Source organism: Columba livia, chromosome 2 (genome assembly GCF_036013475.1).
Source record: "Columba livia isolate bColLiv1 breed racing homer chromosome 2, bColLiv1.pat.W.v2, whole genome shotgun sequence".
NCBI classification, from domain to species: Eukaryota; Metazoa; Chordata; class Aves; order Columbiformes; family Columbidae; genus Columba; species Columba livia.
In genome coordinates, this window is record NC_088603.1 from 37,732,805 (window position 1) to 38,021,162 (window position 288,358).

The 288,358-nt window shown below is 39.8% G+C and overlaps 4 protein-coding genes and 1 long non-coding RNA gene across 18 annotated transcripts; 1 reads left to right on the plus strand and 4 right to left on the minus strand.

Moving 5' to 3' along the window:
- Positions 1 to 754: 754 nt before the first annotated feature.
- Positions 755 to 44,819, minus strand: COLQ (collagen like tail subunit of asymmetric acetylcholinesterase). 2 transcript variants are annotated; one of them, XM_013367636.3, is made up of 17 exons: positions 44,565 to 44,819; positions 32,685 to 32,797; positions 30,778 to 30,882; positions 28,015 to 28,059; positions 27,270 to 27,296; positions 24,906 to 24,977; positions 22,638 to 22,700; positions 21,605 to 21,631; positions 20,937 to 20,981; positions 20,122 to 20,157; positions 19,146 to 19,226; positions 14,462 to 14,558; positions 12,616 to 12,755; positions 9,701 to 9,820; positions 8,763 to 8,883; positions 5,811 to 5,913; positions 755 to 3,704 (listed from the first exon to the last, which is right to left on the minus strand). In XM_013367636.3, the coding sequence occupies exons 1-17, from the start codon at positions 44,668 to 44,670 to the stop codon at positions 3,635 to 3,637; spliced, it is 1,371 nt and encodes a 456-aa protein (XP_013223090.1). In that variant the 5' UTR covers positions 44,671 to 44,819; the 3' UTR covers positions 755 to 3,634. The 2 variants fall into 2 exon arrangements, with proteins under 2 accessions (XP_013223090.1, XP_021145944.1); XM_021290269.2 differs by having other exon boundaries at positions 2,028 to 3,704; positions 32,685 to 32,777; positions 44,565 to 44,696.
- BTD (biotinidase) lies at positions 44,495 to 91,108 on the plus strand. Of its 8 annotated transcripts, XM_021290268.2 has the most exons (5): positions 78,976 to 79,199; positions 84,099 to 84,333; positions 85,846 to 85,995; positions 88,682 to 88,832; positions 88,935 to 90,118. In XM_021290268.2, exons 1-5 carry the CDS (start codon positions 79,102 to 79,104, stop codon positions 89,864 to 89,866), a joined length of 1,566 nt encoding a protein of 521 aa, XP_021145943.1. In that variant the 5' UTR covers positions 78,976 to 79,101; the 3' UTR covers positions 89,867 to 90,118. The 8 variants fall into 8 exon arrangements, with proteins under 8 accessions (XP_021145938.1, XP_064907525.1, XP_064907524.1 ...); XM_021290263.2 differs by lacking the exon at positions 78,976 to 79,199 and adding an exon at positions 44,495 to 44,634 and having other exon boundaries at positions 88,682 to 90,118; XM_065051453.1 differs by lacking the exon at positions 78,976 to 79,199 and adding an exon at positions 77,764 to 77,781 and having other exon boundaries at positions 88,682 to 90,118.
- On the minus strand, positions 56,092 to 79,178 carry HACL1 (2-hydroxyacyl-CoA lyase 1). The gene is made up of 17 exons (XM_005504408.3): positions 78,961 to 79,178; positions 77,863 to 77,967; positions 73,857 to 73,897; positions 72,466 to 72,546; positions 69,333 to 69,405; positions 68,740 to 68,817; positions 67,678 to 67,772; positions 67,091 to 67,203; positions 65,323 to 65,458; positions 64,086 to 64,191; positions 62,647 to 62,730; positions 62,273 to 62,374; positions 61,190 to 61,344; positions 59,607 to 59,765; positions 59,213 to 59,320; positions 58,421 to 58,607; positions 56,092 to 57,996 (listed from the first exon to the last, which is right to left on the minus strand). The coding sequence occupies exons 1-17, from the start codon at positions 79,033 to 79,035 to the stop codon at positions 57,964 to 57,966; spliced, it is 1,731 nt and encodes a 576-aa protein (XP_005504465.2). The 5' UTR covers positions 79,036 to 79,178; the 3' UTR covers positions 56,092 to 57,963.
- Positions 91,109 to 95,666: 4,558 nt separating the features above from the next.
- Positions 95,667 to 97,851, minus strand: LOC135578464 (uncharacterized). The gene is made up of 3 exons (XR_010470101.1): positions 97,674 to 97,851; positions 97,294 to 97,574; positions 95,667 to 96,344 (listed from the first exon to the last, which is right to left on the minus strand). It is a non-coding gene; the product is annotated as an uncharacterized LOC135578464 (long non-coding RNA).
- Positions 97,852 to 98,057: 206 nt separating this feature from the next.
- ANKRD28 (ankyrin repeat domain 28) lies at positions 98,058 to 228,702 on the minus strand. 6 transcript variants are annotated; one of them, XM_065051447.1, is made up of 29 exons: positions 228,550 to 228,649; positions 226,686 to 226,805; positions 178,948 to 179,031; positions 156,459 to 156,537; positions 145,912 to 145,982; positions 142,847 to 143,047; positions 142,000 to 142,087; positions 137,504 to 137,646; positions 135,962 to 136,174; positions 128,882 to 128,960; positions 128,311 to 128,425; positions 127,810 to 127,892; positions 125,446 to 125,509; positions 124,114 to 124,182; positions 122,414 to 122,554; positions 116,261 to 116,372; positions 115,615 to 115,641; positions 114,626 to 114,700; positions 113,193 to 113,394; positions 111,793 to 111,880; positions 111,214 to 111,331; positions 110,395 to 110,614; positions 108,933 to 109,020; positions 108,753 to 108,836; positions 108,163 to 108,308; positions 107,895 to 107,977; positions 107,669 to 107,751; positions 105,336 to 105,427; positions 98,058 to 99,797 (listed from the first exon to the last, which is right to left on the minus strand). In XM_065051447.1, exons 7-29 carry the CDS (start codon positions 142,085 to 142,087, stop codon positions 99,511 to 99,513), a joined length of 2,700 nt encoding a protein of 899 aa, XP_064907519.1. In that variant the 5' UTR covers positions 142,847 to 143,047; positions 145,912 to 145,982; positions 156,459 to 156,537; positions 178,948 to 179,031; positions 226,686 to 226,805; positions 228,550 to 228,649; the 3' UTR covers positions 98,058 to 99,510. The 6 variants fall into 6 exon arrangements, with proteins under 6 accessions (XP_064907519.1, XP_064907518.1, XP_005504466.1 ...); XM_065051446.1 differs by lacking the exon at positions 226,686 to 226,805 and having other exon boundaries at positions 228,550 to 228,702; XM_005504409.4 differs by lacking the exons at positions 226,686 to 226,805; positions 228,550 to 228,649 and adding an exon at positions 180,120 to 181,737.
- Positions 228,703 to 288,358: the final 59,656 nt, after the last annotated feature.

The window sequence follows — 288,358 nt, forward strand, 5'->3', positions numbered from 1 at the left end:
GAAGTGAAGAAAGCCATGATGTAGGCATTTGGGAAGACAGAGAGGTAAGTGTCACAGAAGCTGAGCTGTTAGAAAGGGAAGGCAGAAAATATACCACCCTAAAAACACATTCATTCTCTAGCTGTCAATGCACTTCCATTTCCCCTGGGGACAGACAGCACCACCCTTCTCTGGGATGCCCCATTGTGCACAAAAGCCTCGAGAGGACAGACTTGCCAGCTGCTACTGCAAGGCAGGAGCCTGTTCCCAAAGCCTCAGTGCTGGCTGTTGGGAGTGCCCAAACCCGAGGTGCCAAAATTACCATTCCCATTGCCCATCAACACCCGATGCTGTAGCTTTCTGGTTTGCAACCATCAGCTCAGCCTCTAATAGGAGTTGCAAACCAGCCAGGATGTTATGAGGCAGCAGGAGGAGATAATCCCCCAAACCTCAGCCCAAAGTCTTATTAAAAGTAACCCATGTGACATCAACTACAACCAGAAATCAGTGAGAGAGGAGCGGTTCTGCACATGGCATGTTGCACGGGTCCGTCTGGAGCTGGGGTGACAGCGGGACCCACTGTGGAGACTCACAGTCGCACTCCCGCACGCACAGAGCTGGGGCCAGCAGCAGGTGTGGGACAAGCAGCATGCATTGGAGAGGAGGGGAGGCACTGAGATTCTCCCTCCCCAGCATCTTAAACTAGGAAATAATATCTAAAAATTTTGATGTTAAACCCAAAATGAAATAAGTGAAAGCAAGGACATACCAGAACTAAGGTAGCATGATTTATTGACATGAGCTGCTAATACACGCTGTAGGTAACTGGATATATTTAATCATATATTATGTGCAAGCTGGATTTTTAATACACATTTAATACAGTGCATGGTGTGAGCTCATATTATTTTTGTATGCCTCTAGAGTTGCATACTAATCATTAGAAAACTTTCCCGCAAGCATTTGCTGCTACAAGAGGTCAAGGAACTGAAATACTTCAATTAACTTTTTGAACCAGACTTGGCACAAATGTGTTAAGAAACTCAGAGGAGGGAAGATAATTCACAGCAGACCAGGCACCATCCAGCTGAAGGATCCTCAATTAATAACAAAGCAGGTATGTAAGAAATAAGGAGGAAGGGTTGAGGTTTTTTTGCCATTTGAAAAATCATATATACTTAACACCTTCCCAGATGTCTTTCTCTTGCTTTATCATCTGAGGGGACCAAGACAGTAATGGTAATAAGAAACTTGTTTCATGTATTTTTTCTCCTTATATCTTACATTCCTTTCTGTTAAGATGCTGGATTGTTTGGGCTGTAATAATAAAGTCCATTTAAAATCCATACTTTGTGAATGTTTTCTGATCAGACTGATACGCCCCTTCCTGAACGTGTGCAGCACAGTACAATTTTACCTACACAATCACAACTCCTGTTTACATTTCCTGTCCTCCGTTCACTTGGTTTGCAACTTCAATGTCCTTCGGAGGTAGGATCTTTTAAAAATGATGTGACTTAAAACTGAAGGTGAAAGGCCACTGGGATTGCCAAATTTCTCAAAGACTCCAGCATTTTGATAGAGTAGAGGTGAATTCCTTGGAGAAAGGTGAGGAGTTAAGATAAGTCTCTCCAAGCTCAGGACTGTGCCACTCAGAAGATGCTGCCAGAGGCTCAGCCAGAGGGTTGGCCAGCAGGACGCAGTGCTGGGAACGTGGCTGTCCTCGGGAGCCTTACGCTGGGATATGTGCTCCCTCACTGTGTGACACTGCTGGAATCTGCCGCTAGAACAAGCACAGGAAATTAAAGGCAGCTGTGCTAGTGCCCAGATTTTCAGAGCTTATGTTGGGCGAGATCCTTGGCCCAGTGGTTCCTTGACCTTTTATTAAGACTTCAGGTTTTTTTAAGAGAAAAAAAAAAAAAGAAAAGAAGCAATGAGATTTAAAATTTTGAACTATTGAACTGGGCTACAAATGCTGGTAGCTTGACTTTACAGCAGCATAAGGAGCTCAGGTAAGTGACAGCCACAAAGAGTACACCTAATTTTAGTTTTGTTTTTTTTTTTTTTTTAAGTTGGTGATTTCCAGGATCACTTTGGACATGCAGAGTTAAAGACTTTTATACAAGTGATAAAAACCATATGCATTTTTTGATTGCTTAATGCCTTATCATTACAATGCAAAATCTACCTTCAACCTTTACCAAAGCACCAGTATAAGCGCAGCTGTTCCAGTGCTGTTGCTGGTACAGGTAGCTCATGCATTTCACACAGTTTTGTACAGCATTTATCCTGAAGAATAAAAGAGTGGCTTGAGTGAAAATAATACCTTGATTTGAGGTTTTTAGCCCTGAATTCTGCACATCCTTTGTTTCCTTTTCTTCTGTTACAGACTGTTTTTCACATAACATTTAATATGCTTCTCACGTGAAGTTTACTCTTCAATGCTTGCTAATAAATATTATAATTACTCTGACTCCTATCAGAGTTAATATAGTTGAACAAACTTTCTGAAAAACAAAAATACATGTACATTACACAGCATAAATGAGTATCCATAAACACTCTACTCCAAGATTTGATTTACAGCGATACAAAAGTGAGAATGTACACTGGGAGGTACCCCAGACACAGCGGTGGAAGCAGCAAGGGGGAGAGGACAGGGTGTAACCAGTAACTGAATGATAATGGTCAGGTAGACAAGCGGCTGAAAAAGACCTTCCAGTGAAGAAAACAGAGTGAAGGCAACGTGTACATGGTCTCACTGCGGCTTCAGGTGGGTAATCGATGCTGTCCCAGCCCCTTCAGGGTCTTCCAGAGCACAGCCAGCTTGACACAGGTGAAAAATACAGAAATACGTTCCTTCTCTATCTTCCTTTCTTGTCTGATTTTCTCCTGGGAGAGAGCTCCTTGGCTATTTCACAGTTTTTTTGACCAAGTTTGGCCTTTGTGGTCTGCAGTTTCAGGCATCCTGTGACCACTTGCAGTTCTGTGCATGCACGCAGACTCAAACAGCCGAACGTCTCAGCCTGAAAGTGAAGTAAACCAGCTTTTTTGGCTGATTTGCTGATCTTGAAAGCACTTACTGAAGGGCCTCTGCTCCTTCGACCCACGAAGATGTACCATTAACCTTAATGTCACTGAAGTCATCACTCATGTGGATACACTTGTAAAGTTCACAATGTAATAAAAGAAAAAGGCTCTATAAACTTCACATGGAAGATACGCTTCATGTTTATGCTGAGAAGGTTAAAGACTAAAACCCTGAAGAGTTTACATGTAGGTTTAACAGTGCTAAGTCGAGGTAATTGTTACACGATACTCCTGGCTAGTGAAATTCAGTTTCCAGCAGCTTTACATTGCATTTGTGCTGGAGAGCAAGTCGCCATCCACAGCCGTATGAAAGTCTTACTGGCAAATACTGTTTGACATTTCTCTATTAAGACAGGATGCAGTGGTCCTTTATTTTCCCAATCCAACTTAATTAAAAAAAAAAAGAAAAAAAGAAAAACACCTCAAAATGGCCAGCAGCAGCATGATGTCTCTTTGTTTTCACACAGAGGTGGGTGGTATTTTTTGTCCCAGTCCTTCTTGGATAGATGATAGCATAGCACCTAGCACCCCACTACGAGTGGGATGCTGCCCACCTCTGCTCCCCTCATGTGAAGTATCGACACTGTGTAGAGTCAATGTAGCAGTAAGAAGTGCATCGCAATTTTCCGTAAGACCTAAAATAAAAGAGAGTATCTCAGTTTCAAAGCATGCTATAGTGTACATTGTATGGTTTCTGGATATAACTCTCTGTAGGAGTGAAGAACATTGGAAGGCGCCATGTGCAGCAATATATGGGAACCAAAATAAGAGTGCAATTTCCATCAGTGCTCCACTGTGCTCCCCCTTGTCAGTAAAATAAGAGTTCAGGAGAAACTGTGAGTGAAGACTTAATTCCCAGTAATGCCAATTAAAAAAACCAAAATCCCTATTGGCAGTCAGAAGTGTTATGCAGAGGTGGGTGCAGGGAAGGCTTTGGCACTCACCCACGGGAACTATGTAAGGGAATATCTGAGGCTCTGAGTTAAGTGTTTTTCCAGTTACTTCCAATAGCTCCAGAAGGCATGACTGTACCTGTCCTTTAGCTTATTTTTCATGTACTTGAAACAATGATAGTGACACATGACCACCTTGGAAATAATAATTAAAAAAGTAAATCAAAGGTTCCTTACAAAATGAAGAAAAACAGTGATTTTTTTTCTTTCTACTGATTTAAACTGAGCTGCAGTGACTCTACCTACTGAAGATCTGACCAGAGATGTTAACAAAATAAGCATTTTGATGCAGTTTTATTGCTAGCATATGTCTAAGCGAACAACTCACCCATCAAACAATCCAAAAATTGCGGATTAAGCAGCCATTAAGCAGGTCCTTGAAAGTATGTCCTGGGATAACCCGTATTCTCAGAAAAAACACATGAAATCTGAAGTGAACATGTGTGAAATGTGAGGATTTGGGGGCTGGTAAGAGTAGAAAATGGGAAAATCAGTTGCAGCAGGAGGAAAAGGTGCTTTGGGGTAAAACTCGCATGGGAGTGCCCTGCTCACATATTTATCCCAATTTACTCATGATTCACAGCTTTTTCTTTAGTTTAGCAGATAATTTGCAGACTGCACACACAAAAGTGAAGGATAGCAGTTGCTCTTCACAACTTGATTAGACATGGGAAATGAAATTTGTAAAAATTTCTCAAGCTGTTGCAGTGCTGGTTTTGGCACCAAAATTCAGACTCTTATAAGGGAAGAGTTTTCACAGTAGAAAACAGCTCCGCACTGTCTGAAGATGAGTTCTCTGCAAAATGTTTCGGGCTGTCAGCTTTGCTGGTCTTGGTTTTAGTAATCTCTTACACTAGGAGTGCTCCAACAATTGCAGTGCAAGGATTAGCACAGCACCTGATTTACAAAGGCGTCCTGTGGTTTCTGATTCCTGCCAATTAGCACATTATTCTTCCATGAATGATGAGGGCTCTGCGCATAATTTCATTTGCAAATTAAATGTTTCCTGTTAGCCAGTAACAATACCTGACAGCTAAATAGAAGTGCTGCTGTTGGAGGCAGAATGCTGACCGGAGGAAGCTGCTTAAACAAAGGCAGACAAGGCAAGTCAACAATAAGCAGATGTTTGAAATGAAGGACATTGCTGAGCAGATGCATGGCTTTGCAGCTGCTGTTGAGTGAACTTCCTGGGCTTTGGAAAGGCTGGGAGAGGACTGGTTTATTCAGAAATAAAGATACCCCCAGAGTACCCATTAACAAGGGCAACAGGAGGTCAGTTGGAGATTGGGGTTTGGTTATTTCATTTTTCTTTTTTCTCCTTCCTTTTTTTTCCTTTCCTGTGATCACTTCTGTCTCATGGTTGTTTCTACTCTTACTGTGTTATGAGTGAACGTTAATGCAACGATAATGTCACCAAATGAGGAAATATTTGGAAGCAATGGGCAAACATATGGCTATGTGACCTTCATTCATTCTTGTACAGTCAGAGGCATGTGCTTATTACTGAGAGATGAAATCTAGCCTTCCAAGTCAATGATGTGCAGAAATAATCTGATAAACTCTGTCCCCCACACTACCTGCAAGGGTCCCAGTGGAACAAGGCTTAAGTGGGTAACACTTTTCTCTTTTAAAGCTGGCAAAGAGAAAAAAGAAAAAAGAAAACCAAACCAGACCAAACCAACTAAACACCACAAAAATGATATATTAAAAAAAAAAAAAAAAAGAAAACCACAAACCAAACAAAAACACTCACCACCCCAAAACAAAGTGAAGACAGCTCATACATACCCAGGGAGATATGTTTTACATGTCAAATATCCAAAATCCTTCCCATCGCAGTCTTCAACCCCCTCATGTCTGTAGCCATCCCCACAGTAAGCACGGCGGCATCCTAGAGGAAAGTACAGAAAGAAATACCTTCAAGGCACTTGACATGTAAAAGAGGCAGGTGAGGTAAGTGGAACTAGATTTTTAAGGTTAAAATACAAAATAAGGCATTTTGGGGAGAGCACCCTGTAAGGACTGTCTTAGGAGGAGCAATATTCTTCACTACAAATAATATGCCTTTTTTTTAGCCTAATTTCAATGACCAAGGGCAAGAATGTATAACTACTAAAAGCAATTACTACAGAAACACTCCTTGCAAGAGCATTTATTCTAAGAGCTATTGTTACCATGGATAATTATTGCCAGAAAGAAATTAAAGGAAGCATAAACTTATCTGGGGAGGCCACCATTTCAAAAAAAAACCACCCTGAGGTCATTCAGTAGTTTGAAAATCTCAACCTAGACATTTACCCAGTATTGTACAGTATCTATGTGTGTCTACTGCAAGTTCCCACGTATTAATAGAATTATGCAGATGTATAGCCTGTCTCTTAAAAAAAAAAAAAAAAGTACTGATGGCCAAAAAGATGATTTTCCTACTGATTCCTACTGACTTGAGCATGAGTGGGCCTTGTAACAATTTTTCATGGTGGATGGCATGTAGGCTGAAGTAATTTGTGTTGGGGTTTTTTTGCTATTTTAGCAACTGGACTTTGCTTTTAACATCTTCAGCTTCTTGACTATGAGTATAGTTTTAACAAACTGATTTAGCTAAAATGATTTTGAGATCTTCTCAGAGACACTATTAAGCAATGGACTAAAAGGACTCTCAAGAATGAGGAGTTTGTAAGAGTTAAAGTGGGTTATTTACAAACAGAAATCATTAATTAATTAGAAATTGCTGCTTCTAAAAACAACAAGCCTATTTTACAATTAAATCCACTTAACATTTGGTTAACATTTTTTCTTCTGGTTCAGTCACAAGATCAGAGCGATGACAATGTGGTCATTTCCAAGTAGCTCGATGATAACTCTTCAGATCACATCAGTGTCAGAAATCTTCATATCGTAAGGTTTCAACCGACCTGAAGCTTTGCCCAGTGTATAGCACAAGGTAATATGATGTGCCTCCAGACACACCATGTATAATTTTGCAGGCACTAGAAATAATGAACAGTATTTTCCTGCATGCTTGTTCCCCATGGCTGATTGCAAATTCTAATTGAATCATTTTCTCATGCTTGGAGCCTGGAAAGCTCATGCTCTCTCACTGGATTATTCTGCAGCTAGGCAAGCTTAGAGGGACATTTATATGTGTGTCTATACCAGCTGAACCGCATTTGAAATCTCTTTCCTGTTGTCATTGAGGAGTTGGCTGCGATTCCTAGGTTATGAGAGGAAGGGTGGTGATGAACAGGTGGATGGACAAATTCACATACAACATGGCTGCATACACCTAATTTTCAAAGTCAGGCTTAAAAAATTGAGAGCTCTATAAATGAAAAAGAAAAATTGCATCTTTCAGTGTTGGCTGATACCTGTTCTGAAATGTGAAGAAACATCCCTTTGCTAGAACTGCCAGAATACCAACCCTGCTGTGTGTCAGCTGTAGATGGTGCAGAGTCCTGTGCTCTGGGGAAGGAATCAAGCTGTAAAAGTAACCAAAAGGCCGGAGTGAAGGTTGTCACAGATGCTTCTACGCTTAAAAGCTCTTTGCTATTCACAGCCACAAAAATGAAAAGAAGGTTGACCAGACAGGAATCAATTGTTGTATAAACCTAACAGTGAAGGAAGTGGGCTGACACATTGCCTATGCAAGTGAATAACAAAATCCAAAGTGATTTTACTGGACCCAGGATCTATCTTACTGTTAGAAACAGCCAGCTTCAATGTCTATCCTAAGGGGTTTTGTGATGCACCGCAAATGTAAGCTACATCTTTTGACCAGAATGCTGGCACCCCCTGCAGAGGGTGTGCATATAAACCAGCTGCTGAGTTTGGCCCCTGAAATGCAGTGGTTTTGCTCTGACTGCAAATACCCCTGCTTGGGGAGGTACGCAGTCCTCAACGAGGTTATGTGAAAAGTACTTGGCATCACCTCCGTCTCGTGCTGCTGTGTGACATCCACATGCACCAAGGACCTCAGTTTTCACATATTGTGCCTCCCTCTCCCTGTTTCTGGATAGGTCAAAAGACCTGACCATGAAGCTTACTAGTAAGTTAATATTAGACTAATAATACATGAACTGCCTAGCATAGGTTAACCTTCATACAAATAATAAATGAGATGTTTAGCACTGATAAACTTTTAATTGTAAAACAAAACCTATCCTGGAATTGAGAAGTCAAACATAGACAGTTGATTGAGTATTTAGTGATTATTGCCAAATTTTGTGGGCATGCTCAACCTAAACTAAACTTTGCTCACTATAATCTCATTTTAATACAAAAACACACCTTCTTTTTGAAGGCTACCCGCCTCCAGAAGATAACCCCTACTCACTGAGCATGCATACAGTGTTATATAACTTGTATGCAAATATTGTAACCAATCAGCCCTACAGGGCTGCCCTGAGGTTGTGTATATAGTGGTAAGATTTTGTATAAATGACTGAGACTTTTGTATTGCCAGTATGCTAGTTTGATCTAGTATCCAGACTTGTATAACTCTGTAATAAAATCAATAGCTCTTCTCTGTGTGCAGAATTTGGCTCATTTGCATGCACATCAGTTAAAGAACGCCATCTTAGGGACAACTTGTTTTAGGATCCCCATGTCTGCACTTAAGTCGCAAACCACACAAGCTCCCCTGAGTGAAACATCGGTGTGATTTACACAGCAGTGCACCCCGTGAAAATAACTAATGCATAACTAATGGCAGAAGGAGGCTGCGCTTGACGCACTGTAACTTACTTATACAGCTGTCAGTCACCACGGCATTGCCATCGTCGCACTCTTCCCCATCCTGCACAATCCCATCTCCACAGGTACCGCTGTCCTCGAAGCGATAATCCACGGGGTAGAAAGGGTTGAGCTGGCCAAACAAACACCCAGCGGTTACTGACCAGCCCACAAGCAGCCTAGCCAGCAAGCAGAGGTGAAGGGCTGTGGGAGGCAGGTCCCACAACCAAGTTTTCACATCCCATTTTTTGATGGTTCACGGGGTTTATACAAAATCTGATTCAGTGGACACACAAAGGGTGCCGATGATGATTTCAGAGAATCACACAGAATCACAGAATCGGCTGGGTTGGAAAAGACCTCAGAGATCATCAAGTCCAACCCTTAGCCCAACTTCAGTCCGTTTACTAGATCATGACACTAAGTGCCATGTCCAATCTCAGTTTAAAAACCTCCAGGGATGGTGAATCCACCACCTCCCTGGGCAGCCATTCCAATGCCTGATCACTCTCGCCGTAAAGAATTTCTTTCTAAGCAGGACTCAGCTTAGCTCCTTGAAGCAATGAGGAAATACAAGGTTTTGTTTTGTGGGGTTTGTGTTTTCCACAACTTTGTACCCTGGTGAGTTTCACCTTATTCTTGTATTAAACAAAAATGTTCTTTACTAATCTAATTCCCCAAACTCAGCCCCAGTTTGTTCACCGGTTGAGCCTGGTTCACAGGGAGGTTAGCAAAACCTGCCACGCTGATGAGTTAATGCATCAGTGATTAACACTCCTGTGAACAAAAATCACAGAATTATGTACAGTTGTGGCAGTGCTCAAAAATTAGTTTTTTTTCTCCACTGAGTTCATCGATTCTGTATGACACTTTAAGTGCAGAAGTATGTTCTGTATTTGAACATGAAATATACACTCACGAATTTTCTGAGACCACAGTCATATTTTCACCTGGACTGGGAGCCATCCAAAGGTATCCTTGAAATACAAAGATCTCTGATCTCTTCTAAAAGCTAAGGCATTTTCTGTGTTTAACCGGTCCAGTTCTTCTTGATTATTCACCACAAAAATCTGGGGCACAAAAAAAGAGGTGACTGGTAACCTTTTCAAGAAGTGTTTTGGATTGTCACATAATCGAGTTTTGCAGACATATGTATCTGCAAATAGGTAAATAATGACACAGAAAAATGGTTTGGTTGTTTTCAGAAACAGAATGGTGTGAGAACTTAAACCCATGGACTGCCAGACCATAAGAGGCTCCTTTGTGACTGGTGAGAAGAGACACGAGTTTCCAAAGGAGAATGGTCTTTCCTGAGTATCTACCTGTGGCACAAACGGCCTCTGTTTCAAAATGCACATCCACAGGTAGTGATCATGAAATACCTTCCCAGTCATTGCCGAGAAAAACAATCAGATGCTCAGATGGTTAGATGCTGGAACAATTGCAAAATCCATATGGGCATAAGTGCCTTTCGTAGGTTTGTCTATAATTTTTTAGGCACGCTCGTGGCTACAGAACAAATAATGCATCACTCAATGCAATGTTCATTTATCTTTTATTACTTTATTCTTTGTTTATATTTAATTTGCATTGAAATGCACTTTTTTTCCTATGCATATATCTTAGTCTAAAGCCAAGTCTTCAAGTAAACAGGAAAAAATTAGTTCAAAATGGAAAAATGAGGACGAGCTGCTCTTTCCAATTTTTTAAATGTCTCAGCCACTGAAACTGGCTGTAAGGGGCATTAAGAAACAATCTCTTCCTTCAGCAGCTTAATTAAATTAAATTTAGCAGAAATCAAACCATTTTTAAATTAAGAAAAAGTAAATGGAGTGCTTCTGAGAAAAATGGATATAAGGCAGAGCCTGATTCCCACTAGCATAAACAAAATTGGCTCTTTTTAAAACAAATGACCCTGAAATTTTTACATAGCAGAATATTCCCATAGCACTTGACAAAAGCCAATTTCATTACAGAGGCTTTGAATAAAAATTCCTTCACCTTGAATAAAAGAAAGCGAAGAAACAGAAAGCCAGCAAAGAACCAATTCTGTAATTGTTCAGGAGCTCAAGTCCCAACCCCAGAGCTCTAATTTCTCTTGGAATCAATAGCTGATCTGTTCTCTCTGAAACTCTCTTTTACAGATACTGGCCTTTGAATTGCAAAAGATTTGTTTTAAAAATTGAATTAATCATAGCCAGTGACAGGAAAACAGTGCTTTGTTTCCAGCGCTGGCACCAGAGGAGTTGAGGGGTGAGTGGGTGATGGTTGTGGGGACATGCTGCCGAAGGATGCTGCTTTTCCATGTGCAGCTAAAGAAACCCTGACAACAGTTTTCAAGTTGTACAAGGCAGGCTTCCAAGCTGCTGCACAGGGATCTGAACAGAATAAATAATAGCGATGTTTAAGCTCCTGCTCTTGGCAGTCAAGGGAGTAAAACAAATGGCGCAGGCAAAGGGAGAGCGCTGCTCTGCAAGTGCTCCGCTTTCCAGAGCTGAGCCTTGACTCTTCGACATCCCACATTTCTGAGGACGAAATGGCACTTGATCATCATCAAATGAGGGTTCATAGCGATAGTGTAGGGTACTTATGCTTTAGGTAATTACACTCTCATTACCATCTTTTAAGATCTAATATAAACCTGTGCCAAATGGAAAAGGAGGGTTGTAAAACCTACAGAGAAGACTGCAAGTTGTACACCTTAACCTATGAGCTCTCCATGCCATGAAGTAGGTGATAGCTTTTTGCAGTCATGTCCAACATCCAACACAATGTTATATGTACCTTTACTTCATGTACTTTCTTCTCTCACCAATGTTTTAAAAATAATGGGGCTTTTTTGTAACACAGCACAGGGGGGGATGAGTGAGCAGCTGACAAGACTTGCAGCACACTCATGCAAAAGATTGAGTTTAACGACCCAGTTTAACCCACAGCGTTGTGAGCATGTCCCTTTCACACTCTGTAACAGCTTTCTGACAATGTGACAGATGGGAAAGTTAACAAAGCTAATCGCTGCTTATTGTCATTCAGAGACAACCAGACACTGTGCAAAATCCACTTGCATGAGTGGAGTGGCCTGGCTAATGCTGGTACACAGCATCAAGGTAGCATTTTCATTGCTGATTAAGTGATACCATGCACAGAGTAATAAGGCAGGGACCAGCAGAAGGAAAAGTACTGAAATGGTATTTACAAAGCCCAAAGAAATCAGAGATGAAAGATTGCTAGGTCACTTTTCACCAATGACTTGTCCTTTAAAGCGCCTTGCCCAATTTGCTCGTAAAAATGTTTTCAAGAAGGCTAGAGATTGAAATTAGCTATATAAATTTTACGTCTACAGACAGGAGCTCAGAACTTTGACACTCATGGTTTGTGGATGCTCCTTTTTGGTAGAGGATCTGTGCTTTGGGAGAAATCCTATCGTGTATGTGAAATGCTTGACCCCAATATTCCATTCTGAAATCACTGTCTTTTCAGAAGATCTAAAAAATAAGCAAGAAAGAGAAGCTCACTTCACTGAAATATATTTCAGTTTACTGAAGTAGAAATAACAGATTACACATATACAGTAGGAGATGGAAGAGAGCATCCTCAGGCTTGAAAAAAGGTATCTAAACACATGCTACATTACTGATAGTTTGAAACAGCTGCATTTCAGCATCTCAATCACACAACCCTCAGACTGGTTACAAGACCAAACTCTTGCACCAACTGGCTCTCAGAGGTTTTGCATACTAGATGTCACACATTGCCTACATCCAGACACCTTCCTTGTTGAATCTGAAATATTAGTGTGTACGCCACCTCTTACATTAAAAGTACTTAAGAACTGCTCACATTCTCTCCCAGAAAATCTACTTACTGCGGGGACTTTTGGATAACTGTGTCCAAACACAGATTCCTCATATGAAGGGTTATTCACATGTTGTGGGGGTCTGCAGAGACATCTTCCTGGAGGCCCTGGAAGTCCTCTTTCCCCTTTTGGTCCTATTGCAAATCGCCCTAGGAAACAAAATGCCAGGTTGTACAAGGGCAGCCTCAGTGGAAAAAGTACAGGTCAGGAGCATGTATGTGTTTACCTAAGTTTTCAGATATGCACATCTCCCACCAAATCCACTGGGAACTGAGGGAAGGAATTACCAGAATCACCAGTTCTAGCACTTCAGGAGAAAGGCTGAAGTTTGTACCACAGTCATATTATTTCAGATAACTTTTTAATCTTTCCTACCAAGGTTGCAGAGAGAGAGCATTTGCTTGGAATAAATGTCAGCTGGTTTGAAGCTACAGAAATTCAGGACATGAAGACACGAATCACTTTACAGCACCTAGACATTAAGGTCTGTATACATCCACAACAGATTGGACTTCTGCATTTGTACAAACACTTGAGCAGTACTGTTTCAGAGTTTCTGTACAGGAAAACCCAACCAGAAATACAGGAGTGCTATGAATAAAATTTAAAAGAAATACTACTTTCTGACTTTCAAACTTTGGCAAGGATGTGCTACTCTGCAGAATTAGACTATGAGTCAACATGTTCACACTGCAAGTGGTGACATCATTACAGAAAGGTCCTTTAGGAACAAAATTTATATTCCAGAGGGAAAAGATTAACAAATCTGACACATAAACTTCCTTTGGATAGAACAAAGCCTTTAAAAAATAATCTCAAGATCCTGGCTGCCTTCCCATTGGCATGGTGGAAATTCTGCCCTCTGAAAACTTCCAGCTAATTTACTCAAGAAGTTTCATAATGGGAGACATGAGATATGTGAATATTTTGAAGCAGCCCCCAGCTTCACAGATATACCATTTTCATACCACCACAGAAAGAGTCCTCCTGCCCACTGATGTAAGCAAGGGAAGAAAATGGGAAAGCAAAATAGAAGAGGACATTGAACAGATGGGTCATAATACAAGCAGCTCCATGCCAGTTGAAGTAATAGTAGTTCCCAATAGGTTTTGCTTTTCGGACAATTTGGTATATATCTGGGTTGAGAAAACCCTACCTGAGGATTCACTGTCACTGAACATTGTGGGTCATGTTTAAGCTTGGTCTCACAAGCTGCCCAGAGTTCATGTGTATTCATAGCTTTGAAACTGTACAATTATCAATTACAAGATTTTTCTTCTAATTTCTACAACATGCACAATTGCAGCTAGCATAGATCTCCACCACTTAGTTAGAGTTTTTCTTCACTGCCCTTTTTCCCCTCTGATTCCTATCCCTTTTCTTTTCTTCCCTTCTTTCCTTAATGCCATTCTAATTTGAGTCTTATCTGTTTTTCTTGTAAAGAGCTGCACAGGATGGGTATCACAGTCTTTTGCTGTAAGCCAAGATATCTGGAGAAGCAGCAGACCTTTGATGATGGAGATTAACTAATTCCTCCATGGCTGCCAGAAGACTTTTCATCATCCCCATCTACCAAAGTCCCACAGGAACCACACAGGCCATGTTTTTGGTTTTATCTGAAACATCAGAAGCCATAATGTAGACTTTAAGGTTAAGTGTATATAGTCCTTGTAACAAACAAGCATGGCATGATTTGCTTTCAGGAAAAATCCTCTCCTTGCTGTCAGTGGAGGAGCAAATGAAACCGTGGAGCACCTTTTGTAAAGGGGTCTGGGTAGGCTTTGTGATGGGTCAGGAGGGGCTGGGGGTCAGCGACACTATTTAGGACATCTCCTAAACCTGACCTCCTACTCACCTGATCCTGAAGGTCCAGGGGGGCCTGGCTGGCCAGAAGGACCAGGCCTTCCAGGTGGACCCATCATACCTGCAGGTCCAACATCTCCCTTCAGTCCCTAGAAGAAAGGAGACATTAATTTATTTGCTAAACTATTAATAACACACAAACTCTTCCAGCCAGCACTGGCTTCCCTTTGAAGAAAGCCAAGACATTTTTCAGTAGAAGCATGCAGCATGAGTTTCAGAGTGACTACTCCAGGGGAAGAGGTGCTGTCCTCTTCTACATGGAGACAGAAAAGCATGTGCAGACAGGACTTCTGCTCCTAAATGTGAAAGGTCCCAGAGATCTGCTCTGTGTGGAGTCAGGAATCACCCTGCTCCAACTTCAGTCATTTGAAAGCCTTTTTTTAACGACGCCTTTTTACCCTGGTAGCTTTCTAGGAGTCAGGGCAGCTGACCCTGGAAATCCTTAGTTATTGCACTAATACACACTGGGGAAAAAAGAGAAAATACATTAGGGAGTCATGAAGGGCTTCCACAGTGACATTTCTTAGGGTGCAGGCTTTCTGAAGCACACTAATGACTTTGAGGCTCACACTGTTTTCAGAAGTACTTTAGGTGCTGGGACTCCTGTGTCTCCTTGACTTTCACCGTGGGTAAAGTTACACTAACAAATCATCACAAGGTAGTATTTGGCAACACTGTACTGACAAATGGTGGCCCTCTGGTACCTTATCACTCAGTCAAAATGCTGTACATTTTCCTATGGGCAATGAGTTTACACACAGTTACCACACGGTGGCTAATATTCTCTAAAATCAGCCCTAATATGCCCCATGGGAGCTTTTTTGTGCATTGTACCCTTAGGCATTTGAAAGTTTCACCCTAGAACTGTTCAGCACCTTCCTATTTTTACTCTTGAATTTAATATGGTGACACTTATTAAAAATAACTATATTTATCTTCCTGCTCATGTACTCTCCAAGGCTTGGATTTCTCAGTTTTATATTTCAGAAGTGTATTACATAGATTAAAGTTTAAATATCTGATTTGATTTTTATGTAGCAGCATACATTATTTAGCATAACAAAAATGATGAGTGGTATGTAAGCTTTCCTTTAATAACAAAGGAGATTGGTTCCTTGAAGATGGTGTAATTCCAGGTTAATGTGCATTCACGGGTTCAAGATGGGTTGTTGCTTGTCTGATTTCAGAGTAATAAAGCATATATAGCAATATATGCTAAGATAATTGTTCATTGTATAATATGTTGTATCCCATGGATATGTTTGAATGTCACTTGTACCATTTCAACAGAGGAAGGTTGATTTTGCCATGGCCCATAAAGAACTAATTGAATATTTGTTTTGTTTAATCCTATTAGATAAGCCCTGTGCCATCAAAATATCCTAGGATTTATGTGAATGTCAGTGATGCTTATCCCTAATTACTTCTTGCCTTATTGAACACAGAAGTAGCAGACCAGGATTTTGTAATCCCAAGAAATTTGTGGGAAATCTCTTTCCCCCACACAATAACAATCCAGCAGAGGCAAGCTAGCTCCAGTTGACATGTGCTGCCTGAAAATGAGCTGTCTTCCGTAACATCTGCTTTGGAGGAATGATTACTTAATGCTCTCTTGTTTAGCACAAATAGATTAAATAATAATGGCAAAGATTTATATGAATTATCTTTGCCTTAGATTTTGTTTTGAGTTGTTTTTTTTCATGTGAACCCATGGCATTCAGAAAAGCTTTTCCCATGAGCAATATTTACATTCTTCTCCCTTCATTCGAACTAACATTATCTAAAGCCCTGAGTCATTCCTCCTTATCAAGACTGCGGCCCTAAACTTGCCCCTTAGGGTCACCACCCAAGCTACAAAGCCTTGAGTGTTTAGTATATCTCAGTTTGTGGGCAGTGAGGCTGTGGCTTGTGACTCCCACCTCGTGGCTACCTTTTGGGGAGAGCCTGTTCCAGAGGCAGGGGAGAGCTGAAGAAGCCAGTGGGATAATCAAGATGTGTCTCAGAATGGAAGTGGAAGTGACACCTTCCTAATTTAGCTGCTTTTATCTAGGGATGTCAGCAGGATCAAGAAACAGGAAACGTCCTCATGTTGATGGAAACGATCCTCTCAGCTGAACAAACAGCCCGACAACTACAGCACTTAAGGGCAGCAGCCTTAAAATGCCACTCTGAAGTTTTTTCAAAGGATTAGAAAAGAGGAAAGGAGATGGCTAGTTCACCAACTACAGAGGGAAACCCGGTTTTCCTGCAGAAGATCAATGGTGAAACTGCTTTCAGGGCACAAGGAAGGGGTTTGTGTAGTTAGCCTTGGGCCTGAAAATCCTAATTTAGGGCCAGACTATAGTTCTTTTAGTCGCACTATTGTTGCCTCAAATTATGACATGCCTTATGTCACCACTTTTTGATTAAGACACTGTGTAATGTGACAAAATGTCTAAGGTCAAGTAAAAAGTGCACTGTGTTCAAGACAATCTGCAGGCACTGCGTCCTTGCCTTATGCTAACGGGAAGATATTCTGTGCACATTACTTTGGCAAGACAGACAAGCACAGTTTACTGTTTGCGAAAACACAAAAAACCCAACGAACACACCCCCCAAAAAAAACAAAACCAACCAAACAAAAAAAACCCAAACCACAACAACGAAACAACCAACCAACCAACCAAAAAGAACATCAGCAAAGAGCACACATCAGCTTTTACAACCTGATGAAACAAGGAGAGAAAAAAATATTTCTTCTGCATCATCTAGCAGACTTACATTGCACATACCTTCCCTACTTGGTGACCTAGTATTCCCTTCCCAACACCCGATTTTCACTTTTCCCCACATTGGCTATTCTTTCACTTCAGATATTAGCTGACATCATCAGAGCAAGAGTGATGGAAGCCTGTGCCTCTGTTTGCAATGCTGGACATAACCAGACTGCAAATAAAGTGCTTCCAGTTGACCCCATTAAGTACAAGGTCTACAGTTCCTGTATCTGAGCAGACATACATTAAAACAAACAGTGTAACCAGAACAGGTTCCCTTCCCTGACCATCAACAGAAATAAACAGTTTCTGCAAGTGGCAATTCAGAGAACAGGAACTGGTCTCCTTTGTATCCCAAATATCATTGCTTAAAAAAATACACAAGGAGAGGTGCTCTCAAATAAGCCCATTTGGTGACTTGAGCAGGTAGCTACATCAATATTGCTACCTTCTTCTTGGGAAATACTGCAGTGGAGGAGTTGATATCAAATTTACACACAATTCCTTGTCTTTACAATTCACCTGAAACTCTGATTTTCTCTTTTTTTTTTTTCTGCCAGCATAATTATTTTGAGCCCTAAGTAAGGACAATCTGTCAACCATCCCATTTCTGAAAGGCTTCCATACAAGATTGTGATCCCTTAAGGTCACTATGTGTCTTCCTGACCTTTCCCAGAGCAGAAGCATCTGTCCCTGGCATGCAGTAGTGTGGTAAGAACTGTCATATAAATATCCAGTATAACAAATCAATCTTGGTTTAGTGTTAACAGAGGAAATGGGAGAAACAGAGAGGGTGTTTTAGTGCTTTGGTTCTTTGCCCTGTGTGTCAGACAGCTCCAAGTCCTTGTGGCTCTGCAAGCTGATCTGTGTTGACCAACGCTCGGGCCTGGGCAAAGCCTGACTCAACCATACTGGATGGTGTGGACAAAAAACATCCTCCAGATTGGCCTGGCAGCTGCAACAGAGCCTGAACATAGACTGGATGCACACGTAGTGCGTGTGCTAGAGAATGGGGTGTATTACACTGTAATGCGAGGTTTGGATGTATAGACCAGTGGTTTTCATTGCCACAGATCACATACCAGTTTAATCCATTACAGCACACTATTCTTAGTGTACGGGTTGTTACTGCCAGTGCACACAAGCAATGTTTTTGCTAGCAGAAGCAGTGTAGCTCTTTGCACTGGAGAGCCAGGGAGAAAATTCATGGGCAGGCAACGGGATGGCCCCTGCAAGGTGCTGTAGTTGTCAGTCTGCCTGGAGCTGAGGTGAGGGGGGCTGGTTTTTGTAGCATCCACAGCAATTCTTCCCTCAAGCAGAGCACTAGAAACCCAGTGTTTTCCTTCAAACATTCCTTCACTCGTCCCAGGAATCTCTTTTTGAGGGGCAGAGGTTGGCACCTGGGCAGGCTGAAATGTGTTGGATTTTGGATATATCCCATTTGCTGTTGCAGCGTACCAAGCTGCCTGTAAATCTAGCAGCCCATCCCCCTGAGTCAGGCTCAGGACTAGGGATTTACGAAGTGTAGGGCCCAACAGGGCTATGTCCCACACTGAGACCTGGACCTTGTGCCAGCTCTCTACACATCAGGTAGGGCTGGGATCATAGCTCTGTGTTGCTTAGGATTCAAAGGGAGGGTTTGAGATCTGCTCAACTTATGTTCAAGTTCATTACCAAGCCAGGAAAAATACAGCTTTATCCATGGTGTGTGGCCAGGGAGGCGAATGCTTCAGATAAGGCTCTGGCTCTAAAGCTGAGGCTTTAACTCCTGCACAGGCTGTGCATGCGTGTGAGATGTTTCAGGGCTTCTGTCCACTCCTGGTGTGACAAATCATATGGTATCGAGAGCACAGACCACATGGTCCCACACCACAACCACACAGATGCCAAGAGTCATGGGAAGGGGAAACACCATGGTCCTACTTGTTTGCCTCGTTTTCCAGGTCTTCCTATAGGTCCTCTGTGTCCTGGTACTCCAGATTGTCCCTTCGGGCCCATCTCTCCCTTGGTGGGTGCAGAAAGAAGGAAACAGGACATTAAATACAGAAATTTATGTTGCCTTGTTTATACCTCCCTTACTCTCTAATTCATGTGATTCCTCTAGATAATGATACCACCATTTGTTCCTCAGAACATCAACATTATGATGAAATATTTTAAAACAACCATGAAGTGAAAAACATCTCTTACAATTTACCCATATTTCCCTGAAAAGTCCTGTCCTAAAGAAGAAGCAAAGCAGAAACTGGCTCGGAGACATGGGGAGGTCAAGTCTAGCAAAACTCTCTGACCTTTTTGTCAATATCTTGCTTCGCGTTTAAGGTACATGTGTAATAGAATCACTCAGGGAAAGGAACATGTATTCACTCATCTTCTAGCCTCCTTAGAAGCAACTATTATTTCCTTATCCTAATTTCAGAGACAAAATTATCTTCATGTAGGATTTCTATCCATAAAACAACATGTGAATTGTGATTGTTTTTTAAGTACAGAACAATGATGATATCAAAAAGGTCCAGGATTACCACTGCTATTTATAGTAGTGCTATTTTGATTCAGAGTATCAAGAAGGAAATATTTATGGTCTTCAAGTGAATAATACTGAGACAATTAGGCCAGTTATTAATCTATAATCAAGAATTTTAACATGTTAAATGGGAGGAAGATTATGACTAAAACAATGTTCTGGGAAAAAAAAAGAGAAACTAGAATAAACAACTACCTCTCAGAATTTTCTCCTAAGATAAAAAACATGAAGAATTTGATCAAGTCCAAAAGCGTTGGTCATTGAGTCAAGCAAAACCTTCAATGCTTTAAACTTTCCAGGGTGTCCCGGCAGTCATTCATTGACCCTATGCCACTACTTAACACAACTCCCCAATACATCATGCCTACTTACTTTTTGTCCCAGCATTCCAGGGAAGCCTATTTCTCCCTACAAAGTAAAAGGAGAAAAAGCATCAAAAATTATGGAGTGATCTTTGGCAAAGCAGCACCTTCCCTGGAAGGAAGAAAATCAAGAGCCTTGTACTGATGTTGGTTAAAAAACCTGCACTGTGATTCAGCACTGTGGGTGATGTAGTAGGTGGAGTATTACAAGCAAAATTTTCTTGTAAAGTCCCTTGTAAGATATCACTACTCCTCTGTCTGATCCTCTTCTGGCTGCTGCTTCTCCTCCAGCAAAAACATCCCAGTTGTGCTTTGTCTACAGGCAACCCTGCTACCTGGACAACTCCCAATGCCTGCATTTGGGAATGGCATTTCTGCATTTATATCAAAAGCAGTTTAAAGCAGTTTATTCTTCCTTTCTTAATTAAAAGAACCTCCAGGTCAAGAATGTAATGATTTAACTTTTTTTTTTTTTTTTTTTTTTTTTTCTCACAGCATTATCACATCACCAATCAAAAACATTTTGGCAAGCTGTCACGGTTCTGGACTGCACAGGCTGGAAGAGACTGAGGTTACTTCTGGGGAAATCCCCTTCTGCCTCCTCACTCCACTATGCACTGGGGCTGTGGGGCACATGGACACTGAGGCTGCCCCACTGCCCTCCCGCTGGGTAGGACCACTGCCTGCCCCACCACTCTTGCCCTCCCAGGAAGATGCCTCCAGGTTCCCTCCCTCCGTACTGCTCCTGTTTTTTTGCTATCAGAATTACATTAGTCCTCCTGTACATTCAGCTAAAGGTCACAGCCATTTGGAAAAGAAAATTACCTGGTCTCCTTTGACTCCTTTGTCACCCCTCTCACCTCTGGATCCCTGTAGAGAGATAACAGGGTGACAACAGCTGAATTACTACCCTTTGACAAGGAAGCAAAAAATATTTCTCTTATAAAAGGTGTTATTTGGAGTCACACAGAATACAACATTATCCCCAGAGTAAGGCATATGGTAGATACCTTAAAACTTTTCCTTATTACTTTCAGTGATATTATAACAGAATTAAGAGCAAGGCTTGTAGGAAAAGGGTTTCATTCTCCCTAGATAATTGCTTTAAGCACATGCTTTCCTGGATATAATACTTCCAGACTTGATTTCTTTCCTCCAGTTGGCTTCATACAATTCTGGTCCCACTGTATGGTCTTATAGTAAAAACTGTCTCTGTGTCTAATTAACATGGGTTATTATACCCATTCTACAGATGGGGAAATGGTAGTGAGGTGCAATGTAGTAAATTGTTCACAAGAAGACAGAGTGTAAAATTAATTTCTTCAGCATCCCAGCCCAAGCCACAGGACTGTGCTTCTTCTCAATGCTTGCTTTCATTCCTCAATGGGACCTTTCGACTTCATCAAAATTAAATCTCATTTTTACTGTTTCTTTTTTTTTTGCATAACTGCTTCCCATTGTTAAACTATACGTTATTCTATTGTCACACTGACCTTTTCTCCTCTCGTTCCAGGAAAACCCTAAAGGGAATGACAGATATTTTAATGTCTCTCGCTTTCAAGATTATCCAAGAAGCAGGACTTTCAAAAGAACAAAGCACAAATAATTAATTGCATGAACTTGTAAATGCAAATCAATAATTATAACTTCTAATATTGCACTGAAACAGAGCTCTGAAATATGAATTAAAGGCAAGACAAGTCAGCCCAAAAGCCAATGTGAAAAAGCCAGGTAAAGCCAGCAGGTTTGATGTTGCTTTTGAAATTGAGACAAGGGAGATAAAATGTAACAGAAAGTGAATGAAACCTTAGTTGCCACCAATAATAATCTAAAACATTTTTGCCACTAATCTTTCTCTTCTGTTTGTTTGATTGATTGTTTTTTTTCCCTGAGGAACATCCTTAAATTATACTTAAGTAATCTTCTAATGTGAAAATTACTATAGGACTGAGTTTCTCTTTAAGAAACATATAGTAAACAATAGTGTTCAATTCTTCTTTCCAGTACACTAATTACACTTTTTTTTTTTTTAAAGTATCTTTAAGATGTTGTGGCCTAAATTTGTAAAGGCAAAGGCTATACTATAGATAGTGACGTACAGATACTAGAATAGCCAGACCAAATTGCATTTACTATCCAATTGTCAATACATATGCATAGTTTTAGTAGAAGACCAAAATGATCTCCACAGTCTTATGAGGTGTGTGGAAAACATTGCAGACACAAGTAAATGCTGCAGATACACTTAAGAACTCCAGTTTTCTAGTGCGATACAATTATATATGTTTTACTTTTAAAATAAATTTTGCATTACAGTAATTTACACAAAAGCATTTTTATGAAATGACAAAAACACAGCCAAGCCCAACCAGCCAACATAACCTTGCTTGAAGGAGAGCGTATCTTTTTAGCTGTATTAGAAAAGGCAGATGTTGATAAATGCTTTCCAGCAAATTCATGAGGGAAGCAGCTGTCAGCAGAGCGTTAGAAACCAATGTCTGAAAATGCAACGTTTGGTTAACAAACCTTGGAGCCCATTGGTCCTCTTGTACCTGGCAATCCCATCACACCCAACTCTCCCTTTTCACCCTAAAGAGGTCAATAAAGAGAGTTATTGTTTGTGGCTCTCTGAAGAGGTTGCGTTTGAATGTACTTGTGACAAGCCTGAGCTGAGTGTAACATTGTAGTCAGAGGTCTATCTTGCAATTATATTCTGTCTGAGTCCTCATATGTTATCCTATTATTCTATTTGCATTTTCTTGGGTGTGTGACTTGTGCTTTGGTTTTGACAGGTGCTGTTAAATGACATGCAAGCAAATTAGCAGCAGAAGTGCATCCTTTCTACTGCATGACAGTGTATTGTCTCTACCCAGCATCACTTCCACCGAGTTGCAGAAAAGAAAGGAATTTTGCTGCAAGCCTTTATGGTTTGGGGAGGCACAATGACTACTTTTGTCATAGTTCTGAGACATCATGTGCTTTAGAGTGGTTTGGAGCCAGTAAATCACGAAAAGGCTTTACAACAACTTCTCTGGCTGGGGTGAAATATGGAGTAGTCCCCGCAGGTATGCAGCAGTCCTACCAGCAGAATACAGTTGGCTCTCATTCTCCTTTGGCTTCCACTGTCCTAGTAGTGGAGAGGATTTTCGCATTGGCTGCTGCTCCAGCAGAAGTTCAGAAAAGAGTTGAAGAAACAAAGCAGGAGAAATAAGGATTGAACCAAGACTGTGTCTGAGAGGACAGGTAATGAGACCCAGCTGAAGAAATAGAAGGCACAGAGATGGGAATAAGAAAACCATCCAATATCTTACTGGATATTTACAGCAAGAAGATGATGCAGTGAATGACTATAGTGAAGACGAATATCAGGAATTTGGGAAAATCAGAGATCAGGAGAAAATGGAGGAAAGAGAGATACAACCAGTGGAATTGAGCACAAGGATGTGCTGGCCTCTATTCAACTGGAGCCTTCATTGACAGGCAGGAAACAAAAATTTATAAAGACCAGAAGAAATGAAATTAGGAACCCATCTAAAGAACAGAGGAGACAGGTATCAGAGGAGAAAATAAAAGCAGAAGAATGTGAATTAAATAGCAAGTAAAACTTGCAGCCCTGTTACCCAATGTGAAGGATACTTCTAGGAGTGTGGTGAAAAAACATAACAGACAAAGAGGAGATATAATAAAAATTAGGAAGACTTCATAAATACAGCTAGCGTTAATATAAGGAAAAGGCCAAGTGAATGAGTTTTCTGTCTGCTTTGCTCTTGCTATTCAGGCTGTGAGGGAATGAGATAGCTGGACCTTCCTTCTGCCCTCACTGCTCCTACAATGCAATGGGAGGACACCCAGGTAACATAGCTGTGAAGAACTTGAGGATCTGCTTCCCAGGTGTAGTTTGAATTCAGAAGTCACCTACTATTATTCATGCAGTAGCAAGAGCTACTGCATCATGTCCTCTGAAGTGGGGACACTAACCCTCATGGAGCAAATGAAGAGTCAAAGATTTACTGGAAAATGCAGCTTTGAACTAAACATTGTTTTAAACACAGTCCTTTTGCCTGATAGACACTGGATTGGAGAAAAGCTAGTTACCTCAGAAGTACCAGTAGAAACTTCATATGCTGTGGCTCCTGTGAAGACCTATATACCTTTTGCACAAATTAATGCTCAGTAAAGGGCTGTTTTGCAGCATTTTTATGATAAATGCAGATAGAGCAACCACTCTGCTGTAGCAAAGTGTGTCCTGCCATTTCTTCTACTGTTGGTTATTAAAAATCACAGGAATTAATTTTTTTTTTTTGTATGGGAATGAGCTTCAAAGATCAGATCAGCAAACCACATGGTTTATAATCTCTTTCTCCTGATTCCAGCCTGATATTTTCCCTGTGATTGCATGGACACACAGATAGGCTGCCAAGAAGTACAAATTCAGGCAAAGAGATTGTCATAAAGCGCAGACATAAAGATTATGGTCAGTTTTGAAACACTGATTTGTGTGATCGTGAGACACCAGGAGTTATCAATGAGTCTTCATTAGACTGAATTTCACTTTCACATATTTTAATTAACATAAGAAGTGCTGCAGGGTCTAGGCTGAAAGTGGAGTAACTTAACCCTAGACTGGGCAAGTCTTTGCAGAGTAGTGTGACATATAGTACAAGCACAAAGTTGGCCTTGCACTCTCGCAACTTCCCAGCCTCCTGCAGATTGTAGTTTAAAGACTTCTTCAGACAACTATTGTGTTCAGATCATGATGCTGAACAGGTAATCCAATGTGAATTTTAGTCTTACCTTCGGTCCCACAGGTCCAGGCCATCCAACTGGTCCTGGCATCCCAGGGACACCCGGGGGACCTGGTCTACCCTTGAACGGAAAACATTGATTACAACAATTCATTTAACATCATTCCTATACACAGGCCTCCACTGCAGACAGGAGTTATGGAGGAACATAGGCTTTTTGGGAAAAGACTTGCATATGCTTCTTTATCTTGCTTTTAATACAAAAAATACAATATGGTATTCATAATACAGTTTGTGTTGACCCTACTGGAGGAAGTGTGAGCTCACAGAAATACCAGGTTATACTGATTCAAATAAGTAGATCAGCTACAGAGTCAGTCTACATGCAGTCATAATAATCATCCTAAAACCCCAGTATCAATAGCTTAAATCCTCTTTTCATTTATTAAGACAATGTAAATCAAAAAAGACCTGCATGTAATTATATCAGTGTAAATCCAACTTGCATTAAGAGCAAAATGACATCTTTAACTAAGATATTCTTATCCTGAACATTCTCATATTACTAGCTACAATTGCTCTTTATTAGCTGTTATATGACTAGCAAAAGCTACATACATACAGTTATTTATCTGTTTTAATTACTGCCTGTAAATCAGTCTTTAAGTATTTTCTAAAATGCTGCAGATTAGTGCTATTCCATCACTTTATGCCACTTGACAATATGATCTTAGAAACGTCATCATGACATTTGAGGTTAAGAGTGACGTCCCACAAGCCAGATAGATTTTAGCAAGAATTATACTGTTTTATTTCCAGTTTGAGCAACCTCTCTTTTGGACCTACTAGTTTTTGTCAGAAGAGTAAGTTCCGAGGTACTGTGTTTAAGGCTGACACTCTCTTGTTGGTTGGTGGGTGACTCTCTCTAAGACATTGCTGTTTTGAACACTTGAATTTAGGTATTATTTTTGTTTACTGTAAGGCATTTGCAATGTAAATTAAAGAAAAAAGACTTTTGTTTACGTGTTTTGTGTTTAGTTGAATTACAGATTTGTAGCTGGTGTCAAAATCCTTTTTGTATTGTTAGAAGAGTGTTAAAGTCCTTGGTATATTATTAGAAGGGAACTTCTTTTCTTGGTTAGTGACTACCTCCTGCATATCTCTGATCCGATCTTGCATTTCTGTCTTCTTTTCAAGTTAATTACATTAAATGGAGGTACTTAGCAACTGAGATAACATATTCTGTTTCATCACATGTAGGGGCACATATTTTTGACAATGTATCATGGCTCATATGTCACTAAGCATAGGATTGTAGTCAGCATATTGCATTGGTGCCAAAACTCTGTAAGTGTAATCATTAATGGTTATTCCTCCATGAGAGGTATTTGGCTGAGCCTTGTTTAGGCTTTGGAGGAGTAAAAAGTTTTATTTTGCTGTATTTTTTATTTTTTTTTCAATACACAGAGACGTAGTTCAGGTTATTTTCCACTCTGTTTTAATAGTCAGGCCAGAGCCACATGCTCTTACAGAGGGAGTTTGTCAAACTCAAACCAGCTGGAACATCTCCCCAAGCCACAGGGCCCAGCTCTCCAGCCCTGCACCCAGAGGTCCCTGCCACCTATCCTGGGTGCCAGGAAAGCAGCACAAACAGGTTAAACTTCAACATTAGCTGGGTGAACAGGAGCCAGCAGTGTGCCCAGGTGGCCAAGAAGGCCAAAAGCATCCTGGCGTGCATCAAGATCAGTGTGGCCAGCAGGACTAGGGAAGTGATCGTTGCCCTGTACTCGGCACTGGTGAGGTTGCACCTGGAATTCTGTGTTCAGTTTTGGGCCCCTCACTATGAGAAAAACACTGAGGTGCTGGAGACAGTGCAGAGAAGGGCAACAAAGCTGGTGAGGGGTCTGGAGCACAAGTCTGATGAGGAGCAGCTGAGGGAACTGGGGCTGTTCAGCCTGGAGAAAAGGAGGCTGAGGGGAGACATTATCGCTGTCTATAACCACCTGAAAGGAGATTGTAGCATGGATGGTGTTGGTCTCTTCTCCCAAATAACAAGTGATAGGACAAGAGGAAGTGGCCTCGAGTTGTGCCGGGGAGGTTTAGATTGGATATTAGGAAAAATTTATTCAAGGAAAGGGTTATCAGGCATTGGAACAGGCTGTCCAGGGAAGTGGTGGAGTCACCATCCCTGGAGGGGTTTAAAAGAGTCATAGATGAGGTTTCTTAGGGACATGGTTTAGAGCCATAGTTGCATTAACGGTTAGACTCAATGATCCTGAGGGTCTCTTTCAACCAACATGATTCTACAATTCTATGATTAATTAATTTTTACTTAACTATTATCTGCACCCCTCTCTGACAGCAGCTATATGTCAAGTATTAGAGGTTTCTGAGACAGCACCTTTGTTCATACCTTTCTTCCTGGCCTGCCAATCTCCCCCTGCCAGAGAAAGGAATATGTTAGTCTCATAGGCACCATATGAATCAGAGCAGTTCATTAGTCAATGCATTTATATTAAAACAAATAAATGAATAAATATTGGGAATATCTTTGTGTTAAAGGATTTGCTTCCAGAGGTAAAATGAGAGCAATCACTTTAATAAAGCTCCTTGGTCTTTCCTGTGTTCTCAGCCTTAAATCTACAGTCATCTCCTTGTATAGCAAAGCATATAATTATGTGCCCAGCTTTAGAAATAAGGCTTTTAAAACATCACCATGGAGCAAATGCTTTGCAGATCTGAAGCCATAACTTAACATGTAGTCCAGTTTTAATGTCTGAGCTGATACATACAATTAACGCTGCCTGGGGGATCTCTGCCTCTCATGGCCTCCCAGAGGGACAGGGTGTACAAAGGCTTTTGGATCAGTAAGATTGCTGACGTGCACCTGAGCTGAATTGTTAATGCATACTCTAGACAGATGTGACTATCTTGAAAAAACATAAAACATATTTCAAGACTGAAAATGAACACTGAAAGATGGAGATTTATATTATAGCTTGAATCCAATAGACAGCTTTACATGCAAATTAAAGCAGATTCCCACATCCATGAGGCCCACCATTCACTAAACAGACAACAAAAAAAGTGAATATCACCCCACTCTCCTTTCTTTGTCCCTCAAGAACATACCAAACCCCATAACAACAGACACTTACTTTCTCCCCTTTTGGTCCCATTATACCAGGAATTCCTTGTGGGCCCTAGGGAGAAAAGCGGATGTTATTATTAAACTGCATTAGTAAGGAGGCACTGGTGGTTGTCTTCCCTCAACCCTTGGCGCTGACAGTGTCTCCTGGAAAGAGTGTGAACCCATAATGTTGGAGTGTTGAATATGGTGTTTGAATGTGACCTCTAAATGTGACAGCCAGGTCCGTGCCACAGGCTGCAGAGTTGAACTGACATACAAAGTGCAGAGGCATCTTCTGGATTAAGAAAACTAATGAGAAAGTTGGTCTGGGGCAAAGTAAAGATGAGAAGTTGTTTGAGTTCTGAAGAATTAGTGCCAATGAGGGCATGGAGACACTGTGTCAGCTGGCAAAGGAGGTCAGCCGAAGTGGTGGCAAGGGAAGGGGCATAAAACCTGTGAGATGGGCTCTGCAGTGTGGTATGGACATGGGGGACTGCCACCACTTCTGAATCCTGAAGATATTTCTCTCTCTACAGTGAGGCTGATTCTCCTTTCAGGAGACTTCTTAATCCGGGGAGACCTTGAACCCCATCTCAGAAAAAAAATAAGAAACACATTTTTGTTTCTAGAATGTTTCAGTTCACAGGCCACCTTTAATTTTTGAATGACTAAGGCAAAAAAAAAATCCCATAAGCCTGCATCAGAGGAGCATTAGATTCACCACACCAGTCACCCACTCCAGGTTTGGATCCTGGCTGTCTTATACTGTCCAAAACATGATGCAAATTGTACAAGAATAGGACTAAAGTGTACCTTCAAATGCAAATTACTCCAACTATTTTCATCAGTTGAGTTATTTTATGTTTTCAATAGTGTGAATTGAAATGTACTCTAATAGAGTCAGAGCCAAATTTTATCTTATTTCCTTCATTTTACCTTAGGTTACCCATGGGAGGAATTGTACTCTGAGTTAAGTCATTACAAATCTAATTTTCCTTCTTATTAAAAACTATTAAAATTCAGCTCTGAGTCAACAATATGAGCTTCTGCAACTCCTTTAAAAGCCATGCAAGCTACAGCAGAGAAGAATTCAGTAGTACTTCTTAGATTTTTTTCTTTTCTTTTTTTTTTCTTTGTAATGGTAGCATTTCTTTTCAGATGAACACTGTCATAAAAGTGCTTCCCAGAGGACTGCTGGCTCTAACATTGTCCCGTTACAAGATATAGTCCTGTAATTTATAATTAAAAATTCCAAAGCCATGTTATACGCACCCTACTGTCTGTCATTGTGATAATATCTGCCAGCCTACTCTACTATTTAAAAATGTTCTTGGAGGGATTGTAGATTATTTGGTTGCAAGATTAGTATTATTTATAGCAATGGATATTGTAGAACAATTGATTTAATATTTTACTGTTCTTCCAATTTAAGTCAGAGAGAGTTTTAAGAGGATTTAAAAAAAATAGTCTAGCAAAGACTGAAATAACAACAAATGCAGACAAACACAACATGTACGGCAACTCTGGATTGTGGCCAGCCACACTGCAGGGCCGTTTCATAGCGCAGAGAAGACCTTTCTCAGTACAGGACAGAACAAACACTTCCCATCGCTTTTCTCCACCCCTCATCGTTCACTTGCTAAAGGAATCTGCCTCATCCTGCATCTCAGCAAAGTCAAAATGGCAGAACAATAAAGTCAAGGTTCATAAGACTGGACTTTGGGGCTTTCACACTGCAGCTTCCAGACTATTTCCAAATACCTTTTGAAGTATTGGCTTCTAGATAACTAAAGCCAAGCTCTTTGCCACATAGTTGTACTTTTACTGTGATGTACTGTCCATACTTTTAAAACAATGCTTGGGTGCTTGTTAACTTCTCAGGCTGCCAAAGCCTCGGTCACAGCAAAGATCCTGTGCTATGTCTCCTCTTAGCTCTATTGTAATAAAACCAGCACCCAGAGGCCTGGAGAAAGATCACTGTCCCAAAGCACCATGCATGGCACATACAGAAGGACTGTCTATGCTGCAGGAGAAACTGGAAGTACCTCTCCATGAAAAAATTTCATTTTTCTTTCAAGAGAACAAACTGGAATGGAAAGACAGAAGGGTGATCTTCTCCACATGACAGAGGTGTTTGCAAAAACCTTGCCCCTAGAGTTGGACTGTTTCTTCAGGAGAGCTCTGACCTCCCTCAGAAGATTTCTGAATGTACAAATTGTAGAAAATGAAAGGACAGCTCAAAGGGATTAACTCACAACTACCCAGCAAGTCAGAGGCAGATGTTGCAGGTCAAGCTAGGAGATCCCACGTCTCCTGAATCCCATCCCATTGCCCTTCTGAAGCTCCTCCTTGTCTCTGATCTGTACTGTGTTTGCCTTCTCAGGGATGTAGTCCACTAACACTCAAGTTCTTTGTGCCTCTTGCGCATCCACTCTACAGGCTCTTTCCCTCACATAAAGAACAACACAATCTAAAGAAAATAAAAAACTAATAAAGAGCCTCTGAAGGAACTGGTGGTACCTATGGGATTTTTACTGGATGCTACCCACTGTAAAACTCCATGAAAATAGAAGGTGAACTTGAAACCTACTGGACTGTGCAAGGCAGGGATGAGAACACAGGGTAAAAAGCCTACATGATTTATGCATAGTCATATCAAAATGAAATTAAGCCAGAGCTTGATATGCTTATTAAGTGATAAAAAGCATTTGCAAAAGATGTTTTACAGCTTTGTAAGGACCTTGGAGCAAGTGAGAGAACGATGTGATTTAATCACAAATGCATCACTCACCTGGGGGCCAGGAGGCCCTTTGGGGCAAAATGATTCAGGCAGAGAAGAAGGCTGTATTATCTGGAGCTCCCGACACAACTCTTCCGTATCAAGGGCAAGCAGCTTCTACGTGACATAAAACATATGAGTGAACATGCAGCCATACGCAGCCTGTGGGAGAAACACATAAATAAACAGCCACCAAATGCTACCGCCTCCAGAGAGTTTATTTGCTCCCTTAGGGGGAAGCCGAGGGCTTGTCACAAGGTTATCTTCACGGATGCTTGGACATTAACACCTCAGCATAGTGTCCTGCCCCATGTTTCCTCGTCCTCTTCTCCCAGCAGTACGTCGCAGACAGGCTGTCACACACCCCAACAAGCTAGCATGGGACCCTGGCCTATTCTTAGGCCTGACCCTGCTCTCTCTCCATCCCACTTTGCTAGTAGTAGCTCCTCTCCAAAAATAGTTTCTTTGCTCTAATAATAGACACTCTGTTTGGTGGGGGTATAGGCAGTGTGAACTTCGCTCCAGAAGATACTAAGCCATAGGCATTCATCTACCACAGACCAGAGCTGATGCCTTTAAAGATCAATGAATGTCTAATCTTTTGACTTCAAAATTAGGCTTGCATGAGTGAACTGCCTTATTTATGTTCCGTGACAAGAGCGATCTCCCCTGGAAATGCAGATGAACACTGTGCCAGAAACACTGGGTTAACACAACTGATCTTCAGCTTCCATGTGAAAAGCCATTTTCCAGAAAAGCTCCAACTAGAGACTCCAAAGCACAAACTGCTTGTAGTGAATTCATATGGCTCACATCCTCCTGGTAACTACTTAGTTTTATTTCATGTTTTTATGGGGCGATCATGTGGAGGGTGATTTTTTTGCGCAGATTACTCTTTGGGCTGCTTGGGGAATCCCAAGGACCCTGGTCCCAACCTCATCCTCACTGAAGGAGTACACCACATTCCTAAGGAGGTCTTGTTTCTGGGTAGACTTTCTGTGGAAATCAAAGTACAGGGAGGGGAGTGGATGAAGAATAGGGAGGCAACTAGATTTTGGGTTGGGGTAATAGCACAATCCTGATCACTTGGAAGAAAACGGAAGATTTTACACTGTATTTTTTTCTTGGGTTAGTTCTTGTCAGACACCTTACTAATCATTATTTACATAACACTAGCAATAATTGCAGTATTTGTAGATGGTAAATGAATAGTAGAAAGAAAGAGAAATTACTGAGTAGGTAGAAAAGTTCTTAATGTTGGAATGGAAAACATATTGGAGTTAACAAACCCTGCCAATAAGTGTAATTGGACAAACTGCTATATCATATACTCATTGTATCCTGTATGTTGCATATGTTAACATATGCATCCAGATACATATCGTACAGAGCAGGTATGCGCATAGATGGGTGATTGAAAACTCCATACCAGCAACTCAAACAAGTCTTTTCATAAAATGAAATGGTGGGAATCGATTCCATAGGATGATTTCAGGACCTTCATCCCACCTACTGGGTAAGGTAAGTGTAATGCAAAATAGGCCACATACATAATGTACACCTGGAAATCATTGTGCAGGATGGAAAATTGCCTTTCTGTCCTTACTTGGTTTATTGCATTGACATTTCATTTTGTTGAGGATTGCCTTAATCTAAAAAAGTTCCCAAAACAGAGTAAGGAAAATATTTTAAGCTAATTGAATTAACTGCCTGAACAAACACAGTCTTGTTTCATTCCTTGATCTATTTGAGATTTACTTCAAGCCCCTGTCTAGGGTGTTGAACGATTGTCCTAAGAGAGACATGTCAACATGTTTGCTGAGTGACATCTTGAAGCAGCGCTTGAGAGAATGCCTCAGTGTTTTTTATACATAAAAAGTCATGTAAAAAGAAAAGAAAGGCTCCTGGGCCACACTTACAGTGCTCCAGCTGTGCCTGAAGGACGGTGGTGGAAACATGGGTGGTGGAGGAGGACCAAGGAGGCAACACGCCCTGCGGTTGAGCTGTTTCTTCTGTTCCAAACAAGGGAGATCTGTTTAATACAAACAGTCATCCATTGTCTTGAACACCACAAACATTTCTTACAGAGTAAGAGGCATTTTCGTTCCACAGTATTTTCCTGCATCCTATGTGCATTGATTCTAATACTGTAATCCAAGCAGGGATTTAAGAAACCAGGTGATCCCTAAAGTCTGTAAGATCCTTCTTCTGCTGAAGGCTACACAGAGTTTTAAGCTCCTGATATGGCTATGACACAGGCTGAGTTTGGAAAATTACAGATATAAAACATTAGAAAATAGATGGAAATATTTCTCTCCACCATCAAGCACTCTCTGCTGTTGCCCACCAGCCTTCCCTGTGGACCAAATTGCTTCAGGCATTTCTGTGATAACAGAGTGGGAACTTGCTCCACAGCATATCTGCTTATACTTCCCCTGGTTGCCTTATTTCTGGTTAGTACATCATCACTAGGAATAAGAAGTCTGCAACCCAGATTTAGCTGATAGCTTTGCCACTGACTGATGGGTAAGGCAGGACCTCAGCTGTGTCTGCAGACTTACTTACCCTTTTCTAAGTGGCAAACTACATCAACAAAATAAGCGTCTGTGACTGAAGATTCACAGATAAAGGATGTGAAGATGATGTATTTATACTGTCATTTTTCCTGAATCTATTTACTCCTTGGGTAATACCTCTCTAATCAGGGTAGGGGCCTTCTGCAAAGGTTTGACCAAGGACAGCAAATATTTATTTGTGTTTGTTAGTTGATTCCTCTGGCCAGTGACAGCTAGAATGTGTGTCTGTGAATTGAAGGGTGGCAGGGAGCCAAATACAGTAGGAAGAAAAGCCCATGGTGAAGGATCCGGTATTAATATAAAATCTCCAAATTAAGTTTCTAGGCAGACAAACCTGACAAAATTGCTAGATTTGTGTGCAAATTAATCACAGGCTGGGTATGAGTCACATCTCAAGGTAAGGCAGATTTTCAAAGGGATACAGATAATTCTAGTTTTCCAAATGTCTCAGAAAAATTTATTAAATCAGTTCCACCATCCCATGTTAATGGGGACATCATTGCCTTCAGTCCTGATACACAAAAACCAGCTTCCCAGAGGAGAGCGATTCAGCAGCATTTGGGGGTTGTTTATGTTGTCCAGATTTTTTCTCTATCAAGATGCTGTTTGCAATGATACCTTTGAGAGATGAACCAACTAAAATCTGAAAGGATCCATAATGAAGACTCCATCTCAGCTTTTCCTCACAAGTTTGAAACTCAACCAAAACCTTCAATTTAAGAGAAAGGCAGAAGACTTATAATAAAAACTAGAGATGTATTGTTCCATTTCAATACATATTGAAAATGCCAGTGCTCTTTAAAAAGTAGCAAAGGTTTGAGTTCACCTGCCTCCAGTTTGCACAAGCCATAAAATTCAAAGATTTGTAAAGTTCTATATCGGCTTATCCTGAATTTAGTCACTCTGATGTAGCTGTAACTAAGGTCTTCAATTTTAACCACACACATTTCTTTGGTTAGTCTCATTTCAGGATTGTATTTGAACATATTGCAGTGGGACTAAATTGTATCATTTAAAGCAAATGACAGCTTTTAATTTAACAGATTATAAAATGTGATTTTTATTTTTTTTTCAGCCACATTTATCACTGTTTCTTGGTGCTACCTTATTCCATGATTTAGCTAATTTTCAACAGGATTATTATCATTCAGCAGAATAAGAATATCAAAGCTGGCCCAATGCAGCTTAGTTGCTAAGAGATTGCTACCAGGCACTGCAGTTGTACTGCTACTTCCAAATGAAAAAAAAATATCTGTTAAAGTGTTCTTTAAATATTTTGCGAAGATAAGCTTAAACGTAGGTGTACATCTATAGTTTTAACAGGATACTTATCATGTCCTCATGAGTAAAGTCAAGTCCTGGGTTACAAAATATTGGGATTTTCCTTTTTTGGCAGTGAAGTCTGAAATTCTGTGGAACAGGTCTGATTGTGAAAAACACTACAGCTAACCAAGTTGATAGCAAAATAGCCATTGATTTCAGCCTTTATAGTCTTATTCTAATACTATGGTACCACAGGTTAGGTTGAAATTCAATCTAGGTTTGCTGGTATAAACAGTGACAGTATATACTGATGTCAATGCGAAAACAAGGAAAAAAGTATCTAATTATTATTACTATTATATAGAATAGATATCAATTGTATAATGATGTAGGCAGGTAATATTCCAGGAGTTTCATCATTAATCATGGCTGTGTTCTGGAAGGTGTACTTATAAAGCAAATATTTAAGAAAAAGCTGGTACGGCAGGTAGATACAATGGAAGAGGGAACAAAAAAATAAGTGACTCACAGAGTGAATACAGGTACAATTGCGATAATTTGATCTTCCAATAAAATCCATCTCATCAACATGGATTTTGGAACTTTGGATCCAAGATGCACAACTATTACAGTATTGGCTTGTTTTGTATATCACAAAAAGGTTACCTTGACAGGATTACAGGCTCTCCGCAAATGCAATGGATATTTTGGGGCTTCGGGTTACCTTTGTTTGCTAAACACAGCTTTGGAATACTCCAGTCCCCATCAGTGGAAAAAATCTCAGGCCAAGATTAGGACTGTCGTAGTTTTCTGTGAAATGTGAAGACCCTGACTACACAGAGCGTGCATTTACATATCTCGTATAGAAACTGCTCTTTCAACAGCTTCAAAACTGAAGAATGTATTCAACGAGAGAAGGAAGACAAAACCAAAAATCTGCTTATAGGACCTATCTAAGTGGCAACTATTTTCAGCGAACATAAAAATTTTAACAGTCAGCTTTAAAATAGAAAGTCTTTATCATTTTCAAACTTGAATTATTTTTATGGTCCAGTCTATATAGTAATCTAATTCAAGACAGTGACTGTATAAATCTATGGTTACACTGACAGCGATTGCTTTGGAAAACAACATATTTTAGATAAGTTGCTGCTTAACTGCTTGCTTCTGACTGTAGCTAGAAGTTGGCAACCCTGATCCAAGATGGTCCAATACAGGGGCAGAGAGAGGTCTTCACCCAGGCTGAGTCCCTCAGGGTGAAGCTCATGGGTCTCTTAGCCCTCCTAGAGCTGCTCCTAGAGGTGACCTTCAACCCTACGAACTCCTCCTCAGCAGCAATGGAAGTGCTATTCTGAGTTCAGCTTAGATTTACAGGATTTCATTTAAAAAAAAAAAAAAATCATAAGTAAACCATGAAAGTGACTTTTATCCTAAAATTACAAATCTGTAGGCCAACTGTTAGGAGGAAAAGACAAGAAGGGAAAAAGATACTTTATGTGTGTTTCCCTTCCTATTTGTGACCACATTCATCCAGCAAGCCCTGACGGGAAGCTGAGCTGCCATCCAAAGGCTTGTCACCCTGACAGCAGCACTGGTGGCCTACCCAGCTAGTGATGGACAGGACTCTGTTAGACAGACACCTCTGATGGCTGACACTCCATCACAGGTGCTTCTCCCACTTGGATGGCACTCAGAATTAATAATAAACGAGCTGGGCAGGCTAGTTAGTTAATGAATATGGGCTTGTCCAGCTGAAACTGATACTTGGATCTGCTTTGTTGTTGTTCATTCAGGCTCCTCTTGCTGTCCTTGCAAGAAGAGCAGCATGCCACAGGCAGTCGCCACCTGGTACTATTCTGTACATCTATTGCAAGGTGACTAAGGTCCTTTTTTCTTTTAAGTTAGGAAAGTTTAAGAGTTTGTCAAAGGTGCCATTTGAGAGTCATAGAGGTTAAAATCCTTTATTTACAGAGCAGATACAGGTATCACTATCTCCTCTATAGCCCCAAAGACATATGTCAGCACTGACAATAAACAATTTTTTTTTCCTGTTTTACAAAGATTTGTGACTCTAAAATGTGCTACAAGCAGAGCTGGGAATATAGCCCAGGTCAGAAGCTGGGTTGGACAGTCAGGTTGCGAATGGTCAGCATCTCTTAGTACCCCTTTGAACTTAGACCTTATAGTTGGTGGCCTAAATATATATTTTCCTATAAACCAGCTAATATAAATATGCCAAATAAATACCTCAAGCCCTACAGCTTAGGTAATGGTGCCTGTGCAGAGGAGATGGTGACCCATGAAGCTCCTGTGGGAGTTATGATAAGACACAGGACTGCAGCTCTTCCCCCTTTCTGGTTTCCTCCTGGTTGAAATGGGTCTTCGGAGTCTTTAAGGAATGGAGGAAAGCTGATCAGAAATTAACTCCCCATCCTACTGACAGAAAATGAAAAACTCCAGCTGAAAACTTGCAATTTTATTTTCAGCCAACCAGCCAAACAAACAAACCAAAAAATAATTTGAAAATACACTGTATCTAATCCTCAAAGGAGCTACAGGCTGTGGCAGCAGCAATGTGTGCTTGACCAGCTGGCACATGCTCAAAGCTATCATAATAAATAAATAAATAAATAAAGGTATTTAAAATCAGTCGACATTCAGAAAGCTTGACAATAGCACGAACTCTGGCACTCTGCCTGGGTGGCGAATCTCGGTGTTCACTGGGCCAGAGAAGCAAGGACGCCCTGTCCTCCGTCCCCATCTAATATTCAGCCCATGTTCCCCAGCATCTCCTGGTACCTCCCACTTGCTCACAGACAGTGAGGCCCCAGGTGAGCACTTGGCAGCCCAGCTGGTGAGTGGTAAGTGGCAGCATCTTTGCAGATCAGCCTTAGAAAACACTGCAGAAATGGCAAGATGCAGGAAAGCAAAGGGGCATGCAAGATGTCTGTACAAAGGAAAGGTCTTTTGCTCCCTCTGTGCAAATACTTCAGACATTTAATCTGTGTGTGGGTGCATGTATGAGGGCAACACATTTGCCAAAAAATCATATACTGTTCTCTCTGATTGATCGCAGAAGGAAAATTCTGAGATCAGTACAGAAAGAGAAAGGAACATTTACTTGGGTTGGCTTTGCACTCCGATTTCACAAGAACATGAAAAATAACATCTGAAGTGTGGAATACTTCAGTGGGTTATACTATGGGTTTATAAAATAAACCCATGGCTTATAAATCCCAGTAGCCCAAACAGGGCTATTTTGTGCAATTTTCCTTCTATTTGCAGAGGTCCAGAGCTCTAGATACTTCTAAATGATGTTTACAACTCTATGTGCCCCCCTTCATTGGATGAGAGACTGAGGCACAGAGAAGTTAAGCAAATTCCCCAAAGCCATGGGAGATTCAATTACAACACCAGAAACAGAGTTCTAGTCTGGTAAATCACAGTATCTTAGCTCAGACATTTTATGAACTGGATTACAAAACCCAACTGCTCATCACACCAGTACAACACTAGAAATACTCTAACTATTAAAGCCTAAGAACCTACTACAACTTATAGAAGAGGCTGAAACCCTGAAGATGAATGCAAGATGGCTGCTGTGTCAACTCTTCAGACTTCTGCATATGATTCACTGCCACACAGTCCTCTCACCCTTTATCTGTGAGATCAGTAGCAACAAAGCAGAGAGAAACCAGTGCCATCCTTCTACAACTGCAAGATCATAATCTGCTAGTGTCGGCATGGATCAAAAGTGTACTTGACTTTGATGTTGCTCCACCGTATGGTCACACAGTCCCAGACAATCCCTATGAGACTGTGAGTGTTGCCGTATGCTCAGAAAGACTCCGGAGAAATGCCATCAAATTCCGCTTTGAAACTTTGCTACCATGGACTAAACTAAGTCTTCATGACTCCCTTGTTGCAACAGATTCACAGCCCAGCTGACTTTATTCTTCTACCTTTCACAAAAAATAACTCTGTATTGATTTGGTATGGTAAAAAGCCGTTACCTTTGTAGTTTCACGAAGCTAAAAAAAAAAAATCCCTTGACACTTTTCCCTGGGTAGAAGAAAACTGAAATTGGAGCACTGCCTTCCTTAGACAAAGCATCTCCTTTTATTTGTGTGCATTCCCTGGGCACATGCATTTATACATACACACACACTTTCTTGTTCCTAGGAAAAATGGTTAACAGCTTCTTTTCTTCTTCGCCCACTGTCTCAGCCCTTTTCTGCATTCTTCCTATATTGATCTTCTCATCCCAAATGCACTTTCACCATTACATTCATGTGACTACAGGAAGCGCACCCCCCACCCCCAATTTCCTTCCCATTGAAGTGGTGGTTCCTTGGAGAGGAGAAAGGAAGAAAGAGAACATATAGGTTGGGCTCTGTTAATTATCGTGGGGTTTTGGTTGGTTGGATTTGGTTTGGTTTTGGTTTGTTTTTTTCTCTCTCTCTCCGATTTCTGGTCTTCCTCAAAGAATGCCCACTGTAACTGATGGGCTTTCCCAGTTATTTTCTACCTAACAATATGAAATAGGTTTTCTGGCTGAGTCCTATGCTGCATTACAGCTGAATGTGCCCCCTGATTTTGCAACCACAGTATCCTAGCACCAAGAGTTAAAGACTGCAAGAGAGACAGCCTATCCTGACAAAAATCTTCCTTCTGTATAAACACAAATTATATTTTTCAGTAGTTTTAACCAGAACTAGCCATTTCTCTTGCTTCAATAATGCTACTGGTGCTCCTGATCCAATACAGCTCATCCATGAGAAGCCTCTGTGTCCCATATGAACAAGCTTTAAAAAACAATAAGACTAAAATGCAAAATCACAGGCTGTTTCCTCCCTGTTCAGGGATTTTATAATATTGAGAAACCCACAAATAAACTGTCTGTAATAGGAGCAGAGGCCTACAGACACTGCCTACAAGTACATAGGGAATAAATTTGTTTTACAGCACTTTGGATTGTTTGTCAGTGGAATTCCCTTACTTTCACTAGAAATACCTGAATTTTAGGCAGCTTGCATTGCTGTGCTGGAATTTAAGCCTCCATCTCCCACTCTGGTCACAATAAAAATCCAGTGTTCACCAGCATGTCCAATATCTATGGACAACAGATAGTGCTATGCACAGTCGCAGCAACCATGCAGCATGGACGAGCTTTCTCAAACCAGTTGGGATCTCCATACCTGTTGCAGCATTGCTTTCAGCTGAGGTTCCCTTTGGGACTGGTTACTGCCTGTCAGAAAGATTCACAGGTTATAGAAAAACCTTCAGATTTGTTGCTACTTCCTTCTCTGGAAAGCCAAGGAACCACTGCTTCAGCTCCTGCACTGGCTTGTGTCCCTGACAGCAGGAGCACCTGTTCACCACAAAACAACTCCCTGAAAAATACTGGCTTTGCTTGGGTTGTATTTCCAAAGGAGCTTCTACAGCCTGAAGTTGGACACCTGCCTTACAAGTAACACAAATGTTGTCCTAGAAAAAAACCCTGAACTGGCCACCAGTGTAGTCCCAGCTTCCTGCACTTCAGGAGTCCAGGTATCAAGCCTGGCTTCTGTATTTCAGGATGCCTCTGCCCGATTCAGCTCACTACATGAAGCCAAATGAGTTGACCTTTATATTAAAAAAGGGGGAACATGAGGGGACCACGCGGTCCTTTGACCTCCGTTTTCTGGAGTGAATGGATGTTCATTATATTCACCTTAAGCAGCATTTAATTGAACACTTTCCATTCATTTGCATTATAGTCACTGAACCTTTTCTGATGAGCGGAGTGTCTTGTCATCCAGTAATGTCACAAGCAGGTCAGAAGCCCATTTTCCCTCCTGTATGCAAGACCCAGATCTGTACTAAAGGAGCCTTGTTACAATTCCTTCATCTCACTAGGGCTCTGTCCTCTTCTGACTTTTATTTACTGCTGCAAAGCAAATGGCACAACCTCTTGAACTGCCTCTGGTGTCCTTTCCTTGTACCTCATCTGCAGGATCAAGTGGGCTTCTACTCATTGATATACTGCTAATTTCACAGGACCTCCTGGGGGTCCTTTGCTGCTGGAGCTTGCACTGGTCTTCCCCTTGACCTTCCCAACACAAAGCTGGGTGCAAGCACAAGGTTGCGGACAGACTGTGCATCAGCATGGCTGCTCTGCTCAGCACAGGTGTTGCACCATATGCCACCAGAGAAGGGTCTATGAATCCCAAGGTAATTTCACCCCTGAGTATTATCTGCATTGACCTGAGCAGGAAACCCCATTTGGGATTCTCACAGGTCATATCTACCATGGGAGAAACTATAGATAAAGTAAAACCAGGTGCTTCTTTGATCTAACTGTTTATTTTAAAGACCCATTTACTTAAAGAAATAGTAACCACACCATATCACAATGTCATTTTTCTTCCAGTCCAGGAGTTTTGGGTCAGAAGAAGCATCAAGATACTGGTCTTCTCCAGTTGTTGCTAGTAATTTGAATACGTTCCTATCTCTCTGCAAAACCTCAGAAACCAGGCCTGGATAAGTAGAATGGGGGAGAGGGAGGACCGAGGGGGAGAGGAAGAGACTCTTTCTACTACCTGAATTTGGAAGGTGGCTTCCAAAACAAACCTTCAGGCTGATTGTAAGATGGTGCAGACTGGTTCATGTAACCTTACTAAAAATGAGTATAAAAATTCATGCCTAGTTTTCATCACATGAGTTCAACCTCCTCAAGTACACAGTGCAGGAATCTCAGTAGAGCAGAGCTCCAAAAAATAGTTGCAAAGGACACCTGAAACACAACGGCATCAGGGTGGGATATGGCAGGTTACTCTGAAAAGAAACCTGCTGCCTCCAGGAGGACCGAGCCACCCACCATGAGGTTCTTCACTGCCACGTGGAACCACAGACACATGCTTGAGCTCCTGTAATATTATTCCTGAAGCATTTCCTCCAGAAATGATGCTTCAGCACCAGGAAATTTAACACTTTGGAGCTGACACGTCATTCAAAATACTTCCAGAAACAAGGATGTGCATTGCTTGAGGTTGATGGGTCTATAAGGTGGAGTTAGCAGCAAAACAAACAAAGATTCTTCTTTCCCCAATTAGTCTACAAACACTTTCCCCCCGTACCAGGTGTTTATTTTGGCATTCAAGTTACTGTTTTGTGACCTGTAAACCTTTTTATTTGTGACATGTTGCTGTGTAAAGATGTGTGAGGACAGAAGAAAAAGTACTTTTAGCCCAGAAGTTTTCAGACATACCTGGAAAATATCCAAATGCATTTTCGCAACTGTAGGAAAGACAAGTTGTCACTTAAGAACATCCTCACTGTTAAATGTGATTAGTTTTAGAATTTGCAAGTACAGTGCTGAAATCCATTCTTTAAATGTGAAATTACATCCTGGTGCCAGATACAAATAAGTGACTCAGCTGACAGCCACAGAACATTTGAGAAACCATTAAAATAGCCTAGAATTTAAATTTAATTAATTCACCTTCTATATCCACTGTGTTATTTCTATGAGAAAATAAGATAACTTCTTGCTTTTTCTTAGGAAATGTCTCTTAATGCAACCAAAGCACTAAAGAAATTTTTTGTTGTGTCATTTTTCATCCCGATTAGCAAGTAACTATGGCACAAAGGTATGTAACAGGTCCCCAAAGTATGTCTCTTAATCCAGCCCTGCGGTTGTGGGATTACAACTGAATCATCTGCCAGATGTTATTTTTTCCACGTATCATCAAGCAAACATTTACAATATATTTGTGACAGAAGCCTTCCTAAGAGCTTGCTGGGTACAAAGATGATTTTCAGTGGCTTGGCCAGAGGAACATGGAGTAGGGCCTTACCACAGAGTGGTCCGTGGAGTGGCAATTTGCCCAGATTGCCCCATTGGGAACCAGATTTCTGGATCAGGTTCACACCTTCTCCGAGTCTAAACCCAGAAGCTGTTGGCCTGTGGGGATGGAGGATGAAGGGGCTGTGGTCAGCTGTAATCTCTGCCCAGCGAGTCCTCAGGGTCTCTTGCAAGGAAGCCCCCGGGCCTGTGCTATGGAAAAATATTCTACTGTGAATAACAGAGTCCGTCATTTTCCTTCATATTTGCCTCTTCCACCACATTTTCAGCAGAGATGCTAAGTCTTTCCTATTCTAAAGGGAAACGTTATTAATTTAACTGTTATTTTTCAGGAGGACAGTTTAAACGGGTTCTCTAGACACACAAGCATGTGCCACAGGAGAAAGGCCAGGCCATGCAGGTGATGGAAACTCGACATTCTTTTTTTGTCTGGGTGGCAACTACCAGCGTCAAATAAATGTAAAGCTCTTCAAAACAGTTTTTGAGGTCTAATAACTCACACGTTTTTGCACAGCACTTTGGAATATATCAGGATCTTGAAGATTTCTGTACCTTAGCATTAAATAATATCAACATCATGGAAAAAGTGCACCAAACTGAACAGAAATGTAAATGCTTTTTAGCATCCTACAATGTTCTGGAGAAAAAAAAAAATCATTAGGAGATTCTAAAGAATGGATTAAATTGTCTTTCAAAACATGTACTTATTTGAACATTAGACTTTTCTAGATGTTATCTCAAAAGCTATCTGAAATGACTAGAGAATGGAAAGGCTGTGTTATTAAATGCTATATGGCTTTTCCCCAAAAGGTATCTGAATTACTCTTGGAGCCCTCAGAATCTTATTATTTGACTAGGAGTATTTTTAAATGAATGGACTGTTCAAACCATTGGGAATGAAATACAGCGTACTAGCTCTGCACACTTTAAAAGATTTTTAAAAACCCCTTAGAAGAAATGATACATACTGTTATTTAGTACAGAAACTTGTCACCTCATACAAGCTACCTTCCTGATCACCCTTCTCTCTTAAATTCCTTGAATGTACAACATCTGGCTCTGTGGTCACACCAGAGACATTAGAGAGGGAAAGGCCACATGTCTTTAGAGTCATGTCTAAGGTTGATTTTATGTACAGTCCTAAAATGTGCACCCTTTTGGTCATTGTCTTCATGTGAAAGACACGGGGATGACCTGTAGGTACAGCTGACCTGAACCTACAAATTTCAGTCGAACCATCTCAAATTTGACACTGAAGGAGTGCATGCTTCTAGTTAGAAGCATCTCTATTGACAGATACAGAATAACAGAGAGAAGGTGAGAGAGAGTTAATTTGCCATAAACTGGTAAAAGTTCCTCAGATATGAGATGGAGTCAGAGCTCTTGTCAACTTTCCCCTCTGCACAGAACATGGCTATAGGAAAATCTTGCTGATGAAACTGTAAAGCCTGTTAAGTGGGATTTCCAGTGCCCTGGCTCAGCTGGCAACTAATTCGTTTTGCCTTTGCCTAGCAGGGATTTTCCATGCAGCAGCCTCTTGTTTGCTATGTAAGACATCTGAGTATTTGTTAGTGTCATAGCCAGAGCCAGATGATGTTTATTCTGCTAACATCCAGTTGGACTCCAGCAGCGTTCATTGAGGTCAGGGCTTTATTTATAGAAGCAGATATACATTGAGATTCATTTTCCTTCCCTTGCTGTAATCTACCTAAGCTCATCCAAAATAGAAAGAAACATGCAGACATGCAAGTAATATACTAATTGGGCCAGATCCATGAATTAGCACAGCACCATAGAAGCCAATGGAAAAAAAGCATTTTTGAGCAGCTGAGGATCTTGTCTATTATTTCTCCGAGAGAAGGGAGGGCTTTAAATCCAGAAATTATAAAGCAGAAAGAAAAACAACCTAGGAACAAAATGTTCCGGCAAGTGGCAGAACAGGTCTGCAATGTGAAATCCTTCCACTGAGATCTGCAGTTTGAAGTTGGTTGGTTGTTTTTGCTTTTTTTATATATATTTTTTTTTCTCCTGCGTTCCCAATCACCAGAAAGTGCAAGAATCAGAGTGCAGAGAGCTCCAAGCAAGGAAAAGTAACAAGACTTAAAGCATTTTACCTGCTGAAACTGAGAAGACATTGCCAACGTTTGCAGTCTGAGAGAAAGCAAAGCAGAAGAAGAGCTGCAGGTAAGATCCCCAGACCCACGGGCTGAGGACCAACATGCTGCCTGCGCCCAGGCAGGTTCCAGCTCGGAGGCGCAGCGCTGCTTTGGGGATATCTCTCTCTCTCCCTCCCCTCGCTCCCTCTCTGCCTCTTCCCTCTCTGTGGGATGCGTGTGTGTGTCTGTCTGTTTGTGTCTGTCTGTGTACGTCTCTCTCTCTCTCTCTCTTCCCCCCCCTGCAGCCCCCCCGTGCCTTTAGGAAGCAAGAATGCCAACCATTTCCCATTAAATCTTCTCCTTACACTAGACACGGTTATATTTAACTCCTGCACTGGATCAGTTGCCCCTATTGTGGACATTAGCTGCTAAAACCAGGGCATGGGGGATTCTGGTTTTGCTAGCAGAAGCAAAAAGGCACTTTGGATAATAATAATGATGAGTAGGAAAGGGAGAAATTATGAACCGGGCTATAAACAGGATCCTTCAGTGCAGGCAACCAGACACTGGCGTCGAGATGGATAAAAACCCTGATCGATCATCTTCTACAGGTCACTAATTGCCTTAATGAGAAAGATGAGCAGTGGCTTAACATCTATTTATCACTGGCAGTTACAAGCGTTACATTCATTCACAGCATGCATCTCAGGCTGAGGGATGCGACAAAAGCTTTGCAAACTGCAGAACAGGTTCTTATTTAGGATTTAAGTGAAAATGACAGTATCACTGGTAGTGCCAGACATCGGAGGACTGCAAAGAGTTTACTGACAAGGTGCAACAGGTGTAAGAAACAATACATGTGCCATAACGGGGCGAGTGAAATGCTTTCAGCTCCGGGGTGGTGACAGTCACACGCAGCACTGTGGGAAGAAAACAAACCCCTGACTCTGAAAAGCAGCGTGTGCCCATGTCACCTGTAAAAAAGCCTGGTGTTTCTGTGCCTTATTCTAACTGGCAGGGCTTTGCAAACAAACTTCTGTCCTCAAAAATAACTAGCACAGGGATCCTCCTTTCTGCCTGGGATCTGACAGTGGTTTCCAGGAAAAGCAGAGGTACTCCCTTAGCGTGAAAACCATCACTTCTTCCTCTCTTCCAGACAGAGATTATTTTCTTCGCCCACTGTTAATTGTTACTCCCAAGGCAAACATGGAAATATTTTGGATTAATTACAGATATATATATATTATTTTTTTTCATTTGAGTAAAGTACTCATTGGCACAGACGATGACAAGTCCCTCTGGGTGTTAACTCCTACAGAGTGATGGATTTCCACAATTCTAGTTAAACAGCCTTGACTGTTCCTTTCGAGACTTTGCAAACATATTAACAAATTCTTTCTAAGTGTAATAGTTTGATGGGAACAATCATATCTGCCTTACATATTTCTGTCCTTAAAGGACATGCTTAGTATAACCATGATGCTTTCTAAAATCCCTTTCCAGTACTGCAACACTTGGGATAACTGGATTAATTTTTTTAATTCAGTCTATCTTATTTCACTGTCTGTTACTTTTTAGCATTTGGCTATTTTCAGTGAAGATAGTAATTTGTCCTCTTTCTTCTTTGACCAAGATGACTACGGATTAAGTAAGTGCCATTAGTTCTCTTGGCAAAGTGCCCTTCAGAGGGAAAGGCATAGTTCCTGCAAAGTTTATCATGACAAGCCCTAAGTATATAAGACAAATGTTCAGTTGCCTGATTAAAAGGTAACCAGGGGACAATCTCCACACTAGAAACCTGGAAAAAATCAGATGCTGGAAAAAAAATGCTCAAAAGTTAAAATGTCAAGATTTTACCAAAAGATTCACCTCTGGAAATGTTTGATCAACTCAAGAGTTCATCAAAGCAACAATCAAGTAATTTCAAATCCTCATGAAATCCTCTTGTAGTCTTTTAGCAATAGAAAATTTGGTAGAAATTTATAGTACAAAATACGTTCTATTTGCTAAGGAAATTAATTCTTCCAATAACACTACAAAGAACAAGGATCATGCAGTAAGACTCATATCTTTTCCCTCCTCCCTTACCAGTTTCAGTTCTTCCTTCTTTGACCTAGAACAGAAATGCATGTTTGGGTAAAAATGCGAGAACATCTTGCTTGAAGAATATTGCAAGGCATTGTATCACAAACCACATGCACCCTTCTGAGCTGCTTGAAAGAAGACAGGAACAAAGAATACACCTTTCCCTCACAAGTGTGAGTCCTATATTGGAGGTGGCCAGAAGTGATAGAGAAAACCAGAGCTGCTTCTGAGTTTAAAAAAAAAAATGTAGTTAGTTTTCTAGTAAATTCTTAAATATTGTTCATTCATTTTTTTTTCAGTGAAAAGCCCTGATTAAAAATGGATGTTTTGTCAACATTCTCCTTTCTTTTGACTTAGCGTCTCCATCACTCTCAGGTCTGAGCCTGTTTGACCCAAACTGGCTCTCAGTAACTGCGAGACAAAAGCTCTGGAGGCAAACACGCTCCTGTGGAAAACACACTGTCTTCCACAGAGGACACAAAAGGAGATGTTTGGACTTACACTTGAAGAGACCTCTTCATCATGATGTAGCGCTAGTTCATCATCTTGTTTGTTTTTAGCGACATCACCATTAGGTCAACACAAGGCAGCAGGCCAGGCCATGTCAAGATGCAAACACTCTTTTCTGTTTCCTTTAATTTTAAGGCCTCGGCCAGCTAAACCTGCTGGCAAGGTTGCTTATGGTTTCAGTGGGAGAAGAATAAAGTCCATTTGAAATAAGACAATAGCTGTGGGCTTTTTGCTTTTGACTTGTACAAGAGTGACACTCCGTGCTAAGTGGTGTTCCACGTTAGATGACAAGGATGTACAGCTGGTTACATGGCATGTTTCTGACCTCCGTGGCATTGGCACATGTGATGGAGACAAACCCGAGGCAGGGAAGTGTCACGTAGCAGAATGAGTCTTACACAGTGTGAGAAACTTGACAGACGTGTGCATTCCAGGCCTCCAAGCTATCAGTCATCTCTCAGCTTGCTCAGTCAAGCAGCTCATTCCTCCAACAATTCCCATGTGCACACAAAGCCAACCGAAAACTTCTGCTCCCTTCAGAGAGCTCTGCACCGGGTGGTTAAGGCCAATACTCTGAGATTAAATGTAAATCCTTGTCCAAGCCAAACAGCAAATCAATAACAAAATATTTTTTTCATCCTTCTGTAGCCACTGCTGCTGCGGGCGTGCTGAAAACCCACATTAATATGACTTCATGGTGCAACCACTCAAGAAGATCCCATAAAAATCTGGGAACAAAAATATTTTTAAATATTTTTTTTTTTTTTCTACGTAATTATGGATTTGCTAGAAACAGAGGAAGTGTTTCTTCCTGCATAATTCATATTCATGTCTTACTAGAATTGCTTTTACGATACTAGGAGTAGCATCCATCAAATGGAAACACAATGGCTTCAGCTGTGCTTTTATTTCAGATGACACCATCTTAAGCAAGAAAGGCAGCAAAGGATTTTCACTCTGCAGTTTCCGAGTCTTATAAAATACCCCAATGCCCTTTGGTACACAGCAAGGGTTTTGAGGATTTGACTTTAAAAAAATTGTTCCACAGTGAGAACCCCAAAACCCTAAATGTCACCTGCAGTTTATTGTTCAAAGATAAAGATCCCCAAAGTTCTACCACAGGGAATCGACTGTAGTTCTAAAATCCTATTTTGAGTAGATGACACAGCAACTAAAAATGTCAAAAGCCAACCAACACACCAACAAGGAAAAAAAAGGTCTGCACAGTTTACCTGCTCAAGCAGCTGTAACTTGATCTTTTCAACCCAGAACTGAACTCTTAGAAGTGGGTGGAAGAATCTCCTGATCATCCTAGTCATCCATGTAAACAGCATTTATGAACCAATCTTTTCTATGCAAGAATTAATGACTATTTGTTAAAAAGAAGGCTTCTTCCAAGTTCTATCTGCTTTTGGTTGGCAGGTCCTCTCATCGACAAGCCAAGGAAAAGTTAATGTAGTTAAAATCTCATAAATCTTAAGGTCCTATGTGAACACAGTTCTAGTTAAAAGTACAAAGATAATTGAGACTTTCTAGTTCAAAAGTCCAGAAGATCTTCTCCTGAGTAGGGCAAAGGTAAAACAGCAACCCAGTGTTAATACAATAATTCAATAACAGATTATGTCTGCAAAGTAGTACAGAAGAATTCTGTTCATTCAATTAGTGTAGAAGATGGAAAAGATCCTTTATAATTATGTTTTCCTTGTTAGAGAGTTTTTTAGCAACAATTGCTTTCACAATAAAAACATCTGTTCAAGTTTGCACATCTGAATCAGTTACACCTAATATTTAGGTTTAACACTTGGAAAACATAGCTAATGTTGCTTTGGAAGATGGTATTATCTACAAGCAGAAAGGCAGCTACTGAAGTTAAAAAGATAGTAAATACAGAAAAAAAACCAAACAGCTTCACCATTTCCTTGCTGGCATACCTACATCTAATTCAGAAGCCCGTATAGGAATAGGGCCACTAACTGCGAGAGGAAGTAAACTCAGCCACATGAGAAAGTTCTGAGTTCATCGACAGCTCCACTTGTGGCAGTGACCCAGTGGCTATCAGGTCACAGGGCAGGTGGCCAGCTCAAGGCAAGCCAGTGCCAGCAAGTCTTCATCAGATTAGCCACTGAGTGACCAGGGTGAAGGCAGGACACTGATGTCCTGGTAAGTCCTAGCAGCTTCCAAAAACAACCATTTCTGCAAATTAACATCTTAATGGATGTTACATATTCCACAACAAGTAGTGGCCTTCCGACCTTCTCTTTTCTCTCTACTCTGTATTTGCAGAAATGCAAAACTGGCTAGGGAGTCTAATTTATTTTCACACCTTTCAGAGGTTACTTGTTTCCAGAACAGCCCAGCTCTCACCTCATTTTTAGAAAGCTGAGCTCCAAACTCTAACTTTGCACCTTTAGTCTTATATCAAAGGCCTGTTCCTTCACTTCTTTCCTCCTCTGAGTAATCCTCATGCATACATTTATTTTTCTATTGATGATAATGGAACAAACTACAGCATGAAAGAGTTATGACCATGATTAAAGATTATGGGATAATGCCAAGTGACTTCCATCAAAACTATCAGAAGGACCCCACTGTGGCCTTTTAACGTTGGAAGGCTCAACAAAATAGGACAATTTTAAAACAATAATTCAGTCGCTGACCTTTATAACATTACTCTCCTTCCCCTTTCCTGTTTATTTGCCTTTTAGACCTTGCCTTTCAAATGCAAACCATTTAGCATTTGCTGTGGGATTATATAAAATTGTGTACAATGGCAGGGTACGAATGGCAGAAATATGTCTCTATACATAATGCAGTTGACATGCAGAGGGCCTATGCTTCCCTATGATGCATGCACCTGCTGTAAAAGTTGATGTAAGCAGGAATCCTATGGGCTTGCTGAATGTGTTGATCAAATGTGCAGAAAGTCTGATGGCTCCTCAAGATGTTCAGGCACTATGTGGTTATTTGGTAGACATACAGCATGTCCAACATGTTCCGATTGTGCTGTATCTACTGCACAGGAGCAGACCGTCATGCAGGACATGTGTACAATTCTTGATGCTTCTTGGATGTAACGAACTCACCACATGCTCATAAGTCTGCACAGAGTCAAGAGATACATCGAGGATTGCCAGGTATTCGGAAATCCTGGACAAACAGGAAAAATGCTAGAATTACTCATCGAAAAATGTCCCCTTTGAAAAAAGAGGATGCCTATGGGAATCTGTGTGTACAATGGCCCTGAGAATGGGAGTCTTAGCCAGCTGAGATCTACGCTTAGCAGTATGTAAGTGGATAAACAGCCTTTAGCATCCTAGGGCGGTGAACTGCAAACAAGTTACGGCTATAACTCAGCCTGTTCTTGGTATTTACATCTAGAGGAGATGCAAATGGCCTTTAGGGTAATTCTTTCATCTTATTTTCATTTGGATTGTCTATTGCTGTTATTTACTCCTATTAGCAAGGTTCTGCAGAACTCAGTGCCTGTACTCATATCACTGCAGTGCTGCTGGAGGCACAGAGCAGAGTATCTGTCAGTAACTGGCTCTCATGACTCCTAATTTCAGTGATTTATCATCTAGCTTGCCAAAAAGCCCAATCAATTAAACACCACAAAGCACTTTTTTTTCTCCTCTGTGAAGATTCTTGCTGGAAAAAAATTAATATTGTTGTTTTAACACTCACTTTTGTCTCAGAACTCCCCATTCCTGAGAGCTTCACGTATGCTGGCAATGTAGCACCCGATTTTTGTACTGCACTACAGGCCCTTACACCATTAAGATGCAAGCAAACACAGATTTGAAGATGGGGCATATACACCTTGGAGAATGCTTCCTAGCATAGGCACTGTAGCCTTCTGTAGAGGTTCCCTATCAGACAAGTGGCCAGAGAACCACTGGTCACAAGACTTAATCAGAATGTAACCTGGAGAAGTCAGGAGAAGACTTAACCACTAGCGCAGCCTCAGGCATGCAAGTGAAATCAATGTCGCTGCTCCTGAAATGAAGCATGTGCATAGGTGTCATGCCAAATCGGGGCCTGAAAAAGCTTCAGATACCTTGTCTTTAAAATAGAGTGATGTCTCATCGTCCCACAGCTGGTTGTCCTCTCCTCTCATGGATTTCTCTGGGCAGAAAGCAAAACCAGGAGTAGAGATGCTGAAGCTACTTGGGGAGCAGTAGTAGAGGACAACACTCACCTGTTTATCCAAAGGTCTGACAAATGAACCAACAGCATAAAGCTGGAGATGGGTAAAGAATCACAGAATGGCTGGGGTTGGAAGGGACCTCTGGAGATCATCTAGTCCAACTCACCTGCTAAACCAGATTCACCTGGGGCAGATCACACAGGATTGTGTCCAGGTGGGTTTTGAATATCTCCAGAGGAGACTCCACAACCTCTCTGGGTAGCCTGTTTCAGTGCTTGGCACCCTCAAAGTAAAGAAGTTTTTCCTCATATTCAGATGGAACCTCCTATGCTTCAGTCTGCTCCCGCTGCCCTTCACCCTATCTTTGGGCACCACTGAAAAGAGCCTCGTCCCATCCCCTTGACATCCACCCTTGAGATATTTATAAGCACTGATAAGATCCCCTCTCAGCCTTCTCTTCTCCAGGCTGAACAGGCCCAGCTCTCCCAGTCTCTCCTCATAAGAAAGATGTTCCAGACCCCTGATCATCTTTGTAGCCTGCTGCTGGACTCCCTCCGGTAATTCCTTGTTCTTCTTAAACTGGGAAGCCCAGAGCTGGACACAGTACTCCAGATGTGGCCTCACCAGGGCAGAGTAGAGAGGGAGGACAACCTCCCTTGATCTGCTGGTCACATTCTTCCTAATGAACCCCAGGATGCTATCGGCCTTCTTGGCCACAAGGGCACATTGTTGACTCATGGTCAACCAGTTGTTGACCAGAACTCCCAAGTCCTTCTCAGCAGTGCTACTTTCCAGCAGGTCCACCCCTAACCTGTACTGCTGCCTGGGGTTATTCCTCCCCAGACACAGGACTCTACACTTGACCTTGTTGAATTTCATCAGGTTCTTCTCTGACTGGTCCTCCAGCCTGTCCAGGTCTCGCTCAGTGGCAGCACAGCCTTCTGGTGTGTCAAACCTTCCTCCCAGTTTGGTATCATCAGCAAACTCGCTCAGTCTCTTCATCCAGGTAATTTACGAACAGGTTGAACAGGACTGACCCTTGAGGAACCCCAGTAACTACAGCCTTCCAAACAGACTGTGCCCCAAAGAAACAGGTCACAGTAGAATGGCAGGAAGAAGTAGCAGTATGTCACCGAATTTGCTTGCCATTTTTTCTTCTTTTTTTTTTAGCAAATAGATGGCCAGGAGTGCCGACCATGACACTACAGCAAGTAGACCTCAATAAGACTTCTTTGGCACCAAGTCTGTTGGGCAGCCCACACCTCCACTTTAAACGTCCTGTGTTTTTTAATCGAGTTTCATGCTGATTTCAAGGGGTGCCAGGTCAGGCTACAGCTGGAGAGGCTTTGGCTCTTTACAGTGCTTCAAATTTTGAAGCCCAGGTCACACTCTTAATGCAGCAGGTTCCAAAAAGAGTGGGCGCTGCAAGTTGCCCAGTCATTCCACTGTGCCAGGGTTGTCATCTTCCAAACACAGGATAACAGCTGAGCCTAATCAAACTAGACAAATGCATTTCCTCAGGTCCCATTGCAGAATTAGGGAGCTATAATTAAGGCTGCATTAGCATTTCTGTTATACAGCCCTACATTTTAGAAGCGTCAATCATTTGAATTTAAGACATGCTCATCCAGTGGTAATTTGGCACATGGGGATGAAAACTTTGAGTAAAAACAGTTCTTACACTATAACAAAGTTCTCACTGATTTCAACCACATAGAACAAGGCCCAGCTTTAGCTGTTTATCTGTGGTAGCTTAAAATCCCTGGTAGGGCCGAAATATTAGTTTTTCCTAACATAATTTTTACCTGTTTTCTGAGCACTTGAATGGTATCCCTGTTTTTGCAGAGCAAGCAGAAGGTTTATGGCCTGGCTCCTGAGGCTTTCATACCTAAAGCAGCCACGTCTCCTTGCAGTAATAAGGACGCACTGCTTTGGCTGGAACTTCAGGCGTGCCTGCAAGTCCACCAGCATTTATATCGGCACCTCCCAGGACCGAGGTCTATAATATGCCATAGGTGCACATTATCTTAATGACAGTGCTAAGGAGAAAGATGACAAGTTCTTAAAATACTTCAAAAAGTGTCAACTTTATATATATATATACACTTTTAAGTGCTGATTTCATTGGAGAGAGATTTACATCCAGACACAATGGAGCTTTCTCTTGGCTGAGTGTCTGCACGGTGATGCAGAGGTGTCCAAACCTGCTGAAGCCACCATACAGAGAGCAGAAGGGTCTCTCTGCCCAACAATTTGGTCCTCAGGTAGGATGGCAGGTTATGCTAAGTTTCATGCTGCAACAGCTACAGGTAGTTACTGAACAAAATTCACAACCAGGAATAATAATTGCTTTCTGGAAGTAAGAGTCACAAAAACTTATGTTGCTGCAGAGACTAGAGGTGTAAAAAGGCTTACGAGTCTTCCACTATCTTCCTCCTGTGGTAGCATTACCAACACAAAGTATTAGGGGAAATCTCCCATCAGGTATGTGCAGATACGTTCTAAGTTGCCAACATTCATGTGTCCACGGTCACCTACATCACACTAATGGGTTGCTAATCCATTTCTTCAACTCCAAAATACAGCAACTCAAATCCTGTCTTCAAAAGCACCCTTTCTCTGCATCCAGTTTAGAATTTGACCCAAGGTATTACACAAATAATTGCCACTGGGATTGCTCAGACATCCTGTAGCTGATAAAAAGATTCCAGATTACACTATTCTATGCAACATTTTCAGTAGTGTGCTTCCTCATCTTATCGTCCCATCAAAAAGACTGATAAACCCAAAAATTTATCACAAGTATTGAACCAAGCAAGCAAATTGTCATTCTATTAATTCCTCTTACTTATTTCTGCACTATTTCAGGCAGCCTAGAGATTCCTGGAAAGAACAGACACTGAAATAATTCTCATTTATATTAGTGTATGCCATAATTAGCTGGAAGGGTCTGCTTTACCAAGGGCCTCTTTAAACCTTGTCCATCTGGTTTTAATCAAATAATAAAAAAACCAGCAAATGTCTCCTTCAGAATAGCTGTTTCTTGCTCATTACAGTAAACAGTTACAAGTAAATTAATCGGCAGAAGTCGCATTACCTGTATGCCATAAAGACAATCAGCCCTGATGCCTGGTCTGACCTCAGAACATCACCAAACTGGGGAGCACCCAGCACTCTCTTCTCTACCAAGCACAGCCATCGAGGTCTTTAAATAGCACAGAAAGAGCTGCAATGGGGATTTTGATTCCAACATATAAAGCAATGATGCAGTAAGGGCAGAACTCACATTTCTTAGTAGGACTTTTCCTATAGCTTACAGCCAGCATGTGCTGCTTTCCTGGGTACAGATTGGCAGCCCTGAAGAAGCGTTGCTGCTCATTTTAACTGTATTTGCGATTTTGCGTGGGTTCTTAAAAACAAATCTAGCCACATCTAACTCCTCATCAAAATGGATATGCACTATATGGCCATAACAACAGAAGGCAAGCATACATGACACACACTCGGATGTTCACAGGGCAAGCAGTCCATAAAATTCACTGCAGAATAAAAGTGAAAAAGAATAATTAAAAACTTAGTAACTACTAAAAACTAAATGTGTTCACAAGCTGAGCACACCAAGAGGCTGCAGGGGCATGTACTCAATACCTTAAACCATCTTGTGAGGTGCTGAGACAGTAACAAACCTTCCTTCCTGGCCACTTCATTGTGGTCATTGATGGTTTCACCTGTGGTCCCATCATTAAACCACCTGCTGGGTTTTGGACACTTCTGTAACGCTTTTCCTGTACCACTTGTTGGTCCCATTTCCAACCCCTTTCATGCACACCAGTGTCCCCTCTTTGAAGAGGACAAGTGCTGCTGGCCTCAACCCCATGAAATGAGAAAAGTTCTCACAGGAACAAGACTAATGTTTGATGGACACCACCCATATAGCAAAATTTCAAATATTCTTTATTCACCTGGAGGTCACGATAAGAAGAAGAATCAGAACTGTGCCTTATTTAAACACTAACTTCTCCTGGTATGTCTCAGTAAATTACACTCAGTACCTCTTCCACAGCATCTTCCCTCAGCTGAGGCCCAAGCATTTCCTTCCTCTTGAGTTTAGTGTCTTGAGTCCATTCAATACCTTTGTTTCTGTGCTCTGGGCTTCAAGAAAAATTTCCAGTTGGCTAAAGCCACATGGGTCAGCATGGCCCCAGGTTTATAACATCTGGAATTTTTTTCCTCTTTTTAATAAAATTGGGACATTTCAGAGATACTTTATTTCTGTCTCTTCTCTGAAACAGTTTCCTTTCATACAGTTTCATATGCATCTCTTAGAATCAATTCCATGGTGTAAAACATAGTATGAAGCAGGTAAACTATATAAACAAAGTAGTACAGATTTCATTCTCCTTGTTTTTATATGGAAACTGTGCGCTCCCTCATATCAAAAATCCTAATCACTACCAGCTCAGAATTTATATTATATCATATTATATATCATATCATATAATATTAATATTTATATCACATTATTTCTTACAGCTTGAAAATATACTAAAGCGTTAATTATTTTTTGAGCTTTTTAAAAACTCAATGAAATCCAAACCAATGTTATCAATTACGTTACTGCCTGCCCACAGCTTCAAATTCTTTGCTTTCTGTTGTCCAGGCATCTTGACTTATTAAAATGAATTGCGCGTTATTGTGGTTATTCAACAGCTTTTATAAAACTCCAGTGTACGCTGATTTCCAACAGCTGACACAAAATGCTGACATAATTCAAATACCCTCATTAAAGGAGAAAGAGTATGAAAAATCACTCTTTATTAATTTTCAGATATAATCCAAGAATTTTATGCATTAGCTTATCCAGTCCACATGATCAGTGCAAACGGTCAGTTGCAGCATGAACTCTTACTGATATTTTACACCATCATAATGGATTGTGTTCAATCACCACAACATATTAAACTCAATTTTTGAGAGTTAAAAAGAACGAAACAAAATTAGCGACAAGATCCAACGCTGTTCCACGTTCCTTGAAGAGTATCCCAGAGAACACAGCAACTCTACCGTCTCGGCAGCCTTCATGAGCTGTATCCACTCTATGGGTTTTATCTTTTTGCACTTCCTAGCCCTCCTAAGGATATTACTTTGCTTGACTGCAGGGCCACGTGGCTGTTCCCACACGCACAACAAACGGTGTTATCTCCAGTCAGGCTGCAGTACTCTTGCTCATGTCAGATACTATTTTTCCGCACGAGTGTGCACAGACATTCCTCTGCCTAACAGTAAACCATGGCCTGTGCCAGGCCCGGACTGAAGTGCAAGAATAAGCTGAGTTTTTTTGCAACAAACTTAACTGGAGGCCAGCCCAGTCCTCCTCTTCCTGGGGTCATCCCACTGCCTTCCACTCGTTAACACTTTGTGTCAATGGAATAATAGACTATAAAGCAATCAAAACCCAAATCAGTGTCAGGATCTTCCCTTGTACATACGTCACAAAGAAACTCCCAGTGCATTTCAGAACATACGTAAATATAAAGTAACCTGGTTAGTGGTACACTGAATAGTAGTTGCTGTTGGCCAGGACAGAAGCAGAGAGAAAGAACTACTTCATTTTTAAAGTCTGAGCTCTAAGTCAGATTGTCAGATGCAAGAACAGACGAAAATACAGATGACAGAACCTCAGGGAGGCCAATTACTTACTTTAAATGTTAGCTCTGCATCACAGCCAGTGTGAGCTGGGCACTGAATTTCTATACAGTAAGTAAATCTTATGAAGAACCTTTGCACAATTAGCCAGCCACAGTATGAATGCTGGTGGTTGCTTTGTGATGCCAGCCAAACTGAATATTTTGGTGAGCATTTTGATTTTGGTCTTTTTATTTTCTTTTTTTTTTTTTTTAATGCTTCTGATTAGAAAGATTTATGATCTCTTAATCCCATAATTCTCACTAATAAATCCAGTCCTGTTTTCAGGGATGACACTGATTTTGCAACGAGCAAAGCTTCAAACAAAAATGTAAGATTTTTTTCTCCCTGCAAGCATCATAAGTCCCAGTTAATAAAAACAAATGCAATAGACAGAAAACTCAGCCCTTGAGTCTCAAGTTTTAACACACTACTTCTCCCGCACTAGAAGCTGAAAAAGCAACCTGTAAAATTATGAAGTGATTATCAATCCAATGGGCTTCACTGCATAATGAGGCCAATCAGCAGTTTTTCCACAACAAGACGCTTTGTTTTGGTCCTTCCAGGACAGAGCGTCTCACAAGTTCATGCTGGTGGTCAGTTAAAAATGAAGCTATTATAATAGCAGACTGCCAAAGACTTCTATGTTTCTGTCAGTATAAAACCCTCAGCTTACTCCCTTCATCCAGAACGTCTGAGATTCTAACTCACAAATCTTGATTGGTATGACACTGAATAAAAGTATGTATATGTAATTTCAACATCAGTGTCTCTGTACAATCTGCTAGAAGGCCTGGTATACATTCATATATGTCTTACTCATTTTACAATTACTTAATTTCAGCATTTAAAGATTCCTCTAATAGCAGTTCTAAAATTGCACTTTGTTCCAATGCTTATGTGAAAGAGCGTTGTGCCAGTTCTACTTCTAGACACCAAACTAGTTTGGGTTAACACACTGCCTTGCACCACCATTATCTTCATCTTCTATTACAGGCTAGAACGAGTCAGCCAGGGAAATTCCTGGAAGCAAAAAAAGAACCAGAATAAAAAACCATATCAGAATGGACAAACAATAAGAGGAACAGGATACAAACGCGTCTTAACTACCAGACGGGATCTACAGGAAATAAAGACTGCTAAAAAACGTTTCACCTCATTTTGTCATGAATGGAAAGGAACAATCATAAATTCTGGAAACAGTCATGAAAGATGCTTTGAATTAATAACAGCCAATGGAAAAAAAAAATAAAAACAAACCCCCAAAACAAGGAAAGCAGATAGCACAGTGTAAAAGCACCTATTCTTCTATCTCCCAAATCTAAAGACAGTATTTCTCCCTTGCAACTACCTCTCCCTTCTCCACAGTTTAAGTGATACTTCTTGAGGACTGCAGAGTCTTTCCCACATGAAGCTTGCAGAAAAAGAAAGCAGAACATACACATACCTGTTTCTTTCTCTCAGAATGGGGATCAATCATTACATTTATAAGAGAAGGTGTCTGCTTGTCAGTGACACTTGCTTTCAGAGCATTCTGCAGTTCTTCTGGTGTTTTAACAAAGTATCCTTTACCTCCAAAGCTAGACATCATTTTCTCATAGTGTGAATTTGGCAGGAGAGAAACAGGAGGCACACTGTAACAAAATGGAAAAGGTCTGATTAATGGCAGGGAAGAATTGCCAGACCGACCCATTTAATTACTTCAGCACAGATTTTTAAAGTGTAAAACAATATTGTGCTGGCCTGATGAATTCTGCTGGGCTGGTAGAACTATGTTTCCTATACCACTCAAGCTTTGTTTATAGCATAGCACACTCATTTTCGTCTTCTGGGGACACTCCTTAGTAAAGCTTTAGCCTAGTTCTCTTGGTGCAGAGATCTTAGATCCAGAAGCAGAAGTCCAGTGTAAACTCAGAACACAAGTCTCAGGCAATTTTGGAGATTATGATGATTTTGGAGGTTAGCCCACTGTGTACTCTCTACTGCATGGCCTGAACTGCTGCAGGAACCTGAGACAACTAATGGAGAGTCATCTCTCCGCTGTAGTGTTGTGTAAAGAACAGTCTGGAACTTGAGTTGGTTGCTTGGTTTCAGTAACTGGTTCTTTCTTACATGAACTTAGCCTAGGACTAAGTTCACTTCATTAAAAAAATTCAATCACAAAGCGTTAAAAGTGAATAGAACGTGCATTTTGGTCACTTTTTCCTTAATTAACGGGACATACTTTGAAGATACTCACCATGTAGCAGCATCTCCTGACTTTAACACCTCCTTCCAGGCATCTGCATCCAAACCAGAGTAGATCCCATTGTTGTTTACTATGATAATCAGGATTGGCAAGTTGTACCTACAAAAAGATGCATTTAGAAGAATACTGAAATACTTATGCCTTTCTGTAAGGTGTTGAAACTGTAAAAGGACAATAAATAAACAAATCGCTTCCACCAGAAACACAATCTATTCATCACTGGCAACACATTATGTCACAACAGCATAAAAACAACTATGTATATTTTTTTTGCTTGTTTTCATGTGCTATTAAGAGTATGCCATCGAACAGCAGCATCCATGGCATTCTCGTTAAATTGAGCCTGGCAATATATGAAGAGGGTCTTCCTGAACAAAAACGTTACCTGCAAATAGTCTCCACCTCCATCCCAGAAAATCCAAAAGCACTATCCCCCTCTATGCAGACAACTCGCTTTTCAGGTGTTTGGTCTTTAGCTACCATTGCAGCTGCTATAGCAAAACCCAGTCCGACTCCCATCGTTCCAAAAGTTCCGGCATCAAGCCTAAATGGGAGAATACAGAATTACTACCCCTTTATTTCTACTCAAACTTTTATGTTAATCCATGATGACTTATCTTTACTTTTAATAATTTGGTATATACTATTCAAATACTGTTTCATAAACAATTGGTATAAAGAGATACCAGATGTACAGAATATTAGATTCAAACATTTGATAAGACTGCAAATGTTTTAAGGGACATAAACATATTGGAACTCAAAATTAAGAACTCTTATACAGTAGCTGTAGTACAATAAAGAGCTATTCTTTTATGCTTTTAGCTTTCATAGTAACAGTATTTCAAAAACATTCAATTACTTTAGAGATAGGCAGGCTACATGAAGTCTTTCTATATTTAACTCCTTGAAAATATAACTAGAAGTCTGAAAGCCATCGGTTAAACACTGCTGTTCAAATTTTAGTCTACTGTTTAACTTTCAAAATTGAATTGAAAGCTGTAATTAAGTTAGATTATTTCAGTCAGAAGCACATAATGGATACAAAAGTACATAAAGAACTAGATTATTCTAGGGTTAACTTTTAAAATTTGCTTTCTGATATGGGCGCTGCAATCAGAAAAGCCAATCATTAACATTTACTGTGCCCTCATTTTAAATAAAGGGGAAAAAATGCAAACCCTTCCCCCAACTTTATGGGAACTAGGTTTTTGTTGGTTGTCTTTTTTTTGTTGCTGTTGTTTACAAATAATTGTTTAGGTTCATTTGGGACGTTAGTGCTACTTTTACAAAAAGTCACAAGCTTCACAGTCAGATCAGAAGTTTCACCTCACCAGACAGAACACAGTTTTCCACCCCCCTTCAAGAAACAGCACCTAATTCCTACTTACATTAAAACTAGACTACACATAATCGATTAAAATGACATACCAACACTTCAAAATTCAAGTGCCTACCTTGTAGGCATGCAGGTTTACATGAAAAGTATGCCCAACATATAATGCAATTTTCAAAATGAATTGTTTCATTTTAAGTTTTCCCCATTTTTAATTGTGTTTCAAAGAAAAAACATTTGGATGAATTTTTTACAATATAAGAATCACAACAATTGTTTTCATTTTAAACCAATATTTACCACAGACTCTGAGCACAGAAATAAACATCTAGATCAGAGAACTCAACATGATGCTCCTCACTCACTTCCCACAAAAGAGTGTGAAACTACCATCGTTCTGTTGTAGAGCACACAGACAAGGTGCAGAGAATTGTTAAAATCTCTAACAGGACATCATATACAAGTGGAAAACTTCCCTTAACCCCTCAACCAACATACTAACCTTTTATTTTTTTATTTAGAACCTTTAAAAAGGACTACAAAAATTCTGGACCATCATACTTCTCAGCTAAGTGAAAACATTTATACATAGATCCAGCCTGTTGAGTCAGCACAGAAAGAAAATACCACACCTTTGACGGGGATAATAATTTGGAAGCATAGTTCGGCCAATATCCATGGTGTTTGCTCCCTCATTTACTAAGATGCAGTCCTTGGGTATCAGTTCTCTGATGTGATGAAAGGCTGTGTAATAGTTCATAGGCAGGGATTTCTGTAATGCTAATTCCTTAAAAAGATGATATATTAGTAAATCCTATGCATATAACATAGTAAGGTGCAGAACTGAGACGTAAATGATGATGATGATGGAAATAAAAATGCAGTCTGCTTGGTGAGGCTGAAGTATTTGGTCTTCAATGTGCTACATCAAGGTCACTCCTTCTGTACCTATCCTGGTGACACGACGTATTTATCAGAGGCTCACTCAGCTCAGCAACCCTTGGATGATCTATCACTAACAGGAAGCTATTAAAACTCAGTTGAATCTAAGGAGCATGTGAAATCTATCTGCACATAGGTTTGACTATTGATAACTTTAACTGAGCTGTCATCTGTGTACTGGGAGGTAGTTCAAAAGAGTGATCAACTAGAATTAATTTTAGATCCCAATCTCAGAAACATGTATCTGAGCTTGCAGAATATGAGTTGTATAAAGTTAGGCAGACACCAAGCATCTGTGGTCCTTTGGCCTTAACGGATACTTGCTTTTAGCAGAGATTATACTTCCACCAGCATTGCTAAACAGCACAATTACAGAAGAAAACAGTGTGTCTAAACGTAAGATAGCTTCTACTTAGAGTACTTGGAGTACCTGCCCACTGCTTAGAAGTCACTGTCCATAATACAGCAGCTCTGGCTCTGGTCTTCTACTATTGGCTTTAAGAATTCAATCCCAAAGTTCAGTGACCTACACACAATCTGAATTTATACAAAACCTAGAATACGTAACTTACAATTAAGTATGAAGACTTAATGTACAGTTCATAAGCCTGACAAGAGTAAGCCTGTATCAGAATGGTATAGATTTTCAAAGTCTGCAAGACACGACTGTCAGAAGTTACTGTGGAACTTGGATATAGACCAGTGACAAAACTGACTATGCACCAGTATCTGTTAAGGCAAGAAACGTCCTCTTTTCCTTAATATAACACTACCTTTGATCTTTCCTCGTTGTTCTTTATTTTCTCTCTCAGCCTCTTCCACCACTCTGAATCAGAGGGATATTTAAATGGTCTTTCATTGAACTCTTCTAAGAGCTGGAACAACAATGAAATGTTGCAGATTTATTTCAACATACTTAGAAAAACCCCATCACAAGCATAAAGTTATCAAGAAAAATCCCAGCACAATCACAATAATAATCAGAATGTTTAACTTTTTGGGAATAGATTGGGCACAGAGCATGAATATATTGCCTGAAAAATGGTTTTCCAGCTTTTTTCCTTTTTTTTTTCCCAACTGATAACTTACTTTACATAAATCAGAGGAAATTAAAGTCAAAACAGGAGGATACCTGACATTATGTTACCTGCTTAGTCACAGCGTTTATGTCACCTAATAAAGTTGCAGCTGGCCTCACATTATTCCCCAGCTCTTCTGCACAAATATCAACCTATATTTCAAAAAGAAAGATGACCATTAACTCAGGGATATTTAAGAGAATTTTTTTTTTAAGTTCAAGCGTGAAACACTATCTATCAATGTCTTCATACTTTGTTTTAGCTGTACAGGTAACTTCCTCTGCCTTTCACTGAAATGACATCAAGAAATTCTTCATTCAAAATAAAATTCCTGTGGTACATACCCACTTAAAAAAACTTTATATATATCCTTAAAATTGACTGCTTGCTTCTTTCAAGCTCCTACAGACAGTACAGAAGTATATTAGAACACTTTGGCAAGAAAGGTGGTGATTTTAGTGGTATTTATAGGAGAACTAAAAATCTAGGCTTAGATATACCCTTAAAGTTGATACAATCTAGTAATTTTCTTTCTGAGGAAAGTTTGTGTATTTTACTTGGCAGTAAGAATTTGACTACTATGAAGAAACTGAAAAGTAAATCGTGACCACTGAAGAAGTTTTCCCCACTTTCTTTATCATGGATGTATGATACCTCTACGGTTACATGGAATACTGACTTATGACCAGGTCACACAGAATGAATTGGTATTTTAATACTAACCCTTGACAGTGCAAAAAAATTACTTTAAGTGAGGTGAAAAAATATACTCCTTTACATTCTTTAGAAAAAGGAAACATAAAAGATGTATTATTTCATCCATCAAAAGGAATTCTAGCTTCAAAATGTATGTTATTCCTCTGGAAAAAATTGTAAATTTTGGAAGGCGAGATTATGTTCCAGATCACTGAAGGCAGGCCAGTCAGTACACTGAAGCAACTACTACTCTTCGATCACAGACTCTAAGGGAGGAGATTTTTAAGGACATAAACAATTCAACAATTTGTCTTTTTAAAAGCTGGCAGATGGCCAAATTAGTTAAACAGCCTTTCCTTCTCTTTTCCTTTTAAAATTTCTGAGTGCCTGAGCTCTTATAATGACTGACTCTGGATCTGCTTCAAAAAACTCCAGTCAAGAGAGCAGTCAAACAGTACGAGAGGTTTCACAATGTCAAGATAATTTGCTTTCAACCATGGAAATTCTAGTGCTGCAAAGATCACATAAGTAGAGTGAGTCTAATCCTGCATTGGTCAGCTACAAAAAAGTGTCTGCCTGCCTTATTACAGCAGCACCAAGTCCTTGACAGCTGGAACAATGCTGTAACCACTTCCAGGAAAAAAAAAAAGAAAGCAATCAGAACTATTTCTGAACAACGACCAAAACTATATGTACTGTACTGCAGTATTCGCCACATGAAGTATACTACTGAAATAATTTACAATAAGTGCTCTATGCAATGCTAGAACATAGAGGAATTCCTTTGATTGATGACAATTTTCCTGCGTACCTGAATAAACTTTACATCTTGTCGAAACCTTGGTGGAAGACCAAAATGCAAAATCCAATTCAACCTTGCACCAAGCAAGACGATTACATCAGCATGCTGCAATGCCCTAATAAAGAGAAGAGAACCAGATAAGGAAGAATTCTGATTTAATTTAGTAGTGTTTTCAAATTAGAAGTAATCCTAACCACCACAGCGAACACATATAATTCTTCCTTCCTCTAAACTGCTTGCTTAGCCCCTGTATTCTTTTACATAGCCAAACATCTAGTCATTCTTGAGTTCAGGAACTCAGGAAGAAAGTTAAATATTATTTTCCTAATACACTCTCTTTGGGAAAGGAATCACTACATTAGGAGATTAACAAGATGCTATAATGATGCTGAGGTTAAAGCAAAAAACTTACTACTGTGATACTGGCAACAGTGTGTGTCAAAATTAACATTCTGGTGGACCCCTTAGTTTAACTGCAGATGACAGACCCCTGTAATTTAACTTTCAGCTGGTAGACAGTATTTGGTATATTCTTTTATTCTCCATTTTTCTCTAACAGTATGCTTAACAGTGATAAAGTCAAGATACTCAACAGACATTTTAATCTCCAAGTATAAAAATGCTCAATCTGCAAGCTGACTCTGTGCATATTTACACCTAGTTCTTATAGCTGATTCACATTAATTTTGCCAAAAGCCAAAATGAGCTCTTATAAGTTACTTTAAATATAGTCCTTTAGTGTAGTTTGAGATTCCTTATTTTTCTTTTAAAATAAACTACAATTTATGGACAGTGTATTGCAAACGCCATGCAGAGACAACAGATAGCAAAACTGCAACTGTAACATGTGCATCTTAAGCTTCTGTTTATGGTGTTAAAATAAAAAGCTAGTAGTTTGTCTAGTGTATTAAGATAAATGTTTAACATAAATCTTCTACCAGTTTCACTTTACGTTATGAAATACATATGAGCAACATTGATACATCTAGTTGCCATAGGTTACATAGTTACAGAATACTAGCTCTCCGATAAAGCATCTCCTTGACCAGCATTCTGAACACTGTCAAGAGTGATCCACCTGTATCTGTTGCCTCCTTCCAAGAAAGACCGTTGGTGCGCTAAAATGAGGTGCAAAATGTGGTTGAAAAATTTCTGTTGTATGCATCTTGTCTTCCCTGGCACCTGCAAACCACATTTCCTAGTTGATTCTCAGATGTTAGGATTAGAAGCCTTGCTTTATATTTACATTGATCTTGCTGCAGCTACACAGTTCAGATGGTTATCAGGAACTACTCCTTTTGCCATTGGTGTAGGCAAGAAAGGCAGTCCACAAAGGTCCACCAACTTTCTGATGTTGTTTTCAGCATGGGAATAAGCAGCACCTGAATGAAATGAAAGAGACTGCTTAATACTACAGAAACCCACTGCAGTATTAATTTCAATTAGCCTGATTGCATTAGTGGCAGAAAGAACACTATAAAGAAAGCTGCCTGTTCTTTTTCATTCTGGAGAATTCAAAACATAAACCACCAAACTACAGGTATTTGGGTTCAAATTTCCCATATTTTCAACAAAAGATTGGTTTTTTTTTAAGGCTTCAGCTGAGCTATTCAGTTATTTCTGTGAAGCACAGCAGAGAAAAACAGGCAATTTTGTTTATCTAAAATGACAATTTTGGGTGGCTGTTCTGTATTATAGAACTTCTGCTACAGCAAAAAGAGATGACCTTTGTGTCATGTCATTGTTTGCTCATCCCCTGCGTGCCATTGTACTACATGCTCCATAACAATCTGCACAAACAGACCTTTAACAAAAAAATTGAAGCTCAAAGACGACCCTGTGAAGATATATATGTGTTTATGCACAAATTTACTGTGATGGTGCCTTCAGCACAAGGCTGCTGAACCAAGGTTGCCCAGGCAACCTGGAATAACGGACTGGTCCCTGTGCAATGACTTAAGTCCATGAGTCTTAAATTCTGAAGAATAAACTTCTGAATGTCTTCCAAAAAATCTGCTAACAACAATATACAGCAGATACGTTTTTAAGTAGATTTGAAGAAAACACAATATTTCTCAAATGTTGACAGCAACAAAACCCGTATATATGTATTTTTGAGTTTTCTACCTTTAACATTCAAAGAACACACATTTGTTCATGCGTATCAAGCCAGACAGGGAAAAAACAAACCTCTCCTGATCTACTTTCTGTCTACTGTTTCATTACCTAATCAATTATAAGATCCATCACATCTCAATCATCTCACTCCCTGGTCAAACACAGAACCTCTCTCCAAGATACAGATTGTTCCCAGGTCTGCAAGAGAACAGCCTGGGTATAACAAGTTGGTTATTTCAATTCTGTTCCTAACCTGCATCTTCAACAGAAATGCCACTGCAGTGACCAGCATTCCACAAGGAAGGAAAAATAAGCGACCCAGCACAGAGAATAATTACCCTCAATCTCTAGGGACACCTTTATTTCAGGAATGAAATACAATGGCAGGGTGCAATAGAAAGTCTGTAAAATAGCAATAAGAGCAAACCTGCTGTGTTGCCTTGTCCCCACACAGGTAGGCTGGCACTTTCAATAAGTTCATAAGGAAAATGACCTTTGGTTGCTCTGATTCTTGCTATATATGCCAGAGCATCAGAGAGAGAATATGACTTCTGTATTCTGACAGAATTTGTTAGGAATTTTGGAATAGATCTCTCGGTATTAACTCTATGGTTCATACAATGGCTCTCTGATTTTTCTCTACTTAAACCTATATTCTATCAATTGACTTTTCCCTTAAACTAGATGAAAAAGACAACAGTCAGACAACAGAATGAAGATATTCTAAAGACAGAGCAGATTTTAACATAATTTTTTTAAGACGTTTGTTCGGTTTTCACTGGTTTGTTTGTTTAAATAGAGCATTAAAAATAAGGCTAATACTCATGGGGAAAATAAATCACTTTGGTCATCTGTCCCAAGCTTGTACAGTTCAAAGCACCAGGAAAGCGTGCTACCTTTGCCAATGATTAGCAGAGGCTGCTTGGAACGAGCAATGATAAACGCTGCTTCTGATACAGCAGAGCGTTCAGCCATGCTAATGGGAGGTGGTGGGCAGCATTCCACGTACCTGGAAGTCAAGCAAAACAAAACAGGTTTTTTTAAAGAACCCAAAACAAGAGATGTTGGAAGATAAAACCTACTGCATAAAGCTGCAATTGCTGCACATCATTGTACTCACAGCATTTACATGAACAGGATATATTATTGTTTAAAACAGGCTTTGAAGTTTTTCTTGCATGTTTCTTTAATCTTATAGGTAATGTGTTGTTCCAGAGATTTACAAAGTGACATCACTGTATTATCATCATATTAATTAATTCCTTTTTGCACATTTCATTACAAAGTATAATTTATACGACATATTATAATACAATGTTACACTTAGAGGCTGGATTTTTAGTATCATTTCAGCCTCACAGCTAATTATTTAATATCTTGCTCTTGTTTATCTTTTTCTTGTTTTAAGAACACAAAAGGATCTTAAAACTAAAATTTATTTTAGTCAGTGACCTGAAAAACAATGAATGTAATCTTCACGTACTTGACAGAGCTCTTATTCACCTGAAGATTCACAAAATCTCCAGGTATGTCAATGTAGCAGGAACCCGGACGACCATATATGCTGGTTCTTACAGCCTAGAAGACAAACAATCACAGTTATAACTACTGTTTGAAAGGATTTAAAAGAAAATGTATTCATAGGTAAAAAACCCCAAGAAAACCCTTCAGTAGGAACGTGCTGTTTCATACTGCTGAACCACCAACGGGAAAGCTCCCATGACTGATTTATACCAATAAATTCAAGTTTTGACAGGTATGTACATTTTCCCCTATATGCCATCCAAAGGCTTTCAGGGGATGCACAGTAGTGGACAGTAAATTCTTTGTTTAATTTACAATGAGACAATGGCATTATCAGCTGTTGTGTTTAGAAATCCTAAATTCAACTTTCATGCTGAATTCTATTTAAAGTAGCACAAACAGAGAAAACCCAAGACAACCAATGCCTCAATTTTCTATTAGTTTTGATTCCAGTTCTTCTGTTACAGGTAGATGTTCTGCTGAATTTGCACTTCTGGAAACAGCATCACTTTAGGGAGAATTTAGGCTGACATGGCTGAAGTGTTGCTACAGAAGCCACAGACTTTGGTAAACCTTTCTGAAGCACTGATATGCGTTTTCTCTCCCTCTCTCAAAAAAACCCACCAAAACAACCACCAAAACCAAACACAACCATCTCTTGTAAAAGAGCTGAAGTTTGTAAGATTACATTTCTAGTTATTACATCTCTCCCTAAAAGCATTTCTTTCATTTAAAATTTTCCAGGTCTAGCTGAATCTAATACAAAACACTGCAGGGATTGGTAAGCATCAGATTGGACCAGAATCTATTTCTAACCAGTTTCATAGCATAGTTGATAGGAAAAATCTCCCTGGTTGTTAATTTACTCAATCAACCATCACCTAGCATCTGCAGGATCAAACTACTTATAGTAAGAACTCTAAAAAAAACCAAACCGAACCAACAAAAAACAAACCTCAAAACTTATGCAGGAGGAGACAGTTGTTTGATATTCTCTTGCTAATTTGGTATTTTTTCATACCTTTTCAATAACAGCAGGAATAACTTCTAGGCTGCTTGGGCGGACAGACAGTTTGTTGTACAGCCTACCAGCTTCAACCTGAATAAATGCATACAACCATTATATTGATTCATCAAAGTGGTTTGCTCATTTCCATCTCATTTCAACATGAATAAACTGGAAGAAATGCCAAATGGAAAGCAACAAGCTGAAAACTCCCACACATTAAAATGTAGTTCCTCATCTGGTGGAAAATGTCAAAGCTATACTAATTTCTCTGAGTGCTTAAGTTTGTTTTTTCTCAGAAAGCAGTGTTTCTTTCCTAGGAAAATTTACTTTGCCTTTTTCCATCTCAGAACAGACAGACAGAGGCAATTTATACCATCTGAGAACCTAAAACAGAGCATGAATTCTAACATGACTACAAAGACATTCCAGGAAATTTGCTGTATTTACACAATGTCAATTTTAAACCAGTAGATGGAGCAAATCAACAGCATTATAAGATCTGTTAGGAAATGTTAGTGTTTGGGATTGTTATTCCCACTCTAAGGAAGAAACAACGTCAATTATTTAACTGAAACCTTTCTGTAGAAAGCTGTATGTCTGTGTACCTGTGGGAATTCTTGGAAAGCTCCCATGGTTTCCTGATTTCTGTCAGAAGAGCCTCCAATAACAATCAAAGGCCTAGAAAAATGTATTAAAAAGAAACAAAACACAGTCTTAAGCATACATGTATTTTTTAATAAGTGCAGGCACATCTGTAAACTCTCCTTACAGTCAAATCCTACTAGTCTCATGATGTTGTGCACCCTTGGCATCCACAGATCTCAACAGGAATAGAAAGTGATCAGCTCAGCACAGGAATGGATTCTAAATCTCAGCATGTCAGCCAGCAGAATTCCTAACAGCTTTTTGTTCACTAGTTTTAGGACAGTCTTGCCAGTTAAGTGATCTGCATCTAGTGTAAAAAGGTTACATTTTCTTTGTATACAATTTGGAATGCAGAAGTTAGGTCACTATCCAATAGCACCTCTCCCTGCATTCAGTTTCTAGCAAAAAACCCCAAAGACCAAAGAGACAAAAATTAACATGCCTACAAGCAGTCCTGTTCTTATACTAGTTCATGGCTATTGGAGAAAGGCAGCATTAGTTTGCAATATGGGTTATACATTCCACAAGAGGCCACTTTTGTTATCATTTCCACAAAATACATTATTTTCCTACAGTGAATGAAAACTGGTCTTTTACTCAGTTTGTACATCAAACTCCTTAACATGCTAAATGCTGAGCCAATAAAATAATTCTGTCTTATTAATCTGCTCATTTATCACACTAAATTGAAATATTAGGTGATTAGCTTTGCAGGCTTTTTCTCCTAAACAATTTCTCTTCAGATACAACCTTTCTTTTGACTGCATTTATCTATACAATGTATTAAGCTGAAACATTTACACTGTGCTCAATGAATAATCCTAAATTTAATCACCCATATTTGGGATATGTGTATCTGGATCCGAGCTCATAACCTCTGCCATAAGTAAAAAAATGTCAGTTCTAATCCCCTGACATGGTGAGATGAGAACGTGAGGCTGAATCTCACCTCTATGAAAAATCCTTATGAAAAAATGCATTTGGTATACGTTCTAGATATTTTACTTTGCTGATTCTCTCTCCTCAGCAAAACGATCATGACTATCCATATATAACCAGTCTGTTTCATAGTGACAAACCTTACATCCCTCTCATTTATATTTTCCAAATTTATTTAATAAACAAAATAGCTACTTCCCAATACTGAAATATAATTAGGAGAAGGCACTACTCTTATGAAAGCCAACTCCAACAGCTATATCTTGAAAATATTTGGTTCTGCTTTTAAAGTTTACATAATTGTAAGCAGACAGAAGTTTTTCTCCCAGTGAAATTATCATACTACTGTCACAATACTGTACACATTTTGAAGAGCAGTGCTTATAAACTAAGTAAAACAAACAAAAGCAGCAAGGCAGGAAGAATATTTACTACAACGAAACTACTAAAAATAGTTAGCCTTTTGGACTTGCAGGAGAAGAACTTAAGCTAACTGAAAAAAAATTTCAACTGCAATGTCAGGTAAAGACCATAGTATCTCCCCATGCTACTATATAGTGAAATCTTACTAACTACAGCACACTCTTCTTTGAAGCTGTTCTCAAAGTGAGATACAAAAGTTTTGCTCAGAATTAGCCAGAAGGTGGCAGCATTATAGGAAATTTTAACATGAAATATCAAGAGGTTTTAGCCTCAGAAACGTAGTTTACCAAAGCCTCACTAGCTACTTACTTGGCTAGATCTACACATCCAACAGCTCACTGTGGCCAGCTTCCAGAGTGAACCAAAGGTTCTTGTACTCAGCCAACCTATTCCGAGGCAATAAAATCTAAAAGCACACTTGGTAGCAAATTGTGCTATCAAACTGCTTGCCTTTTTTTTCCAGTTGATACAGAAAAGGTTTCTTTCACATGGAAGAGACTGAAACAGAGGGGAATCAGAAGAATGGGTCTCCAGGCTCAAGGAAGAGAACTCAGACTGAGCTTTAACAACTAACACTCAGTCCGAGTTATTTAAACTCGGAACCAGCAAGGTCAGTTCAACTATGAGCTTATTTCTGTGAGAAGTGAGCCAAGTTTCATTAAGCTAAATTTAAAGTTTGTGAATGCTTACTTCTCTGCTTTTGGCACATACTGTAGTTTGGTCAGTGAACACCAATCTTCTTACTATATTGTCAAATCTGCCAAAGTAGGTATGTCACTCCCTTCACCTTCTGCCAGGAGCACAGGTTTATACAAGATCAAGTCCAGCAAATAGAGCGTAACTCAGATAAAAATCAGTTTTTGAGAAAACACCAGTGTCTCCTGCAAATGCACAAGCAAGTGCCATGAATGCTTCTTTCTTATAATCAAATCCATGACTTTTCAAAAACAAGGTTTTAATATCTTCTTTTTAAATCTAAGGTCACATAGGACAGCAAAAGATCAGTCAATAACTCATTTCTTAAAAAATAATTTGAATGCTGGAGATCTTTTTTCAAAGTGTGAGAGACTTGATTTGTTGGCATTCCCATTATCGAGCTTCCCTTGTCCACCAGCAGCTGCTACTCTAATGCTCCGGATCACGTGCGCTTGGTATTACCAGAACTTCTACCCCAAATACCTCATACTGCTTTTCAAACAGCTTTCAGTGGCAGACCGGCTAAACTTGCCATGTCTCAGTGAAAGCCTGTGGCAGTAAATGCTATCACTCTGTACCATCATTTAATTCAATACTTAATTACTGCTCTAGATGTTTGCGTGGGGAGCAAATATGGATTTTAACAATGCAGTCGTCAATTTGTTCACATATGAAACACAGGAATTCAAAGGCAATGTGCATTTAAATTTAGAAAAAACCTCTAGGCCTCTCCATGATCAATAAAGCATTACAGGCTGAATATTGACTTCATTTTCAAATTTATCCATAGACTCAGGTATGGTGATAGATTTTCCAATATATGTATAACGGCGTAGGACAAAAAGGAGAATTTTATCCATAAGAATACAAAAAATGGAACTATATTATTTTTATGGTTGATATATGAATAATCCCCTCTCATTAACCACAAGAAAGAAAAGAAGTCCTATTGTAAGTACTGCAAGAGCTCAACATCTACAACAAATAACAGCAAACAATTATTAGAATTTTAAAGGAAAAATTTAATTCAATTACCAGCAGTTCACAGTTGCATTTGCCATCCCACCAAGGGCATGCAAAAAACCTGGGCCGGACACTACAAGACATACTCCTGGTCTAGAAAATAAAAACCACACATATAAAAAAGAAGATAGAGAAAAGGAAGTGAGCACAGGAAACACTGAATAAACAACCAACACAAACCAGCAAGATTCTGAAAAACAAAATATTGTTTTAATATTTATTTAATATTGTTTTTATATTTAATATATATTTATATATATTTAATATTTAAGAATATTATTTTAATATTTATTTAATATTGTTTTAAGTTTTAATAATGTCATCAAAATGCAAGGGGTTTGTATGAAGGACTAAAAATAAACACAGGAATCATAAATCACTTAGCTGTATCAACCCAATTACAAAAGCAAGAGAACAGCTGTAACATGCCACCCACACAGAGGTCTGCAACATAAGCAGGCTCATGATAACACAGCTCCTTACTTTTATTACATTCATTCCATCATCTAGCATTTATATGGAATTTGGTAAGCCACTTAAGTTTGCAGTTTTGTCAACTCCATTTTAGCACTAGACATGAATGAAGAAAGCTCACAAAGGAAGAAATGCCTCTGATTCAACACACGTTTTATTACAGTTTAATTCAGGCACAGGCACCTGTTTTTCCAGGTGATGAGATAAAAACGAACATTCTTAACTACTGAGCATTCCTTAGTAGCTCTTCACATATCAGACAGAAAATCAGCTTACTTCCAGAGGTTATTCAAAGGAAGAAGAACTACAAAACTGTATAACACAGGTGTCAGGCTTGTAGACAGAATAAGGAATGATCACCTGCATCACTGGGTCTGCTTTTGTGAACAAGGAGACACCAGATGTTCAGTTTAGAAAAAGGATCCATGGCATACCCCAGAAGCACAAGTCATAGGCCACAGAACACTTCCCAGTAATATTGAGAGCAAAATGCAGTAAAAGTGCAAAAGCCAGTATTTCATTTCAGGAGAAACACAGGGTTGACTAGAAGGCATACAACCAGCCTCCATATTGATAAGGTATTTGTTGAACAACACATCCAGATGATGAGATCAAGGTATAGCAGGTCCACCAAGTTGCAACAAACAATGGTGGCATGATTTCTGTCCCTCATACCAATGCTGTTAATCTACTATTAAGAAATTAAAAGGGAAAAAATAAGAAAGTTATAAGATGGATAATATTATATGAGCAACAGAAATACTGATAACAGTTATTTTAAAATTCATGGTCCATTTTAACCGCCCTACAACTGCACACACTAAAAATACCCAGATGCAAACCAGATGTTTCCATCTTCTGTTGATTCTAATACAGTTATAAATGTTATAAATTATATTATTATAAGTATTAATAAATATGGAATGTACCTGCCAGTCAAATATCCAACAGCAGATGCAGCGTAACAGGCCTATTGAAAATATTGGAATTAATTATACAGTTGTTACTATATACACATTTAATGATATCTTGTACAAAACTTGCAACAACAATACTGAAAATAACAAGTAGAAGTTGCCCTTCATTCCCCATTATAAGGTGTGTTCAGGAAGGTTTATATGAAAAATCTCAAGACTCATCCTCACATTTCAGGCTCCTGTTTTTCCACAATAATAGGAATACTTATAATTTTAAAAGGAGAAACAACTACGTAAAAGAAAGATCCTGAAACTAGGGAAGCAAAATTAATAGAACATAATAAACATCTGCCTTCTACTGCCTTCTGGACTAACATGCAAGAGGGATTTGCAAGAGCAAGGCAACAAACAGAAATCATTAAAATGACTCATCGTATTTCAGAAATTAAGCAAAAGGTTGAAACGACCCACTGGAAAGATTAGTTAGAAGATTAGGGATTGTCTTTTACAAGCTGAGCTGCTGAAGTTCTTTTCACTCCATTTCTGATTTTCTTAGCTTTAGCTACTTCAGCATTGTAAAGAAAAATTGCACTTCGAATATTTTTCACAAAAGTAACTCCTACAATATGTGTTAACATAGCTTATCAACAGCATTATTACAGGTGATGTTTTCATGCTCTTCCTGTGTTAACAGTCAACATTTACATACAAAGTTCACCTGGTAAAAATACTACATGTGATCAAGTAGAAGCACAGACATTGATGGGTAACCCAAGAACTCCAAAGGAGTCACAACGACACTGCCAAATCCCTCCCTCATATTCTCATGCTTTTGTCTTGAATTCAGCAAGTTCTAACATTTACTGGAAAAAAGTAAGGTGCTGGCCTTCTAGCCTGCCTCTTTCATTTTGAAATAGAATTGGGGTTTTGTTTTTTGGTTTTATTTGCATACTATTGTGTTAAGAAGAATAAGTAACAAAAGCTCCTTCTAAAAGTTAACAAAGCTATCAAATATTTTCCTCAAACCTATGAATAACTGAAAAACTGCAACTTTGAGATGTGGGAAGGCACTGTAATTGCTTTAGAAAAAGCAGCAATGGAAAAAAACAGAACAAAAAAACCCCAGATGTGCAACAGGATAAGGTACCTGTCTTAGCCTGGGAAAGCAACAACCATCCAGCACCACAGAGTCTGTATTTCAGGCACAGAGGCCAAAGAGTAAGATCTGTTCAGAGGCTGAAATGTCTTATAAAGAGAGATCTAGAATCTGAGGGGTCGAGAAGAAAGATGTCCCCTTTGGTCCCAGCTTCCCTATTGAAGGGCTCTTGAGCCTGATTCCCTTGACAGGCAGCACCATCAGTGCTAACCCCACTGCACCAGCTCCAGCATATTGTATACTCATGACTAACTTCAGATATGATTATCAAGAAGAGATTATATTGAACATGTAGTGATAGTTATTCCTAAAGAACTAAGCATTAGTAATGTGTGCTGTTAATGAATAACAACCTAGTAAAGGGTTTTTTTAAAGTTTAAAACTGACCTGGGCTACCAGTCTTCTAAACAATCACAGCAAGCTCTAATTACCCAGGGACAGATGCACAAAACACTCCCCGCACTGTGTTGCAACACAACTATCCAGCGCTCAAGGGGCATATGGGACATGGGTTAAACTGCTTCTAGCAAACTTATGCCATGCCACAGGCCTCAGGAGATTAGCTAATGGATATTGGTAGTACTGTGTAGCTTTTAACATCATGCTTTAATATGGTCTTTCTAGTCAGTTTATTCTGCTGTTTTATGGGCTTTTGCTACATCTGGCCCAGAAATGAGGCAGAAACTCAGTCCATGGAAAAAAAAAAATTGTTTTCATATATCTTAGATCATATACAGCTGCCTTCACCAATAAAGGAAGCAGCTGCATACACGTCCTCCACAGCCAGACCACACAAATAATAAACTTGGACAATTAAAACCATGCCATGTATAAATATTAAGCGTATCTTGGATATACTGTGTATAACCTTTTACCCTCTCCTCTGCCAAGCAATTACTCTATGTCTTCACTGAGGAAAAAGAACAAAACAAAACCCACCAGCAGATATATCTTTGTTCATTATTTTCCATTCCCCAAAGAAGGAAAACCCAGATATTTTGATGTCAAAACAGATCTCCGTGTTATTATTATTCCCCTAGCAAAAGTACCTCACCATTTACACAGCAGAATGCTTCTTGACTTTTTCAATCTAACAGAAAAGAGCCCAGTAAAGAGCGATAAATAGGACAGCATCTCATTTGGCACTGCAAAGCCATCTTCCCTGTTAATTACAGACATGAATAAATTAATTTCAATCATGTTAATAACCAAAGCTAAAACTGGAATACTTGCTAAATGGCCTACAGGAATATAAAGACTGTGTTGAATTCCCAGTCCTTCAAAGGAAACAAACACACCTTTTGAAAATAAATATTTGCCTCTTATGTTACAGATTTTTCCATATGGAGACATGCTTTCTGCTGTAAATTCTCACATTCCAATATAAGGACATAAGGATTAGACTGCAAAATATACAGCTCATGATCACCTGATTTAGGAGAGCTACTATTTTAATACTTTATTCGTGTCTAGGACAACCCACAAAGGCTATGAACTACATAGTAGAAAACAGAAAAAGAACACTGCTGCAAAATACAGGCACCTAAATACTGTGTAGGTCTAGAACATTCAAAGGAATTCTTCATAAAAGTGGTAAATTCTAATTAATAGCATTCATAGACAGGATCCATAAACAAGTTAAAACACAAGAAAAATCTCCCGATAAGATAGAAGTCAAGCAATTTATTTATTTGTTGGCAATTAGCTATGGAAAATTGGCAAATGTAGTAGAGCAACTCTGAGTATGGAAAAATTATGATCCACTTGCTATCAGTCCAATATAGAGACAGCTTGCGTAGCAATCCTTGAAAATGATTTATAAACCTCAGGTCATTATATTAAACCTCAGACCACCTAAGAAACTACTGAATGTTTAAAGAGTTACTAGTGGGGAAAACCAAACAAATCAGGAACCAGTGGCACAACATCAAAATGCTAGTGAACTTGAGCCTACTTTCTGACACCTAGACAATGAAGCTGAAATATATACAATTAAGACTGACTAAGTGTATGTTTGTGCTTGATTCTGAGTGTTCAGAAGCACTGTAACTTTCTATGGTTTGCTGTTTGGTAAGGTTTTAAAACACAATTAAGAAAAAAAAAATACTACTTATTGAAAATAGTCTGGAGAAGTTTATCAGCAGGGAAACTTTTCTCTTTGGGCACTGCAAGAACAGAAAAGAGACAAGGAAAAAAAATCTACCTCTTTAGGCCTGTAGGTAATAACTCCTAAGTAAAACATCCTTCTAAGCAAAAAGGAAAGCAGCAGCTAAGAAAGCTCTAAAAAAATGGATTAAAATACTGCCAATTAGAGAGAGAATGATAATATTGTTCTAATTTGGAAGGGAGGACATCAGCAAAATAAAACATTGGTAGAAAAATTTAAGGGAGAAGTAGCTTGGAAAGTCTATACAAATCTAGAGAAAACCAAAAAACCTGGATGAGCCTCCCCCAAAACTGACAGATAAAATCTCACAATATATTACTTGAAGAAGACAAAATTGATCATTTTTCTTTCTGCAGTAGAATGCTTTGTCCATAGTATTTTTACCCCTAGTTTCATTCTATCTTTTCTCTCTTATTGAAGAAAGGCATCCAGAAATGAAAGAAAAAAAAAAAAAAAAAGTTGCAATTCCCTTACGAGAAAAGGAAGGAGCACTTAAAAATGGAAAGGGGAAAAAGAAACACCCAACCAACCCGTGCTTTCCCTTATTATAGTATGACAATAACTGCTTCTCTACAGGTTCTTCAAAGGAACATTCAGAGACCCTATTCTTCCTGGTAAGAAAAGATAAATTAAATTTTACTCCATTGTAAGATAATTAAGAGAAAGATTGGGTCCTACTATAGGTATGTACTTACGGCTTGTTCATTTCTCATTCCTACATATTTTATTCCAATTGCTTGGGCTGCAATTGCAATTTCAGTGACTGGAATGCCAACAATGCCAAACATGTATTTAATATCCTAAAAAGAAAAACGTTAGAAGAAATTAGAATTGTTTCCAGAATGAAATATGACTGAAACACAGTCATGTTAACTATACAGGCAGTCTAAAAGTGATTGTAACAACATCTACATTTGCATGAAAGTGCATAGGTCACTGTGGGAACATGCACAATGGCAGGTGGCGTTTGCAGTTTGGTCCTTTGCAGTTGTTCCACTACTTCTAGGCCTCCAAAACCCAGCGATTCCCCAGCTGCTCAGCCCAGATTCTGGGGCAACGTATGTTTCACTTTTTTAAACTGACCACTTGCAATTTCTCTGCTACAGCGTTTTTCAGCAGGTCAACTTTGCTTCTTCTGAAAATTCTATGTATTATTACATGCTCTTGCACTTTCACAGATAAGCATATGAAAAAAGGCCCCAAGAAATAACTGGAACGGTAACCATGAGAAAGAAACTTATCGATTAAAAGACTGTGCTCATGTTCGCTACAATTGAACTACGGTTTTGTGTATCACAGGCCTAACAGAAGGTCTTTCATTAAGACCAGCACTAGTTCAGCAGCATTTCAAGTTCAAGGTCGACACAGACTTTTGATAAGAGTGAAGGTGGAACTGCCACAGGCAGAGGGCGGTCGGCACCACTGGATGGTAACAGAGGTGCCGGCTGAGCTCGGGAAGGGGCAAGCTCGTCGGGAAGAAATAAGTGAAGGACCGGGCAACGCCGCGCAGGGGGCACCACCTCAGGCCTGCCCGCGGCGGCACAGCAACTCGGGGGTCCGAGCCGCTGCGGCGGGACCTCCCTCTCTCCTACAGGGCGAGCCCTGCCCGCCCGCTGTGCCCGCCGCCGGGAGATCGGCAGCGCTGCCCAGGGTGAGTCCGGCTGCGCACACCCGCTGCTCTCCAGCCCCGCGGGAACCCGCGGCCCGGGCGCCCCCCGCGCTGCGTGGCCAGCGGTAACTGTCCCCTCCCGCTCGCCGTAGGGAAGGCCCTTGCCGGTCCCCCACCCTCTTACTTGAGCCTTGAGAGACTCAGCGATGAGCTGGGCCCCGCTGACCGCCTCCCCCTCCGCATCGCTCCCGGGGGCCATCCCGGCTCCGCGCGGCCCCAGCCCTGATGCGAATGGGGAAGCGGAGGGAACAAGACCCTAGGCCGAATGTTGGGCGCAGTTGACTGGCACACCGCCCAGCCAATGAGGCAGCGGAGAGGGCAGGACCAAAGGCCGCAACCATCCACCTCTGACCCCGTTGGCAGGTGACGCGGGGTAGGGCGCGAAGGCTGAAAGGAACCTCCTATTGGCTAGGGCGGGCACCGTGAGGCGCCTACCCTCCCCTCCTTTCCCACGCAGCCACCCGCCCGTGGCGGTGCTGAGCGCGGAGCAGCCGCCGGGGGGCGGGGGCTGTCCAGGCGCCTGTTGGTCGCGCGTGGCGACTGCAGGCCGGCCGTTAAACGGCAGCGCCAGCCGCCACGGGGCCGCGCGAGGAGCCCGAATTGGAGCGGCTGGGGCGAGGGGCGGTCGCTGCCGCCCTGCAGCGAGGGGCACGGAGCCGTACAGGTGCGCCCGGCTCCTGTCGGGAGCGGAGAAGGCGGGGACAGCGCTCCGAGCCTCGCCGGGCGGTCGGCCTCAAAGCGGGGCAGGCAGGAGCGGGTGGTCGGGTGCACTGCCCAGGCCACCCTAAGGCTGCGCTGACACAGACTGGGGCAAAGTACAGAATAGTGTTAGATGAAAATGCCTGACGGCGGCATTCATGAGGACAATTCGTTGTGTCCAGTTCTGAGCCCCTCAGTTCGAGAAGGACAGGGAACTGCTGGAGAGAGTCCAGTGCAGGGCAACAAAGATGATTAAGGGAGTGGAGCATCTCCCGTATGAGGAAAGGCTGAGGGAGCTGGGGCTCTTTAGCGTGGAGAAGAGGAGACTGAGGGGTGACCTCATTAATGTTTATAAAAATGTAAAGGGTGAGTGTCAGAAGGATAGAGCCAGGCTCAGGGACAATTGATAATATAAGGGGCAATGGATATAAACTGGAACACTGGAGGTTCCATTTAAATTTGAGAAGAAACTTCTTCATGGTGAGGGTAACAATACACTGGAACAGGCTGCCCAGGGAGGTTGCGGAGTCTCCTTCTCTGCAGACATTCCAAACCCACCTGGACACATTCCTGTGTAACCTCATCTAGGTGTTCCTGCTCCGGCATGGGGAGCAGGATGATCTTTTGAGGTCCTTTCCAATCCCTAACATTCTGTGATTCTGTGAGATGCGGGAGCGTAGTGTGAGTCTTCCCCAAAATCCTCAGCAAAGGTTGGTGCACACCATTCTAGCTGGCTCTGCCTGTCTAGGCCATGCCAAACTTGCAGGTGTCCTGGAAGAGACACAGTTGACAGTATGTTCTGCCCCACCATCTGACTTGTTGGTTGTGCTACTGTCGTTAAGCTGAACCACTAATAATGGAAGCATTTGGTTCATCGTCACTCCATCAATAACTTAGAAAGCATAGCTTGTGAGCACATAGTGCAGCATATAAAAGCAGCAGACTGGAGAGATGAATAGAAAAATCTTGAATTTCACTGTATTTCTATACCTATGTAGGGGCTGTTGTGTTATACATTCTATATAAAAACTTTTAATTATTTTTTCATAGCAAATTTAATATGTTGTCAAGTAATTATTAGTGTTTATGTTACTACAGCTTAGCAGGCATTTGCTATTAATCACTTAAGAGGCCCCTGACTTGTGCTGTGCTGCCTCTGTTTTTTACAGTCTGTTGGATTCTTCTTAGTATCAAACTGTAAGGAGCAGGGTATGTGTTGCTTTTCTCTGTGTACACATCTATGTATGGTGAGAGTTGTTGAAAAGTGAGTGACGAGGTGCTTTGCTTCACAATGTACTGAGATTAGATGGTCTGAAAAACTGAATAGGAAAATAGTCTGCAATGTGACTGAGGGAAAGCTTGTCTGAATCGGCATCTGAACTTGAACACCAATCTTTTTACCTTTCGTATGGAACTGTAGCTAGAATACTGTGACTGCATGATAGTAATATTGCTATGAAATACCATTTGAGTGAGATGATCCTACTGAAGTGTATCTGCCAGGCAGAAGACCGCATAAGTCACAGGAAAGGGACAGAAAAAGAGATTAAATTATAAAGCATTTCAGTTCATGAAAATTTCCTTTGAAGTTGTGTCTCAGGTGAGATGACAGCTCTGTAGACCCCGAACAAATTAACTTCAATGAAAGGATTAGATGTGTAGCATTTGCCATTAGGGAAAAAACCCTAGAATGTGGCTGAGACTTATTTGGAGTTTCACAGCCTAAGGGCTTAGTAAACCCTGATGGTATCCTGGTTTTGGCTGGAAAGGTTACTGTCCCCAAGCCCAGCCTTGGAAATTGTCACAGCTCTCCTAGTTAGAAGCGATCCATTAGATAGCAGGGTTCTGTTGTTTAAACAGTCAAATAGGGGAAAGACAAGGAGCACTCACTTAAGTGCTCAGCCATCATTTGTAGGACCAGCAGTAATCACGACCAAGGGTAAGGATTCTGAGGAATTATTTTAGTTATTAGATTATTTTACTGGGCCCACGTTCAGCCAGATGGGATTGTGTAGTTGGATGTCTGGTGCTAAACCTCTTGTGCATCTGAACGAGGAAGGGATTCAGGTTAGTACTTTGAGTGTTTCTGACCACCAGAAAATAAACTGTGGCAGAAAAATGAGAATTCTCCAAGCACATCTGTAAAATACAACATTTTGCAGAAGCCTATTACCTGCTAATTTCTTATATTAATGTGTTTTGCTTAGAAGTGAAAAAGACTTTTTCTGATGCGTAGCGATTCCATCCTGCGATCCGAAACTCTCCAACTTTTTCCATTGCTAGTAATCGTGAATTCTAATTACATCTTAGCTGACAGCTCTGTTGAGGAATGGCTGACTAGAACCCATTCCTGTCCTAAATTGGTATTTTAGCTCTGAAGGGCTGACAGAAATAGAAAATGTAGTTTTGTCAGTGAGGTGCAACACCAGGTGTTCATTTTCAGTGCTTTCCTTAACTGTGAGAGGCTTCCCACCTCTCCTCTCCCTCCTCTGCTACTGCTTTATATCTTCATGTGCATCTTGGTATTTCATTTGCAAAGCTGAGCTGCATAGAACAGAGTAGGATCCACTGTTCTTGCTGTGCATTGCTGAATCACTTCCCCCATAAGTACCGAGTGTTTTGCTCAAGGTGGAGGACAGCAAGGGTAACTTATTGTACATCACTTCTCGAAACTATTTATATAAATGGAGTAGCTTTAATACAGCTGTTTACAGAGATGCCAAGGCTTTATTCTGTTTTTATTGTGCTTTAGGTAACTTAAATTTACCCTTGAAGGCAGGAACATATGGACACAGTGGCAAATTAAAGCTCAAGAAAATATGAATATGTAGTTGAGCTTAGCAGCGTCTAACAGCTAAGTTACTCCTTGACCGTTATAAGTGTTATTCAATATTAAAACTTTCTGGTTGAGCAAACGAGTCTTCTGCTTACCATGGGCACTAAGGTCATTATTTTCCTGTCCTATATGGGATTGGGTTGCTATCAAACCAGTGTTGCAAATAGCATATGCAACTCATGGAAGCAAACAGGTGGTTTAAACTAAGATAGTACTTAATAAATGTTTTTTGACGAGCTTTCTTCACACTTTAATTTGTTCATTGTTAAATACTAAACCAGTTGATGTTTAGACAAAAAAAAAAAAAAGGCACAGTATTGAGGATTGCTTATTAGCTGCTTTTCATTCTGGAATTTAAGAAAAGAGATTTTAAGTTAACTTGCTGTAGACCTTTTTTAGGTACAAAACTACATTTAATGTGAATAAAAATGGAATTAGTTTAAAATTTATCTTTTCTTCCTGCTGAACTCCTGATAAGAACTAGAGAAGGCTCTTCATGCATGTGTCTTTCAGTCTGTATTCGCTTCAGAAAAATTCAGGGAGTTGTGGATCACAAAGACTGAAAAAGCGCTAAGAGTGTTTTGGAACATATGGGCTTTTTTTGGGGTAAGAGTTACCAAAGAGAAAATACAATTTAGAAGGTCAGTAACTGAACTTGAAGACTTGGGGCTATCAATATATAGTAGCATCAAGCCATCTCTCCTGCGTGCTCTTTCAAATTCACTGATACTCAAGATTTAATTCCTTAATGATACTAATAACACTCTGGTGACAAATACAGAAATCTCATATTGTGAAAATAGTTCTGAATTACGTGGTATATCTGCAGTACTTCTTAAGCATTGCACAGCCACTGACTGTCTCAGCCAGTCCTTTTTCCGTAGAAGTAACTATTTTCCTGACTTGGGAAGTCAAAAGGCTACATGGGGAGCCCATATTGGAGAGAGTGCCCCAGCCTTCCGGACTCACTAGTTCTCCATTTCTTTCAAAGAAGAACTTGGTATTGCAAATTTTCTGCATTTTTGCTTTATTGTTGTTACTATGAAAGCATTTTTAACCTTACATATCTGCCCTGTGTAGGAGTGATGCAGACTTGAATTGCACTCTAACATTGTTATAAATGTTGAAAAAAGACACACTGTATGAGACAAATTAGTCTGTTACATATGTGGAATTGGAATAGAGTGAATTCATAAGGAGAGGCATTTTCGTGATAGATAAATGCAGAAGTAGTGTCTAGCATAATTCTTTTGGCAATTGTATTTTTCTGTATTGATAAGTCCTGTTTCTACTTGACTATTAAATAGAGTGTCTAAGTAATTTTAGGAAGTGCTACTTTTAAATACATGCCACATCACCAAGTGGCAGAGAAACTGCAAATTTGTGAGCTGCATTTAACTTTTCCCAAATATGTTTTGATATACAGTGCAATACTCTAGAAATGAATGCTGAAATTAATTGTAAAGGGAGACCAAGCAAGAACAGTAGAACTATGTATGAAGCAAAAATGCTTTTAAACAGGACACAGTTATTTAAAGCACTGACGTAGATAAATTTAAGGTTTAGAAACAATATGCACATGGTTGTTCAGGAATTTAAAACCCACACACTTAGTTCAAACACTGTTAAAGAGTCTCAGTTACGGTCTGTATTTTATCATCAATTTAAATTCCTGGCACTGTTTGTTGCTCAAGCTCCCTTCTCCCCTGTTTTTGTTTGTTCTCTAGATTGATGCCATACACCATGGTAGAACTGTGCTGGAAGCTGTCCATCTGCTTTTTTTGCTATCAAGTTGTCTCAGGAAGAGTTACTAGAGAGGGACACTATGTGGCTGCTGTGTATGAACACGAATCCATCCTGAGCCCTAACCCGACAGCCCTGGTTGATCGACAGTCTGCGCTGGAGCTCATGGGCAGAAACCTCGACATTTATGAACAGCAAGTAGTGGCTGCTGCAAGGCAGGTATGCAGTAGCTTAGTAGCAGCTGTCTGTGTTCTATGTATATATAGAGTAAGTGCTATTTGAGGATAATCTTTCACATTTGTGTTCCCAGGCAACTAAAGCCATATTTATATACATAACTATGGTCTGTTTTTTCAGACATTCTGACCTGCCAGCAGCTCTGAAAAAAACCTGGCCAATTAGCACCTCGCCTGTCTACAGTTATTTCAAGCTCAGAAAAACACGCCTATAGCTATTTAGTATAGGGAAATTAATTTTCTATTTTGGTCTGAATACCTAGCTCTTTTCTGTTTTCTTAAATGGAATGTTTTTATTAAGAGATTTTCTTACAGGCAGCTGTCTTTTGGTTTGATTTTATTCCAGTGCTCTCAATGGAAATTCATGAATGTTTCTAAAAACTAAGGAAGTTACATGCTTTGGAAATGAATGTTCCACCATTAACAACTTTGTGGAAGTAAAGTTTTCCATTTGTTTCTCCTACCCTCCATGGAATGGTTCTCAGCCTAAATATGTTTAGGGGGGTGAGACTACTATTTCTGGCTGCACTTATGCCCATCCTCCTTTCCTTCCCTCCCCAAGAAAACCCAAAGCTGGTTCTAGTCAGAGTAATCAGGTATTACTGTCCCTAGGCAGAGAAGAATTGACTTGCAGGTTTCACAAATCTGTTGTTCCGGAACAGAAGAATTACCATGAAAACGTGTCATGAAGTCATAAAAACATGACTTCATGACTTTTCTTTTTTTTTTTTTTTTTGTGACGTTCAGATGTCTGGGCATCACAGTCCAGAAGCAGAATAGCTATTTTTGTGCAATAATGCATCCAAGCCATGTAAATTATCTCATGGATAATGCATTTGAACGGACTTTTAAAAAATCAGAGGAATTTGAGTGACTGATGCTGCATCTGATGTGAAAGAGGTCCACCCCATTTTTAGGAACAGATCTTCCTGAACTTCAGGTAGAACCAGCCGAGCTCTGACATGGCTGCATTTCCACCAGAATCTGCATTGCTTCCATAATCAAGCTGTTTCTGAAAACAATACTCTCAGTACCCTGTATACCTGGTCAAGGTGTATAGCCAGGACTAAGTGATGCTGCAACTTTGACAGAGCTCATCTGCAAATAGCATAATTCTGAAAAAAAAAAATTAAGACAAATTTTAACATCATCGGTCTCTAACCTGAATGATGTCATTCTCATGACTCGTGAATGGAGAATACTTTTGGTAGCATTTTTGGATTAAGTCTGCTCTTATTTGCATTCCCTTAAAATCATGTCAAATAGGCTATTTTTCAAGCTAAAGGTATGTGTCAGGTTAAATAAGCTTTCTTTTTGTACACATAATTACTATGAAGTCAAAGAAAATATAATTTCAAACTACAGTCTTGTCAAAACATACTTGAGTTATCCTTAACTTTCTTTAGCTCTTTTTACCCATAAGATTCCCTTTTTCCCTTTTGTATTCAGGTTGGTTTTGCTTTGCCTACAAAACATGTCTTTGTTTTACATTTAGGGGGCACAGATCATTGTTTTCCCTGAAGATGGAATCCATGGCTTCAACTTCACCAGAAACTCCATTTATCCTTACTTAGATTTCGTTCTGCATTCAGAGTTTGTGAAGTGGAATCCATGCAGAGAGCCATATTTGTTCAACGACACAGAGGTAATGGAGTGATTTCTGCAGAGAGATGAAATGACTGAATGCTACGTTTGTGCTTCAAGTGGGAAACTAGTTCTAGTAGTTTTGCTTAGGAAAGTAAGCAAAAAGTTTAACAACTTTTAGCATCAGATTATCTTTTTCATGGACTCTCAGTTTATGCTGGTTTCATTCTTAACAGTGGAGGGTTTTAGATACATGCAATACATCACAGAATCACAGAATGTTAGGGATTGGAAAGGACCTCAAAAGATCATCTAGTCCAATCCCCCTGCCAGAACAGGAACACCTAGATAAGGCTACACAGGAAGGTGTCCAGGTGGGTTTTGAATGTCTCCAGAGTAGGAGGCTCCACAACCTCCCTGGGCAGCCTGTTCCAGTGTTTTGTTACCCTCACCGTGAAGGAGTTTCTTCTCAAATTTAAATGGAACCTCCTGTGTTCCAGTTTATACCCATTGCCCCTTGTCCTACTGTTGGTTGTCACTGAGAAGAGCCTGGCTCCGTCCTCGTGACACTCACCCTTTATATATTTATAAACATTAATAAGGTCACCTCTCAGTTTCCTCTTCTCCAAACTAAAGAGACCCAGCTCCCTCAGCCTTTCCTCATAATGGAGATGCTCCACTCCCTTAATCATCTTTGTTGCCCTGCACTGGACTCTCTCCAGCAGTTCCCTGTCCTTCTGGAACTGAGGGGCCCAGTACTGGACACAATATTCCAGGTGTGGTCTCACCAGGGCAGAGTAGAGGGGAAGGAGAACCTCTCTGGACCTACTAACCACCCCCCTTCTAATACATCCCAGGATGCCATTGGCCTTCCTGGCCACAAGGGCACAGTGCTGGCTCATGGTCGTCCTGCTGTCCACCAGGACCCCCAGGTCCCTTTCTGCTACGCTGCTCTCTAATAGGTCATTCCCCAACTTATACTGGAACCTGGGGTTGTTCCTGCCCAGATGCAGGACTCTACACTTTCCCTTGTTAAATTTCATTAGGTTATTCCCTGCCCAACTCTCCAGCCTGTCCAGGTCTCGCTGGATGGCAGCACAGCCTTCTGGCATGTCAGCCACTCCTCCCAGCTTGGTGTCATCAGCAAACTTGCTGATAGTACACTCTATTCCCTCGTCCAAATCGTTGAAGAATATATTGAATAATACAGGCCCCAGTACTGACCCCTGAGGCACTCCACTGGATACAGGCTTCCAACTAGACTCCACCCCATTGACCACAACTCTCTGCCTTCTTCCCTTCAGCCAGTTTGCAATCCACCTCACTACTTGGTTGTCCAGACCGCACTCCCTCTGTTTAGGTATATGCAAGAACATCACCTGAATTTGTTATCTCCTACTCCTCCCCAACCTATGGAATGGTAATTACTCTCTAATAAGATAAAACATAGCAGAAGAGGAGGCTGAGGGCAGACCTCATTGTGGTCTACAGCTTCCTCACAAGGGGAGGAGGAGGTGCAGGTGCTGATCTCTCTGGCATCCAATGATAGGACCTGGGAGAATAACAGGAAGATGTGCCAGGGCAGGTTTAGGTTGGACATTAGGAAAAGGTTCTTCACCCAGAGGGTGGTGGAGCACTGGAACAGGCTCCCTAGGGAGGTGTCACAGCCCCAAGCCTGACAGTGTTCAAGAAGAGACTGGAGAACACCCTCAGACACATGGTGTGAATTTTGGGATTGTCCTATGCAGGGACAGGAGTTGGACTCGATGATCCTTGTGTGTCCCTTCCAACTCAGGACATTCTGTGATTCTTTAATCTTCGCTTTTGATGCATGCTCGTTACTCAGTTTTAATGACTTAATGACAGAACATTCTGACTCAGTGATTGTGTGTAAAATGATTAGCACAAGTAACAGGACTTGACCTGCCATGATGTAATAGAAGTCACAGCTTAGCACAGACCAAGTGCGATTACAGATGTCACCTGCAGATCACAAGAATAGTATTTTCATTGACTGTTCTGAACCTGAGTGAAAATAACCAAGCTTACTAATAAGAACTATTTATTTTTATTAGCATTACTATGCTATAATATAATGAGAGCAATCATGCATGTGCTTACTAAGCAGAATTTCTGTGCAAACGTGAATTAAAGTTGTAAATGGTGACATAGAAACATCCCAGTAACACTGTACTCTGTAGCTTTTTGTATTTCTTTTCTGTAATTATACAAAGTCTATCCATTTACATCTCTGCTTCCCTCAGTTGTAGCTAGTAATCACTTTAGAATAAAAAAATAGAGTAAAAACATCTAGTTGCAGAAACAGGCCATTGCAGGTGCAAAGGATCGTTATTAGACATCTGCTGTTCGAAAGGCACACAAATCAGTTATGCTGCCTTCTCAAAATTTTCAGTTGACTTAAAGCTATTGGTGCTCCTCTAACAGTCAGAAGTTTCTGAAAATTATTGTGCTAGAAATAGAGAGATTTACTTACTTACTTGCTTTTCAGGAGATAAAACCCAGATAGTTTTTTTCACTGCTATTTTGACATAAATATCTGAAATACTTTTCAGTCATCACAAAATCATCAGTCTTTTTAAAGTTTACAGGTACAATCAAATGTGTTACATTTCCCATTGAAAATAATCATTTGAAAAGTATTAAATATAATAACTTATGGCTGCTTAAGTAAAATTTATCCCTCCATATTCTGAAGTGCTTACATTTCCCTGTACTGTGTTCTTCAGGTTCTTCAGCGTCTGAGCTGCATGGCACTGAAGAACAAAGTATTCCTTGTGGCAAACTTAGGAACTAAGCAGCCCTGTGAGCCCACTGATCCTCACTGTCCATCTGATGGGAGATACCAGTTCAATACCAACGTGGCGTTCAACGATGACGGTACGCTGGTAGCCACCTATCGCAAACACAACTTATATTTTGAATACGCTTTTGATACCCCGCCAGAGCCTGACTATAAATTCTTTGATACCCCCTTTGCAGGCAAATTTGGTATGTTCACTTGCTTTGATATACTCTTTTTTGAGCCTGCAGTGAACCTCATCAGACAATACAATTTGAAACAAGTTGTATATCCAACTGCCTGGATGAACCAGCTCCCACTCCTCTCTGCTGTAGAATTTCAGCAGGCTTTTGCAACAGCTTTCAACGTCAATATTTTAGCAGCTAATATCCACCACCCTACCTTGGGCATGACAGGAAGTGGGATATACACTCCAGTCAAATCCTACATCTACCATAACATGGAAAGTTATGGTGGCAAGCTCATAGTAGCAGAAATTCCTGTGATTACTGCAGATTATGACACGAATTTGGAGATTAATGAAAGATTCAGAGACAACTTACACGACTCATGCAAGACTTCTACAAGCGGCTCAATGGATGATCAAGTTTGTTTTAAGGAAGGAGAAGAGATCCCTGGCAGAGTATCAGAAAAAGGAAATGAACAGTTACCTCCCATATTTTATGCAGAAATGATGTATGACAACTTTACTTTTGTTCCTGTATGGGGGGAAAAAGGAGAGGTCCATGTTTGTGCCAATACCCTTTGTTGTTACTTAAATTACCGGAGAGCTGTGTTAACTGATGAATTGTATGCTTTGGGAGTTTTTGATGGGCTCCATACAGTGCATGGCACATACTATGTCCAGGCCTGTGCATTAGTAAAGTGTGGTGGTCTCAGCTTTAGCACTTGTGGCCAGGAGGTTACAGATGCCACTGCGGTGATAGATTTCCAGCTATGGGGAAATATGAGTACCCCTTATATCTTTCCTTTACTGCTGACATCTGGTATTACCTTGGACTTCGCTGATCACATGGGCTGGAAAAACAACCACTATTTCATAAGCAAAAATAGAACATCTTCTGGCCTACTGACAGCTGCTCTATATGGACGATGGTATGAAAAGGACTGAATCAGAAAACAACTGCTTGTATGTTCAGAGTATGTATCTTAACAAAAGTTGAACATCTGTACTTCCTAGAGCTTCAGATGTGTGTTTTACATGAGTGACTGATTAGATTCCACATTGAAATTATAAGCAAAGCACTTATAATTTCAATGTGGAATCTAATCAGTCACTCATGCCTAAGAGGCTGTAAGTACAGGCTGCACCTTGGTAGCTTATGTCCTACCAGAAGTAAAAGAACTGCCTTGCAAAGATAAAGGCTTGTTGTCATGTGTTGAGGTGTTTTATATTGTGAAAATAACAATTTTCATTTCAACTGAATCTGTTCCTTTTAATTTAATCCTTTGGTTTTGGGGGGTCCTGGCTAGGAGTATATAAAAAAAATGGAATGGAAAACCGTTGCAAAAGGAAGAAAAATAGGAAAGGGAATAATGACGCAAATACCATGCTTGACATGCAGGGACGTACATACACACATACATAAGTTAAGTAAGTAAGTATATAGCTTGTAGATGGTGAGGCTCTGATTTCTGGTTAGAGTGCTGTGATTGATTTTTTTCTTAGCGTCAAAACTCCTGGCTGAAGACTGACCACTCAGTTGTCTGTTATCCTGTTAGAAAACTCAGTGAGTTTTCTCGTACACTTTTAACAGTAAGTGAATGTTGCAGCTGTGAGCATCTATGGAACAGCCAGTCTGGGGAAGAGGATATCAGATGATTGTGAAAAACTAGACTGCATTAAGACACAGTTTCCAGCCTACTGTGCAAGGAATTATGTTTTAAAAAAGGCAGCAATGAATATCAATTACTATGTTATGTACTGTTTAAGTACTTTAACTTTCCCTGTTTAAAAGAGAGGTCATTTCAAGACTGTTTTGACTTTCCGACATCTTACACATCGTCCATAAATTAATTCAACAAGAGCTATGAAAAGCACATAACGAACTGTGGGACAGCAAGGTTTTTACATAAATACTTTGTGTGCCAGATGGCAGGTTCCTGCTGCTAAATGAGTAAAACTCACCGTTCATTCCAGAGCAGTCACTAGATCGGGTGTTATAACTACTGAACTGTGGTGACAAACTGTTCTGTTGCAGAGAATATTCAAAGGATATTAATTTGGAGTTAAATTCCGAAAAGATAATTTATTCTCTAGTGTTATAATTCTGTGTGATCTTACTGGCCGTTATGACTTTATCTGCGTAATAGCTGCTGAGTAACGGAATAAACACAACTGTTCCTTTGGTGAGTCCTCGTGTTCCAGTTGCTCAGTGCGTTGGTTGCATTCCAGTGGCCGGGAGGAGCAGTGAGGAGCAGAGCGCTAACAGGAAAGCTGCAAGTCTCTGTTTTGGTGGGCCGAGTCACTTCTGAAATGTGTTCAAACTCAAACCAATATGGCATCTACAAGTGTGTGTATTGAAAGGTGCTCAATAAGCTCCTGGTTTCAGAAAGCAAAATAACCAATAAATTGCTGAATTTCTACATCCAGGTTTCTTAAATATTTACACAAAATAAATACATAAATATTTATGATCTTGGGCTCTACCAAACCTTCCTTTCTCCAAGCTGTTTTACTGTGAGTCAGGACCCAGTCACACTCAGCTTTTGTATAGCAACCCAACAGTTTTGTTTGCCCTGCAGCATATATGAAATACGGAGAGGGCAATGTCTCTTATCTCATTAGACATAAACTTGCTGATGTAAAAGTAGGCCATGCCACTGCAAGGTTACTAAAAATCATTAATACTTTGGCACCCAGAGCAGTGTTCTTGCTGAATGCTGCACAAATTCCAGAACATAGAGGGTAGAACAGAAAATATCTGTGGTGCTTATTTGGAATTCTGGTTCTAGTACCATACAACCGAGTCTAAAAGAAATGAACAGGAAACGGCTGGAGAATGGCAGGTTTTAGGACAAGCCTGCCTACTCCACATGCATCCTCTTGCACGAAACACTGCTTTGGGTTTAGTTCCAAAGCAGACTCTTACTAGCACAATAAATTAGGCTAAACAAGTAAATAGCCTTAGTTGTATTTGCTATGCTTAAGGAAAAAAAACCCAAACGTATATATCTGTGAAATACTTGCAAAGTTTGTTCCACAGAGCTATTCTTGACATGGGGTACACCAAAACTATGAGACAACAAGGCCTTCAGGCCTTACCATTTGCATGGGGCATGGTGCTCTGCCTCCTCCTTGATAAGGGTAGGCCTAAGTATTAGAATGTGTTCTCATGCCTTGTTCTCTTCACCCCTAAAAAAACAGCCTTTAGCAAAGAGACACTGGAAAAACTGTAACAGGCAGTACTAGGCACCATGGAGAACTACCAGTATGTAACTTCCTCTCACCATCTTGATCTTTGAGGAACAAGAGATGCATCTGTTCTGAATCAGGGTGACTGGGCAGCAACCTATGACACTGCCTAGCACCGATGGGCAGGTTTTGGAACAGCAACCCCAGCACTGCCCTGCGGAACACAGCACAGCTCCCAAACCGCCTGTGTGCACCTGAGGGCAGCTATGTACCAGTTGCTGAGGTGGGAGAAGCCGTCAGCAAGGCGGATGTTCACATGGGCAGACTCGCAACATACTGTGATGCAGCCCATCACCTGATGTCCCACCAGTGGATACAAGCAGTTTTATTAAAGCTTCCTGAACAGTTTCTGTCTGTGAGTGCAACCAGAACCAAACACAAGGATCATACGGGAAGAACAACATGTCTAGAACAGCTTTAAATCACTCAGTCTGTTGACTTAAATGAAATCAGGATTTGGAAATTTGTGCCGAGACCAAAGGAATGTCCTGTCTGAGACAGAGAACAGGGGGCAACGTCTTCAAAGGGCCTTGGCACTGCCCCAGGGACAAGAAGACAACCATAGAAACTGTCTGTCGAGGTAGGGGTAACAGCACATAGGTCAGAGGTGTTAGGGGTTTCTTCATTAGGGGTCTGCTGTTTTGGGATTCACATGACCAGTGAGTTTTCCAGATGGATGTGAAGATACTCTACAGCGACAGAAACCACCAGAAGGCAAACCAAAGGAACATCTGGCAAACAGGGCATTGGAGTTCAGCTACTGAGAGGCATGTGACCAGGCTGAGGAACTGGTAACATGCTGGGACAGTATGTACAGAACAAAGATCTTCACAAGGGACAAGTGGGTGTAAGGTTGTTGAGGCAGCTCTCTCCAGGTGGAATGAACCAGGCTGAAACAACTGACCTTCAAGAGCCTCCTACAGTCAACACAGACGTAAGGACACCATCGTCATGAGGCACAGCACGGTCTTGCCCAGGCTGTGACCTGTCTTGCAGAATCAAGTATTTAACGAACACCCCAGCATCACAGAAAACCCAAGAGGACCACCACAAAAAACTGACTGCCCTCTTTGGCTGCTTCAGACATTCCATCTAAAGCAAATAAAAGAACCAACTGAAGAAAATAACATTTTCAGAACTTCTACAGAAAGAGGACACAAACAATGCCTGAACACCACTACTGACACACAGGCAGCTTCAGCAGCTAGAAAGAATTACCCCCTCCTCCTTCATCGATGTAGGTTTAAAAAAAAGTTGTGACAAATGCCATTTCTGAAAACCCCAAATACTCACAGATTGAAGTGGGAGTGGTCACTCAGTCAAGTATTTAATCAACAGCAATGGAGGTACTTCAGAGGTTCACTCTATTGTCCTTCCTCCTTCCATTGGCAGAGCGGGCATAGACAACACAGGTCAGAAGTCAGACACCAGCAATAATGGTACCCGCAGCAGATCAAACAAACTTATGGTAGAAGAGATTAGAAAGGCTGAATTCAGTAAGATGTTAATAGATTCTAGGAAAGATTTTTAAGATTTTAAGAAAACTATGCAGACAGCTTGAACAACAAAGTTTGGCAAGGCAAAGGAAATACAGGACAAGATAGGATGCGAATCCTTAGATTTTGCTTTAAGACTGTTTAAGGTATCTAACATATTCTTTTAACATTAAAAAAAATTGAGACCTCAGTGTCTTAAGCTTTGTGAGCTAAGTCCACTCCCAGGTATAATAAGAACCCACACATCTGTAATTTGACAAGGCTTGAAAGCTGGGTTTGTTTTGTTGTGTTGTGAATCTGAATAGCAAAATTTCTGGCTGCTTCTATTGCAATTTTAATGAAAAAGCAGAAGGTGTTTTTTTCCTCTTTAAATATTTAGTGACACTAGAAATACTTAAGATAGCTTGAAAGGCTCTTTAGGTACCATAGTGTTCAACTATGTTTACAGTTAAATGGTGAAATACTGCAAGGTTCTTCTCCCAGCCATGGGTTGAAAATTGCTAAAACATAGCATGGACTGGCGGGAACTCAGTTCATCCTTATGTAAAGTAACAGACAGCACCAGGGAAGGATGGAGGATTTACATGCTGCTTTATTTGAAGACAATAGTGCTAAAGAGACTGGGATACTGGGCTGGAAGGAGTTGGAAGAAATCTTCGAGTCTCCCAAGCAGGGACATTTTGTCTTCTTCCTGTAGGAATGTTCGGTTGCAGGATTAGTTGTAAAGACAGGAAAACGCCCACTCCTTGAAAATGTTCATCACATCTGTAACTATTTTTCCCTCAGGAAAAGGAAACCAAAACATTCTTGCAATTTTCCTGGGCTGTAGATGACTGAAAAAAAACCCCACTCTTTCTGAGGTTGCCATTTCAGTTTTCCCTCCATAGGCACCTGAGGACACATGGATCAGACCAGAGGCCTGGGTGACATTTACAATATCCAGCCAGGCATTTGCTGCTCCTGTTAGGGAATAAAACAAAGAGATTTTTGTGACAAGGCTTATAGATAATCATAAATATAATAATAGGATATTTTCTTAAGAATGACCAGTTGTTTTGCCATTTCAAATTAATGCACAGTGGTTCCTTTGCACTTAACATTCTTCAAAACATACGGATATTATAGTGAGAAAAGGACTTCAGGAAAATAAAAAGCCCTATGCTATCAGCTTAACAAACAAAGAGGCCTATATTGTGTCTCTTCACATTTAACATCTCAGGTTTCAGTCTGTAAAGGAGACCTATATTTTATAAATTACTGTCTTGTCCAATTTAGAGTCACAGCTACAGATTTATAAAAAAAGGGTTTTAATCCTAACTTGAAAGAATTCTTCTCTGTCCCACCAGTTTTTGCAGCATATTAAAGGATTATAAAGAAATCATCATAAATTGTAGAGAGATTACCACAAGAGGCAATAATTACCAGCCAATCTTGGATTTAAGGACTTATATGAATTTGTTGGACCAACTTCAAGAATTCAAATATCTGCTTTCCCTGATAATAAAATGGATTTTTCAGAGTTTAAACCCATGCCTACAGAAGTGGTGTTAAAAGTTTAAACTACTTATTAAGAGATTATAAAGGCCCGGTCTCTCTAAAGTTATTAGTCTGATCCAACCAGGACTGGATTATCAGGAATTATTGTTATCAGGAATCAAGGCTTCCTGACCAGCAACACAACTGCATTTCTTCAGGTGAGTGGCCATGTAGCATCAGCAGAGCCACAGAGCAAAGGGTGGGAGATGAGGAGGGTCCTCCTGCTGCCCTCAGGGAAGCCCAAGGAGCTCCCTCACCCACCCTGTGTACACTGAGCCAAAGAACACGTCCTCCTGAACTGCTGTTTCCAGAAAACGCTCTTTTTATTAACATTTAGGTTTCAGTTTTTTAGGCTGAAGAATCCATAATCATTATCTCATGCTCCTTTTTAGTGATCTGCCACATAGTCTGGGTAACAGCCTTGGGATCTTCAGTGCCCTTTGTGTAGAAAAACTTTGAAGTCCTTAATTTTTAAATATTTTATTTTTTTTTTTAACCAAACTTCTATTAATTCTTTAGTCTGGTAGACAAGTCATAATTTGAAACCAGAAGATATACGATGAGCAAAAAAACCCACCACAACCAATATCCAAGTTTAAAAAGTATTATTTCTAGCTCTGATAATCATATCAATATATTTGGAATAACGTTGGAGATAACTAGAGGTGGGGAAGCAATAGAGAGTAAGAAGAGGAAAAACAAAGCAGGAGACAAGAGAGGTCAAGATTTCCTAGGAAATTACAAGACAAAGCTTTTTTATTACAGTGGGGTCACTCAGGGTAGGGGGGAGGACAGATTGATTCTTCATTTTAACAGCATCGAGTGCCACACTGCGCTCGAGAAGTAACAACTCAGCCCGGGAGGTTCATACTAACATGGCATTTTCTCCCGCAGAACATCAATCCCAAGAACTGAAAAACCCATAAAACATCCCAGAAGTCAGAGTACACATGAAGCTGAGCAGAGCTGGTTTCTTCTCTTTCCTGAAGTCCATTTGATTTCAGGTTTTTTTCAGGATAAGAACAGTTCCTTTATTCTAATGTATCGCTCCAGTAGTCCAGCCAAGGCTCACTGCTCGCTCTTGGTGAAGATCCAAGAGATTGTTGGGATGAAGGTTGTAACAATAACTGTGCCCTATTCATCTGTACAAAAAGAGGAGGATTCTTTTGAGAAATATGGAGGATCCGATATCAGTTTCTGGAAATGAACAGGCTGCCACTGAAGTATGAACACTTCTGTCATCTTTTTTTTCTTAATAATAATAACCCCCCACCCACCACAGAAAGCATTATTTGCTTTACAGAAACAAGGAATCTTCTTCTCCTTGACGTCACATTAAGGAAGTTGTCTCTGACCACGGTAGCATGTTCTTTAATCATGTTCCATTTTTGGAATAAGACCAGATTCTAATAATAGCCTCAATTATCCCTTTCAAGGCACAATGACTGTCCAACCCATACTGCCACGTAGCAGTGCTTTTCAAAAACCAAAACCAGGCAAATTGCAATCTACAGGCTCACTGAATAAATTCTAATGATGACACAGATGAGATACACAAATCATACGACTGGAGTCCTAAATGGAATTAACAATTTGTAAAAATCCCCACATCTTTAGCTCTAAAAAGTTCACAGAAGTCAACTTAAAAAAATAGTGCAATTTATAGCATCAAAAAAAAAGTTTTCTCCTTCAAGAGGTGAGTAGTAATGAAATGAAATGAAAGGGAGGCATGATTTCTGATTGACAGACGGAAACAAAGGCGTTCAACAGCACTATTTTGTGCATTTGCCTGTCTTCCATATCCAAAACTTTAACTTTCAAACCAAGGCCTTCTGAGGGTTTTCTCCTCTGTCACCCGGGCACACAGTGGACATGGACAGTTCTCAGTCTCTCTTGCCCTGCTTGTTTTTCAAAGAAGACCTGAATGCCCAAGGGCTGCAGACACCAAACTCTGAGGGAATGGGTCATTGTGAAGTCAAACAGAAGTTATAATAGCACAGATGGTAAAGGCCTATTAACATAATCTTTTCACAGTTCCTTTAAAGCAACAAAAACTGAACAGTTTCATTAACAGCAATATGCAATTGTTACCTTCTCAATAACGGGCATGCTAGCTGGCATTCTCATTCTGATTTTCCACAAGCATATGAGGAAAAACGTGTCCATGCCGCTTCAACCTTTGTATTTAAACAGATACAGTGAATCTCAAGACAGGCCAATGTGGATCTTTTGAGCGCTGCCTGCACGCCCAGCTGAGGCACATCTGTCCTCCCACTCAGCCCCACGTGCTGAAAGATTCAGAGGGAGGAAAATACAGAAATCACGATATCCCCAAAGTCACCTCATTCTGCTGACAGATGAACATACTGCACCTATGAACAACCAACACAGGTACAGTTAAGAAAGTGACGCTTAAAAGGAAGGCTAAAGGAATAATGAAGTAATTTAACATTTAAAATGAAATAGCTCACCTTCACTTTAGAATGAAAATGCTGGCAGAGCCTTTGTGAAGTAGATTGTGTAAATTCCAACAGTTCGACAAAAGAGACTTTGTCATTAATGCTTAGTAGATACAAATACATTATTCATTAGGAGAACTCACATTTGGGTTTTATTATACTCCGTAGAATATACAGGAATCTTGAAGTACTGAAAGAGTGCAGGTAAATACAGTATTCAAGCAGTCACTATTTCTATGTACATGCTCATTAATTCTTAAAAAAACCCACAAAATTATCAAATAGATCAAAATATTGTCCCGTGTTTCCACACTGTTCAGAAAACCAGCTGATAATTTATAATATCATAAAGATTTCCAGTTTCACAATACAAAAAGGATAAAAAGGAAATTGGAATCAGCTTGTAGTAATTTATTTTTACTTTACCAGGACATGCAAGGAATCCTTGCATGTACATAAACAAATTCACTTGAAAAGTTATAATTAAAGCAGAGCCAAGTAAAGTAAATATTCATATTTAACAGACAAAACTTCAGCTTACTTATGTCAGTTTTTCATTCATCAGGCAATTAAAAAAACATAGTAGTCTGTTATAAATAAACAAAAAATAATTCTTCGGGCAAGTCTGAACTACTTTACAGGGACCCGTTTCTGCTGTTTATTCTCTAAATGGAGCACAACAAAGTCACACAGTTCTTCCCACAGACCAGACACTGTACTTTTTTTTCTAATAGGGAAATATACTTTTAAATTCACCTCCCGCCCTTGTAACTCCAGGGTTTGCTTGTTTTTTTTCCTTAGAAAAAGTGATAGGGATACACAATTTTACATACAAATTTATGATGTAAGGAAGTGGACAAATTATCGAAAAGAACTCTCAGTCACAACAGGGTTATCAAGACATTTCAGTTTTTTATACAGTTTCATAGTTTCCAAGTTACTTGTGTATTTTTAAATTAAAAAAAATCTCACTCCAAAACCCAAAAGTTATAAAATCTAAAACTGTGCAACAATTACTTCCCTCCCACACCTCCCACCCCTTCCCTTGTTTATTACACTGTACATTTTTCACCCTGACTTCACCTTGTTAGCTGGTTTAATTTTAGTATTATAAAAGTATGACAAGTCCATTTTCATTTCTCCTAAAAGAAAAAGAAAACGAAACTTAAAAGTACATCTGCTTTCTTTCATGGTACATTTAATAGTGTCGGAAGGCTTTCAGATGATTAAAAAAAAATAAATCAACATTTAAAACCAAATCTAAGCTTCTTTTCCAGAAGTAATTAAGGTTTGGTTAAAACAACTTCTCAAATAACCTATTCCAGTTTTCACAAAAAGATACTGAATTAAAAAAATCTTTAAGTTATTTGGTCCTTTGGCAATTTGCAGCACAAACAATGCCTACTGTACCAAACTCATTTATTGCCTTCAAAATGGTTCTAGTTTTATTGACAATATTTAAATCTAGCATCCTTTGTGTTGTACAATAGCGTTGTTCATTTACACCAAGTCGGGTGCCCAGTCTGCAGAAATTACTCCCGGCACCAGAAACAGAACGGTAGAATAAACTTAAATAAAACAGTTTTGACATTCTTTATTTTATTTTATTTATTTTTTTTTGCCATGGTTTCAAAGTACTTATTCAAGAATTTATGCTGCTTCTGCAAAATATGCTCTTAAAAATCCTCCTAGAGTCTCACAGATTTTTTTTTATATGCAACCACAATAAAAAAATCTTCTCAAAGGTCTGTCCTCTTTTTGCATTCAAACACTGATAGCTTTTTTCCAAAAGCGCAAGTCTGACCTTCCAGCGTGAGGGTTCACTCTTCGGACCTACAAAATGTAGCTGCTAATAGGTCTCAGAATCTGAGTCATTGAGTTCGTCTTCTTCTGTATAGGGGTAGCCATCTTCCCTGCCAATGTTGTTGAAAGTACAGTAAGAGCTATGGTCACTCCTCATGATTGGCAGGGAATCGAAGGTGACAGTTTTTGAGGTGTTGGTGTAATGATTAATGGCATTGAACGTCAGGGAAGGTAACGTGCTGCTCGACGAAACAGGCATCATCGTGGCCAGGATGAGAGCCAGGCAATCAGCCACGTCCTTGTTGGGCGCGCAGGCCAACGCTGGTGTGTAACCTGGGAAGTCAAGAAAAAATCAAACCTTCATTTAAAATAAAGGCAATGTAAAAATTTCTCTGAGATTGTGTCACCTTTCGGCCGCAAAAATCACTTAGTTCTGTACTGTTAAACAAAAAAACCCAGAAACATATGAACCAAAAAAAGCCAAAACAAAACAAAAAACCCCAAGAAACCCAAAACACCACACAACATAAAATTAAATGCATGATCGATTAGTATTCAACTTTGTGTTACAAAACCAACCCAGAACTAGTGGGCTTTGGAACAAAGATGTAATTGTTTTGTTAAGCACAGTCAGACACTCCAGGCCAGCAAGAAAAGCCTGGATTTGAAAATGGTGTGGAAGTCTGAGGAGAGACAAGTAATTGAAGCCAACACTGGGGGGTGAAGGTATTCACTACGGAGCCACTGCAGAAACTACAGCTCAACATGTTGAGTATTTCTTCATCCAGGAGCTTCCAGGTAGCTGCTCATCACAGACAATTATTTTAATAAGACTTTCCTATCTCAATAACAAGCTGGCTAAAGCATCAGGGACAGCTAACTGAAAAGGCAGAGTATACAAATTCATCCAACCCATACTTTATTACAATACACAGTAATATAAACTATAAAGCCAATACGTAGCTTTTATTTGAGGGTTATCAATTAAGAAATCCATGGAAGTCTGAGGAAATGCCAGCTGGATTAGTAGGCAAGCACCTGCAGAGAGAAACTATACCTCTTGGTTGCCCAGCTGGTCTGGCCAAGCTCCTGCCAGGCCACGCTGCTGTGACAGCCCCCACACGCAGGAGGTCTTGGGCTGTGGGATGTGAAATATCTTTCTGGGTAACTGTAGCTCTAATAATTCTCCAACATTTCTCCTTTTGCAGTTTCCCCCTCCCTATGTACTTGCCTCTACTCATTACATGTAAAGAAAAACACGTTGCTCCTGTCTCAGGAGTAATCACCCCACAAGGCACCCGAGGATCAGATTTGGCACAGGTCTCAGGGCATTTCTACACCATTGAGGTACTGCCATTGGTGGTGACAACAGCAGCTCTGGAAGCAGGGCGGTCACAGAAGTACAGCCACAGACAACAGCTAATTCTGCTGCCAAGACTAAAGGTCGTTCATTCCCTTTGCCCAGCTCCACACAGAAGTGGTCACGGTCACGGTCTGGTGGGTGGCCAGACAGTCTTGCAGCCCAACAACTCCATAACTCAAAGGCGTACAACATCCAGGTAGAAAGCACACAAGTAATATTAAAGAACAGCTTTAACGCAAACCACATAATGGACTCCTGTCCAGACCTTAGGAAGACATGGAATATAAGGCAATGCCCGTTCTACCAGCAAGTGTTTCAACTATCAAGGAATCACCTTTATTGTAGAAGCAGATCCAGGTCAAGTTTTAGGACAGAGCTCAGGAGTAGTTAATGCGTTGTACAATCGCACAGATGTTTTAAACAAGTAGGCGCATTAGGGAAAATGTAGCTAGAACTTCAGAAAACAGCAAGCAGAGGGACAATCTTGCAGCTGAACTATTGTTTGCTCAGGACAGACCAAGGACCAAGGAAATACACAGTGCAGGCACCAGCTGACCACTCGACACGGCTATCCAGAAGTGCAGCTCAGCAGATGTTTTCATTGTTAGTAAGGTGTCACAGCACTTAAACAGCTCGGCGTTAATTAACAGTGACAGTCTGCAGAAGGGAAGGGACACGTTTTGAGAGGATTCAGAAGGAAGGGCCAGAGCTTGCCACACTTGGGTGAAGATGGCATTTCAGGCACACACGGCAGGACAGAAGGCTCAGAACTGATACCCAAATGCACACAATTTAATATCTACAGTTGCTGGACATTATATGAAGGTAAGATGACACACAAAATAAATATATTCAAGCTGGCCATATTCAACACCATTTTTTTCACTTACATGATTTGATAAAAGCTCAAACAAAAATGAGCAGTCACCAGCTGCCTTTTTAGTGCCCTTCCCTCCCCACGCCTTCCTGTTTTAAAGACTGCATCCTGCTAAGATCCTGAATACTCATACTTGCGTTCCTTCTGGAACAAAGCATCCCAGTTCATTATAAAAAAACCCCAAAATTAAAGGCCAATTTAAAGATTAAACAGATTACCTGCTTCTGTTAAAAGTTCTCCAAACCCAGTGTTTATACTAATATTTGACTGTAGGTCTTAAGCTCCTGGCTTTAATAAGTAGGAATGAAATACCACTGTTTCATTCTTGCCTTGGACATAGCAAGATGAAGCAGCTGTTTGCATCATGACAGTTACACCTGTGTCCTTTACCGCTTTATTTTTGCTTATGTTATTTTGCAATTATAAGAACAAATTCTATTTTTATGCCCCTTAACTGCAAATGATTGTTCATGTCAGGGAAACAATAGGTATAAATACTTCAAACTTTCTTTTAAGAAGATGTTGGTAAATATACTGACTCCACTGAAATACTCTTACTCAGTTTCCACATAATGTTCCCCATAACCTGTACTTGTATCTGCATAAGCCTTCACACAACAACAACAAACCAAACAAAAACTATTTCATTTCTAGATGGGGCAACAGAAGCAGCGGGAGGTGAAGCAGCTTCCTTGCACAGCAGAAAACTGAGCCTGTGTGCTGGACATGGACCTAAGCCCAGGGCTGCCCATGCCCAAACGCAGAGCTGCTCCCTCCCCTGGGCCTGGAAGCTTCCATGAAGGCACCTACAGGAAAATCAGAGGGTTATTAATGTGGTCAGTGCAAGGAGAGTTCTCAAGATTAACTGAATGAAGCTGCACACTTGGGAAAGAGAAGAAAATAATCTGAGGCATGAGTCATCTCATAAGCATTTACATGAAAAATTCCTCCCAGAAAACTGGAGATTTCCAATATAAACTCAAATACGAGTAACGGAAGGCTTGGAAAAGAATGAGACAAAAAGAATTCCCACCCCTCGTTTAAAAACAAAATTTAAAAAAGCTTGAACTGCCGCTGCTCACTGTAATGATAATCTAGAAAAGAAGAGAAACCCCCACGCTATGTCAGTCCCTGGAGTTAGAGAATCCCTCATCTCACTACTGTGGTGGATATTAAGGCAACAAATAAAAGACAGACTGTACCAGGAAATTTAGCTATCCTGGTAAGTTAAATACTGGAAAAAAACCCAAACCAAACCAAAACCTTGAAAAGTTGGTTGAGTGACCAAAAGTAAAATTCCAGATGCTGTCAAATGAAAGAAAAAGCTGGCAATTTATTTTAAGACAGGTAAACTTACATAAATAAATGTAAGAGAACTATTGTAGATGTGGATGATGGCCAAGTTTCATCACGACAGGTGTGGAAACATGGGAATAGAACTGAAAGATTTGAGTGAGAACTGATACAGGACTGAGAATGAACCCTCAACATGACTGATTTCGGCAAGTATACCACAGTCAAACTGCTGTTTCAGTTGCATTTAATCTTTTGAGAACCAAGAGGATTACATTGTTTTCCAAAGAGTTTAGTTCTTAAACATTTGAAAAAGTGATCTCACCACATTAAGAGATGCTCTATAACAGAAGCAGTATGACTTCAAATCTAGAGTTTTAAATATCTTATACATTATTTAAACTGAAATGCAGAGAATTGGAGTGATGTAGGTTCTGTAGCCCAGATATAGCAGCAGAGAACTATTAAGGACTTGTATACAGATATGGATAGAAACAGAGACTACTTCTAAAAAATGTCAATGCAGCCTTTCTATAAAGGGACAACTTCCAAGACAATAAGGGGATCACCACTCCATACCAGCTGAGGTTCTGCTGGTTACATGTTCCATATAGAAAGACATGCTTCCATGTCAAATAGTAACTCAAACTAACTCCAATCTAATCTAATTCTCTCTGAAATGTCAAGCCTGTGTGGCTGATCACCATAGTTATATGAGCTGTGCTAAAGTAAGAGAACATCAGTGTTGTGATGCAAAATACGCCAGCGCCTATTTCTTCAGTCTGCTTTGCTAAACAGAGAGCTTTCACCCTCCAAAGTGCATGAATCATTCCCTTAAGCCTTTCTAATTAACAAAAATAATCAAAGTTTATCCTATATTTTTACTATATTAGGATTAAATAAATGTATGTAATAATTTTTTCTTCAGACACAAGACAAGTAGACCTAAAGCAGAACCTGGCTATGACTACTGCCAGCAGCTTTTCCATTTAATATAAAAGGTACACTATGAAAATCAAGAAAACTTTTGCAACAGGTTTAGCAAGACTGCTGACATACTAATATTTCTAAGAATTAAGAAAATATTACACTGACGTGTGCAATAGATTGATAAATCACATGAAAATTTCCCTTACTCTCTCACAACTCCAAGTATTCACCACTCAGCACATACTGTACTTTAAGCTGGCACATTCATCCAACAGAAGAAGAATATATTACAAATATTCTCAAGGCTGCTTCAAATTTTATAAACAAGGCAATTGCTATTAGAAATAAAAGTGAAGAAGCACAGTGAGGAACTAGATTAGGTAGCTCTCAGATTACTTTAAAATCTAAAATATCAGCAGAATTAAGTTGTTTCACATTTTGCAGTTACATCCCCAGGCTGCCAGAAACAAAAACTTAAAAAGTACATTTTCCAGTCTTTTCATTTTAGGGAGTTTCATTTAGCAGTTACCCCTGTAACCTGTTCTAGGAAAAGAACGATCATTAAATCACCCATGTCACTTTAAGCTGTGTAATTTGAGAAACACACAAAGTCACAGTAAACATTAAGAGAGGAAAAAAATTCCAAACTGGAATTATAATTAGAACTATTAATTAGACACATGCCTTCTGGAAAAAAGAAAGATCAACAAAAAGCAAAAAACCCCAACCCCTCCCTCCAACAAACTCCAGCTACTGCTTACATTTAAAAACATATTGGGATATGGCCCGAGAGCAGAATTTCTTATGCTCTTAAAAGCACGGCTTTGGAGGACCACTGATTTCTTATATGAAAATATGCAAATAGGAGATCAGCAGATCTAATTTTCTTTTGTTCTGCAAGGTATAGGATTTATTCTCTGTGATAAAGCAGTTACTTTTTCTTACTTCTGTACACCAAAAAACTAAAGAGCCAGAAGCTTGAGACCAGTAACTGAGATTTGTAATTCATACTTGCTTTTAAAAAACTAACACCAACATACCTACCATAACAAAATGGATGGCAATTCAATCCATCTTAACAGCTGGAAGTTATATTTTACTTTGAGCGTTACATTTTTAAATTGTTTCCAGTATGCCAGAGCTAGTGTATTTATAGTGTATACATTATAAAACTACAAATGCAAACCAAACATTTCTGTGCTGTGACCTGCATTGTTCTGAAAGTTTTCACTCCTCTTACACTGCTGCTGCTTTGCTAAAATGCCCCATCACCAACCCAACACATATTTTTCCATGCAGGAACCTAGTGCAAGGCTCGTAAGAAATTCCCACAAGGTCATTGCATTTCAGTGAGCTGAGTTTAACAGCACAGTTCTCTATGGGGAAACAAAGTTAAATGTGTTCTTACCATTTTCATCTACAGCAAGTACGCTTGCTCCCTTCCCTAAAAGCTCTTGAACTACCACTGTTAGTCCATTCCGAGCAGCAACGTGCAGAGGTCTGTGAAGACAAAGAAATTGGTATATAAACCTTAGAACAAGATATTAAGTAAGATAAGTAACTTGCATCTAATTAAATTATTATTGAAGTATTTATACTGGCATGTTACACATTATATACATTTTGTGGATATAATAACTAAGATGGGAAAACCAGCAAATCTCTTTTCTTACTGCAAAGAAACTGCACAATAACAATCTTGCATGTTCTTTCTTCATTTCATGGTACCACACAGTGAGGAAGCAGCTGCTAGAAGAGACCTGCCTGCTTAGGAACTTTAGCAAGTTAAAATTCGGAAACGTCTGGTACCTTACTGTTGAAAAATCCTTCACTGAACTGTTGTAACAGATATCATCACATCTGAGAGTTACTCCATGTCACTGGCAATAATCATTAGCATAGAAACTGCAGAATGGTAGTTATTTTATTGCATGTAAATGCTTATAGGAGATGCAGAAGCATTTCATCAATCTGCCTTTTAGAAACCATTATATTCCCCTGTGACTAGAAATGAAAAAAATATTTTACAGTATAATGCATGAAGCAAGAAAAACATTACTTATCAAAACCTCAAACTATTAACTATAACCCTGTTTCACAGTGACTTGATCTATCAAGGGGAGTGTGGCTTTACCTCCAGTATTCTATCTTTTGCAAATGCAACAGTTTTTTTCAAAATTGGTTCACGCTGGCTTAAATAAAACCTTTCCAAAGTGAATGAAGAGCAACACAATGCAGAAGGGAAGTAAGCTGATTATTCTCTTTCCTGCTCTTCATTCACTTTGAGATTCTTAAAATGGTTTGAATTAACTATGAGATCAGAAATACAAAAGATACAATTAGGAGAAGCTGTATCTATGGTGCTTATATTAAAGTATTAAAATTCAAGAATGCCTGCACACCACAGATATACTGGAAAATGTACTGCAACTAAAATAGAGGCCAACAATTGTAATGCTTATCTTGGCACAAAGTAGGATATTGTTTATGGTAAAAAGTCAGTTTAGTTACTAAGAAACATTTGCCAAACCAGTAATATTTTAAACAACTGATTAAATCTTGAAGTTTATGTAAACATTTCGTGGAGGTGTGAATATGCACCTATTTTTCCCCATAATATCTCTCGGTCTGACTATACGAGCCAAGGCATGTGGGTGGAATTAGATGGGCCTGTGGTAGCGTATTTTTCCACTTCTGCTCCCATCCCATTTCTGTTTCTCCTCCTCCCAAGTTACCCCCTGCTTTGAGCCAGAAATGTGGCAAAACAAACCCTTTCCTGCTTTCTGGTTATTTCATGCTGCCTGAGGTGCCCCATGGTGAGCAGCAAGAGCAGAGGAAGAACTCTTAGTATCTTAACTCCTTAGTTCAAGCAGATCTCTGAGAACAGCCGAAAGAACTGCAGAAGTTTGAGCATGACAGATTCCAGAATGGATGTAAGGCCAGAGAAATACACAAGTTGCTTACAAGTTCCACGGTTTGTTTGTTTGTTTTTTCCCTAAATGGTCAGTGATAGCATTATTCAAGCAGTCTACCAATTCATGTACATAGCTACATATCAGGTGTCAAATATTGCCTGTCACAAAAATATTTCCTTTAAAAGGACAAAAATGCACAAAAGTCATTTTAATAGTGCATCCTGAAATATATCCCCCAGTTTGACATACCACAGTTTTTCCTTATGACTGGGCTAACAAAATAGGCTTAATTCTACTTGAGAGAAGATCTTCAGGAAGCATTAAGAATACTATATTCTCCATAATATTTAATAGAAAATAGGCCTTCATCCTAGTAGCAATAGGTATATTTTCCTAACAGAAAGCATGCTGAAGCATAAAAGCATACTTTGGCTAGGTTTTATTATTAGCTAGCTTTGAAGAGCAAGTCTCAGTTTGCCTCCAATGAGTTGTTAACTGAAGTAAATTTTAATTGAAAAACTAGATCATTTATAAACCAGAAAAATATTGGTTTACAGGTAATCTCAGTGGATTGCAGTAATTCCACACAAGATTCCCTGAATCACAATACTGTAAGATTTATTTATCATCCCTTTCACTCTGCTAAGACTAGAACTTTAAGCCATTCACTACAAGTCTGTTAAGCTCTTGATACCTGTTAAGCAATTCAATGAAAATTCAACCCATTTGGAAAAAAAAAAGCTGAAAAATATTCCTCTTAATGAGCAAGATACTGGTTTTAGCAGAAACACACCAAATGTACAACACAGTCACTGCTGATACATACGTTTGCAAGGCTGCATTGGTGGCATTGATGAGGTTTCTATCCGTAATCTTCTCCAGTATTAACAAGGCACTAGTTTCATGACCCTTAATACAGAACAAACATTTGTCATATAGCAAACAGTCTTCTAAAACTACTTTGAATGCTTTTTCAAAGTAGCAAGTTAACATTTATAGACAGTGCTTGATAGCACAAAGCTCAGCACCACTAAGTCAGAGTATGCACACACCTTGCTGCAAGCCAAGTGGAGTGCTGTGTTCTTAGAACTGTCTTGCAAAGTCAGGTCAGCCTTAGCACTGCTAACCAGCACCTCTGGGGAAATAAAGGTTTGTGTTAACTGAAAGTATATTCCTTAAAGTCTCAATGGCTTACATTTGTGCAAAATGAAATAATAATTTTGACAAAACAGATCCACAAGAACATTGACTATAAGGCAACCTTACCCATAGTAAGATTAACATATTTAAGGGCAGAAATATACAAAGCGTTCTCTTTACCAACTGTATTTGTCTGTCCGTTTTCTGCAGCCATCATTAAAGGCGTTTTCCCAGAAGAATCTACAGCATTTACTTGAGCATTGTGACTGAGCAGGAGCTGTAGACACTCAACGTGATCTGTAAAAGCCGCTGCATGAAGAGGAGTTCTGCAACAGATCAAGAGACAATACGGCCACGCTCAGCCACGCTTTCTATTTTATTCAATACAAAAGACTGTGCGCTCCCTCTCACTGAGCCTTTGAAATCAGTATTGCTGGAGCTGTGACTGCTGCCTTTAGAAAGTCACTTTCAGGTCTCAAATGTTTCCCTCTGTGTCATTTGTAACAGAGATACAACTTAATTCAGAAAAAATAAAATACACATAAAGAGCTACCCATAAAGTGACACAATTTAAAACATGCTCAAACTTGCCTATATAATAAAAAGCCAATTTGAGTTTTTTATCACAGAAAAGAATCTTAGAAGAATAAAAACAGGGGAGGCAGATTTAATGTAATTAGCAAATACAAAACCCCCAAATAACTATGGAATTTAGCAAAGCCACTCTACTATATTACAAATATTCTTCCACTGTGTGTTTACACTCTTACCTTCCTTTCGAATCTGTTGAATTTACAATACCCGCACCAAGTGTGTCAATTAGCATTTCTGCAGCACCTTCATTGTCATTTATCCTACAAGGAATTAAACAGGCTGTTATTTAAAGAATTATAAATCTTTTTTAAAATACAGCAGTGAAATCTGTGAAGAATAATTTTGCACTTCCTTACACAGCACAATGCAATGGACTGAAAGAGTTTCCTTCCATTTTCTGAAAAACTTCCTGTTCCAGGAGGAGCTCTACACAACTGTCATGACCTAAAGCAAATGTAAAAGTTGGATATTAAAAAGGGGGAGAAGGTCTATTTATGGATTGCAACAAATAATATGGATCTGAATTAGATAAATCAATATTTTACTTGCAAGATTCAATAACACACTGGTTATATTCGATAGGGCTACATTAAGGAACTAAGACATTTTTAGAATCTTGAAGATCAAACTGACATTTAACACTGTAAACTTTGTGAAACCTAGAAGGGATTTCACGCTGTCTGAAGAAAATCCAGAACACTTAATTTAGTTCCTGACACCTCCATGTTTCAAACTTCATGGTACATTCACCACTTAGTCTGCATGACATCTCCACCATTTGAGGGTTAGTTTTCTTCCACCGTCTTGCTAAACCCAAAGAAAAACCAAGTTGATAGTCATAAAAGATTGAAAAGAACATGTTCCACCTATCATACTATTATTTTAAAAATTCTATATCCTGCTGCTGTACAGGTAGCTAATAATTTTAATTATCTGTTTGATCTTCGATGTCTATATGCAGTGAACCTTAGTTTGACATTCACTGTTGTCTGAAGATTTGTATTTTCATAAGTCCTGACAAATTTTCATTCTACAAATCAAGCATATTTCAGTTCTGTTTTATTCAGACACTCTGGTCACTCTGAAAATGGACCAATGGACTGTACAGTTTGGTTTTATGAATGTGATAAAGAGATATTATTCTAGTTCAAATTATCAGTACATTACCCAGTTGTTTGAGCTATGAAGACAGTCTGCTTAGTTATTCACTTTGAAATAAGCGGTAAAGTGAAGCTCTAAACCCTTCTTGATCTTTCTCTATCATGTGAATCAGAGGTGAAATAAATGAGAACCTTTACTCTACGGGAAAGGAACACACACACCAAAATCTTTATCAAAGGAGCTGAATGAATTTCCTACATTTTAAGGCCTCCCTCGCCCCCAAATCTAAGAAAAGTATCAGTGAAGAAAAAAAAACAAATTCTTATCGAATCACTTTTCTATACTTAGCTTCTTGTGCCTATCAAGGTTGATTTGAGAGAACTTTAAAAAGAGCTTTGATCTGAAATAGTTCCTCCCGAGACGCCCTGTGAAGGCTATTTTTTTGGGACGTGTGGCACGCTTCTATTCACAGGTGTTACACTGAATTTCTTGAAAGAATGCTTGAGGCATAAAACTATTTGGTACAAAAATAAACACCTCATATTATGTATTAGATGCGAACACATTCCCTCCCTCAAGACACCATGTCCATCACATTGACTAATAACATCTGAAAGAGGACAGACTTCATATGCTGCTTTTATAAATAGTAGTAACTTTTGTCTCAATATCAACAAATAAATTGAGACCTGTATTTTAGCTTTAATATATTTTTACCATTATAGCAGGCCCAATGCAGTGATGTATAGCCATGATTGTCCGCTATTGCAGGTACTGCATCCACAGATGTAGCTGACTGCAGGAGAGCTCCTAGAACACCTATATGCCCACATGCGGCTGACAAGTGTATAGGGGTTCGTCCCCTACAGTCTCGTAATAAGGACTTAGCACCATGTTGTAGCAATGCTTCCACACATTCCTCATGCCCAGTAACTGCCTGTGAGAGAGAGAGAGAGGAAACAGCAAGTTTGCAAATACTAACATATGTAGGCCAAGGTGTGTAACTAAAGCAAGCAAGCTTCAGACCATTTCTTACATTTTTAATAATAAAATAAAGCACAGTTATTATTTTTATTCATGGAACAGCCATTCTGTTGAAAAAAGCAGCAATGCATTATCATATTGATGACAGAATAATTTCTTGGAATAGCACTGAATGAACTGCTAATCTCTAGGGCTCATTCAATTTTCTTATCTGGCAGAGACTTTAAAAAAAGAAATTGGCATATGGCATGCATTATGCTTTTGTTCCTCCCATTAACACTATCCCCGCCCCACAACAAGAAGCTGTTCTCTGGGATCTCTCCAGTCAACACTTTTACAGCAAGATTAAGAGCCTCTAGAAGTCCAAAAGAATTCTGAGGGTACGGAGCAAACAGGCAAAATCTTGCCTTTTGAAAGCAACTAAAATGACAATTAGGAACTAAGAATGGCAAAACAAGAATAATGAGAACTTCATTAAAACTACATATTAAGTCCATATTTCAAATTTATATATATAAAACATGAAAGGACATAAAAGAAATATTCTCTTACCCCTCTATGTAATGCTGTCCTTCCCCACTTATCTTTGGCATCTACATTTGCCCCTTTGTTAAGGAGTGAATAAACGCAGTCAGTGTGTCCATTGAGAACTGACAACATCAGAGGTGTCCTAAGCAGAGAGTGAAATAAAGTGTCACCTACACGGAAATTTAACAGCTGTCACTCAGCTGAAATATTACAACTACTGTCCTTCTGGACAACACTGTTAGAATTTATGTCATCAATGGCCTTCTCTACCACTACCTTCACTCTGAGTATGCCACTCATATTGGTTATTTAGATATAAGAAAATAAATTAATATCCCCTAGTTTAGAAGGCCCAGTTAAGGGACCAGAATCCATTTTTTTCAGCATCTGGGCAGTAAGACACATTTTAGTTTCCTTCTGCTGGAACACTTTTCACTGTCAACATTATGTTTATTGCAAAATACAGGATCTGATTTGTCCCAGTTCAAATATCTTCTCCCTCTAAAGTAATAAATTAAAAATCACCCAAGTAAAATATTTAGGTTTTCCCTTTATAAAATGCAATAATTTGTGAAGAACAGAATGTGTATCATTTAAACTCACTGTCCATTTCCATCTTGAATGTCCACTGCATTCTGTGGTTCTGCATTTCCTATCAATAGCCGCAAACATTCTGAGTGACCATTTGTAGCTGTAAAACATCATATACAAGCTTTACATTAACTGCCTTTGAGTATCCCGTTCCAACAGAACAGTAACCTGTTCAGACTAAAGCCCCTGAGATTGAGAACCCACTGTACAGCTTTACCATTGCCGTAACTCGAAGGAAAAAACAAAAACTATGAACATTAGAAAGTGATTTCAGAAATTGGGTATTCTGCACTGTATAGTATTAAAAATAATAAATTCCACCTGTTGATTGCCAACAGATATTTGTTTTTTTTTGCATATCAATGTTGTTAACCATAATGAGAATACATGTTTATATAACATCCACAAGGAAGAATAATTAAATATAGTAACTGGCATAACTTTCGCTTGTTTTAAGACAGGGTTAAACATGTACCTAGCCAGTCATACACAGATTGTTAGCGAGTGTAGCATGCGCAGTTACAAAATGATAATTGAAATCACATTTAGAAAGAGAGGAAGGAAATGCAATGCACAGAAATAATTAACCACGCAGTTAAAAAAAGAAACAAAAAATTGAGAAATCACATTTAAATGCAGCTCATGAAAGATAAATGATTACTTGTTGGAGGGGAAATTGTGACATACAGCTGCTGTATTCAGTCCACATAAGAACAGTGACAATTCATCCTTCTCTAGCAGAAAGAAATGCTAACAGAAGTTACGAGAACCTAAACCAAATAGAAGAATACAGCTTTTGCTCATGGGCAACAAATTAAGTGGTTAGAATGATGATGTTTTGTACATAATACTCTTTTTACTGCAACATTTCTAGAACACCAGAACTATAAATGTCAATTTAAATAAGCCTATTTTCAAAGAGAGGAAAAAAATAAGAATATAGTACGAATGCTAGACTTGGAGACAGATTTCTGAGAAAGGCAGTGAGAAAACATTGCAAAGGATTGCTGTTATTTTGAAAACACTCAGGATTCATTTAAATCCTTGGAAAAAAAATTGGAAGTATAGTTTTCACATCTGTTCTCAAACTGACAAAATTCTCCAAGACTCCAGTCATTTTTAGAAGTATTTTACTGAAGGACAGGCAACACAATTCACGGATCTAAATTTGGGCCTACAGCTTGGGCTGCATGAGAGACGAGTTAGCTGAACAGATAAGGGCAACACACTCTTCCATCCAGCAACATGGAACAGCCCTCCTTGAGCCAAAATGTTGCTTTGGGTTAATAGCACTGTCTATCTGCCAACCGCTTTGTTACACCTTTCTTAGAACAACAATGACAGAGACTCCTAGACATGAAGATGATCCACTTGAAAAACCAAAATTTTAGAGGTTAGCGGTTAGCACATACCTGCTGCATGTATTGGTGTCCTCTTTACAACATAATCTTTCACCAAGATCGATGCCCCCTGATTAATGAGCACGTCTACACATTCCACGTGTCCCTTAAAGGCAGCAAGATCCAGTGGTGTCCTTCCGTTGTTATTCCTCACATCCAGGTCCAGCAGTGACTGTACCAGCACTTCCAGAGCTTGATGGTGGCCATGATAGGCCTACAAGAATAAGGAAATTCTTCAGTTTTCCAATCTAGAAATATTTTCTTTCCCCTCCTTACCCAGATTACATAAATGAAACTGTGAAGATAGTATTTTTGTTTTAACATGTGAAGAGCTACTGATGTAGCATGTAAATACTTACAATACTTGCAACTAATTTTAAAAACCTCAAAATTTCAAGCAAGAAGGTTGGTGGGGTTTTTTTCCATTTTATCCTCTCAGCCAGCAACTGAAACTACTCTCAGAAAATCATATAGCTCCAATTTGTGTAACTACCAGTATTTTGAATACTGCATGTTTCACGGCTTCATGTTATAGTTACATTGTCCTTGGATTATTTCAAGTGAGGAACATATGCAAACGTAACTAATTCCTATTAGTTTTTCAAATAAAATACTTAAAAAAGAAAAAGCCAGTAAAATTTATAAATAAAAAGAACACAGTAGAAATAGCTTCAGTTAACATAACTGGTAAATCAGAAGGAACTTAGGGGATGAAACAGTTAAGAGATCAGAATGGATATACAAGGATAAAAAAATCAGCACAGAGAATACTCTGTAGGTATGTGTCAAGACAAAGTGTCAAATTAATAATGAAAAAACCATATACAACTATCTTATAATTTCCATGATGAATTTAAAATGTATACTTACAGGTACAGAACCTCATACAGTCTCTGGTAACTGCTTTCATTTACCATTATTAAAGATCACTTTTTATTTTGGCCATATATATGTACTGCATGGGACTTTTTCAATTGCCCAAAGTCCAGTAAAAAGACGAAAGCTACATATTGAGCTGGTTACTCTACGTTTTGAACATATTTGTATAGACAATTTCATCAGGTCCTCTCCTATACTACTCTGTGCAGATGTGTCTTAAAAGTATTAAGGACAAACATCTGTCATCCTAAACAATGATGAGGGTAAAACAACTATGATGGTAAAGTCATAATTACTCATAGAACAAGTCATCTGAAAGTTTCGTGAGTATAAATTATAACATAACTCTTAACTAGAAGATTGCAAATGAAAAGTGTTCCATGAAGCAAGTTTCAAGAAAAATGCAAAACTTGCCATGAGTATCTTATTCAGGAATAAAATGCATTTAGTTTTGCATTTAATTTATTGTTATTGACCGATTTTAAAAAAATCCAGAATGAATAAAACTGTGTCAACACCCATTTGCAATTAGATGAGCTACCATCACTGAAGAATTAAATACTTACAGCCAGATGCAGTGGACTTATAGGCGCTCTGTTGTCTGAATCATTCAGCATGTCAGTACCTGATGTTTCCATTAGCTTGGCAGAGAGAGAAAGTCAAGAGTGAGCCCCAAAATCCCTCACTTTTAAAAACATCATCAACAATTGCTACCGTTTTCAGTATACACAGATTGAAAAATAAGGAAGACAAAGATGAAGAATAATATAGGATTACGGTTTCTTTAGGAATGCTAGATCTCCTTCAGCCTTTTAAAGAGTTTGAATTGCAATGACTGCAACCCCTCCCCCATATTCATCTCCCAAGCACAGTTGTTTAATTTTGCATAACAATGCAAAAATTAAATAAGAAACTAATATCAAATTATTATTTTTTTCCTGAAGCAGCCATATCAAATAATACACAAAAAATGCATAAAAAGGGAAGACAAGGTCAGGTGAAAACAAACAAGCAAGCAAACAAGTAACCATTTAGATTAGGTGAAAAGTCAGCAAGAAAACAATATGAAAAGCCAGAAGGCAAGATAGATTTCTAAGAACAGAAAAGCATTTCCTAAAAAGAAGAGATAGACCCAAAAAAGGCATGAGCCTTATAAAATACGATTAAAATACCCATGTGTATACATTTCTATTTGTTACTTTCAGATGTGTTCTAAAGTTTTCATTATGGGTCTTTTTCAAGACCATATTTCATTTAGTACACTAGTAGAATTAAAAACATTCTAAGTGTTTAAAGAACACCTAATACATTCCGATCACTAAGTTTTCATTATCGTACTTTCATAATATGGTCATACAAATGTTTCAGTAAAAAAACAAATAGATCAGAAAATATTTTTTTGGTTTTAAAATTCTGAATTGTAATTGAAACGAAATAATACATCTACGCATTAAATAAATGGTTGAATAAGTCTAAAAATAATTGGTATTTTTAAAATTACATGTCCCCTTTTGCTGTACAGTAGTACTTTAACAGCAAGAAATAATACACTTACAACATCTAGAGGCGTTTCACTTGCAATCTGCAATTAAAAAAATTCAGAATTCATGTTTCAATACATTTGAATATAAAAGTATAATTTGTATAAAAATACTAAGTTGTATAATATAACAGAGAGAAGATAAAATTAGGATATCAAATAACATACACATTTTTGCAAAGGGAATAATAAAAAAACTACCTGAGGCTTTAGTATCTAAAATTCTAATATGTGGCTGTTAGTTACTGTAAATATGTGAACTATTTTAAAAGGCACTGTTACTTTACAGGTTTTTCCCAACATTTTGTTTTGTTCCTTCAAATGACAGTTGCAAAATTTCTTGACGCTTCTCAGTGGGATAACCTGTGGTTATTTTATTTCAGCCACCAGGAAAAAACTTAGTAGCATATTCTAAGTTAAGAAACAAACAAACCTAAAATCCCACATCCTCAACCAGTTATCTTTTCATCTCAGAATGTATCGTCTTTTTAAGCAAGTACTACCCTCTTAGCTCCTCACTTTGCCCCTATTTTAAGAGTACCCAGTGCTTAAATATTTATCCTCACAGGGGCTGAAGAGCCGAGGTGGAGGAACACTCGGCCTCTGCATCATACGCCATAAGAACAGCTGTTACAGCTTCATCTATGATACGTTTTCTTACCAATTCAAGACATAAGCGATGACCATAAGCAGCTGAATAATGAACTGCATTGTATCCTTGTTTGTCTCGGATCCCCGGATTGGCATCATTTCTTAGCAAGTATTCCAGGCACCTATTTAAATTGACATATGCAACCACATATCTAAATGTTGAATTTCAACTTTGCACTAAGTGATAAATTGTTCCAATTCTATTGGAAAATAGGATACAGCACACAGGAACACTGACTTAATGTACAGTATTGGCTAGGACTAGAGAACACCTAACTCATTACACCAAGTGTGAAGGTCAATCACAAAGCTTCCAAAATTTGAAAGAATCCTTCTATGCAGGCATTCTGCATCCTCTGAATTATCTGACTTTGTTAAAACAAGTATTTCATGGCTGTTCTCCTCCTAGCTAATGCAACCGCAGTTACTTTTGTTAATATAATTTATAACTATTTTTGTATGTTTTACTGTACAGTACATTTTTCTGCACTCAATACAGAAAGAAGAGAACCAATAGCTGAGTTACTCATTGTATGTATCCAGGAGTCACACACACATACACTTCAACTACCAGACACTAATTTATTGATTAAAAAAAAAGAAATAGTAAACACATGTAGTTGTTGGCACACTGGTATCCTACCATTCCTTACAGAAAGCTGTAAGACATAACATGATCAGCAGAGTTTCAACCACAGACACTCAGCCACAAGGATGAAAAAAGTCAGCTCCTTCCCCCTATTTTTCTGTTTTAAGAGAGTCCATGCATGCACACTGAACAATTCCAATAATTTTATGTTGTCTACTGTTTCAACAACATTTTGCAGAGGCTACAAATAATGAAAATGAGAACTCTGAAGAGGCAGCAGTCACCAGAGAATGAAGAGGTAAATTGATCTACACTGAACTACCTGACATATAGCAATCTCAGCTTCAAGAGCTTCAGGAAACGGGGTAAAGGCTGGTTAGAAACCAACAGTCCCAGAATAACATCCGGTTCTTTTGCAAATGTATTCATGAGACCATAATACTGACCATAAGACATAATGACCCCCAAACATCCAGACAGATCAAGATCAAGATCAAGATCAAGATTGTACAGAGTCTCTAAAATTCTGAATTAATACAACAGGAAAGGAGGGAGATTTTAGATTGCTTATTGACACATTAAGATAGTCTGGAACTTGTCTCAGTTTGCTCAAACACTGTTAGGATTAAGAAGGTCTTCTCATGTCCTACATTAAGCAGAGCCTTCAGAATTTGAGAAACTGCAAATACAATATTACCTGATAACAGAACCAAGATTGTGTCGAAAACAGAACAACTGGTACTTCATAAAAAGCAGGTGAACTTCAGATCCTTGGATCTGATCTCCTAGTTTGGGCTCATCAAAGACAAATTCATTCAAAACTGTCTGCTAGTATATTGAATGACTGGATCATTTGTTCCCAGCATGGGAAAAAAAAGACTGCATGACATCCCACTTGTCAACACTGCGTATTGTGATTGACTGTTGAGACCTTGGCACAATATTTTGAAGAGAAGACCAGAAAGCTCTGTCTCTGTTCTACACAGCTCTGAGCTCAAGAACACTGATACGAAATGGTTGATCCTTTTGCCTTGAGATATTCATGATTTTCACAAGTGCTCTCTTCCGATAAAGAAGCATCTGTTATAATAGAGCAAAATGAAGAATGGAATGGGTAGGTCTTCTCAGCACTGAAAGAATGTCTGACCATTCAGGAAAGGAGAACCAAGAAGCTAAGAGAAGACTGATCCCAGAGAGGAGTGAGATTTGTAACTCTTATGAAGTACACCATGAAGCTACATGCTGCACTGTGACTAAAACAGAGGCAACACACCACTGAGGTGGCAGTCGTACATTCAAGCGCAATTGTATATCTTAAGACTTGGAACATATCCTGCAGTAAAATGACCTTCTAAAGACTGAACTACAGCTGAATAAAATCTGGGAGGTAAAAGTCTAAAGACGCCCAACATCTGCATGGCCACTTCATCAGGCAAAAGTCCAGCAAGGGCGCATGACATTCCAGTCCTTCTATTATAAAATGGGTTGTTAAAACTGTTGGTTTAGGACCATTTATTGTTCCTGTGGCAAATCCAGACAGGAGAATCTTGCATTGATAATAGTCCAGGAATGCCTTTAAGTGAAGCTACTTTCTACACAACATAAAAGTTGGGGAATGACCTGTTAGAGAGCCGCACAGGGGAAAGGGACCTGGGGGTCCTGGTGGACAACAGGATAGCCATAAGCCAGCACTGTGCCCTTATGGCCAGGAAGGCCAATGGCATCCTGGGGTGTATTAGAAGGGGGGTGGTTAGTAGGTCCAGAGAGGTTCTCCTTCCCCTCTACTCTGCCCTGGTGAGACCACATCTGTAATATTGTGTCCAGTTCTGGGCTCCTCAGTTCAAGAAGGGCAGGGAACTGCTGGAGAGAGTCCAGCACAGGGCAACAAAGATGATTAAGGGAGTGGAGCATCTCCCGTATGAGGAAAGGCTGAGGGAGCTGGGGCTCTTTATCTTGGAGAAGAGGAGACTGATGGAAGACCTCAATAATATTTATAAATATGTAAAGGGTGAGTGTCACGAGGATGGGGCCAGGCTCTTCTCAGTGACAATGATAGGACAAGGGGCAATGGGTACAAAATGGAACATAGGAGGTTCCACTTAAATATGAAAAGTAACTTGTTCATGGTGAGAGTAACAGAACACTGAACAGGCTGCCCAGAGAGGTTGTGGAGTCTCCTTCTCTGGAGACATTCAAAACCTACCCGGACACCTTCCTGTGTAACCTCATCTAGGTGCTCCTGCTCCAGTGCGGGGATTGGACTAGATGTTCTATTGAGGTCCCTTCAAATCCTTAACATTCTGTGATATACTTTATGTTATAGTTGGACAGATTAATTCTGTAGGTCAAGAAGAACAGAGACGTGCACTTGGAATGCAGAGATGTTTATAGCTAGTCACAATCATGAGCTTGAACTTGCTGGTGAAGCCATATGGTGACCATCCCTTCTTCTGTCTGGGATTACGAAATACTTCTTTATCAGTTAAATAAAATGCACATGAAACTAAAAAATATATTATCTTGTCAAATCAAGCTTGGAGTCTTTCTTCCTTAGCTCAGTAGTGACAAACGGGCCAGTTGGATACACTCATATTATGAGGGTTTTAGTTCCCACTTATTTCATGGAAAATTGTTCAGTGGAAAGGTAAAGAAAATTTCAACATTTGTAGTTGTATGTGATGTCTGTCCTGTGATAAACTTGCAGTGGGATTTGGCAGGTTTAGATCTGAGAGGCAGGAATCCTAACATGACCTCTGATCAATGCCATTAAGAGTAGAAACTTGGTAATTCAAAATCCTGGAGAACATTGAAACCTTGGAGAAATACAGGAAGAAGTTTTACAAAAGCAGCCATCTCCTGAGGGAAGACAGCATGACTCTGCAACATCAGAACTTCTTCTGAGTCTTTTCACAGAAGAGCACTCTTCCATCTACTCATTCCACACAAGTTCATCATCTGAATGAGATCCAGTACCAGCTGTGATGAAACAGGAACACATTTCAACATGAGTAAGAAAGCTGTCGGTCAAGGGCCCAATGACCCCGTGTGCGATTTGCTGAAGTGAAGACCTGACATTTGCTCTTCCATCCCAGACAAAGGTTGGAAGTAACAAATCCGATGAGTGAAGATGAAAGGGGCAAAAAGCTGCAGGAAAAACTATGACTAATGAAGCGTCTAATTACTAAGTACTCTGTCTCATTACAAAGTTGAGAAGAACAAGAATGACACCAAGGTGTACTCTCACTTGCATTGCTTTGTGTCCAACATAGGCAAGAAAAGGACAGGTAATGAAAAAGGTTAAAAAGTCTCCAGTTTTAAAGAGTAACTTACAAAACACAAGAGGTAAATAACTTTTTATTAGATATGCTGAACTTGGTGTAAAGTTATCTGTAAAGCATATCTACATTTTTAACCAGTTAATTCAGGTTTTATTTGCTGAGTAAACAAATGCCTGGATTTCATTAATGGCAACTGTGCTTGCATACTTTTGTTTGAATTGAAACGGGATGAGATTTCTAAGAATCCACGTAAATTTGTCCCCTGTAGTGAGAATTACTGTCCCTACATTTTATTTGTGCAATCGTCTCTTTGTTAATATTAATCAATGATTTTTGTATTAACATTCACGGCTCACTAATAAATGTTAAACATCACTCGCCTTGGCTATCTAAATTTCTATACTTGTGTACTTTCTCTGTATGTGTATTCACCAAAAGGACAATACACTAAATACACTGCAGGAAGCAAAGTCTACTAAAAATCCTTGAGTACCCATTCTTTCCAACGCAAACCAGATAATTATTTTTGCTGTTTCTTCTCATACAGGAAAAAGATTAACTTAGCATTTTTTGCATACTTAACTGTCCTCAAGAGGCCTCTTTAAAAGGAGATTAATCAAATTTTCTGAAAGTCCAGATAAGTTAAATTTATTTCCCATTTATTTATGGGTGTACTGTCTATTAAAGAAGCCTTACATAGAGTGTGTATTTCTCTCCCTGAAATTTATCTCATTCTGGGATCATGTTTCTCTGTCTTGCTAAAATGAAGCTTACCGGTGCTTGTTCCAGATCAGAAGCATTTGTTAAAGATACAAAAGAAAAATTTCCAAAGAGGAACAAACAAGAAAATAATTTTCAACACAAACATCCTTGCCCCTAAAATCTGTCTTTAAAGATGTCTGAACAAAGACTACAACAATGCACATAGATATCTTTGGAATTTCTACATAGATCATTTCCTGACTTCTTTTTCCCCCCAGGCATTATATTCCAACTCAATAATCATTTTTAGCTTCATTTCTATTTTGAATATGAGCTGAGCAGTGCTGGTTTTCCAGCTGTCACTAATCATCTTGCTGCATCCATATAAAAAGCTTCTCCTCGGGCCATTCTGCTTTGCAGTCTGTCTTCCAGACACCCAACTGTTAACCAGCAGGGCAATACCACATGGGTTCCAGACACGACTCTTTGAGTTACCTCCCAAAGCTCTGCAGTATTGCCATCATCCTTCTTGCTCATGCCTTTTATAAGACAGATGGCAAAATGATGTCATCTGAAGAACCATTATAGTTTGGAGGTTTTCAGAGCAACTGTGAAGCTAAAATTAATCCTAGCTAAACTTGTAAGAGGGCAATTCAAGTAAAATTATCTCAGCAAACTCCAGCAGGAATTGAAAGTACATCTAAAAGGCAGCAATTTTGTTTTGAAATTTGGGTTTACATAAAAGAGGCAGGTACTTTGCTTGTTTCAACCTGTGTATGTGAGTGTGGTCCTCTTCTCAAGTCTCCTCAATTATATTAATAACGTACAGTGCCTGGAGCTTAAGTAACCTCATCAATTTTGTGCTACCTATATAAGCTTTGCACGGAAGCATTTAAGTCATTCATAACTATGTTAGATACAACCATTAGTTACAAAATAAACACATGCAAGAGACATTTATGGATTTACAAAAGTTTCTGGATGAATTTAATTGCTAAGTGTAACTGCTTCCCAAAATCTTACACCAAGAAGAGAGTTGTAACGCCAAACATGAATAGTGTAATCAAACAAACAGATAAAGCATCTTCTATCTGAATATTGAGTTAATGTCTATCCTGATGTAGGCCTACTATAAGTCACAGTCTAGTTTTATACTGTATTTTTGACTAACCACACAGATTTTTGGGCAGCATTAAGAACCCTCCATAAAACACACCATCTTTCATCAGAATTTGATTAAAAAAAAAAGACCCTACTGCTCACAACTGTCATAATAACCCCTACAAACGATATTTACTCAACCACTACACAGCAGGTGTGATTAAAAACTCTGTTCTAAATGAATTCCTGAACTAAAACATCTTAATTATAGGAGATAACAAAAAAAATTACAATACATTTTATTATTGCTAATTTTTCTCAGAAATATTTGTTACATAAAGTATTTTATATACAATGAATAATCCCCTGTTAATTTTAAGCTTTAAAAATATTTTAAAAATGCATTTGGTGAATATGAAGGCAGAAAATACACAAAATCTACAGCTCAAATGTTTCTAAGGAGACAGAATTTGGCACCAAGCACGCCACTTACTTTCCATCTGTGTCTGATGCAGCTGCATAGTGCAGGGGTGTACAACCCCTCTCATCCAGGTCGTTCACACTAGCTCCAGATCCCACCAGGGCAAACAGGCACTGATAATTACAATTGGCAGCAGCATAATGGAGTGGAGTTCTTTAGTACACATTTAAATAAAAAGTACAAAGGTAAATAACAGCAAAATAATATTATAGAGACAGAAAAAGCAAAACAAAATGTAACTTAAATCCTCCGTCCGTTTTTTAACAAGTATTTGTCATGAAGAATGCATCATTACAATATTAAAAAAAAAGAGGACATTTTCTAGGGGCCATCTAATAATGCAGAACATTATCTCAGGGATCTATTTGCCAGCCAAAATATGCACAGACTTTGTATTAAGGAAAGCTTTATATTAATTTTCTTGTGTAAACATATAGAGGAAAATCAAGTTTACATTAGAAATTTTCTTTCTAATTAAGTAATTTCAAGTCACATGGAAATATATGGACAACTCTAAGAACTGCAAAGCAAATAAAATACAACAATTAACAAATAGAAGTTTTCAACAGGCAGATCAGAATTCCGTCTAAAAGAGGCAAGCATATATATTTTTAACTACACTAACATACCAGAGGTATTGTTAAATAAAACTTAACAAAACTACACCTTGCCTTCTTATAAAAAAGCCATGAAATATTAGTACTGATGTGTCATCTCAGAGGAAACTTATTCCAGCTTCAAATAGGTGAACAATTTTCTAAATAAACCAGTTCAGACCAAATTTCAAAAGCACCACAATGACTCAGAATTCCATTTCTATTTTTAAAAAGAGATTGCTACTATAAATATCTCAATTTTGAGGACACAGGCGTGTCCTACCTCTTCCCTCTCCCTTAAAATCACTTTTTCCTAATTTCTCTCAATTTTTAACTATTTTAAATCATTTCCCTCTCCTGAAAGAATTGCTCTACATAAAATGCATGTTAAACCAAAAACCAAATCAAACCCACAAAAAACCCAAATCAAACCCACAAACCCAGCTGTCCATGACAAAAGTTGTTCCAGATAGTTGTTCCTTTCTCAGGAAAGAACAGAAGTGGAATTTAATGCAAAACACAACTTTGCATCCATATCATTCTCCTGAAGTCTTACTCTCGCTGTTTACATCCTGGAAAATCATATTTTCCATGATGTGATGTGAGATTTTACACAAGTGCTCATCATGCCATCTAAACTTAAATAATCCTATACTAAAAATAGAAATTAATGTGATTCTGAACAAGGAAATGGAAAGGGGTGGATATAATGACAGGAAACTGGTGAAGCAGTTATAATAAAATAATGGATTTTTTCGTAAAAAAAGCTTAGAAATAGCAACAGAATTATTGGTTTGACTAATACATTATTTGGAAAACACCACTAATGTCCTTGGACGAGAGCAATTTAAACTCATCAGATCCATGTTATAAGCAAAAAAGGCTCATAAAAATTACTGTCGAATATGGAACTCAGTCTTTAAAAACAAGACTAAACACTTACTTAACAAAACACAATAAACAAAATATGCTTGTAACTTTTGATAACATATGCTGAAGCATAGTTTATTAGAGACCACGTATCTTAAAAGCCATTTAAGCTGGAACACAGAGATTTGCCCACAGAGCCATATGCTACTACAGCCCTTTACAATATACAAATCTAGAAAGTCTTACCTTCCAAATCGGTCCTTTTTGTTGAAGTCTGCACCAGTATTTAGTAGAAGATTTAGGCACTCCAGATTCCTATTAAATTAATGTAATTTTACTTGTGATTGCATTTTTTATTTCCCTAATTTTGGCCTCTGCAAATATCAAAACTGCTACACATACACATCTCATATGTTATTTTTAATGGAACTGAACTATCAACATGAAAATTTTGATAAGTATATCAAAATAGATTTCATAATTACAAGACCAGATCAGGAAAGAATACAAATTCTTTCAAGTCTATAAATATGTAGTTTTTTGATATCAAATGGCATGCATAAAGCACACAAACATTAACCTAACAGAAATTTCAATTCTTTAAAACAAACAAACAAACAATAACACCTGCATGTCACATGCCTTTGGCTACCAAGCTTCCAGTTTTGAATATATATTTTTTTAAGGCCAAATGCAAGTTGCAACATATTTTCTTTTTTAGTGTAATTAATTTTCAACAAAATATGATCATTGTAACAGATACACAATTCTGCTTAGCATTTAAACACTATCTTAGTAACTTTCCTAAACTGGAGATGAATGAGGGAATGTGTCACAAATTATGTGTTTTTATGTGAAAAGATAGCATTTTAGCTGTAATAGTTCACAACAAGGATGCATCTATCAAGTATATTTTGACTTAGAATGATTACTTAACAGTGTTACTTAAACAACATTGAAACAAAAAAAATGAAAATATCAGTATCATGGAGTTCTTGTGTCCCACAAAGTGTATCATGAAATTTATTACCCAATTCTTCCAGGCAATTTTGAGTAGCTGCTATAGAAAACCTACAATGCAATAACAATAATCAATATGGATCACAACTCAAGTGATGAGCAAGTAGTTCTGACTACTTCATCCACCTAAATTCTGGAATTTAACTATGGCCTTTAATTTAGTTAGATTGATCTTTTGTTTATGTATTTGGTAAAAAAACATTTCCCAAAGTTGCTGTTCTCCACCTCATCTCCTACAGTGTTCTTACCTGGGCATGCCATCGTTGAATGCTGTAAATTCTAAAAATGATATCATCATCATCCATGGGGACTTAAAATTCAGTTCATCCCCAAGAATAAACCTAAGGTAAGACCGATGATATTGGACACTGTACTCCAATAATTAATTATTGAGCTGAATATTTATTTTTATTGATTGTCAATAGAATCCATCTTGAAATTATTTTAATGTTTACATAAATTCCAAAGGAAAAGGGCAGGAAAACCACAAAGAATAGGAACGATCAGCAATTGAAAAAAGAACACTAAATATGAAAGCATGAATACTTTTTTACATACCCTCCAGCTGCAGCTGCATGAAGACAAGTCCTGCCAAAGTCATCTGGTGTGTCAATGTCAAAACCTACAAAGAAAGCAATTTGTAAAATCATTATGTAACACCACCTTTCGCAAAAATGCTGTCATCTACTCTTAAGAGAAATGCTTGCTAAGCAAACTTAGCAGCTACTTGCAAACTTAAGCACTGAAAATTTACTTCATTTGAAACACATCCTTGCTATTTGCAGTATTTTGAATAACAGGCGTTCAAGTGAAACTGTAAGGGATCAAGTGAAAGACAATTAGCTGCACTGAGGCTATATTCTTTCTTATACTATTTACCTGCTAATATTTCTGTGTAATGTAGTATTGAATATAAAATATATGAAGGTAATAGGAAATTTTAAGAATATGCTAGTATTTATCAATGTTATGCAGAGATTTAGAGATTTTTTTTTTTTAAATAGAGAGGGGGACGTCAGCATCACTAAGTCCAGAAACTACTTAAATTTAATCCTTGCGTTTAGGTCTAGTTCCAGAGAAAGAACTTTGTTAAGCTAGACTGAAGGCTGTAAACAGCAATTACTTACAGAGGAGAACTTTAGAGGTAGTTTCCTATTCCCCAAATGTGTGAACTACAGAACTTCAAATTTGAGATCACAAACTTCAACTGTGCAATTCCATATCTAATAATATATTTTTACATGAAGATTACTATTTAAATCAGGTTTCAAAGCTATTTTTTTTTGTTTGAGAAAATTACTGTATTCTCCTATGAGTCTTGCTCTTGTGTAACAAAACTTACTAATTACACCTCCAGTTTCGGTACTTTTGCCTGGGAATGCTTTTCTTCCTCCCCTGCCCTCCCCTTTTTAAGAATTGTTCAACAACAATAAACAGTGAACAACACAGGATGTCTTATTCAAGAGTACTACTATTCAAGACTGTTTTCCTACTCCATATCCTCCAAAACATGGGTTTTGTATGCGTCACTATGTTCTCCTCCCATTTCTATAGGCAGTGACACCCAGCGAACCATTTAAGACAGTTTACCAATCTGATTTGAAAAGCAGTCTTTGATGCCTTCCCACATCCCTAAGTTGCTTGTCTTCTTAAATGTCATTCAGTACTGGGACAATGCAGATTAACATGGTGGTGGTTGCTTCCTCTTCCTTTTCCCTTTCCCTTCCCTTTTCTTCACATGAATACTGATGAATACTGACCATATTCTTAAAGTCCTTATCTGCTCCAGGCTAGATTTACATCCAAGGTTGCTCAACTCATGTAAAAGTCACAGAAACCACTTACAAGTCTTCTGCAGGGATTCATTTCCCATACTGAATCTTCAGTAAAGACACAGCCAGCACAGCACCATGTGCAGACAGGTGAAAGAGCCAAGGTATTCCTCATTTTGAATGCATCCAATTGAAATATAGTCAACTACAGGACAGTTCTTTCCTGGAATGAATCCTTGCAAGCTTGTCCATGACAGGACAGTGAAATAAAAAGACTTACCGGTGGTAGTTTTAGTTATATTCTTTGAATTTTTCTCCAAGGCTTCCCTAGCACACACAAAGTTGGGGAAGCAAATTCTTTTTTCTCCTTCTCCCTCCAATCCTCTGTCCCCCACTTTTTTTTTTTTTTTTTTTTAAAAACCATGAAGTGCCTTCACATAAACGTAGAACCATTTAGTTTCTTCTGTTCCTGAAGCTTCCACAATTCTTCCAGACAAATCTACTATCTCAGAACTGCAATGGTTCAAAGAGCTCAGAATTCACACCAGAGCAGCCTCTGGACAAGAAGGGAAGTAATAACCTGACAACCTTGCCCAACTATGGGGAGGAATCAAACAATGAAAGCAAAATGCAGTTTGCATTGCATTTAATTAACAATAAACCACCAATACCGCAGTTTCTTAATGTAGCAGTTCACAGACTTTTGAGAGCTATGAGGTGCCCACTATAGGAAGAGACAGGAAGAGACTAATCTGTGCTAAGCCAAAAACATCAGGGAAGGGAAATGGAGGATGCTCAATTAAGTAATTTAAGACAACATTAGTCTTTCTCCCTGAAGTTGCATTATGGTCTGAACCAGTCATTCCACCTCTATGGCCAACTTCAAATGCACAAACTCAACATTTAAAAAGTTATAGATGCACTATTTCAATTTGATTTTTTTTTTTTTTTTTTGGGGGGGGGGGGGGAACCTTCTGTAAAAGTTTGCATTCACTTTAAGTATAAACTGTCCATTAAAAAGCAAGCAGGCTACTAGTAAACTACAAAGATTTTTGTGTATTACTACTAAATTAAGACTTAATTAAAAGTGATTCTATGGAACAAAAAACAAACTACAAAGCAGTCGTAAGTTTTTTAAAGAGTATCCTACCTGATGAGAGGAGCTTTCTGCAGCAGTCTGAAAATCCACTTAATGCTGCCAAATGGAGAGGAAACATCCCATGTATACCCCGCCTAAGATACACCATAATCAGGTATCACAGTTTCATTACAAATCAAATGAAACAAACATGACTATGTGCTAAAGTGCATGGTGGGTTCAGCAAACCACCGAATTAGCATTCTGAGCCTTAGGAAAACTTCACATATTAAATGCTTTCTTATGCTTTCTAGCAGGATGCATTAATTCAGCACAGGCCTATTGAAACTTTCAGGTCTTTTACTTCAAATACATTAGAGGAAAACCTATTCTCTTTTTGTGCAAATTGCAACATAGTGTGTAGCCTCTTAAAAGTATAGTACATGATAATAGACAAACCACTTCCTATTTCAAGTTGAAGGCCATATTAAAAAAATCATACTAGTCTTGTTAATCTAATAAACACATTTCTAAATTCACTCAGCTTGCATTCATGTCAGTAAAGTTACCTACTTTGCAGTGTCAGCACCACTCGTAATCAGAGTGTTGATTAATAGCTCATGGCCATATCTAGCTGCTATGTGCAAAGGAGTATTTCCATTCTTATCTTCACAGTCTATTTCAGCTCCTACAATAAAAAGTGATTACTAAGTACAAATATATGTAGGCATACAGGTACTTTTGTCAGAAAAACAGCATCAAGGATAATTTAAGCAACATTAATAACTGTTCATGAATAACTACTTTGGATTTAAAATCTATACAGCTTTCAGTGGTATTTCGTATTAATAATAAGCAAAATAGGGAGAAGAATTTTGTGATGTAACCATACGGGACATACTTTCTGCAACCTTGTTTATGGAAGTGAAATTAATATATTTTTTCCTGCATTCTGAAAAATAGATGGTTTTTCAATGTAACTTATCAAACTTTATAAGCAGATATGCCAGACTATCATTAACTGACCTACTACTTGACATAGGATATGAAAAAAAAAAATCAGTACATTGTTATCAGTACAAGAGGAGGAAAATATTCATAATATTGGAAAGCTGATGACAAAACTACTCCCTCCCCTTTTTACCATTTTGAATGATGGTTTGAGATCTTGAAAATCTACCATGGATTGCTGTCATGTGCAAAGGTGTTTTCCCATCTTTACTCTGGAAAATAAAAAACCAAAACAAAACAGTGTTTACTTACGGCCAATGATAGTAATCCATCAGAACTGACAAAAAAAAAAGAGAAGAAAAAGGACATTCCTTTACTTTCTTCTCTCTACTCCCTCCCTTAAATTGTTACTATGCACTTGTACTAGACGGATGCTGGAAGTGACAAGTCAACGTGACATGCCAAGCTTTTCCAAAGAGCTGCTCTTAATCACTCTTCCAGCTGTGAGTGACAACTCAGAGATGCCCACTCACTCACACTTATGCCTTTAGGATAATCACTCTCAAGAGGATGCTGACAGCACAACTTTAGCAACAAGCCTGTTTCCAACTCTCCCCCTGCCTGAGTTTGAAACAAAACAACGCTTCTTTAAATTAAGTTCTTTTTCTTGAAAGAAAACAGCTATATTTATTATAATGCTAACACGTATTAGAAGACAACACGTTAAAAAGCTCATGCATTTCATGGAAATTTCTGCAAAGTAATATTTTTGAGCAATTTATAATATACCACAAGTAATCTTAGGGTAGAACTACTCAACCATAAAAGGTACTATACATTTGACACACATATCAAATGTGCACTTAGTCATTCACCCAAGTAAAGATGCCCTTCAAGCAGGCCAACAGTAATACATAAAAGAATTTAAATTTTCCAACAGCACAATCTCAGGACACTTATAGAATCAGTTTTTTCTGTTATTTTTACTTCAGGATGACTTTTTCCCTGTACTTTATCATAGGTAATGGGAAAGCTTTACTGAAGAAAAAAGTTCCTACAAATGCACACAAAAAATTGCAAACATGACACTCAGAAAATAAAAGCACTCTCAGATGCAGACAGACACCACACCTTTAAACACTGGCTTTGGAGAACATGAAATGTTCACAAAATGTAAAGTTAAAAAAGACAAAGATGGTAAGGGGAACATACAACATGAACATATGGACTGAAATATGAATTGTGCAAAAGTGCAAAAAATCCAATCTTTCCTCTTCCTTTGGAACCAAATGGCAAAGCTTCTATGGACGTGTCACTGCAAGTCTGCTGGAGACCCTTTCAGACAGAGTTGGATGTGGAATTTCTGGTTGTGTCACTGCACAGAGCAACATAGGCCACCTAGAACAATGTGATTATGGGAAACATTGTCTTCTCAGATATAGATGAAAGAAATAAAATACTTGATAACGACAGCCAAGTTATCTCCAGATGTTTCAGCTGGCAGTTTGCTTTGACCATAAATAATCCAAAAGATGCATCTACATATCCATAGTAGATGAAAAAAAAACCCACAAAAAATGGGGTTGAAATCCACTTGAGGAACTGGACAATCGATTTTACTGCTGTCATTGGAGGCCTTAGAAAAGGCCAAATAAACACATCATAAGCAACAACTTCCTCAAGCTATCTCTATGCTCCAATTTTCTTACAAGGAGAATTTTTTTCTAATGTGTACCTTTCATGTTTCCCCAGTTCAATCCTACTCTCTTTATCCAACAATTAATATTCTCTGTGTCCAACTATCTTCCTCTTTTAAAACAATTGTTACACATCTGATGCCTCTTTCCCTCACTTTTCTCCTTCTTTATGTTGAAGAATCAATTAATTTAAAGAAAAATCATCACATAAAATATGCTTAGTTGCAGTGAGTGACCAAAAGCTGCTTTGGTAACTAACGTTCTAAACTTTAAAAGGGGAAACGTTGAGAAAGTAAGGAAATAAATTAGTGAAGTAACAGATGGAAGAATTTAAGGGCTCAAATAAAGAAACCTGCAGTCTCACTGGCTCAGATATGCTTTATTTATATCTCAAAGTAAGGCTAATGAAGGGTAGGAAGATGGACCAGAAAAAAGTAGATTCAAGTCTCACTGAGCATATTAATAAATTACCTTACAAGGACATAAGAATAACCTAGGGTGACAGAAAAAGAAGCTCCAAATAATTTTCCAGTTGTAAATGAAAAACCACAGTACAATCAATAATGGATTTTTAGATTTACTCTGTTCAAATTTACTTAAAAATACATTTAATGTATATTTCGAAGACAATGGATTTGATTATCCACAGTGCCTCTCTCTGGTCTAGCAGTCTCAGGTTCTTTTGCAACCCAGTAATAACATAACACACAATTGTACATCAACATATAAACACAAAACAGGTATAAAACTAAATGAAGGTGATAATTTCCACGTTGAAGCTGAACTGAAAGGATTGCATTCAGAATGCCCTTCTTAGACATCATCCCTTGGGAAGGATATACACAATCAGAACCAGCAGTCAAAGAGTTCTTTAAGCAATGAAACAGCAAGGCTCTACTTATTGAGCAAAGTACTGTTTCCCGAGGTACCAGGAGGCTGGATTGCATAAGCAAGGAGGTACCTTCAAAACTTTTGCTTTCATTTCCCTTTTTTATGCCTTTAAGGTCTTCTATCTAAATATTAAGTTAACTACAGCTGCCTGATTTTGCGAGATCAGGTAGAATCAGAGCATATGATAGAATAGCTATGGGCTGCTGATAACTTTTGTTCTCTTTACTGAAACTTAATTAATTGTGGTAATATGACAGAAATCACCCACATCCCCTATATCATTAGAGAAAACATACCACAAAAGACTTAAGATCATACAAAATTTGCTAAGAACAGTAATTGCTGTTAGACAGAATTAACACATGGCACAAGGTTTTCTATCATGTGATTACTCAGATATTAACTGTACTCTGACTACTGAGCTTTACTGGGCGTCGGGGGAAATGTGGGTCTATCATGCCACAGTATTCCTCCCAGTGAAATCTCCCCCTAGCAACAATTCTTATGTTCTAGTATCACCAGTGGAAGTAAAATACTTTTTCTATTTAGGTCATTGAATTTTCAAGCAGCAAGGGGCCCCATAAAACAATTAATACTGTCCCATTACATACTCATTTCAATGGGTTCTTCCATGCATGGAAACTCTGAATAGTGAGGAGAGACTGCTGCAGTAATGAGCAGTACTTAACGGGATTCACTGTTCTACAGTGCTATATGGATGACAACAAAGCTACAAAAACAAGATCGGAATGACATCCTCTGCCTGCAGAGGTGATAAAAAGCATATAACATATTTCTAGTGTTCCATTATCACAGTATCACAGTATGTTTGGGATTGGAAGGGACCTCAAAAGATCACCTAGTCCAATCCCCCTGCTGGAGCAGGAACGCCTAGGTGAGGTCGCACAGGCACATTTCCAGGCGGGTTTTGAATGTCTCCAGAGAAGGAGACTCCACAACCTCCCTGGGCAGCCTGTTCCAGTGCTCTGGCACCCTCACTGAGAAGAAGTTTCTTCTCAAATTTAAGTGGAACCTCTTGTGTTCCAGTTTGATCCCATTACCCCTTGTCCTATCATTGTTTGCCACTGAGAAGAGCCTGGCTCCATCCTCATGGCACTCACCCTTTATATATTTATAAACATTAATAAGGTCACCCCTCAGTCTCCTCTTCTCCAAACTAAAGAGACGCAGCTCCCTCAGCCTTTCTTCATAAGGGAGGTGCTCTATTCCCTTAATCATCTTTGTTGCCCTACGCTGGACCCTCTCCAGCAGTTCCCTGTCCTTCTGGAACTGAGGGGCCCAGAACTGGACAGAATATTCCAGATGTGGTCTCACCAGGGCAGAGTAGAGGGGAAGGAGGACCTCTCTCGATCTACTAACCACTCCCCTTGTAATACACCCCAGGATGCCATTGGCCTTCCTGTCCACAAGGGCACAGTGCTGGCTCATGGTCATATTATCTTCTGCAACATATTCCCTCCTTGAGGTGAGGTCAGTATCCACAGAAACGCACAAGCACTTACGCTCCGTCTGCCACCAAGAATGAGAGATTTTCCCTTTTGCTCTTCCCACTAGTTCATCCACAGCAGAAAATCCTCATTAAGTTCTGGCTACTCTGCACCCTGATTACCATCCACACCCACTCTGCTACCTCTAAAACCACAGAAAGGGTTGCACACAGGAGGGAACTACTGAATCAGATTACACAAGCAACAGAATTATGATGAAAAATAGATCTTATAATAATTTTAAGAACTACATTGAAATTCAGCCTCAGTATTTGGAAACTAAACAGGCTTGGTGTCAAGAAATACATAGTAAGAATGCTCTGAAAGCATCCCATTTTAAATCTACCAATTATTCTTAGCTACACAAGGTATTTTAATTCAATTTCCCTTTGCTATTTTTTAGGGATAGTTCTTCTGATTAAATCCATGATTTATCGTTACAGGTTTTTCCAGAGAAGCAGAGGTTGACTTAGAAACAATTTTATTTTGCCTCAGTTCTTGCACTTTTCAAAGAGCAAGTGGTAAGTTTTCATATACAAAGTAAGGCTGTTCACACCTTCTGGTGCAAATTCATGGGTCAATTTCAGTCATAGTGGTGTAAATCCACAAAAATGCCACACACAAAATTACGTCAGAGACTCATGTTGGTACAGAAACAGGGGATAAATGCTGCTTTCAAGCTTTAATTGCTTAAAATCCCTACGCAACCCTACTTGCTTAATTTTGCACTTAACAGTTTTGATACTTACCCAACGCATTTTAACTCCAGCCAACCCCTAGCTAAAGATACTAGCCCTTTCCACTGCAAAGACATTTTCTTCTGAAGCAGGCTAACTTCATTACTCAAAAGTTTACTAAGCTCTTAGACTTCAGCTGAAATTCTCAGCTCTCTGATAAGCTTCAGGGTACATTTCCCAGCCCCATCACTATCATGTTTCAGAAAAAAATGTTTCTCTCATGTCAGAGTAAGCTTAAGAGAAAACCTGGGTTTACCCATACTAAATCTTCTAAGGATTTTTTTTTTTCTTTTAAGTTACAGAAACAGACAAATCTATACTTTGGATCCTGTAACTTAAAATTGAATGGGAGGAAGCAACAATACATCTCTCAGATGTTTAAACTTCTTTTGTCACCTTCAAGCAAGAATTCACCCACATTACAAACTTCAAAGAATTCAGGGACTTTGCCAGTCACTTTGAAGATATTTGCCATTCTTTGCACAATTTCTAAGGTTACTTAGTGTTATAACTGACTAAGTGTAGTCAGTATCTACAGTCTATACCATATGTAAAACAAAGATTCTTATTTTAAGTTCAAAAAGAAAGATTATAGTAATCTTTAACAGTGTTTAAGTACCCCAACAGAATGTTGGAAGTTTTACATTTTCATTCCTAACCTACAATTAAGGTCCACTTGAAAAGAAAGGGACAAAAGACCTCCAACCACCATCACTTGTTGTACCTCCTTCTGAAATGAAGCCCCCTCCCCTTCTTTCTTCTACATCAGAAATATTCACAAAGTCATGAGCCCTTGGAGCCCAGCATATAGAAAACCAGTAATTCTTTGCTTGGTAATATTTATGTTTCTCTTCTGTTCTTATTTTTTTTTAAGTAACATATGTACATAATCATTAGTATATTTAACATTGTGGGGTTATTTTCATGACGGAACATACATTACTGAGAAATGATGTTTCAAGAATGTGGGACAGAAGTCAGCCCTGTAAGGCTAAACCCTCAGTCATACCCAGCCTGGGACATCAAGCAGAGCAGAAAACTGCCAACAGACTGTGACCCGTGTATTTTGGGACAAGCTGGCAATAAACCCTGTAGCACAGCTCCTTACTTCTCCAGGGCACTTGAGAGACGAATTTTTCCACAACTGACTTTACATATGTTTTCATTAAATGAGTTACATGTTTAAATATATATAAAAGCGAGCAGTAACATACATCTAACATTTTCCACATAAAACAGCTTATTTTTAAATTACTCCCGAATTTTCAGTGGGCTACAGATTTTGACCTAACAATTTAAAACTGTGTTTAGAATTAGTTGGCTAAAAATCAGTGTGAATATCCTACATAAATTAAGCCACAAACACCACAATTTTAATAGAAATGTTAGCTATTCTAATATTCACGTCTTACCTAGGTTGTACCGAAATTCGAGTATAACTCTATTAAACAGATTTATTTATTTTAAGAAACGAAAGGATAGGTAATTCTCTTCCTACCACATGTGGGTAACAATACAGGCAATTAGGTATTTTGTAAGAGGAACACTTGGACTCTTTATATCACACACCTATTTGACACTTCCCACCAGTCTGAAACCTTTCAATATACCTCTTCCTGCCACTGAATATTTCTGAACACAGTTGAGTATTCATTACTAGAGTAAAAATCAACTTAACACAAAACAGGAGGTCTCACATCTCAAGACCTTACCCTACACACTTGAGATTATCATAAAAGATGTAGGTGATAGTTTGCTTTTATGCTTTTGTGGATTAAAAATCCTACCCACACAAACACTGGGCTGTAAGGAATATTCTGCACCCAAAGACTTGTGACCAAGCGGAGATATAAAATGTATACTGACTCTGTTCACTAAGTTTTGCTGAAGTAATTAAAAGACCAGCTGTTTAAGACTTTCCACTGGCCTAATCCACTTACCTTTCTATTATTAATACATCCTTCACAACTCTTCCTTATTAGTCAGATTTTAGCATCTTACATTATCGGCTTGTCAACTGCTCCAGTAATTAGGCTGTTCATACACATTTCTCTGAAATATCCTTTATGTCATTAATGCTGCTTCATTATAAGAAAATCAAGTTATTTTGCATTTTTCCATATGATTTGCCCTTACTCATATGGATAGACTAGGGAAGACAAATTATGTGTAATTTTGACGTTAAAATATAATCAAGATTGACCAGACAGTATTGTGATCTTTCTTCTTTATCCTTTTGGGCTATTTACTACTTCCCATTGAGGTTTTCAGATCCAGATCAAGTTCCTTGAAGCAACATACTGGCTCATTTTTTCTACTGTACTTCTCATGGAAGAACTCCATCAATCAATGGGAACTTCTAAAATGCTACTGTAAGAATTATTTCGAAAAATTACCTCTGATAAAGATGTACTGCACCTTTAAGAGTGGATTCACCTACCTTCATATTCACATCTGCTCCGTTACAGACCAAAAGCTCTAAACACAATGCTCCATGTGTTGATGCAGCAGCGAAGTGCAAAGGTGTAAAACCTTTCTCATTCATTTGATTTACATTAGCACCGCAGTCTATGAGTTCGTTCACTACAACATCTTGCCCATTGTAGCAAGCTACATGGAGGGGTGTATTTCCATAGGCATTTGGTTCATTCATCTACCAAAGAAAAAAAAAAACCAAAAAGATTAGTTAGTAGGCAAAAACCTGTATTACTGCAGCATGTAATTGTGACAAAGAAAAATGTCATATCATGAGACAACTTCTTTGCTACATTTTGGAACTCTTCAAATCTAGAATATAAAAGCAAGTACTGGATGTAGTGCTTTGATCAACAAGTGTGTACCAGGGAAGAGTCCAATTGCTCTACAAGTGAGCCAAACTCCTCCTATTGTCTCCGCACCAGTTTCCTGTGTGCAGCTTGACAGAACACACATACGGAAAAAACGTCAGTGGCAATTTGCACAGACATTTGCGGGTTTCCATTAAAAACAGAGGTCACAGGACCTGAGTCTCACCAGAATAAGTTTTAGGCATTTAAATTTAGAACTCCTAGATATAGTGTGTTTATACAAACGCAGGCAGACTTCCCAATGTCATTTAGAACCTGCAGGTTGAACATAACAGGAGTTTTAGTTATGAGCTACTTCTGAAATGCAATCACATGCTTCACTAATGAATTACAAGAGGTACCACTGTTTACATCTCCAAGTTAGAAGATATAAAACCACATCTAAACCAAACAAGACTCTGAAGTACACAGAAGTATATGTTTTACTTTTTGGGGGGGGTGGGGAGGAGGGGAGAGGTACGCAAAGAGGCATGGGAACGTACAGAAGTAGAATGTGTTGTTGTGCACAACACAATACTGAATTCTGATCTCCTTCCCAAGATAGATCTTTGGCAGCATTCTCCAGCTTTGTAAGACTAAAATATGATGCACAATCTTTTACAGTTTCACAGTGTTTTGTTAACACACTTCTACATGCAGGTACAGTACAGACTTTTATTTTGTTTTGCGTTTCAATATTAATATGGCCTTCCTTACTGCAGTACTGAAGTTTCTCACAATTTTTAGTATTTTTCAAAACTTACATGGTGTAAGAAAGTCAGTAACATCTATATTTTACAAGTAGCTGAAGCAAAAGGCTTTAATTTCCTGCAGTTCAAAAAGGATTGTGTGGCAAAGCTAGGAACGGAATTCCTATTTCCTGAGTTCCAGTCCAATGAACTAAGACTAAGAAATACCAAATGAACAAAAAACCTGTTAAATACAAATTTATTTCCAAATAACTGTGCAAAACCTGCAGTGCTCTTAAGTTACTTGACAGCATGAGGTTTTCTAGCAAAAAAAGCATGTGAATTAAGATATTTGGAAATACTATTTTCACTATGCCATAACCTGCCTCTAAACAGTGTGCTACAATACTAACGAGAGCATTTTGAACAACAAATAAACACATATGACTCTATTTCAGTCTTCCTTACATCAACTCCAAGATCTAGAAGATATTTGACCACACTGATCATCCCACTAGATGCTGCAGCATGTAAGGGTGTATATGATTTCTTGTCTTTGCATGTCACTTCAGCCCCATGGGCCACAAGTAATTTCACAACTTCAATATGACCTAGAAGAATAAAGACAAAAAGAATGAAGCTGCATTTTATATCAACCAGTACAAGTTTACAAACTTAATAACTGTACCATTGTTATTACACAAACAAACATTATTCATTTGCACCTTATCTAGAAAATAAAGAATTGTTCTTGCACTCTAGTTGTATCATGAACTATAAAAGCAACATCAAATATTAATCTCCGGAAGAGAGTATTTCCACATACCCCCTCTGATAAATCTTAGTATTTATACTTAATCTTAGTATTTATACTGCAAATATAATCTTGTATATTAAAAAAAATAAAAAATCTTGTCTTCTGCTGACACAGGAGGATTTTTTTTTGTAGATTTGAGAACTAGAGAGGTGAAATAACTTTGTAATTATTAAACATCTATTGCAAATTTCTGTTAACAACATGTGAGAGAGAATGTGACTGTTGGTCTTCCACCTTCATCTCCACTGCAAATGTGCCTATTAAGGTTTTTAAGGCCTTCAGCATAAAATTAAAAAATTCACAAACATTAAAAGAAGAAAGTATTATATTTTTAAATAAAAATATATTACTCCCCCCCGCCCCAGTCCAACTTCTTTTATTTGGAAAGCCTCTAAGGTACTGACCCAAATCACACTGGATTTAGTAAAGCTCTGCTTTCAAAACTGACTCAGACTTTTGAGGAACTGTTGGCTTTTGAAAGCATCAACTATTGTCCTAAGTCCCTGGGAGGAAACTGCCAAACAAGTCAGTCACTGAAAACACAAAGATAATCACAACAAATGTCAGAATAATAGACCATGATAGATTTAGTGCTCCACCTCTGCAGCTGACCCATACAGACAGATGCAGAATTCTTCATTTTACCTTTCAAGTGACACCTTTACCTTAGTTAAAAAGTGATGAGGAGCACACTAAATACTTATGCTTATCCCGTCAGACATACAAGTATCAAATGCAGCCTTCAGTTTAAATGCTTCATAAAAAGTGAGTCTTTCCTTTTGCAATGACTGAGAGAATTTGCAAAAGTTTCAACAGTGTCCACCCAAAGGAACACAGACAAAGCTGTTCTGATAACCAGTCACCATGATACCCATTTTATGCTGCATGCCCAATAACATACAAAATAGCCCTCCTCGAAGCTACACCGACCAGAAACACAAAGAGTTTACCAGTGCAATGTGAAGTGCTGAAATACTGCACTTCTGAATTACTTCAGTAGTGAAGGAAAGAAGAGAAAGAGAAATGAAAACATGATATGCATCTTCTGATCCAAACATAACAGGACAAGAATGAAAACAAGCCCTATATGAGAAGCAGAAGTCCAGTAGGTATTGAAAGCAGTGAAAGCAAGAGAGATGCTGAACAGAACAGTGGCAGAACGACTTTAAAGAGAAATAAAAGAAAACACCAAAAAAATCCCTGACCTGCACTGAAAAGGCAAGCAGCGATCAGCGGAAGACACTGAAAAGAGAAGCGCAATGTACTTGAAGCGCCGAGGAGACACCTTGATCCACTGACACGCAGGGATGGGATGAGATGGGATGGAGTCCCTGCGAGTCGCAGTCTCGCAGCTGGACAGCAATGGAGCCGGGGTAAAGCAGGAAGGAAGGGAAACAATGGATATAACCCTACAAAGTTATTTATAGTAGACTGACGAAAAGCATAACTACTTTTTTTTTTTTTTTTTCCTATGGTTGTTTTTAAATGGTGGAAAAGCTTTAAGGCTTTCTTCAAACAATTGGAGCAGTGGAAAATGGCTCTAAGTTGTGAAAGAAAACGTCACTTTTTTTTTTTCCTTGTTGGAAAACTTTTAAAAGCCTTTTCTACTCTATCGTCTGCAAGGCTATTCAGGTTGATCAACATCAGATAAATTACATTTTTCCCACCCAAACACTGTTCATTAACAGAGTTTCCTGTTAAAAGCCCATGAAATAGGCTTGATGGAAATTAGCATAAATGTAGCCTATCTCAAAAACAGAAGACTCTTCCCTCATCTAGGTGAGCACAAGCCAGAAAACATCTCTGTCTCTGCCATCTCATGCACAAGTTTCATTCAACAACATTTTGTAAATAATAACCTTGAGCAAGGTGGTTGGACAGCCTGTGGCAGACACTGCTTTGCACACGTAAGTAGGTTACAAAATACTAATACAATATATCAGAAAGAACGTTGGATCAATAATGAAGACTGTTCCTTAACTTGTTGGTTTTAAGGACTAGTATCAGTAGCTGAAGTGAAGTATCATACAGCTTCAAATTATGTTAGAGTATTAATACTGTGACGATCACTTCATAATTCACCGGCACATTCAGTCTCTTCCTCTGAAGAGAACTCAACAGGGTCCTGTTTTTCTTTTTAGCATTTCGCATATGGATGTCACAGCCTTATTCTACATTGCTACCATATTATTTCAGACCTGTGTTGTCAGGGACATAAGACTGATATGAAGTTGGCCCGAAACACAGAGCTGTGCAAAGACAACAGTTACTAATTCCACTTTTGTGTGAATATGGGTGTTTGTGAGAAGATAATTTTTATAACTGTTGAGATGTTTAAAATTTTGCTTCCACTTTTAAGTAACTGTTTCCATTTGGTCTTATGTGGCAAGACTGGGAAATATTGCTTGGATAACTGTAACAGCTCCAAACCCATTATATAGAATACTCAAAGCCATAGAATCATAGATGAGAAACATGTTTAATTAGCAACCTTAAGTCTGTTTTTAAGAACCAACCCCAACACATACACATTGCGAAGCATTATGCGTATTTGTAAGTAATTCTCTCATTCATAATCCTGAGCACTAATAGCAAACTACATATTGAGGGGCATTTTGCCTAAGATCAGGCCTCCAAGGCAGAGATGTCAGACTTGGAGATGTCAACATAATGAGTCCATGTAATTTCCCAGTTTATGCATGTTTATTTTTTTGTTTGATACCAGACACAGTATAATTAGTTTTTTTACTTAGGGAAGGAACAGTATTGCTCCTTGTACATTAACTTAAATGTTTGTCAAAAACACCAGGTGCTTCTTTATAAAGCCTATATATAAAGCTTTTCACCAAGACAGTCATTCCAAGTAGTATTTTCCTTTTACAACTGGAATAAAAACATTCACATCTTTAGATCACCTCGGCAAAAAAAGCTGCCATAAAGAATCTGACCACATTATCTTCCTGACTCTTTTTCTCTGTAAGTTTTGTAAGATGGTATCTTATATACAGGTATGTATCTTGCAGAGAATTCAAAAATTCAGAAAACGCAGACCATCAAAACAAAACAGAAAAAAATAGATCTAATGAAGTTTTATTTCCCCATTTCACCTTCAAAGAAATTCCCAGGCATGCAGATTATTACAGTACCGATGCTACTGCTTTTATTTCTTCTCCCTCGGCTGGGTGAAATTATGAAGCAATAAGCTAAAACACTGAATAACAATCAAGATCATGGAATCATCTCAACTGGCTTCTTCCTGAAATTGCAACTGAAATGTAATTGTTCATTGCTCACATATAACACACACTGCATGTGTTCAAGGACATTTCTAGACATATCCTGGAATTTAAAAGATGCATTATGTTTGTTGGCTTCTGAACAGGTACAACGTATTCTGCAATGATAATCAGCATTCACATGTGAATTACTTAGAAACACAGCAATTAGCCAGAGCTAAGGAGTCGGTCAATGTCAGCCAAGAACTCTTAATCTGCATTTTCTGTTATTCACCTTCCAACAGTTTATATTGCTCATATTTTAAATGAAGCTTGAGATACAAAGCTCTACTATTTATAATAGATATGCTAAACAAAACCACTCCTACCACTTAATAACTTGAAAGTCTCATAAAAGCCAAAGAAGTACTTCACTCTGACAGTACTGCCAGTGCATTGATCAGCACCATGAGAACAATAATTATCCACTCCTGGAGTAAGAATTGCAAGTCAGGAATTTGGAGTTTTAGAGATGTGATATTCTTCTTTTGAAATACAATTCTTAAAGCTGGTGTAACAAGCCTTTGTTTCAGGTGCCCCTTGTATTAATTGCTTACTTTCAATATAGCATTACTGCAAAAGTTTTCTCCTATCATTAGACTCCTGCTGACGGAGCAACATAGTTCCTTTTTTTTAAAAAGGACAAAATTACTCACCTTGTTTTTCTTTTTCCAACAAATTGATTTTCTCAGCACAAAAGCACATTTACAAGGCCATTTGGAGTACACTAATAAAGGTTTTCTGGCAGAAACACAGATAACCTCAATGTTTATAATGTGAATGTTTTTCCTAGAAATACATAAAAACACTAAACATAAGGTGATTTAGGTTTTTTACTACCACAATGGTAATGAAATGAAATACGTACATACCCATATATGCTGCCCAATGTATAGCTCGCCTGTCTTTCTTGTCAAATGCATTAATATTGGCCCCTCTAGACAACAGTAAGCTGACCATCTGAGATAAACAGAAAGAAAACAAATCCTCTATTAATAATGGAAAACTGCTTAGACAAAGAAAATCATTGGGGGTGAGGAAACACATGCACTTTCAAAGGATTTAAATGTGTTGTTTTCTGAATATTCCAAAAACTTTAAAAAACTGGCTGCCCACCTTGGCAGCAATAATCAAGTGGCTGTAAGAAACACAGAATTCAATGTCAACAAAAACATTTCCAAGTTAAATACGGCAAATCTGTGGAATCTTTGAAATGTTCAGGTCATTACTAAGGGATTCACTAAAGGTAGTCACTAAAAGCAATTTGTCTCCAGTCACATATACACAATTACAATAGGGATGCCTCAGCAGTCATATTTCAGGGTTTGAAAACTAGTGAGTTAGAGCTTATTGCATGCATTTCCTCCACACTTCAGTGACAACAGATTCCAGATGTTTACTATCTATTGAACAGAAAAATATCTTCTTTTTTCCATTTTCAATTTATCTATTATTATTTTAACTCCATTTAACTCAGGCAAATTTGCTTGTCTTAAGAAAGGTGAATGCTGTAATAACCTTCCGATTAAATGATGTAAACATGTATTTTTCACAACCATTCTGTACACAGATGCATACAAAAGTCAATTCAAATACAAGAGGAGTTGGATTTTTTGAGGGGATGGAGGAAACAGTATTTTTTTAATCAAGAAACTAAACATGAGAAATGTGAGGGACATAAGGATAAGTGGGAAACAAGCTAAGAAAAAGAACTCTTACCTCAGCATGTCCACTGAAGGCTGCATGATGCAAGGCCGTCCTGCCTGCTCGATCAGACACATTTACATTGCTCAGGAGAGGCACCAAAGCTTCAGCACATTTCACAGCTTTGTTTGCCGCTGCTATATGTAGAGGTGTCTGCCAGTTTTTGTCACGAGCATTGACATCTGCTGAATGCTTTAACAGCACCTGAACAGCGTCCTGAAAGCATTTACAAAAACAACAAGCCACTGAATAAAGATTTAAATGCCAACTTTAAATTCAAGGACAGTATAATAGAATAGAACTATTTGCAATTTGTTCTTTCATAAACATCATCTTGCATTTTGGGATTTGTGCTTTACCATAAATCCAGATTTGGGGACGTTCTCAAGAACATAAGCAATACACTCCCCACAGAATTCAACTGAATCAACCATTTCCAGATCTTTGATCCAGTTCATTAAGCTGGCTGGCAAATTGTTTTGTCACTACAACTAGTTTTCAAAGCTCAATAAACCTCCTTAGGATTCCTTCCATTGCTAGGGATTAGTAAAGTACTATGAACTCACAATGCATTTTCATCAATTTGCCAGGCAAATGGCAACAAGAGGAACAGCTTATTAGATGTATATTTAGAGAACCAGCGATAAAACAGAGTGTGGTCACAAAAAGTTTCAACATATACTGTTGCAAAACTCCCAAAAACCATTTCAAAATGTTGCACTGAATTCCACCTCACAAAAAGATTATTCATTTCCTTTTGTTAAATGTATGAGCTGTGAAAGTTTGACAAGTAAGACTGTAATTCTTAAAGCAAGATGCACAAATCCCATGAAAATACGTATACACAACTGGAATGCATTAAAAAAAAAATCTGTTGGTCATGTCAACATGACAAGGAATACTGCATTTTACATCAGCTCTGTGACCTTCCTACAATTTACTAATTGCTTTCAGTGACTTCCAACTCAAACTCTGAGCACACAAATAAATGGTTGGCACTTCCAACTTAATACATGTTAGCAGGAAATTTTATGGTATAATAGCTAAGTATTATTCACAGCTACGAGCAGAATGTCAACTAACACTTGATTCTATTGATTACAATAAAGTATATTTAAAATTCTTCTACTGTCAATAAAAAAGAAAATATGAACATAAAAGTGAAAATACTGCATTACAGGCTTGCAATTTAAAAGAGAAACAGAATATCTCTTCTATTGTCTAAGAAACTTAAGCAGATTTAGTACCTACTACTTTAAAAAAATCAATATTTTGAACTTGTGCCTTTTTTGAACCAAGTATTAAGAAAAACCATAACCAGAAGAAGGAAAGTTTAGAACAGTTATTACCCTTTTTGTAGATGGAAGCACCATAGTACTAGTATAAAAATAACATATCTTGTATTTTTATGTATATATGCATTAATGAATTTCAAGAAGTAGTGAATTTGCTTAGGGTTTTTTTTTTTTTCTGGCAAAGTACACCAGACACACAAATATAAAGGCCTGGAGTGTAACCTTCTTGACATGAAGTTGCTTGAACTTGTGCTGTCAACAGCTAAATCTATAATTCCAGCTGCTTTGGAAGTTTCAATGCCCTTGTTTAATTGCAGCTGTCCCTGCTTCAAGAGTGAGTCCAGATGTTTTACGGAAATACTTATCAAGCACTTTTTCATTACAGCTTTTTTCATCTAATGCCCCAAACCCACGTATGTCTGTGAGCTGGAAAAGAAGTGCCTACATGTACCAACCATGTATGTGGACTCCCATGATTTACTGTGTTTATAAACAGAAAATTCTGACAAGCACCTATCATTGCCTTTGCGCAATCAGTCTGACTGTTTTGCATGTGTTGTTTGCCTTTAGTCAACAGTTTTTTTTAAATCTGACCCATTTCAAAAAGTATGACCACAGTTGCATTTCTTGAAGTTATCACTTAGGTGCGGTTTGTCTACAGCGCTCCACTCTGCAAGTTTTACTGATATAAGGAGCTTTTATTGTTCCTCAGCTCTGGAGGATGCAGTGTTTGGTTCTTTGGGCAGCTCCCAAAGGAGCCGTTTAAAAACACCTCAAGAAGAACAAATAGCATTTGGGAATAAGGCACCCTTCGAAGATTCATTTTCAAGCTCTGTTTTGAATAACACAATCTCCACGTAACTTAGCTATTAGTGCTGGTGACAAAATATTATGATTTATCCAGGGAATTCAAAAGCAAAAAGGCTTGTTTAGATAGTTTGTGGATCAAATACTTTAAGTTCAACACTCATCAAAACCAAAAATTCAATTCCATCTTCTCAAACAAAAATGTACATGGAATGTTTAAAAACCATTTTTTTCTAGACATACTGAAATGAGCATCAGTTTGACTCAGGATCTCAAAGGAAACAGTTTTGCATAAACTTTTCCACATAACAAGCTCAGCATTTCTCCGTTTGTTTTGATCTTCTACAGGCATTTAAAATTTTTATTAGGACATCAACAACCAAGGAACAACAGCAAACTCATTTCTTACATTACTATATCCTCACAACTGTGTAACTGGTAGACTTCAAAACACTTTCTACATATTTAATTTATAACTTCTAAAGTGATTTTCAATACTATCATTACTCATTAATTGCTTTAAAAAAAAAAAAGTTTGCAGGCCTTACAGAAGCTTTTATTTCTTCAATGCCTGAACAGACAAGCATGTAAAAAAACTAAGAAATGCAAAGATCATGCTGTAAAAGCTGTACTAAATCTTGGTTCATCTCTACTTCCTTCATGCTGAACCATTCTGGTTACCTTAAAAGAAGTGAACTGGACTCGAGAACCCTGCATGCAGAAACCACTGTTAAGGAAGTGGCAGACAGCAAAGCTCAGAACTGGAAGTTTATAGTTTTCCCTCTTTCTTCCTACTCAGGCACGTGCCCGAGAGGATATACACACACACACATACTCTCAACAGGTTGAACAAATTGATGCAAAACTGTTCTGCAATTCCAAACATTTGGAGTAGTTTCACTTTTTAAAAACTGAACAAAGAACAGAAGGTAATTTGAGATTCTTATTTTAGCACAAAACAATAAAAAAAAAGCATACCTCACTGCAAGATGCCACAGCTCTGTGTAAAGGAGTCAACCATTTGCTGTCTTTGGCATTAACTCTAGCTCCTGTAACAAAAAATAAGAATAATAGAAATTTATTATATATTTACAGAAATACTTAAAATATTTTCAACTACAGAGGTAGAACTACTGGAAGACAGTCTTTTCTCCAGCTGAAGTCCACACTTTGATGAAATTCTTTTAACATTGCACCCATAATACTCTTTCATTAAACCATACTCATCTTTTAATACCAGCTAATCTTTTGCACTTCCAAAGGCACAGAAAAGACTGTTTGGTAAGAAAGACAGACTCCTTGCCTTCATTCAGCACCAGAAATCTACCAGAAATCTCATACTTAGCCACTATAGTTGAAATGCTCCATTAAAAATTGAGGGTATATAACCTTAGCTTTTTCATACCTTGAGTGGAAATTTAGCCATCTCTATTCGAAAAGTGCTGAAATTTTACAGAGTTGTGATAGCTTACACAAAAGTGTTATGTTTTTGGAAAAATAATCTGGAAATGCTGTTGGAAAGAGTTCACAGAGCAACATATGATATCACACAGTAACATTACTGCTACATGGTCAGAGCTTACTAACTTCTCAGGCTAAACATAGTATTGTTATGTCAGAATCGACTTTAATTTTTTCTATGCAAAGAACAGAAAAGGGTAGAAGGCCGGTAAGACACAACCTGTCAAACTGGCTGCTGGTCAAGATGCTCAGCTGAGAGACAAGGTATTTTCATCCAAGACCTGCACCAGCAAAGAAGTCTCTCCCAGTCCAGCTGAACAACCTGACCAAGCAACATAGTCTGTACAAAATCGTGGTTGTATATACTAAGCAAACAAAAAAACTGAACTCAGTTTTGCAAGTTAATCAGTTCCTTTGAGGTTTAAGAATGCAACATGGAAGCTGATGTTGCATCCAATCTCCCACTTTAACACTGGGTCTTCCAAGCATCAGATAGAACTTGAGGTCTAGTTACTGGCTCCAATTTCAGGGATCTCCCTCTTATGATATTTCAGAAGCTTGGGTGTCAGACTATTTTCCAAGTTCAAAAGCTTTGAAAAACAAGTTTGAACGAACAGGAAGAAAGTCCAAATCCACATGAAAACCCCATAATCTAACAAGAGTTTAAGTGCCTTAACCTTATAATAATAAATATGTACTTTTGTCAACTATAATACGGACCTAGTGTACTACACCATATCACGTATCATTACGTAATGTACTGTATCAAATTCTGCACAGCACTCAAGCAAAAAAAGAATTTGAGGATCCTGAAAGTCACCAGAAATGTCTTAGGATTTTTGGTAATCTTTCCCCAAAAGACAATAACCTGAATGGTCAGTAAGTGAGATTCTAATCCATGTATTTAAAATGTATCTGCAATTCCTGATTGTCTGGAGTACTGTTAGTCACACTTTGGTTTTAGGAGACAAGACAAAGGCCAAAATGGTACTCTAAGCTCTACCTTACTTCATGTCTACAGCCAAAACCCAAGGAATTAAGACTTTCAAAGTCTGATTTCCTATTTCTAATTTACGATACAAATGTCTATGAAGTGTTTTAAAGGAATTCAGGGAGTTACTAGGTCACTAATCATCACCCTGATTTTCCTCAGGAAAAAGCATTTGCAAGATTTGAGATCAGGTCAGATCCAGCCAGGTGACGAAGGCTGAGACAAGAGAAGCACCAAGACCAGCAGAAGGGGAGAAATGCACGTTCCGACTCCAAGGAAGCAGCAGTTACTGAAGCTCTAGGGAAAATATGCTTAGAGTCCAAGCTGTGTTTATAGGTTTTTTATCATTCATTGATATCTCTGGTACCTTAACAGCCTAAAAAATGCATCAGAAGACAACAGGAATAAATCCAAAAAGATACCATACAAAAGGTTTTCCCAGTGGGTAAGTTAATCAAACTTGCTAGGATTAAAGGAAAAGAATATCTGAAAGTGTTTGTTGTTTTTGGTAAAAAAGGAAATCAGCATCAGCCAAAGAAACACCTAAGGGAATTTGATGTGATATCTAAAAGTAACATGGTCCTCTCAAAAGAACAAAATGAACACAGTATCTGCCCCCAGGCCATAAGTGACCTTCCACCCAAAGAAGCAAGAAAGCCTAGGTCTAGCACATCCCACACTTAAAAGAGTGTAGTATGTAAATGCTAAAATAAGTTAACTTGTCAAATGCACAAAATATTTGTAGATTCTCTGACAAAGGAAAGAAACAAGGCTGATTTTTGACAAAACACCTCAGTCTGTGATGGACTTACCTAAGAACGAGCCACAAAGCTTGTTTTTCCCCCACAACAAACAACTTTTAAAGGAGTTCCAAAATTGTTAGAAAGACAAAGTTTTAAAGTAATTATCAGAATAAGTATACTACCACAAATGCATATGCACTATTAATGTGGGAATCAGGAGAACTATGGCTCCAGATATGTTAAACAAAATAATATTTTAAATTAACATAGAGATACTTCCCCCTTAAATTTCCACAAGAAGGCATGCTGCCAAGAATGATTAACATTCCGTAAAATAGCTTCTCCAAACAGCCTTGTATCTGAGGACATAATCCCCCTCCAGGCTGTTCTTTACTCCCTAGCACATGATTTGGGGAAAATATTAGCGTTACTCCCTCCCCCTTCAGATGCTCTCCACAAGACATAAAGCCCCCCCTCCTACCATGCAACAGTGAAGGAGTTTACAGCCTCCATCCTCTTGGGTTAAACTCTACTCCAGATCATTGCAAATAAATGTTAGAAAAGATATTACGGTGTTACTGAAAATCTTTTGCTTAAAGATGATTTGCTTCGTGGTTTGCTTAAAGACAGTTTGAACACATGTATGTACATAATTCACTGTACAACACCGCCAATGCAATATTATCTCTGCGGAGCTCAACCTGCTGACATGTTAACCAGGGCATTTCTCACATTTCAAATACCTTCAAATGCCACTTATGCAGCAGCTTGCTCTTTCAAAGCACAGTGCAGCATGTCTGTATCCCCAATTTGTAAGAATAAAGCAAACAACTAAAAACCCCACCTCACTGGATCTTCCAGACTTCAGGGGGCTGGTCTTAACATGTTTTTTAAAACTGCTCAAATATTTCATTTGTTTCATGTAAAAATTCTCATGTTTCAATTCTTTTAGTGCCGTAGAGCTTGTAGGAAAAGGATTTGGGGGCTTGCCAGAGATATCAAATCCAATACTGCAACACAAGTACCCATCATCTTTGCTTGAACTTAAGAACTGATTAAGACATAACACTCTCCTAAAACTGCACTTTCCAAACAAACCAACTTATTCTTCCATGTTGGTGCACTAAACTGAAACATCTTCCGTTTCATCAATAGCTTTAATAGTACAGCCTAGTAAGTTTACATATCTAGGCAAATATGAAAGCAGGATTTATGCTCTGCAAAAAGGTGCGGGATGGTGGGGTAGAGAGAGAAGTATTGCGTATTTTTCTTCCCTCCTCCTTGAATCTTATGTTTTATTTTGCAAAGTTGTATTCACAAGACTGACAACTAGAAAGAGGTGTTTAATTTAATAAATCTAGTACAGAAGCTACTGAAAATCTCAGTGAAACTCAGTGGTGCTTACTTTTAGCAAATTTATGTTCCAAGACACATTTTCCAACTTGATACAGGCACTGATTTACAGAATGATCTTGTAAGCTTTAATTATATCGGTCCATATCTGGCCATCACATATTTAAATGTGCTATTAGCCACCAATACCTGAATGTACGTTTCTGCAATTCAGTTGCTGCTTCATTGGTGTCAATATCCTTAGATTTGAGTAAGAGCCGGCATCTCAACCACCTCTTGGGTAGGAAATGCTGCAAGGAACAGCCACACGCCTCCTCCTTCATCCATAAAGTGCCACATAACTCTATAGAGCCATGTCGCAGCTCGTCACCTCTGTGTTCCCCTCCTAAGAACTCTGGCTGTGACTCTCCTCCCGAGCTACCCAACACCAGAACTTGTCCTATTTGTAAATGTCCTTGGACGACTAATGAGCACAGCAGTTACATTACTTCTGTGTCACTAGTTGAAAAGAGATTCAGAAAAGAAATAACAACAGAACTGACAAGACATTTTCATCTTTACTCGCAGTACTGACTTAAGTACTGAATTGCCTTCCACTGTTCTGTTTGTAGTCTGTATTTTTAGCCTGTCAAGGATGGTATTTTCCTTTGTTATTGTACAAGATGTGCTAGCGGCTGAACAAGATCATAACATAAGCAAATAAAGCAAATATGTTTTCATTCACATACACAATACAGACTCTTTTGAAGCTCTGAAATGTTTATTTAGGAGTAAAAGATGTAAATAAGATCTTCAGATCGCATTTTTAAAAAGCTAACAAACTTTATCTTAACTAATATACTGAAATAATTTTAAGAATGATCTTTGCAGAAATTAGGAAGACCCGAGGTATAAATCACTGAGAGTAACCAGCTGGTAATTAGACTCTATTTAGTTATTTTCTTAAGGGCTAGTATTAGCTTAAGAAGTTTTTCCACCTTTTATCTAGGGAAGATGACCATGGAAGTACTTAAAGTGGCAAGCAGAAATTCTCAGACTACACTGGGGAATGAACATGTGGAGAAGAAAACTTTTCCTTAGATAGAAAAATATGTGAACATTCAGGAGGTGGTACAGAAAAAGTCTGTAAAATAAAAAAAAATATTTGAGATATTAATTGGAGCAATCAGTAATAGAAATCCAGAGTAATTTCCTACTGAAAACTTGGGATACTTGGAAAATTTTTGCTGCAAAAATAATGAATAAGACCATACTGAGAGAAAACTTCTTCCTATTTACAATGCATAGTACGGGATCTACAGAATAGTGAAAAAAAACAAACAACAAACCTAAGAGGGACAGAATTGGAATATCTTTTGACCAGCCACAACTATGCTTCAACAGTTTTTATTGGGTTAAAAACAAAACAAAACAAAACAAAACCAAAACAAACACAAAACCCCAAACCACATGGAGATACACTGGCCACAAACAGGAGTAAAACAGGAGTAAACCTACAATCCAGTCAAATCCATCCTCCAGAATTTCACTGCTTTATCAATATAAGAAATCCATTTCATTTCAGAACTACATAGTTCCTGCCACATCTCAGCTACCACCTCCTCGAGCTTCAGAGAGAAATGCGAGGTACTCGGACTCCTCAAGCTACTGAACACTTTTACCTTTTCATAAGTCAGCTTAATTTGCTCTCTGCAAAGAGCAGAGCTACTTTCTTCACAGCAACTGTTACTGCTGACAGAGGGAAGTTAAGACAGCTCAAAATAAAAAATGGCAACCAACATCATTGTCAAAAGAAGAGAAAGCAGCCAAAAGACACAGTCACTGTGAAAGGAGACCCTGTGAAATGCCTTTGGTGTGTGGGTACATCTGCAACCCAAATACAGGGACCTTCATGCGGTTGTTATTTTTGCAGTGATGGCCTTTCAACAGCTGAGCTGTGTGACTGCCATTGCATGGACTTTTAATACTTACGTAGCTTCAGAATTAGATGAAAGAAACACATGTAGAATAAAGTTGGAGGGTCTTTACTATCCTCCAAAATCTGTTATTACTGTAATGATAGTTTTCCAGTGTCAGCACAATTCTTACTTTTCCAGCTGACCCAGAGGGAAAGCACAACAAAAACTTGCGTGCTGCCAAACCTTAATGAGGTTGAGTTTAATCACATGCTCACGTACAATGAGCTCCATGCAGTGAAAATTTTGGGTTAAACAAACAGAAATGTGTTGTGTTAGTAGTTAAGTATCAATCCAATATAGTAACTAAATCTATTCAAAAGAAAACAACAGATAATTCAGATGTTTATTTTCATGAATTACACTGATTTCAGTGAAAGCGACAATAGCCTGTATGGAATTTTAAAGAAAACAACATGAAAAAAGTTACTAATCAAAATAACATATTCTGGAATTACACAAGTCTGTCCTGCTCCTCACACGTCACTTGCCTGCAGAATAAACTCTGATGGCATTTAAAAAACAAAAAGTAGGACAAACAGAAAGGATGATTTTTTTTTTTATAAAGCAAAAAGCTTCAGAACAGTTCACATGCAGGACTTAACTGAAAGAAGAGTTTGATTTTTTTAAACAGGACTTCTTGGAAAGAACAAAAAGTTGGACACTCATTTAAGACTTAACTATTTTACTTTTCTACTTTTCAGTAGTTTGCCATCAACTACTTATACAATTAACGTCAGTGCAATTATGCAAAGGAGACATCCTAAAATACAACTGTGATCGGTGTTATGACTCTTCACATAGTAATATAAAAAATAAAATGCTTCTAATTATGATTCTCAAGTGACTAAAATCTAAACTTTTCTTCCATCATTCTGTATACTATAAACAACCACCTTTATGCCTTTTAAATTTATTGTTCGCCTTCTTACCTAACAAATGTAGGAATGCTAATTGCTTAAGTAGCTACAATCTAAGAGGGAGAGATTATATGAAGTTTTAGACTTCCACAGACCACAGCTGTATGACAATTTGCTGGCAAGACGTTCACATCCTTGGGGAACAAGTTTATTAGTGTTCAGTGAAGCACTGTTTGTCCCAAAATGGAGTCACTGAAGCAATTTTCATTGCTGTTCAATCTCTGTCCAAACCACCAACTTCAGGTCCCTTGCCCAGGTGAAAGGCTACAATAGAATCATAGAATAGTTTGGGTTGGAAGGGACCTTTCCACATCATCTAGTCCAACCCCCCTGTACTGAGCAGGGACATCTTCAACTAGATCAGGTTGCTCAGAGGCCCGTCCAGCCTGGCTTGAATGTCTCCAGGGATGGGGCATCTACCACCTCTCTGGGCAACCTAGGCCAGTGTTTCACTACCCTCATTGTAAAGAATTCTTCCTCGTATCTGGCCTGAATCTTCCCTCCTTTAGTTTAAAACCACCATCTCTTGTCCTGTCACAACAGGTGCTGCTATAAAGTCTGTCCCCATCTTTCTTACAGGCCCCTTTTAAGTACTGAAAGGCCACAATAAGGTGTCCCTGGAGCCTCCTCTTCAGGCTGAACAAGCCCAACTCTCACAGCCTGTCCTCATAGCAGAGGTGTTCCAGACCTCTGATCATTTTGGGGCTTCCTCTGGCCCCTCTCCATCAGGTCCATGTCTTTCCTGTACTGAGGGCTCCAGAGCTGGACACAGAACTCCAGGAGGGGTCTCACCAGAGCAGAGTAGAGGGGCAAAATCACTTCCCTTGACCTGCTGAGCACACTGCTTTTGATACAGCCTATACATACATATATTTTTCTGGTTTTGCTACTGATGTAGTCACTCTATCATAGAAGGCCACTAGGTTGTTCAGGCAGGACTTGCCCTTGGTGAAGTTGTGCTGGCTGTCTTGAATCACCTCTCTGTCCTCCATGTACCCCTTAGCTTAGCTTCTAGGAAGATCTGTGCCATGATCTTCTCAGGCACAGAGGTGAACAGGAGAGGTTACAAAGCAACCTTGAGGTCTGGTGGGGAAATATCTCAAGAATTCAAAAACTAACTACGTGTGCTTGTAAGACTGAAAGCTTATTCCACAAAAGTCTGCAAATAGGCTGAACTGATTATATCTTCAGAATGTGCAATGTGGGTTGCTTAGGTCTATAGCAAAGTAATATATTGTAACAGCAACATATTATCCAAAATACATACTTGAAAGCAGTGTGGATCCCCTGGAGGGGGATGCAAAAGACATTCCAATCAAATTAAAAAAGCCTATGTCTATGTAACATATGATACACACTTTAACTAAGAATAGAGAAATAATGAGAAAGAATCAGGTAAGAGCCACTGACTCATGGAAAGATTCATACTGACTTGAGTAATTTTGAGGTCCAGTTTGAAGCAAGAATAAAAAAGGCAAAGCAAACAGTCTTTGCAGGATAGCTTGCACAGCAGAACTGTAAAGTGGTTCCTTACAACACTCCAGCAAAACTACATTAGAGAACTTTACAGGTTGCAAAGTCAAGCTCTCACAAGGTAAGAAATGCTAGGATGAAAGTAGTCTACACTACTTAATTCAATCCCTTGTGCAAATAGACGAAAATAGGCCAATTAAAGCCACATAAAAAATTTTACATGCAAATTTACTGCACAGAGGAGACTGTTGTTCAAAAATGTTATTTCTTCAAGAAACTCTTTAGTCATTGTTCAAAAAGAGGTCTTGCAACATGGCAGGCATTCTTCAGACCTTGCTGTGGTAACAGATGCTCTTTATTCGCTCCCTAATGCTCATGTATTACGACAAAATGTAACGTTATACATCTGTCTCAAAGGAGAGATTTTATTTCCATCTGAAATACAATAAATTAATTTTCTGTATCTCTATGAAATGGAGAGGATAAATACACTTAACTTCTGTTCCCCATCTTCCAGTTAAGAGAGTTAAAAGAAAAATCTCAGCTTGTGCATTTTGAGACATCTAGACCTGATTTCTCAGAGAAGTATCTGGTGCAGCACTTCAGATATAGCTGTGAGCGCTCACACTTCACAACCCACAAAGATTTCAAATCCAGCATTCAGAAATGAGGAAGATTAAACTGGTGACTACTTTTTAAGGAGTCTGGCTTAAGCTGCTTGCCTAAAACCACAGCCTGCAAGCAGGTACCATCCAGAGTAGTGCCCAGGCACGGCACAGCCTTAACATGCAGACATCACCTTCTCATCATGCAATCAATGCCCGTCTTCATTCACTTACAAATGCATCAACAACCAGCATCTGTGCTTCCTCCACTGTACCAGCCTGGTTCATTCCCAGCGCGGTCCCGCCCTGTGCAATCCATAAAGCTGCGCTTCCCCAGCAAGGCACAAACACGCCATCGACGTCCACAGCACACAAACACAGCAAAGTTGGACTTTTGATTTTGTGACTATTTAATGCGGTGTTTTTGTGTAAGTAAATCTTGATTATCATTGAATAAACATTGTCTCATACATATCAATGCCTCCCAGTCTTCCTCAACAATCTACAGACACAGCAGCACCCCACAACCTCTCCTCCATTCAACAGCTCAAGTTTGGACTATTCCTAGGGTTCTTCACTTTCCTCCTTCATTCTCCAATTTTTCTTACACTTAGCCCCAGGCTGTGTGTCAGAATCATATGACTAACCTTTCTTCTACTGCCATCCCCCAGTCAGGATCTTGTTTCATTAATATCTGAACTAGAATCTCACTCCTTCCATGAGCTCTTTGCCAAGAGTGCAATATTTTCTTCAATACCAGCTCTGGTAACTGGACTCTGTTCACCCAAAAGAGTCAGAAGCTTCACTCCCAGAAGCAGCTGACTACAACTTTGCAACGTTTATAATGCAGCTAGTTGTTTTGGGGATTTGCTCAGATTTGTTTTGAGCACACCTAAACAAAAAGAAATATTCTTGTCAAATCCAAGATACTTTTTCAGAAGATAGGATTACCAGGATTTTTTTTCTTTTCTTCTTGGTAGGGAAAACCAGCACCTTCTCAGCAACCCACATGAACTTTTCCAGACAAATTATAATGAGAAATATATATATATAAAATATACACAATGTGATATTAATTAATTATAAGTACATATAATTAAATAGATCGAGTACATGTACATATATATAATGAGAAGATTACATCTTGCTAAATTATAATAAATGAAATTGTGCCTGGCAATTTCAATGTAAAGTCTGGAAGTGACTCCTACAGTCTTAAAGTGTCATTTCCTTAAAGCAAAATTTGTCATTCAAGGTTGACGGTGGGGGCGAGGTGGGTGGAAATACCTGGCTTTGCACAGGCAAGGTGTGTTCTGTGGGACTGTTACAAGTTTTAATCTTTCTACTGAACCTTTAAAGCTCCATATCATGAATTCAGCCTCAAGCTACCAGGATGGGCAGATTTGTCCAAGATCAAAGACAATCAATTCAGTATCTCAGTCATGACGTTTTGCTTTCAGGTTTTTGGGTTTGTTTCTTGGTTTTCTACCTTTTTAAGGAAAAAAAATACGGAAGTATACTGTTTTACAGAATTTGCTCTTTTTCTTAGTACAAATAAATAAAAGGGTATTTCAAAATTTTCTGCTGATCCTAATTGTATTCTGTGCATTTAAGCCGACAGCAAAGGATACTTTAAAATAATATAACCAACTCTGGATTCCATCTTCTATGTTCAACTTCGTTTTTATGAAGCCCACTTTATAAGCAAAGCAATGCTGCTAACATCTACCTATAACATATACACTGTTATTTCTTTAAACTAGAGTTAAACTACCTAAAGTTGATCAAGCTACAAATAAAAATAGCTATAACTGAGGTTTTTTTACAAATAAATATTTTAGAGCAGAACCACATGGTATTATAACACTGATAAGTCTGAAAACCAAAATTTCAGCATAAACATCTTTAATTTCTAGTACTTTAAATATCTCAGTAAGACCTATACAGACTAAGATGTACATACATATTTCTTTGGATTTGCATAGAGTTAGATTTTTTTTTCCATTAACAGGAACAGAACATACCAGATAAAATAAGTAGTTCAATAATTTCTGCATCTCCCAGATAGGCAGCAGCATGTAAAGGGGTCCTTTTCTCATTATCCTGTGGTAAGAGGGGGGAAAAAAAGTTTTATTTAAAATAAAAAAGTATGGTTTAGCATTCTGTATGATTTAAGAAAAAAAACACTGCATAAAACTGCATCTTCCAAATATTGTACATTTTATATTCTAGAAAACATAATTACTCTAAAGACATTATCACATTTACTAAGACAAGCATGCTTCTCCCTAAGGAACTCTTAATACCAACATAGTCAACTAGTTTTTCTCCTGACATTAACAGATTGACAGATGCTCATCACATCTTCAGATCAACCCATCAGTTAGAAATCACCATTCACTTGTCTCCAGACACAGGAACTTGAGGATGTCCTACATACACAGTTAAAAATGGTGTGTCGCCTTCGTATGCAACAAATAGTGAGATACATGTTTTTTGAAAGTTTAAAGATAGTTTCAGCAGTTCTTTTTTGAATAGAAAATAGAGAAGAAGCTGGAGTGAGCAGGGGCAAAAAATACTACAATCCAATTTCAACTGTTTTGTTTACCATAGATAAGCAAAGAAAAGGAAGAGATGCAATTTGTTTTTCAGAAAACACTCTGGAGGATACAAGTACAACCCAGCATTTTTCATTAGTTCAGGGTGATCTAAGGTCCTTTTGAAGGTACAAGTAAGAGAACTTAGACATACACAACATGTACTGATGAAGATTCATTTTGGAAAGACTAGCACGAAATACTTCTCAACTCTTTCAGGATCAGTGCAATTTCCCTTTATCAGTTTACAGCTTAATCAGAAAAATAAGACAATTGCACATCACAGTAAGTGATAAAAATGAACAAGAACCAACAGTTTACTCTCTGAGGGAAGGCTGCTGAGAAATCAGAAAAGAGACGGCTCACCAGTCAGCATCCGAAACTCTCCTTAGATGTCTAGATCTTTTTAGTAAAGTTTCAAATACACTAGGGGTGAGGGATCAAGATTATAAGCAGCAAGAAATTTTAAGTCCCAAGACCTTTCTATTAATTCAAGTGTTGTTTCACAACTATGGTAAAATTAACACACATCTAAATTGCCACTTCATTGTGAACAGCATTCCTCTCCCTTGCCAAAATAACGTAATTCAGTAAATCCCCCCTCGAGACCTAGCAGCATACAAGAAGAAAATTAAAGTTCAAGGCAGGAGAGAACTGATAGCAAAAATAGAGCTCTGACCCAAGAAGTCACTTCTGTCACATAAAAGACAATTTCAAGAACTTAGAACATTCAACTCCTCCCCAGCACAACAACACACACACAACCCCTGCCCCAAACCACCAACTTCGTGTTTAGTCCCTGCTCAGAAACAGTTGAAATCACATGGTCATGATCTTATCAGTGTTTCCTAACATAGTTTTTTGAGTTACACACAAAAAATTACAAATTGAGCAGTGCAAACCTGACACTGACACACCCTGAATAAGGAATCACTAGTACTTATCACTAACGTCACAATGCCTCGCAGTACCAATTACTTGCCAGTATGCCTCAATTGCAAATTACACATTTATGACAAAAAAAGCCCCTGCACTTGCCATCTAGGGATGAAAAACAGAAAAAGAAAACAAAACAAAAAAAAGGACAGGAAGCACAAGGGAAAAAATAATACCTGTACTAAACCTGTTTCCCCAGCTGCCTGCAGTAAAGACCAGCCAGTAATGAAAATCACCTTTCATTCCTCCAGTCTGGAAGAGCAGAGCTACTACAGCTAGCTAGTATTTTGCAACACCATGTAAGACTTTTTGATAATGCTAAAGAGCCTATAACCCACAGATTAAGGAACACAAAAAAATGAGTATGACATTCTATTGTCTGCAATTTCGCTGTAGAATTAGAGAAAATAAGATGGGCAATGCATATATCCTTCTGTAGAGACAGTATTTACTCAGAAACACAAACAAAAACTGCATTCCCCACTTGAAGGGAAAAACTCATTACCAAAATTTTCATCACATTTGTTGTGGGCTTCTTTTTTTTACATTTCAGTGACGTAGGTCATGCAAGAAACCAATCTGACGTAACCAATAAGAAATCTTCCAATAAAATAGTGGAGAGAAGGGAGGTGTTTGTCTAGAAAATGCTAACCATCAAACCCCAAATATATTTTCTTGAAACATACACGGTTTGAATTTTTGATAAATTTGGGCCACACTTCTCCAAGAAAATCCAACCTCTACTAACAGAAACCGTTGAGCGTCCTGAAACCACCAAGATACAAAGACAAAAGCAGCTCAAACACAAGCAACATTTCCACTCCGGTGCTCCTATGTTTCCAAGCTGCGTGTTTCCAGTCATGCAAATATTTCACTTTTGCTGCTCTTAGGCTGACAGCTTGAAAACACTCAAGTCCCAACTCCCAGTTCTACAGCAAGGAGTGCAAACTGGGAGGGTACGTACACAGGAAGCTGGTGGAGACTTCCCTTCTGCAAAGCTCCAGGGCTTTGTGAGTGCCACTGTAGCTTGTGGAGACCCAAAAAACTCCATAGCAGTGCTAGGTATACAGTAGAAAATAAAAGCTAAGTCAGATGAGATGCTGGGATGCTCAGGACTTGTCATCTCCTGGGTCAGCTCCAGAGCCTGGTACTTCAACAATCCCAAGCCCTGGGGTCCCCATCGACCACAAGTATTCTACATGCTGAGGGTGCTCTGAGAGAAGCCCAGACTTTTTTTTGCCCTTAGTTTGACAGCTGGCACTTTTTGATGCTTCCAAACCTTTTTTTTTTTTTTTTTCTTATTTAACTTGTCTGTGAGAAAGTTTTTGGTTTAGCATTTAAAAACCTGGTTTTCAGAACTTCTTACAAAAGCAGAAATGCTGCATTCAGCAAGCTCTCATCAGTATGCTGAAGTCTTTGCTTCCACTAAAAGAAAACTCTAATTTTGTTCCATCTGAAATCTTATTGGTGAATTTTAATAAATGAAATCTGAGTAAAATTAAAAAGAAATCCACATTTTAAATGCTACTGAAGTACCATTATACAGATCAGCTACTTTTTATTAAAAACAGGAATCATTTGATGAACAAATTTCATCTGCAAATACAAACTACTGCATATAAAGCTTTACAGTAAATAACACTAACCAAGCTTTCAATTTTAGCAAGCAACTTTGGAAGCAGACATCTTGCAGCACTGATATATCACACTAACATAAGCACTGGCATCTTAATTTCATAAACTTAAATGATACTAAAAGAAACATTTCATGAGAGAAGGGATTTTGTACATAAAATTCACTGTTACACAGAATGAAAAAGCTAATGCCGTTGGTACTATTTAATTCCAAATATCACAGTATTACTGCAGTAAATGACTACACAGAAAAGCAAGTGTTGTGCCATCTTCATTTTCCAGTTCGAAAATCTGCAAGGCAAATGGGACTATTAAATCAGCTGCAATGTAAAGAAACACATGACACTCACTGCATTAGGCACGTTTTACATAGTTGAAAAAGAATGTTGGTATTCCAGTAGAAACAACAAAGAAATTCATATTCCTAATAAGAAACTCCAAAGTTTAATTCCAGATATTGGCCAACGCTGTCAACAAACTGAAAAGCAATAAAAGATCTCTGTCCTTAGGGAATCAGTTTTCAGAATGGCAGTTCTGTGTAACAAAAACCCCAGCATCATATTCATGTGCACCTTTGGGTTTCATTATGTGAAAAACATAATGCTTCCATTCACAGTACTTCCATTTCTCAAGTTTCCCAAGCATTTCCTCCACACTGGAGTTTCTGTAAGGATTATGACACAAGAAAACCAAAGGAGAAGGCCTTATGACCCCCTCAAAACCAAATTTGGAACAAAGTTACATGGACAGTGGAGCTACAACCTTAATAACTCCCCTAACCCAGAACAAGGGTTATGCCAACTTTATTTCATTTTACCTAAAACATAGGCTTTAATTGTTTTGTTGGTTATCTTCATGGATCAAAGCTTTTACAATGGCCAAATCTAGGGTGCATTTAAACATGCAGTACTCAAATCTACCTCCTTTTAAAGTATCCTTTGAGATATAACAATTTATTCCTGTTTTGGGTTCTATTTCAGCAGTTGATTTCGAATAACTGCGTACAACCACAGAGTTTTAAGGAGCTATCTTATCCCATACATTTCTAATAAGCCTACTGTAACCTGGATATGGCTTCCTCAAGAGTATATTAGAAAATAACTTCAATTTGCCCTTCAAATAGTTCAACATCTACTGACCCAAAATCTTTGAATTAGAGTATTTTTTGGAAAAGCATGAATACAGCTTCCCCTTTCATAAAAAACTTCTCTTTATCCTATTTGCTCTTCAAATTATGCAACAACACTTTATAATATTCTCATTATTTTGTGATCACACCTCAGACATATCATTCAAGAGGTGTTTTCTGCTGTATCACTTGTCAGCTGTCTGCTTCAATACCATCTGTTCCTGGGAGAAACCAACCCTAAATACACAATCATAAATCTTGAAAGAGTTTCAGTATCAACATACTCTGTAATAGCTTTAATAAGCTTTCCTTGTAAGTGAAACTATCTTTAAATATAACACTTAGTGTATTTTTTTTGTTAGGTTAGAGCAGGGGTGTCAAACTACTAAATGTAACTACTCTTACATTTATACAGCCCTAAAATTACATTTGGCCCTTTGAAGGCAACTGTGAGGCTGATGTGGCCCCCGGTGAAAATGACTTTGACACCCCTGGGTTAGAGAGATAGGACTATTCAACAAGCCTGACTTGTAGCTCCTGGGCTCACAGATACTGTATAAGAACATGATAACAAAATATTTCCAATTCTTTGATAGTGTCCAGTACCACTGAGGCCTCTCCCAGTGTGAAGCCCCAGTGTTACACTTGAGAATCACCAGAACACTTTAATTTATTTGCAATTTTTGCTAGTTTTTAGAATTACCATTTTGTAAAGCGGAATAACTGTCTATTCTAAATATTTCTTTCTGTTCCTCCACATAAAAAAGAACACATTTAAATATTTGGCTTCCACATTCCAACTTTAAACTTCGCAAATATTTAGCTTAGGTACATAATTCTATAACCAAGACAACAAACTCTTAGGAAGTTTGTCCAACTACAAAGTGATATCTTAAAAACACATAAGCAGAACTTCAAAATTACATGTATTATTGTCAACTAGAAGCAGAAGAAAAAGATTGGGTATTAGGCTTTCAAAACTTGTAAATCTCTGACAAATTAATTTTGTATCCCTACCTGGAGTGTAATTAATCTGCTACTTCTTTGGATTTTTCTTCCCCAGTATTTCATAATTCAAATTGTCAAAAAAAGTTAACAAATTTCTAACTAATTCTGGCTAACATAATTTTTAGAAGCAGACCTCTATTTTCTCACCATAGTTCAATTCAAAATACAGATCCAATATAGTGAGCAAATCTAACCAGCTACAATAATGGTCTTCTGCATGCTTAAGAACAGGAGGAAAGCATGCCATTACCCACCCAAAAAAAGTACCTAGTCCATAGCTAACCACAAAGTATCCTTTGAAGCCAGATGATAGATACATTGTAGTTGAAATTACTACATTTGTCAATGACTCCGTTAATTTAGTGAACTCATTCTCATGCTACTATCTGCATAAATACTTGTACTGCATTTGAAATAAGCATTTTTTTTGAAAGCCCAGTATTAAACTTTCTCTAATAAGACTTTATCACTACACATTACATTTCTGGACACACCATCTTCATGGCATCTGTTAAGACAGAGCAAATCTAGACTTCCAGGTAATCGCAAAAGCTGAGGAGGAATCTTTGCCCTCCTGCTCATTAGGACAACAGTAAACTATGACTCTGGAGACCTTGTCTTGCAGGAGAAAATAAGTGTCCTGAGCAAGAAGGGTCACTTCAGCCGTAATCTGCTAACCCCCAGTGTTGTTTCTTGTGAAGATCTTCAGTACCAATTTATTAGTGCATGCTCTTCGACTTGCTTCTAGATAACGATAATAAAAACTGTCACACTGTGGACTAAACCACTAAATCATTTACTTTGTGAGTGTAGCTTGCGGAGACCCTAAAAAACTACATAGCAATGTTAGGTATACAGTAGAAAATAAAAGGTAAGTCAGAAGAGAACTAAGTTTGCACAGAGAAAACATCAAGCATTCATATATATTATAGTGACATATTATATTGGAAACAGCCCCAACCCCGTCACTGTCGGGCAGAGGTAGGGGACTGAAAAGATGATGAGGGGTGGAAGCGTATTCCAGTTCGGCGTCACAGATAGCACCCCTCCCCGCCTGCTTTGCTTCCCCAGGTGCCCCTACATAATAGGTTTGAGTCCCTGGATCTTGAAGAAGAGGTAGGTGATTAGGTGGTGCCAGACCTGCCTACAAGGTCACTTAGGAAGAGGCAGCTGACTCCACAACTCAAGACTGCCTCCAATAAGAAGGAAAGAAGGGTAATTGTAGTAGGAAATTCCCTCCTGAGAGGAACAGAGGGCCCAATATGCAGGGTTGACCCTCATCATAGGGAAGTTTGCAGTCTATCTGGAGCCCGGATCAAGGATATCGCTAGAGAGCTCCCCAAACTAACTGGTGCACCCGACAGACTACTACCCGCTGCTGGTCTTCCAGACGGGTGGGGAGGAAGGGGCTTCCCGTAGTCTGAGGGGAATGAAGAATGATTTCAAGGTCTTGGGAAGGATGGTGAAGGACTCTGAGGCTCAAGTGATCTTCTCCTCACTCCTTCCATCTTCGAATGACAATGTGGGATGGAACAGGAAAATTCAGACTGTAAATGATTGGCTCCAAGGCTGGTGCTACAGGCAGGGCTTTGGATATTTTGATAATGGCTGGTTTTATAAGACTCCAGTCCGGACAGTGATATGCGGGAAAGACTTATCTCGCAGGGGCAAAAGGAGGCTGGGACAGGAATTAGCTGGGCTCATTTGGAGAGCTTTAAACTAGGCTCGAAGGGGGATGGGGTTGAAGCTGGGCTTGTCCCAGTGGGGCAGCATTCTAGAACCGATGAGGACCAGGTGGCCTTCTGTACCCCTAAGGAGAAATCGGTGTGCTTGGCACGCTCCCTGAAATGCCTGTACACCAATGCACGCAGCATGGGGAATAAGCAGGAAAAGTTAGAATCCTGTGTTCGATCAGAAGGTTACGATCTAGTGGCAATTACAGAAAAATGGTGGGACAGCTCACATGACTGGAATGTGGTCATGGATGGCTATGTCCTTTTCAGGAAAGACAAACCAGCCAGGAGCAGTGGTGGAGTTGCTCTCTATGTGAGAGAGCAGCTACAATGTACTAAATTCTGCCCAGGAGCAGATGAGGAGCAAGTTGAGAGTGTATGGGCCCCTGTGGCCAGGAAGGCCAATGGCATCCTGGGGTATACTAGAAGGGGGGTGGGTTAGTAGATCGAGAGAGGTTCTCCTTCCCCTCTACTCCGCCCTGGTGAGACCACATCTGGAATATTGTGTCCAGTTCTGGGCCCCTCAGTTCCAGAAGGACAGGGAACTGCTGGAGAGAGTCCAGCGTAGGGCAACAAAGATGATTAAGGGAGTGGAGCATCTCCCTTATGAAGAAAGGCTGAGGGAGCTGGGTGTCTTTAGTTTGGAGAAGAGGAGGCTAAGGGGGGGCCTTATTAACGTCTATAAGTATATAAAAGGTGAGTGCCATGAGGATGGAGCCAGGCTCTTCTCGGTGGCAAACAATGATAGGACAAGGGGTAATGGGATCAAGCTGGAACACAAGAGGTTCCACTTAAATTTGACAAGAAACTTCTTCTCAGTGAGGGTGACGGAGCACTGGAACAGGCTGCCCAGGGAGGTTGTGGAGTCTCCTTCTCTGCAGACATTCAAAACCCACCTGGACATGTTCCTGTGTGACCTCATCTAGGTGTTCCTGCTCCGGCAGGGGGATTGGACCAGATGATCTTCTGAGGTCCTTTCCAATACCAAACATACTGTGATACTGTGATTCACCTATATTCAACCACCTGTTATTAAAAATTACTTTCTAAAAAACAACAAAGAAAGCTCAGTTGTATATTTCCACTATTTTTGTTTTTAAGTAACACCTGGAAACATCTTTAATAAAAATTGCACAAATAATATGAAGAGTTTAAGTTACATGAGCAAACATCAGATGCCAAAGTGCTCTTATTCAAATTGTGATCTGCTCTTTAATACTGGCACTAAGTAGAACTTGACAGAAAGGGGATGGGAGAAAATCCGCTATTTTAACTTGTATTGAACCTCAAACTTTAATGTCCATAGCAACTTAGAGAGGCACAATTTTGAATGTGAGTTGCTACTAAGCTACAAAAAAGACTGGCAAAACCAGTAAACTGAACTTCAGAACATGTCATATTGTTGAATAAGCCTATTCTGGGCATCTTTTCATAAAATGAACTCTTCAAACACTAGCTGTCTTATGTCACACCATCAGGCACAAAACATTGTTCAACTGTTTGAATCCCTGACCACTTAAAACACTGGCACCAAAAGAAAGAAATACAAAAATAAAAAGAAGCGAGTCACATTTAGCACAAGGAACAGCTATTGAGCTTCAGCCCCATCTATGATTATGATGGCTAGACTGCACAGCCAGCTCAACTCTCAGAGAATGAGAGTAAAAAGATCTCGTTTAAAGATGTACATGCAAAAAACCCCCAGAAGTTACTTCGATGCAGTCAAGATTTTTAAATAGTAGGATTCCTTTAATAAGCATGCCTTGTTTTCAAGAAGGCCTTTCCAAAGTACTAAATCTTAAAAAATACACTGTTTTACTAGGAAAACCAATCAAATTTTGTAGAATACAGAGTGTTTCCTTTTCCATTTGGTTTCTGAAGACCATTATTTTTGTCTGCCAGTGACAAAACAAAATGAAGTTAAATTTCTTACTTTTGTTAGGAGTTATGTTACTCCTAAAGGTCAAAAATTATAAATACACATATGAGTACAACAGGATTTGAAGTATTCTGGTGAACATTGCTTCCTTATTTCTCACAATTAAAGAGGTAAACAGAAAGAAGACTTTTTGACTTGTAGTCAAGTATTTCAAGAGACATATTTAAAAACAAACCAAAACAAAACCACAACAACAACAACAAAACAACAACAAAACCAAAACAAACAACTGTGTATCTTCCCACTTCCAAGTAATTTATTTTGAAAAACTGCAGTTATTGTTTTTTTGAAAGTACTAAGTCAGGGTGCTTTTTAGAAATACACATCTTCTCATACCCTCTAACCTTGATGTTCCACGAGGGCTCTGGAGTGCTGCTGTCACTCTTACAAGTCTCGCTAATCAAGTTTTCAAGCTCATGTACAGAACAAGCACAGCTCAAAAGAAAAGCTGAACCCAGGTCTCTGTTCCATTAAAATGTTTATATTACTTCTTTCACCCAAATTATAAAGGCTAGGTAGGATTCCTTGTAAGTGAATTCAGGCATCCATCTGGGTATGGATAAGGACCTGAATAACTGAGAAGATTTTGTGAGCTGCTCCGTTTCACTGGAAGTTCCAACATCAAGAATTTGGCCCCATTTATCACTAACAGCAGCTACTGAATTCTTGCCCAATACATGGAATGAATAAAGAGCTATTCTCTGCCCTTTGATAAGAGCAACTTGATTTCACAGTACAGCTGAGACATTTTAGATGTATTTCCCTTCCTTTAACTCAGGAATTAAAGCAGAACAACTTTTAGAGCCAAGACTGTTGATATAGTCGATCATTGTGGGGAGCAGGGGGACAGCATAACACTCCATCATTAAAATTAAAAAATACCTACCCACAAACTTCTGTAGCATTCAAAACTATGCTATATTGAGAACAAACAAACAAACAAAAACCACCAAAAAACAGATGCAACAATATCTCATTTAAAAAATACTTTCCCTTGGCTTTCCCCTTTCCAAATGCCATGTAGATGATTTGTAAACATTTACATGGTATGCATGGCAGAAAAACACCCCCGCTTTTAATCGGAATGCAGTTGTTCATAGGGAAAATGATCAATAACTCAAACTATTTTTGAAGAAAAATAAAGCAGGATGTGAAAACGTTGGACGTTGCACGCTGAGAGCAGAGTGATGTGGGGCACGTTACGTAACCCAGCCTGCGCTTGCAGAGCGGCCTGAACAAGGGACAGCGATCACCTCATCGTACCGTCATCTATCTGCAATACTTGAGGACACAAATAAGAAAATATGCCAAGAGAGAGAACAGTACAATACAGGCTCTGTTCATGCTCCAGTAAAACATCACACCACACTAGGTAAGGTATGCACATCTCCATCCCAGTTTAAATCCACCACATTACGCTCGGGCCAATGACACTTTTGTTCAGAAAAGCTGGGGTTTCTGCCTTTTTCATGGCAAAGGCTAGTGCTAGAATGACAACCCTATATGTGTCTGATGTAAATCTGGTATTTGTCTCAGTAACTGAATTGGCTTGCTGACAAGAAAAAATGTTTTCAGGTTGCGTGTCTAATGTTAGCACATCTTCTTGGAGCAAGCTAAAACATTTTGCTTATGTGTGTTTAGTTAAATAGCCTCATAAAGTAAGGTCATCTAGCTGCAACATGCAAAGACCTTCTGTTAAGAGACCCTTACACCATTCTGAACATCTGACTAAAAGCAGCATACAACACAACCTGTGCTAATACAAACTGTTAGGCAAGGAAAATCCCACAGAATGTATCTATCCCGAAGAATGAAAATGAGAATCAAAAAACTCTCCACACAACAATAGGTGTCTGCAACAGAAAAGTCCACACACGGATCACAAAAGAAACCCAACAGAAAGATTCTAGGACAGCAAGGATAGAAACTCCTCCAAAAGTGCTCGTAACCTTAGGATTTAAAGTATCTGATTTGCACTATTCCTTAGGCTGAGTGGATAGAGGATAAGCTTAGGAGATAACTGTCATTATAGGCAGAGCTAGCAGTGACTAAAGCAAGACATTTGCACTCCTTTGAGATAGTAAGTCAGCATCATGTAATTTATTTATAAGCTATCATAATTACACACATGCATATGTATATAACTAGTATTTCATGTAAATAAAAACTGAAATGAAATTAATGATTAGGAAGGATGATAATAAAGTCAGACTTCAATTAAGACTGAAAAGAGAACATAATTCCACTAGTTTTGGAGACAGAAAGGTAAAGGCTGGTATCACAGGCCTGAGAAAAATCCCCCTCAAACTTAATTTTCCAGACAGACACTGTATCTGGATGTTTGGGGCATACTCTTCAGCAAGGACTCAGAGATCTGTCATTGCAATGAACTTCTAGTTCATTTGTCCTCAGACCTGACCCCAGTTTGATCCTTTCCAGTCCCTGCAGCCACCTCCCAACCTTCAGCAGGAACCCTCTTCCTTGGGCGTTTATAGGACAGCTCTCCCTACAACATGTAGCAAACCAACAAGAAACACCTTCTTTTCCTGGTTTTTGATACACATCCATCCTTTATTAGAGTAGATTTAAGGAACTTAAAATGCATATCTACCTTGTGTAGAGCCCACGTACAAAGGCCAAACTGGACAAAGGAAATGAAGGTGTTTACTGAGAGTGTATTAGATATGTATTAGATATGTAAGATAGGTATAACCACGTGCAAAGTGGAGAAAATTGTCTTACTCAAAGGTACGTTGCATATGCACAGAGTTTTCACCCAGAAAGTTACTGCAAATAATCAGTAAATTCAAATCCTATCTTGCTGCCACCAGCAATGCATTCTTTAAGGACTATGTCAATGTTGGAAGTTAATGCACATTAAGTCTACTGAGCTTTTTTCTTCTCTCTGCTCTTTCGGTGGGGATGTTCTGTTCTCAAATACCAATGCTTTGTGTGACAGGCACAGCAACTGCCAGGAGTAACCCCAGTAATCTCTAACTACTCAAGACTTGGCCTCTAGCTTGTTTTGTAAAAGCAGCAGGGAACACAGAACTTCAATTATGCTTTGACGGCTACGATCTTAAGTAATAATCACTAAAAGTAATATGGCAAATCAGACATGATCTATAAAATCATTATCACTAAGAATCGCACTGGAGTCTCAAACACAAAATCCTTGAAACACATTTAAATTTGATCTAATTATTCACAGTTCTCTACATCAGTGCCAATTTTCAATGTTAAAAAAATAACAGTGACCGAAACAAAACCTGTCTGTCAAATCCCCAATTACTGTAAAACAAATTCAGTGTACAGCCAATACGGTAAAAACACTGCCATGCAGACATCCAAGCTTGTTTGCTCAGTTTAGCAAACAGCATGACCATATTAGCATAGTACTAGGCAAGCTTACTAGACCTGATGAGAAGGAAGATATATTGGCCTGAATAGCACACCACACTAATATTAATTCATACCAAGTCTCTGATGGCTATTTCTCATTACCTGTACAAGGAAGCACTACACCATGTAGGCACATTCTTCTTTTCAGAGTCCTGCCCTTTGCAATACTAACTTTTTGAGAGCTACCATCCACATAATCTACTGTAGCAATTTGCTGACGTTAGTCGGATTATCTCATAACTCTGTTGAATGTTTGCTTCTATCACTCTGAGTGATAACTCAATACATCTGAAAATCTCATTTACACTGGCTAAATATAGTGTTATCGACATGAAGCAAGGAATTATTCCTCTTTTGACTGGCATGGTTCTCTCATTAAGAGTTTCAATTCTGAAGACAAATGCCTAATTATACAGATTCGTATTTAAAACATTCTGAATCTGTTTCTACACCAGAAGCAGAACTCAATGCCATTTGGATCCACTTCATATTGAGGCTGAAAAACATGATTCACTCTAACTCACTAAAGAGGAAATAAGATATCCATTTATTCATTACAGATGACATGCTTGAAAAACATTCCACACTAATGAACAGGAAATCCACAACTTTAAAGTTAACAGTAAATAACTGCTATATTATGAATTTAAAACTTTCTGAGTAGCAATGAGTTTCCACAACACTCAGAAGAATTAGGTCTCCAAAGTTCTCCATTTCTGGAATCAGTCAGGCTTCAGATCTATAGATCAAACAGCCTCATATCAGATCCTTTAGAAGAAGCTTTCCTATAGGAAAAGCTTCCCTATGTTCCCTGCAGCTAAGTTTCATCTGCTCCCTTCAGATACATAACATGAATATTAATGTTTTTAAGAACTGACTTAATTCTTTACCAAAATAACCCCTGGACATTCCCATATGGTAGCACTGAACTCTATCTGCTCCCTTTAAAACTCCTCATTAAAACTTCAGCATGTTTAGTGGCAAGATGTGTTCCAAACCAACTTTATATCTTGATAATAAATTAACACGACACACATTTGCCTGTGCTATTCACATGATGCCCTTCCAAAAACCAGCTCCTAGACCTTCTTGTATGCAAGATACTTCAGCACCACATTAAAACTGATGTACGGTGTAAGTTCTGAGCAAGCAGAACCTGCTCCCGTCCACACAGGATCATAAACGCTTTCCCCAAAAATAGGATTCTTCGTAGAATTTTCCTGCTGTTCTCTAGGGGTAAAGAAGTTTTGATGAAGGGAATACTTTATAAAGCAGGAGTGTCGTGACTCATAATTTCATTAGGATGGTCACACAGGAAACGGGGGTTCCTGTTTGTGGTGGAAACATTGAGAAAGTTTAGTATAGAGACTATCTAGAAGCAGAAAGCAATACAGCACATTGACAAGCACATTGGACAAAAGTCCAAGCAAAAGTTTAAGGAGAAAGAAACATGTTGCTCTCCATCTACAGCTCTATTTTACTAAAAGCCTGTGAACAAATAGGACAGAGAGATGACTGCTACCACTGGTGTCTGAGATTATATACTATTTTCTTCTCTCCCATATGTACAAAAAATATATTTACATATACCTCATGCAAAATGAAAACATACCAAATTAAATAAAGCATCAACTCTTAAAAATGCCTCTATCTAATTACAAAAGCACTCTCGATTCTTATTAGAGATCTGTTCTGAGTAAGAGATAGGTATAATTGTTGTTCTTTAGATGGGTAACAAAAATCCATCAATAAACAGCAGCAGAAGTGTCTGAAGGCACACTCAGCACGCTGATCTCACCTGCTCCCTGTGAGGTCCCACTGCCCCCCATTTGCCCAATACAGGGTTTCTCAGACTCTGCTCGAGCCCCTTTAGGTGGGATCCACGCAGAGGCTCCCTGGCAGGAGCTGCTGCTCCGAGTCAAGGCCCATGTTCCTCACCAGTCATTTTTAACCAGAGAGATTCTTGATATTAGTATTAGTTTATACAGGAACGTTTTATTTCCTCCCTGACCTCCGACAGTTATTTCAAAGGACTGTTCTCACTACAAATTCATTATATCAGGGGTGTCAAACTCATTTTCACCAGGGACCACATCAGCCTCGCAGCTGCCTTCAAAAGGCTGAATGTAATTTTAGGATTCGGACCGTGGGCCTTGTGTTTACCGCTCGATTATGTGCATTGTGCTCCTTTATCACCAACACTGTCTCATAACACAAAAGGCATACTGTTTTTTCTCCTTAAAACACAAACATGTATTTGCTTTCCCATCTGTCATTAAATTGCCTTCCTTCTGCATCGATCTTTCTCTTACTGGACATTTTTTTAATTCATGAGTGGGACCCTGGCTGCTGGTTACAAAATACCTTTTTACAGGTACTTTTCAAAAAATACATACACTTTGGCAATTACATGTTATCTGGCTAATTTATTAAAAAATTCAATTAAATGTTTGCCCGGTTGTGAGTACCCCTCTCAAGCACACCCCGCTAACCCCTCCCACCGCATAATTCTTGTCTGTCTTGCCTTTCAATGCCCCAAGACACTGAATATCCCCCACCAGTCTCACCTATTACTCTTCTTACACAGGTTCACCGCTCTCCTGCAGCTACAGCCGCAGCTCCTGCAGCACAACACGTGTCACACACGCTGCACGTGTCACCAGAGGTGCTGGCAGAGCCTGGGACAAGGAGCTCAGCACTGCCGACGGGTGGAAATAAAGTGCCTGGCCAGATAAAACAAGGTGGAGTGCTGGGTGTTTGACACCTGCGCATTACATGCTTACTGTCATTAGCATTAGATAAGCTACCAGATTTTTAAAATATATATATACACACTCACATTTTATACATAATTTATATGCATACATACAAGCTCACTCATGTACATATGTATCTTTTCAATATACAGTTCTTATTTGCAGGAAAACACATGGTGAGTCACTGTGTTTAATAATCCAAAGGATGAAACCTAATTAAAGTAACCAGTACCAAACTCTAAGTCATAACTCATCCTACGTTCTCATCATATTGAAAGGTCTTTGAAACTCACAAATACCTGTAATTTTATCCCCAAAATCTGCTACACTCTAAATTTAGAAATAAAACCACATTACAAATACTCTTTAACCAACCAGAAACCTTTCTAGAGGGGAAAAAAAAACCCAAACCAAGACAATGAACACAACACAACAACAAAAAAAACCAAAATAAACTCTGACATTGAACAGAATTTTAAATAGATAAATAATTTGGAAAATTAGCAAGCAGTTTCAAATCAAATTTTCCTCTAAATCTGATCAATAAAACCTGAAGGTATAAATCTTAAGAATCTCACAAGCTATAATTAGCACATTATAAAGATGGGAAACTAAAATTTGTCTTCATTCTAAATCTATCTGAGAAAAAAAAAGTAGTGGAAAACATGCAAATACTTGTAGCACTTATTAGTACATCAAAAGTCACCATTTTTCACTAAATACTTCTTTGCTAGGATTAGAGACTCAGGATACTACAACATTTTTGGAGTGACAGTCTTAAGATTTTTTTAATACATCTAACTTGTGCACTCCTCTAAGATATTATTACAGCTACACATTCACATTGCCAGTCTACACAGTTCAAGTTACAATAATTACAGCATCTCCTTATTAAATGCTTGTCTGCAATTAGAAATTAACAAAAGACCTAATTAAAAAAAAAAGTGATGGATACTTTTAAGAAAGAAAAATGTATGCTGGATTGAAACTCTATAGCATTAACCACAACAAGGAAAGGAAAAGTTCATACCCTGATCTGTTAAGATAGAAACTAAAAAATAAATGGTGTTTTTCAGAATATTTCACTATTTTCTGGATGCCTTTTTAATTCCTCCTTCTTATTCAAATTGGCAAACCAGAAGTTAAGAGCGCTCCCTGCCCAGCCTGCCGTGCCAGGGAACACAGTAAGATGTGGCTCCACAGAACCAAACACATTAGTACAAGTTGTTGCTGCCAACTCCAGCCACCAATAATACAAATCCTTCATGCAAATAGTCTACGTGTCCTGCAGGAACCTGACAAAATAGTTTCCAGCACCGAGTCCGGTTCATACCTGGGACAAACAGACTAGTTAGGAAACCCATCATCTCTCATCTCGAAAACAAAGCTTGCAGAGTTTAAAACTGCACAATTCCTGCTTAGCCTTTGCTGCATTGTGCTAGCTTTTAACTATTATTTAGTCTCACCAGTTTAGACACCAAAGCCACAGGGTAGCTTTGCTCGGGTTGCCAGAAGCTTTATCTAGTAACAAGACGTGTTATAGATGAACTGGTCTGGAAAATTATTTCCCTGCAAGCACACTATGGGTGCATCAAATCAAAAACCATTACAAAACACCACAACCCTTTTTTCTGATCAATGGTCACAGTATTCCTGGAGTAGAAAGGAATACAGTTTGGACGCATCTGTCTTCCTGTTGTTTTTATCTGACCCATGCAAATCTCTGTACAAAACCACCAAAGCTTTCCCCTCTGTTTCCAAAACTATTTTCTGGGACATGAAAACAGCCCTCCTGAGCAACACCCCTAAAAGCACAGAGACAAGCAGATGAGCAACCAGACTTGAAAAGCACCATGTATTAATCTGCTCCCAGCAACTTCTTCCAGTTGTCCCAACCAGCAAATTCTTACACTAACCTGACTCTTAAGTAACAAAAGGTACTGACAACAAAGGTATAACTCTAACACTTTATGCATAGCAATTAAGGCAGAAAGAGTTTTTAAAGGCACAGAGATGTCAAACTGAAGTGAATCTACATTTGTAATCGTATGCACCCACATTTACCTAAAATGAACAAATAAAATCCACATTAGTAACTGGTAAAGTAATTGGCTAAAGGTAGATAATAAACATAAAGGTAAAAAATATCTTTAAAATTATTTTTACCTCATTACACATTATGGCTTTTTGTTTATTTGCTTTTAAGGCCGTGATATTTACTTACGAGAAGTTCTTTACGTTGAGAGATATTTCAATGTAATCGCTGAATTACACAGCAATTACAGTTTTGCACATAACAACATATATAAAAATTCTCTTAATGTATGAAATAGGTACAGAATTTATTTGTATGGTCAGAATGCTGAACTCCACTAAATTTTGTAGAATGTTCCATATTTCAGTCAAGTAATTCAGGCTTCCTTGTTCTTACACTGCACTCTCAAGTCTGCAAAAAAAAGCAGTTACCCAACAGTTCATCCCACAAGGTTAAGTATAAAGGTGAAAGCCAGGAGACCATACATTCATCATCTATTTTTTCTATTTAACCTTTTAAGACTTTGCTGACCAATACCAGCATCACCAAGAATCTTTCCTGGTTTTTAAACTGTGCTTTAATTTCCATTATGCATTCCTAAATTATTAGGGTATTCAAGACTCTCAATAACCTAGTTCTCTTGGTACACAGAACCAATGATATATATGAAGTCCTAGACGTATCACGAGACTAACAAAACAAATTTTCTTCCTCTTTCAACATACTTAATGATAAATTTTTAAAAAATCAACAGAAAAACAAATAAGAGGCCATATCTTACCCTAGAACAACATCCATCAACATTCTCCTGGTACGCAAATAACACGAAGAAGTAGTTTTGCAAACCCACACTTGGCAGGACTGGGAATGGAGCCTAAAGCTCTGCTGCCACAGTCATCCATGTAGTGATCCCACCGCTCAAAATAACAGGCATTCAGCCCTCCTATTTGTATCTACCACTTCACTGCTACCAGATCACAGGCCTTGCCAGGGCCAGGAACAAAACTTGAGATTCATGGGCAATACTTCATTGCTATTGAATACAGGTAGGGAGGGCAGACAAGATTGCTTGGTTCTGTGGTTTTATTTTGGTTTTACCTCTTCCCAAAACAGTAGCACAGGTGAGCTTTTATTTTCCTTTTTGAAGCCATTAAATTAAGAGCTGTGCTGGAGGTCAATAGTCCAGAATAGAAATAACAGAGATAACACTGGTTGCTACAGTCCTCAGTACAGTATGTGGAATTTGATTTCCCCATCTTACATTTTATGCTGGAAAAAATCCCACCAATTCACTTATAAGGCAGCTCTAAAATATGTTTCATACTTAAATCTATTTTTAATCTCACAAAGCACAATGAGCAGTAAGATACAGGTGTTTCATGTTTAAGTCACTCATCACATATGTCAATACAACTATGTATTTTAAGCCAGAGCAGGGAGCACTTCTGAAGATTGCGAGGGATCTGTGTGATTTTGGGATTCCTCCAAGAAGAGCACTTGCCTGCCTTTAGCAGGAGAAGAGCAAGGGGCACACTGACACCAGCTCCAGAGGGGATCAGATGTTTATCCCCTCGGCTAAGATCAAGTGCAATCTGGTTATAAAAACTGCATATTGAGTTACCTCAAGTATCACTTTTTATGGCAAGAAATATTATCCTAATAGGTCTAGGAGGAGGAAAAATTGCTCTCATTTTGAACAATCATTTCAATAGTCAGATCTGCAACCTTTAAATCATTTTTGACAGTGAGCTGGTATTCCCTCCACAGAATTCTATTCTTAACAAGTAGCCAAGGTGAAATATTCCATTTTCATGATCTTTTAAACTGAACATACATCAGAAAAGTTTTGGTTACAAACAGAAGTGGGATAATTTGCAACAGTAATAGGCCTCCAAATCTCAAAAAACCCCAAATCCTGATTTATAAAAGGCAGTGCTGAAATCATTTAGTTAGCTAAAACTAACTGCTGAAAAGTACATAAAATTCAAACCAGCCATATTAATCTAATCAGCAAAAGCAGGAAATGTTGAGGATCCCCATTAACTAATAAAGAGATATTAAATGTCTGAGTCATCACACAAGATTTTCCGTACTGCCAAGTCTCTCAAAAGCTCAGGATGGTACCAAGAAATAACATTTTTTTCTAACATATAGATACATATACACACACAGAGCATAGCGAGAACAATATTTATAACAGAAACTATAACAGGCTAGACATATGTGATGTGTGTGATTTAAGCCTGATGCATGAGATAAGCAGCTATAGTGTCCCAAGTTTTCTTGGAGATGGGGAGGGAGAAGCGACCCCTTTCCTTCCATTTTTTCCATTAACTGGAGCCTCAAGAGAGTTCACCTTCTAATACATTTGAACAGAATTGCTATAAATCAATTTTGTCTATAAAACAGCGGCAAACTTCCAACCTGCAGAGAAGGTAAGCCTTTTTGAACCACAGTTTAAGCAGCTATGGAGACACACAATTTGCTCTTCCTTCACAAAAGATTACAGCTGCAGAGTGGAATACAATACATACTTTCTAAATCTAGACTGAGCCTGTGACTCAAGGCTGGTGTGGCATGAACAGAGAGAGAACAATCTTCTTCCTGAAAAAGCCCGTTTGCTATCAGTACATCGTCTCACAGTCACACATAGCAACTCGTGTTATGAAAGGCCACCCATCTCAGAATCTAAATATAACACTATGGTAGAAGACATCATCTGTTTTAGGAATAAAGCTCTAATACAGCCCAAACGGGGTGCAGTCTTTAGATATTACCATAATACAAAACAGTTACCAAAGCCCAGCTTTGGGAAGCCAAACACACAGACTCCACATAGCTTTAAAAGAGTATTAAGCCAATTGATATTAAAGGGAACATACTCTGAAAGTAAAAAGGTAAATGAAGTTGGATAGTAACAGAAGGCGAAAAAAGTACCCACATTTCATCAAGACAACTTCTTAGATGAATGTTACTGTCACAACAAAGACCTACAGCAGCTCTGTCTTCAGGTCACTTCTGGGCAAAATTAATTTTCAGAACTCTGCTAGGTCTCCAGTTACAGAGTCCAGCCCATGCTCAGGGGAAGGGATGAAGGAAGGAATCTCAACTATTAGAATACAAACAGCAAAATAATTAGTTACTCTTGAGAGAGGGAAAAGATTCTGCAGAGGCACTGGAGGGAACAACTCCGGAATTCAAACAACTCTACTGAAGCACTTGGATAGCAAAGTGGAAAAAAATCCAGCATACTCAACTGCCTAACAGAATCCACAATGGTCAAAACAGTTTATCGTGATCCTTCTCTGTATTAGAAAATATACATAATCACTTTATTTTCTTCACTTTTTCCCTCCTTCTGTCCACATCAATTTATAACACATAATTAAGGGGACAACTTTGGATCTAGACTTTGTAGGAATATTTTCCCTCCAGCTAAGTACACACAGCAAACGAAAAACTCAAGGAAAAGAACAAATACACACAGAGACAAACACAAAGAAAAATCCACTAGGCAGTTTACTTCATTTCTACCACACAATGAGAGAATTTATATGCTTGGTTAGTCCCAACAAACAGTGTTTCAATGGGTGTGTGTGAACATAATATTAAATGCTGTAGCAGGACTAGGACTGCCATGGTAGGATGAAGTGATCACATGTGAAGGTGGCTGTGAAAAAACAGCATATTTGTTCTGCCTGGACTCTAAATGCACCTTGGGTGTTATTAGCCTAGGACACACACACATTCTGTCAAAGGAAGATGTATCCACAGAGAGGGATAAAAAAAATTAAGATGTAAAATATAAAAAAACCCCAGATTTTTAATATTCCTCCTATGATGTTTTTCTTCACTGTAACTACCTGGGAGTCTGAAGACACCCTCTTCAAAGACATCAAACAATCACAGCACATATGCTGACTTTGCATTTATGGACAAAATTTGAGACAGATAGAAGACGACACAAAACCAAATCACTACCACATACATAATGAAACCTAGCAGAGGCTTTTGTAACAATCAAAAAGCCAAGAGATACTATGTTTACAGGTACTATAGCTATGAGTGCTAAACCTGACTTAGGCATGGAGGAACAGAAATTAAACTATACAGACTAATCAGCTTTTAAAAATAAAAATGGCAATGTGACCAGAGTGTACATATGAAGAGACTGGAGGGATACACAGCTAATGCTCTCATAACTAAACAGAAGATTAAGTCTTTTGATATTGTATAATCCATCATACCATCTTGCTTAAGAACACGCAAAAGTACTGAAAAGGAGAGGAAAAATGTGCAACCTTATCAAACAAAACTTTATATTTGACAGCAAGTTTATTTATACAGGGTCATACCCGAGCTCTTCAAGACAATGGGAGGACTCCCTACACTTCAGCTGGCATTGATCAGATGTAAACACTGTGGAATGCTTTTAAATGTCAAAATACTCATACCAAACTAAATACTTGCTTTTGGTTTACATCTTTCAAGAAGAAAGTGCAAACATTTATCATGATCTTACACTGGCCACTATATATCAGCTAGATGTTAGTCTTTGTTTTTTAGCATTGCTCTTGTTCTCATGCATTTGCAGGAGGAGCAGCTAAGTAGGTTCTCATAGTGTTGAGCCATAAATGGTTTATGTCAGTCTGCTTTAAAAATCAAACCAATTCCTAATCAATGTAAAGAGTTTATGCTGTATTATCTTGCATAGTGTCAAACGTATTAGAACTTTAATAGAAAGTAAATATAGTAACTGCATGCTGTTCAAATGCTGAATTTTACCCAGTGAAACAAATGCAATTTTATTTCAGTAGAATTTTTAAGTCTGCAATGTCCAAGTTTGCAGCACTGCAAATAGGACATATAAACACAATTTCTCATCTTTACTTATTAATATAATCATTAGGCTTCCATTTTTAAAATCCACCCTTAAACCTACCCATTGAAGCTCCAGACTTCTCTTATAATTCTCTAATGTACACTATATGCTGTTTTTAATTTGAAAATAATCAAAGTCTACATAGCATCACACTTAACCAGTCTAACTTTCTAAAACGTCTGATGAAACTGTATAAACAACCCTTTTTCAGTTATCCAAGCACGGCAGAACTAACATTTGAAAGGAATATAAAATTAGATCTTTACTATCAACACAAATCTACAAAACTACACTCTTTCTTCCAAGTGGTCGGTGCAAGTATAGGCTTTACTTTGCCTGTTACATAAAACCAATACAATTCACAGCTCACTAATTAGGAAAGTTTTAAGTGATTACTACAGCAGAAAGCGACATCAAACCAAAGTTAAAATGTATTCAAAACTAATGATGTTTGTTTTTACCTGAAAATTAACATCTTCTTTCTTAAATATCAGTGCTCGAACTTCATCGGGATCTCCATTAAATATAGCTTGAACCAATGGCGGCTGAAATGAAGAAAAAATAGATCTTAGAATATAACCCCATTTTTGTTTTTAGTAATACGCATATTTTTTGATACATAACACAAACACAGATGATGACAAAATGAAACATCCCAGGCAGTGAAATAAAGCAATCAGCAACAGTATTCAGAATTGAAGAAAATCCAAGTTTTAAAAGCCTCAAAACATGAACATACTATAAGTCAATGAAATATTGAAAAATAGGGGAGCCCAGAAGACTAGCTTGTAACAGCTGAAAAGACAACTCCTCATAATAAAATTAAAGCTGATATTACATGCTGCAAATTGTATACAATATAAGCAAACAAACCCCTTTTCCATTAGCAAGTTACTAAAGTCACTAGAAGTTTTTCACCTGTGTAAATAAAATGGGAAAGCAAAGAACATCAGATAAGTATGGTAACAAATTCATATTCACATACATCTATTACTAAATATAGCAGGATTTCTTAGTTAGAAAAGCTGCTGAGGTATGCTAGCAAGATTTAAGTCAGTCACTTGACAAAATAAAATAACTTAAAGCAATAAAATCACAGTCCCCGGTGTTGATAGTTTCCAGAAAGTGGTAATTTGAACGTAACAGTTACATCAAGATTATGACTTCTGCTATTTTTCATTTTACCTTAGAATTGCTCTTGCTTGATGTACACTATATACTCAAAATAAACAGTTCTCAAAATAAACACAGCATATTATTGCAATACAATGATTACATCAGTTTCTAAAGTGGTACTGCATAAATGTACCACAGCAGAATGAGGAGTGGAGCGAGGAAAAAACATTTGCTTCAAATACAGTTTACAAAGCCCCCTAAAATCCTCTGCTGTTCTACAGGAGCTGAGATCTGTTATTACTGCACCCACCATCAATAAAGTTACATGCTAAAGAATGAGCCCTTGCAAATATTAATTCTAGAACTAAGTTTCAGCTTTCTCCCTCTTTAGTATAGACAGTTTTTACCACCTTGTCTTGTTTCAACACCATGTATATGCATGTTTATCTTACGGAAATTACTATTGGTATTTGCAACAGTATTAGAAGCAGGAAATATGCCAACAAACATGTCTTACCAGCACATTTCCAGGGGGCGATGGACGTAAAGATACATTTTCCTGAGGTAATTGGGAAATAAATGTGGGAGAATCATCTTCCACCTCCTCCAAAACAACAATACAGACTCGACTCATTCGATCCGTTTGAGGAAGCAAAAGCAAACAAAAAAATGCCAGCAACAGTATTTTTGGAACCAGACCGCAGGTATCACGACAGGGACCATAGAGGAAACACTTTCACCTGTTTTGCATCCCCTCACAAACTTGTGAGTGCTACCGCTGGTGTATTAGCATTTAAAAAAGGGCATTTCAATCCCCCCCTACACTTCATTTTTCAGACTTAAACACCCTGAGTTGTTCAAGACAATGCTGAAAAAAAAAAAGCTGTTCTTTGCAAAGTAAGATCACCCTAAGCATCGAAACCACAATAATGAAACTGTGGAACAGTTGATAAAAATATCCCAAGATCCAGTTCCATCCGAACAGCACTGACGGTCGCACACAGCTGTCCTTTCACAAGCAAATTTGTCTTTGCTAATGTCACAACTTCCACGTAGTCGTCCTACCCACACAGTGCAATCATTATTGCAGAAGACACAACACAGGGCTACCAAGGACAGAACAAGGAACAATTGCCCCGGGAGAGCCGGCCGCAGCTACACCCAGCTCCTGCAAGGTCAGTTTTAAACCAACCGTCACAGGTTTTCTGCTGACTGAAAATAAACGCGCCTTCTGATCATCCTGTCATTCTACAGCCTCCTTTCTCAATGTCAAAAACAGTCCAGCCAGAAAAATGCATCTCATTTCCAGCAGTTACTCAGGACCTGCTTAGAGGAAAATAATTCTCTCCCATGCAAGCAAAATATCTGCAATGTACAGCACGGCTGCAGCACATTTACATGCGATGAGTCAGACCACAGGGACAATGAACTCCTTGAATAATATTGCCGGTTGGATTCAGCCTCCCCAAACGACAGCAACGCAGCCGGTGTTACTCCATCAGGGACACCAGCAGTGCAGAGCGTTCATTTTTCCTTCCCCGGGAAGTATCTGCAGCTTCTCCATCAGGGACCACGGTAGGCAGAAATGCTGTTGAGGAAGAATGCTTCAGCAAAACAAGCTAGCTACCGCACACAAAAGCTCAAATTACTGCCTTAGACTTCTTCGGCAAAAGCAGTTCATCACTCAAGTGTTTCTTTTGATCACCATGTGAACGCAGTTCCTGTGATAGTCTTCATTCAGATTGAGAAGGAGGTGAAAAAAAGAAGGGGGGAAAAAAAAATAATCAGATTCCATACATCTTCTCTGAGCCAACTTCTTTATCCAAACATCTGTCACTGTGCCAACGTGATTCTCCTCTTCAGTTAGAGCTTCTGCTTATCAGCTTTTTTCCTTGACAAATTAAATTACGCAACCAGCAGATAGCCTTGTAAAGCCTTAAAAAAAGGAAAGCCTTGCTGTCCGAGCCGGTCCCTGAAAGCGGCGGGAGCAGAGCAGGAGCTGCGGCCCCCGGCAGCGTTCCCAGCGCAGCAGCCCGGCGAGCGGCGGCTGCAGCCTGGCAGGATGAGACTCCTCGTAATGCTCACATGTCACACTTACCCAGCGCCCAGCCGCTGCTCCCCATGCAACTTCCTCCGGCACCAAAAAACACCCGCCTTTTTCTTTCTTTTTTTTTTTTTTTTCGGGGGGGAGTCTTTGCAGTTACGTCTGTGCCAGTTCCGTGACTAACAGCTAAAAACGTAAAAATCCTATAACTGAAGAAAGAGCGACTGTTTAATATTTTCCACTAAAAGCCGCAAAGAAATCTGGTGCACTGGCTCTGCTGACTAACAACAATTTAGTCAGTAAACAATTGTAGCATTTTAACTGCTCTCATATGGCACTGACCACAGCAGCAGAACAGCCCTTCTTTAACTCATTGAAGACAAGAAACTCCCCACATAAATAACCTGAAAATTAGGTGAAAATAAAATCTCAAAGTAATCAGTTGCCAATTAAAAAGCCAGCTATTAATGACTAAACCCGTGTTTTTTGCAACTAGTATAGACAAAGATACCCTCAGCTGGAAAAAAATTGCAGTGAGCAGAATCTGAATATAATAATATTAATATTATAATAGCATTCATGTAGTAATAGAACAATAAAAATATAACATAAAGCCTTACAACATGCTGAATAAATATTTCAGCTTGAATCTGCCTAAATGGTGCTGGTTTGTGGGTGTATTATGTAAATGGCTTCTGTCAACGTTGCTGGATAAGCTTCAGTGTTACAGGAACAGAGGGAGGGTTTTGTTCCTGCCATGCAGGATGAAGGCACTTCTGATATCCTCCAGTGTCTGGTAGAATCAGAATTTGTCAATGGTAAACAGGCTTGTAGCTCTTTGGATAAAGCATCTGCACTCAGGTTTCACACAAGAATGAAGGCAGAGAGAAAGACAAGTTTAAGTGGTATATTAAATGGTCTGGATATTAATAGACATATTGGATTCCCATCTTTGGGGGCCACAGGCAGGAAAAGCCCACATCATCACTGTTCTGAAATAATGTCTATGGCAGCTTCACTGCAACACAATATATTGCTTAACACACCCCCTACTGACACTTCATGCAGGTGAAGGGTTTTGGAAGGTCAAAGGAACACCTGAGCCTCGGGTTCCCGAGCTCAGGGCTGCTGGCCTGGCACAATATCACCCCAGCTTCTGACTCACCCGCAAATTCCAGATATGATCCAAATTTCCCGAGTGTTCTCGTTTACAGCATGTGACTAACAAATATCTTTATAAATATAGTCCGTTCATTATATAGAGACCAGGTGTTTTTGTATTTCATATTTTTGGTCCTAATTATGAAAAAGCAATGTTTTATACACTACACTGCCTTGTTCTAGCATTTCCACCACTTATTGTAAAGAAACAACACATATTCACATGAATAGCTATGAAAACGCACATTCTTCTTGGCCACAGCAAAAACAGTTTAAATAAAAACATGAACATCCTCAAGGCTCATCCACTGCAACACTACTCTCTGCTAAGGAACACAGCAACCACAACCTAGAAAATATTTCGCTTTGTATTTGTGAAAAATGCCCTAAGGAATAGAATCTGTAGTTCACTTTCATAACTAAACATCCATTTAGAAAAAAAACATATTATAAAAACAAACAAACAAGTTGGTTTTAAGTCTACAAGCAAAGTACACTGATAGAATGCATACTTGGTTTCCATTCTACGCACACTTGCTAAATAAAGGTAATCTAGCTAAGTTCCTATGTTCAGTGTAAATGAACACTTTTTGAAAGCAAATACGTTTATATAGTAACCAAACGCTAAGGGTTCCACATGCTTTCTTTGGAAGTACAAACTGGACATATGTTGCTAGAGATAACGCTCAGTTTAGTTCAAATTATCTGAAAGTGGTCCGGTTTTGACCTTTGCAATTAATGCTCCGAAGTACACTTTAAAAGTCAGCTAGAAATTCAACAGTTACCATAAAAAAGTACAGGACTTCGCATTCAATTAATGGTGAAAATTCAGAAGCGTTAAGAATATTTTAATCTACTCTGGTAATATCACTAGAAATCTTACCTATAATTAAAATAAAGTTAATATAAACTATTTCCAAAACAAGTTAACATATATCTTGCATAACATTATATATTTCTGAATGGCGACACTACTATGGTCATAGAGTTAAAAGCCAATACATCACAGTTTGCATAAGAAAGAACCAACAAAACAGAGTCAATACTATATTGACCTCGATAACAATATAAACCACATAAGTAAGCAGACAAAAAAACCTACTCACGCTAGGAATGTGTGTGTGCAACTACTTCCAAAAGCAAAAGACAACCCAGTTCTGGAAACATTTAACTTTTGCTGACAATGAACTGACACTTGGAGGTTACTTAAAAGAACAATCTACCACCCTCCTACCTACCCCCTGCAATTGAAAATAGTGTCCTCAGCTCAACGGAAACGCCATCTCTAATCATCTCTTCTTCTTTCAACTCCAAAAACCAAGCTAGGTATCTCTATGTTTGCAAAACTGAAAGGCAAAAGCTGAAGTTCACAATTTTACTAAAAAGAAACCAAACCAAGGTTTCAGTTTTTCAACAGATTATCTACGGCAGTAACTTTCAGTGGGGAAGAACAGATAATAGCGGCTGAGAATGAGGGCAGAGTAAATTCAAGAGGATTAATTTAAGCTTCCTCTCCCTAAACTAATTTAGGAATCATAACAGATCTTTGCAAAGGTATGTAGAAAGAATATTGTGTCTCTCAAAAAAACCTTTTCAGCTTATCTTAATAAATCTTAAAATAAATGAAGACAGCAGGACACCAGCATCCATATCCTTCAAAGCCCTCAAAAGTTTCCAGATTAAATTTCACACTCCTATAAGAAAGTTTACTAAAGAAGTTGTAGAAAAGAGTCAAAAATGGCCTAACATTAAAAAAAGAGTAGAAAAAAGAATGCCAGGTCTACTGGGGCTTGAGGGGTGATCTATCCTATAGCCTCCACAACGTCTGAAAGCAAAATAATAAGTCAATATTTAACTCTAAAATTGTAAGGAGATTTGCAATGAAGACAGAATAACAAGACATTGCAAGTGGACAACAGTGAGGACATGCAAGAAAGCTTTTGTGGTGATATGATAACATTTGCAAATAAAAGCACTGTCATTTTCAAATATTTGTCTTCACGTAAATCAAGTTCCAAGAGGCTTCCATGTCTGCATATAAAGAGAATATGTTGCAACAATGTAGCCTGCAGGTTATAACATGAATGAGAGTGGCCATGTCTATACCAGACAGAAAAAACGTGAATGCTGAAACAGTTTAGCTAAAAGTATTAACCTTTTCTATAGATCTACCCTTCTCTCTAGGAACTGATGAGCAAAGGGACTGTAGCAGCCCTGTTGATGATACTGAAAATCTCAGTATCAACAAACCTAACAAAACAAAGATTTCTCTCTTGCCAATCAGCATTTAACAAGTCTTTTCTAGGCTGAGATCAATCCAACTGGTTTAATATGAACACTTTGCATAATTAAAGAAATAAAGGAAATTGTTTTGTCATGTTCCAGTAAAAACAAACAAATAAAGCCAAGTAAGGCTTACGAACTGTTTTTTAAGCAATCTATATCAGTTCTGCAAGACAAAGACCTAAACTACAGATTTCTTCAGCAGAAAAAGATTGCCTGTAATAGCTGCAGCTCTAAGTGCCTGGGCATATCCCAGTATAAGCAGATTTTTATATAATTTACCTAGAATATTTACTAAAGTGTTGCCCACATACAGACTGGGATGAGTGTTCAGCATCACCATGAAGTTAAGCTGCAATGTTTCTGGAAGCCTTATGAGTCACTCATCTGAACTCCTCTGCTGTTTCCTCCCCGCTCCGGAGGGAATGAGGTGGAGTCAGGAAAGAAAACGGTCTCAGGCAACTAGAAATTACTACCTTTCTTCCCAATTTTGCTCTGTTTATTCCAGAGCACACGCACAGCTGGGACACAGACAAAGGAGACTAATTCTAACCTCCAGACTCCATGTATCTGCTTCCAAGGAAAAGTCAATTATCTTCGCTTCCACCTCCCACATACCATAGGCAGTTCTCACTTCTGCTCCTCACGCATGTATAGAGCCTCAATTAATCAACAGAACTTTCTTAATTCAAAGAAAATACATGACTACATAAAACTTCACAATTAATAAAACCCAGTAACTGAATAGACATCTTGGCAAAAACTGAGGCACAAATACGGCAAAGAAGAAAAATAACCCAACATTCACTCTAACTTTTCTCTATTGGAGTAGCATGAGAAAAATTAACAATGCAAAATGCATGTTTGTGATTGAGATCTAAACTTAATTTGTATACCAAAACTGCAACCTTTTAAAAATGCTTCAGAAATATAATTTGATCAAAGAGTAATTAAAAAAATTTCAAGTGTTAGAAGTCTGTTTAGCAATTTTCTAATTAAGACTTGCATATTTTATACATCTGACACATCTTACAACTACCATAGTGCAAGGTAAATCAATACCTTTAAAAAAAATGTATATATCTCTGATATAAAAATGTGTAGTCTAGCAATCTGTCTAAAGAACTGACATTCCTTAAAAAACAGAGGAGCAGATACAAAAGTCCTATTTCTCTTTAAAGAAAAGTGGAAATACAAGGGAACAGAATGTTTTCTCATGATTTTCTAGGCTAGGATGTCACCCATGACTCTTCCCTTTTTATTAAGGCCAGATTTAACTTCACTGGCAGGATTTTTCTTTTTGTGCTTTTGTAGCGTACAACCCTGTAATCAAAATCAACCACATATTCCTACACTAACAGGCAATACATAATAGAAGTCCCCTGGTGTGTCTGACCTCAGATTCTCAAGGTACTTAATAAAAAGTGTACCTGCTCTGGCTGGTGGCTCCCATTGATTCATCAGCTGCATCTGACAGCAGTCACCTCCCTGCCTGTTGACCCAAACGCAAGGCAGAGCTATTATACCCAACAGCTTTCCAAAATAACCACCATGCGAGTCTGATGGTGGCATTGTCAGCCCCATAAAATAAACTACAAGTCAAAACAACTCCAGTTTCAGGGCAGAGGGACAACATAAAGATGCAGCTATCCACATACTTTGTTATGGATAGTTAGGATAAGTCTGCAGACATGAAGACAAATAGATGTAGACAAACAACTTTATATAGTGTGGTGTGGGTTTTGTACAGGAGAGAGGTTGGTTTTAAAGTAAATTTTCTTTTTGGGAGAAGGTAAGTGACAGAAGACAACTTCTGTTGGAATATAGAGATGATATTATCTTAAAATATCAGTTAAATCAAAGACATAAGCCAGCAAAACACTTCAGCTTTTGTTAAACCCACACAAGCCCACATTTATTAGCGGTAGACTTATGTTCTTATTGCAAATATGACATCTTTTAAAAAATGTTTTCATTACCCCAAAAGCAAGGCCCACAGACTGGTTACAGGTATTTTCATCTGTTGGCAAAGCAAAGGCAGAAAAGACACCAATAGCAAGAATACTTCTGGCCTGCTTAGTTCCTTCCAGCTCAGGCCATGTCCACAGCCAATTTTGTTTTCTGGCACTCAAAATGGTATCAATTACAATAATAACCACAGTGTCCCTTCCAGGAACAATTACTGAAGGCAGCAATTTCAGCTGTGCACACCAGCTCTAAAAGCAGAGTTGAAGGAAACAAACAAAACCCAAAAGCTGAGTCTCAGCAGCCTCTGTTTGCTCTTTCACACGTCAACCACCCTCTTCCAGCACTACCCAGCTAGTTGCTGGGAGATGAGACTGGACAGGAACGCAGCAATAGCTGAGCAAAAAAAACCAACACAAACCCAAAGACATGAGAAGACAACAACCCACTGTCACAGCTGGCATTGACAGCCTGGTGCTTCAAGAAGCGATGCTATTACATCTTCCCAAGGAGAAGGAACAGATAAAGAGAGCTTGGCTGAAGCAAATGAATGACTGCAGAATTCCTCATCTTAGTTTCATACCATCTATCATGTTGCCTTGAAAATATTTATACTGATAGTGCACACACTCTTATAAATTAACTGAAACACGATTCTACTAAATTGTATTAGGCAAGCTGGTAAAACAACTAAGAGAATTCCCTTTGGGAACAAAGGCACACGCATACACCAAAAATAATTACTACACCTCCTTTGATCTACTTTTCTCCTGATCTATGGTAATGCTCTGAAGATGAGCACAGGAAGTGCTGATTTTATGTATTTCCCCTTTGAAAATTTCTTCCTGCAATACTGCTTCTGCAGAGAAAACAGAATCAGGCTTATCATTTATTACAAGAACAAAACAAAACAAAAACCCAACAAAACAACCTAACCCACATCACAAAAGGTCAACATAACATTGTCTTATTTTCACCATACAACAGGATTGCTTTTCCCTCTTCTGTAGGTGTTCTGGGGCTTGCAAATAGAGTGCACAGTCTGGGCTTCATGGACAGATGCTATAATGCACAAGATCACCTTGGGTCTCTCAGGGGCTGCATCCTTGGATATCAGCAGATCTTGGACTTTTCTAAAGCACAGCATAGCATAGCAGGCTTAACAGCTTCTTCATGCTTTTGTGCACTGAAACCAATTCTCTACACCTGTATCCCAAAGAAAAGAAGCAATTCTCACCCATCAGCTGCTTAATCAAAAAAAAGCCAAGTGTGATCTTTCATTGTTACATGGGAAAAGAACAAGTCCCATCTTCCCTGGGTACAGATGCTTTTGGGAGGTTTTGTTTGTTTGTTTTAACAAACTGCTGTTTCTTCAGCAGATGACAAGGAATCCATTACATTTGGTCTGTAGGGCCAGTCAGCTTCCCCACTGAGGCTCATTTAGCTGTTATGTGCTACAAGACAACAACCTTTATCCTCACTTTGCCTCTTCCTTAATTTTGGTTCATCTGCTGAAGGCTGGAAACCCCCTTAAAGGAAAGGCAGCACAATGCAATGCACACAGATTCAGCCCTGCACAGACCTGGTGTTGAGATCAAAAATTATTACAGCAACAAATTTTATCATTTCTTCATTAAAACTCTGCTGGATTGCCATACTGCTGAGCTTCTGAAAAAGCATGTTAGTCAGGTAGATTTCTAGAAACAAGAGTTGCTCTGCTGTCTATGACGAGTGACCAAACTGATTCTATCATTAACTCCACTCCAAATGATGACATGTAAAAGCTGTCATTGATGAGCTTGAGATGACAGACAAATACGTTACTCCTTTCCAAGTCACATCCAGGTTATTCGTCCCAATACCGTTCTTTAATGCAGATGTGCCATTCTCCTCCTTTTCCCCTTCTATTCCCCATATAAAATTCATTAACCAACCAATTTTTTTCAGCACTGTTTCAGTTACACTGGAGTATGTATCACTTATGAGTTGTGCTCTAGAGACCTGAATTTGACTAAGAGCACAGGAAACTATGGAAGAGATTCAGGTTCATAAAAGAAGTCTTCATTTTAGTGGGTGAGAACAGTAGCAGGTAGGCTTATAAAAATATAACACAAACCCTAGTGTTCTACAAGACCTTCTACAAACTTGAAAAGTGATTCTCACAACTGAATTTTTATTCTGTATCCCTTACAGAATTTAGGCAGAAAAGTCAAGTGAGTTGTGCCAGTCCGTAGAGGGCTTTCACAGTTTTATGTCGCCAGCCACAGGAATCCTCGTGGGTAAGTTGCCGTGGTTACAAAATGTTTGCTTTTATACATTTGTCTGAAATTCCTATGGAATTCCCACACGGCCAAATCCAGCAGCGGCTGGGAGTGCTCCACCAACATTTAAGAACTTGAGTCAGAAATGCGTACTGCTTCCGTTCAGACTATTATCTGGGAAACACTAAAAAAAAAATGATTCATACCATTCGGAGCAATGGAAGGGAGGAAACAAACATCATATTCAACTATTTAAAATGTTCAGTAATGACTCACATCGGCTTAGGACATTTCCAGAATCAGCTGCTTTTCTCAAGTAACACATTGCTTTTGACTATTGAAGAAAATAAGCTGTTGGCTATTCAAGATAATAAACAAGACCAATCTGCCTTCAACAGAACCATTCAAATATTAAAGAAGGAAGGGGAAGGTTTCCCTCCCAAATGCCCACCCCCCCACAAAACACAAAATACAAGAAGCTCAGTGGATTATATTTCTCTAGGCAAAGGTCAGAAAGCCCACCAATCCCCAAATGATAATTATGCCTACTTAAGTTTTTTTTTAGCTGCATTTGCAAAAACCAGCTTGCAAGTTTTGCTACAGCAAGTCTGTTACCTGCCTTGTTTCAGCCGCATTGGTGGGGTTTTATCTCACCCTTTTTTGCTCGGACTCACACAGTTGTGTGATTTCAGCAGCCAGTACTAACAAAACATTAATCCAGGAACGGGGGCAACAAGATACAACCAATTATGTGAGGAATAATGAACAGCCTGTGAAAAGCTAAGGAGCGGACACAGCAATGCATCCAAAGAAAAGTTACACAGCACTCACTGGGCTCCAGTGATTCAATGACCAAGAGGGGAAGTAACAAGGGTTGGACTGAGGAAGGAAAAAAACCCAAACCTAAATGAAAACACTAAGTAGGAGCAGCTGTAGAAGTAATATAGTCTGTTTTTCCCCTACCAGATGAGCACAGGGAAGTGGCCACTTTGCATGGAAGTAATTCCTGTCTACCACTCCCCATGTCCGGACACCTTTGGGAAGGAAAGTTAAATTAGCTTTGAATGTCTCTTGGTTAGTCACTCATAAGCATAACATTCTGATAAAGAACTAAAGCATTATCAAGAGGAAACACTATATTTAGAATGACAGGGTGATAGCAGCAAGTATTTTCTCAGAAAACCACACAATTTTTACCATTCAAAACAGCTAAAATTTTGTCACAAAGAACAACAAAACAACTTCAAAACACTTATCCTCCATTTCCATCACTGCTGAAACTCTCCTAGCGGAATGTTTCAGAAGCCAGTAATACTCAGGGAGGAAGAGGCTGAAATACTAATAGCTCCAAAATTCTCAACCTTAAAGAAGAAAAAAGAAAAATTGCTGCCTTTAACCGTTTTTGTTCAGATTTTCCTGCTCATTAGGCATGCGATGGCACAACCTGCCTACCGCTCAGGCTCCCCCTGCCTGTCCCACCCAAGAACAAGTGTTGTTGGGGTGCAGGGGCTTGGTAGTGAGGGCTTCTTTGTTCCAGGATGGGGTTTGGGAGGAGAGGGTACTGAGTACATTGATTAGTTTTCTTAAAACTATTTTCTATAATTCAATTGAAAACACATTGTCATGCAGAGGAGTAATACAAGTTAAAACAAATTGATAAGTATTTACCTAGTGCAATACTAAAATGCATATAACAATCCTACCAGTGAAACACTTGTAAACCAGATTCATGTAGATATGAATACACACCGACCACAGAAGCCACAGTTCAGCTGTCTTGCTCACATGTGGGATTTTGTTTCCATACATACCGTGGAGACAAAATACTATATGCAACTGAGCAAAATAAAACCTAGTTGCTATGGATACTACTGCTTTTATATATTTTATCTGTTTTCAGTATGTAAACGCTCAGCATCACAGCATATGAATTCTTCAGATTCTCTTTAAAATAGTGTGTGGGTCAATAGCTTCCTCAGGTACCAGGGTTTGCTCTTTGGGGGAGGTTAAATTTCCTAGAAGTTTTAAGGAATTCCTTACACCTCCCTCACGTCCAAGAGTGAGCTCCCTTCTGGCAACTGGAAACACTCTGGAAAACACAGCTGGATAAAATCCACATATTCACACACACATACACACGCTACTACGGAATGAGAGCATTCATCTGAATCTTCTGCAGCTGCCAAAACCGATGGCCTTCCCCAAAACTGAGCAAGAGGAAATCCAGCAACAGCAAAGAATCTTCCCCAGCTGCTTCCAACCTCGCCAAGGGTCCTGTCCTCGATGCCCAACAGGGAGGCTGCTCCCAGGACGGCTCTTACATGTCACTTTAGAATAGGAGAATGTAAGCAACATTTATTCTTAGAAGTTACTTTTGCTATCATTTTTTCAGTTCTGTCATTTAGAAGATTAAAAAGCACTTTCCTTAAAAAGCTGAGCAATCCATTATGGAATTCAATTTCACCAAATATAACTAAGTATGAAATTAGAGCACTAATTAAAGTTTTACCAGCCTAGAAACTTCTTTGTTTGGGTTTTGTTTGTTTGGGGGTTTGGGTGGGTGATTTTTTCTCTTTTAAGTGACATGTGAGGAAGTGGATGAGTCTGATTTTAACTGCTGGCCACTGGAGAGACTCCTCACTCCTCCCTTCCCCACATAATCCCTGCATATTCACATCCCCTTCCTGTGCCAGCACAGGCACTTGTGTGATACAGCTGCCCCTATTCATTTTTTCTTGCTGGTCAATTATTTGAGCCAGCTCATCATGGGCTGACAGCTGACACAGAAGCAGTGGGAGCGTCCACACTGCTCACTGCGACAGAAAGTCATCCAGTTGCAAAACCACACCCATTAACTGAGCTCCCTTCATCAACATATCAGAACTGCTCCATTCCTTATATCTTCCTTAAAATACCTCAAACCGGCCTTCTTGAGATCTGAACTTTTCCAAACTTGGACACTACTACAATCAAGTGTACCACTCATTAAATTCTTTCCAATTACACAAAAACTCACTTATATGAAAAACTCAATTTTTTCTCCCATGGTTCAGTATCTAAATTACTCCTAGTAAGTTTATTAAAAAACAAAACAAAACAAAACCAACACACAGAAACTTCACAGATTACGTTATTCATACTGCATCTACAGTACTGATGGTATTTATAAAGTATATAGCAATATGAACAGACCACAAAATTTTAGAGCCCAGTTTTCAAAAGTGCGCACAAAACCAATTACAAATGCAGAATCCATGTCCATGTATGGACAATTTATGCATTACCCTACAAGCACAAGAAGGTAGTTACAACTTTACACAATCATCCATACATGATCTTGAGGTTAAACTTCTGTTTTTTATTTAGAGGATAAACTTCTGGGTTTGGTTGTTTGGTTTTTGGTTTTGTCTTGGTTGTTTGTTTTTTTTCCAATCAGGATTATTTGGGCATTCTTTTCTTCCAAAATCTTCCTAACACTGGCTTCTATCAGTCCTTTATTCAATTATGATGACACCTAGAGGAGAAGTTACAAAGTAAATTTTGGCATTCCTAAAAGCCAGCAAAATGCTTTATAAAGGAGTACTTATAATATGGAAAGATGGTATCAAAACAGAACACATGTGAGCAGTACATTATTCAAAATTTAAAGAAAATCAACTTCTGCATACCCTTGCCTCTAAAAATCCACAGGCTTATGTACCTAGAATCTACAAATAACCAAATCCCATTCAGCAAACATGCAGGTATGAAAAGGGAAAGTACCTGCTCAAGTTTTTGCAGAAATGAGGCAACAGAACATCTAGTATCCAATTGTTTACCACAAGCAAGATAATGTTTTTATAAAAGTTATTAAAAAAATGGTTTCTATAAAGTATAAATATACTGAGTTTTATGAATATGCTAGCAACACTCAAACATGTATTAACAAAATGTCAAGAATATGGTTTAGAATATTGCTATTTGTTTACATGTTATGTACCAAGCTGTGCAAAATCCTCCACTGAAAGCTCCACTAACTCAACCAGCTTACTCAAAATACATGACAATCAAGAGAAAACACCACTGAACTCATAAATTGTTTTGTAAACTAAACCAAAATCTAGACACCCACCAATAAAACTACACATCTTGTTTAAAATCACCACACACTATTATGAAAATGCAACCTATAAGTTATGCACATATAAGTGTTTGGAGTCTTGGCTAAGCTGTTGTTGATTTCTCTCCTGCAAATGTTTTCAGGTCCCGGGAAATAAAGGCGTCTGAGTACTTTTTCAGAAGGAAGTGTTGCTCTCCCAGGCTCCTTCTTGGATATACAGTGACATCTCATGGACATTTGCAAGATTTTTAGCATTTACTCTTAGTTCTGTTTTTCCTCTCTGTTCTTAAAACCCCAATCATTTTTACTTTCTGTTTTTCTTTAAATGCCATGTTGTTCTCTTTAGACCATCTAATGTCTTGTACGTTTCTATTGCTGATTTTCCCTTAATGAAAAACTACTTAGCATTAGTTTTGGATGAGCAGTGGGGATGTGTGTCCCCTAAACACTGGACCACTTACACCAAAACACAAGGTACCACTCTCCAGCTTCAGCCCCTCCAAACTGCAGAGAAGCATCCACAGACCCTGTAAATCCTTGCAGAACAGAGACCAGGACAAAAAAATAGGACAAATGTCATATGAAGAATGAGGGTGGAAGCGTTCTTCCCCACATGACATAAGCTAGCTCTGAACAATTTGCTGGGGCTAGACAGAAGTCTATATTGAAGTCCATTAAAGCCTTCATAGTAGCACATATTATTAATTCAGAATATTAACAAAATGCACCATTTCCAGTGCAATTTATGGCAAAGCAGAAATAATGTTTATTTGGTGCTGTTGTACCATAGAAAACAAAGGTAAAAGGCGAGGTTCCTTGCAGATTCTCATGCTGGAGTAGAAGTGTGTTATCTTTAGCTTTTCCCAACAGGCTATCTAACGTGTAGAGGAAAACAAACACACACCCTGCATTTCTGCCATTTCTTCTTTCTTGATTGAGGCAGGAGAACAAAACACACACACACACACACCCCCCAAACACCCCAAAAAAACAAACCTCACTGTCATGGTTTAAACCCAGCCATCAACTAAGCACCACACAGCCACTTGTCCCCTGCCCCACAGTGGAATGGGAAGGAGAAAACAAAACAAAAGCAAACAACAAAACCAAACCAAACCACCACCAACTCCTCAGTTGAGATAAAGACAGTTTAACAGGACAGCAACAGAAAACAACAATAGTAATAATGATGATAAAAGAATATACAAAACTACTGATGTACAATGCAATTGCTCACCACCCAGTAACTGATGCTCAGTCCATTCCTGAGCAGCAGGCTCTCCAATCAGCTTTCCCCAAAATATATACTGAGCATGACGTTATATGGTACAGAATATCCCTTGGGCCAGTTGGGCTCAGCTATCCTGGCTGTGCCCCCTCCCAGCTTCTTGTGCACCTGGCACTGTATAAGAAGCTGAAAAGTCCTTCACAGCTTAGTGACAACTAAAACATCAGTGTATTAGCAACATTATTCTCACTCTAAATCCAAATCCCAGCACTAACCATTAACTTTATCCCAGCAGAAACACAGACACCCACAAACCAAGGAAAAAGTCTGCAGCAATCTGTGCAAATAGTTAAGTCACACATCACACAACTCAAAACTGATAAACTGACAAACTACTCCTTGCTAAATAAAGTGATAAAGTCTTCAACAGTGAAAAATATAGGCCTATAATGCTTATTTGCTAGTGGCATTATCAGACTCTTTTAGAATTCTGTATAGGTAATTTAATTAATGATATCCACAAAATATTAATATGTGGAGGGGAAAAAAAGACTCGTTCTTTTGAAATATTTATCTTTATTTAAATATGCAAGATAAAGCCTTTAGCTCACCTCTTTCCCATGCCTAAGGGAAGAGGAACAGATTCTCAAGTATTTACTGTTTACTTAATACAAGCTTTGATTTACATTTCTTTTGAAGTGGAATTCCTGTAGCATTAAAACCAAATAAAGAAGGACAAAAAGATTCACTTTCCATCCCAGAGAAACATCCCATCAATTCCTTGTCCCACAGGGCTCCTGGCTTTAAGAGAGATGGAACAAGTAAACTGCCAGTCAGCATATTTTCCTAACATATTCCCTCCCATCCCAGCCAAAAAGCAGCAGTGGGTAAATTCCATTCATCATGGAAGCAACTACATTTTTCAGTCATTACTACTACCATCTGGTCAACAAGGGAAATATCACACTTATTCTTGTTTATGAAAGATTAAAATCAGGTCATCTTGAAGTAGGCACTTGAGAAATCTGATGCAATGCACTTAGAAAACTAAGGCTTATTTTGCTCCACACAGATACATATCAAAGAGCTGCTAACAACTTCTGCAGAAATGGTAGACCATACAAACTGCCACAAGCATCTAGCTTTGTAATTCAGCCAAAGTTCAGACTCGGGTTTTCTGCATCAGGTGCCAGACCAAGTTGAAGTCCACGGATATATTTTTAGCTAAAATAAAAATTATAAAAACAAAACCAAAACAAAAATACAAAACAACAAAACCCACACACACAAACAACAACAAAACCACACCACACACCTCACCCAGCTATTACCAAGATAAAGAGAAAAATAAAATTTATCTTAATTAGTTCAACCCAGACTTGCTTATAGCAATTCAAGTTATAGCACCACACTATTTTGTAGCCAGTACATTAAATTTGGGAAGGTCAGAGAAACAGGCATCATTCCGGTACCCATTACACACAAATAATGGATTGATAGAAGTTTTTTATTACCATTGGGCTGTCAAAATCAGCCCAAATTTCTTTCACTTAAAGTCTCTTATCAGTACACTACAAATGTTTACAGCTAGCTTGCAGCTGTCTGGCAACTCAGTTTTCTGAATAATTTACCCCAGAAAGAACCATTTCCAGCCATAAACACTTCCCATGACCTGTAAAAAGTATACTAGCAAACTGTGTCCAAAATCTCATTCTTCAGCAAGTGCGGTTTCTGGAAATATTTTAGCTAGCATTGTATTTTTAAATAAGGATGTGCATCACATTTGTATTGCACAAGACTTTCAGTTTCCTAACTAAAGTAGTATTAACTACTACCTTTACAGACACTCCATGCTCAAGAAAGACATAAGGAACAGAGCCAGGAAACCAACACTTCTCTCTACCTCATGGAAGTCAAGACATTTTCTACTAATAGTTTGTGATTTGGACTTAAGTTGTTCCAGTTTGATTCCTGTCCAAGCCAGCTCAGGTGAGAAAAAGAAAAAAATTCACAACATATAAAATTGGAAAACACAGGTCTGCAAACTAAAGGCTCCAACTCCTGTCGGATTATGGGAGACACCTACACCACAAAGCAGCCTGGCCTCCAGATCTCTAGCACATGAGACTAAGGAACTAAAAGAAGCTGCAGCTCTTCAATGCTGTAAAAACACAACTGGTACCAGCAGTGCAGAACAGAACCCACTTGATTATTCTGTGTACCTAAGGAGATTTAACGGGATCAACGAAGAGACACAAAATTCATTTGACTATACAGGGAAAGAGACCAAAGGAACTCCTTGAGGAAAATGAGAGAAAGTCAAGTTCTTTCTTCAGCAATGCTATGAATAGTTTTACTACTGGAGAATGGTGACAACATAGCCACCTTTCTCCCTGTGAGGCTGTATTTTTAAACTTAAAGCAGGGAGGTACAAAATGTCTTAAAAATGAAGGCAGCGCCTACTGGGTTTCACAGCATAGTACCAAGTTAGAACAAAACCTGACCGCCCAGACTGATGGAAACCACCAGATGTTCTTCAAATCTCAGCATGTTTCCTACTAAGGGATGTCTATTTTTTAACCTAATTATACTTATGTATCAATAAACTGAAACTTTTTTTTGTGGTGTGTTTTGGTTTGTTTTAAAGTCAGTACCTTTTGGGGTTTTGTTTTGTCTTGTTTAAATATCAACAAAATGGTTCAGATTCAAAAAGAAAGAACAAAATCACCCAAGCTAGCTTTCCCCTGGAAACTGACCCAAGTGAATATTATGAACTTCACCTGTATTGAAGTATATAGCAATATAGATCTTATCCATACTTGGTAAACAGTTTACCTTAAGCTTTAGCAGGAAAAAGCAGCTGTATGGCTTCTCAGTGAAAATTAAGGTTTGCTGGGGGTGGGGGGGGAATAACAAAAAAACCCCAACAAACTCTCATGTTTAATCCTTAGTTTACTAGGCCTAACTTTATATCCAAAATTAGCAGACTTCTGGGGCAAAAGTTTTAACACCAAGGTACACCTCCCCATCAGCAGACAAAGACACAAAGAATTCCCTATAGAGGAGGCTTTTGACTATATCAGCCACAGCAAATAATTTATACAGACACACACTAAACAGTTTGAGGAGGTTGTTGTAATAAAGATCTGAAAGAGTCCTGTGTGCCATTTTTCTCCTGATGCTGAGTGTGAGTTCAGCTATCTATTCAGATGAAATCCTGAATATAATTTACCTTGAAATCTGGAAAAAAAGATAGAATCATGCCAATCATATGACAACTATTAGAAACTGAACACCTCTATGCAAATCATTGCAGCTACAGAAACATTTGGACAAAACAAAAGGAGTGGAACCATCTAAAGTTCTTACTCATCTGAACAGGAACACCTGTCTTACAAATGAGTCTGAACACAAAGTTCTACCAAAATTGTCCTATACCATTGTTATCCCTCCCAGAACCAGGTGTTTTAAAAGATAAATAGTATAAGCAGTGCATCTTTTTATTATTGGTGCTACGTATTACTGCTGTTGGTTTATATGTCACAGTCTGCACTATGAAGGTACGATGAACAGGGTAAGACCTGCTGAGTGAGAACAAATTCCAGTTTTCTAACCTGGTGGTAGCAACATAGAAATAGCTACGCAGGCACTGCTTGTTTCAGTGTAGAGGTTTCCTTCAACACAGAAGCAGTGCAATAAAACAAAACAGAACTGATAAACATACAGCCTGTTTATTAAAACTGGCTTCTTCAGCTTTCATTCATTCAGAGTCTGAAGTGATGTCCACTAGCTTCTCAAGCAAATTTACTTTTGAACTCAAGCACCAAAAACATCAACACTTTTCCAAAAATCACAAACAGTCTACATACCTGTTCTTCCTTGATAAACTGACATGGAAAAAGAAGTAATTCACACCTCCTCTAAGCTCTTAGGATCTTTTCCACTATGCCAGGTTTATATATACTTCCCTCCATAAGGGCTTCAGCTTACTACGAGCTTACTAACAGCTTAGAAGTGTTTTCCACTCCTCAACAGCAAGAAGCTGGATCTTCAGCTGAGAACTACACTAAAAAGTTTTCCAAACCTATGCAAGTTGGGAAGCACTGTGAATTTATACCAATGAAGTAGTTATGCAAGCAAACTCTAATATAAACTTTTGTCAACATGGACTACTTTGTTCAAAGAATCAGTGGGTACCATACTAGCAATACCAGCATAGGAAATTCTCCCCTAGGGGAGGGCTTGCCACTAATGCTCTGTTTGTAACTTCAGAACCACTTTTAAACACAAACAAACAGGCAGTATTCATCTATTTTCCCATGCTAGAAGGCGAAAAGGAAGTAGCTGAACTAGGGCCTAAACTGGGAGGCAATAGCCCACTCAAGAGTCACTGCCATGACTAAACAAGAAAACAGACCTCAAATAAAGCAAAAATAAACAAAAAAACCCAAAACCCTGTCATTTCAAATGAAATAATTGGTGTTCAATCTTGAAACTAGGACATATAAAACAGAGTGAAAAAATTGAAGAAAAAAAAAAAAGAAACCACAGTGTATGCAACTTCGGATACAAAGCTAAACCAAACACAAGGTCTTAAAGTAGTAATGGAAGTCCGCTTGTGCACTCCTAAAGATTTCCACCACCAGTCAGCTGCTATATCAGCTCAGGGCCTAAACCAGTTTTTCTCATGGCCTTATAGAATCCAGAAACAATTAAAACAAATATAGCCAACAAAAAAGTGCCACCACAAACCAGATGATCTCATACAGTTTGCTTGTTTTTATGCTATAAAAATTAAATTACAGGCATCACTTCCTAATAAGTTTTTATTTTCTTTTTTTTTTTGTTTATCCATTTTAGTTACATACCAAAATACTTGGTTATCGTAGTTACCTTTTTCCAAAAATGCACAAGATGGAAATATTTCATATGAAACACTAGCTCAAGTTACTGAGTGTACTGATTTTGGCTGGGATAGAGTTAATTTCCTTCATAGTAGCTTATATGGAGCATGCTATGCTTTGAATTTGTTATAAGGACAGTGTTCATAACACAGGGATGTTTTAGTTACTGCTGAAGAGTGTTTGCGTGGCATCAAGGCCTTTTCTGCTTCTCATAGTGCCCCACTAGCAAGTAGGCTGGTTGTACAACAGAAGTTGGGAGGAGACACAGCTGGAACAGCTGATCTCAACTGACCAAAGGGATAAAGGAATATTCCATACCATATAACGTCAAGCTCAGTGATAAAAGCTGGGGGAAGGAAGAGAAAGGAGGGGATGTTCAGAGTGATGGTATTTGTCTTCCCTAAGTAATTGTTATGCACAATGAAGCTCTCCTGGAGATGGCTGAGAAACCCTCAAAAGCTTTCACGGGTAAGAGGGCATATAGAATGAAGGTAAATGGAAAGGTAGCAGCTGTGGTAAGCAAGCATGGAATCTCCCAAAATAACTGTATCATTTCAACATTGTTTAGATGAGTATTAATGATAAAATAATCACTCAGGTAAAAAAAACAACCCTCAGTCACCTTTCCAAATTGGACAGAGAAGCACATGACATATTCAGCCCCAGTACAACCAAGGATGAAGAGGGACTGCCACTGTAGCTACATGTCCCCAGCATGTGCTTTGTGCTGCCACTGCAGTTATCCCTCTATCCCATCAACTGACCTAGAGACTCAAAGTGACAGAAAGCTAAAAGTGGGGGGGGGGGGGGGTGTGTTTGTTTTGGGTATTTTGTTGTTGCTTTGTGATTTGTTTTGTTGTGGGCTTTTTTTGTATTGTTGTAGGTTTTTTTGCAAATTCAGCCCCCCAAGCTGACCTACTACAAGGTCAGTTGAGCACCAGTGCAAGAAGGCAGTTGGGTAACTCCCAAGGAAACGATACGAAGGGAGACCACCTTTTCTAACATGGGCTTGAAGTTACTATCTTTTTAAACAGCACTTAAAGTAGCTTTGCTAATCTGTGCAGATGCATCCTGGCTATTGGTCTCACCTACAATTCAGACCTTTAATCATATTCCCAAATAATGCTGTAATTAAAGTCTTGCTTTCTTCATGTTCTTGGAAAGAAAGTGTAATTTCACTGCTTAGCAATTTTTATAGAGCTCAAGTGTATATGGACCAGATGATAAACAGGATAATGTAACCAATGCTTCTTAACCAGTGGCAACACATCACCTCTTCTGTAATTTCTGCACACACGCAACTCCACCATTCCTGACCACACGCAGCGCTCAGCAGAAGGCAGAGCAGACAGCACAACTCGGATGTGTGAGCTGCACAGATGCAAGGTCACCCTCAGCAACCCATGACCGCCCCACTCCACCTGCAACACCCTCTCCTTACCGACTTTGATACCCTTCACCTTACCAATTGATTTTTGATTACATTAACACAAACAAGTAGAGACCTTAAGGCAGACGGTATTGGCACAGAGTCAACAGCAACACTGACTGAAAAAGATGGCGATATAGTACCGTTAACTCACCTGAACAGATTTGCATGGAGATCCCTGTGTTGAACAGCTGACCTAAAAGTGTATGTGCCAACTGCTTGGCCCGCTCATAGCTACAAAGTCATACTTCCAGCTGCTTAAGATACATATTTGCAGAGAGAATGCAGAAGAATATTTACTGCTGATGTAATTACTTAAGACTGGTTCTTTGAATAAACACAATGTTACTTTGAGTATTGGTCAGAGTATTAGTTTAATAATTGGTTTTTTATGAGATTTTACATCAAAAGATACTCTAAAAGGAAATGTCTAATAGGATTTAAACTTTGTTTCTATAATATTTTGCACATTTTCAAATCTGACAAATACTGTTTTCTGATCAGAGCATTTCTATACTCGATCTTTATGTTTGGATTTATGCTTATATTATATTGTTTTGAATCAAGCAGAAAATTCCTCACTTCACCCTAGAACTTTCTCAAATTATTATTTCCAATAACTGACAGATATCTAGAACCTCTAAACCGAACAGCAGAATGATGAAAAAAAAAAAGCCTGTTTTGATGATTCTTCTATCCTAGAAATTTCAGTGAGACTGCCCATGCAGTAATATTAGTCCAGATAATAACTGGGAACATTACATGCAAATGTACCAAAAAGTGCAAAGTAATACTTTAATTTTTTCAGTTTGAAAGAAAGGAATGAGCATGGCTGGTGGAAATCACTCTAAAAAATCAGCAATATCAAGTTCTGTCACTTGGTGGCAGTACATCAAAGAAAACCAAAACACTTGAATGAGACCATAAAATTTTTTACCAGCACATAACCCTTTTACATCTCTCACACAAGTGCCAAAATTCCTGGAAGGCTCTCGTTATTTCACAAATTTATGACAGGCACCTAATTTTTAAGGCTATTGACTTCACATTCAAGTAGACTTTAAAAGCTCAAAAGTAAGAGTTCTACTTCTTTCTGACTGATGTTTACAGGTTCGCCTACTTACACCAAAATTGCCAAACGTGTGCTAAATAGGATTCCCAAGCAGGTGCAAGCACAGGCAAGAAACAGAAGCAACACCTGAAAGCCTGATGTTCCAATGGTACCTACTGGTCATTCAAATGGAACTAAATGGGGGATTCCCATTCAGATGCACCATCAATTTGGATTTTATCTTCTCCCCATGGTATCAGGAAAGCCTTACCAACACACACCTGAAAACTCACTACAGTAATTTAAATTTCTCCTACCAGCCTCCCTTCCACCACCTGAAACTGTTGCCAGCATTACATGTAAAAGGCAGCACCACATGCAGTAAACAGCAGGTGGGCTGGACTAGATGATCTCCAGAGGTCCCTTCCAACCCCAACCATTCTGTGATTCTGTGAAATACCAAGCAGTACTACTACAGTCAGTGACAAAGAACCAAAACTCACAGTCTTTACCCATTGAAATAACTGACATTAAGCAAAAGTTAGATATTGGATTAAATCATTTAACAAACACATCAAATAAATGTTTGAAACCACTATTACTGAAGCAGAAAGGAGGTGTGAGGAGAACAAAGATCTGGTTTCTTCCTCATCTCATTAATGTTTTAGCAAAGGCTCATTTACCACATGAGTAACGCAGGATCTTTCCTCTCAAACTCATCTCCAACACAGGCATGTACAAAGACATACAAAATATAACGCTTTATCTCTGTAACCACATAATAAACAGCTTTATTTTGCACTATTCGTACTCTACATGACAAACTTAGCATATGGCAATTTTTAATTAGCCATAGGTATCACATCATTAACATGCAAGTTGCAAATACTGTTCTTTTATATTTATTTTCTATATGTTAAATCCTGATTAGTACAACTTCAAGATTTTAAATACAGTCATTTATTAATAATGATCCCACAAAAAAATACCTAGTAAGAGTCTTTGTAGTACTGGTTTTTTCTTGTACCATACGTAAGCTGGTATTGTTCAAATATTCGACCTCTGGAACAAAGAATTTAAGTTTTGGAGAGCACAGTATTCTTATTCAAGCTTTAGGAAGGCTGAGTCATCACTTTAAGCCAAGCATTAGGAAATACACTCCAGCTGAATCACAGAAGATCAACTCTGATATTTAAAAATATAAAACAAATTCAAGTAGAGAAAATCAACTTTCTCTCCTTTCCACCATCTGACCAACTAGCTTATTACTGTCTAGTACATGCAGTGTGGTAGATTTTCGATTTTATCACTTTTATTAAAACTACACATATACACACACAAAATGACTTAGTCTGATCCAGCGTAACAGCAAAAAGATAAAATGGAGACCAAGAGGGAAAGATGAAAGCAAATATGGGAAGCCAGGGAAGTGCAGCAGTTCGCCATCAGAGGGAGTACGAGCCTTAACAAAAGCGTTCAGCTTTCAGGTGAGAGCGGACAGGCAGCCCTGGGGCCATTACAGGCACCTACACAGGCTTAAGGGAGTGCTGGTCTACCAAATTTTTGTTGATCAAAAGCATATATAGGAAATGGCTGCAAGAAAACAAAGGAAGTTGTTGAAAAACAGAGCTACTATCTTACAACAGTAGCTACTATTTTTATATATAGACAGACCATGGGACAATAGACAAAAATTTCCAAGTTTTGCCCAGATTTATTAGTGGTATCAAATAAAGGTTAGGAAAAAGGTGCTTCTGGTCCATTTTTTTTTTGTAAACTTACTGCCTTCAAAAGGAGAAAAGGATACTGTATTGCAACATGGAGCCTGGTTTTGGGTCTGACTGAAGTGAAAAGGGACAAGGCTGAACAACTAAGGCACTTGACTACACACCAGCCTGTGCTTTATCCCCTGCACTCACTTCCCCTTTAAACTGTTCAGTGCCACGTGTGACTTCAACACACCCCATGTTCCTCAGCATCACCTGCAAAAGCAGATCCTCAGCTGAAGTGTGGGTAAAAGAGGGGAAAAAGATCCTATTAAAAGTCAAAATAAGACTTTCTCCTCCCCCAAACCAAACACACAAGTTCATAAATCTCCTTTTCTATCCCTGTTTCTAAAGTGGGAGGAGAAGTCCTTTTTCAGCACATTCAGGACCTACCAGACAATGGTCAACACTGAAGCCCTATTAGACTCAGCCTATTTGAGAAGGGAAAATGCTGATTTACTCATATCCCAAGTTGCAGAATACGCTACCTTTGTAATACACTAGGAAAAAAAGAGTTATCTGTATTTCAGAGGTACTGAAGGAATAGCAGAGTAGGTTTACAGTACCTCAGGGTATTTTCTAGATCCAACTGGTAAAGCAATTTTCTTAGGTAATCTTCATTTTTCCTATTTAAAAGTGGCCTCAGCAAAATCAGCAGGAAACTGGCATATTTTTAAAATGAAGTAAATTGCACTTTAGTCAGTGGAGGGGATGGAAAACACAACAACAACAAAAGCCCCCAAACAACTGCCTGCTCAATTTTAAAAAGAAGGTCAACTAAAATCTGATTGAATTACAGCAAAATAATTCTAGTTGGGGTGAGGGGAGGGAAACACTTATCTTTTTCACAGGAATCAAAAGCTAGAGGCACATACTTGGTGTTAAGTACCTCGCCTGCTTAGGACAAGTGTAAATGAGTCATACCATCTGTGGTCCCATTCAAAGGGTAGTCTGGCAAGATAGCAGAGAGAACATGGAGCAACATGATGCTCTGCTCTTCATGTTATGGAAGCAGTTAAGTCAGAGAATACAGAAAGACTTATCAGTTAAAATAAGAACTATCAACAGTAACAGACACTGAATCCCTTATTCTCTGAATTTATATTAATAATTATTTGCCGAATTCTACCCAGTAATCTAGAGTACTACAGAGACACCTATAGACTCACACATCTAGACACTGCAGAGGCTGATGTATTTCATATAACTATATTTATGTCACAGAATAGATGCAAGACATGATCAAGGAGAAAGTGAATACATAGAAGCAAGAAATCATTCTAGAACATCAATAATTCAGAGAGAAAGCTACTTAAGATAACTGTTGTTACAAAGACGAGACAAAAATGCATCGACAAAGGAAAAAACCCAACCAACAGAATCAACACTCGCAAGCAGCCTTCTAAAGCAAATTGTGCTGAGCAGAGTAAAAGCAGTAACCACATCGGAAGGAACAAGGACCTTGTAAAGACACAGTGTGAGACTAATCCCAGTGAGGGGGGCGGAAATCTCATTCAAATAGATGACTCGTGGCAGTATCTGAGAGAGGGTGGACAAAGCCATCGCCAGCGTCTGGAACCACGAGCCATACAAGGCTGCTATTCCTAATGAAGCTCTGTGGGTGGGGGACAAGAATTCATGGAAGTCATAACCAAGGTATAAAGGCTTATCACAAAACGCATTATCAATACTGGAAAAACATGCAAAGCTCAGGTTTCTTTGTTTTTCTTTTAAAAAGTCCTGGAAATTTAAAGTACGTGGAAGGCTGAAGTTACCAACATTATTTTTGTTGCAGTAAAAGCAATATATTTTGAAATACAAACCCAAGCTTTACTTTGGATCTCAGGATATGTAACTCAACATATTTTGCACCTAATGCTCCATCTTTTACATCAGATTAGAGTTTGTAGTACTAAATGATGCTACAGACTGTTTCAATGTAACGCAAACATAGATTATTTATAATGGTTACATTTAAACTAGAATACTTACAGGAAGGACACCAAGTTCTCCCAAAGATATTCCTGGATATCTTGGGGGCTAGAAGGGAGAGAAGAGGCATCCATCTGCTCTTCCAAAATCCTTGTCATCATTTGTTTATATTTATACCAAGCTTTGACAAGTGTTAAATGTACAATTAATTTTAAATTGTATCTCACTTTTTCCTTCTAGCTTTCATGCCTTCAGATAACTAAAAGATGAGAAAATTGTTCACTACCTTTAAAAAAAAAATCTGACCCACTTATGCTGGTTTATTTACTTGATCCTCTAACACTTTGTTGGTTAAAATCAGGCACGTTATTTCAGAGCATTCTGTAGGTTATATTAATAGCATTTACAATTCCCAGCAGGTTTATCAGCAGCAGATATTCACAAGGACGTCTGGCCCCAGTAATCACAGTTCACAAGTAGGTACATTAACATAAAACTAATATCATTAACATAAAACTAATATCATTAATATAAGTGTCCAGCTGTGAGCTGAGTTGATTTGGGGGTAGGAGGATGCGACGCAACACCGTTTCCTCAGTGACTACCTATTTAGCAAGGACTACTGCTCTGACGAGCTTCACAGGCAAATGAACCAGATGTTTCACTATGAATCAGCAGAACTGTCAGAGATCATGGCAAAAATATCACATCATTTTAAAATAAAAAGTAGATTAAAAAAATAGATTTAAGAGCATTGCTGGTGTTGAATGCTACTTAATCATTTGCTATTCAGAAACAAGCTTTGAGCTTGAACAGTTCACCAGCAAAAAGCAAGAGGTGAAATAACAAATCCATAAGCCTGGAAATCATGACTCTATGAAGTAGCCCAAATGACCTAAGAGAAAACACATGTTGATCCTCTGACCACTATTGAAAATGAAAAATGATCACAGCAAAAGAGGAGTAAGACCCTCTAGAGATTTCAAAAACATTTACCTACATGTTATTTCAGTGTGCTCACGCGTATCTCTTCAAACAGTAACTGCACATACAAAAAGCCACATCAACTTTAAAATTTCTTATGATACACCTGGGATTGACACAGCTTTGGGGAAAAAAGGCAAAAACACACACCCAGTACTGAACCTCAGGTACCATTTTTACAGTCCTCAATTTCACTCTTACAATTCTTTTTGTTAAGTACTCCAGAAAGAATTTCAATTTAAAAATTTGAAAAGAAAGCAAAGCAAGCAGAAGATGAATTCTCATCTGACATTAAGAGGACAGATAAAGAGGCAGACAATAGTGTTGCTCCTGAAGCTGAGGGAACAAATCTTTAAATACCATTTCACACATCTTTTAGCAAGGTAATTATCTGGATAAAAATAAGGTAGTGTGCTATGAGTCACAGTAGTTCATACATAAATCAACCCATCAAGAAAGTTCATAACCAGGACAGATTTTTTAAAAATCTACAGCTATTCTTCAAAAACATTGTACTTTGAAAAGATTAGAAGAGAGTGACTCTTTTCAACCTGAACAGATGCTTGTTACATTCAAAGCAGTGATTACAATTCAAAAAGTGATATTCATATATGTTAAAATCAAAGAAAAAACGGGTTCAGAATACTTTTTCCATAGTAGGTTACCTCTCAAAGGTTAGTTTGGCTTCACAAAAAACTAAGTGCTTGAAACATAAGAGGACGAAAGAGTTAAAAGAGTAAACGTAACTGCTACTACATTTGTACAGTCCTAAAATTACACCAGCCCTTTGAAAGCAACCGCAAGGCTGATGTGGCTCCCGGTGAAAATGAGTTTGACACCCCTGTCTTAGATTATTACTATGGAACAGTGAATTTCTGGTACACAGCTGCCACAGATTTTAGAATATCCAGGGGAAAACAACAGTTAAAAATGAGTATTGGTAGAGGAAGGAAAGCATCACATACTTTAGGTCTGCCAAGGAACAAAGATTAGACTTGATCAATAGTATTTCTAGTATAGGGGGTGGCAGTTGCTGAGGGAATTTGGTACCAGCACATCACCTTTAAGAATTTGGTTTTTAATTCATGGCTTTTAATCACAATTTAATTTCCATGTTTCGATTTTAACATTTCCAGTCAACCTAATATGATGTGGGGAAAAACAGGAAGAAGGAATAGGAGCATTTTAGAAAATACTGCAAACTTATGTGTTTGTCAGAAAGAATGATAAAACAGAAATCCTATTTTGAACAAAAAAATATGCATCTGCAAAATGAAATTAAGTGATAGAAAGCACTCAGCTCGTGCACTAACAGGGACAAATCATAATAGGTAAAAAGCTCCTTGGATTTGTTTCCCCCTCTCTGAAAGGAAAGCAATACATTTTAAAAGAATATTTTTAGAGTAATTTCTGAGAGCAAAACTAGAAGTACATCCAAATGGCCTCACTGGATCTTTATTGAAGAAGTGCTATAACACATATAGAAGAACAGTGCACATGTTCATTTCTCTACTGCCAGGACAGCCAGCAACCCAAGCAGCAGTTGCCTTCTTAAGTCAGATAACAGACAGCCCTACCAGCGAAGGTCACAGAAGCACAGAATGGTTGGGGTTGGAAGAAACCTCTGGAGATCATAGAATCATAGAGATCATCTACTCCAGCCCACCTGCTAAAGCAGGTTCACCTAGAGTAGATCACACAGGAACGTGTCCAGGCAGGTTTTGAATGCCTCCAGAGAAGGAGACTTCACAATCTCTCCGAGCAGCCTGTTCCAGTGCTGTGTCACCCAATACTGGAGCTGATGGTCACCAATGCAAGTGAGTCGGTCAGCAACATCAAGACTGGAGGCAGCCTGGGCTACAGCAATCATGCACTGGTGGAGTTCCTAGTCCTGAGGGATGTTGGTCAGGTGAAGAATCAGGACTCTGAACTTTAGGATATCAAAATTCCAGCTCTTCAAGGAATTACTCAATAGAACCCCCTGGAAAACTGCTCTCAGGGACAAGGGAGCAGAACAGAGCTGGCAGATCTTTAAGGATGCTTTCCATAGAGTACAAGAGTTCCCAGTCCCCAGGTATAAGAAATCAGGAAAGGGAAGCAAGAGATCAGCATAGCTGAGTCAATACCTGCTGTTCAAATTAAAGGATAAGAGGAAATGTACAAGAGGTGGAAGCAGGGACAGGTATGCTGGGAAGAGTTACAGGGACAATGCCTGCTTGTGCAGGGATGGGGTGAGGAAGGCCAAGGCGTGGCTGAACCTGAACTCTGCAAAGCATGCAAAGAATAACAAGAAGGACTCCTACAGGTATACCAGCCAGAAAAGGAAGGTCAAAAAAAGCATCTCCCTCCCCACCCCCGATGAACAAGACTAGCAAACTGGTAACAACAGATGAGGAGACAGCTGAGGTGCTCAACAACTTTTTTGCCTCAGTCTTCACTGGCAAGCTCTCTTCCCACACCTCTCAAATGGATGAACTGCAAGACAGGTACTGTCTCTCCCAGTGCAAGACAAGATCAGGTTAATGACCACCCAAGGAACCAGAACATACATAAATCTATGGGAACTGATGAGACGCATCCCCGAGTCCAGAGGGAATTGGCTACTTCAGTTGGCAAGCCACTCTCCGTGATATTTGAAAAGTCATGGCAGTCAGATGGAAGTCCTCAGTGACTAGAAAAAGGAGAACATCACACCCATTTTTAAGAAGGGTAGAAAGGGGGACCCTGGAACTACTGGCTTGTCAGCATCACTCCTGTGCCTGGGAAGATCCTGGAACAGATCCTTCTGGAAGCTATGCAAAGGCATATGGAGGATAGGGAGGTGAGCAGAGACAGCCAGCACAGCTTCACCAAGGGCAAGTCCCTGACCAACCTGGTGGCCTTCTACGATGGAGTGACTACATCAGCGCATAAAGGAAAGGCTATAGACGTCATCTGTCTGGACTTCTGTAAGGCCTTTGACACGGTCACAGAATCATAGAATAGTTTGGGTTGGAAGTGACCTGCAAAGGTCATCTAGTCCAATCCCCTGCACTGAGCAGGGACATCTTCAACTAGATCAGGTTGCTCAGAGCCCCATCCAGTCTGGCCTTGAATGTCTCCAGGGATGGGGCATCTATCACTTCTCTGGGCAACCTGTCCCAGTGTTTCACTACCCTTATTGTAAAGAATGTCTTCCTTATGTCTGGCCTGAAGCTCCCATCTTTTAGTTTAAAACCATTAACCCTTGTTCTGCCACAACAGGTGCTGCTAAAAAGTCTGTCCCCATCTTTCTTATAGGCCTCTTCTCAGTACTGAAAGGCCACAATAAGGTGTCCCTGGAGCCTCCTCTTCTCCAGGCTGAACAAGCCCAACTCTCACAGCCTGTCCTCATAGCAGAGGTGTTCCAGCCCTCTGATCATCTTGGTGGCTTCCTCTGGACTCTCTTCAACAGGTCCATGTCTTTCCGGTACTGAGGGCTCCAGAGATGGCCACAGGACTCCAGGCGGGGTCTCACCAGAGCAGAGTAAAGGGGCAGAATCACCTCTCTCCACGTGCTGGCCACATTCTTCTTGATGCAGCCCAAGACAAAATTTGCCTTCTGGGCTGCAAGCACACATTGCCAGCTCACATCCAGACTTTTTAGCAGGGCCTGTTGTGACAGTACAAGAGGCAATGGTTTTAAACTAAAAGAAGGGAGATTTAGGCTAGATATAAGGAAGAAATTCTTTACAAGAAGGTGTCCTGGTTTTGTTAAAAACAAGACCAGTTTTTTTTTTAGTGAATTTTCCTTTCAGCTAAGTTCTTCTAAGTAACTGCACTTTTCTGAATCTGACTGCATGTTTTTCAGACACTGTTCGCTAAGCTGATAAGGGTAGCAATGGTATGCAGAAGAGACCCAGGTTTAGTCTTATTGCTATGGCAGCCAAGGTTACTGATAAATTTTGCACATCCCACAAGTGAGAGAAGCACATTCACAAGGAGGGAGGAACAGAACAGGTGACTAAAAACTGACCAATTCCAATCCATACACATCATACATCCTATAAAAGTGGGAGATCACAAGGGTCACGCTCTCTTCGATCATGGCTGGCATCTGAAGAGGACCCTGCCTGTTGTGCCTGCGATCCAAGGCCTAGTTTCAGACCCTGCACCCCTGAATTCAGTTTGCTGCAGAGTCCAGCCCAGCCCTGCAGCTGCTGGAGCAACACCGACTCTGCCACCGCGCAACTCCAGATATTCAAGAGTGGTTTTGTATATTTTGTATTATTTTCTCTATTTATTAGCAGCATTAGTAAAGCATTTTTAACTTTTCCAACTTTCAAATCTCTCCCCCTTTTCCTCCTATTCCCTTTCCTTACTGGGGAGAGCAGGGGGTTAACAGAGAGCATCTGCCACAGTTTGTTGTCACCCTGCAGTAAAAAAGAACAGGTTGCCCAGAGAGGTGGTAGATGCCCCATCCCTAGAAACGTTCAAGGCCAGGCTGGGCAGGGCTCTGTGCAACCTGATCTATTAGGCTGGTGCAAAAGTAATTGCGGTTTTGGAGCATGAATTTTAAATCATTATAACTAGGTTCAGACACATGTTTATTAATCAAAATAGGAACCATTACATTGAACACATATTTGCCAATAGGAAATAAGTTTGTTTATTCCTATAGCATAAAAATCTGTGCTTTGGGATTCAATGAACTCTTGGAAAGCATTTTCTGCTGGCTGTGAAAGCCTTTTCCCTGCAAAAACTTGTCAAGCTGCTCGAAGAAGTGGCAGTTGTTTGGCAAGAGGTCATGTGAATATGGTGCAAGAGGCAAAACTTTGTAGCCCAATTTGTTGGACTTTTGAAGTGCTGGTTGTGTGACATGCAGTCAGGTATTGTCACGGAGATGAATTTGGCCCTTTCTGTTGACCAATGCCAGCTGCAGGTGTTGCAGTTTTTGGTGTATCTCATCAATGTGCTGAGCAGACTTCTCAGATATAATGGTTTCACCTGGATTCAGAAGGCTGTAGTGGACCAGACCAGCAGCAGACCAAACGGTAACCCTGACCATTTTTGGTACAAGTTTGGCTTTGGGAAGTGCTTTGTAGGTTCTTCTTAGTACAACCACTGAGCTGGTTGTTGTATAAAATCCACTTCTTGTTGCGCGCCACAATCTGATCAAGAAATGTTTCGTTGTTGTTGCGTGGAATAAAGGAAGACATCACTTCAAAATGATGATTTTTGATTTTTGGTCAGCTCATGAGGCACTGGCTTCTCAAGCTTTTTCACTTCTCCAATTTCAAAGGCTGAACAATCCTAGTATGGTTGACATTGAGTTCTTCAGCACATTCTCAGAATGGTTGACATTGAGTTCTTCAGCACATTCTCGTGTAGTTGTGAGACATCAGCTTTGATGATTACTTTTAATTGTCCATTGTCAACTTCCAATGGCTGGCCACTACACTCCTCATCTTCAAGGCTCTTGTCTCCTTTGCAAAACTTCTTGAACCATCTCTGGTACATTCATTTGCAGTTCCTGGGCCAAATGCGCTGTTGATGTTGGGAGTTGTCTATGCTGCTTTAGGACCCATTTTGAACTTGAGTAACAAAATTGCTCGAATTTGCTTTTTGTCTAATATTTCCATAGTCTAAAATAAATATCAAAGAGCAAGTAACAAGTCAGTAGCACAAAAGCATAAAGCAAGAAAAGTGCATTAAAATGATGCATAACATAACCACATTTAAGAATGTATTCCAATATCAAACAGCAAATTTCAATAACACAAAATCCGCAATTACTTTTGCACCAACCTAATAAAAATGATGGGTTAATTGTTACAGCTAAGCCCACATGCACAGTAGACACAGACCTTCCCAGCAAAATTAATCCAAACTAAATAATGCTATCAATCTAAAGCAGATCACTTAGCCAAACCAAGACCTTGCTCATTTATAGTTAAAGTGGCCTTACACTGACTAAACAGAATTCATTTCCAAAGTACATTCAGTTACCTCCAAATACATAGGTTTGGTGCTCTTAAAAAATGAGTTAAATTGGTCAGATTTTTCCTTGACAGAGAGGAACCCAAGGTGAATTGGGCCACATTTTTCACTTCTTCAGGGGTGAGGAGGATAGGGGTCAGATGGGAGACTACCTTCCAAACATGGAACTGAAAAGTGATGTGCAGTGAACCAGGTGTGATCAAAAATAACCAAAATCAGAGACAAAAAAACACCCTATAAAATGAATATTGAAACAAACATACCACATCTTTCCAAAGCAGTGAAGCACCATTGCAGCAATCTCTCTCCCCTCTGTCCTAGACTGCTTAAATCCCGCTACAGCGAGGAGACCAGCAAGCCACCATCAAATACTTGTGAAGAACACATGTCCTCACCAGGCATAACCCTTCTTTAGAAGAGACAGCTGATTGCTTTACCAACACTTTTTCAACTAACTTCTACCTTTGTTTAGATAAAGAGCAGACCCAGTCAAATCAAAGTGAATTATCTTGGTTTATATTTTTGCTTTTTGGATGTATTTAAATAGCATGTGATGACCTTTACGATGTGTTAATTACTTCACTTTTATCACTTTTGCTATACTTTGTAATTTATTATTTTTTTTCAGGGCGTTAAATAAAAATAGAAAAAAAAAAGTTGTTTTAATTACATGTCCCACTAATTAAAAAGCTTTCAAAAATGTTTCAAGTTAAGCAGTTATTGTATGAAGAAAATACTGTGGAGCTGAATCAATCACTTGGGGCTGGTCACAAAGTCTGTCAAAATTTTAGGATGAGTACAATTCTGTCAGATTTCACTCCATAACAGACACTTTTGCCCAGCTTCCTCTGGTTTTCAACACTGAACGAATTGAGTAAGAGTTTGTAAAGAAAATACCATTTGTTCCAGAAGAGGCTACCGTTGTCTAAAACCACTTTCAAACACTGGACTTTCACAAACTCATTCCAAGAGCTTAGCTCATAACTTCCGTCCATGAAGCAGTTCAAATTCAGCAACAAGTATATAGTACTTAGGCGTTATTTTTTTACATTCTTTGAATGCAAGTAGATGCTATACTTAGATATTAACAAATTTGATACATATATTCCCTAATGTAATTTTTAAATTAAAAATTTCCCTGTCTTGTTCTCTACAGCCTCAAGCTGAACATTCCCCCAAAGTTCCCACACTCCATGCCAATAAACCACACTGAAAACAGATTAACCTTTTGTCTAGTCTTATCACTGAGAACCTTTGTCCAACATAATACAAAAAGCAAAACAGAAAGTACTCCATATCTCTTATAAGATAGGGAACATTAAGTACAGAATAGTAAAAAAATTATCATGAGTGTCATTTAATTCACAACATTGAACTTGATTTTTAAACACAGCTACATAATACAGGTGTTCTCAAAACTTTGCCTACTAATTTTAATTTATTTCAGCATAGCAAATAAGATTCTGCTAACCTCTCATATTCCCTCCTCTTACAAAGAAAATCTAGAATCACATATCTAGGTAAGCTTTCTTAAATATCAAACTACTACTCTTATTAACACTTTGCAAAACATTTATTTGTTGTTTGTAATTCTGTTCCCTGCCACCATCACCCACATCCCAGTGTTCATTTGTTTACATTTTACATTTTTATGTCACCCATGTGGGATTTGACACCTACCAGGAGCAGCACTGACACTACTCTCCAGTTACCTGCTCCAGAGCCCCCAGCAGAGACAGGTGATCTGCTCATCAAACAGGCCCTGAACGACTGCCTAAGATTTTAGATAAACAAAAAGGTGCTGATAAGCACTTTCAAGAACAAGCATGAACCAGAAGCTGTAACCTGACCTTCACTGAGTCTTCCCTGCTTGCTTCTAAATACCAAAAAAATTAAAAAAAAAAAAATAATAATAATTAAAAAAAAATTAAATTATGAGGGCCAAGTGCCCTGACTTTAATCTTCCACATTCTTTGCTTTTTAGCTCAAAATACAAAAGATACCTTTTTACAAACATACAGGTGATATGTAAACAATTATTTGTGTGGAGACTGTTAAGTGCAATTTTATTATACCCTTATTTTTGAAGGTAATTATTCCCAGTACATTCTTATAGTCAAGACATGCCCATTTTTTAAAAACCAAGCTTTGTAGTTTTATCATTGTCTATTCCAGAATATTAAACCATAGTCAAATGTATGAATAGCCTTATCTATAACCCACTATAATTAAACAGCTTTGCAGCAGGATCAAACTGGGAAACAGAATGAAGTGGGGAATAGGCCATTTCAATAATGTTTTCATTAAAGACGATTCAAAATGCTATATTCTCTGGCTGCTGATAGAAATATTTGCACAACAGAGGCACTTATCTTGTGGTATCCATACAACCATACATGGAACATAAACCAAGTTTAACTACAATTTTATATTTCAATTTGTCTTCCATGACAGAAGACTTCAATTTATTCTTAGATTGACATGCTTCACTAATTACTATTTCTAGAGAAGTGGTCAACTACTATTTTAGTTTATTTCAACTTAGTCATTTTTCCATGAGCATATTTTATAGTTGGATATCTCCCTACTCTGAGCATGTATCTCTGTGCAGGGAGATAGAGGGATCACTGGTCACAACAGGCATGACTCCAAGTAGTCACTGGATGCTGTCCAAGAATTAGAGCTGCACACACAGCAATACACAAGGGTGTTAAGAAGTAGAAGGGCTTTCTGCCCATACATGTTTCTATCCGGTAAATGGCTGCAGCAAGTACAGACTACTTTTGGCGTGCAGTTTTCAGGTAACTGGACTCCCTGAACATGATCTTATACTTTCACTGTAGCCTCCTGAGATGGAAGGCAAGAGAAAATCTTTTTGATGTCATTTGCAGAGCTCCAGTTGTAAACCCATGAATATCAGCGCACATGATCAGACTAAGAGGAGGGAGAACCCTGAGAAATGCTGCAAGAAAAACTGAGGGTCCTGAAAGGCAGCGCATGTGGTAAACAAGTATGTTACAGAAGTCTTTTTCTTGTTTCAGTGTTTTCACAGTCAGTGTAAGTCAACAGAACATGTTATAAATAGAAGCAGATATCCTTAAGACCCTAGGTTCTCTCACAATTAAAGAGGAATTCACAACCACACTCAAACCCAAAACCAATCATGAATCAGACAAGAAAATCACGCATGTCGCTGAGTTTCAAAACACATTCTAAGAAGTTTCAGGCCAGGAACACTAGAGTTGTTTTCCCAGAGAGAGAGGCCCAAGGCAGACCACACTCAAATTCCTCCACTTGCCTTCCAGCCCTCAAACCAAAGGATACTCACAGAAGATGCCTCTTCTGCATTTACAGGACTTCTGTTGTAAAGGAAGACATGAGAGTAAGTTTATGTGAGCCAAAACACTCCTTTCTAGCTCCTTCTTAGGAAGACTTTCAAGGAACAACTCGGCAGTCATATGCTAGCCTAAATAATTGGTCTGTCCCTGCTCTTTTCACCACTTTGCAGAAGAACAGAATGAGCAACTGCTTAAGCTCAGCTGCAACTAAATATCAAACCATAGTCTTAGGCAGGAGATTAGAAGCCAGTGAGTTTCAATCATTATTATAAGCTTTGCAAATGAGTAAAAAGAATGTAATTAAGCTCCATCCTAAAATTATGGAACTCCTACCCTTTCACAAAAAATGTACCTACTCCACATGACTTTAAAGACTGAAGTTCATTCAGACAACGTACTTTATTTCCCCTTCCCCCACCCCCCCCCCAAGTCCTGCCCTACACCAAAACATACTCGTTCTCAGTAGTTCTTGTATCTGTATTCCTTCTCCTATCTGTCAGCTGAAAATGTTGGCCTTCACTGTGGTAGATAATTTCCAAGTCACATAATTAGCAAAGTTTTGGCTGTTAATTAACCTCTTAAAAGGAGAACAGAATAACAAGAAAAACACACCATAATGCTTCTGCCTGTTCTGAACCTTGCTTTTTATGGGTAATTTTCCTTGTTTCTTTACAGAATCACAGAATCAACTGGGTTGGAAAAGACCTCAGAGATCATCGAGTCCAAACCTTGGTCCAACTCTAGTCCGTTTACTAGATCATGGCACTAAGTGCCATGTCCAATCTCAGTTTAAAAGCCTCCAGGGACGGCGAGTCCACCACCTCCCTGGGCAGCCTTCCAATGCCTGACCACTCTCTCTGTGAAGAATTTCTTTCTAATATCCAGCCTAAATTTCCCCTGGCAGAGTTTAAGCCCATGCCCCCTTGTCCTATTGCTAACTGCCTGGGAGAAAAGACCAATCCCCACCTGGCTATAACTTCCCTTCAGGTAGTTATAGAGAGTGATGAGGTCACCTCTAAGCCTCCTCTTCTCTAGACTAAACAACCCCAGCTCCCTCAGCCTCTCCCCACAGGTCTTATGTTCAAGTCCCTTCACCAGTCGTGTTGCTCTTCTCTGGACCCGCTCCAACACTTCAATGTCTTTCCTGAAGTGAGGGGCCCAGAACTGAACACAACACTCCAGGTGTGGCCTCACCAATGCAGAGTACAGGGGAAGGATCACTTCCCTTGTCCTGCTGACCACGCTGTTTTTGATACAGGACAGGATACCGTTGGCCTTCTTGGCCACCTGGGCACACTGTTGGCTCATGTTGAGCTTCCTGTCAATTAGTACCCCCAGGTCCCTTTCTGTCTGACTGCTCTCCAGCCACTCTGCGCCCAGCCTGTAGCGCTGCAGGGGGTTGTTGTGACCAAAGTGCAGCACCTGGCATTTGGCCTTATTGAACTTCATCCCACTGGAATCAGCCCATTTTTCCAGTCTATCCAGATCCCTCTGCAGAGCCCTCCTGCCTTCCAGCAGGTTGACACTCCCTCCCAACTTGGTGTCATCAGCAAATTTGCTGATGATGGTCTCAATCCCCTCATCTAAATCATCAATAAAGATGTTAAACAGGACTGGACCCAACACTGACCCCTGGGGAACACCACTAGTGACTGGCCGCCAGCTGGATGCAGCCCCATTCACCAGTACTCTCTGGGCCCGGCCCTCCAGCCAGTTCTTAACCCAGCGTAGAGTACACTTGTCCAAGCCATGGGCTACCAGCTTTTGCAAGAGTATATTATGGGAGACAGTGTCAAAGGCCTTGCTGAAGTCCAGACACACCACATCCACGGCTTTCCCCTCATCCACCAGGTGAGTCACCTGATCATAAAAGGAGATCAGGTTGGTCAGACAGGACCTGCCCCTCCTAAACCCATGCTGGCTGGGTCTGATCCCTTGTCCATCCTGAAGGTGCTGTGTGATTCTTACTTAGTAAAAAACAACAACAACGAACAAGCAACAAACAAGCAACAAACCCCAACACCACCACAAAGAAAACAACAATAACCAGCCACAAAACAACACGAAGACTGCAAACACACACCAAAGTTTTGCCAGCTCACTTCCGCAGCTGCATCATATACTACACAAAGAACTTGGCATTCTGAACAGGCACCCTGTGATGATGCATTTTTTCACAGCCACGCTACATCATGGCACTCCACACAACAGGTCAGGAAATCTTGAGGTCAAAGTACATAATTCCAACAATTCCTCATCTTTTCTTCAGCTATCCATCCTACTTTTACAGTTACTTTTCCCAGAAAGAACTTGTGTCAGCTGACATAAGGGAAGAAGTAGTGGGCACTGTAGTCATGATATAGAAAAAAAAAGGGGGAGCTTTTGTGAACATGTCTTAAAACACACATATTTCATAAGAGGCAATAAGGGTTCCCACAGCGTAGAAGGCTGAACTCCGGCAGACATTTCCGAGATCTTTTCTGCAGGCACATTCACTCTGTCTTTGGGTTCAGTTAACTGTGGCCAAAGGCTGCCACAAGACCAAGCTTCAGGCCTAGAAGATTTATATCTGCTTGTGGTCGTTCAGGAGGCAAAAAGCCAATTTTCTACGGCACTTACTCCAGAACCACAGTTCCAAAATGACTTTGCAACACCTCCAAGCAGCATGGAGGAGAGCACTGCTAATACGGGTATGGTGAGCTTCCAGGGAAAGGGAGCTGAACATCTCCTCTGACAGTCTCCACAGACACAACTGGTGTTGCTATTCCTCCTGTCATTCCAACAGATACTATTTCTCTGGCTTATGTAAGTTCCAGTTAAGAACTTTATAGAAGGAAACATATCTCACCACTGCCCCATGTAAGGGGTTGGATCCCAAGACAGGAAACCAGTGCAATACCCTAAATGCTTACAGTCTTTTCTACAGCCATTGCAACAGCCAATGAGAGCCTTCCAGATGAGGCTTAGGTTGAAATACAAAGACTAAACCAACTGCTTTTTAATAGTCATGCTACATTTTCAGCAAAATAATTCAACTACTTTCGGGCACAAAGTCACAAACTGTGGTATTTCTACTTTGATGCTAGCAGTTCTTTAATTATGTACGCAATAAGCTTAATACTAAAATGATTACTAAAGCAGTTTTAACACATAAAGAGAGCATTGCGGGAATGTTATCAGCCTTCAGGTGAGGAACTCACAACTAATCTGTTTGAATGCAAACTGTAAAATACCACACTATTTTTTAAGCACTTGTGACTTGCTAAATGTTGTCTTAAAAAAAAAAAAATGCAGCCAATACACAATGCACAAAATCAAACCTTTTTCAAAAATAAAATGTGTGGCTGCACACAACTATATTTGCCCTTGCAAGATAACAAATTTTATATACTTGACCCGAATCCGTTTTTTACGTCTCCAGGTATAGAAAAACAGTAGAAAGCACTCTTCCCTATATTATTCACAGTGTTAGTTTTGAGACTACAGATGCTGTGAGTTTCCCTCCTGTGCTGTAGAAAGGTGCAGCAGGTAGTAAAAGGAACAAGCCCCTTGAAGTCATTGCAAACAGAGGTCCACAGGGTGGCTGGATACCTGTTGGGTTTTGGATGATCAGCTCTGAAGTTCATTAGAAGAGCTTTGTCAGTATCAGTGATCAGCAATTTCTGATATCCTAACCATTTTTGTCCTTCTTGTTCTCACTCTAGTGCTTTGCAAATCCCTTCTTCACCATTCTTTTGTTCTCATCATGAAGACCTTCTCCTCTCTTGAGCTCCATTTTTTCTGGAGTAGATTAAAATGACTATTTAGATTGCTGATTGCAGTAATTGTAATTTGTTAAACTTATGGTAAAAAGAATAGACACATGTCTATGGACAAGTCATAAAATGTTACTTATTGTGTACTTGAAAAGTTCTACTTTAATACAGCGTTCAGTCTGTAGTGTTAGATAATATTTCAATGGCTGTGTGCTGGTGCATGGAAAGAACAGAAAACATGACATCCTGGGGTAGGAGTGGAAGAAATAAATGATGGGTGGTTACTATGGGGTCAGGAATGCTGCAGGACAGTAATGGCAATTGCGACCTTGCAGGTGACAGAAAACCAAGAAGAGAAAGTTCTACAAGTCCTCCTTAATACTGAAAATTATCTTCCAGAATGAAAGAACACTATTTTAAACAGATAACAGCAGAGCTATGAAACAAAATACTGCTCCTGGAACTGAGGAGCAAAGGAAATGAAAGGTACCAGGCAGTACTAATACAGAGTTCTAATTTGGCAAAGAGGCTGCACAGCAACACAATATTAGCATAAGAACTCTTTCTATTGATCCTCATGTTCCAGCAAACACAGCAAGCACCAAACAGAACTCTGCAGTTACAAAGGAACGGAGGCGAGGGGTAGGGAATTCCATTACTGTGCTATTTCTGAAGTCTCCTTGTACCATGACTCAGGACATTTCTTCAGTTCAAAACAATGAGTAATCACATGACCAGAAAAATAATATCAGCATTTTGGTTTTCTTCACCTATGTATTTTATGTGTGCTTTTCCTTCATTTTAACCTATAAACGAGGCTTTGCGAGGTGATGCTGGTGAGAGAATGAAGTGTTAGCAGAGGCAGAAAATAAGCAGCAGACACCACACAGAGATCAGAGGCAGGAAAGAGACTTTGCATAGACTGCCAGCCCACTAACATGAGCCATGGACAGAAGAGGCAGATGGTCTAGTGATGGGACAGGGAAGGAAAAAAATACCAGTTACCCCTAACATTATACAAAACCGAGTCTGCAGCAATGAATTTAAATGACTACTTTATGCATTAGTTTCAGATTATGTTAGTATATAAATAACTACAGAACTTCCTGAATGTGTTTTTCCCCACCCAGTTCAGCTATCTATAATTCAAGTAGGTCCTTCAGCTATGAGCTAGATAGACAGATCCTTGGTCTCTTGTGCTGCCTGCTGTGAGACGACCAGGTTTCTAAATGGAAGGTTCAACTTCCTCCCTGTTAGACATACCAGTATAGATGGAACTACTCAAACATAGAGAATAAACAGCAAAACTTTGAAACAGAACACTGAATTCTTCATGATATCAAAATGTAGAGGATAAACAGCAAAATCTTGAAACAAAACATTGAATTCTTCATGATAGGTAGAAATTCTGTAAGCTCTAAAAGGCTCATTTTGGCCTCAATGCTTTACCTACAGCAATTTCATTCTCCTTTTGTCATGCTGACAAGAATTCTTGATTGTGTCCCCTCTTCTTTATTAACATACTGTTCTATCTTCTTTTTGCCAAAGTCAAAAAGAATCCAGGTGTACCCACAATTTCTTTTTGACACTGGATGGAACTGAAGTACAGGATTTCAACACAAAGTGCAAGTGAACCTCAAGTATGGTTGCAGACTGACCAAGAATAACTTATAAACAAACGTCCATCACCTGGAATTAGGAAGGCCATTACTTGTCAGTTTATTTCTTGAAAGTATGAAAACATCAAACATTTAGGATGGCTTCACAACAGTTCAGGACACAGTCAGAAATGGATTGACCCATGTGAATAGGCAGTTGCATATAAACATGAACATTCACAAAGTCCTCCTAATGTGACACAGTTTGCTATTAGGAGGCATTCATTCCTACTCTGGGGCAGGAAAGTACCCTGCATCTCTGTAAACACAGTTCTGAAGTTTAACAACATAAGCCTAAGCAAAGTGGTTTGGCTTTTTCTTGTTTTACCCAAAACTCCAGTTTTAGAATAGACAGACCTTTCTTTTACATCTCTCAAATTCAAATACAGTTTCAGTAGTTTAGTGGGAAAAAAATCTAAGTATTAAGACTGCCCTGAATAGGTAGGCTTTAGCCATGTAAATAACAATCTACTTACATGGTATTGTTCACTCAACTCACATACACATATTAGTGTAGAAATAATAAATGAAAATCTAAGATAATATCCAACTCACAACAAAGAGCACCTCTTTATTACAGGAGAGAAGCCATTAAGTGCTTCAGCTAACATGTAGTTCCTCAATCTACAAGGATTCTATAGATCAACTGTTTTGCCCCTTACTCATTTGTGTATCACAGCTGGTGCTTCCTCTTCAACCCTCTGTACCCACCCAGCTGCCTACAAGTCGTATCCTCCTTTCCCTCCCAACTACTCAGTCCCACCACTTGCATTAGCTCTAGTTTTTGTGCTGAAATGGGTGAGTGCTGGCATAATTCACCCACACCTGAGCAGCCACAATTGAATCAACACAGTTAAACTGGTATATTCCCACCCCTTGGTGAGAGTACTTGCATCATTATGAAGGAGAGGAAGAATAACACTCCCTGATACTTCAGAGCTTGATATTAAGATTCAGTCTTTATCTGTACAAAGGATAACACCAGGATACCTTATTTCAAATTCACCTTCAAACACCAGATTAGAACTTGTCCTCCACCTCCACCAACAAAGGAAAACAAACCTCTGAGAATCAGCACTGTAAACATGCTCCCAGGACTCAGACATGGATTGCTTTGCTCATTTTTTTTTAATTGATGTGAAATGTTTTGCGAATCGTATTATGATACAGGTTATTTAAACACACACATTATAAATAACTATGAAATGGTTAGTCACTGTAACTAAGGCAACAAGTCTCCCACTCAATTTCCAGAAATAGGCAGAGAGGTAAGAACAAAAAGTTGGCAGGAGCAAGAAAGCAAATGATCAAATATTAGTTTGACCCTGGGAAGGCCCAGCTGACTGGAAAAATAAAAAGTAGAGCAACTAAGAAACAAACTAGCTGCTAAAAGATAAAGTGGAAGATATGAAGTGTATAATACCAAAGATACTTAATTTCAATCATCCTATTCCACAACCCATTTCAGCGAATGGAATAACAATCCACATCAGACAGCGGTTGCTAGTTCAGAGTCTCAACAGTTACTGGTTTCCTACAGGAACCAACTTTTTTGTGGGTGCTAAGGAAGCCACTTCTTCATAGGCATGTGCACATTTGCCTCAGTTTTTTTCCCCCCGATATTTGCCTCCAAGTAATGGTCACAAACCTTCAATGCTATCTGCATGAATAGACCTTTATGCCCTCACAGAACCACAGAATGGCACTGAGTTAACAGGATCTGCTGTAAGGATCTGACTGCAGAATCAAGGCTTGCTTTGTTTCTCCCCCACCTTTTTTTTCCCCTCTTCCTTAAAAAAAAAAAAAAAAAAAAAGAAGAAGAAGTTTGTTTTCTTCACTGAGAACTGCTTGTTCACAACTCAGAAGTACCCAAGTTATCATCAGAGAATCTGATACTCCAAAGCAAACACGTGGTCAAACCAGGTTCTCTCAACACATTCTAATGGAAGGTCTAGTAATTACTGCGTATAACAAGATAAACAGAGTTCAAGTTACTCAAAGTTTTCCATCAATTAAAGAAACTTACCTTTTCAGTACATGTGAGTTCTTAGCCTAGGAACATGAGAATTAACAGTAATACTTAAGCTATCTTGATAAGTATTACAACTTCCTAATTTAGTTATTTTGTATACAGTTAAAACAGATTAGGTGCAAATTTTAGGAAGCATGTGTGATGGAGATTAGAGCGCACAGAGTGCTTCTCAACTTCGAAACAAGATTCCCAAAAGTATCTTTTTTTTAGAGAACAGTAACTTTAAAGTAACACATTTCATTAGTCTGTGTCTGAAGAAAATTTGTAGAGAAATACTACATCATTCCACTCCTACCATATCCCTCCCTCATCGAACAGCAGCAGCTCCTTTCATCACCACAGGAGACCATTCCTCCTCTTAGTGTAACAAGGAACTAGTTGGGACATTTATTCTTGGCATGAATTCTAAAAGAACGAAGTCTAACGCTGGCAGTAATGAAAATAGCAACCATACAGGCATTCAGGGTGTTCACTATGACACTGCAAACATTTGTTTAACTGCCAATTGAACAAGATCCATCTAAGCTAAGAGAAAGATATAAATGGGCAATAAAGAAGTCAGTGCTCTCACTGTTCAAGGGCTTTGAAGATAAGTGGTCACTCTAATATCATACAGTTGTTCATACCCCAATCCTTTCCACTCACTTCTGGGAATAAACGCACTGCCTCAAGCACAGTCTAGCAGTCATACAGGAAAATCCCATACGAATTCCTGTCAATTGTCCATTATTACAAGCACTAAGATTTCTTCCTATTACATATTGAAGATTCACAGAAAACAAGAAATTCATAATAAAACCTATGATGTCCTGAAAGAAAATAATAAAGATATACCAACTATAATAACACTGCATCCAATGAGCTTTGCAGTTATATAGCTGCAAAATCAAAGAAAAAAAAAATCAGCCAGTTTTCATAAGAGCTTCATGCATTTCAACAAAACCCTACTGAAATGAAGGCTGATGCTAGAAAGACATCCTGCCCATATGCAGGTAAGGCTTGCAACAGAAAAGCAACGAATCCCTCGGTTGTCAGGCAATCCAAATTTCCCCTACCCACTAAGAAAAACTGGGTTGTCAATTACTCTTTATGTGCAAGACAGACTAACTCACAGCTCTCTCAAGCAAGAATTTACCTGTTCTGGGAAACAGCTAATATACCTAGAAATGATGACTGGATAGAAAATAAAAATACCAGAAGACACACAAGTTACTCCTTTTTCTTTCCCCAACGCACACTACTCTCCTCAAAAAACGTCTGATAAAACATCAGTGAACCTTGACCCAAACTTTGCTTTCAATGCAGTTGCTTACAGGAGAATATCATGGTGTTTCAGGAAGAAATAAACCTTTATAGTCTCCCTCTCACTTGGTATTTTACTAGTTAAAGCAGCTTTTCATCTAGAGGAACCTGGTATACAAGCATCAGTCTACGAAGACAGTCTGCAGGCAAACAAACCAAAGAGCAAAATACCTTCATCAGATGGTACGCTTACTGTATTTTTCATCTCTACTTTGAATGGCTTCACCTCCAGTGACAGAATTTTCAGATTTGCTTCATTTGTTTTTAAATGTCAGTCCAATGTTGTACAACAAAACAAGAGCACCCAGAACAATCCACAGCTCCTAACTTGACACCTGAATGATTGATTGCTCTTTCTACCCCAGAGTTAAAGTTTCCTGTTGAGCATTAGAGGCATCAACTTTGCTCAATATAGTTCAATTTAGTTTCAAATGCTAATTCACAAATACAGCTTATGGGGTTTTTTTATACCTAACATACTTTGAAAGCAAACACAAGTCAGTTCTGAAAGTGCAATATACACTCTGAATTATTTCAAAACTTTGAAAGATATTCCTACCTTGCAGTACTGCAAAGCAATAAAGCTCAAGCAGTGCTAACACAAATTCCTATTGAAGGTACCTGCTGGCTGCTTGCTGAACCTAAGGAAACGCCTGCTCTTCTCAGGGCATGGAAAACCTTTATTCCTGAAAGTTACATGTATCAAACCAGCCTCCACAGACAACCAAATATTTGAGCTTCACAGAGCATTAAGCATCTGTAGGATCAAAGTTTTGTTTATCAGTGTACTAAGTAAATTAAATCAACTGCAAGCAGAACTAGGATTTCACCCTCTGAGCTCAATTAAGAGTCTCAGAGCAGAATTTCTCACTTCACTGTAAGTTCTGAAGTGCTGCTTCTACGCTAGTGTGCAGTAACTTCAAAAACTAAACTAAATCAAGTATAAGAAAATATCAGGCTGCCTCTCCCCAGCACAATTATGACATTTAAATACATTATCAAAGAACAAAATCAACAGGTTTATGTTGATTTTTGAAAAAAAAAAAAAATTTTATAATTACAGGAAGGTAATACTTCAGGAGAATTTTTGTTCCAGAAAGTTATTAATCTGTCTGTTGTAAAAGTAAATTAGTAAATCATCTCCCTCCTTCATACCAGCTGAAAAGTACAAACAGAGCAGGCTTTGCACCCCTCCATGAAACAGCCACCACTGAAGAGAGAGTCACCATAGGGACTACAAACACACCTGACAGTTTACTTTATTCTAAAGGAAACAAAGTATATGGTTCAAGCAAACAGGTAATATGTTTTATGAAATATTGAATACAAACTTTCATATAGTACCACAGTTGGTTTTGGTGGGTTTTTTTTTTTGGGGGGGGGGGGGTGGGTTGTTTTGTTTGGGTTTTTTTGTTTTGTGGATTTTTAGGGTTTTGGAGGGGTTTTGTTTGTTTGTTTTTAGTTTTTTGTGAGGTTTTGTGGTTTGTTTGTTTGTTTTGTTGTTGCTTTGTTTTTTAATAACGATCGGGTGGTGTTATGATCTTAGCGCAGCATCTAGTTCTGAAATCGAGACATCTTGCAACATACTGCACAAGAACGCTGACCTGGAAGAATTCTCTGTAATTAGCAAGACAGAGATACTTACTGTTAATATGATTTGTCATAACTTTGGGCATTCTTAAAGAAAGCAATTTTAACAGAATTTAGTTTGTAACAAATTATCAAGCAACTGACACCCAGCAGAAATACAGCTGTTGCTAAAAATCACTCCCTCTGTAAAAACCTCTTCAAAATCAGCACTCCCCTCTCTCTCTTCCTCTTCCGCCTCTTTTCCCTGCCCCTACCAGCCCCTTTTTATGTGAAAGAATACTTCGATTCCCAGTGCATCAGTGCACCTTCATAGATCCATACTATCAAAAAATCCATTTCTTACTTCTGGATTAAAACTTGCATTACAATAGAAGTTGAAAGCCTCCCATGCACTACTCTTCAGACCAGTGGTCCCACATAGTCCAGTATTTCACCTCAGCCTCAGTTAATGGAAGGATCCTTCCTGCAATAAAAGTTATGAAATACAATACTTTCATGTTAATATTTTAATGATGGGTTTTTTGCTAGTTATTTGACAATGATTACTTGCAGAAGAGTTTTATTTCTTCTTTTCTAACAGAAGGTCTTATTTAATAGAAAACATGAACAAGTGTTCATTCCTGTGGAGAGCCTCCCATAGAAGAACAGTAATGAAGCCTAAAAAGAAACCTAATTCAAAGACACTACCATTATTTCAGGTCCACAATCGTTGCTCATTCATAGATGAAGTTCTCAAAAAACATGAGACTTCACTAAGTTTACATACAATATAACAGAGCATAAAGATCCCAACCCTATATTGTTAAACATTTTTTAGAACAAAATCCCAAGCGACCATACAACACAAGTGTAGGAAGACAGAGGTATATGCAGGCTGATGAAAGGACAAGCAGCTAACCATGAGCTGATAGTGATCAGTGTAGTAAACAGACACAGGATACCAGTTGCCTAACCACTGCCAAGTTTCTAGGTGTATTTTTCTGTGTGGCTTTTTTTTTGGAGGAGGAGGGAAGAGGTCTCCAAGTCCTACAGTCAGTTATCTTAAGAAAGAGTATCAAGGAGAGCATCAGCGAGGTGTATGAGTTTTTACAGGTAATTTGGTCTAACACGCATGAAAACACGAGAACATTCATTTTCTAGCAAGCATCTTTTCACACACGGCAAACTGGCAGAGCAGACCCTCCCACCTTTGTATCTTCATACTGCACAGGAGACAATAGGTAGGACCTGGGAGACACCAGAAAGGGACAGAGCAGCCAAGACAAGTATTTTTCATAAGCTGGGATGGAAACCAAAGAGTCTAGCAAACAAAGAAGGGTGTGATGCGATGAAAGCAACAAGCCACTAAAGGCACGAAAAACCTTGTTTTCAGAAGGGGAGGACGGACTCGTGGAAGGCTTGTCATGACCACGGAGGAGAAAGACACAGCAGCCGAACAAAAGGTTTTAAAGGCCAGAACGGGAAAGGTGGTGCGGGAGGGGCCGGGCGGGCAGCTCTGGGGCACGTGAAACGGCGGAGGGCAGCACCGCCCCGGCCCGGGTCCGGCTCCGGGCGGAGAGGAGCTCCGGGTCCCGAGCACGCCGCCTTCCGCCGCGGCTCCCGAGCCGGCTGGCCCGGACCAAGCCCCTCAGCCCGGGCAGTCAGTCAGTCCCTCCGGCCCAGGCTCCCTCAGCGCCACCCAGAGACCTTCCCCCCTCCAACACACAGGCGCGGGGGAGCCCGCAGAGCCCTCGTCACACCCCCGGGTCTCTCCTCCGCTCCCGAGGCGGGAAGCACGGCAGGGACCCCGGGCAGGGCGCCGTCCCTCCCTCAGCTCCGGGGCCAGCCCGCCACCGCGGCGGGGAGGAAAGGGCAAAGCAGGGGGCGGGCGGGCTCCCGGGCCACCTGTTAGGCCCGATACCTGCGCGGGGCGGCGGCCCCCGCCCGCCCGGCGGGGCCACCGAGGGGGCACCGGTGGCCGCACCGGGAGCACATGGCGCCTCCCGCCGCCGGGCGGGCGCCACCCAACCCCGTCCCCGCCGGGCCGCGGCAGCAGCCATGCTGCCTCCCCCTGCCCGCCGCCTGTCACACACACACACGCACGCACAGCCACACCGCGGCGAGGAGGAGGCGGGAAGAGCGCGCAGCCGCCGCGCCCAGCGGCACCGGGAGGAGAAGGGAGGGGAGAGGGGAGAGGCGGGAGGCGGCCGCCGCCCCCGCGCACCCACCTGCTCGCGGAGTTTGAGGAACACCATGGCGAGGCCGCCGCTCCGACCGGCCGCCGCCTCCGGCCACCAACGACTCGGTTCGGCTCCGCTCGCCGCCCCGCCCCCCCACCGCCCGCGCGCCGGCCACGCCCCCCCTCCTCTCCCGCCGCCGGCGCCACCCCGCGCCGGGGCCTCGCGCTGAGCTCGCGGACGGCGGCGCGCGGCGGGCCCGCCAGGGGCGGGACCGGAGGGGCGGGGTCTTCTCCTACTCCCCGCCCCTCCGGCCACGCCCCGCCGCTCCCCTCGCGCTCCCTAGGAGCTTCCGGAATTAACCGCCCGCCGGCATCAAAGGCGCCCGCCCGCGCCGCTGACCGCGGCCCGCACCACCAAGGGCGGTGCTGATTGGTCCGCAAGAGGCGGGGCGGAGTAAGGGCGGTGCTGATTGGCACGGCCGGTGAGGCGGGCTGAAGGAGTGGATAACGTGAGGTGGGGACGGGGAGGTGGGGGCCAGTGGGGCCGGCGGCCAGTGGGGCCGGCGGTGTTCTCAAGAGTAGCTGTGTTTTCCTCAGGCTTGGCCTCGGCGACCTGGTGATAAAAGCTCCGGACGAGAGTTACCGGTAGAGCGGGGCTCGGCCCGAGGTGGGGCTCCCCGGCACCCCTCGGCCACAGGCAGCGCCCTGATCCTCCCGGGGAAAGGTCCGGCGCCCGCCCGCCACCCCGCGGGTGCAGCCACCCGCTGCCCCAGAGCTGGCTGAGCCCCTTGGCTGCCGAGGAGAGAAAGCGCTCCGCGTTCCCGCCTGTTGGTGTGAGAAACGTGTCAGGGAATCGCGGTCTCCTCGGCCGACAGCTCTTCTAACGGAGGGACGTGTCGCACCCCGGGGGCATCCAGGCCCGGTGCCGGTGTGGAGCTGCCTGTGCTCCCCTAGGGTCTGCTGCAGAGCGGCCCAGCGCACTCCAGGGCTTCGAAGGTCCGTTGGTATGGGGGACAGCGATAGAACTGACATCCTGGTTAGCGTGAACAGGCAGAATAAAAGCACAGACACCTTGACGTATTCTCTTCCATAAAATAAAGCTGTAGTCAGCCAGGCCAGCATGGTAACTATGTTTTGGGAGGGTTATTATCTCCTGAAATCTGATTTCCCTGCCAAAAAATAACTGACTGAAGAGACTGGTTTTTTTTTAGGAATTGCATACTGCTATAGACGACACTGATATTAATGTTTCAAGTTTCTTGACTTCCCTGTAGCTTCAAAATAGACTGTGACTTCTTAACAGTCCACTTATAGTTAAATCTACTTAGACTTTAGTATTACCTTAAGAAAGAAAGTTTTATAAAGTGTATTCTGTGTGAACGCTCATTTGTTTGTTTTTGCCCCGCTCACGCGCTGGTTGTTGATTCCAGTAGGAGCCTGACGTGAACATTATTTTGACAACTGGCAACATAAGAACAGAAGGGTTTTCTATAGGTGCTAGCTGAGGCACGTCTTTCATTGTATTTGAATACGACTAGCCTGTTGGGGTGTGCTTATGTTATTTCATTTTGACCAGTTAAGATTGCAATCCTATTTTACCAGCCAAAGAAAAAAAACATTGTCACACTTTCTAAATCAATTCTTGTTGACATCTAGAAATGTCCAGAAATGCTGAATGTTTTAGTTAATTACAAATAGCCCCCTGTTTTAGTACTCGTGCATTCTACCGATGGTTTTATTGCTTGTGAATAAAAGCATATTGTATGCAAAAATGAAGCAGGTAGATTTTGACACTACACAAAATATTTGAGGACTGGGATAACAACATGCTAGAGAGACTGATGGTTGTGGAAATCGGAGATAAGTTTATCAATGCAGTCAGTGAAGGAGAAAATGACATCAGGAAACATTGGCTTTGTCTGTCCCCAAATTAGACTGCTGCTTTTCAGAGTCAAAAGAATGTCTGGGAGCTGATAAAGTTCCCCTTTCTCCTGTGAAACTTGTCAGTTTATGAAGTTATTCAGAAAAAATCTACTTTCAGTTCACCTGCAATTTAGAGTAATTTCTGTGTTTAGGCAATTCTTCCTACACGAAAGTGTGGCACCTGTAATCACCAGCATGTCATGCAGTTTAGAGCCAGCACGGTTTCAGCAGGAGAAGGTGCATCTTTATTTTATTGCTTCCCGAGTTCCTTACTCCAATACTCCAGCTGTAGCTGATGACCAGGCCTGTTGGTGTTACCATACATGCCTAAATATGTCATTTCTTTTCCATGAGTTATAAGATAACGTAGCATGAAAAAGTTTAAGTGGTAAAATGTGAAAGTTCCAACACCCATCCTGGAGGTACTGGTCTGTTTCAGTTTCAGCATGAGTGGTTATTGAGATGGCTTTACATACTTGAAGGTGGATAACACAGAAGTGGGGGATTTTCTGAGCGTGGTTTCACTCATACCAATGAGTTGCAAATGGATACTTTTTCTCAAGTGACAACATAGGTTATTTTCCTATTCTTATTCTGTGTAAAACAGTCCACATGGTTATTACAACTGGAACAAAAACATGGTAATATCACGAAAAATATTATCTGATCTGCAAGTGTCCTGCAAAATGCAGGATTTGACTGCAGAGCAATAGAAATACAGAAATAAAACCTCAAAAGTTAAATGTAACAGTGCTGTAAGGAAATGAGCCCTTCTTGTTCATGTATTACAGAATATTTCAGGGTAACTTCACCTATGCTTTTTTAAAAATGCTGTTACAAGGCAGGTAACTGTCCAGGTGTCCCTTATGAACATTAGCAGAATGTTTCACAGAAGTCTGTGAGTATTGACGTATAAACATACTGAAAGCCACTGCATTTCTGATAATGTTGAGAATATACATCCGCAGAAGTTAGAAATTTCCACAGCACCTTTTAAATCAGACAGTTTGTAAATTATTAGCAACACAGCTCTCCTGAGGGCACGCTTTCAGCAGAGCGCAATAGGCTTTAACTGCATGGCTCCCATTAACGTTAATGTTAAATCTTGCCGCTGTAACTTATCCCATGGCGTGTAACACTACCCAGTGTTTTAAAGATAGGACCATATGTGCTGCGCTGACATACATAATGGGATCAAATTGAAGAGACTGTAGAAACCTCATACTGGAGATGTTTTGTGAACTCGTCTGAAACATGCTCATGATTTATTTAGTGTGCCAGGAATGCTTGCATACTTAGCACTTTTTAACCAGGGGGTTCAACCCCAGCGAAGGAGGTTTTTATTCTTCTTTCATTCTTCTACATGGGTAAACAGGCGCAGAGGTTGACAGAATTACACAAGGTCATGACATGAGTCATTGCCATGGCTAGGAATAGAATCCAGGGACTTGATTGCCACTGCCCTCCTCCAAACACTGTGCCGTACTCCTAAATCAAAGCAGGACTAATTTTATTTTTGCACAGAATACAAGGTGTCTGAAATCAATATAATGTTCTAATTTCCTACAGAGGTATGCATTTAGCTTTATGACCCTGAATCAGCATTACTCAGGAGCTGGTCTTCAAATGGAAATCACACTCATTTTATAGTGGTATGCTGGGAGCATGATCATAAAGGTTTTTACACATGCCATGACACATTTTATCCATCAAAAACAGTCAAGGTTCTGTAAATCTGTCCCAGAGATTACATTTTGAATCGTTGACTGTTCATAGTTACTGATTGTAATGGGAACATACTGAATATCATAATGGTATCATCAATCAAATATCATCGATTGGCATTTCTAAAGCACCATTATGCTTATGGATGTTCATTTGACTGATTTAATCCCTGCTTGGTGCAGACAGGAGAGAGAACTCATTTGCCTTCCCTATAAAAAGAACAAATTTAATATCCGGAGGAGGGTAGAACAAACGTGAGTGTCCTTCCTACAATCAGAAAGTTGCAGGGGCCTGCCAAACAGCTCTAAGTTCCTATCAGTCGTGTATTCTAAGGAAAATTCAAGTTGAAGTGAGAGAAAACAGAAAATTAAGAATATGTAGAGTGAGGCAAAAATGGTAAGAAATTATATAGCTTGCATTTCAATGGTAAAATGTTGTGGGGTATTTGTAAAATGTTTGGTGTGTCCTTATGCTGCCTGATTGCCAGTATTATTGGTAGATAATAGATTAGATGGATACAAAGGTGGCTTTTACAAAGGTATCAATTTGACTTGTGCTTGCATATTGAAAAACTTGTTTTCTTCCTATTTCTTCTGTTTTAAATAACATGCAACCTTCCCTGCCCCCCCCCCCCTACAATTAGGTTTATCTTCTTCAGCAGGACAGAGTCTAAAAGAGGCATAAGAAAGGTATAAAGGACCCTGGGCTCTGGGCTGACTTTTACACAAAGGAGAATTTAATCCCAAACCTTTTTATGATTTGCTTTTTCAATAAGTCTCAAAACTGTCCAAACATTAATGAAAAGTAGTTGTATACCTTTGAAAATGTGATCATAAAAGACTAGTAATTCTGAATAATTGTAAAACCAAACTGAATCTAATAAAAATTAAAGAAATAAATTTTACATTTAAACTTAACTGAGACAAGGAAAGGGAAAGAAAAGACATAATTAATATATTTTTTAGTATTTGCACATCCCAAAATGACTCCTTCTTAAAACACTGAATGTCAACACTTTTGTACGTTCTCATATCAACTTGAATTAGTGTTTATAAAATAGAATATTTTGTTATAGATTTCTTTCTATAAACAAAACTGAGTATATTTTACTTATTTAACAAAATATTCTGGTTTGTTCATATAAATAAACAAATGCCTTGAAATGTCCTGTTGCCATGCTAATTGTACCTCAGAATGGCCTGTATTGACTAACTGGAAACTCCAGTGGGATATGATCTCGCAAATTATTTTTTCAGGCTTGGCCAGTTCTTCAAAGAGTAACACCCAAAGTGAAGCACAAAATGGAAGGAGTTTTAGTCATCATGGCTAGCTGAAAGCTTAATGCACCGTAAAAATCTTATTGGGATGTTTTATGTGACCTGCTACACAGGGATATTTTGCTAGAGATGCATTTCACCACTGCTCTAGCAAAGTATTAAATGGAATAAAACATGGAAGTATTGAAGTGGAAGTGCTGATTTACATGATGAGAAGCAAAATATAGGTTCTGACTTCGAAACAAGAAGCTTCTGAACATCTGAACCCCTCACTTTCTGATAACAGCTGATGAAATTCTAATATCCTAGCCAGCTGCTCATTTGGAGAAGAGGATTTCTGCATACACAGATTTCATCTTGTGATGAGTTGGAGATGCCTTATTGACTATATCCTCTGGTTTTGCTCTCAGAGTGGTTTGATTTCAAATGTGGGCAAAGTGTTTCCAGTGTATAGTTTACGTATTTCTTTATAAAGCACTTAAGTGGTCAGCTGGGGCTGGGATAGGGAAGTGAAGGAACAGGCTTTTTTTTTAAGTAGCCAAATTCCAGTTGAAATGAGACCTCTGAAAATCAGCTACAAGGAACACAACATGAGCTCAGAAAGGAGGACAATTTAGGATTTGACTTTCACACGTTCCTCTGTCACACTCAATGCCACAGGAGTAGGTGCCGTGAAAACAGGGACAGCGTGTCCAGTAAAGAAAGTTGGAGGTTACATGAAGCTTGTTCTACCAACACTGTAGTTGCTGCAGTGATGACCAACTTTCTCAGCCCTTGTTCCCCTCAAAGCTGCAATATAAACCAAAATGCAGCAACTAGACACGGTAATAATTTATTGTGTGCTGCCATTTTATGTGAATGACTTTTACATATATGAATATAGCAATTCAGCTGCATTATCACAAGTCAAGAACCTCGGATAAAACTTCTAAGTTAAGAAAATACACTTACAGGCTCCTTAATTGCTTCAGCAGAGAGCATTTCATTGTCCAAACACAGCAGATGATCACTGTACATAGTGGAATAAAGATTCTGCCATAAAGAATATCTGTTTTTGATGCTGTTTTTTTTGTTTTCCTGAAGTACAATTTTTTTTAATACTTTGATGGTGTACGTGAGCTTACAGCCACACAGATATGTATGTAAACTCTTCTTGGATAAATACTTTTATCATCTAAAGGAATGAAGTGCTTGAGGCAGAAGACAGGAATCTCTGGGAAATACACTACTCTGATGAATATATTTGTCAACCGAGTGCCATAGTGATGAATTTCAAGGAAGATGAAAAGGTTTTTCATGACAGCAAGAAATTTGTAACTCAAAGAAGAGAAAATGAAGCAAACAGTTTGCATTTATCTTTGCGTCTTAATAGACAATGTTATTCCTGTTTTCATGATGTTGTCTTCATTCCCTGCTAAAGGATTTCCATTTGTATAAAATATTAAAAAGAAATGGAGTCGTACAGGTAAGGGTTAGTACTCCTGTCAGTCGCAGCAGTTAGAGAACCTAATATATGGTTATTTCAGTCTGAGATTTTTCATTAGTACTGATTCTAGAGCTGCTTTGGTCCTGACAGTTGACATGCACAGAGGGAATGCATTAAAACACCTACAACTTTGTTATTAATTACAACTTGATAACTTGCTCCCCCACCCTCCCATAGAACATATGCCATGACAAATGAAATCAGAGGGGTGTTTCAGCTGTTTGATAGCTGGGTTTGCCACTACAGCGCTGAAATCGATGTTTGTTTTGTTTTAGTAAGTGCAAAGGTTGAGCCCTGAAGGTGAGCAAGCTGCCAGCGCTGTGTTTTCTGTTCAGGATCTGTACCACTGAATGTGCTCACCCGCCAAAGCCTGAGTTTCTTAACTCATAGGGCATGCTGTATAGCCTGTATTTTCCATGTTTTGAGTACCAGAGCATGATACTTTCCTTGGAAAAGCAGAGAGAATAACCTCCAGATCAGCCAGCACTGGGATGAACGTAATTAAAGTTATTTTACTGAAGGTATTAACACAAAATATTCCCTAAGGTACTGACCATAGAGTTCTACATTGCCATGAGGTGAATTTGCTGAATTTAAATTTATATATACTGAAATAGCATAATTAAATTGAAGTACTGGAAAAGTTCCATGTAACATATTTGGCAATGGTTCTGTAAAGGCTACTGGTCTGTGCCATATAGTGTTGATTTAGGGAAGGCCTTTACATTTGCACATATGCCCATTAGTAAGTGAAGCAGAATGTGAACATACATTGAAAATACTGCATACACAGTGAATTTTTCTTTCTAAACCACAGGCTCTCCAGTTATATAAGATATTCTAAAATGAATTTATTAGGTTTTCAATAATTATGTCGCGCAATCACACTGTGCTATTTAAAACACCCTGTGTTATCACAGTAGGTTTCAAGATGAATGTCCTTCAAAATACTAATATTGGAAGAGAATCACCAGTAGGCCTGCCATAGATACAACGGTAAGTAGCATCCTCCTTGCCTTTGAAATATGGCTCAGAGACACACACCCACACATCATTATACATTATACCCATATAAATATATATATTTCCTTACTGCTATAATTTAAAGCAGGCATTTGGCTCTACGTGGGAGGTTTCACTTTATTAGTATTATTTGCATTACTGTTATAGGTAAGATTTCCCACCATGGGTTTCTTCGGCAATGTTTTATAAATACCAGGGCAACACACTTTGAGCTGAAAAGAACATATTGCAGTAGTAGCCGTCATGCAAACGCAGAACGAAAATGCACTCTCTCTCCTGGAGATCATGCTCTGCAAGCCCAAGGCAAGTGGCAGCGGTGCAGGACGTGGGACAAGGCAGCAGCCGTGGCTGGTGTCAGCTCTCAGGTAACCTGACCACCACTCACATGCGGGATGGATGGTCAGGGTCAAGGTTGGGTTAGATTTCGGTGGGCTCCCCGCCACGGGCATGGCTGCACAATGGCCAATACCTGCAGCAAAAGCGCAGGGGGGCCTGAACGGTGGCAGACGAGGCTTGTGGGGGTCCTTCCTGTGAGGTTTATCTGGAGGAGGTTAGAGCTACAGCACTGCCCGGCTGAAGGTCAGAACTGCTGACCTGCCTGGGCTGATTTCAAAGGTCTGAAATGTTCATGACAGCAATAAACCAGTGAGGTCAGGGTGAGTGAATCTGGCCATGCTTTTAACACCTCCAGAAAATAAATATGTCCATCAGAGCACCACAGGGCATGAAGAGCCCTGCATCAACAGCTCCCTGGCAGCTTTCTGGCAGAGGAAAGCAAGCTGGTTTGCTGCACAGTGCCTCAGCCCATGGTGCACCTTCCCCAGCCACCCAGAGCATCCAGCCACTCACCTTGCACTGCAACTGGTTGGAAAATCATAGAATCATAGAGTCATTTCAGTTGGAAGAGACCCTCAGGATCATCAAGTCCAACCATAACTGAACCTAACTCTCGCACTAAACCATGGCCCTAAGAACCTCATCTAAATGTCTTTTAAACATCTCCAGGGGTGGTGACTCTACCACTTCCATGGGCAGCCTGTTCCAATGCCTGACAACCCTTTCTGTGAAAAATTCTTTTCCTAATATCTAATCTGAACCTCCCCTGACACAACTTGAGGCCGTTTCATTTTTGTCCTCTCACTAGCTACTTGTTAGAAGAGACCAACACCTTGCATGCTACAACCTCCATTCAGGTAGCTGTAGACAGTGATAAGGTCTCCCCTCAGCCTCCTTTTCTCCAGGCTGAACAGCCCCAGTTCCTTCAGCTGCTCCTCATCAGACTTGTGCTCCAGGCACCTCACCAGCTTTGTTGCCCTTCTCTGAACTCTTTCCAGCACCTCAATGTCTTTGTTATGATGAGGGGCCCAAAACTGAACACAGGATTCAAGGTGCAGCCTCACCAGTGCCAAGTACAGTGGCACAATCACTTCTCTAGTCCTGTTGGCCACACTATTCCTGATATAAGCCAGGATGCTGTTGGCCTTCTTGGCCACATGGGCACACTACTGTCTCATATCCAAGTGGCTGTTGACCAACACCCCCAGATCCCTCTCTGCCAGGCAGCTTTCCAGCCACTCTTCCCTGAGCCTGTAGCACTGCCTGGGGCTGTTGTGACACAAGTGCAGGACCCAACACTTGGCCTTTTTGGACCTCATACAACTGGCCTCAGCCCAACGATCCAGCTGGTCCAGGTCCCTCTGTATGGCCTTCCTACCCTGCAGCAGATCAACACTCCCACCCAACTTGGTCTCATCTGCAAGCTTGCTAAGGGTGCACTCAATCCCCTCATCCAGATCATTGATAAAGAGGTTAAACCAAAATTAAACAGAAAAATGGACCAGCTCTACTGTGTGCTCGCATCTGTCAGAGATGGTTAACAACTTCACTTGCAAAGATCAGCTGAAATTGTGCCTCTCCTTGTGATGAACAAATCAAAATAAAATGTAGCTCAAAAGTCCTTTTACTGGCTAATATCTTTGGTCCTCCCCCATGGAAAAACCCAACGCAAACCCCTTCATCTGACTTCTGGTGCAGACATTTACTTCTTTAGGGCTGAGGACATGGGACCACTGCCCTCTCAGTGAAAGCCCAGCAATGTCCTCTGCACTGATGTGGCCAGATCCTGTGTGAAAGGACTGTGGCTGCTTAGCCCTTTGTTAACAGGTACATATAATTGCCAAAAGGCAAAGCAAAAGTACTGTGAATGTTGAAGTGATTTTGTGAGAATCACATATTCATCCAAGTGAATTCAGTGTTTGTTTTCTTTTAGTAGGCTTTTGAACAGGCTAGCATGAGGCTGAACCGTGTGAGGACACACAGGAGAGGAGGGGAGGGAAGAAGAAAGCTGGCACTTCAGTTAGGGTAGTAAAAAGCTGAATATCTCAATTCAGGCTATAGATCTGTGTGTATATATTGGCAGGTCTATGTGTGCTGAGCTGCAGATTTTCCCCTATGCAATAATTCTTCTGATTTCTCTTGGATCATCAGCTATTCGGAGCTGGAGCCATCTCATGCTAGCCAGTTTTCCAACTCTGTCAAAACACTTCAACGGCATAATAAATAATACATATGGACATACTCTGATCAACCATAAAGCCAAGCAGAGATATCCATCATCAGAAACTTCAGTTCACAGAAGGTTTTGATCTTCAGAGCGTTTACAAAATTAAATTAGCAGGGTGAGGGGAAGCAGTGTTTTCTGAGGATGACTGACTTCACTGGCTCCGGAGGGGGACATGACCCAAACTGGTGTGTGTGGCACACCAGCAGATCGGCAGCCCGGGAACTCATCTGGTAGGTAGATGAACTAGGCAGATGAACAGTCACCAAGATAAGAAGGTATATTTTCTGAACAGCATGAAAATCTCAGTTTATGGTTATATCAAATAAAGGATCTAGTTCCTGTGTTTGGAAAGTCTAAGCGTGTGCACATTCAGTATCTCATGTACCCTAAAGTCGAAGGTTACAATCAGGAACTAAGAAGAATACCACATTTCTTATTTTTAAAGACCTCGTGACTTGTGCAGGCCTGACTCAGGATTTCTGAATGCCTGGGGCTGGCTCTACCCTCATTTCCATTCTCACATGGCCCCTTTTTCCAGCTCCCCCAAGCCAGCACCATGCTCTTCCATGTCATGATACACCAGGGTAGGAGGAGTGAGCTACCAGCTCTCCCCTCACTGCACTGTTCATCAGCATGGAGTCTTGTGGTGAGGCTAATGTTTCATAATATATAATGTTTCATATAATGTTTCATAATAATCCTACCAACAATGGTCAAGGCCAGCACAGGCCTGGGAGAGAGGGGTGGGAGCCGTGAGGCTGCTGCCAAAATGCACATGTGTGAAAGCACATCCCGTAGCGAGGCTGGGATGTTTTGGGGTGCTCGCTGATTGAACTAGAGCCCTTTGGTCTTTCCTGAATGAGTTGTTAAATGAGTATAGTAGACAGAAACTTTGCCATTTTCCTTCTTGCTGAAACAATGTAAAGAAGCTGTGAGATAGCTGATGATTGTTCACGTCAAAACACTTTTGTGCAGGACACAATATATTTCCTTTGAAGCATACGGGAAAGTGATATTATTTAGTTCACCAGTTCCATGGGCATCTGGTTCCTCATGCTTCTGTTTGACTTGTTGATTCAAAACATCAGGCTTCAGAAAACTCTGGAGAGCAAGCAAGGAAATCCTCACTTTCCATTTCATAACATAAACTTAGATTTTCATTCCTTTCTTCCAAAAAATAACAAAAAGAAAGATGTAAACCCCTTTTCTTATATCACTTCAATTTAGAAATAATAAAAGTATTCTTTTTGCATTCACAGTGACATATTTAGTTCTGTTTTTAAATACCCTTATTAAGTCTAATCATCCTGCCAAAAATATATTTGCATTTAACAGTGTTTTATAGTACTCCATAGCTTACTGTCTGTGATATATCAAAAGAAATATGGGACTCTTTTTTTGCTGTCTCCCACAGCAGTTTATTAAAGAAAACAGAGAAACCAATTTTCTTCTCTGATATGTGTCCCAAAGATAATTTAAGGGAACACGTGTTCTTTTCTGAGATTATATTTTATATTTATATTCAGAGTTCTATTACCCTTTGGGTTAAAAAAAAAAAAAAGCCCTTAATCTGACAACATGGAATATATTCAAATAGTTTAATTGCATGGCCAGGGTACAGGAAGCGATAAATTAACCTGGGGATGACAAGGGAGAAAGGACCAGCTGAAAGGCTGCTAGGGCTCCATTACTACCATGTGTCTCTTGATTTGTAGCACTGGCAGTAAGCATGTGGCAAATCTGGGTACACATATATATATACACAAACTACTATACTGTGACTTGAGGATAGATCCGTAAGATTCTGGATAACCTGAATGGCAGGGACCCAGTGTTGTAGACCTTTCTCCAGAAAGTAATCACATCTGCCCTGCAGAAAGTGCACCTGAGTTTCTAGCTGTGGAAGCAAAAAGCCAGTCCTCAATTAGCTTTTGTCCTCATAAATTGTCAGTGTGTGGTCAGGTGTTCTCACCTGGAGAGGAGAACTGGGCAAATGTCAGGTGTCACAGGTAAGCTGGATGTACACATACTGGAATGCAAGTAAAAATGTGCTTTTTAAAAATTTCACTATTCCTCATTGCATAATACGCATTTATATGATGCTAAATCTGCATAGCACATATGAGTATATAATGTGTGTATGTGTTATGACAATTTGTTACATTTATCTAACAGCTGAAATGGCTTCTAAAAACAAAAAAAGTGCAAGTCTGATTCTGCAACCTCTTCAGCATCCTTGCACGAGTCTTCTAGTGCAAAATCATCCTAAAGTAGTATGCCCACTCTTTGATGCATCCGGGGGGAAAAAAAGGAGTAAAATAAAAAGAAGGAAGTGTGGAGTCCTGAGGGGTTTATGTTGCAGAAAAGAGGCTGGCTGGAGTAAGAGGGTAGTTAGGACATGCTTGAAACTCCAGCAATCCCCAGATACAGGTTGAGGCTCCCAGAAGCTGTTGCTGTTGTCAGAAACTATTTGGTTGTTCTAGTCTTTATCCCAACTTGCGGACAAACAAGCACATGACTTTGTACCCTGATGCTGGTTTTGCCCCGCTGACTGCCTACCTGCATTTAGACATTTGCTTCAGGAAGGAACACAAAAAAATCTAAGAAAGCTACCGCTAACAGATCCATGTAGTTTAATGCTGTTGGAGTGTTACTATGCCTCATTTCCAAGATCGCATTGTAAGCAACTACATTTTGTGTGCAAGTAACAGAAAATGCTGAAGTTTGGTTTCTCGGGAAAGAACCAACCTATTAGATGATCAAGGGAAGCTGTAACAGAGAACTGACAGGATAAATCTAAAAGAACAGTGTAAATCCATTAAGTTGGTAATTGTCGATGTGTGATAACCTTATTTTAGGTACTACACTTCTCTTGTAGTAATACTAACACAGCACTATAAAATTTAGGGCTTCTTTTCATGTTTGCTCCATCCCACTGGGATCTCTGCCTGAAATACCGCTGCAAGGGATACAGCACATAATCAGTCCCTTTGAAACAGCTTCAGTAATGCTGAATCCATATAAGTGCAGACGCCAATTATGCTAATGAAACTGCAATGGGACCATGTTTCCAGCCATCTTCTAACAGTGCTGTAAAACTGTTGTCACACTCAGCAACTGAATTTGTGTAGCTTACAACCACAGAATACTGAAACTTATTGTATGGTGGAGGTGATGCCAAGTGTTCCCAAAACCTAAGCCTGCTAAAAAGACCAAGAAAGCAATAGGTAACTGTAGAAAACCAGGGAATTTTTTTCATATATTAACTTTCTTGCTTTTTCCTGTATTCACATCTCCAGAAGATGCAAGGCTAATGCACACAAAGCCTATACCACTCTCCTTTCTTGCTCCTTGTTTCCTTCCAAGGCAGTGCTCCATCCCGAGGAGGAGGCACTGGGAAACCATATCAAGCTAGCAAAAGTTCAAGAAATGCCCCTGAGACAAACAAAAGCACATCTTTAACATCTTGTCTCCATTTCCTCTTTTGGGCTGATAAGATCTCTTTCAGAAAAATGGCATTCATTCCTTAGCTAGGCACTGCTGCAGGACCAGTCACGTGCAGTATCCCTTTGCCACTCTTGCATCCTCTCACACAGCAGCTCCTGTGGCAAAGCTAATTCTTCTTCCCAGGCAAAAAGTGGGGGGTTCAAAGACTATATCTTAAAATACCTACATTTCCCATCTGCCCTCAAAATGACTAGAAGCTGCACGTACTTTCTGTAGGCATAGCTCCAAAATAAATGCCTCCATTAGGACGCTAAGGAGCTTCATCTAAAGACTTAAATGTAAACAGAATGTAGTAGCATGTGGCCTCAGTGCATCACCTCAGACTGTCATTTTAATTAGGATTTACATATTAGATGGACAGCATATATGTTTGCTTAAATGACATGCTTACCTGTACATACCTGGAGTTTAGGGTTTCTCCATCATCCCTATAGAAATGTCTTTACAGTCTGGAAATGCTATAATTGTGTCTGCAATACATCATGGCCCGAGGTACAAATAAGCTATTATAAAATCCTGCTGAGGACGTTTTTAGGATGTGGTAGGAGTAATTAATATATATCATGAGAAGACACAGATAGGAATATGGATTCTTCCAGAATAAAAGCCTTCACACATGATAAATGAGGAAAAGAGAAAATGGCAACACGAGATAGAACAGTCTTTATGTTATCAGCCAATTACTTCTTCCACCAGTGTAAAGCCCTTCCTCACTATTTTTTTTCCACGTTAAATCAAATCAACATCACTACAGTTCCAGGACTCCATGCACACTCATCACAGGTACTACAGTCTTACAGAAACAGCTTTGAAATCACCATTGCTGCAAATACATCTGCCTTCAATTCTGTTGTTAATTCATAGACTCCAGCAAGTGTAGGCCATGATCTTTTGGTAGAACTGGTGAAAACCTGCAAACGTTAACCTTTTGTTTAGTTTGCAGAACAATAATGTGGTGTCATGTTTTCCCATCCTCTCCACTGCTTTTGAAGGGGGGTCTCACTAGTGACACTAATTCCATGATAGGCAACGGGTGCTTGGAATTACCATTGTAGTTAATGGCTGGAAGATTTTTTGGGGATCGACTTCTTCTCTGTCATGCCTGCAAATGCTAATCCATGCTAATGTTCCTCCCTTACTTCACAGGGTGTTGGTTGAAGGGCAAAGGCAGCCTACAATGGGGGTGGTCCTGGAGCTCATGGTCCCCCAGTAACTTGCTCTGCCCCCATGCCACAGACTGTAGACCTGCTCATGAAGTGGTTCCTAAACCCTTGCCATTTACAGTCTTTAATTCAAAAATACCTCTCACAAGTTTCAAAATGAGGTAGAAATACTAATCTTGTCAGGTGTCCTGACATTTATAATACTATGCCTTTTCTTGAGTCAAAGCCCAGAGATGTGCTGTGATATTTGATCATAAGGCTGTTCAGATGCCCCAAACACAAAGTAATTTCCAAAATTAAGTTTCTAGGCACTGACATTACCACACAGTGCTGACAATGTTCAGAAAACTAATATTTCTTTTTCTCAAAAAATACATTTTGAAAATATTAGCATGCTTATTATTTGCTCAACTGGTTCTATATTATTATTTCTGTCTTACATACAGCTCTATTTTAACTTAATTATGTTTGCCAATTGCTCAATACTCAAAAAAATGATTTTCTTAGAAAAAAGGTCTGCCTTCTCTACAGGTAGCAATGCCTTTGGGTGCAGGGCAAAGAAGCAAACAGCTGGTAGTACCTGAGGGAGTGCTCAGAAGGAAGTGTCTCCATTTGAAGAAGAGGAGCAAGGACGTGACATCCCACCATAGCAAGATGGACCCTTTCCTCTGCATTTCACTATAGGCTTCAACTTCCCATCTTCAACCCTGAACTTGCACTAGATATTGTAGGAGAGGTTGCTCCTGGAACCTGGGCTTGAGGAGTACGCTAGATAGCAGGTGTTACATTTCCCATGTGTTTCTGAGGAACGTGCTGTTTCTCTGTGTGATCTGAACTGCTCATAAGAAATGCTGAGATGCACACACATTGGATAAGATGCCCCCAGAAAAACTTCCATACATCATACCTGTAGTTGCAGAGATATGTACAAAGAATGTAGAAACGCACAAATGGGAGGAGGGAACAACAATACGAGGAAAACCCAAGAGTTTTATGGAATTTGCCCATACTTGAGTACTGGTTTTATCATTCCTCACTTGCTACTCACTGCTGCCACCACGTGTTACCACATTTTTGTATTTCTGAAATAGTAATGCCCCTTGAAATAGAAACCTATGTACTGCTGTGGGCCAGGATGACCTGAAAATCAATAAGCCACCACCCAAGAGAAAAGATGTGAAATGGGCAAGCCATTCCTTGGAAGACTGAACATTGCTGGAAACAGTATAACAAACTTCAGAAGAGCCCCATATAAGCAAAAGCATCAAATTCTGAATTGAGGATTCACACTTTTTAATACCAATAGAGGTTATGTCTAAGTGTTAGGAAGTGTCAGGGTACTGTTAGTATATACACTGACAGTCTCTCTCTCTCCCAGGTCTTCCTCTTGTACTTGGATCTTTCATCATTCTTTTCAGGAATAACAAATGTATTAGTAATGAACGAATGCAGACTGTGCTCAGGAAAGCAGTTTCTTCCTAATTCCCATGATCTGGTAGTGTGCCTGTTCCCTAAGGAATGCGAACCAGTCTGCCAGTTTGGGCTTATTAAGTGTAATTGAGGATATTTTTACTGTTAGTACAAATGACTAATTAAGAGGTTTTTAACATTTGCTGTGGCTCTGTGATATAAAATCTGGGTGAGCTTCACCAGCGTAATTACATACTGTATTAAAAATGAATCAGGCTCAGGACCCAGTAGGACAACAAAATCCTACAAGCTAAACACACCTTGATTCTCTGATAAATTTATTTAATTTTAAATAACCCTTTAAGGATGACATTTGAGTGACGGTCTGTTGATAGCTAATCACAAGCTTACGGCATGTCATTTCAATGGAATATCTTGATATGTGAGTTAAGGTCCTTGTGACAATCTGCTGGTTGAAGGGAACAGGGAGCATATGCACGACTTAGCTGTTCTCTCTTCCCGCTGTCTTGCAAGGTCTGAAAGCACACGCGTAGGTATAGATGCAGTGTTACCAGTTCTCACATTGTTTATTGTGTTACCAGCACATACTCCTGGGCCAAGGAATGATTTTGGAATTTCAGCTTTCATTTAAAACACAAAAACAAATTTAGTTTCCAGTTTTCCTGACTGAGAGCTCATGAATAGATAATTCCGGCTCGAAACAAAGAGTGATGCTGAAGATACACATTAAATCATGTGATGTTTTACCCACTCATGTTTTCTGAGAGACTGCTTATGCATATGATGCTGCTGAAAGTTTGTCTAAAGTCAGTGCTCCTCTAAACACACATGCTTGCAGCCAAACGTGTGCTTATATACCTTGCAGGGTCAGCATGCTGGGAAACAATAGGGAGGTAATGCTCAATCATGACTTGATGAAGAGGAGAGGAAATGGGAAAGACACAGATATGAAGGTCTGATCTCGCTTTGCATAAAATGTAGCCTTCTAAGGAACTAATCCTGCTTTTGCACAACATTTTCCATTCCAGTGCCTATAAGGATGTTTTTAAGAAAACAGAGCCAAGGTTTTCACAGCAGTGCATGGCAATGGCACAAGAGAAAACAGACAAAGCTTAAAAGACGAGATGCTCTAACTGGATCTAAGGAAACATCATAGGGTAATCAAGCACGGGAAGACGCTGCCCAGAGTGGTTGTGCAGTCTGTGCCCCTGGAGGTTTTCCAGACCTGACTGGATAAAACCCTGAGCACTCAGGTCTGCTCTCATAGTTAACCCTGCTTTGTGAGGAAGTTGGACAGGAGCCCTCCTGAGGGTCCTTTCCCATTTGGGTTGCCCCATGATGCTGCAATGCTATGGGCTTAAATGACAACAAGAGCAGACTTCAGTAGTGTTGAAAAGTAACCATCATGCGCTAACATTAAAGCCTATATTTAAATAAACAGGACAGACTGAAGTAGCTAATAACAATTTTCAAGGGTCAGTTTTCAAAGAAACACTAAAAAATGCGGGACTCACATTTTATTCTGTGAGGCAGGAACACCTCTATCAATGGGAAGAGAGAATGGAAAGAAACTCTGACCTGATTTGGTGTTGGTGTCAGTGTAGTGCTAGTGTAGGCATCACCTCTGTGATCACCCTGTGTCTTACTGATACATTTTCAAAAACATGGAAAATACAAGGTCACTTCTCTAATAAGACTTAGGTCCCTTGGATGGAATGCACTTCATTATTTTGAGCCTCAATGTTTTCTACTGCCAACCCTCCTTGGCATGGCATATTCTTCATACATGCCCCAGTTTTGGGACTGAGGGCAGATATGTAGCAGTCTGTCTCAGGCTGTCTCCTATATTATGTAATTAATATTGCATTTTCCTCCATTCTTTCTTCAATTTCCACTCATCATCAAGTGCTTATTTATAACATTCTTGTTATAACTTTCTTGTTGCTTACTGCCCGACTATTAGCCCTTAGTGAAACAAGAAGTGAATGCAAACACCAGGAGTGCCATGGAATTAAAAACTGAGATTGTATTTGATTTCACTTTCCAGACAGTGATGGTAAACCACTACTTTCAGCTGGTGGAGTCATGACATTTTCTACTTGAGGGACAAGATGGAGGAGAATTAGGTCCTCAGTTTTGTGCTGTTGTCTCTGACTCTTGGTTAAGGTTGTATGTCATTACTATGATGCCATGATAACATGTATTCTTTTGTGTTTGACAGAGGAAAGTGCTTATGGCTCCACTAATTTACTTCAAAGCTGATGTGGGTGTCCTGAGTGCCCTATAATCTTGAAACAACCTGTGTTGCCTTGTTGGAGCTGCCACTATAGCATCTGATGGAAAAGAGGAGAGAAAAAAAGAGTATGTGTTTTGGAGGATATGAAGGGGTTCAAATCAGTTTAGAAGGATAAATAAAGGCAATGTTTCTTTAACAGGGTAATCCATATGAGACTTTCCTACCAAGTACAAAAGGATCTACATCAGCTACCTCTAGGTCAAGTCTAAAAAATATTGCGAATGATTTAGGCCATCATTAAATATGACCTTTGTTCTTGGCAGCAGCACAAGGAAAGCAAGAAATAATTAAGCAAGTGACTGTTGAAAGCACTACTGACCGATTTCAACACTGAGTTTGTTTTCTGCTGAAAGATGTTTTTGTCTCTCATAGTTTCATTTTCCCATGTGGAAAGTAAGACACAGATGTAATTTTAGTGTCTACAAATCTTGTTATGGTAATTAGCATTATACATTTAGAATTGGCATCAATTATTTTCATACATACCACAACATCCAGCATTATTGTTTATATTTTTATGTTTCTGGGTTATGAATTTTGTAGTAATTCCCCGGAATCTGCCAAGTAAGGTACAATGTATTGCTGAGTCCTGGAAAAAAGGTAGCACTGGGCCACTTTTTCAAGGCATAAGAAATTAATAGGAAAATTCTCTTGGTGTTTTGCCCCTTCATCTCACTGTAAACCAAAACAGTCAAGCTGCTCAAAGAATAGCACTGGACACCTCTCTGGACTACTGATAGGTGCTAAAAAAGCTTTCCAAAATGCCTACGAATTCAGCTACCAAACTTCTCTTGATTCTCATGAAATTAAGCGTCTCATCATTTGGAAAATCCAACTAGTGTCCAAATTCTTTAAGATATTTAAGCACTTGTACAAAGATTCAGATTCTTTCAACATAAGAACCCAAAACCATTTTATTTTTGGGCATCTACTGAAAAAAAAATTGGTCCCTTTCCTCTTACCCTAAACGCTTGGAGTGAGATTAAATACACATGGGGAACCTCTTTAAAGCAAGTATATTGCAAGATAGGTTACCTTGAATATATTTTTTCTCATCTCAGTTTTTATGAATGAGAGAGAATGTTTCTTGACATTATAAGAAATACAAGTTTGAATAGGTTTTGAATCTTCAGATCTATCACAGCAGACCTTCACTGGGATATTGCACTCAGAAGATGATGACACTATCTACCCTCATAAAAGAGGACAGAAAACAAAAATTTGCAGGCATTAGAAGTTGCAGGAATTTAAGTATTGAAGTAGCAATAAATTCTTTTTGTGTAAATAATAAAAACTGGACAGAGAGTGGTAGGTCCTACTAGAAAGTCAACCAAAAATAGAAGTCTGTTGTGTGTAATCACTTCTATTCCATTGTTTACCCCTCCAAACTGCATTCAAATAATTGGAATCAAACTAATTAATGTGCACCGCTTCCCATTAAAATATCTCACAAACTGAATAGAAATCAACAATGTCATAAAGCTGCAAAAAGTCAGACATTACTCTTGAGTGCTGCAAGCACAGGCCAAGAAGAGTACGGATCTGGTGGAGAATGCCGGGATGAGAGCACCAAATAATGCTCTGTACCAGACACTGTGTTTTGTAAGCACAGGTTAAAAGAATTGGAATTATCTTGTCAAGCAAAGAGATGTGATACCTCTTGAAATATGTAAATAGAGAAGTGGGATGAACTACTATTTGTTGGAATATCTCCTGTGGAGAGGAGGAAGACTTAGGTTTGACATTGGGATACAAACTGTTTGACAGGAAGGGTGAGGTGAAGACAGGACTAGGTGGCTTGGAGGGGCTGTGCACTTACCACCAGAAAGTGGCCTCAGCAACATCTGCCAGATGTGGGATAGGTCTGGCTGGCTCTGCCATGAGGCAAACAGACAGACTAGATGAACTGTAGGTCTCTCTTCTAGCCCTTTTTGCTGTGAATCATCATTCTGTAAAGCCTTTCTGCAATTACTTCAACCAGCAACATTAGTTCCAATATCAAAGTCGTTTTATTCATGGGATGCATGAGCACATGTGGATAGAAGTTCTCTGAGGAGTGGAGCACTGCATCCATCATTCTGTTATCATTGGTTTCTGAGTTATTACACTGTTCAGTGTCCTAACTCAAGAAATTTGTGAGATATCAAGAACCCTATTAGTAGAAAGCGTCTGTTTTCTTTCAATGTTTTGAAGGTTAGAGGCTAGATGCTCAGCAGTAGCTTTATTTCTGTAGCCTAAAGGGTCACTGAGAGGTTAGATTATACAAAAAATGGGGTTTATTATTTTTTCTTAAGATAACAGTAGGAAAATAATTTTCATAAATCTTTAAATAACGAATGAACTTTCCTCCATTATTTCACAATGTGTACCCTTAAATAACATGTCATTGTGCTAGTCACATCATAAAATTAAACTGAGCAGAAACAAGTTAAATAACTCATGTAGTTCAGTACTCCATATAAATAAAATATGAATGGTAAGCTAATAATTTTGATAGTAATAAATAGGTGTAATACTGATGTTGCATCATAATGAAGCTATTTTTTAGAAACAGAGATGAGAATTTGCTTGAAGAAAGCAGTTTAACTCCGGCAGTGAATACAACTTCCAAGCCAGCCAGAGGAGATAGAAGCATGAAGTTTTATTCCCAGATGTTGGCAGTGTTGGGTTAATGGTTGGACTCGGGAATCGTAAAGGTCTTCTCCAACAAAAATATTCTATGATTGTATGTCTATGTCATTTTGGAAAAAGGTGCCTTATGTGCAAGGGGATGTTTCCCCAGCATCAAAATGTGAATACAAACCAGTGGCATCCAAAAGGGAATGCCTACATGCACACATACTAATCTGGGGCTTTCTTTGCTGTTTCAGCTACAGGAATTAAGGACCTGAGATGAAATCTAATCCTATGAAGAGCTGCTCTACATGTTGCTGATATTCTTCTGGACTCAAAGACTACTTTAACTAAACTCTCATCTTTGTGTATTCTCCTTGAAGAGAAGTCCTCTGCCACTCTTAGAAGAGTTCAGTTTCCTATGCCTCCACCTTCCAGAATATATGCCAGTTTAAATAAGAAAACTGCAGTGTTCATTTTCATATAATCAAAACTAAAGACCTCTCATTTTCCTTCCCATGAAGCACTTTAAATGCCACGTCCCAGCCTGGCATTTATTAACAGAAGCAAAAGCTACTGACATGGTTCATCAGACTTGGCCCTGCTCCCGGGAGAGGCTGTCTCTGAGGATGCGATACAGCCACCCAGCCAGTCCCCTGCTCTTACCGTGTGTGGTCCTGATAGAGGACGGGCACTGAGGGTGCTCAGACACCGATGCAGAAAGAGCCCTTCTCAACTCTCCCAAAAACTTCCCAGCCCCATACCCATACCCCCACACCCTGGGGTACCTTCCTGGGTTGTCCTTCCCCAGAGGTCCTGTCCACCACTTCCATTCTGTTCCTTGGTGTGAACTGCATTTGGCCGGAGTCATTATATCCTGTATTTCTGTGTTTTTTGATTCTGTGCCTCATCAGCAACTCTTTCCTGCAAAAGGCTGGTATTTGCAGATTGTTTTCCCCTCAGCATGTTGAAAGGGCTGCTATCCTTGTGGAAGACATTAGCTCAAAATGTAAGAACATCTGATAAAATGCATTATAAAGTCCATTAAACTCCCATCATGGTTTGTTCTCTGTCATTAATAAGGTTGTTACTGCATCTCATGTTTATCATCACACCCTCCTCTTGAAAGACCTGTCTGGAAGCATTTAATGTTTTTACAGCTCATCTCTTATGACTTTTTTTTACCTTATTCACCAGCTATTCAACTCTGTTATGCATTGTAGCACCAGAAAAAGGTCCTCATGACAGTTTCCTGAAGGATGAGTGTAAGAATCAAAGTTAGATGTCCAAGCACATTCACTTATAGCTATTTAAGGGAGCAAACAGGGTTTATTCTGTCACCAACCAACATTTTCTGATTCTGGGGTTTATGACAAGTCCATCAGAGCCTATTGCTCACCAGAAGCTGTAATCAGAAACAGAATCTAGATGAGGCCACTTCTCTTATTCTACAGTGTGTAAGGTTAATGTCCTGTACTTTGAAATAACTCTAATTTCATTTCTATAGGACTTAAATATGTTTGCCTAGACGTAAAACATATTATATTCACTGGATACATTAGTAATTATGTTCTCGTAGCTTAAAGGAGAATCATGCACTTTTCAGAAAAAAAAAATGAAAAACATCATATCAAAGCTATGATAATGAATAAGGAAGGATAATTAAAGCTATGCTTTTTGTTTCTTATCACCCTACCATCCTTCCTTCAACTCTTTTCTCTTCAGCTAAAGTGATTTGACTTCCTAAGCCAATTCTTTAGCTAAACGAGTGCTCTAATTTTAGGTTTATCACATGGCCTACAAGACATTTTCTTTGTGTGATTCTGCAGTCACTGTGGTTTCCATATCATCATTACTGGGTTGGGAGTCAGAAGAAGAAAGAACATTTAGAAGCTTTTTCTAATTCAACCTGTGTACATTTGCAAGGAAATTACTTCCAAGAAAGCTCTAAATAATAAAATACGTGGCCTCACAACATGCTGCAAAGTGCTTGTTATTTGGTATCCTAATACACTCCGTCTGCTTTTGCAAACAGATGCTCCAAATACTCTTCTTAATTAAATATCAAGGGTTGGATTCAAATGTTGGTCCATGCCAGCAGAAGATCACATGGATCTTGGCACCAGGCCCTGATTCAACAAGAGGATGGTTGTGAACGCCTGAAACACCTGCAGCCTCCCCTCCCTTGTGGGCAGGCTTGCCAGACATCAGGATGTGATGCAAATAGTCTGGATTTTGGGGTGTTTCTCAGGTGTCAGGGTGGTAGTGCAGCCCAGATGGCTGCTTGACAGCATGACTTATGTATGCTTTGGACATGTTGCTCTCCAGTCAGGCTGGAGAGAGCTGCTTAGTCATATCAACAACCACCGCTACAAATCCTTTGAAAATGTTAGTAAAGATATTGGAGGAAAAAAGGAGTTCAGGTTGCTGAAAGAAGACCTGTGAACTGAGCTTTCACTCAAACAATGTTTCTCTTTTCCTTATCACCTTATAGGATTTTTTCTGTTCAATAATGGATGTGCAATAGTTTTTAGATAGTAATGGAGCTGGCAAAAAAAAATATTTTGAGGGTGGGGAGTGGCTCTTAATACTCAGATTTTTGGTGTTCAGTCTTGACAAGGAGAGGAGCTAACACATGTGGAAGACAGGCAAAGAAAAGGAAAGTGCAAGTACCAAAAGGATCTATTCTTTGAGCTGATGGCTTCTCAACCACGTCAACATTGCACAGTGTAATCTTTCTCAGGAAGACTAAATAGCTTTGGAGATCATCGTGGCTGTACAGCCTTACTGGTCTGGTACCAAAGATTTTGAAGATTTCCAAAGATTCAGCATTTCAGATTTTCAAAGATTTAGCATTTACCTGCAGTGTCAGGGCTGCAGAAAAGCAAGGGTATAGCACAGTCAGATCAGCCATTGCATAATACATAGTAATCCAGCTGCAGCAAAGACTTTTTTTGTTTTTAGATCATTTTGGCTCATGGGTTCACAGCTCTATTGGGAAAAGATTTAATCTTGGACAGCAAAGCTAAACTCTAAGCAAGGGGCACATGCAAAATGAGAAGAACAGAAAGGGAGCAGGAAACAAAAATTAAAATGGAGGAAGAGGCAGAAACGTGATTTCACCAGCTTGATTGCTTCGCTAGCTCACTGGTCAAGTTAATTCTTTGGCTGAACTCTGTACCCTGGGCTCAAAGTCATGGGTAGCCTGGGGCTGAGGAGCTAATAGAGCCAGAAAGCTTTCCATGCTGCCTGTTCTCTCAGCCTCTGTGTCAGACTGTTAACCTCTCCAAAGGTCTATCACCTACTTTTCAGCACAGAAATTTTCATCAATTTATTAATATCCAATGCTGGTTTTATTTTAAAGCCACAGCATTACTACTGTCCTTTGTGTACTTTGAAGTGGGGTTTTATTTATTGTTAACTTTGCTGTCTTTTATGCGCAACTTAGTAGAGCAAACTGATTCAAACTTTTATTTGCTTTACAGGTCTATATACCCTCAAACTGAGGCATCTCAGTCTGCCACCTGCCTTTCCTCAGCATGTATAGATACAACTTCTAGAGCAGAGAGACCTGGGTGATGACTCTTGTCCCTTCACCACTGAGTCCTAGAGGAAAACTGCCAGGAGAAGCCAGCCTGAGACTGGGGCTGGTGAGAGCAGTCACAGCAAGGCTTCCTGGATGCTTGGCAAACATTTCACTTTTGTATCACTCTTTCTCTGCTCTTTGCTGCCTCTCTCATGATTGTTTCACCTCTCTGTCACTCATTCACTGACCTGTTCCTTTCCCTTCTTTCACCTTTTCTATTCAGAGTTATCCTTATTTCACAATTTTCTTTCTGTTTATCTGATTTCCTCCTAATTCAACTCATCACAAAAGAGAGGCAAAGAAGACCTGTGGAGAAGACATTCTAATTTTTGCTATCATTCCAGTAGCATAATTGCTTATGCATTATACGTCTTTCCCATTTATGTCTGACCTATCTCTATTTCAAGCTGTGTAATACAGAGGCTGCCCACAACTTTTTGTTTGTACAAGGATGCCTCATTCATGTTGGGTCCATAGTCAGCATCAGAATAACTTGTTAATACTTAACACTGACACATCGAGTCAGACTAAGCAGGACCAGCACTGCAGAACATCATGATATTCTAAAGCAAAAGCACTTGTATTCTAATCCAATTTTACTTTATTAGCTCCTTAGTTTCAGGCACTGGGAAGAATCTTCAGTGGCTACATCTACTGCTTGCTTCCATGCCCAAGTGTAGTTTAAAGCTTATGACCCTCATGGAAAAAGAAGCCACTTTTTGGTGGAGAATTTTATGCTTAGCACAGCAGAAGCAATAAAACTCAGCAGCTAGGAATGCACATTTGGGTATTCCTGAAAAATTTGCACTGATCCTGTCTCCTTGAATGGAAATGGTCACAAAAGGCTTGTAGGCAGCTCCTGCTTGGAGGAGATATCTCTGCGTCTTCCTCACCAGATCTGTCGTGTAGAAATGCCTGAAGATAATTAGAGGCACAGCTCTAAGGTAGTAATGCCTTTTCTCTCACATCTCTATAGGCATTTCTAAGCATTGTCCCAGGCTTTTTACCAAGCCCATCTGTTCTGCTTTATGCCACTTCTCTGCAATATGAGAGAACTAGAGGGCTTCTCCTGAGAGGCAATGCAGAGTACAACTATCTTCTCACAATATCCTTCTGTGGGTGCAGTTTACTGCTTGGTATAGAATCATAGAATAATTTGGGTTGGAAGGGACCTTCAAAGCTCATCTAGTCCAACCCTTCTGCAATGAGCAGGAACATTTTCAACTAGATCAAGTTGCTTAGAGCCCTGTCCAGCCTGGCCTTGAATGTCTCCAGGGATGGGGCAGCTACCACCTCTCTGGGCAACCTGTGCCAGTTTTTCACCACCCTCATTGTAAAAACTTTCTTACTTATGTTCAGCCTGAATCTCCCCTCCTTTAGTTTAAAACTATTGCCCCTTGTCCTGTTGTAACAAGCCCTGCTAAAATATCTGTCACCATCTTTTTTATAGGCCCCTTTTAAGTACTGAAAGGCTGCAATAAGTCTCCCTGGAGCCTTCTCTTCTCCAGGCAGAACAACCCCACTCTCTCAGCTTGCATCCTAGTGGAGTTTCACCCTGGGTGTGTGTTCAGCAGTCTTCAGTGCTAACACCCTGTTCCATGAATGACTCCTGAACAGCAAACCATAACCATGATTAAGGAATGGGAGTGATCTGTGCCTGGAAGGATTTTGGCAGCAAAGATACAAACACATGCGTAGACCTGACATGCTATGGAGGAAACAGCTACAAGATAGTGGGGCTGCTACACATAGGCTTGGACCCCCAGGCTGAAAGGTCCTCTGGAGTCTAGCAGCTGCTGTCATGTATTTCCTCACCAGGGTGCGAATGCTGAGGAAAGCAGTATGAAGAGGGAAAAAAAACTTGAGCACACAAATTTATAACAATTCCAACATGTGATTATGCAAAATATAAGGTGTGGTTGGATGCATGTATTTTCGCATTAAGATGGCTTTCACATGATTACAAGCAACCAACCAGAGATAAAACTGTCATTGCACAATCAATTTGTCAAACTTCCTTCCTATTTTGGTTTCGTGTCTGTGTTTACCTGAAAAAAGGGAAAATCAGGTGAGGAAAGGGGTCATATATATGTATGTATATATATATAAATCTATCAAACTGATTGTATTCTCTAACAAAATTTCCCCTTAGAAAAAGAAAAGCATTGGTACACAGTTTATTACTACCACAGCCAGGTAAGAAATGACATCCTTGTCAAGCATTACTAGACCATCCCAGTCAACCAACTCTTTTACCTGTCCATCTTCATGGTGTCTTATCAGCAATAAATTGCATTCCTCATGGATCAATAAAGAGTTTTCAGTATCCCAGAATCAGGAGTAGTTTTCACATGTCCACTCGGCAAACAAATCAACCCAAGATATTCAGTGCAAATTGCTTTGAACACTTAACTATGTATTGGTGAGTTTTAAAATTGTGATGGGTGGTTGTATGCACCTCCAAAAAGACAAAGCTGTTCCTTTGTGTCAGTTATTTCTGACTGTACTTATATCTTTCCACCCAATTGTTTTGCATGTCTGGCAGAGTACAACTAATTGCCTTTTTTGAGAATAAACAAAGTCTTAAACATGTTTTTCTTTCTATGCAGAAATGAAGAAAAATATTTTTATTGTATTGACCTGAAGTTACGAGAACAAACAACGTGACTGACAGAGTTTTAAAATAATTGTGAAATTTTTGGCATCGAAGACCTAATGCAATCATAGCATCAAGGCATAGTGGAAATGACCTAGAAACTTTGGAAGGAGTCAGCCCTTTGATTCATCCTTGCAGTGCGCATCCAGAAATGTTGAAATCCTACTAAATAGCCTCCTTTTTATCTGCAAAAACACATTACTCAAGTGGCAATAACAGTATTCACATGGTATTGCAGTGTTATGCAGTATTTTCTGAAATTATTTTTGGATAGGAAAAGTAAAATGTGATTCATTTAGTGTGCCCCCTTCCCCGAACATATATGGTGCCATTCAGTTGTTTTTATACAGTCCATCATGCAGAAGACCAAATCCCAGTGAGGTAGTTTCAGGAATTTATCACTTACGGCAACAGCTATGGTATATTGTCGCAATTAGCAGTTTGCAAGAACAGAATCTCTCTCCTTCAAAGCACCATGGCTGTGACAATGCATCAACTATATGAGGACATTAAACATTTTTATAGGCACAATTAAAAGGATTGAATGAGTTTGCCGAATATACTTTCTGTATGGGGTAATGCTTAACTGTAATCATTGTATATTGAATGAAGAATGCAAGTTATCTCATGTGACCTGATTAGTCAGAAATAGTGGTTCCACTCTTTGGAATGAGATTGTTATCGGATGCAATAAAACAAGCAAGACTATACTTGATGTGAACTCCGTGCTGCTTCGAACTTGTATACAAAACATTTGAGAGACTAACTCTAAGAAACTGGAGGTAAAGCAAACAGCTTCACAACCTGATTACTACAGCAATGAAGGTATGAGATAATGAACTAGTTTGGGGAGAGCCACTAGCAAAACTGCTTCTCAGAGAAACCAGAAGTGTCAGTTTTATCTGTACCCTAAAGCAGGCCAGGTTAAGTCTGATTACTTCATCTCCTGTCTAAATTGATTTCTGTAAGGTACACAGCAAGTTCTGCTATCAGGAGTTTTCTGGACTCAAACATGCTTGATCATATGACAATGTTTAGCGCATGGAGGTGCACCCCTGCCAACCTCTGATCTCACTTTGATTCATCTATACAAAGAATGTACTAGAAGTTAGAGCCTGCCTCCTACATGGGTTGTCCCTGCACCGGAATGCCTCACACTTCTCTTCCCACCTGGGCTGTGGTTCTTCTAGTTTCCCATTCTCTAATTTCAGAGAAAGGGTTGTTTCTGGGAAAAGGCATGGCCTTCAAGGGCCATTCCTTCCTTCTGCAGAGGGAGCTGGGTGATGGGAAGCACAGCAAGGCACTTATTGTGATTCCTCATGCCTGCTTCTTCACTTCTGCCTTTATCCACTTCTGAGGATCTTCTGCTGAGCCTCCAAGGAGGCACCTCATAGTGAACTCTGTCCCTTCAGATTGAACCTCTTTTCTGAAGTTGGTGCCCATTATTTTTATGCAGTGTCCTTGATTCTTGAATGTGAACACTTTCATTTCACAGAGGTCTCTGGGCCCAGGGTTTGGCTGCCCTGTCCCCTTCCTTCTGTCTCAATCATTCCTGATCCATGGGGTTCCCGTACCTTTTCATCCCAAAGGCTTTATCTAACATTACCTGTTTCTCAGTTTCAAACCTTTTCAGACCTTACTGCTGGTTTCCCATCCAGTTGGTCCTCCTGTCCCTCCAAAAATCTCTGGGATTGTCTCCTCCAACCAGAGTAGTCCAAACACATGCAGCTACCTATGATACTGGGTGCAGCCTGGGTCACTCTAACCAAGACGTCTCTTGTCCTTGATGTGAGGTACTCCTTTCAAACATGTCAATGAATGCTTCTAGGCCACTTTACTTTGGTACCATCTCTTCCCCCTGGAAGCTCCTACCATGGTCACTATTACTCTATCTGCAGCCCAGACTTCTACCACCACAGTTTCTCTGCTGGTTTTCCTCCTGCCATTTCTGTAATGCTACTTAACACTGCACACATTTTTATTTGAGGAAGGCCAGCTGAAATAGCACTGTCTGGAGCTCGTCCATGCAAGCAATAGTGTATTATCCAAGTATAGTGGTCTCTGATACTTCAGTGTTTCAGTAATAGACAGTTCAACAGTTTCAATAAAGCAAAGCCAATTTCAGCCAGGATCACTGGTTCATTTTAGGCAGGATGCCTTTTCTGCAGATTGCCAAATCTCTCACACCGTCAAGCTAGTGGGTCCTAAGATTTTGCCTTGTGCCCATCTGCTTCTCCCACCCTTGTGTACCAAAGACCCAATCTTCATTAAAATTCATCCCAAATGACTCCCAAGGTCTCCTTCTTGGCTGGCTTTCAGCTATTGCCTTACAACTTTCAATGTCTGGTTGCTGGCAGCTATTCATGCACTACTGCCTTCTTGAACCCAAAGTCCCTTATTCATGTCCTTTTTACCTGACTCCTGGTCACAGGCTGCCTGAGGGTGGTGGCACTGGACTCAGGCAGACACCTTTCAAGGGTTCAGGTCTCTAGTGCAATGTCTTCTGGCCCTGATAGGTATATTAATAAACTGGTAATGGAAGAGTCCTCTTTAAAGATAAAACTGATTTAAAAATTACTTTCACAGATGTGCACCATGAACAAGAATAAATTCTCTTTCATAGCACAATGGGATGCTAACATTTGTTCACTAAATTCACAAGGAATCAAATACATGCAGAAAAATAGCCATAAAGTGCTATTCTTTGCAAAGACATTGCCCGTGGGTCAAGAAGTCCCTGCACAGTTAATGTAACAAGGTGGATGGATGATGGCAGAGCGGTGGATGTGGTCTACCTTGACTTCAGTAAAGCCTTTGACACGGTCTCCCACAGCATCCTCGCAGCTAAGTTGAGGAAGTGTGGTCTAGACAATAGACTAGTGAGGTGGGTTGCAAACTGGCTTAAGGAGAGAAGCCAGAGAGTGGTAGTCAATGGTGCGGAGTCTAGTTGGAGGCCAGTATCTAGTGGAGTGCCTCAGGGGTCAGTACTGGGGCCAATATTATTCAATATATTCATTAACGATTTAGACGAGGGAATAGAGTGTACTATCAGCAAGTTTGCTGATGACACTAAGCTGGGAGGTGTGGCTGACACACCAGAAGGCTGTGCTGCCATCCAGCGGGACCTGGACAGGCTGGAGAGTTGGGCGGGGAATAACCTGATGAAATTTAACAAGGGAAAGTGTAGAGTCCTGCATCTGGGCAGGAACAACCCCAGGTTCCAGTATAGGTTGGGAAATTACATATTAGAGAGCAGTGTAGGGGAAAGGGACCTGCGGGTCCTGGTGGACAACAGGATGACCATGAGCCAGCACTGTGCCCTTGTGGCCAGGAAGGCCAATGGCATCCTGGGGTGTATTAGAAGGGGGGTGGCTAGTAGATCGAGAGAGGTCCTCCTTCCCCTCTACTCCGCCCTGGTGAGACCACATCTGGAATATTGTGTCCAGTTCTGGGCCCCTCAGTTCAAGAAGGACAGGGAACTGCTGGAGAGGGTCCAGCGTAGGGCAACCAAGATGATTAAGGGAGTGGAGCACCTCCCTTATGAAGAAAGGCTGAGGGAGCTGGGGCTCTTTAGTTTGGAGAAGAGGAGACTAAGGGGGGACCTCATTAATGTTTATAAATATATAAAGGGTGAGTGCCATGAGGATGGAGCCAGGCTCTTCTCGGTGGCCAACAATGATAGGACAAGGGGTAATGGGATCAAGCTGGAACACAAGAGGTTCCGCTTAAATTTGAGAAAAAACTTCTTCTCAGTGAGGGTGACAGAACACTGGAACAGGCTGCCCAGGGAGGTTGTGGAGTCTCCTTCTCTGGAGACATTCAAAACCCACCTGGACATGTTCCTGTGCGACCTCACCTAGGCGTTCCTGCTCCAGCAGGGGGATTGGACTAGATGATCTTTTGAGGTCCCTTCCAATCCCAAACATACTGTGATACTGTGATACTGTGATACAGTTCATTGCTGGTGCCTACACAAGAATTTCTGGGAAGCATTGCTATATGGTTGCCACGTTATATTCTTCCCTAGGCTTGCATTATTGCTGACAGAAACAAGACACTGGGGCAGATGGATCTCTGCTTCATCATCGTATAGTATTTTAATTTTCTATGTTATTTATAAGACTGTACTTACAAGTGTTGAATACTTCCAAGAAGTTTTTTGGATGTACAGAGAAAGCAAAAATGAAGGTTCAAAGGTGCCTCTAAGTTGAATGACAGAGATGTTGTCACTGTTAGTAATGACAAAACAGAAAGGACTGGAGAAGATTTTGAAAGAAAATCCTGTTTGTTTTTGGTCATCATAAGCTGGAAGATCGTTTAGGGTCATTCTGTAGAAGTAGCTTCTCTGGTTTTCAGTTTCTGGTGTTGAGATCTCAAAATATTGAGAGTTACTGCTAATTAAAAACCTGAGCTAATACAGAAATAAACCCCAGAAATGGCAAGGGAATTTACAAACTTTGCAATTGCCCCTCACTTGTTTGTATTCCTTAGATGAACTCAGACAAGAATACTGGAAACCTGTTTACTGAACAAGCAGAGCTGTTTAGCTGGAGCACATTCTGAGAGCAAACGAGCACTTTGTTCATTGTTAACTGACTGAAGCCCCACAGTGCTGAGGGGATCCCTTGGTTGAGAGGATCAGACGAGTCAGTTTGTAAAAGCCTGACAGCCCAGCTTGCACTGCTTTACCGGCTTAATTAACACACTTCTCCTCCCTGGGAGGAAGGAATGTTTACAGTGATGAAGAGAGCCCCAGAACCCTTTCCGAAGCCACTGAAGTGCCACCAGTTTGGGTGCTTTACCAGAGGGCTAGTCAGCATCACAGGCTACAGCTTTCTCTTTTTACTGCAGCGAGCACCTAGGAGGGGAAAGCAAATCTGTTTCCTGATAAAGAATGACTCATGCAGGTTGTTTGGCTTCCCTTTGCTATGTCGGTGATAGGCCATTTGGCTGTGCCTTCCAGTGTACCTTTTGTGTCTAAAATATCTGAAATACGTATGTGATTTGGCTTTGCTCTCGCACAGATGTGTGCAAGAGCAAACACAGCTTTAGCTCAGGTGACTCATCGGGTGTTGTTAGAGGTAACTGGAAGAAATAAGCTTGATGAGGATGTGTTCAAGTCCCAAGTTCATGTCTTAGTTTGTCTGAGGCATCGCGGCTGAGGAGGAAAACTGGAAATCAGCATTTCCAGGGCTTGGATCAGAGGGGTGACAAGGGGCGGAGCTCCTAGCAGAGGGCACAGCAGCAGTGCCTGCTGGCCAGAGAGTCTGGTCGGTCCCCGTTGTCCCCCTGATGCACATCAGCTCTCCTGACAGTAGCCTCACGGTGCTAGGAAGGGAGTGAGTGACAGGGCTGGGGCTGTCCCACCAGCTGGAGAAGATGGGACCTCTGATGCTGCTTCCTTGGGTGCTGGTACGTGGGTCTGCTGTCGGTTGAGGCTGTGTGAATGAAAGGAATTTTAAAGAATGTGGGTCAGTTTGTTTTTCTGCACAGAGGATGCAAGTGCTTGGTGCTTTACCTGGAGGCAACACAAACAATCCCCATATCCCTCTGCAAGACAATTTGTTCTGAACAAACTTGCCTTATCGCTTCTGCGTTCTCAAGGTTGTTGTTCTGTGGGGTTTTTAAAAATTATTTTAATTTCAGCAGCACCTCAAAGACCCTACCACAACCAGGCCACCATCTTCCTAGCAATACAGAATGTAAAGCAGCACCTTCCCCAAGGAGGTGATTGCCTCACTTTGTCTCGAAGGCTAAGGAAGGGTGTGAGGGAGCAAAGGTGTGATGCAGCCATAGCACGTGCTCACAGGTATCCAACAGCTTAATGGCCCAGTGGGGACTGGAAGACAGGTTTCCTGGTGCTGTGGCATGCACCCACTCTTTTCCAGTCACCCCTATAGTCACATCTGCACTTTTGGTGGTTAATGTGGAACTCGTCCTCTCACCCACAGTATGTAGGAAGGGCAGACCTTTGTGGCTGGGCAGGCCGCCTGAGTATTGCTTTTTAAACACACCAAATTAGCCCTACTCACCATCAGGGTATCATCTCACAAACATTCATATAAGAGCTAGTCCAGAACAACCACCAAAGAGAAGGAGCAATTTAAAAAAACCTACGTCTGAATCCACAGGTCTTCCCAGACAAACAAGCCCTGATTTACAACCCCTCCAAATCCCATGCTTGAGTGAATACAACTAAAAATATGATGGTTTTATCTTCAGAAGAATTTTGGATAACTCTGCAGTGGAAATTTGCTTCTTCAACAAATCCAGTGGAAAAGAATATGAAATGTGTGATGCAAGCAACAACCATCACAAGCAACATCTCTGCCACTCTCTTCTGCAAAGTTTCAACCTCAGAAAAGAAGTGCCACACTCATAAAACGGTCCTTATATTGTGAATTTAAAGGAAGTGCTCAAAATACTGTGGCGATTCATGGCATTATACAATACCTAAGGTTACATTAGGAAATGAACTACTTTGAAATGAGGAACCGCTTTGTGAGCTGGCAATCATGTCTCATTCAGCATGCTGTTATTTATCTATCACCAGAAGCACACATGGTGTTTAGCAGACAAAGGAAAAAATAAAAACCCTGCAGCATGGGTTTGTTAATCATAATTAGGCAGATTGGAAGATACTTTGTCGATAATTTTTGTTGTATTGTGCTGTGTCATATTTGTTGGAAAATGCCAATTTATTAAAATGGAAAGATTTTGCAGGAAAAAATTTACATAAATGAATTTCCCGTTCAACTTTGTAGAAAGAAAATGTTCATACAAGGAAATGCTTTAGACATCTCTAAATGAAAACGTTTGCATGTAAAATTAACATTTTACTCTTACACATAAGCTGATGTATGTTAAAAACACACTATCATTTTTAACAGAGAGTCAGTGAAAGGTTGTGGAGTGATCACAAGTAAGCTGTCTGGTAATTTCTCTTACTGTAAACTGTAGGGCTTTTTTATTTTCACCCTGCTTTCATGTACAACATGTTCTATAAACTGCTTATTGCTAGAATTTTTTTCAATAATGCAATGCGGTGAGGTATGAAACCGTATCAAGAAGGGGGGCCAGGCTGGTGCTGGGTGGTGGAGGCTGACTTAGAGAATTGCACAGGCTTATAAACACAGACAGGTTACAGACCGTGTGAGTGAGAGCAATCCAGGCAGAGCAGTAATGTCAGAAATGTCATACAGTTTCTCCTGGAAAGAGACCAAAGGAGCCTCAAGGCTGGGTGAATTGACAGGGCTGAGGAGGAGACGGGCGGCGGGGGAGCACAGTACCATACAGAGTATTGCTAAGGAAATGGCTGAGCCAGGAGAGGATGTGCTATAAGGAAATGTCAGCATGAATATTTCATATGTTGACCCTTTTTGTAGTTTCAGCATCTTAAGAGACAGTGACTGTAATTGATGTTAGAGTCTGGGTAGAGAAGGTATTTCTTATCCCAGGAGATTGACATGTATTACTCCCAAAAATGCAGCTCGTGGCTGTGTTCTGCAAGGTGACATGCACTGCTACATGTATTCACTGAAGGAGCATCATCATCATTGTCTGCCTGAACCTTAATTTCCCATGGAATATCACCTCTGTGTTTTTTTCTTTCTAGCTAATTTTACAATTTCATATATAAGGGTACTTCTGGACCAGGAAGGTATAATAACACTCAGTAGATGTGGGTTGAAACCAGACAAGTTCAGACTACAAATTAGCTAAGGCATTTTTGCTTAACAGTGAAGGTAAGCAAACATTAACGAGGGCTGTAGTGGATTTTCCACAATTGGAAAGCTTAACATTATAATTGGTTGTTTTTTTCCAGCACCAAATGCTGCTAATGAATTTTGCACTGAAATTAAGAGAGGGGCATTTTTTGGTCTGTGTTATGTGCAAGACTAGACTAGTCCATTCTGGCCTAAGTTGTTGATTACCCTAAAGCAATCTCTCCTGCCCTCAACAAGAATAAATTTGTGAACTGAAAGCTGACTGCATATGCCTCAGGTTCTGACAAACCCTTTTTATACTAAAAGCTATTTTCCTGGCTGTAGTATGTATAAAATAGCATCCTATGCATAGGATATGCATTGAAGCCCTTTAAAGTATATAGCCTCTGGTAGCTGATGCAGCATCTAATGGACTTATCTAGTATAGGAGTGAAAACAGTATGTGCTATGAAAAGGTTTACGCACAGACCCTAGTACAGACTAGTATAGACTTTTCTCCGTGTTTTGAGATTACCGTCCCTTCTGTCCTCACCCAAGAAATATCTCAAGCAGAGCTCCCATCTGCCTGCACCCCACGCTCCACAGAGGTGCCAGGATCTTGTGTTTTTGGAGCGCAGGACTGGGGCTCTTCCTGCTCTCAGAGCTGTCTTGCTGTTGGAGAAGCCTCTCAATGAGGAGCTATTGCCAAGGCTGGCCCTCTGCTCCATGCTGAAAAGATTTACTACCAGAGATACTCCTCATGCTACTCCTATAGCACGTGATGAGTGCATTGCATGGAGGAACCAGCCAGCAGAGTAACGCCATGGACACACATCTATCACCTGAGCTGAAGAGCCTGCATTGATTTCTCTTCTTATTCAAGCATTTTGAGGCATGAAGTTCGTGTGTCAGAGGCTTGTAACCTGAGCTCTGCATGCACTTAAGAGAGCAGAGCCCTCTTGTGAACATGCTGGGCAGGGAGCATCTCCTAGGTGACCCAGAAGAAGCGGGTTCATCAGGCAATCTCTGCTGTGAACACGTATCTTGTTGGTTGTGAGTGCAGTTGTGTGTTCTTCTCGGCCACCCAGCCACCCATGCCACACTAAAGGACTGAAAGTCAGGCACTTACTCAAGTGCTCTTTTGAATCCAAAGCCCTTGGACTAAAGACATCTTCACCAAACAATACAATGCCATTATCTCATGTGGCACTTACGACCAGCCTGTGCAGCCAGTTTCTCTTTAGGAGATGTAATGAGAAAGCCAATATGGATCAGATAGCAGATAGAAGAAAAAATCCCAAAGTTCGCCTTTATCTCACTTTAGTTTCATCAAAACTTCCCTGCTGTGATCAAAGGGAAGATGTTTGGTCCAAGTGAATTTAAATATTAATATAGGCTAAAATGCAGGATAAAACGAAAACAAGGAAAACATTTTACTGATATATAAACTAGACAAAGCAAACTGCCAACTGGGAATAATGCTAAATGGGCACTTTAAGCTAGTCTGTGGAATGTGAGTTTGATCAATTCAGTCCAAGCCACATTAGTCTCATAAAAGCTGAGAGCAGAATTTTCTCCCAAGGGTTTCCTTTGAGGGATATTCCTCTCAGAGTGCAGTATCACAGAGGCAATTAAGGGTGATAATATTTTTTGCATCTACTAAACAACTGATGAGTAAACATTCATCAAGACACGCTTTCATCGTATTTTTTTTAATGCACTTCCAAGCTCACAGTGCAGTTGCTGTTACTGAGCTGACAGAAGCAGTAATGACTAGTGAAAATTATTGTACCACAACCCTGTGAACTGTTTTTGACAAGCAAATACTTTCCAGGAAGCTGGTAATGAAAAAAAAACAAACAGTGTTCTCATTAGTAGCCTGTGCTCTTATTCAGGTGGAAGACAAGGTGGGTATGCCATGAGACTTTCTAGCACCATTGGCACATTCTTACTTTTTCCTCCCAGATCCATTGGCATTAATGTTCTGAGGTCCCAGGGATGGCTGCAGGCTCATTACAGGTGCTGCATTGCTTATATATCATTGCTGTCCCACAAACATATAATTTACTGCTTAGAAAGGATTTCTGGATATTTTCCCAGATGTAAAATCACAGAGGCTTATATTTAGTGCTCCAGCTGATGACAACCCTACCTGAATACATTCTCTCTCTCTCTCACACACACACTTTGGCTTTGAACTCTGCCATTTATCTTATGTCATAAATTCCTTCAATTAACCAACACAGTGCATTAGTATAATTGTCAGTTCTGGCCTGGATTCTCTTTTGGAATAGCTAAGCAGAATAGTTGTAATATTGTCGTAGTTCATATTGCGTATACATAAATAGGCATTTAAGGAGTTATTGGTGAAGGTCTTGCTATGGTAATGCTCTTGCTTCAAGGTTATTTATACTAAAAGGTGTCTAGTCCTTGTAAAGAAAAACTGTGCGTGCCTCTGTGCCTCCTGCACAATAACATGACATAACAATAACCTTTCCTTCTGAAGTTATCATCTTGGCATCCCTATATAAATTTTCAGCCCATTAGGGCAATTAAGGCCTTCAAACAAATAAAAAGATTCATTCAAAGGTGCCTTTAAAAGTGCAGGGCCATAAAACAGGAACAGAAAAGCCAGCATGATCAGAAGCAGGCCTTATCTGCTTATGTCAGACTTCTTCATCCTTTAGACACCAAACTGCAGCATGATTCAATATTAACTAAAGTTTGGGAAGCCTGTGGTACCACCCAGAAACAAGCAGTTCAAAGGAGAGTGAAACTCCCATCATGTTCCTAACTCTCCATTTCAACTTTGGGGAGAGAATCTTCTTCTGTGTGAAATACGAGAGGACACAGAGGATCTGAGAATGCTACCAAGCACCACTGGATCATCACAAGCTTCCATCAGCAACATTGCTATTGGTCAGTCCTAAATGACTGGTATTAAGTTACTACACTAACTCCTAGGGCCTGAGCGCTCACACAGCTCATGAGCGATGGTAGGAACAGCACAAGTACAAATCTTGTTGCTTTTTTTGACAAGAAGCCAAGAAATAATTTCTCACAGTTGATGGAGCGAGGAATTTTAGAGCAGCAGAGTTCACATGTCTCCTGTCCTAACACATTGCTAGGACAGCCTAAGAGTGCTGCAGGAGTGTGTGCCTTCAACACATTGATCCCTGCTGCAGCAAACAGAACAAGGAAACACCTTTAATTAAATAAGCACCCACCCTAAAGTCCACCAGTTGTTGCTGAATCACATCTGTTTGAATATGAAAATGATGTTTTGAGAGATGTTTTGAACAGTCTTCTAGAAAATCCAGGCACATTTTGCATGGAAAGTGCAATGGACTTGCTTGGTTAAAGTGACTTATTCAAGATGTGGAGTATTCCCAGAGCAATCATTAACATACTCTCAAGAAAGCACAGGGGGCTGGGAGACTTTCCATTGCTCTGGGATAACAGCCTTTGTCACACTTTACAGTACCGTGCCATTTCCATGAATTTACCCATAGCGAACCATTTGTTTCTAGGGTGATTCATAACCACGGCTGCTTCCCCTCTTCCTGGGGGCTTTCTGCAGCACAAGGCTTCTCGCAATCTCAGCAAGCCCCATTCCTGAAGAGGTCTGTCACCAGCATCCAGCCCAGGCTCCTTTGCTGGCGAGAGCGGGTGATAAGGATGTCAGGCTGAACAATGGATGCTCCTCCACAAGCAGATTAGCCTGGCCCTGCAGAACACCATGTATCTTTGAAGGGATGCTGTCAAGAAGAAAATAGCAGGTCAAATCCTCGGTGGGAGCAAATTAGCATGGCTGTGTCAGCTGCAGGGCGGCTGGTGGAGCAGAGCCAGCTGAGAGGAACCGAGGCTTTGACCCCATCTATCTAGGAAAAACAGTGTCTATCTGGGGTTTGAACAATGCTGGGGAAGGGATTACTGGAATCAAAAGGAATGTAAGCTTTTTGCTCACTTTTTACTGCTTGTGCTGTTTCCCATACTCTGCTGGAGTGCCAATCCTGGGCGGGTCAGGCCCCTGTGATTACATTTTTGGCTCCTGTGGGATTGCAAGATGACTGCTGTAATGAGTTTTTCTCACTAAGATTAGAAAAAGCTGCAAAAGGTTCTCAAGCACACTGAATTTCTGTTACACGGAGGGCTGTATCCCCTCTCTTGTCTCTTCAGGTGAAAGGGACCTGACACTGAGGAACAGCAGCAGCAGAATTCGCTACTCTGTGCCACCCCAGCCCCCTGGCACCCACCCAGGACCCCCGAGTGATGTGGTGCTGCTGCAGCTCTGCTGCGGGGGCTGCGCAGAGAGGGGGAGATGGACCCTCCCACCCCCAACAAGCCACAAACGTGATGTTCTCTGTGGGAATGTCAAGTGCATTTTGAGGACTGACAGAAATGTCATAGCATGTGGCAAGTGCTTTCATCCCCTCACCAGAAATTAAACACACGTCAGGTCACAGACGGCTGTTTTCGCTCTTACCAACAGTACCGGCTGTAGTCTGGCTGTGCAGGACCTCGCAGCCCCTCCAGAAGCATTCCTGATGCCAAGGAAATGGCATTTTATGAAAATACTTCCCTCTTAGAGGGTTTTTTTATTGGTCACTCAAGCCTGAAATAAAAGGCCCAGCGAGCTGGAGCCTGTTGCTTCAGGTATAGCTTCATTTCCTGGGGTTTTGATATTGCTCAAAACAGGACTTTTCTAGCTTTTGTGTGTTGTGGCTAAAACTTTTGCACAGTTTGTCCTTCAGAAATTCCCAGATGTCTCAGCTGACACCTCCCTGGCATATATTTCAGGGGAATAAAGGTGTAAAAAAAGCTGTCACTCATCTGACTGGATTTTTTTCTTGCTACAGTGCAATAATAGTGTTAATAAATACTGAGGAAAATTGACATCATCTCCAGTTTTCTCCCAGACTTCCAGGACATGTCCAGCTTCAGTTCACTGGCTCATCTGTAAACTTTGTTGACAGGTGGCCTCTATGGTTTTGCCTATAGTTTTGGCCTGCTCTTTTTCCACTCATTTTACATCCAGAATTTAGAGGGCTTCCCTGAAGTTATCTTTGCTTCTCTGATGCTGAGCAGACAGCCTACTAATGATGTTGTTTAATGGTAGGTTTCCAATTGATGCTTCTTATCCAGTGATCCAGTTGCCAAAGGCTGTTTGTTTTATTAATTCTGTGGAAAATCTGCCCTGATCATTTGCCCAAATCTATTCGGTTCTTAAATGGTGAAATCAATTTTAATGGGCCTTAAGGGATGTGTATGTAACCCATCATACGGTCTCAAGTGTGTCTGATTCCCAAATGAGGTAAATCCGGCCCATTAGTTTATGGCTAATATTTTGCTTGATGAAGTAGGCATCATGCATTTATGAATCAGAAAGCAAAGTGTCTAAAGTGTCTACAGATTCAGTTAAGAAACAAATTGTCGAGCACTGAAGCAGGTCCATGCTTTTGGCAAATCAGCTGGAGGCATCTGTATGACACTGATGGACGTTTTCATCAGCCTTCTGCCTCCAGATGCCTACGAACCTGAAGGTATTTGGGGTTTTCCACAAGAGTGTTTCCACCTTTCATCTTTCCAGGACAAACAAAGATGCTTCTCCAGGTTGCCCCATGCAGAGAAAGTCTGGAGATGGCCCAGGGAACCAAATACCTGATGCCTCCGAGCTCACCAAAGACCCTGCAGGATTTCTTGCAGTTGTAGAGGCTTGTCCTATTGCATTTGGCCAAACATTTTTGTCTTTGCTCTCATTAAGCATCCAAATATTTGAGCCTTTAGTTTCTGGGATTAGTGACCACCGTATGCTACACTTGTGGCATTGCTCAGCATGACTGAGTCTAGGAAACCTTATGTGGACACTTCCCTGGGTGCAATGGTCTTCCCCGAAACAGGGCTGCATTTCCATAGTGCCTGGCTGAGAAGCTGCAGCTGCCCTTTAAGATAATTCAGGTGGTAAGAGGTGCTGGCAAATTAAGCCTGCACTTATTCCACTGCACAACTGGGAGGGTTTAGTCAGAGGGAAGCACCCAGTTGTAATGTTAACTATTTTCCTGTTATCTCCATAGTCTTCATGTCTGCAGGCTCTCCTGGGTTCTACACAGGTGTTGCAATTCCTATACATTTCCTCCTCACACACGATCAGCAGCAACACATATTTTTTATAACCAATAATCTGGTTACTGCAAGAATGCAGGCCTATGTGTGTGTGCTTTTTTTCCTCAGTAGCTTTTGAAGTGATCAGTCACAGTTCTCTAAAGACTGTCTCAAATAAGAGTCAGTCCCACTATTAATAATTTGATTTCAAGGTGAGCTCATGGGCATGGCAAGTCCCCAGCACGGTAATTACTTGAGGTGCTTAAGAGCAATGAGAGCTCCTGGAAAATTTGATAGAGTACTAATTATATCAGAAAGGCTTTTAATGATTACTTTCTGTATAAAGGTGGAGGGGAAAAATAAGGCATATTTTATGCATACATCCCCAGTGCTTGCAAATAAGTTTTCCTTGCCTGAGGGGCCTCCTGGATGCACTAATAAGAAATACCTCGGCCCTCACAGGAACTCTGGCTTAGTCAGGACCAACAAGCGACTGCACCTCGGTTGTGACACTACCCAAATTCTGTATGTCTCTAGTTTCAAAGCCTCCTTTTTTTTTTTTGTTTTTAACGTCCTCTGTGGTCTTTCTGTGATATACACAGGTCCCTGATTCAGGGACCTCTGTATAGTGGAGTCTTGTTAATACTCATAAATTAAGTAGGAGAGTGGAAGTGTTTCCTAGATCAAAGACAGAATGATCTTCCTACTCCAGATGGGCATTATTTGTTAAGGACTATTTTAAAATAAACCAACCCTTATCCCTCAATGACATATATAACCCAGAATATTTCTATGGCCCTTTTCACATTTTATGAGCTGCTAAACTTTACGTATTTTCAACAAATTTGTACTTAATTGCCCAGGAACTTAGCTAATAAGTCCAAAATCAGGTTATTGTAAATTAAATGGACCAGTGGATATCATCATATAATATCAGGAAACGAACCAGTCCTTTCATTTAAATGTTTCGTTGAAATAAATGAATTCCAATAACATTATTGAAGGTAAACCACAGAGGTGCTAGAATGTAATGGATTTGTTAATATACACCATGTACTTTTCATATGAAAATATCCTCCACAAACTGTGAAGTTTAACACATTCTTGTATTATAAACATAAATTATTAATAAATAATTTCACTTACAGGTTTTACACTTTATAAAGTATCATTTCTAGTAAGATGAGCATTTTTGAGAGGATCTCCTGTTTGAAGAAAAGTGTAAATAGTCATATGTTGATATTACAAAACTGAGCCTTTCGTTATATGAGAGTCCTCTGGAATACAAATGCAGTGGTCCTAAATTTGCCCTGTGCTTCAAAAGTAGAAGGAATATATCCCTCACACAGCAAATAATTAAAAGTCCAATTTAGAAGCCCCTTTAAAAGTTCATAAAGCTCTTTCCCTGCCTAAGGACATTTGGTGATGGATCATAATCTAACTACTCCAAATCTTCTTTCCCCCAAAAAAGCCTCCTAACTTTGATGTGCTGCTTGTTGTCCTGTTTGTGGCATTAGGTAAACAGTAAGGCCAGAATGGTCCATGCTTGGTCTCCTGTAGCCACACACCTTGGTCAGTATGAGGATGCTGAATGAATGACAGAGCTCATTCTGCTGCTGCCAAAGGAAACTGCAGCAGCTCCATTTACTTCTAGGGGAGCTGGGAATACCAAGCACCTTCTGAAAAATCAGGCTGCTTGTACCCAACGCATATGTGTACACTTGAAAATTTTGGCCAGAGTGCTTTACTTTGTTTTATTCACCTGCACCACACCACACGCAACCTGCGAAACTGTGCCATAGGGCAATTGCAATTGCAATTGCACAAGGTGGCATGTATTTGTGCAAGATCAACCATAGGAGGAAACCCCTGGGTACCACCACCCTCAGCGATCCATTTTAATACCATGTGTGGGGTTTTTAAACTGCAGATGGACTGTGATTTTTAAGGGAGTTCCTTCTTTCCAGGCAGCTGTGTTCAAAATACTGCCTGCAACAGCACGCACTTGTCCGCTGCTGTAAAGCAGGTTATTGATCAATCCACTGACATGTCCCTGGGTTCCTAGATCAATTTCATATGTATGGACATTTCTGTCCCATAGTTTCTAGCGAACTTGGGTAATATCCAGGGTAATTCTACCACCATCTCCAAAAGCAAAGAGACTAATGTGAGCCGCATGTCAGGGCCAGGTGAAGGCTGTTCCTTGCAAAGCAGAGAGGTCTGGAGCAGCAGGACAGAGCAGACCCCAATGTGGAGCCCATTCAGGTGCTGGGAAGGGACAGGGACAGCCATCCATGGGTGGGAAGGGGCTTCCTCAAGGCAAATAGGTTTGGAGCTCATCAGATAACTTAGGTAAAATATGTCACTCTTCCTTTATTTAAGACAGTGCAATGTTCTTTTGTGCTTAAACACTATATCTGTTGTCTCTTTTTTACTCACTTTTAATTATCCTCTCTAAAAACCATAGTGTTGAGGACTACTTATCCTCAGTCTCTTTTTTCCAATAAATAAAACTAATGAGCATTTTAATACTTAGCATGCTAGTCTGCATAATTAGCTTGAGTATTTTTTAGAAGTGAAAAAATAAAATTCCCACAAAAATAAAACACTGGATGTCATTTCTCAGTGACTGATTTTCCTGATTTAGGAACTAGATTGTGTAGAACAGATGGGGCCAAATTTTGCTCTCATTTGCATCAGCCTCACTCAATTTAATTCAATGACAGCAGTTCCTTGCATAGCTATAAGAGACATCTCTTTCTGGAGCTCCTGGAACATCACAGCTTAATACCAAAAAAAGGCAGATGAATCCTTTCAGACCTCTTCAGTTAAACAACCAGTAAAATGAAACAATTCAGGCAGCATACGGTGCTATCATTTTCTCAAAACATGTTATCACCAGCACACTATAGGGATGGGATAGATAACGCCAAAAAAACAGGGAAATACAGTAAATAAGTCAGAGGGTAATGATAGTGCACAGAAGAACATCAGGGAAAAAAAGAAGGAAACCACAGAGACCCACCAAAAAGAAGCGGGAATGTCACAGAGCAACAGGGCTCATGCAGACAAGGCAAACTTCTTGTTCAGATAGAATATATGTTCTAGTTTTACATGGCAAGCAGCTTCTTATGACTCTTTAATATGAACACAGAATTTCTAACAACATGTGTGTGTGTGTATGTATGCATATACATATATATGTGAAACTAGCACCGTACCTTAAAAATATAACTGGAGTTTTAACATAAATACTGTTTGATGACTAAATGTCATGGAACAAATCCATTTATAACAGCAGTATTCATGGGACTGATCCTCTGAACACATGACCTGCACACAGCTGAATATATGTGTTTTCTTGATGTTCGTGTTTGCTGTTGGATGTTTCAGGCTTGTTTGTGTCTAAGGACAGGGGGAAAGTGGAAGGAAAGTGGAGGAACAGGATCAGAGGAGGAACACAAAAGATTTTAGAGGCTTGGCACAGGAAAGCCAGGTAAATCCGGTGTCTAATGTTATGGCCTGAAAAAAATACATGTTCCCAAGCTCACATGTACATCTCCAGGCTGCAGTGCACCCCAGCTCTGTGGGATGGGACTCCCAGCGTGTGTAACATGGAGCCACACTGCCCAGTGGGGAATTATCTGGGTGCGTATGGTAGGTGGCTTGCCAGGGTACAAAACCAAACCATTTAAAAAAAAGCAGCCAGTTGCAGCGAAAATACAATATAAGTTCTGTGACGTCCCTAGGAGCAGACTTTGACCTTACACTGTGGAGAACTCTCACATTTTGCAGAATAGCCGACACCATCTCCCTGCTCTGCTGATGAGCGCTGCCCTGGGCCCCTCATGCCAGGAGCACCAGGATGGAGGTTCACAGGACCGTGTCAGGGCAGTGCTGGTGGGAACTGGATGTCTCTGCAGCATGGTGGGAAGAAGAAGCCATCATGCATGAAAGAAGCCTTCTCCATTTCCAGTTGAGTGAAACTATTTGGAGAAATAGTTTGTTTCTGGGGAGAATGCATTCCTGCCCAGGCAGTACTGAGTGTGTGCTGGATTGTGCACACAGTTTACCAGCCAGAGGCAGGTATCTTAGTTCAGTCCTGCCTGTGCTATCAGCATCTGCCTCACCTCCAGCCATAAAAACCTTAGTCCCTGCACTCATATCTAGGAAAAAAACGTGCTTCCCCTTGGGAACCTGACTGACTGGCGCGGCACCACTGCTGGCAGGTTCCCCTTGACCTGAGCTGATGTTCAGATGAGCGGTTGTGAAATGGGCTTCAGTGGAATCAAGCTTCCTCCATTGCTCTCAGTTCCCCTTAGCCAGCCACAGAGGTTTTGACTTATTCCTGCCTACTGCACCAATGCACAGACTATTAGCCGATGTGTCAGCCTGTAATTTGTTTCATGATGTGAGTCCATATGCCTGAGCGGTTCTATTCACCTTTCTTTCAATAAAGCCAGTTCATCCTTTAATTTAATTACAGCTCTTTCTAGCTGGCTACCTCATAGATCCCCAGCAGACCATTCTCTTTGCTTTGCGGATGATAAGGATACCAGCACCCTGGGTTCTTGACAAAGACAAGAGGACTGTATCTTTTCAGAGAGCACATGCTAATGCTGTGATGTGCTGAGCTCTTGTTCTTCTCCAGAAACCCTCCTCTGCTTCAGAGGAAAGAAATGCTCATCAGCATGTGCTCAGCACCTCGCAGGACCCCACAATTAAGTCATTTCCTAAAGGCCACTGAGAGAATCAGACGCAGTGCCAAGTATGTAACGCAGCTTCCTGAGTCCATCCCCTGCTAAACATGAGCACAAAACCATGCTCTGTTTACACAGAAATTAAATGCACACTGAAGTTGTACTATTGAATGATTACGTCCTGTTTGTAATTAATTTTTCTCTCTCCTTGCTTTTCCACACCCCATCTGAAGCATTAATTTCCCTGTTGAAGCTGCATGTTTGCGAGAAGTCCCAATGGGAGAATCACAGCCACTGGCCAGATCTGGGCTCCCAAAGGGCTCTCGGTGCCAGCATCCACCGCTCCTGCAAAGGACATGTCACCTCCTCCTCCTCCAGCCTCTTCTGTCTTTGTCCTGCACCCTGAACAGGATTTGCCTGGGGTTCTCCAGGAGACAGACGGCTGAAGAGGAAAGGACACCCTTCTCCTCATCTCTCTTTGCAATAAAGATGTCCTAAAACCAGGGTCCACAACCAAGACTGGGGGCTGCTCTTAGGTAAAGTCTTCTCTGTCAAAACAAGGGAAGAGAAACATTCCTCAGCCCAGCATCTTCCCTTTGCAAGATCTACTCCCTGGAGAAGGATTAAGATTCAGGGTTGGGTGAGATTCAACATCCTGAAGTCCAGAAATTGGAGTGGAGTGACCTCAGCTATGACAGTCTAGACCCGAGCAACATAAGGGGATACTGCTGAGCTGCTGTTTATGTCATTTCCACCCCCATCTCTCCAGCATATGGCCTTTCCCTCTGCTATCTGTTACCAGAACTGATACTGGCTATATCAGACTCTCAGGGGGCATTTTCCTACCATTGTACTATTTGACTTTTCCTGCCTATGACTACTTATCCAGTATTGTACGACCCTTGCTTCTGAAATCACACTAGCTTGTCTGCTCCCGCCCAACAGAAAATGAATCCACATCCCATCCCACTGTCTGTAGCAATGCCCCATGCTGCTAATGCTAAGTCCCGTTTGTCACCCATGTCACTGCTGTAACCCCATGGGGGCTGGAATCTCTTCCAAGGGAGCACAACCCATGGCAGTACCACTCCTTAAATCCACAGTGTTGCCTGGGGTGGAAGTTTGCATAGTCTGTGTAGCTTGTGTGTTGTTTGGTGTTTTGTTGTTGTTGTTGTTTGTTTGTTTTTGTTTTATATGTTGTCTGTTTGAGATTCACATCACTTTCTCCCTCAGGTCTTCTTCTAGGCATGAGGTCTCAGAAATCTGCCTGCTCTCTGTGAGCTTCACCACAGCTGGGGACTTTACTCTCAGGCCACATTTTAATTATCTTGTCAAGGTGTTGGCATTTACTCAGTGCATTGCTCTGCTCTAGTCTCAGCGTCCCAAGAGGTCAGCATTTTCCCAAAATTGCAATGTTAGCCCATCAGGACAATCATGTACTTCTCTGTGTTTTGGCCATCCTTCTGGCTTGCCACTTAAAAACATATTGCTCATATTTCATGAGCTCCCTGTACCACTCAAACTCCTGTAACACAGTTTCACATCTAGCTGCATTCTTGCAAATTAAACGGAAACTTTCACAATCATCAAATGCTTTTGAAAAAGCAATTGTCATAAATTCAACCAATTTAGCTTAACTGTCTTTATTTTGGCACCCACTGCTTGCAGTTATGGACTGAGTCGCTGCTTAAACTCCCATTGGTAGATCTTTTTATTTCCAGAGAATTTCAGCCCTGGAGGGCAGAGAGGTTTCACACTTCCTTTCAGGGAGTATTCTCACTTTCTTTTAACCTCGGTTCCCTCTATTGCTCAGCAATTACTTCAAACCCTGAACTCTAGGTTCCCAGACTGCTTCCTTCCCAGTCCCACTTACAACCAGACGCAACTTTAAGCCTGACCCAATGGGAACCTCTTCCCAGCGTGGGCATCAGCTCCAGCTCACCTTGCATGGACCACTGGGGAGTGCAGTCCCCTCACAAAGGCAAGCCCACAAAGAGTAGTGAAACTCCCTGAAAAACAGGGGCATGGACAGTTATCAGTCTCAAAGGAGGAATGCCGGACCTTTCTCACCCTTAAATATAGAACAGTGAGTGGAAATTCGTAGATTCTGTACAAATGCTGTTTTCCTGCACTCCCTGAGGGGTAAAAAAGAAGTAATTTCCAAGGAGGATATGCCAATATTCACAATATCACCTCTATTTCAAAGAAGTCCTCCTAGGTGTCAATAAATGCGTCGGTAAGACAAAATTCAAAGCCAAATGACAGCCCCAAATCCATAGATAGTACGCTCCGCCTCCCTCAAGAAAATAAAACGCTATAGTACATCAATCTGTTTCTTGGAAAACTGGCATATTGCAGCACCCAGAGTTGGCTCAGATGCTTCCATAGCAGCCAGACTTTTGCAGGCTCGAGCACTGATTGCTGAGGATGGCATCAGGCTTTTCTCCATGGCAATGCAGACCACTTCTGCTCAGCCATCTGTCTTATACATCACCTTTTAAATTTCACTGCTGTCCCTGTCCATACAATTCTGACATTTCACATGTAAGCGTGCTGCATACAAATCCCCAGTGCAGGATTTCTCTGTAAAATTCCAGGTGCTGTTTGGAGATTTTATTTAAATGAAGGAATGCATGTATTATTATCACAGTGAAGATTATATGAAGTTGTCTTTTTTTTTTTTTCCTCACACTGACTAAGGCAGTGCAATTTTATTTAAGATTACTGAAGATATCAAAAATGACAGGCTTACTGAAATGTATTCTGGCTTTCTTATAGGCACCGCTCAGATTGCTGATTCTGCTCCTGGACACTGAGTTACATAATGATAATAATTACCTTGCATTCTATGGTATCGTCATGTCATGAGTATGTTCTACAAACTGAACATCAAAACAAATGGAAATGCCACCATTTCTAGTGGTTTTACAGCCACTGTCAGTGCTAGATAGATATTAAGGAATGATACCCTATCTAAATGAAATACTTCGGTCAGGTTTGTTTGGAATGCAGGCAGCTACAGAATTGCAATTTTCATGTGAAAATTTGAGGATTTACTTAAAGCTTCTGCTCTTGAAACCATGTGATTACAAAATTTTTACTGGAAATCTCTCTCTTTTAATCTGCAGTTCAGGAAAGATTGAGTATAGGAAACTCAAAACCAAATGAAAGCTACCCCTGCTACATTAAATTTAAGGCAGTGTCACTATTTGAGAAGGAAGGGGAGACTGCACCCTCCGTTTCAATACGTGCAGTCAGCAGGCACGCTTTTTGCCATTATGTGACTGCAACTTGTCACAGAGACAAGATGCAGCCTACATTAATTAATAGAGGCATGGCAATCCCTACTCACACAACTACCAGCAATCTGTATTTTCAAAGAACAAATCTGAGTCTGATCTTTGCTCTGAGTAATGAATCGTGGAATATCTGAAACCTGGGAGTATAAAATACATGACTTCATTTCTTACAGCCCTGTAGCCATATTATTATTAATTCTTTGCTTTACTGATTGTTCACATTAAACTTCTGATCTACTAAATGTTTTGGAAAGGCCTCCTGGGCCCTCAAGAAGCAAAATGTTCCCTAGATCTGCCGTAGTTGGGGTTTATGCATATCAGGATATAGGCAAAATCCACCCAGTTTATCAAAGATGTGAAATTGCAGTGGATTTATTTAACCACATTAAACATCTATGTGGATGCTCCTATCTGGAATTAAACTAGTTCAATTTGACCAAGTCACTTTGTTTCTGAAGGAGTTAAATAAAGTCACAGGGCAGACACTTTGAGAATGGGAGTCTAATGCAGGGATTAGTGCAGACTTAAATCAGCTTCTTTCTGTGAAGAATGGCCCTCAGTGTGACCGTCCACACAGAAAACCATGTTCTTTCACAGCTCCTCCTGCAATCTCAGGGCCCATTTTTCCCCTCCACCCTGGAAAAATTACTAAATGGGGTAGGTAACCACAAAAGACACAGCACTTGAACACAGAAAATGAACATCTCGCCTGCCTGCACCTCAGCAGCTGACTCAGCAGCCGGAGAAGGAGACCTTTCAGTTCACTGTATTTATTTGCTCAAGACAGAAATCTGCTGCTTTTCATGCAGGAGCATCAGACTGCCTGGGTCTTTTGCAACACTCACTGTCTTGCACATTGACTGGTGGGCAAAGTCCAAATGCCATCGCAACATTCACAGCCCCTCTGAAGGAGTTTAATCCAGAGGTTGTAACAGCTTTCCACATTTGAGCCCCCTTTGACCTTATTGGCGCTATTCCTGACAGAACAGGACAAAGGAGGACAGGAGGTTGCCAGGAATCGCAGAAATATGGGCTTGTTTTGAAGGACTTGCAAGTGCTAGTCAGGCTGTAGAAAAATGCAGTAAGTTAAGGCTGATTCAGTAAAAAATGAGAAAAAATATGAAGATAGCAAGCAGTCTGTCTTCTCTCCAAGCTCTGTTTTGTTTACTCGTAGCAGGATGACAGAGCAAAATGGGTGGAGATTTTAGTTGTTTTCTACATGTAAAGAATGGCTTGGCAGCAGGGTTTGATTTGAAGAAAGACAGGCACATCAACACAACCTAGGTGATTAGTTCTATATAAGCAATGGGTGCTTAAACTGACAGGCTTAAAAATTATGAGGCTGTCACATTATCATTTATAATTATCTGAAGTTGTAATGCCTTTTGCTTTACTCTGCTTGCTATTTCAATTAAACTGGAATCCAAAATTTCAAAGCTAAACTATTTGAGAGGGATTTTTAGGAGGAGGGGGAAGAAGAGTTGCATCTGAATATGTTTTATTTGAAGTCCAATCCAGACCCACAAAGGCCCTACTCTGAGATTCCTGTTTAAAAGGCACTGACATCCTGAAAAACCAAGATGTGTTAATCTGTTAATATTTTAAAATCTGAACTTGAACCACAGCCATCATTCAACCTTGACTCTGAAGCTTTAAATCTTCCTTGCCTCGGACCATCTCCACACACTGCACATTTAGCCAGTATCTCTCCTGCCACGGTTCTGGTTCTGTGTCCCATTTATTTTGCTTTTCCAGCAAATTGTCTTTTTTCTTCCCTATCTATAAAAAAGGTTAAAAAGGAGAATTACCTTGCATAGGAAATCAGCATTATTTCCTTTCGCATTTGCAGGCAGCTGCCAAGCACAATAAACACATCCAGTTGCAGCCAGGCTCCCTTCCCCCCCACCCCCCTTCCAGACCTTGCCAAAGAAGGAAGAAAAAAAAGGCTAAAGAGAAAATATTCTGGAAATGAGGAGAGGATACCCGGCTCAGAATGTGCTGTTTTCGGCGCTGAACAGCAGAGGGGGGCAGCAGAACGGAGTCTGTCCGGCTGTGCAAGGGCTGTGCAGTCCAGTCCCTGCTACTGCCTCCCCAACCCTAGGGAGACCCTAAATTCTCTCGTGCACTGAAACTTAGCGTTAAATAGATTTCTTCAATGGCTGTGGAGTGTATGAATGTCTTTGATAACAGACTACAGGTCTTCAAGATGGTGCTACATAGACTGCTTGCTTTCAACTCTGTATTACAGCCTTAATGGTCCAGATCTGCAGACATGTCCAGTGTCTGGGTGTCACTGGTTTGGAGAGCTCTCCACAGCCCTTTGAAAGCTGGCATTTCCCTAGGATAAATAAGTACAAGCAAATAACACAGCCAATTATATTCAATCAAATCCAAGCTGGCATATTAAGAGATCCCAGAAATAAGTTCATATTCAGGAAAGTATACAGTATTGTTAATTGAGCATTCATATTTTGCTGTGTCTGTAGTATTTATGTATTTCACAGAGCTGATGCCAAGAGAGATATGGGAGCTGACCCACTAAACGAGAGCAGAGGCCATAGGAACTGCCTCTTATTGGAGTTGTATGCCAAGTGTGTGAGGTGTTAGGAAGCACTCAGCCTGAAAAAAAGCTCATAGAAGGGGCTTAAATTAATGAAAAAAAGGATAGGGAGGCCTTTTAAGAAGGCTGGAGGCTGCAAATATCAGCTGCCTCCCAGGTGATAAGCAAAGCCTGGAGAAGAGGTTGCCTTGAAAAATCACCTGGTCTTCATATGGACCAGCACATAGATCTCTCAGCTTCCTGCTGAATAGCCTTGGCCCGATACCACACTGTGCGTGATTTGTAAGCAGATAGTCTGGAAAGTGTAATAGCCTCGCAGGCTGACCAGAAGTGGGGCTCACTGTAGCCAGTGCAGGGTTTGCCACAATATCACATCCCCTGCACATCGTGGTACACCCAGGTTTGCAATATAGCACATGCCCATGAGTTTGGGGAGTCATGGCCACAGAGGACGTGGTGCCAGCGCTGCTCCAAAGTGGCTCTTCTTTGGGGTGGGCTCCTTCAAACACAAGGGGAGCAAAGTGGCACATGGCTCAGGAAAGCCATCTCTGCACTGAGGTTTGTTCAGGAAGCCAGGCAAAGACTTTGCAGATATAAAAGCTCTATGGAGCAGATATGCATTTGTAGAAGACCCTAAATCAAAAGCCTAATTTTAAACACAGAGAGCTGAATAGGGAAAGAAAAGGCATCATTGTGAATTGCACCTCCTGAAACAGCAAAGAAATCCAGGTGCTTAGAGCTGTCCTTCAGGAGTTAAGCCATCTTACTGAAGGCATAGCAAATTTGTGAGTGCTACTAGGGAACTTTTTGGAGAACAGTAGATGAAAAGGCAATTTTGAGTCTACCAGCAGGGCACAATCCACCTGCTGAACTACTGCGAGCTGCAGACAGGGTAGGCAATGAGACGTGAGGGCAAAAGTCACAGGCATTGGATCATATATTCTAGATTACACAGCATGTGTTACATTTAAGAAATCAAGGGTCCAAGCCCCAAAGTTCGAGAGGTCTTTGGGGTAAGAAACTGTAGAAGTTCTCATGTCTGCAGTGAGTCTGTGAATTTAAATACGTAAGTTATCTGGAGGGTCAGCCTACCCAAAATTATCCTTTAGTATTTAAACTCCTTCAAACATACCATTATGGAAAAAACGGCACAAAATTCTGTTGAAGAATAAAGCAGTTAAAAAAAAAAATGAGAGAAATTGCACTATTTTGGGCAATGTTTTCTTACCAAATTGTGAGATAGTTTGTATAACAGAGGTCTCTACACTAAGATCCCAGTTTGATTTCACTCGGACTTCACATATTTTCCCTTTGCTGGCCTGGCTTCCTGCACAATGATAATATTAACGTTGACCAAAAACTTTGCCTATATGATTTCAAGATAGATTTTTGTGAACTTTGGAAGAAACAAATGCTTCTTGCCACAGCAAAGTGTCACGTCAGCAAATATTAAATGCACTATTAGTAACAGCAGCTATGAAATTAGGGCCGTGCGCTCTGCCTACACATTAAGGATGTTGCTTTTGTTGTGGAAAGGGAGTGCCAAAGCAGATTGCATCAACTAGACAAATTGAACAGAACAAAGAAATGATGCACTAAACAAATAGTTTACTGTCTATTTTCCCATAATAATTATCTGTAGTAATTTCACCCAGAAGGATAAACGTATAGGGGGGCACAGTCAGAGCTAGGAAGAGGGAAGAAAGAAGACAATTCATGCATGGCTGAAATATGGTGGGTACACATGTGGGGCAGAAAGATGTTGTTTGGAGACTCAGGTTGGACATTAGGAAAAGGTTCTTCACCCAGAAGGTGGTGGTGGTGGATCACTGGAACAGGCTCCCCAGGGAGGTGTCACAGCCTCAAGCCTGACAGTGTTCAAGAAGAGACTGGACAATACCCTCAGACATATGGTGTGAATTTTGGGGTTGTCATATACAGGGACAGGAGTTGGACTCGATAATCCTTGTGGGTCCCTTCCAACTCAGGTCATTCTATGATTGTAAGGGCACTGATAACAGCTACGACACAGCGAGGGATTCAGCAATGAAAACGGTCCTAAGACATTTGTCTCTGCTGCCAGAGAAAGTAAGAAAATACTGGATCCCTGTGTCCTGTCCAGGACCAAGATGGGTGCTCCTCAGCCCAGGGAAAGTCAGGCACAGACCTGCAAGAGTTGTTTCAGCCTCTTGGACCTGCAGAGAGATGGGCCAGGTCTACATCACCCAACACTTGCATGGAGGTCTTGCAGGGAAGTGAGGAGATGTCGCACAGCTCCTGAGGACAAAACCGGTTTGTCACAGCTGGATAAATGCAGCTTGTGGTCATAGGGACGTGGCAGGCTTGTAGGGCATGGCACAGGTACTGAGGTGCCAGTCAGCACAAATGAATAAAGAGGTTCTGGAAGCAGACATAATTCTGAAGGGAAGGTATCTAGAGAAGGCAGTGAATGGCACCAAAGCCCCTTTATGAAGCTCGGTTGAAGGGGAAATGCAAATGGGAGAAAAAAGCCTTCACTTCATGAGCACTTGTTGCTGGTCCCTACATTTTCCCAGCATGGCAGTACATTTGCTAGAGGATCACTTAGTGCAGACAAGGATGGCATAGCACTATTTTCTAATGGAACTGTTTTATGCACTGGGTATTTTGTCACCTGCCACTGTGATGCTGGCATTCCTGAAGTCAAATATAGCTTGTAACACTCTCATATTGGCCATATGCAATGATTTACAACAAGATCCTGGAAAATAAGTATTGACATTTGATCAGAATACTAGGTCACAGTGAAGAATTTTTAAGGATTATAAGTAGACATAAACTCTGTTTAATAGCTTAGCTAAAAGATCCTTATGAAGCCAAAGAGCCTATAATTAACTTTATGCCTAGCAATGCAAGCACATTGCTCAGGCTGCTGCCTGGTCACTCCCAGCAGAGCACCAGCTCTTTCAGAGAACAAAGCAAAAATGCCCGCTTTCTCCCCAAATGGAAAATAAAATTAGCCTGAAAGAGATGGAAAGCTAAAAAGGAAGGGAAAACTGACAGATTTACAGAGAGAGGACAGGCGAAAGGGGTGAAAGGAAAATGACTGCTGAGGAATATTTGTCTCGCTTCCTACTATTTTTGTGTATTATGGCCCTATTTTGGGCTGCAATGTTACGCAAGTTCCCCAGCCTTTTCCTACCTGCTATAACACTGACAGAGCTGATAGATTTTGCCAAAAGAGGCTCCCACCTCTGTTTTGACTTTTGCATTCAGCAGTGGTGCACAGTTGTTTTTTCCCTTAGCAGATCTTCTGCAGAACGGGTGCATGTTGGCCTTGCTGTTTCCAGCAAAAAGAACATCCAAAATCCATAATCGCACAATAACATCAGGGTGAGGTTTAGCCAGCCACAGATTTGGGAACTGATTTCAAACACATGCAGTAGGTTTTCCCTCACATATAACTTTTCTATTTGTTTTCACACTTAGAATTCTCAGAAATAGTTCAGCAGAGAGTCATATGAATAAAGTGTAGTAAGCCCACGTGGAGCCCAGGACATACAGCAAAGGGGGTGAGATTTATTAGGATTTTTAATGTAAGAAAAACTTTTTCATTACTCATATGTAGGAAGTGGCTGTTCTCCTCAGCTGGGGTGGACAGGGGAGCTTAATTGGGGCCTGTGTTGGGTGATACAGATGGAGAATTTCCAACAGCATCCCTGCTGTGAGCATGAGATTCTCAGGAGAGGGAAGCAGCGTGTTGGACTTCAGCATGAGATGAAGACTGTGACTTGGTGCATGTTCTGTATACGCTGGCGTCATGCAAAGGCAGTGCGTACGACAGCCATGGTTGCTTGCGGTTACACAGCTCACAGCTCTTCAACACCTGAAACATCTCACCAAGCAGTGGGTATCGTGAAACAGGAGCATCTTTTATGGCTTGTACCTTTTCCTCTACACCATCAGTATAAAATGCTGCCTGTACCGGTGACAAAGGAGCACAAACCAACAATTTCTGTATTTCTGTGGTATAGTCAAGGCTGGCTAACTCAAAAAAATCAGCTATGGTAGAAAGAGTCTCCCCTGTAGCCAGCCTTCCAGCCCTGCATAAACAAGTATGTCCAGTACATGAAGTGCCACCCCGCTGAGAGGTCAGCAGCACCCTCCTGGCTGCCTCAGTGGGCTAAACCTCTGGAAATGAGCTATAGTCACTGGAAATATTAGGCCAACCTCAGGTATGCTATATGCAGGTAGAAATATAATTTCAGAGGGTGGCATTGACTTACACTAAGGCTGGTTTTGCCTTATGGCCTGAAAACATACTAAATGAAATATTAAATGAAGCAATGCCTCATGGTGGATATAACAGATACTATGCATGTGGCAGGGATAAATGGAGGTTATTGGCTTCTTGGGCTGTTTAGTCTTTCTTTGGGAGCTGAACTAAAGTTGAAATTTCAACATATCTAAAAAAAAATCAGATCCTGTGAGTGGAGGATTTCTGTAATGTCATTTCAGTCAATATTGGTGTCCAAGAAATAAGTCTTGGTAGCAGGATAGATGCCACCAGAGCACTGTCAAAAAGACAAGAAATGCCTGCCTTTCGGGTTCCTTCCTACATGGGTGTGATACAGCAGGAACACTGCTATAGCAATGCAGCATGAGAGCACCAAGTGCATTAAATCTAGCTTGCTCTTGGGAAACATCAAATTTGACTGCCACAGAGGACAGAGCAGAGTTTGGGTAACTGCATTTTGCATAAGCACTAGCTGTGGTGTATTGCAACCAAGAAATTTCCTTGTGGTGGAAAAATTTTTGACAGACTTTTTTTGTTGAATCTATCTCCCATTCCAGCATTGATTTTGGATTTCTAGTACCAAGAAACACAGCATAGACCACTATCAGGCTTAAGGAGAAACACGGCCACCTAGTACTCTAAAGAAAGTACTTTGAATAGTTAGTTTAATGTGCTTTACCATAGGTGCAAAAACAACTCAGGAATGGTCATGTCTTGTGAATGCACAGGCAGCCACAGACAAATTAAACAGCAGAAACATTATTAGATGTATATCGAGACAGATGTATTTGTCTGCTGAGGCCTGGGAATTTTTCAAGACACATTCCAGTGAGTCCTTTTGAAAATCAAGTCGGAATTTGAAAATATTTCTCTTCTTTTCATTGGTTTCCAAGTGAAAACCGTCATGTCTTCCCCATGCTGCATGTGTTTAGGAAATCCACTCCACATCTGGACAATTAAACTGCCTGGAGATGCTCCAGCTCTGGGCTTTGAAGAAAACACTTTAAATGTTGAAAGAAAACATTGATAAGCCAAAAATAGGGACATGGGTGGATTCTATCAACTTTCATAAGTCTAAGACCATGTACATATGTATTTAATTGCAGAAGCAGTTTCTGTTCTGCTTTGAATCACATAAATCAGAAACATTTTCATTGCTCCTCGCATTTACACTTTGAGATTCTGCCTTGATGCGCCTTTTTTTTTGTTTAATTAATAGGATTTCAAAATGCTGAGATGACTTTCAAGCAAGATAATTGTTGGCCCGTGCCACTACATACCATATTCTATCAGTTTATCTTTGAAAGGCTTTAATAAATACCACAACATTTCAGAGCTTTCCTCCCTGTGGGAGATTACTATATCCCATATTCCCTTCCTGTCCCCTTTTAAATTGCTCTTTTGGTTTCTTGATTCTGCTGGAGGGTTTGTAGCCCAGTTGTGAGTACTCGCTGTGGTAAGAATGTTTTTCCACTCTCTTTAGTGTGAAATTCCAGGTACAGTATTATGTCACATCAGATCTCTGTGAAAAAATGTATCTTGGCTCCAAAAGAAAAGATTAATGGAAAAATCATTCTCAACCTGCCAGGAAAATATTTTTTTTTCCCTTCAGCATGAAAACAAAGTGTAGAGTCAGCTGAGGGATCTAAGAATTAAAGGGAAAGTAATGTTCTGAGGTTTTCTTAACCCCTGTCCCCAAATTATCTAAAAGCTCTTCGAGGAAGCAGAGCAAAATAAAGAAAAACAACTTTGTTTATTCCTCTCCCTTATTACTGGTATAAACGTTAAGTTTGCTTTTACCAGCAGTGCTATTTTCGGCAATTATGTCTAGTGACAAAGCTTGAAGAATAAGTGGATAATATAGAATGATGCCCTTCGCTCCAGAGCCACCCTGTCCTTTATCTGTCTTGCAGCGCAGCCATGGGAAGTTTCTAGTGCTAAGTAAAAGCCATGACTAATAGCATAGGCAAGCCCGGATCTTTATACTCATATTTTATTAAACTGGCTAGAATACATTAAACTTCAGAAAAGACAAATAAATATGGGGGAGGAAGAGGGGAAAAAATACTTACACAGTGAATTTTATGTTCTTGCACACTAATAGCAAGTACTTGGACAGAGCGGTGTATTTGGCTGAGGGATGCACTGAGCAAATTTGAGAAATGCCCCCTCTTCCCATGAAATCCTGACAGCCCTGAGGGGAGGCAGGTTTTGCCCCATGGTAAGTGCTGCCCTGTGAGGCAACATGCCAGAGCCGGGTGCCCCAGTTTGGCAGAAAGAGGTGATGTGCCCTCATCCCACAGTCAAGGTCTGATCTGCCCGTGGAGAGCAGGGTGTTCAGCTACCCCAGGTTGGGAAGAAAACTTCACTAGCTTTGCCTGGTAATCTTGTTCACTGGGATCCTAAGGCAAATGATCACCCTTCTAACCTGTTTGTGGCAATTGCCAAGGTGCTGGTTCCTATTAGCAGCAAAAGCCTCCTGGTGCCTCCAGCAATTTGTCCCCAAAGAGCTCAGTGGCCCTTGTGTGCCCCTGTCACCTCTCTGCTACACAGCCAGAAAGGCAGGGGAGCAAATGCCCCCAGTCATTGGCCAATGCTTTAGGTACATTTTTGGGACCTTTCGGTGCCATCGGGGCACTCTTACGGGTCACAGGGAGGAGAAGGGAGAACAGACACTGAAACTGGGGCAGGTGTTCTTCAAAAGCTTGTGGAGGACCCAGACTAACCAACCATTGTAAAACAAAGTGGGTAGAATAGCACAATGATTTGCTCCAGTGCTTACTGAAATCAACAGGAACCTTATCACCGCTTTACAGGGGAATTTGATAAATGCCCAACATGAAGCTGACCAAGGAGAAACGAAGTGTGGCAGCCCTCCTTTTTTTTTTTGTTTTCAGAGAAAATGAACACTACACAGTGAGACACAAAAGCGAATAAGGACTCAAAAGTCTGAACAGACCAACAGGTTGAGAAAGCAACCCTGCACCCTACTCTTCTCTTTCAAAAATGTCCTTATGCTGAGTGGCAGCAAACTAGGGGAGCAAGTAGGGGTCAGAAAGGAGAAACATTATCCCAAACCTAGGAGAGATTCCCATCTTAGCATGCCTTATGCTCTTGATCAATCCGGCACACAGACACAAGTAATCGTGGCAAAGGACTGAGCGTTTCAATTGGATAAATTACTTCCACATTTAATCAGCCAAGACTGAGCTATATTTATTAGTGAGCACAAAACTTCTGGCAATTTAAGGTGGCTGCTTATGTCATTCTCTTCCCTAATGCTATTAAAACACTGCCATGTTATCACTATGGAGTCTGACAAAACATTTGTTGTGTGAAACAGGACTCAAAAGTCATGAATTTTAACCAAAATTGGATGTAGATAGAATGCTTTTCTTAATTGAATTTGGATGTTTTTTGCCATCTGTAAGGCTGGTTCCACAGCTCAGCTGTTACCAAGGTCTCTTCTCACTGTTTGACTTGTCAAACTGCTGGAGAAGAGCTGCGCAAATAACAGACACTTGGGGCTGATGAGTGAACCCTCAAAACAAAGGCTTTGTTCTAGAATAACTTTAAATAAAACATGTTAATTTTTGATGTAGAAATTAACAGCCATAATGTTTTGTCTTTGGTCAATCACAATGTTTTAGTCAGCCTGACGTGAAATGTTTCATTTTGGGACTGCAGGCTTTTAAAAATGTTCTTCAGGTGTAAAAACTACATTTTGTTTCAAAATAACATATGGATTTTAAGAGAAAATACTGATTCTACACCTCTAGATTTCTTTTTCAGCCATCTTAAAAAGCTGGTTCTACAAATGAACAAACTATCTGCATTTTTGGCCACATTTGACAAAAAAAAATTGAGAATCACCGAGATCCACCCTTGAGCAAGCTCCCCGAACAGAATTTAAATCAAAGTGATACACCCTCAGTGACGAAACAAAACCCCTTTGCTTCTCCTTTC

Excerpts from the sequence above, each read along its gene's own strand:
- ANKRD28 (XM_005504409.4), bottom strand. The coding sequence starts at position 180,236 with ATGAGTCGAGTCTGTATTGTTGTTTTGGAGGAGGTGGAAGATGATTCT. Across the intron at positions 128,426-128,881 it reads TCAAACCATCATTCAAAATG|GAGCTGAAATAGACTGTGAA; the intron begins GTAAAAAGGGGA and ends TTTTTATTGTAG. Across the intron at positions 99,798-105,335 it reads ACTTGCTGTAGATGAAAATG|GTTACACACCAGCGTTGGCC; the intron begins GTAAGAACACAT and ends TTGACTTCCCAG.
- HACL1 (XM_005504408.3), bottom strand. The coding sequence starts at position 79,035 with ATGGCCCCCGGGAGCGATGCGGAGGGGGAGGCGGTCAGCGGGGCCCAG. Across the intron at positions 69,406-72,465 it reads AATGCAACTGTGAACTGCTG|GCCTTTGATTGTTATTGGAG; the intron begins GTAATTGAATTA and ends ACATTTTTCTAG. Across the intron at positions 64,192-65,322 it reads GTAGCTGCAGCAAGATCAAT|GGCATTGCAGCATGCTGATG; the intron begins GTAAATATAAAG and ends TCTCTTTATTAG.
- COLQ (XM_013367636.3), bottom strand. The coding sequence starts at position 44,670 with ATGTTGGTCCTCAGCCCGTGGGTCTGGGGATCTTACCTGCAGCTCTTC. Across the intron at positions 32,798-44,564 it reads TGTCTTCTCAGTTTCAGCAG|ATCTCCCTTGTTTGGAACAG; the intron begins GTAAAATGCTTT and ends TGTATTAAACAG. Across the intron at positions 8,884-9,700 it reads TTGGATGGCTCCCAGTCCAG|CTCAACCCTTTCTACCCCGT; the intron begins GTGAAAATATGA and ends TTGTTTGGCCAG.
- BTD (XM_005504407.3), top strand. The coding sequence starts at position 79,102 with ATGTTGGGCGCAGTTGACTGGCACACCGCCCAGCCAATGAGGCAGCGG. Across the intron at positions 79,200-84,098 it reads ACCTCTGACCCCGTTGGCAG|ATTGATGCCATACACCATGG; the intron begins GTGACGCGGGGT and ends TTTGTTCTCTAG. Across the intron at positions 84,334-85,845 it reads TAGTGGCTGCTGCAAGGCAG|GGGGCACAGATCATTGTTTT; the intron begins GTATGCAGTAGC and ends TTTTACATTTAG.